This window comes from Ciconia boyciana, chromosome 15 (assembly GCF_034638445.1).
Source record: "Ciconia boyciana chromosome 15, ASM3463844v1, whole genome shotgun sequence".
Lineage (NCBI taxonomy): Eukaryota > Metazoa > Chordata > Aves > Ciconiiformes > Ciconiidae > Ciconia > Ciconia boyciana.
In genome coordinates, this window is record NC_132948.1 from 8,083,956 (window position 1) to 8,339,048 (window position 255,093).

At 52.2% G+C, this 255,093-nt stretch overlaps 10 protein-coding genes across 21 annotated transcripts; 7 read left to right on the forward strand and 3 right to left on the reverse strand.

The window, feature by feature from the left end:
- The first annotated feature begins 1,451 nt into the window (after window positions 1–1,451).
- On the forward strand, window positions 1,452–43,375 carry SSH1 (slingshot protein phosphatase 1). 5 transcript variants are annotated; one of them, XM_072879875.1, is made up of 15 exons: window positions 1,452–1,604; window positions 6,294–6,334; window positions 23,089–23,192; window positions 25,006–25,070; window positions 25,859–25,980; window positions 28,153–28,221; window positions 28,658–28,723; window positions 30,030–30,224; window positions 30,466–30,559; window positions 31,941–32,069; window positions 33,628–33,674; window positions 35,033–35,179; window positions 35,880–36,080; window positions 37,039–37,669; window positions 38,141–43,375. In XM_072879875.1, the coding sequence occupies exons 1-15, from the start codon at window positions 1,539–1,541 to the stop codon at window positions 39,410–39,412; spliced, it is 3,249 nt and encodes a 1,082-aa protein (XP_072735976.1). In that variant the 5' UTR covers window positions 1,452–1,538; the 3' UTR covers window positions 39,413–43,375. The 5 variants fall into 5 exon arrangements, with proteins under 5 accessions (XP_072735976.1, XP_072735978.1, XP_072735977.1 ...); XM_072879877.1 differs by lacking the exon at window positions 1,452–1,604 and adding an exon at window positions 2,089–2,164; XM_072879876.1 differs by lacking the exons at window positions 1,452–1,604; window positions 6,294–6,334 and adding an exon at window positions 20,222–20,335.
- Window positions 43,376–48,713: 5,338 nt separating this feature from the next.
- LOC140660111 (uncharacterized) lies at window positions 48,714–54,795 on the forward strand. Of its 2 annotated transcripts, none has more exons than XM_072880614.1 (2): window positions 48,714–50,583; window positions 52,264–54,795. In XM_072880614.1, exons 1-2 carry the CDS (start codon window positions 49,185–49,187, stop codon window positions 52,338–52,340), a joined length of 1,476 nt encoding a protein of 491 aa, XP_072736715.1. In that variant the 5' UTR covers window positions 48,714–49,184; the 3' UTR covers window positions 52,341–54,795. The 2 variants fall into 2 exon arrangements, with proteins under 2 accessions (XP_072736715.1, XP_072736716.1); XM_072880615.1 differs by lacking the exon at window positions 52,264–54,795 and adding an exon at window positions 51,095–51,404.
- Window positions 54,796–57,558: 2,763 nt separating this feature from the next.
- CORO1C (coronin 1C) lies at window positions 57,559–102,504 on the forward strand. Its single transcript, XM_072880616.1, has 11 exons — window positions 57,559–57,689; window positions 75,478–75,677; window positions 87,299–87,421; window positions 94,707–94,836; window positions 96,656–96,837; window positions 97,424–97,543; window positions 98,194–98,298; window positions 99,498–99,643; window positions 100,885–100,942; window positions 101,034–101,279; window positions 101,992–102,504. The coding sequence occupies exons 2-11, from the start codon at window positions 75,483–75,485 to the stop codon at window positions 102,109–102,111; spliced, it is 1,425 nt and encodes a 474-aa protein (XP_072736717.1). The 5' UTR covers window positions 57,559–57,689; window positions 75,478–75,482; the 3' UTR covers window positions 102,112–102,504.
- Window positions 102,505–106,071: 3,567 nt separating this feature from the next.
- SELPLG (selectin P ligand) lies at window positions 106,072–108,652 on the forward strand. The gene is made up of 2 exons (XM_072880261.1): window positions 106,072–106,421; window positions 107,245–108,652. The coding sequence occupies exons 1-2, from the start codon at window positions 106,292–106,294 to the stop codon at window positions 108,462–108,464; spliced, it is 1,350 nt and encodes a 449-aa protein (XP_072736362.1). The 5' UTR covers window positions 106,072–106,291; the 3' UTR covers window positions 108,465–108,652.
- Window positions 108,653–112,731: 4,079 nt separating this feature from the next.
- TMEM119 (transmembrane protein 119) lies at window positions 112,732–116,411 on the forward strand. The gene is made up of 2 exons (XM_072880478.1): window positions 112,732–112,891; window positions 114,858–116,411. Exon 2 carries the CDS (start codon window positions 114,885–114,887, stop codon window positions 115,638–115,640), a length of 756 nt encoding a protein of 251 aa, XP_072736579.1. The 5' UTR covers window positions 112,732–112,891; window positions 114,858–114,884; the 3' UTR covers window positions 115,641–116,411.
- Window positions 116,412–118,064: 1,653 nt separating this feature from the next.
- ISCU (iron-sulfur cluster assembly enzyme) lies at window positions 118,065–120,590 on the reverse strand. Its single transcript, XM_072880479.1, has 5 exons — window positions 120,257–120,590; window positions 120,057–120,170; window positions 119,685–119,795; window positions 118,997–119,075; window positions 118,065–118,613 (listed from the first exon to the last, which is right to left on the reverse strand). Exons 1-5 carry the CDS (start codon window positions 120,338–120,340, stop codon window positions 118,516–118,518), a joined length of 486 nt encoding a protein of 161 aa, XP_072736580.1. The 5' UTR covers window positions 120,341–120,590; the 3' UTR covers window positions 118,065–118,515.
- Window positions 120,591–120,714: 124 nt separating this feature from the next.
- Window positions 120,715–141,145, forward strand: SART3 (spliceosome associated factor 3, U4/U6 recycling protein). 4 transcript variants are annotated; one of them, XM_072880472.1, is made up of 20 exons: window positions 120,715–121,098; window positions 122,032–122,158; window positions 123,244–123,348; window positions 124,797–124,981; window positions 126,035–126,140; window positions 126,899–127,023; window positions 127,491–127,646; window positions 128,806–128,944; window positions 129,369–129,476; window positions 129,867–129,944; window positions 130,153–130,211; window positions 131,386–131,495; window positions 131,778–131,890; window positions 132,275–132,351; window positions 132,751–132,919; window positions 133,709–134,160; window positions 134,867–135,019; window positions 136,702–136,889; window positions 137,519–137,695; window positions 141,020–141,145. In XM_072880472.1, the coding sequence occupies exons 1-20, from the start codon at window positions 120,916–120,918 to the stop codon at window positions 141,072–141,074; spliced, it is 2,865 nt and encodes a 954-aa protein (XP_072736573.1). In that variant the 5' UTR covers window positions 120,715–120,915; the 3' UTR covers window positions 141,075–141,145. The 4 variants fall into 4 exon arrangements, with proteins under 4 accessions (XP_072736573.1, XP_072736572.1, XP_072736575.1 ...); XM_072880471.1 differs by having other exon boundaries at window positions 120,719–121,098; window positions 133,706–134,160; window positions 141,020–141,144; XM_072880474.1 differs by lacking the exon at window positions 141,020–141,145 and having other exon boundaries at window positions 120,719–121,098; window positions 137,519–140,662.
- Window positions 140,805–144,256, reverse strand: FICD (FIC domain protein adenylyltransferase). Of its 2 annotated transcripts, none has more exons than XM_072880477.1 (3): window positions 144,178–144,256; window positions 143,130–143,471; window positions 140,805–142,163 (listed from the first exon to the last, which is right to left on the reverse strand). In XM_072880477.1, exons 1-3 carry the CDS (start codon window positions 144,254–144,256, stop codon window positions 141,088–141,090), a joined length of 1,497 nt encoding a protein of 498 aa, XP_072736578.1. In that variant the 3' UTR covers window positions 140,805–141,087. The 2 variants fall into 2 exon arrangements, with proteins under 2 accessions (XP_072736578.1, XP_072736577.1); XM_072880476.1 differs by lacking the exon at window positions 144,178–144,256 and adding an exon at window positions 143,600–143,841.
- Window positions 144,257–144,527: 271 nt separating this feature from the next.
- Window positions 144,528–191,425, forward strand: CMKLR1 (chemerin chemokine-like receptor 1). 3 transcript variants are annotated; one of them, XM_072880214.1, is made up of 3 exons: window positions 144,528–144,595; window positions 189,150–189,268; window positions 189,840–191,425. In XM_072880214.1, the coding sequence occupies exon 3, from the start codon at window positions 189,843–189,845 to the stop codon at window positions 190,926–190,928; it is 1,086 nt and encodes a 361-aa protein (XP_072736315.1). In that variant the 5' UTR covers window positions 144,528–144,595; window positions 189,150–189,268; window positions 189,840–189,842; the 3' UTR covers window positions 190,929–191,425. The 3 variants fall into 3 exon arrangements, with proteins under 3 accessions (XP_072736315.1, XP_072736314.1, XP_072736313.1); XM_072880213.1 differs by having other exon boundaries at window positions 144,546–144,595; window positions 189,097–189,268; XM_072880212.1 differs by lacking the exon at window positions 144,528–144,595 and adding an exon at window positions 180,444–180,566.
- A 9,035-nt stretch (window positions 191,426–200,460) lies between these two features.
- On the reverse strand, window positions 200,461–217,598 carry WSCD2 (WSC domain containing 2). The gene is made up of 8 exons (XM_072880273.1): window positions 217,217–217,598; window positions 210,954–211,068; window positions 209,429–209,613; window positions 208,346–208,467; window positions 207,130–207,304; window positions 205,998–206,162; window positions 203,486–203,686; window positions 200,461–200,813 (listed from the first exon to the last, which is right to left on the reverse strand). Exons 1-8 carry the CDS (start codon window positions 217,590–217,592, stop codon window positions 200,461–200,463), a joined length of 1,692 nt encoding a protein of 563 aa, XP_072736374.1. The 5' UTR covers window positions 217,593–217,598.
- Between the last annotated feature and the right edge of the window lie 37,495 nt (window positions 217,599–255,093).

The following is a 255,093-nucleotide window of genomic DNA, read 5'->3' on the forward strand; positions in this document are numbered from 1 at the left end:
CTGCCTCTACCTTCACAAAACCCACAACTTTGGGTCCTGGGCTGAAAAGCCAGGTTTCTGTTGGTGTGGATATCATTACCAGTAGTGGAGGCAGCCCTGGAAGCTCAGGCAGTGCTTGGGTAGAGTTGCTACAATTAGGGATTTTACTGTGCCTAAAGCTTTTATAAGAGAGGTAACAAAGATAAAGGAAATGGGAACTCGTCTCCCGCACAGTCAGGTTGCAGACACGTCTCTGGAGTCCCGGGCCCAGGGTTGCAGCCATGCAGCACAACCCACTGCAGGCGACAGGAATTTGGTCCCACAAAAGGCAGACGAAAGGCACGGGCAGGCGTACGCCAGCCTGCGCAGAAGGATGCTTTACCCCGAGAGGTCATCGGGGATGGCCCGGGAGGGTTAAGTCTGCGGGCTCATAGGGCTTAAGCACCTGATACCTTTAGCGCTTTTGGTAGCAGAGCACCACTCGCTGACTTTTCACTGAAAGGGTTGTCAAGCATTGGAACAGGCTGCCCAGGGCAGTGGTTGAGTCCCCATCCCTGGAGGTATTTAAAAGACGTTTGGATGAGGTGCTGAGGGACATGGTGTAGTGGTGGTCTTGGCAGTGTTAGGTTTACGGTTTGACTCGATGATCTTAAAGGTCTTTTCCAACCTATACGATTCTGGGATTCTGTGACACTTCCAACCCCGTGCACTGCTGCGGGGGCTGCCGTCCTGCCTCCCGCCGCCGGGCAGGAGCAGCAGCACCAGCAAGCAACCGGCCCCATCCCGGCTGTGTGGCCGGCTCCCGAGGGTGGCAGCTGGCGAAGCCACGGCCTGGGATCCCGCTCTGGGTGCCACGAAGGACAAGGCTCGTCCGCCATGTGTGCTGCCTCATCATCCCATCCTCCCAGGAGTGCTGCCAGCAGAAATCCCCGGGGCAGACGGTGTCCAAGCCCCAGGCGTCCGGCCCCTCGGACCCCAGGGTGCTTTGGCGCAGCTCCTCTTTGCAGCGTGGCAGGGACGGAGGGGGAAAGGCAGTCACCCAACGGCCTGAATTATTAAGGGCTTTACATACAATCAGCAAAGCCTCTTATACTAATTACCCCATTACTCGTCTGCCTCTTGCTTCTGGCACCGCTGACCCCTCGCACTTTCTTCGGTCCGGTGTGAGGGATGCTCCTGGCTGCTGCGCCCCGAAGCCCTTCGGGTGCTGTAGGGGTGAAGCTCAGACCCTACCGACGCGTTTTGGGGCGGTGGGGACCGCGCCCCCCCCCCGCCCCCCCGTGCCGAGGGGCTGGACCCCCCCGCTGGGCTGGGGCGGCCCGTGGGCGCGGCCGCCTCGCCCAGCCCTGCCCAGCGAGGGGGGCCCCGCGGGCGGCCCGGCCAGGCCGGCGGGCTCCGGGGCCGCACCGCCCCGTCCCGCCCCGGGGCCGCCCCCGCCGCCGCAGCGCCCTCGCCCCTCCCCGCGGCGCGGCGGCCGGGCGGGCTGCGCAGCCGCCGGGGCGGTGGAGGCGGCCGGCGCCCCGCAGCCGCCGCTGTAGCCGGGCCCCGCCGCCGCCGCCATGGCGCTGGTCACGCTGCAGCGCTCGCCGACCCCCAGCGCCGCCTCCTCGGCCAGCACCAGCGAGGTGAGCCGGGCCGGGCCGGGCCGGGCCCCGGAGGCAGAGCAGGCCCCGGCGGCGGAGGGACGGGGAGCGGGGCGGGGCGGGACGCGGCCCCTCAGCGCCTCGGCTGGGCCCCGCGCACCGGCCGCGGCCCCCACGGCCCGCAGAGCGCCACGGCCCCGCACGGCGCCCGGCCCCACGGCCCCTCACGGCCCACGGCCCCTCACGGCCCACGACCCCTCACAGGCCCTGGTCCCTCACAGGCCCTGGTCCCTCACAGGCCCTGGCCCCTCGCAGCTCCCTGGCCCCAGCTCAGCCCCTCACAGCCCGCCGGCAATCCCAGCCCCTTCCCCTCGCAGCCCCCCCGTGCTGCCCAGCCCTGCCAGCCCCGCTCTGCCTCAGCCCCCAGCCCTTTGATGCTGCCAGGCTGAATCAGGCCCGGGACCCTCCAGCCCTCTCCCCACTCTGGCTGTCCCGTCCTCACCCCCACGCAGCCCCGTTGCCTCCACAGCTGTCTCCCACTTCAGCCCTCGCCCGGCGGTAGCCTGGGCTAGCTAAACCCCGGGGCCGCAGTTCTCTGCCAGGTAAATGCCCGGGCAGCGTGCTGGGCCTGTCCTTGTGGAGCAGCTGTGCTTGGCTGGCCCCACGGCCCCATACGTTCTCCCTCCCTGACACCCCACAGCCGCCGCCACGTCCCGCCCCAGAGATGCTCTGCTGTACCCCCTGCATTACCCCTCTGTCCCTGCGCAGCCTGTGCTGCAATGGCACTGCCTTTCCCTGCACCCGCTGTAGCTTCTGCCCCGTGGGGAGCTCACGCTGGCCCTTCCACAAGGCAGCCACGGGCAGTTCGCTGCTGCCGGAGCAGCTCCTGTCCCGCTCCACCCCATACCTGTGCGACGTCCCTGTGCCACGCTGCCTGCTGCCACTCCTCGCTGCAGCGCAGCCTGCACCATGCCGCTGCCCTCTCCTCATCCTCGGCTCTGCTGCTCTAGAGCCATGTACATGCTGCTTAACCCGCTGCCCCCGTAAAGCTGTGCTCCGCACATCCCTGCCATGCTGGGACAGGCACCCTGTGTGTCGCAGCTCTGCTGCACTCCTCCTTCACTCTTGTACCCCAGAAATACCTTGTACCCCAGAAATACCTTCTCGTGCCTCTGCCCGGCCTTGGGCTTCTGTCTTCCCTCACCACAGCTCCTGCGAGCCATCCAAACACAGCTGCACCCTCCAATTTCTTTTTCTTCCTCCCTGTGCATCCCTTTTTTCCTCCTAACCCATGTCTTTTGTGACCCCCAAAGACAGGCCTGGTGTTTCCCTGCATATCCTCCCTGTGCATCCCTCCCACCCCCCCACCTCATTCCTTTGGTGCTCGCTGCCCTTGGCTTCGCTCTGTCCGCACTCCCGCCAGGTAAACAATCCTATTTGTCACCTGTCAGGTCCCTGTGACTCCCCCGATTAGCCGGTGGGAGGGGGACAGTGCTGCAAGGCTCAGAGGTTCTCCCTCGCCCAGAGGGGCCGCGGGGGTTCCCTGTGCACGGCCCTCGCTGGAGACGTGACTCATCCCTTCCTTTCGCCGGCTGTTTGGCCGTAGATCCATGTCGTGTGGTTTGGGCTCCTGAGGCTGCAGGGACCCGGTGTTTGGACCGCGCCGTGTTCATTGAGAAACTTGGAGACAGGACTTGTGCTTTTCCGAGGGTTTTTCAGAAGGAATTTTGTTGGGTTCTGGTTTAGACAGAGTCTTAAACGAGACCTAATCTACACAGATGTAGATGAGCTGTAACCCTGTCGCAGGCAGTGGAATTAGACTGGATTTAACTGGTGCAGGTGGGACAGGAGTCAAAGCAGTGTGCCTCTCACCTTGCCGTGCACGTCTGCGTTAGGCATTGCATTGTGTAGGAGCTCTGTGTTCACTATTATTTTTTCAGTGGGTTGACCGTATGAGTCTCCCTTTCTCTCTTAAAAATGTTGCCCCAAACTTGTCACCTGGTTTTCTCCGTGCCAGGGCACTTCTGCCACTGATGTTCATGGCTCAGGTGTACTTTGGTGGCTCCCAGAGGAAGACATCAGCTCCCGTTCTGTTTGAATGGTCCGTTCTGGCATGAAATACCATAAAACTACAAACCGTCCTTTTCCAAATTCAGTGTGTTGTTTTTACAAAGTTAAATTCAAAGAAAAATCCCATCAAAAAGTGCCAGCACGGTCCCTGATATTTTATGATCTTTCTTGCAAGGACAATCAGGGCTCTTCAAGGCTTTTAGCCTATGTGAATAATTATTAGGGGATTTTTTTAATGGAAAATGATGACTGTACGTCCTTGCTAATTGTGAGTATGCTGCTGCAGCCTCTCTTAATTCATGAGCCTGAAGGAATTTATAAAATGGATGCTGCCGCCTGCAAGAGGCTTGCTGCCGTGTTAACGTAGCATGCTGTAAATTCTTAGGAGGAGAGGGTAGTTCATACGCACTTGCAAACTTGCATGCACTTGTTAGCTCCGCTGCCATCTCCCTTCCACACCACCTCCTGCTCCGTGCCAGGTCCTTCAGCCTGGCCGCACTCTGCACAGTCCCTGGGCAGGGACGTGGATGTGGCTGGCGGAGGCCTGGCCCCGGCGCTGGTATCCGTGCCGTGGTGGGATCCACGGTGCTGGTGAGCAGCTGCAGGTCCACAGCATTGTGTATGGTAAAACCTGCCAGCTCGGAGGGATGCTCTGACCAAAACAAGGCAGAAGCTTCTGCCTTGTTTTGGTTTTACTGCAGATTTTTAATAGAAAATACAGGGAGGGTCGACTTTGAAAGCAAGTCAGCTTCTGCAAAAGATGAGCCTGGAGCAGATTCAGGGGCTGGCTCTGCTGGGGAGTCTCAGCTGACGACAGTCATGTCTCCAGTGTCACATTTGTTTAAAAAGAAGAAAAGTTTTTCTCCCCCTTGTTGCTACGTGACAGACCCAAACAAACAGGAGGGTGACCTTGCAAAGGCCAAAAACCGGCCAGACCTTCCCAGGGCTGGGGGGGATCTGCTGGTGGGGGGCACTGGGGCTCAGGGTGTTCCCGGGGCTCTGCCTGCTGCCCCAGCCAGGCTGGCTCTGTGCTGCCACTGCACAGTGTAAACAGCCTAAAAATAGCGATGGTATGTTTCTCGCCATCAGCTGCAGTCATTTTGGATGGGATTTGTGTATCTCTTTTCCTCCAAATGGCTATATTTCTAATATCCGGCCTGTGCAATTGCATTTGGGGTTTTTTTTCCTGGCATGACTCGGTTCTCGCAGATTGTAAACAGAGCAGCTCCTATGCACTCTGGCCTCCTGAGTCTTAACTTGGAGGGATGGGGAACAGCCCAGGTCTTAAACACACACAAAACTTCAGGCTTGAACATTTTACATGAAACTATTTGCTTATTTTTAAAAACCACCTGGAAACAAGTAACCCGTACAGTGGGCCTTATTTGATGTGGGTTTTAAGCAATGTTGTAGTAAATAACAAAATGTTCCTTGAGTGTTAGCACTGATGGAGCATGATTTCTTGTGTCCCTCCAGCTTCACTAGGCTCTGGTGTCTGGTGTGTTGCAAGTTTGAAGGTTTTCCTATTGTAGGGCAATCTGTAAGGTCCTTGCTTCGCTTCTTGGGTCCGAACCATCTCCCCAGTGTAGCCTTGTCCTCTGAGGGGATGCTCCTGGCCCTTCCTCTTCTGTCTACTTATGCAGGACCAAAGGAGGAGAATTATCTTTGAGCCTTTTTTTTTCGGTCAGCTCTGGATGCGATTAGCTGCAACTCTGTTTTTCTTTACTATGGAATTTTGTCTAGAAGCTAATAGAGAAGTTGAAGGAGGTGGCTGGAAAGCATGGCAATGTGAAAATGTTTCTTTCAGAAAGTAGGCTTAGGTCAGCTAGCATGCTTCTGTTTTAAGGAGAGTAAATAAAGTGTAGGGGCCAGTAATGTCATCTGAGCAGCCAGATTTGCTTCCAGAGGGACTTTCCACTAGTGTCCAGTGGAAAAGTGGCCGGTTTAATACATGGCTGCCATCAAAGAAGTGTGTTCGTCAGGAAGGCAGCAGATGTAGGACTACTTGATGCCTGGGAAACCAGGTGGGCATCGTCCTAACCTTGGGACATGTCTTCAGCCAGCATCCAGACGGAGGTGGCCTCGTTGGTGAGGCGGCAGCTCCGAGACAGCGGAGGGACCTCACCAGCGTGTGCGGTGGAGCTGCACATCAGTGCCAGGTTGGGGTTCAGGTGCTGGAGGCTGGGGCATTCCCATCTGGGCAGTTTTGGCTGCATCCACTGGAGGGCACTTGTGCTGTCGCTGCACACCCTGAATTACAGCATTAATTTGTGCCCAGCTCTTCGTTAGAAGCCTTTCACTTGGGACAGGTTCTGCCCTCACGTGTGTGCTCAGTGGGAGCGATGTGTGTGCACTCTTGGTGACGTCGAGGTTGGCGATCTTCAAACAGATCTGCGCTCTAGGACCAGCTTGCGGGATTAGGACCTAATAGCTTTAAAATCCCCGTGAGCCCCTTTGTCACCCGGCACCGGGTGCTGATGGCATATATGGCCAGGGAGTCTCATTTATCCCTGGCACCAGAAAGAAAAACCCTGCGGAAAGCAGCCACCCAAAATCTGTTATTGCAGGGATGGTTTTAAAAAGCGTGGGGATTTTTTTAAAGTTGTAATATGGAAATAACCAGCATGTAACTTTCTCTGTATCCTTCTTTTCTCCCCTCAGCTGGAGGTTGGCAGTGATGAAGAGCGTAAATTAAATGTGAGGTAAGCAGAGCTATTTGGCTCTAAACATCATTTCCACTGTTGTTAATTGTGTGTCATGTAGCTGCGTCCTGATCCCACACAGGACTCTGGCCTCGAGCGTGTTTGCTTGCCTGGAGGGGACTGCATGGTCTGCAGAGAGCTAAACACTGGGGATGCTCTCTCCCTTATCAGTTTAGTTTTGAGACGAGCGTTTAATGAACTGAAAGCATAAAAGAGGGTTTGTGGGTTTTTTCCTGGTGGGAAGAAACTGGAAGACTGCTCGTCAGCTCTGGCCACGGCACTTAACTGTTATCGCAGCATCTCTGTCTCTGCTGCTGCTCTCTGAGGTTGGGGCTCTGGGTCGGGAAGGGGGGTGCGCTCCTAGGGTGGGTAGGGGAGAGCTCTGCTCATTCCTGGGTATTAACTGTCGGGAATTTTACTCCTTTGACATTGGGGTTGTGTAGAGCCACTTTCTTCATGTGAGGGGGAGGAAAGGGCTGAGAGATCCTGCTGGAGAAGAGAAAGGCTTCTCTTGCTGACATTGTGCAGAGATCAGAAGTAGTAATGATAAAGCTAGTTTGGTGGGAACCTGGCCTAATGGGGCTCTGAGTAATTATGTGGATTGTTCACTCTAAACCCAGCTGTTGCAGACAGCTCTTACCCTCTAACCTGTAAACTGCAATCCGAGAGATAAAGTGTAAAAACACAACAGTGGTTGAGAAGGCTTGGTCTCTTCTTGTTACTACTTCCTACTTTAATTATCCTGGTTTCAGGTAAAAGCAAAGCCACTCATGCTGCTGCTTGGAGTTCCATCTTGTTGTTTCCATCCTATTTTATGCTTTGAGACCTACTGTTGCAGAGGTATAAAACTGAGACGCTGGTGGCAGTGGGTTTTCTGTCGCAGTCTGATGGACTGAGACTAGGACAAAGTGGAGTTGATTTGAAGTCTGTTTAACCTTGTGGTTTTGGGAGCAGCAAGGGGATGTTAGGGTATAGGCTATCTTTACTCTGCAAGTGAAGTCAGAGAGCAGAAAAGCAAAGTTGCTTTTCTTTACGGAGTAGGAAAGTGTCAGGCCTTGCCATTTATGTGTCCCGGGGTGATTTGTCGTGGCTGCAGCCCGTCTGGGAGGCCTGGCATTTGGTAGCTGTCCTGCTTGCATGCACGTGGGTCAGAAGTGTACGTTTGGTTGCTGTGTGGTCTCCTGTGTACAGGCCTTTAATGGCAGTCTGTAATGTCATTCGTTAGCTTATTTTCTGGAGAATGCATTTTGTATCAATTAAAGCAAAATGTAGGATTCCTGGTTCTGCTCCCAGCTTGGTTGTGGGCTTATTGTACAATTCAAGGCTCAAGCAGGAACCTGCTAAAGTCATGAATAGCAACACATCCTTAATTCTTGTGCTTTCTCCCATGTTATATTAAATAGTAACAGTTAACCAAGCAGTATGATAGCCTCTTCTTTTGTGTATATGGTTCTTGTGCTGAAAGAGGAAATACAGCTTTATCCTTCTTCATTACAAATGAACTCAGTGACAATGTACAGATAAATTGTTTGGAGATCATTGGTTTTGTGGCTACCTTTGGTCTGTCTGGCCTTTTTGCAAGCCAAGCATGTGCATCTGTCACTGACCAGAGCAATCGTGGGGGTAGATGTAGTGAGACTGAGTTTAAGGGCTGATACTTTTCTACTGGCTATTGAAAAATGCTGCAGCACTGACTTTAGATACCGAGATCCCAAGAGCTTCCTCTGTCCTTCAGTCTCTTGGGGCTGCTCTTCCATATACAGTTTTCAGGATGAGTAATTAAATCACTAGATAGACCTGGGGAATAGGATGGCTCTTGTGCAGAGCCTTTGCTATACTCGGGGAAACACCGCCAAGGACTGAAGAAAATGTGTGGCCCTAGTGTGGAAACAGCATAGATGATAAACGAAGCTCCTCTCGCGGGGAGGTGGGTAGATCCTGTCCCCTTCCTGCCGGCAGCTGCTCCGGATCAATTCGCCAAGACTTTAGCCGGTGCCCATGGGGTGGCAGAATTGTTCAACTTCATTGTGCTGCTTCTCCAACAGCTGAGTTCAGGTCTCCTCTGAAAAAAATGCAGGAATGGGCTATGATGATATTTGTGAATATTTAAATCCTGTTCTAGCCTTGGTGGAGACTTAGGTGACAGCTGTGCTTTGTCACATGTGCCCTGAATGCAGGGGTCGGCAGTCCAGGCCCTGACTTTGCAGACCTCAAAGATCCTCATGGTTAGAAAAAGGAAGGGTTGTTGGAAACAAGACCCCATCTTGCTGCCAGCTCAAACTGCATTACATCAATACAGGATGAATGTGCTGTTACACATTCATGACATAACGTACTCATCTGCTTGCTGAACAGATTATTTTCATTCATTCCAAAAAAATTGCAGGATTTTCATTCAAGACTGCATAGTTGGATCTGGTTATATGAGCTATCTGATTTTTTTCTTGGAGGAACAGGTCTGTATCATGGTTTTATAACCAGCCTCATGTCTTGCTGCTCTCTGGTCTAAGAGCAGCAGACCCTCCTTATGGTTTCTGTCATTCCAAAATGCTTTTCTTTCTGTTTTCTCCCTGAAACAACATCTACCCTAAAATCGACCGAGGGGATGTGTTCTAGGTTCAGCTTTTCTTTCAAGATATTGTTGCTATCTGCATTTTCTTAGACATTAATGTGCTTTAAAGTCTTCCTTTTCTTTCGCTTTCCAAAGATTTTGCAGAAGCCTTGATAAGGTAACATCCACACTGTTTCCAGCAGACAGCCAGGAGTCCATTTTGCTCCCCAGTGAGTAAAGATTCATAGCAGAAGAAAATATAAGAGCACAGACTCAGATCTAACTCAGACTCAGATCTTGTTCCAAGTAACAAGCGATAGGACAAGAGGAAATGGCCTCAAGTTGCGCCAAGGGAGGTTTAGATTGGATATTAGGAAAAATTTCTTCACCGAGAGGGTTGTCAAGCACTGGAACAGGCAGCCCAGGGAAGTGGTTGAGTCACCATCCCTGGAGGTATTTGAAAGATTTGAAAGCCGTGTAGATGTGGTGCTTAGGGACATGGTTTAGCGGTGGACTTGGCAGTGCTACATTAACGGTTGGACTTGATGATCTTAAAGGTCTTTTCCAACCTAAACAATTCTATGATTCTATGATTCTAACAGCCCAGTTGGGCTCGGTGCAGCTGGTGCAGACAAAAGCTTGCATGTCTGAGTCTCTGTTATCTGTGTCTGCTGAAATCTTCCTTCCTGAATGCTAATCAGCTATGGGATGCTGTGGCTTGATCTGTTTTTTTCCCTAATGATGCAGCGCACCCACAGAACCTTCAGACATCTCACCCGAATCTTAATAAAACTGCTGGCACCGTTATGTCAAGTCCATGGGAGTATGCATTAGCTTAGAGTTAAGCACAACCTTAAGTTTTACAAGATCAGGGTCCACAGAGTTCAAGGCGAGCCTTGTGTGCACAGTGCCTGCCACCTTATCGCAGAGCCATGTCATGCTCTTCTAGCTCAGAGCAACCTCAGAGAAGATGATATCAAGTGCGGGGGAGACTGAGAGCAGACCTGGGCTCTTTTCAAGCAGACTGCTCTGGGAGAATCTGTGTGGAATCTGGGAGAATATGTGCAATTTTTCCTACACTGCTTTTTGGTGCAACCCGATTGACTTTCATCGCTCACCGTTGGTTGGCTCTCTAGTACCAAATCAAAGGAGATGTTTTACAAAGCCAGTCGTGTTGTGAGTGTTGGCTATTTCTCAGATGCGGTTGGCAAATGCAGCAAGATAATCACTGGTTTTAATTACAAACACAAGTAAGTTGGTTTTTTTTTTTAGCCAGTCATTCTGTAATCTTTGCCATTATTGGCTTTCCAATTGCAATCTGAATGCGGTCAGAAACAGGGCCGGGTGAGTGTTTTTGGGCACCTTCTGCAGGGAGATGGAGTTTGAACTGCTGCAGAAGGGCCTGGGAGTTAGTTGTCTCCAGCCTCTGATCAAGCCTGAAGATTGTTATGGAAAGAACTGTTCTTGTTTGGCACAACTAAACCCAGTTTTAAGAGCTGGCAAAAGCAGCTGTGGGAGGTAAAGGTTTTCAGGATTGGGCTTGTATACATTTGGAGAGTCTTTTACGGCATACACTGCTCTGCTGCCTCTACGTGCTGCGTGGCCACAGCCGAGTGTGAAGCGGAGACCCTGCGTTGAGAGCGCTGCCTGGAGCATCCAGTGTCCTGCTGAACAGAGAAGTGGTAGAGGAAGAAGAGGAGACTGGGGGTCTTCCTCTCTTTGCTGATGCCGTCCTGTGTACCTCACCAAGTTACTTAATGTTCCTGAGCCCCTTTCTCCCATCTGCAGCCTGGCAGATGACTATTAGCTCATCTTCTGAAACAGAGTAAAGTGTTAGGTCTGTTTGGTTTTATTCAGCATTAAAACCTTTCAGCTGTAAGAGTCATACGGCTTTTGAGCTCTGAGGAACCTACGGCTGTTTGTGATGGGTAGAAGGCACCACGTCCCCCTTGCTTTCCACCTCACTTACTCGCCTGTGTGTTTTACACAATTACCTGGTCGGGAACGAACATGCTCTGCCACACTGGTTTGATAACCAGCTCTACAGTTCCTTTAGTTACTGCTTTTTTGTTGTGGTTTAATGAAGTAAAGTAATTTTCTGTTTTGAAGGTAGTGAAGTTACACTGGGCATTGGTTTGACTTGGTTTCGTGTTCACTGCAGGGATTAGGTGGAGCCCTCAGATTAATGAAAACTCCCCTTGCAGCTTGGTGATCAACAGGAGGAGTAATTGCTGCAGACAAACTCTTTACAGAGCATCATCTTAGCTGGCGCATGCCAGAGGACTCATTATAAGGAGGCTCTTTGGTTAAAATCGCTGTAATAAACCAGATTCCTTGCTGGTGCTACGGCTGGCCTCTTCAGTATGGAAACTCAAAGAGCGAATGCAACTCCAGCCCACTGTTTAGGCTCTTCTCCGTGCAGCCATGTTTGCTCTGCGCAACTCTCCTTCTCTGCTGCACTGAGTCCCCGCCACAGCTGCGGATGTTTATACGTTATACTTTATTGTGTATTATATTTCAATGCACCAAAAATTATTTATTAACACCTTGATCTTTAACTTTTTTAGGAATTTATGAGCATGTTTTGCTGGAGGCAGCATTGAGTGAATGGCTTGTATGCGCAGCTTTGAGTGGCTGTGTTTATGATACTGGGAAGGTGCCCGGGGCTGGGGGTACGCCGGGACAGCTCTCTTGACGATTTATTTGTGGGGACAGCGGCTCATTACATACTTGACAAGTCCTGCTCGCTGCAGTATTTATTGTCTCCCAGTCATTCGGTGGGAGATCTTGGGGCAGAAGTTGCTGACTTTATTAACTGTTCAAAACAGGACGCTGAATCACATCCTGGCAAGGCTGCAGCATCCTGCCTTAGCGTGCTCCATACAATGGGGAGGCAAATTCACAGGCTCGTGACCCTCAGTAACTTTCTGGCCCGTAGGTGTGGCCATGGAAGCCGAGGGAGATATAATTAGGCCTTTACATTTTGTGGTGGGTTGTGTGGGGACTTTCAAAGACCGTGGAGCCAAGGAAGCATGCACTTATTTGACACTTATTTAAGATCTGGCCTTTCCAGGAAACTGTTGCTGACTTGAAGTTGAGCAATGCAAGGAGTTTACTTGGATGTACGTAGAGTAACAGCAGGAGACCTGCCAGTTTGAAGATGTGGTGATCAGACCCTTTTCAGAACTGTATATAAATCTTTTTTTTTTCTTTTTTTTCCATGAAACCTCAGCAATTTGGCAAAAAACAAAACAAGTGGCCCTGTTATCAAAGGTACTGGCTTTGCACTGAACATTTTTTTTCTGTAAAAGGCCAGTGTGGTTACTGTTTATTTAGGTGTTAGAGCTGGGTCAGAAAAATATTTTGGTTCTAAATGCCTCTTGATTTTAAATACCTTAATCTTTGATAGTCGCTTGCCAAGATCTGCGAGTCAGGGATTTCTCATACAAATCAGAGCTGTGGTCTGCCTGACAAGTGCTCTTAAGATGTTTTTGGAGAATGTGAAATGGACAGAACACCTTAATAGGCATGGCTTTACTTTTAATGGAGAGAGTGTTGAGATTTTTGTTTCCCAAACATTCTTGTATCCCTCTGCAGCATTTGAATCCCTGATGCAGAATCACTTTACTGTTACACAAAAAAATTAGAAAGCAAAATAAACCAAAAATAAGCCCAACCTCAAATGGATTAGGATGCAAACTTCATCTGTTAGTTGTTTAGGTTTATCTAGGATCAGAAGTACTCTTCCCTGCAGAGCTTGCCTTCCCTCTCTGAAAGTTTTAGAGCTGCAGTCCAGGCAGAAGTCAACAGCGTTGAGTTTGTGCAGCTCAGACGGATCTGCATCAGCTCTCTGTAACGTAAGGTATGAACGTCCATAACCAGGGTGTGAACCAGCAGTGGTTAATGGCTTTGCTGGAGCTGCTTGTGTGCATGGACATCTTCCCCTTGCAACCAGTGCAAAGGTTTATCTTTTGCCACAAGAGAGGTGCGTTTCCGTGCCTCCTTCCTGGGGCAGGAGCAGGAACACAAACCGTGCCTGCGGAGCAGCTGGTGTGCTGTGTGTTCGTACCCACCTCAGCTGGTCCTCGCCATTGGTATGTCAAGGTATCGCCCATGGCACCAAACTCTCCCCAAAGTCCCAGTACTGACGTAACATTTGTTGTAGGACCTGGAGTCTGTGCCTGACGCTCATCTCACTAGCACAGAGACCCTGTGCAGAGGGACTCGCCAAACTGACAAACCTGCCAAAACCACACCAGCTCACCTATGTTTCTTGAAGAAATCTTTGCTGCAAGGATCACTAGTGAAAGCAGCTGCTGGGGGATCTGTGGCGGTGTGCTGCTGACCGCTGGGCAGAAAACCTCTGGGGCTTAGCATCGGGGGCCAAGGCATCCAGAAATGCAGGGAACGGGACAAAATGTCCCTTTCAGATTTTCTGGAGAGCTGCCAGGTTGCTTGTTTGCCCTGTCTGCCATCCAAATGGTCACGTCCAACACTTGTGTCCCTGCGGAGACCACTGCCTGTGGGGCTGCTCGCAGTGTGCCTGCGTGTGGGCATCTCCCTCCCAGCCCTGTAAAACTTCTTGGACTGCAGATGTCTGCTTCCCTCTGCAACACCAATTCTGCTTGTAAAAGATGGGTTTGGAGTAGAGGGGAAAAAGAAGGATGATCCTGAGGTTTTTACCAACAGTTTTCCATCTCGAGGTAGCTTTGCCCCTGGCTGGCAGTCTCCTAATTTCTGGGGTGCACGTCCTCCCTTTGGGGTGCTGGCTGCGTACCCTTGGGGGAGCTGGGAATGCAGGCTGTGGTCTAGCTAAACACTAGAGCGGGTGTGGGGGCTGAGCTAGAACTTTTCTCACTCTGCTTTTACCCCACATGATCCGCCTAGATTTATTTTATTTTATTTTTACGCATTACTAATGTGTCAAGTACTCCCTGGTCTCTGCTGCCTTTTTTGGAGTCATTCTGAAACCCAGCAGCTAAGCTATTTTTTGGGTTGCTGTGCCACTGCTGCCTGTAGGGTTCTCAGTCGTGCTTCCTATGCTTTTTGTGTCCTGGCTGACCTTCGTGCACGCCACTTGGAAGCTGCTTTCTTAATCCTTGAAACTATTATTCACCTTCCTTTTCTTTTCCAGTGGCGCCATTGGAGTCTTTCCACTGGTTTCTCTGGCCTGTCTCCGGGAGACACCGCTGAGTGGGTGAAGTGGGGTGGCTTAATAAAATAGTTTAAAGGATTAAAACAATGAGTTGACGGGAGGAATGCAGGAGGATCGGCCGATGTGCCGACAGCTCGGCTGGGGAGGAGGACGGGAGCAGGATCGTCTCCTGCCTGGGAATGCAGACAGGAGGCTCTGTCTTTGATGTGCCCTCCTCGGCAGGAGCCTGGGGGCCGGCATCGTCCCACCTCTCCTTTAGCTTGGACCACAGCTCCGAGACACCTCCCCAGCACTCCCGGGCTTGGCTTGTGGTCTGTCCTCCTCCCTACCTGCGGATATGAAACAGCTATGGCAATAACATGGCAACAACAACATCCAAAAAAGTGGCATGTAGGAAAACAGGGTGTCTTTTGGGTCTTTTAGGACGGGGAAGAAGGGAGCCAGTGTTTTGGGAATAGCTGGCTTCCCTCAGACCACCAGGATGCTGCGTGGCAGAGGGTACACTAGGCTGGAAAACGGCGTTGTTGCTAATGCTGGGACCTCTGCATATGCCTCTTGTGCTTCCTTGTGCCAGCTGCCACCTTCCCTAGCCTTGCCCTTGAGTCCATGGGTTTAGGCAAGCGTGAGCTGCTCCGTGTAGCTGTATGGAGAAGCATTGCTCAGCCCTCACCGCAGCATGGGCGGTCCTGGGGCTGCCACAGGGGGCTGGAGTCAGTCCTCAGGCACACGCTGGGGACACGGATGCTGGGCATCTCTGTAGGGTCAATACTCCTCTCCTAAGAGTGAGAGAAAGGTTTCTTTATAGCAGCTGAATGAGCAGTCATGCAGGCTGAGGTTCAGAGAGGATCTGGCCCCAGCCTCCTGAGACAGTGGCTATCACAAAAATGACATCATGTTTTGGTGGGAATCTCAGAAATGCTCGTTGCGATTCAAACTGTTAGTTCCAAGCACATTGCATAGCTGGGTGATGCTGTGATCAGCCTCGTGCCTTTCTGAACTCTGCGATTAATGGGATGAGCAAAAAGGATTTCTTTTTCCTTTTGAAACAATCTCTTATTTTATTTGGCTTTTCACCATGCAAGTACTTAGGCATTCCTAGAATTTTCTCTTTCCTGGCTGTTTAGGAGCTGTTCTGCTAACTTATTTTGTTGTAAGTCTGCTGGAACGGGGAGCAATCCTGCTAATTTGTTCACTTCCCTCTTCCTGCGCTTTCTCTTGGACAGTTTATCTGAGCTGCTCCTGCATACCCCGGGTCGTGCTCTGCCCTCGGAGCTGCGTGCCGCCCCAGCATGGGGTACGCTCGGCTGACCCGGTTCGGCTCTGTGCGGAGCTGGGGCGATCGCTGCCCAAGCCTGATGCATCGCTCACCCGGTGCACAGGAGCGGCTGGAGGCACATCATCAGCAGTCTATTTATGTTAGGAAATTAGCTTTTGTGGGCTTCATGATTGATTTCATTTTTTTCTTTTTCCTCTTTGTGCTCGAGGAGCGTTTGTATCTGGCGCTGTGAATGGCCTGCAGTGTCTCAAACCCTTCTTAGCATTCTTGCGCTGTGGATGTGGCCCACGCCTTTCAGCTGAACAATACATGCTCAGACTCCCCTTTTGTTGCCGCACTGCTAAAAACACGAGAACGAGGCCTGCCAGGTCTTCTTGCCTGCCTTACCATCTCGCTTTCCTTTGAAACAGATGGGGAGATGTTTGCCCCTGCGGGGAGGCATTACAAGACCCCCCCTCAGTGGGGGCTGCTGCCTGGCCCCCTTGCAGGCGACTTTTTTCTGTTGCATGATGGTGCCCTGGCTGTGTCTGAGGAAGGGGAGATGTTCTCCGTGCGTCTGAAGGAATGTCAGACCTTGCTGTGGTTCGCAGCTTTTGTTTCGGGTTTCTTCTTGGGGTGACTTGTCTTCAGCTCAGGAAGTCTGAGCGCGATGACTTTTTGTAGCCCATCAAAGCCACACCCAAACATAGCCATAAAGAGCTTTCCTGCCTCGCTTTTTTTTTGTAATAAAATAGTATTTCAGGAGACTAGTATTAGTTTTTTTGTAATAAAATAGTATTTCCAAAAGTTGCCCTGAAGGTAGCTGCGTCGCGGAGATTTCAGCAGAGGTAGAGCACTGCAATCCAAGTGATGCTGGCAGCTCTCGCCGACTTTAGCAGGTGTATTGGGCACCTGCAGTTCTGATCACAGGTCAGTTTATCAGCGTATCATAAAGTCTACACATGCATGCAGTCACACTTTGTTTTAAAACAGCATTGCACGTGTTGAAACTGGGTCTTTCCTGGTCCCGCTGCATGGGGAATGCTCTGCTCATCCCTTTGCACGGCAGCCCACTCTGTGTTAAGCAGGGATGGTCGTGACAGTGCTCTCAGCTATATTGTAGAGGTGATTCCTTTGTTTCATTTAATCTTTCTGTGTCACTGGACTCTGTGTGACTGGTGTGCGACACAGCAAAGGCCACTTGGAAACACGCGATGTACTTCTTTTAAAAGCATGAGAAATGACCTCCTGCTGCTCTTAAAGGCTCTCGTTTCTGTTTCTCAGGTTTTACAGTAGCATGTGAGCAAGTAGCTTTGAAGTTTGTTTTTCGCTGGTGCTGTTTTGTGTCCCTCAGACCCGTTCTGAAGGCCCCTGCCTTGGTCAGGAAGTGTTACCTGATGTGCCTCCTATCAAGCCAAAGCAAGCAGTCAGTGTGCTTTAATTGTTGGCTTGGCTTGGGAAGCAGGGGCCGTGCAGCTGCCGCCTTGTCTTCCTGCTATTTCTCTCCCCGCATCTTCCTTTCTATTTGATGTGCTCGTTTCCAGTTTAGTTTACGTTGCTATTTCGGTATGACTGCCTGATGGCTCTCTGGCTCGCTGCAGCGGTGCTCTGTCTTAAAATCCACCCTCTGGCACGTCGAGGGCCTGGCCAGGCTGCGGGAGCATCCGAGGGGACTGGCTCGGTCCCCCAGCTCAGAGAGGTGCACCGGGGAGGCCCCTCTCCAGGGCTGCATTTCGTGTTCTTGCTTAATTGCCTTGAGATGGCGGGGCTTTTTCCAGACTGAGCAGAAAACAGGGGGGAAGAAAAGGGGAAAAAAATATCAGTTCTCTTCCTCCTTTTCAAAAGGGCTGTGGAAAAGGGAAGTGTGTTTAATTTTGTGGAGCTTGGGAGGCCTGTTTTTTCCTCACCTTATCAGTTTGGAAACATTTTGAGCAGAAGATGCCATAAAACCTAAGGAACAAGGAGGCACTGCCATGTTCATGCCTTTGTAAAATTGCGACCAATTTTGAGAGGAGCAAATATTGACTTTTTGTTTAGGTTTGGTTTTTTTTGTCTAAAACAGCTCTCGTTGCAGGAGGGCAGCTCCTCTGGGCACAGGGAGAGGCCTGCATGCAGTGGGTAGGAAGGGCAGGACAAGCGAGCCTGCTGCTAACCATGGCATTGATGGATGCTGGGGTGAGGGGGTGTTCCTGCTCCAACGCTGCTGTCTGGGCAGGCTGCTGTCAGATGAGCCCAGAGGCCATCACTGTCCCCCAAGTGCTCTGGCTCAGCCCCGATGGATAGATGACCTTCTCTGCCCCTGCACCACGCATACGTTTTGTTCCATTAATGAGGGGGAAATTAAGAAACTTAATTTGACAGAGATTTAGTGCCTGGAGAGCATGATAGTGTGGCCCTGTGCCTGGGCAAGGCTTTATTGCAGAGCTTTTCTGGAACATGGAGCTCTGCACCTGAGCTGCACAAGCAGACGACAGGTCAACAGCATGGGAGTTGCTCAAGATAAAAGGTTAAAGAGAAACAGAGAAAGCTTCAGGTGGGAGCAGATATCTTGAAAGGACATCTGGAATATTGTCTCTTTGGGAGATGAGGATTTAACTTAAATGTAACGGCCGGGCAGAGGTGAGCTCTGGATGTTAGCTGAAGCAAGCTTTGACCCATCAGGTGCACACGCTTTGGTTCTCTGATGGTGCTGGGCTGCTCCTGAGGACAGCCCGTGCCTGGGTGTGCGAGGAGCAGCTCCCCTCTCTGCTCCCTGAGCTCCCGGCCCTTGGACCTGCCTCTGGCTGGAGTGCGAGGCTCCCCGAGGAAATCGCAACGCTGTCCGTATCCCCGAGGAAAACGCAACGCAAAGCCAGGCAGAGTGGAAGCCTCCTCGTGTTCGCTACGTGAACTCAGCACTAAAATATGCCCTAAGAGTAGAGCTGTAAGCAAGCGGATCTGAACAGCACTTGCACTAAATGGGCTTCTCGGTTGTGATCGGCAGCAAAGATAACAAGTTCATTATGGCTCCAGAAATACCGAAGGTTGTTGCAGGTGTGGTGATAAGCCAGGCTCCTCGGGCATCCCGTGCGCCACGTGATCCTGCGGCAGTTCTGGGAGCAGCGGGGATACCCAGCCAGACACAAACTCTGATGTTTCTGGGTTCCGCCTCTCTTAGCTAGATACTATTTTTTAATTCTTAGACTAGCAAGAGACTGCTGAATCAACCTCAGGCTTGGCTGTGTCTTCCTAGGGAAAGTGGTTTTCTCTCTACTAACTTCTGTGTATGGATATTTATTTTGAGATGAGCTATGTAGCTATAAGATATATTAATAGAGTGTTTTCTTGTATCCTGCAAGATAATTATGTCTTATGTGAGATTTCCCGTTAAAACAGGGAACTCGAATACCCAAGGCATACAAGGTTTCTTCCTGGGACACACCACAGCCTGAGCCACAATGGCAAAGCAAGCTGCTTAGGGAGAATTGTTCTGCAACTGGCAGCTGGCTTCCAGCTCGCTCTGTCTGTCCAGTAACACGAGCAGCTCTGTCTCTTGTTACGAAACCCAGTATTTTTAACGAATTGCTTATTGGCATTTGTGGACCCGGGGGGCGGCATTTTGTAACGATTAAAAGGCACTGCCTATTGTGTTCTTAAGCAACTTGAAATGTAATTGATGTGTGTTGCAGCCACGCTCTTCTGGAGCTTTCCCAAAGGGGAAGAAATATTTCCTTTTCAAGTTAGGCAGCACGGAGCCAACGGATGGAGCAAGGGACAGTGAAGCAGGAGACGCTGGAGCCCACTCTCAGCAGTGCTGTGGCCGTTAAGCACCCTCTCCTTGCCAGCCCCTGGGTGCCATCCCTCTGGGTGCAGAAGGGCTCCTGCTTTACGGACAGCAAAACACCATAGCTGTCTGTACCCTCCCACTGACACCCTGAGCATTTCCCAGATGCTTGTAAGCATAGGTTTTTACCCCCCTCAGGGGGTTAATGCCATTAGTTTGGTAAGCTGAGGTTACGGGCTGGAAAGGGGACTGGTCTGCAGCGGTACTGGAGCACTAGGGAGCACTGGGGTCCCGGGGCTGTGACAAAACCCGTGGGCTCTGCGTTTATTTGAGAGCCTGAAGCGACTCCTGTAAAGTAGCTGTGCTGGTCAGGATTCCTGGAAGGGCATCCAAGGAATGGGTGGTTTCTGTTGCGCATGCCAGTCGGGACGGGTAAAAATTGGACGGAAAGCTGCTTCTCCCCCTGGTTAGGCTCGTGGTACTGGTGAGACACGAGCATGTGGTTATGGCTTATGCCTAGAGAAGGAATTAGTCAGGGGTCTGTAAGAAACAAGTCTTCAATTTGATTATAGCCAGCCACTAGCAAATAAATACCAAGCCACCTGAAAGACTTTCTTGTTCAGTAGTAGCTCGGTAACTTGTGAGTCACTCTGAAAATGAAACTGTGGTAGCTGTACAGTAAGTGAAGAAGCATTTTAATTTGACAGCAAATGCCTTTGTAATATACATATGACAGTGGTGGCATGCAGTGTTCTAACTGTAAAGAAATGAACTGGCGTTAGTCGATATGATGCTTTTTATCTAGCCCTGTCCCAGGGAATACGGACTTTCTACAGCGACGGGCTGCTTTCCTTTGCGGTGGCTGATAGGCGCTGCGTTGCCTTCAGAGCATGCAGGGGGAAGCAAACAAACAAACAAGTCTGGAGGAGGGAAATGATTAGACGAGCCTCAGCTGGTTTTTTCCCCTCTTGAATGGCCCTCTTTCATCAGGATATGTTAGGACAAGTGCTTTTTCAAGCCAGGATATCAGTGGAAGACACAGTGTTCTGTAAAAGTCATCCAGTTCCTGGGTAGCATCAACAGACGCGATTTCTCTGCTCCGCACAGAATATACGGTCAACCTTTTCTTTTTCTTCTTTTCTTTTTTTTTATGGGTTTAGAAGCAAAAGGATGTGAGTTTTACAGCTAGTTATGAATCTTTTCGAATTTACTGACTTCTGTCTGACTCTTGGGCCAGCACAATGCTTCTGCTGTTCAAAGAAAACCAGTCCAAATTAGTATGTATAAGCCACTCATTTTTATGCTGCTAACAAATGCTGCTTACTAGGGCATTTATCACTGCTGCCGAGGGTCAAAAGTTGGGGATGTTCTTCAATGATAGGATTTTTCTGTTCTTTAGGAGATTTTTTTAAAAGGCTGGAGTTCTAGTTGTTTACTGGAACTGCAGGATTTAAAAGGGTTTTTTTTAAACTGGGTTGGAATATCGTGCCTTGCCTTTTTCTCACTTTTATTTCGTTAGCTGTCTTTTAGAGCAGTTGTATGAAGTGACTGAGAGCAAAGAGTGTTCCTAGAGCGGAGATAAGGGACGGTGTTGGGTAATGTTGCTGTTTCACTATGGTGTAAATTATGAGCTTTTGCAAAGAGGCGCTTGGATGTGTTACCTCTGTTCAGCACCGTGCTGGTCGTATGGAAATGGGAGCTTATGTGGAGACTGGGGAGCGCGGGTAGTGCTGGGGAGGTACGGCCAGTCTGAGTCATGGCAAGCTGCGCTTTGTAACGTTGGTGTGCAGTTTAGGAAACAAACATTTAAATTAAAAAAGAAATCTTGCTCTCAACAGGTTCTTTGGCTTTGCTTTCCGGTTCATTTCCATGCAGATGAATACACGGTGACAAAAATTTTGCTATGTGGGTTGTCCTTTTCCTGCAGTCGCTTTCTGCTCCTACAGCACAGCTTTCTCATTTGCCTGCAACTGGGAATATTCTGCTTTATTGTAAAAGATTTCCTGACTGCAAGAGAGGAGAACATCAGGCGAGATGAACTGTCAGAGCAGGAGTTACCGATGCCTTTGGGAAGGAGCTCTGTCTCTTCCAAGGTTTTTCCTGCTGTAGAAATCCCAGTCAGTACTTTATTAGGGATAAAAGAATATCCTTTGGGATATTTTTTCACTTTCCCAAAGAAATATTTCCCAAAATTCTTGGGACAGGAATATTGTGAATTATCTGCTTGTGCGTTATCTAACCATTCCCTTCCTCTTGCTGAAAAAACGAGATGACTGTGCGTGAAGCTGGTATCTAGCTGAATATCCTATACATTGTGTTGGTGTCACTGCTTTTGTGTAACTTCTGACGTTTTTTAACGCTTTCCTGTGAGATCTGGTGTGCAAAGGAAACAAGACTCTTCCTGGCTCACTTATGGAATGAACCAAATTCCCGTTTGCAGAAATTCTTGCCATTAGCTTGTGTGCCAGGCAGAGCAGAGCTGGTGTTTCGGATCGCAAGCGAACTCTGCGCAGCTCCTGTTCAGACACAACTTGCTAGCGAAGTGAGTGGTGAGTGCTAGAATACTGTGGGAGTGTAAATGGAGAAAAGCTTGTTTTAATTAGAGTGCAGTTGTCCCGCTGGCATGTTATTGATCTGACATATGACTTGTGGAGCCTGGAACTTAGGGGAAAATTTTAGTTCACTTTTTAAAAGCAGCTGAAATCTCAAATTTAAACCTGATCCAGATTTTTCTGGGAATTTTGCACCTTGAAGATTCAGTTGAAAAATGAGGAAGCTTTGCCTGGGAACCTTGGCTGTGTTCTCAGAGAAGGGAAAAGCTGAACTTGCAGCAAAAGCTGAAAAGACATGAAATTCATGTCTGTCTTCACAAAAACACTAAGGTAGAATGGAGCATTAGTGCTCACTTCTGCCCAAAGGCAAAGACCCCAGATAAAGTACAGAATAGACGAGTGCTGGGAGTAGTAACCCCTGTGGGATCATTTTCTGTAGCATAAGTAACTCCCATGTAGCACAATCTCATAATGGAGCATTTATATTTGGTAGATAGCAGACAGTAATTAATGATGATCTATGTTTGGAAGTGTAGGGCGGCAGAAAATTGGGCTTTGTAACAAGGAATGTCTCTTGTGATGTTTTGAGCGGTGTAGGAAATGCAGTGTAAGCAGTTACTGTGGCAACTAAAAGGTAGCTTAGTAGATGTTGATTTTCAGCCTTGTGGGAAATGCTAACTTTACCACTTATGTCCAAGTGTATTTCTAAAATGCTCGCGAGTGCATTATGGTACTATGTAATTAGGCTTTTGCTGGTGCTTACTGCAACTACTGATTTTGTTCAGCCTTCTCTTTAGTTATGTTCTGGGGCCTGTGTGTCATTTGACTCTGTGGAAATATCATTATGTATTTGCGCATACAGCGACCTGCCTTCTTATCAGTAGTATTTTCCAGGACAGCTGTATCTAGCCAGCCCAAAGCAAAATCTTTGCTATTGTGTTGGTTGTTTTTTCCCCTGAGGTTTTAGTGCAGTTTCCTTTCTCTTGTGATGTGCAGGTTTCATCTGCCCTCCCTTCCTCTTTAAATCTACAGACAATTTATGGTTGCATGTTCTTGTTTTTGCATTCCAAAGAAATCTCAAGAACTGAAATTAGTAGGAACTGATTGACTCGGAACCTGATCTTCAGTCATTTTACAGGTCTAAGCCTGTAAAAAGTATTACCCTCTGCTGTTTTTAAGTTGCAGAATTTGATAATCAAATGATAAAGTCATTTACAGCCCATGACAGCTCAGGCAAGTATCTTCTGCAATGGCCAAGTAATAAAATGTTGGTGGAAAACGACACATGAATAATCCATGAATAATCCTGGAGCCATGCCGTGCAAGTCGCAGGATCAAACTTTGGGAACAGTTTCTCATGGCAAAATCCTACTATGTTTTAGTGAGGGGAAGCCCTTCCTTCCCGAGGCGTACAGACCTGAGCATGCATTTTGCTGATATTTCGTTTCAGTTGACTTCCTCTGTCATTTGTTTTCCAGCCTAAGCGAGAGCTTTTTCATGGTGAAAGGCGCAGCCCTTTTCTTACAACAAGGAAACAGCTCCCAGGGCCAGCGAAGTCTCCAGCATCCTCACAAACATGCAGGTAGTGGATTAAATCACCTACTGAAATTCTTTTTCCCTCTTGCTTTGCTGCTTATCCCGTCCACTCCGACAGGCTAACAGCACGCGTGGGTGGGTGAGTGACTCCTCTAATTGTCGTAGTGGGTCTTGTACAACCTGCTGAGTAAAACCAGGTTTTCAGCCCACTTGATTTGAATGGGAATGTATGATTATTGAGTCTTTGTTTAAACTTTTGTCATTATCTCGGAATTGTAACTGGAGTAGAAATTTATTCTCTGTAGACATTATGGCATTCAGCATGGCATTCTTCAGGCAGGGAAGCCTGCTGAGCCAGAAGGTCTGTGCCGAATACGTGTCCCTGTTTTCCACAGCCGCAGATGAAGAAATGTCAGTTGTGCTTCAGTGATTTGATCTTTGCCTTCCCCTTTGGCCTGTGGGGAGGGAAATTGGATGGGCTGAGTCACAGGGCTCTAGCACCTCTTCTGTAGTTATCGAGGTCCTGATTCAGCACGGCAGGGACATTGCTCTGAGTGCTCTCCCAGCCTCCAATAATCTGAAGCTTGGGACTTTTGTTGCCAGCTGACAGCATTTGTTCTTTTGAAACTACCTGTTGCTGGTTTTGTTTGACGTTAGAGCGAGGAACGTTTTAACAGGATTTGGGTCTCTGGATAGATGGAATGTTTCTTAGCTCCTTATATCCCCTTTCCTGGTTTCAGGAAAATTGCCTTTTCAATTAACTCATCACAATCTGGCCTGTAAGAGTTTATCACGGTTTAAGAACAGACTGTCCTTCTTCCCCAGTCCCCTCCAGTGTGCCAAACTGGTGGGAAGAAGTGGTAGGGAGTTGTATGGTGAACGTCCATAAGGATAGATAAGCAGATAGGGGGTTCAGGAAAGTGGATTCTACTTACCCAGTGTTTTTATGCCTTCTGTCTTTGACGGCTTTGGAATACATGATTACTGGGAAAGAAGAAATAAGATCATCGGGGCATTTTGAGAGCAGGAGCATGTGGGAAAGGCACAGTGTGGTACTGTGTGTCTGCTGCTTAGTAAACACTCCAAGCACAAAGAGGGTGTTTGAATGCCAAGCTTGGCTTTGGGTTTCTTTAATTGTCAGCAATTTCATATACGCAGCAAACATCCTACGGAGGAATTTTATCTTGTGTGGAAAGTTATGAGTGCATTACCGAGTTATTAGATGTGAACTTGTTTTGTTTTCTTGTGGATTCCTTGTTCCTTTCACTTGCTTTCACCAAACAGAAATGTACCCACTACTCTAGAGCCTAAGGGACTTGTTGCATGAGCAGCACTTTGTTTGAGATAGAAGGGATCCATCGCCCAAACCGGGCCATTCCCGCAGCCCTTCCTCCTCAGAAGTTTCTCATGTTCAGATATACCCTCCATAAGGCCGGTGGGGCTGATCCCACGATGTGCGTTTCACAGGTCAAGGTTTTTCTTTTTTCCGTTGTTCCTTTTATTTTAATCAGAGTTGTTCCTCCTGCCTCTTCCTTCCCTGTCCTCAGTGCCCATATCTTTCTGTCTTCTCGAAAGTGCTGTAACAGAAAGAGTATCATCATTTGCGCCAGTCACAGGTGGTCTCAATATATTTGGTAGCTTCCAAATACCATAAGGTCGAGTTCTCACACAGCCGGATAATGTTCATCCAAGAAGCTCACTTCTGTTGGTGTTCTCTGGGACAGCAAAGTTAATTGGCCTCCCTTAAATGGTATTTTTTGACTTAGAAACATCCAATTTCATTAAAGGACAAGACTGTGCCGGTTCTTAGTGCAGCAAGTGAGAGACCCTTTCTGATTATTTCTCTGCTTTCTCTGCAGGTGATTTGCCCCAGCACCTCCAGGTGATGATCAACCTCCTTCGCTGTGAGGATAGGATCAAACTGGTAAGAAAAGACGTGTTTTCCTGCTCTCCTTTCTGTTGGAGGAGTTTGAAACAGACCTGTAGAGGTTCATGAAAAGCATTGGCAAATCTTAGGTTTCAGTCAGCTTAACTCTGTGCCGGTTGCCAGCCCTACTGCATTTTCCTGTCCCCTCCTTTTGCCCTGGTCCTTACATCCAGGTAATGACTTGGGTCAGGAAACTGATCTGTCTGAAGTGTGTTTGTTTTGTTAGATTTAATTTTCCAGTCAGCTGACAAACACCAATACAGGAGAAGAGACAGGAGCTTGGCTGATGCTAGTGGACACTCTTAAGTCAGTCTTGAAATTGCATCCAAATGGGGCTGGGCTTTCTTTTAAAGAAATCTCCAGAGGCTATAAAAGTCACTGCAGAAAAGTCTATGTCCATTATCCCCTCCAGCATGACTAACACATTTCAGTGAAGGCTTGTGAGTGGAAGAACCCTCTGAGCCTGCCTCTGTTTTCAGTTCAGTGCATGGCCAATGTTTTTACCAACTTTCTAGTTGAAGATTTGTTCTAAAGAGGTTCAGGTTATATTTTGTAGTATTTCTCTGAACTGGGGCAGGTAATCTAGGCTAATTTTCTCCCCACCCGATGCCGAGTCAAACTGGCAACTAGCCTTGCTGGAAGATGGACCGTCTCTCCCTGTGTCTTTCATACTGCAGCTAAATAAACCTTTTGGGCACAATTACACCTTAAAAAAAAAATTAGGCAGCAATGGAAGTAATAATTATCCAAAAGCTAGTTTGCAGAGCTTGATGACCTTTTTCTAGGCTGTCCGTTTGGAAAGTGTGTGGACAGACCGAGTCCGGTACATGGTGGTTGTATACAGCAGTGGACGACAGGACACAGAGGAGAATATTCTGCTGGGTGTGGATTTCTCCAGCAAGGAGAGGTATGTCTTAAGGCAAGGCTGGGCTTGGAAATCAGGCAGGCTGGGTTCTCTGGAAAGCCTGTCAACACCAAACTGTCCCCAAGCAGTTGGTTTACATGTATGTGCAAATTCTAGCAAGAGGAAGGACACGTGTTGAGTTTTCTGACCAGTTACGAGGGCAAGAGGGTGATTTTTGTTCCAGAAAGCTTTCAGTCTCCTTGGAGTTTCTGGGCAGTTGTGGTCAAAGCGTTCACGTGTAATCCATCTGTAAGGCTGTGGCATCTACCTCATCTGTGATAGCTGGTTGTCTGCTGACTACAAAATGCTCTTGCAGACACATTTGCAAAACTGGAGCTTATTCTATCCACCAGACTTCAAGTCTGTTGATGATATGATGCAATGGACCTGTTTTGGGGTGGGTAGCTTAGTTGCCAAATAACATTAAAAAAAATACTGCAAAAGTACCTCCAAAAAACCCGAACAAATGTATCAGTAATGAGCTGTTTCTTTTGTCTAACTGATAAGAGCACATAATATTTTTGAAAGGCAAATAAAATATTTTATTATCACAGACCTTCTCATGTTATTCCAGTTCTAGGTGAGTAAACCAAGACAGAAAAGCTCTTGGCTCAGAGAGACAGGGCTGGTTTGGCAGAGCTGGAGTTAGAAGTCAGAGCTTCCAGACTGTTGTTTCTGTTCTCCGATGATTTAGCAGGCTGCCATGTTGTGCTGGTGCAGCCAGTGTGACTTTTGTTTTCTTTTTGGAAAACCTTAGTGGTTGTTTCCATTGCTATAAGGGGAAGCGGGGAGCTTTTGCAGTGAGACCTGTAGGGAAACTCCTAGCTGTGCCTTCCTAATAAGATTATTGTCATTGGCTTTAATTCTGCCTCTTGTATCTGCCGTTAAATTACTGCTGTTAGTGTTATGGAAGAAATTCTAATGTAGCATTTCCTTATGGCACACTTACTGTGCAACAGCACTGAATATTTGCTATGTCATCTTCAGATCTGAAACAACCTTGCAATAATTTGTTCCTGGCGATTATTGATGTGAGACAAGAGGAAAGATGGAACAGTTATGACAAATTCATCCTAACTGTAACGTTAGCTGCCATTTTAGTTACTGTCTCCCCTGAAAGCCAAAGTTTTTGTTAATTAAGGGCAAGTCTCATGCATAAAGAAGTCACTTGGCATTAGTGACTTCATTGAGTGACTCCATGGCTCTGTGTTGGGGCTGAAATGTCACTGCTGAGCTGTAAGTGTTCTGACTACTGACAATTTGACTAGTTGGGCGCTTTTGTGGGTTTTATTCCTTTTACATGTGTTTAATAAAAAACATTTTTTTCTCGCAAAGCTCTAAAGTGCGCATTGCCCACATGTGTGTTCAAACTGGCCTGTCAAATCCTTTGATCTGCTCTAGAAAGTGGCTGAAGGCTTAAAAAAGAAAGGAAAAGAACAAAACAAAACCTGAGCTCTTTGCGAACTGGCTGTTGCTGTATGCATCCCAATTTCCTTTAAAACTTTAATATCTCAGTAGCTTAATTATTTACTAGTTGAAAGTTACTGGCCCCCATTATAGTACGGTTTTCTTGCCAGATTGCATCTCTGAAATGAAAGTGTTTTGGGTTAGGTAAACTCATAAAATCCGTTTGTCTTTTCTACCAGCCAGAGTGGTGAAGTGAAAATCGAACATGCAGTCCTTGAAAGGCCCCTTGGGTCCTCTTTGGAAAGGGCAGGCGGCTGCTCTGCCACCTACCAAAGCTTGCTTTCTGCCTCGCTTTAGTGAGCTGAATCTCTGCAGCCAGATCGCTGTGATCTGCTTTTATGTCCTGTTAGGGAGCTACCTTGCACTGAGCTGTGAGGGTGGGAGAGCAGGAAAGATGATGGGGCAAATACTGCAGTGCTTTCTGGCAGGCTCTGGAGGGGGAGAGAAGAGCTGGTAATTTTGATTCTTGCTTCTGTGATGTTTCTCCAGCCCTGTAGAGCAATCGGCATGCTAATATCAGAGTAGACCTTTAGACATCAGCTGCTGGTCTCCTTGTGTGTTATGCATTTGATGGCCTAAGATATTACTAGGAATTACTAGAGCAAGACTCGAGGATTTTAAAAATTAAAGAGTATTAATAATTTAGGATATTGGCGTGACCGCATTGTGGCCTATATTTAACATCCTGTATAACAATCTCTCTTCCAGTAAAAGCTGCACTATAGGAATGGTTCTTCGTCTGTGGAGTGATACTAAAATCCATCTTGACGGTGATGGGTAAGAAACCACATTAAAAGGATAAATGTGAATGTCCTTCCCTACTTGGGGGCTGCTCTAGGAGAGATTCTCCGTCACCTTGCAAATGAAGTTCCAGTTTTGGATTCATGGCTGCAGTCCTCTTATTCAGACAGTGAGTTTTTGTCTTGCTGCCCTCAAACTGCTCGGTGGAACCTGTGATACCCAGTGAATGTTCTCTGAAATCTCACTCGAGGGGTGGAGCTCCCATTCCTGGCAGCCTGCACTGGGAAGGGTGTCCGCTTGCCATTCTTATTTGGGAGGATGTTGGAAAATCGGTGATACAAATTCTCATCCCTGATTCTTTTTGACTGTGAGTGCCCCTATAGCTGCCTTGCAGTAGCTGTTTGTAGAGTGCAGCTTGTGATGCAGAGAAGAGCAGTTTCTGACTGTTTTTTTTTTTTTTCCTCTCTGTTAGTGGCTTCAGCGTGAGTACTGCAGGGAGAATGCACATCTTCAAGCCAGTGTCGGTGCAAGCCATGTGGTATGTGTGTTAATTAGCTTTATTGAGAAAGAGACTGTCATTTCTGTGAATAAATTAAAAACAAATATACAAACTGCATTTTAGCGTTCTCCATAATTGGTATTTAGTGAGCTGCAGCAGAGATGCTGCTTCCCTGTGTCAGCAGGTAGCAGTACTACAAAGGGACTGTGAGAATACTGATCCGAAAACAGGATCTTCTGCTTCTGTTCAGAGCAGCTATGCGCCCTTCAATATAAGGGAAATGGCACTAGTGAGATGAATAAATATGAAAGACCAACTTGAATTCATCAGGCTGCAAACCCAGTCTTTCCTCTCTCTGCATATTTTTCTAACTGGCTGAAGGAGGAGTCTCGGGACCCATTGCCAATCTGATGGCATTCGCCGTGTTCTGCCTCATTACTGGGGCCGGGCTGGGGTTCCTGCTGCGCGGAAACTTGCCGTGCCGCCCCGGGTGCCTGTTCACCTTTCAGCTCCTGTCACCCCTCCCATGTGCAGGGATTCCAAAACACTGAAGCAGAGGTGGCTGAATCAGCAGCAGCTCTGCCAGCAAATTCCTCCTTGAAGAGGCTGCTACTCAGCCCCACACAGAACAAATGCGTCTCTTTTGGCCTGGGCAGTTTGCTGGCTCCTGTTGGAGCCTTGAGAGATCCCTGTCCTTGCAGCATCTGATAGGGAAAAGATACAGATGTAAAGAAGGATGTCGTGCTAGGGATGTTTTGGTACAGAAACAAACGAAACTCTTGTTCCTGTCATTTTTGAACTCGGCCCCTCCTGTTGGCAACCTTAGATGTGGTTAATGTATTCAGTACAATGACATCTTCGGAGTAGAGCCTTAAAAAAAAAAAAAAAAGAGGAGGGAAGGAAGGAAAAAGTAATGCTAGAATTTGCAAAAACAAATGACCCAATCTGGGCCTTGTCCCTGGAGCATGTCAGGGGCCAAGAATGCTGGTAAATATGCATTTGACTCCTTGCTGAAGGTGGTTTGAAAATTGTCCATGTTCTTTTATTTTTCTTTGGTCTGGCTTTACAAGTTAGCTAATGATTAGATCCCAGAGCAACTTGTGCCTTGTACTTGCCTGCTAATCAGGAGAAGATTTCAGCCTCTGCCTTGGACCGGCTCTTGAGAAAGCCTCCAAGGTGCAGTTTGTGCCCTCTCTGAACTCTGATATGATAAATCTGCAGCTCTCAAAAAGCAAACTGCAACAAACAATGCTGAAAATAATTTTTCTCTGTGAAAATCTCTCAGATCCTGCTCTGTCTGTTCCTGCTGCTCACATCTGCACAAATTTGTTCTCCAAACTTGCAGGTCTGCTTTACAGATCCTCCATAAAGCCTGCGAAGTTGCAAGAAGGTACAACTACTTCCCAGGTGGGATGGCCTTGGTCTGGGCCACATACTACGAAAGCTGCATCAGCTCCGACCAGAGCTGCATCAATGAGTGGAATGCGATGCAGGACCTGGAGTCCACCCGCCCCGACTCTCCAGCCCTGTTTGTTGACAAGTCAGTTCTGAATTTTATTTAAAAAAGTTGGCTTGGCTCATGAGAGAAATCTTCCCTTCTCCCTTTTCTTCCTCCAGTGGTTCAATTCCTTTCTTTTCGTAAATGACTTCAAATGTTTTTCTTCCATTATTCTCATAAAAATTGCTTTTAATACAAGTCTTTACCACCACTCCTCTGTACTGTATGAGTTGCACCGTATGTTACTGCCAGCTTGGAGACATCCCCTCCTTTTCCTTTTCAGGCCAACTGAAAGGGAACGAACAGAACGGCTCATTAAAGCCAAACTCCGGAGCATCATGATGAGCAAAGACCTGGAAAATGTGACTTCTAAGGAGGTAAAGATAAAGAATCCTGCTAGACTCCTTTTCCAGAGAGTGCTGCACTCATGAGGAGACAGCATATGACTAGGTGTCACTGGCTTTTGAATGTGTGTTTAGAACTGTTACATAAAGGCTCTGCTCTTTGGCTTTGCTATACCTCTGTTTCTCCAGCAGGGAAATCGGAGTAATACCAACATCCGAGTGCATTTTTCAAGACCTTAGTAACAAGTGTGTGACTTTCAACGCATAGTGCCTGGTTCTTTGCCAACAGAGTGGCATCGGAGGTGATGCCTGCATTACACTTGGTTGTAGCACATGTAGGCATGTCCAAGCAATGAATCTGCAGCCACTTATTCCTCAGTGTATCCCTGTGAATTATGCAAGCAAAGGCACCACTCAAAAGATGCAGTTGGTGGCTTGAGGCGCGTCCTTGTGTTAGATGCGCGTCCTGATCTTCACTTGCTCATGGGCGGTGCAGAGCAAAGTATATACCTTCCTTTCTCCTTGTCAGCTTCATTTTAAGGTTTTATTTTCTTTGTTCCTGAGCAAATGTCAGAGGGGCTTGTAGACAACATTTTGCTAGTGAGTTTATGGATGGAAGATCACAAGTCAAGGCTAAAGCTAGTTTGGATCCATCCTACAGGCTACTGTAAATACGTCTAGCCGCAGTGCAGACATATTCAGAGCAAATGGTAATAGTTCTTTTTGGGTTGGGTTTTTGTTTGTTTTTCAAGGGAGGCTATTAACATGCAGGGCTTTCCTTCCTAAAGCTTAGCGCTGAAGGTTTCGGAGACGCTCTTGTGTAACAGCACTGTTACAAGTTGTAGGCGTAAGCTGAGAACTCGTCTGTCTGTGTACGTGTTCTTAATGCTTGGTGCAGTCAAGATGCTTTGATTTTGCTGCAGCCGTTTTCCATAGTGGGTTAAACAAAGTTGTGCTGCTTTGCACTGCACCTTCCTGAAGCTGAGGTGCAGTAAGAGGACTGTATGTCTGTGCCCTGGCATTTTAAAAAGGGAAATCTGAAACCTGAAAATCTCTCTTCACCAATGCTGCTGCCATTATTCACTCCTTGCTTCTAATGGATTTCACGTTTATTTGTTAGCTGCTCTCCAAGCTCTTGTTTTTTCTCTCTCGAATTATTTTTAAGAAGCAGGTACCCCAAAATATGTTTTCTGTACTCAGATGTTATCTGAAGCTTTATTTACAGATCTTAAATCTGGGGGCGTAGGATACTTGGAGAGATGCCACGTAGTGAGATTTCTTGTCTCCAAAAGGTCGAATCCCTCTTGCTGTTTTTAATGAAGTACAGAAAAAGTGTTTTGCAGAGGAGTGCCAACAAATGTTTCTATTGAACAGACATGATTCTAGGTGGCATCCTTTATTTTCTTCTCTGCAGATACGAAATGAGCTGGAGAAACACATGAATTGCAACTTGAAGGAATTCAAGGAATTTATAGACAATGAAATGCTGCTTATCCTGGGTCAGATGGACAAACCATCTCTGATTTTTGATCATTTATATCTGGTAAGCTGCTATGTTAGGCGTTCCGGAATAGCAGGAGGCTCAGTGGGAGTGATCTGGCAAGTCACTGGGCTCAGGGGAAGCTGGATTTGGTGTCAAGGCTGACTTGTGCAGCATGAGCAAGAGGTACAGCCCGCTATCCTGCTCTTTGTGCAGACTTTACTCCAGGACCCATATGGCTTGTAAAAGTCTGCAGTAGGGAAGCCCTTTTTTCTAGCTGTGTTCTTGTTTCTGGGACTTGATATAATGGTTCTTTCCTGGCAGGTCAATCCTTTTTCAGGACGTACCATGGTGTCGTGGTTTAACCCCAGCCGGCAACTAAGCCCCACCCAGCTGCTCGCTCACTCCCCCCCGCTGGGAAGGGGGAGAGAATCGGAAGGGTAAAAGTGAGAAAACTCGAGGGTTGAGATAAAGACAGTTTAATAGGGAAAGCAAAAGCCACACACGCAAGCAAAGCAAAACAAGGAATTCATTCACCACTGCCCATGGGCAGGCGGGTGTTCAGCCATCTCCAGGACAGCAGGGCTCCATCACGCGTAATGGTGACTCGGGAAGACAAACGCCATCACTCCGAACGTCCCCCCTTCCTTCTTCCCCAGCTGTATGTGCTGAGCATGAGGCCATATGGTGTGGGATAGCCCTTTGGGCAGCTGGGGTCAGCTGTCCCAGCCGTGTCCCCTCCCAGCTCCTTGTGCACCCCCAGCCCACTCACTGGTGGACTGAGGAGCAGAAAAGGCCTTGACTCTGTGTAAGCACTGCTCAGCAGGAACGAAAACATCCCTGGGTTATCAACACTGTTTCCAGCACAGATCCAAAACACAGCCCTATACCAGCTACTGTGAAGAAAATTAACTCTATCCCAGCCAAACCCAGCACGTTCATGTGCTGTTCCAGCTTGTGCAGAAGCAGAGAACGGTGTGTGTTTCATCTAATCTTTTGCCACTAGATGGTACTCCAAGCAAAACCAGGCACTGCCATGCGGAACAAAGACTTGCCTGAGATGAACACATTGGTGCCCGTTATGCTGGGGTCTTTTTTCTTTTTGGGGGAGAGTCAGAGGAAGTGCTCATCTTTGAGGGCAAAACCTGCTTTTTAAACCCTTTTTAGCTTTCTGTTTTGCAGGTATGGGGGGGATTCCAGGTGTAACCACACCCATAACTTTCAGGATTTGCCTCACTTCTCGTATACCTGTGATCCCAGTCATGCCACACATAATCATTTTCTTTCCCTGCACTATTTATCTCTGTGTTTAAAAATCCAGAGCGGCAGGGGGCAGTGATTTGGGATGTGCTCAGTCACACGCTGGCCTAGAACTAACTCCTTAGGTGAGGACGTAATGCTCTTGTTCCCTCCTTCAGGAGGTCCCTTGCCTGTTCAGGACAGGACGTCTGTGCTGAGCCGCAGTGCTGGCTGCCCTAGTGCCGTATTCCTGTTTCAGAGGCTATTACCAACGTTTCAGTTGGCAGCTAAGGAAGGTTGCTGAGGCTGGGGCATTGCAGAACCTTAGGAAAAAGGGAGGCTCTTGGCCTCCTTTGAAATGTGTGTTTTGTGGCTGTTACAGGGGTCCGAGTGGAACGCCTCCAACCTCGAGGAGCTGCAGGGCTCGGGGTGAGTACTGCACCTTTCAAGCACCAGCCTTAGACTCTGAAACCTCCAGTCATTTGCCTTTAACGTACATTCAGGTCTCTTGAGATGTCAGATGATGTTTGTGGACTGTAGGGATGATTTTGGGCCCATTCCCAGTGATGTGGGTAACTTACTGTCAAGACCTTGGTCGAGAAATCTTTCCTACGTCATTTCTATCAATCACGTGTAGAGTGGAAATAACAAAACTTCTCGTTTGTGAAGTACATCAAGATCTCTGAACCCCCCCTATGTGTAGCAGCCGAGTGTGAAATGGCCATACATATTGTTGTGTCGGGTGTGAATTCCTGCAGGCTGCAGAAGAGCAAATATTACAGCGCTAAGCTTAGGAAAAAGCTCTATCTAAATGGAGCAGAACTTCCTGTGGATGAGCAATCTCCATCTCACCTGCCCAGACAGGCAGCTGTAGGGCTGTCTTTCACCACGTTCTCATCACCGCACCACTTCTTGGCTTGATTTACTTTCACGCTTTTTGGACGAGTGTGAATTTTGCATATAAATATTTGCTGCTTGCCCAAGGCATACACCAACCCTGATGTGAGAAACTGAAAAATATTGCTCAACAGCATGACTAAAAATGTTTAATTTGGAGTCCGTGGGAACAGATGTCTGAACATCTTTGAACAAGTAATCAACCAGCTCGTTGATACTTTTGATCTATGGGGAAGGCATCTTGACATGCAGTGTCTAAAAGTCAAAGCTGGACAAATTCTGAAACAAATATCCTGTGTCCTGGATTTGTGTGAATGATAGGAGATAATAAATCAATATGGGCATTCGTTCTCCCCGGGTACATTGTAGTCCCTGCTGTAATATTTGGCAGGAATCAAGAGATACCATGTGACTCTCATTTCATATTTTTGGTCAGAAAGAAGAGAAAAGGATGGTTTTGCAGCTAAAGCCTGCAGTTGAAAATTGTGATTCCTGGGGTCTGTTCCCAGCTCTTGCCCAAATGAATCAGTTGCAGCTGATGCACTTTTCTTCTTTGAGCGTCCCAGAAGCTGTGTGTGGCACACAGTGAGGAGTTTCTGATGAGGTTACAAAGCCTCGACAGATGGGATAAAATAAACTTCTCCCTCCTATGCCCAAGGTCCTGACACTTTGAATGGGATATGCCAGTGGTGAGAGATGGGTGAATGGGCAGGCCCTGCACGTCATGTGCATCACCTGTGTCACCGGGTGTCCCAGGGGTTCGGGATTAGGGCTGTAGATAAAAATCTTACAGTTTGTGTTGTGTCAGATTTCATGGACTTCACAGTGTGTGTCAGTTCCCTTTCATGACCATGGCAGTTCAGCTTTATTTTTCTTGTCATTCTCCGCAGCATTGACTACATTTTGAATGTGACCAGGGAAATTGATAATTTTTTCCCCGGTTTGTTCGCATATCACAATATCCGAGTGTATGACGAGGAGACAACAGACCTCCTGGCTCACTGGAATGAGGCGTACCACTTTATAAATAAGGCCAAGTAAGTGGGCTGGGAGATGTGACTCAGTGTGAGAGCACGTCCAAGCCATGGGGTCTGACAGCGCAGCGTGCCCTGCGGGTTTCATCCAGCGTGGAGCTGGGCCCTCCCTGAAGCCACACCACCACCGAAGGAGGCAACAGGGCTTTTGCATTACTGCTTTTGCCAGGAGTTTTCTGTGTTCCTGGAACTTCCCCGTACCTTGTCTCTTCCTGTACTGGCATTAACCTGTTCCTAGCCTGTGATGTTTTTTATTATTATTATTTTGTTTTGGTTCCAAAAGGAAACGAGGACATTTCCTCTTCTCAAGAAGTTCTGGAAATACTCCAGCACATGTCTGTGTTGCACTAGCCCCAGCTGTCTCTGCAGACAAGCAATGGTGACAGAGCCCATCAAACTCTGCTGGGCTTTTACACTCAGGTTGTTCCTGCTTATCCCTGAATCCAAAGACTCAGGCAGGCAGGAGGCTTCATGGTGGTCTCTGAAATGGCAGCATGATTGAAGCTGCCCTTCTCTAACTCCTGACTTTTCTGGAGAGAGATTCTTCTTGTGGCCCACTGAGTCCAAAACGTTTCTCGCCTACTGAGCCGTGGTGTTGAGGTGGTCAGGAGGACAAAGTACTGTCCCTCCACTGTGTAAAATGGTAACAGCAGATACCGTAACCAGAAAGATGAGACATATTTTCCTGTTTGCCCTTCTGCAGGAAGAATCACTCCAAGTGCCTGGTGCACTGCAAAATGGGTGTGAGCCGGTCAGCATCTACTGTTATAGCTTATGCAATGAAGGAATTTGGCTGGTCACTGGAAAAGGCCTATAATTATGTGAAGCAAAAACGCAGCATTGCAAGACCAAATGCAGGCTTCATGAGACAGCTTTTGGAATACGAAGGCATTTTAGATGCGAGGTAAGGTGACAGGATAAATGGAAAGGTGACTTGCAGGAAATAAAAGGAGCTAATAGTAGGCAACACCTCTCGTGTTTTTGTATGACAAAATATTCATCAATTTCCGTGGAGTTCTGTTCAGGCAATAGGTTCTTCTGCCAATGTCTTGCACACATGTGCCATGCTCAGAGACACTGGCAGAGTGTGTGTGGTGCTGTAGTCTGAAGGCCAGACCGCCATCCAGAAGGGTCCCCTTTAGAAGGGCAGATGCAGAAGCTTGGGCTAATTGTGTTTTTCTAACCCTTTCCTATGCCAGGCCTCCCTGGATGGAAATTAGCTGTCTTCTAGGGAGATCTGCTCTGGTTTAATTCAGAGAGGGTTTCTCTGTGCTTGGGAAGCATGTTCGTATTTCTCAGCAGCCAGTACTGTTCAGCAAAACATTGTTCTTGTTTTATGAGGCAGAACTGAACTCAGGCAGTGTTGGAGGCAAATCATTTGCAGTTCTGGGTGACCATGCCAATCACAAGTCTTTGTCATTGCAAGCGCTGTAGTATCTAATAAGGGTTTCTGCATGCTCCGCTTGGCCGCTGCTCTACTGGGCGAAGAGGAGGAAGATTTTTTTCACTCTGGTTCAGCAGGAGCTGTGCCATGAGACGTGCAGAGATGTTGGTTCAGAGTGTTTGGCTCTGACAGAGGGCTCTGTGTCCCTCCGCCCTGAGGGATTCCTCCCAAGGGCTGTTCCCATCATGGGTGCAGTGCAGGGCACTGCTGTGAGTCTGCTGGGTCAAAGAGACTCTGGAGTGGGCAGGTGGGAGGCACAAAATCCTGATGCTAGAGCTGGTTTTGTCCAAGTGGGACTGCAGGGCTGGACCCAGCGGTCAGCCTTTTGGTTCTGGGATGTGGAGAGGGAGAGACATTCCTGGAACTGAGCATCCTACAGTTCAACGGTAGTCACTTGTGTCTTTGTCCTTTCCCCCAGCAAGCAGCGCCACAATAAGCTGTGGAAGCAGCAGGCAGAGAGCAACCTACCCCAGAACGCAGACGGCACCACGGGGTCGGATGACTTCTTGCTCGAGAGCTTAGACATCGACCTAGAAAACCGCCTGGCTGACCTGGACACACCTTCACAGTCAGCGTTCCTGGACAACCGCGCTGGCACAGAAGTGTCCGTGGGGTTTAATTACTGCTTCCGTCGCCTCTCGGACACGCTGCTGGAGAACAAGATCCCTGGTGACAGGGAGGGCTTTTTCCACGTGGAGGAGCTGGAGCGGGATGCGCTTGCGGAGCGCACTGCCTCACTGGTGGGACAGCCTCCGTCTGTGCCTTCAGAGGGGAGGCTGCTGGAGATGGCGAAAGCCCTGGAGACGGCGGAGTCGCTGGCAGAGCTGGGCAGTTTCAGCGAGAAGGAGGTGAAGAAGAAACTGGACTTCAGCCCCCGGAAGGGGAGGGTAGTGCTGGGCCCTGGGGACCCAGGGGAGGACGGTGTCAGGGAGGAAAATCCGATGGAGAAGTGGAAGCGGCGTTTGTCCATGCACAAGGAGGAGAGCAGGCTTAATAGAGAGAACTTGAATAACAACAACAGCAAAAGGAGTTGCCCAGAGGATTTTGAGGTGCGTATGGAGTTGAAATGTAGGTGGTTAGCATGGCTGACTCTACTGCAAGTGAAACTGCTCTTCTCATCTTCATAGCACAGTTTCATTTGACTTGGATAAAGCCTTTCATTCCATGATGAGCTTCTTCCTTTTCGAAGTGCTTCTGAACATGGCTTTGCTTGCCCAAGCTATGGATTTAGATGCCAGAGAGAAAGCGCACACATGTGAGTGCCCTATAAACTGCTTTGGGCAACTTGCTTGCATGACCATCGCTTGGTACCAAACGGTAGGTATTCTTCCATTGAAGATACTGTCTGCTGAGAAAGTACGTGGCTTTTGTTCCTGCTGCAGGGCCTTAAGAGAACTGGAAATGGGCTTTGTTTCAAATCTGCTTGGCTGTAAATATACCTTGTGGTCTGTGTGTGTCTCTGCTGCTTGCTGATGTCCTGTTCTGTGCACATTCATCTGTACCTGTTTTCTTTTTTGCAGCACGATGCCGTATTTGGGATCCTCAGTAAGGTCAAGCCTTCCTATCAGTCTTGCACTGACTGCATGTATTCCTCGGCCAGTTTGTCTCCTGACTCCTTTGGGGAGCAGTGCGAAAACCCCAGCACTGCGCGTCGCAGCACCACCATCTGCACGCAACCAGCCCTCCTCTCCCACATCAATTCCAACTTGGCGGACCACCTGCCCAGCAAGGCACACTCAGAGGAAGGAATCAGAACTAAAAATAACGAGGCTCCCCTTCCTCTGTCGGCAGGAACTGGTACTTTGGAGGCTGGCACTTGCAAATCACTTGATCAACACTGCAGCATTTTGGAGAAAGGAAAAGACGCACCAAAAACCCCAGTCAAAACTCTGCTGCCCAGGAGAAACTCACACTGTGACAAGAACCTCCTTAACGCAGAAGTGGTAAAAGAACAGTCTCTAGCCAGAAAAGAGAGCAAACCTACCAAGGATCTGAAGTACTTGTTGTTCAGCAAAGACTTGGAAAAGCCAAGTGCAAACAGTTACTTGATGCAGCATCAGGAGTCTCTTATTCAGCTGCAGAAAGCAGGCTTGGTTAGGAAACACACCAAAGAGCTGGAGCGGTTGAAAAGCCTGCCCTCGGACGCCTCGTCGCTGCTCAGAGAGAGCCCCCTGAGCAGAGTTGACTCCAGCATTGTGGAGGAAAGCGAGGATTTGTTTTCACATCACGGCCTCCTACCTCTTCTGGGACCAGCACCGTTAATACCCGAAGATGCAGAAAATGATGTGGAGAAGTTAGAGGTGAAACGTGTCTTGGAGGGGATCTCTCAGAAAACCTCCACGCCTGTCATGTGTCGGTTGGAGCACACGAGCAGTTTCACCAAGGACTTCCTGAAGACCATCTGCTACACTCCCTCCTCCTCCCGGAGCTCCAACCTGACGCGTAGCTCCAGCAGCGACAGCATCCACAGCGTGCGGGGCAAGCCCGGCCTGGTGAAGCAGCGAACTCAGGAAATTGAGACCAGGCTGCGGCTGGCTGGCTTGACTGTGTCTTCTCCTCTGAAAAGGTCCAATTCTCTCGCCAAGCTAGGGTGTCTTAACTTGTCCTCTGAGGACTTATCAAGTGACATGGATGTGTCAACCATAACGGACTCAAAAGAGGCCGTTTCAAGCGAGTCTTCCGTGCTCTGTGAGCCACAATCCACGCTGAGGAGTGCAGACGTCACCTCCAAACTGGCAGCGAAGCCAGCGGTCGGAAACTTGAAGAACACGCTTTGGATGGGCAAAAGTTGATGCCTTCTGTGGGGGGAGGAAGGGGGTGGATTTGGGGGTTTTTATGGCATTTATTCACTGCACCAATGCAGTTTTATCATCTGACTTGCAGTAGTTCATCTGATGCCACCTCTTCTTCCCCTCCTTGTGCCCTAAGTGGGGAGAAAGAAAACATAATGGGTCATGGTGAATGGCACAAGGGAAAATAAAATGTATTGCATGGCTTAGAAGAGGACTTTGTGTGTGAATTGCCTGTTGTCCTGCAGGATGCTATTTCTAGTACTGTTTGCCAAGTATAATAATGTGGTTTTGTGTGTGTGTATATATAGATAGATATTTGTATCTATTTATCTATCTATCTATATATATAAAATGCTGAAATATTCTGTTTCAAAGACTCAACAAAATAATTAGTCATTACTTTTTTTTTACAGAACAAATACAAGTCTCTAGTTAAAACAGGGTGCTTGTGGAAAAGTCCTTAAAATGGTGACATGAACACTACCTCTGTTCTTGCTGACTTTTAGTCTTGGTTTGTTGTTTTGTCTTCTTTTAAAAAGGCTTTTCCCACAATACTTACCGTTGTTTGAAGGTATTCCCTTAATGTTAACTGTAAAGGCCTGGAGGAGTATGGAGACAGAGGCTTTACCGCACCGAGTGACCTAGCTGTGAAGTGAAGGAGTATCGAGCTGTGTTCGTGTTGACTGTGTGACCTGCTGGCGTTAGTCCGTCCTCGCTGTGTGACCGGGTGAATTGTCATAGTCTCATGTCGGTGCCGGAGTGACACCCAACCTGTGTCGCTGTCGCAGGCTTACGCTCCCGTGGAGAGGCGTCTTGTTCTTTGGGTGTTTTTGCTGTCGTTGTGGTTTGTGATGTCCCAGTACTAATGACGAGCCTGGCCAGTAAGTGACCGTGGACCCTAGTGAAGCTTTGTGTATTGCTGTGTCAGTGTCGTGGATCCTGTGTTGGGGACCCTTCTTCATCGGGCTGTTGGTGGCACACCGTGCTGGCGAGATGGCCGAGGAGGGACGGCTCTCCTCGTGTCCCACGCATTCAAAATCCCAGTAGGCAATAGGGGAGCGGGTGTCTTTTCTGATTATTGCTGTTGGTTTTGGTAGAACGGTTCCTACGTCCTTGGTTTGCCGGCAGCCTGGGAAGCTGTTGACGAAGCCCGAGGGGTTATTTATGCTGGGTGTCAGGAGGCTGGGTGGCCCCAGAGCAGGGAGCCGGGGTGTACGTGTCCCAGCTCTTGCAGGGCTGCACCAGCCTCCTGCCAGGGGTGACAGAGGCGTAAATTGTGCTCTCGGCAGGAGGGGTGCATCCTTTGGGGCAAGCAGTCAAACAGAAATACGGGCTCACTCCAAAGAGAGAGGGACATTGAAGGCGTGGGTGAGATCTCCTTTCGGAGGAAAGCAGGAGGGAGGACACCGGGGGCTGCCCCTGCTCTCCCTCGGCGAGGTGCCCACGGTGCTGCACGCTCTGCAGCAATCGTAGCCGTGGAAGCCGTCCCTTCCCACGCCAGAGGCTGGCTCTCAGGGACCGATCTCAGACCAGTGTTACCATGTGCTCCTCCTCTTGCTGCCCTGCTGTGGGAGATGCTTGAAACGCAGCCGTTCACCGATGCTATATGAAATGTACATTTTCTCAGACTATTTCAGGCAGCCAGCCAGGGCAAGAACCGCTCTGTGCGAGATGCGCTGGCCAAGTCAGGAGGGAAGAGCCTGAGAAGCGTGTAGGGGACATGCTCCAAACCTTGGTGCTCTCCGAGTCCCATCTGGAACCGTGCTGGCTGCTTGTGCCTTCAGGGTGATATTTTGAAGCAGGCTTGGGGGTCAGAACAGACCCCAGGGATCAGAACAGACCTCAGAGGTCAGTGATGGCAAATGGATGGATTTGCTCGTTTAGCAGCCAGGCTGTGAGTGCGAGCTCTCCTACGTTTTAAGATCTCCATCGAAAGCCATTTTTAAAAATCCCCTCCTTGAGGTGGGGGAGAGAGCAGGGCTGCAAGCAATCATTCTCAGAGTCTGTATTAATCAAAAATCCACTGTCTTGAGAAAGGGAGCCGCATGTTTTACTGTCCTAAATGCCCAGAGTTTACCTTTTTTTTCTTTAAGCATAAGACCCCACATTTTTATATTAACAGTGTGAGGAATTGTAGGGACTGGCAATCAGTAAATGAATGTCCCTCCTTAAAGAGTCTTCAATTTGATGTACATTTTTAGCTTAAGGCACACTTCCTGTTTCACCCGTGAAAGCTGGTTTGAAGCAAATCTGCTGCGTGAGGGGACCCTGGAAAATGTGCACAAGCTTTTGCTATTTAGGGCTGAGAAAACGTTGGGTCATGTTCAGAATAGGCCCGAAATACCCTCTACCCAATGTCGGCGTACTGTGGGTGCATGTGCAACTCCAGATCTGCGCTACATTTCCTATATTGGTTGCAATCCAGTTACTATCCTTGTTTACACCCAGAGTCTGCTTTACGAGAGGGGGCAGGCAGTGGGGGCACACAGGAGGCCCCGGGGCTGTTGGATGCCCGCAGGGCTCGGAGCAGCTGCCTGGGAAGGCCTTTGTGCCCCCTGCCCGGCGAGCCTCTGCCTCGCCGCGCTGCGCTCAGGTTTGGTCCCAGCGCAGTTTGATCGTCAGCCTCGGCTTGCAAGGGCCATTTGCACGGTTATTTTTCTCCGCTATATGTTACACCGGCACCTTTCTCAGCGCTGCAGACCCTTCCCATTGCTGCCCAGCCAAGGAAAGGGGGGGCGGGGGGCGGGGGGGATTTGAATGAGTTCAGAAAAATTCCGTTAACTGATGCAAGCGAACATATATATTTCCTTCCTGTTTTCGTGAGTGCCTGCCAAGTTCTGCTGTGTACAAACCACTGCTTTCCCGGGGTGTAGCTCAGCGCTGGCTGCCTTCCCCCGCCTGTCGCTTGGACTCGGCTCTCGGTGGACCAACCCCACCACTTCGCTCATTGGGCTCGGGGCTCCGTCGCTGTGTTGTCGTGACTCTGTCGGGATAGAGGCACGGTTTAGCGGGAGTCGGTCTCGAAGCCAACATGCGCTAGAAGCACTAGTGTGCCATTTCAAAGGTTTTTGTAGCCAAACCTATGATGCTTGCAGATTTCATTAGATTTGTTGCATGAGAAGGTAGATGTGATTGTCCTCTCCCTCGTATTGTAATTTTTCTTTTACAATTGAGTGCCTTAATAATAGTTTACAAATACTATGTATTTATGCTGAGCTGTTAAACTCTGCTGTTTGCTGTTCCTTTTTTTTGGTGCTTTTGGTGTTTCCGGTGGCAGTGAGACCGTTACTACTTCTGCATATCGACCTCCCGGCCCCGCTGAGCTCAGCGCTGCTAACCACTTCCCTTCTGCTCTGTATATGGCAAAACCAAAGGGCTGCGTTGCAGCTCCCAGTGCCCCCATTTATCTATGCATTGCTGCAGAAACGCGGACGGGGGGTGTCCGGGGAGATGTCCCATCGATGGCCGGCTGCGCTTTGCTCAGCGGAATGCTGGGTGTGAATCCAAACCCAGTCCCGTTCTGCCAGAAAACCCGAAATGCACAAAAGTGGCACCTTATTTCCAGTCCAGGCTTTGTCGGTCTGTGTGATAGCAATAGTCGTCCTCCTGGTTGTCCTTCCCGTGAAGGTGGTGGTTGGCTCGGTCGTGTCCCGCCGCCCCCGGGCAGGCGTTGCCCGCTCTCTGCTGGGGAGCCGGCTCCCGACCTGGGAGGTGGAGACCGTCCTGGTTAGACCATGACCGTGGACCCGGAGAGGAGGGGTGGGTGAGTAACGTGTAGCTGTTCCAGTGCATTGCTGTACTCTATGATAACAACGTTCCTTTTATTTCATGGTATTTCTTAATTCTGGTTTTATATTTAAATATGCAGTATCTTTTGTACTGTACGTTCGCGGTAGGGGACGCATAATGCACTTTTTTTTTACTTTTGTTTGTAAAAATGTACTGTATATTTTATGTGCTTCTTGTGAGAAAAATAAACTTTTTTGTTTTCCTTTTACAAATGAGCTTTGCAGCGTTTTTGGAGGTGGGGAAGGATCAGCCCGGCCGTGGGGAACAGGCCCCACGGGGGCGGAAAGAAAAGGAGGCGACGGTTGCGTCTCATCGGCGCAGCAGCCGCGCCCGGCTCCCGTGGTCCCCTGCCCCGTGTTATCTCTTCCCGTCTGTCCCGGCTGCGCTCCCCTTTTTTTGGGTCCTGGCTGTTTTCTGCCGCCCCTGAAGGCCAGACCCGGAGATGCCTTTGTCCCTCTCGGTTGTGTCCCTGCAGCGCTGGGCCTGTTTCAGCTGCCCTGCCGGGACGGCGAGCGCTGCAGAAACACACCTGAGCTGCGGCACAGGCTCACCTGCAGGTTTTTTAAGGGAAAAAGGGAATTAAATAGAAATATGCTTAATTCCTGGAGGCAGGAGTAGAACTGATACCTGTAATTCTCTGCCTAGCCTCTTTTCAGAGACCCCAGGCTGGGTTTAAGGAGAAGCTGCTCGCGTTTCGGCGCCTGTTCCCCGGCACCGAGTGGATGTTGGCAGCGGAACGGTGCGTGTGAAAGCGATGCCTGCGCCATGCTGAGCCCTCCCTGCACGGCGCATGGAAAAGTACTTATTTGGAGAGTGGCTTGGTGCTACCGCAGCGACGTGGGCTTTTGAATTCCCACAGACCTGGGCTACAGTCTCCTCCAAAGAGCAAATCCCCAGTGTGAAAGCTGAGGAGCTAAATCCTGGGATGTGGCTCTTCTGGCCTGAGCCGATGCTGCTGCAGCCCCACGATCCACCCGAGGTGGGACCAGCCCTTCTCGGGCATTCACCAAATTTTGCCTTTAAAGGCAAACAGCGAGCATCTGTCTCGTGTGCCTTCGAGGAGTCTTGTTACTGCCTGGGATTGTTCTCGCTCTCAAAGCTGCTTCAGGGAGGAACATGTCAGTGTTTACCTTGGCAGGGTAGCAAAGCGCAGGCTGGGGATGCTCTCCAGCTTTGGCACACTTGCTAATTGCCTCAAAAAGGCGTTAACCCCCACCAGAAATATTTGCTTTTTAGGGTTTTTTGGGGTTGATTTGGCTTGGAGCTGGCAGCTGTCTGTCACCTATCAGTCGAGTGCAGCAAAGCGTGATTTACTGCCTGCCCTCCCTGCCCCGGCACTCAGCCCGGCTGCCCCGAGGAGCTCAGCCCTCTCGCCGGTCCAGCCAGCCAGACCTGGGCAGGAACCGGCTCTTGCTGCTAACTTCATGGTACTAATTTGCCAACTCTCACGCGCACAGAGCTCAGGCCACAAACTCATGGGGCTGAATTAAGTGACTTAAGTCCTGCTGCAGCTTTAGCAGAGGCTGGGTTTGATTCCGATGTGATAAGGGTGCAGCAATACGCTGTGTGAGGGCAAGGGGCTGGGGAACATCTTCCTTTCACCTGGCAGCTGAGTGTCACCTGGAGCTACGTGTGGCACGTGCTGGCTGATGCCGCTTTGTGTCACCGGCACATTTCTGGGCTGCGCTCACAGCTTTGCAGGGACTCACGCGTGGGCAGCAGTTCACCAGCCGGGAAAATAATCTGCAACTGATGGAGGACAGAGCCCTGGGCTCCCTGGGGTGGGTTTGTGAGGGTTTTGGTCTTCTCCTTACACCTGAGAGCATCTCTGGTGGAAATGTGGCTCTTCTCCCAGATGTGGGAGCAGGGTGCTGAGCTGGTCTGCCACTGCGTGGGCAGGTACCTGCTGCAGGACCTGCAGCATCAGGAGCTGGAACCGGCATCTGACACTCCCCTGATCGAGGACGGAGACCCCGGGCAGTCGCCCCAGCACAGAGCGCTCGGCTTTGTGTCAAGGCCTTCCGAGAGCTGCCCAGACATGCTTACATGATGACACGCGAAGGAAAACAGCGGGAGCAAGTGTGTGCGTGTGTGTGTACAGCTTTTACGCCCTGGGGTTAACTCTCTCCAGCACTGAGACACAGCAGAGCTGGGAAGCTTGTGCTGAGCTGGGAGCCCCAGAGGCTCCCTCAGGCCAGAGCTCCGGTTTGGGGAGACAGCTTTCCCGCTGTAGTGTGCTTTTGAGGTCCCTGGGACAGAGTCTGTCCTTTAGCCGATGCCATTTTGGAGTCAGATGTTTGCCACTAGCTCATTTAATTCACACGTCCCTTGCCTGATTCACAAGATGATGCTCCCTGCTCATCTCGGCTTCCCAAAGACGGAGATCTCCCCACCGCAGCTGTTTGCAGGTTTGCATCTCGAGAGTTGGGTGTAAGAGGTTATACGTTAGAGAGGCACCACGAGACAGGACTGCGAAACGGCCGGGGGGTGCCCTGTGACTGCTGGTGAGTTTGTGTGTCTCTTTTTTTATTCTTGTTATGATTGAAAGTTGGTTCTTTACGGAGCGGTTCTTGTTATGGCTGAATGTTACATCCTGTTGTGATGTTGCTATGGCAAACCCAGGCAACATCTGGAGCAACACAAGTTCTCTCCAGCGACCATCCGGAGGGTTTATTTATAGCCTCCCTGGTGAAAGGAGATGCCTGAGCATGAAGCCTCCGTGGGCAGATCATGGCGGGGCCAGCCTGGCACCGGGTGCCCTCCTGGTTGGGACCCGGGGCAGTGGGAAGACGCGAGGTCCGTCCGGGCCCCTCGCCTCACCTGCCTGGTGGAGGAGCCCTCAAGCGCTACCGAGCGGTAATCAGAAAGGAGCAGATCTCCTCGAGGACGCTCTGACTCCGTTCTTTGCCCCTGATGGGAGGAGGATGGTTGCCTACCAGCATTTCCCAATTCCACGTTGGGGTTGGGTGGCCGCAGGGGTGGTGAGCAGATATGGTAAGGATGCTGTTGGGGGAAAAGGTAAGATTTGGCAGGTGAGTGAGGCTGGTTTTAGTGAACAAAGCGATGCGCACAGAGAAGCAACAGGAAGGACACAAAGGGCCACTACTGCACTGCAACACCAGCAGCCTACTGCAGGAAAGAGGAGAAGCCGCTGCTCCGGCAGTGGGTCTCCAGCTGCCTGCGGCCCCAGGGCGATGCCTCTGTGTCTCTTTACGCTGGGTCATGGCTGGACAGCCATGCTGGCCTCCAAAGAGGTAGAAATGTAAATAAATCTAAGCAGAAGCTGAGAGTCGGCGCTGCCGATGTGAGACGAGCTGGTTCCTGCAATGGATGGAGGGGCAGGGGATGCAGGGCTGCAGCAGGCGCGGGCCGGGCTGCGCTGCCGGTGGGGCTCCCTCTCCCATTGCAAACAGGCGGCTGTTTGGAGCACCTGCAGCAGCAGGTCCTCTCTCTGCATGCACGTACACACACAGGCATTTCGTACTGATAGCAGCAGCTCTGCTGCTTCGGCCAGGGGAGCTGCTCGGCTGGGGAGCAGCTGATGAGCCGGTCGGGTTTGCTCCGGCCTCGGCCCTTGCCCTGGGCGTTGCATATTCCCTAAAAGTCTCTTCCTCTCTGGTTTGAAGGATGGGGCAGCGGCGACATTGCTGCAGCTGCCATTTCCTTTTATGCAGATGGTTCAGGAGCAGAAACCGCGTTGCTCCCGTGTCAGACTTTCCCGAGTGTTTAATAAGCAGCTCGCAGGAAAGCGATGCAAAATGCTGCAGAGCAGGGCAGGACAAACCCAGGTTCGATGACCCAGCTGTGCAGCTTCCACACCAGCCCTGGGCTCTACGATCCCCACGCAGGGCAAGCGAAAAAACCAAGATGGTATCTCTAAATCACGACAGTTTGTGAGAAACCCAAAATGTATTTGGCTTTGGCATGGGGGACCAGGGCGTTGGCTCAAGGGGAAGAGCCCCGAATTGTTGATCAAGTCACCATGCCAACGTCAAGCATGCCTGAGTCTGGCGAGTTTATCCCACAGAGAGGTGACTTGGCTTTAAAATTTGTCACTCATGCGACTGTCAGCAAATCTTGCTGCAGCACTTCACTACCTGGCGGGATCAGTGCTGCGAGGTCCCCCCCCACCGCCGGCATCAGCAGGGAGCATCGCCTGCTCCTGGCGCGGCTCGGGGGCCCGGCCACCGGCCCCGGTCCTGCTGGGAAGCGGTTGTGTTTGTTTTGGGCAACCTCAGCAGGGATTTACAAGTTCCAGTGGTAACAAATGGTGTTTTGTCTCGCTGCAGAGCAGCTCTGCAACGTGCATTGATAAAAAACTGTCCCTGCGAGGGGGCCTGGCTGGCTCCCGGGCTGATAAGGGCTGGGATAACCATCATCCCTCGCTCCTTCCCCTTGTCGGTGGCCAGCGCTCGCTCCTGAGCCAGCTCATGGAGCAGGGGACGAGGTGGTGGCATCACAAGAGACCGTGGTCCAGGCATCGCCCACGCAGCCTGCGTGAGCGCGTCAGCTGTGCTCGGAGGGCTGCCGGGGTCCCTGGGAGCTCTGGATGAGGCCCCGGCAGGATTTTCCAGCCCCGCTTAGCGTCAGCGGGATGCCTTTAGCCTGGGGCCAGCGGGCAGGTCGCTGGGGACTGTTTGCAAACTCTTCGGGCTGACGTTGGGGTAACTCAGCCGCTGCCGGGAAGCAGGTCCTGGCTCAGCCCCGGCCCCGCAGAGGTGCCTGCACAGGCTGTGCTGCTGCCTGCATCTCTGTAGGGCCCATCTAGGTGTTTTCCTGCATCCCGCCTCGGGATGCTTCCCCGGATCCGGCTCGGGCAGCTGGCACCTCGTGCACCATAAAAGGCAAAGCACTGGGGAAGAGCTGCTGGGGTGGGAGCCACGGCGGCCGCTGCGGCTCGCTGCAATGCCAGGCATCCCGGCTGTGTATAAACGGATTAGAGCCCTCCCGTCCTCCGGCTCCCCCTCCTTCCGGAGAGTTTACAGGAGCCTGTTTGGCAGAAGGATTATCCAAAGGGAGGAACTTTCTGCTCAGAGGGCTGTTTAGACAAATGCCCGAAGCATTAACAGGGATTTTTGATAAGTTATGTTTTGGAGTCTCCTAAGGGAAACTTGTTTCTGAGGCTGCTGTTGGGCTTCTCTGTTTATCTCGGGGAGTCTTTTTTATGTCACAGCAATTCTCTTAGCAATAACATTTTCCCGCAGATCATTCCAGCCGATCCGTCTCTGCCCTGCGTGCTCCGTGCAGGCGGTATCTCTCCCAAAAACACTGGGACGCAGACCAAGGCTGCGTGCTGCTTCCAAGGAAGGAGTGCTGGGGGAGACGCTCTGTGTCCATCGGGCACGGGGCAGGGAGGCAGGGAAGAGTGCCAGGGGCACGGATGCGGGTTTCCAAGCTCTCCGTGAAACCCATGGAGGAGCTGACGGAGGTGATCCTGCCCAGACGAGCCGCAGCAGATGACCTGGCAGTAAATCACTCCGGAAGCAGCGAGATCGGAGGGAAGCCAGGCAGGATTGCTGCACGGGACCGTAGGGAGTTACTGCTGCAGCAGGTTGGGGAAAAGAGGAGAGTCCCTGAGGAAAGATGCAGATGGGTAGCAAGTCCTGCCTGTAAAGTGCTATGGGCCAGCAAATTAGAAGCTGGGGGGTGCTTTCACAGTTATTCAGGTGGGATATATTTGAGTAGGGACCAGCGTAGCATCAACTCTGACAGCTGTTGTGTTAGGAGGGAGCCTCCTGCCCTGCCGCAGAGGACGGGCTCCATCACGCCAATGTGCATTTTCATCTCTGCTGGCCATGAGGCTAAAAAATGCCGATTCACATGACCCAGGCACGGAGGCTTCCAAGCTGCCTCCGTCTCTCCCAGTAGCAGAGGAAGGAGAAGGCGGTGCTGAAAGTCTGCTGAGACCCAAGGTGGGAAGAAATCTTGGCTGGCCAGTTTCAAAGCATTTGGACCAGGAATTACGGTGACTGAGCTCCCAGCCATGGAAGCCTCCACCTGGCAGTACTATGGATATTTACGGGATGACACAAGTAAGGCGAGCGGGAGAGACTGCACTACTTCCCGGGGAGCGTCCTCAGGGACGTGCGAGGATTATACTCTGCTGCAACGCGGCCAGGAGGGCCTGGAGCACAGGCTGGAGAGGGGGGACCTTCCCGACGCCGGGAGCGACGCGCAAGCCCCTGCCAAGGAGTCAGAGATGAGCAGCAGCGGGCAGAGAGGGCAGCAGGGGCTGGCAGGGGACCCGCGCTCAGAAGACCACCCCATGTCGAAAGGGTGCAGGAGACGGGAGGAGGGAGAAGCCCCTCCGAAGGTGTATGAAGTGGAGGTTGGGCACAGGCGAACGGGCACGGGCAGGATGGTGAAGCCGGTGGTGTACAGGCTGGAGGAGAGCGAGTACAGGCGCCTGATCGAAGAGGCAGAAGCAGAACCTGAGGAGGAATGGGAAGAGACAGAGCACAAGGTACCTGTGATTCAGGAGGGCTACCCCGGGGATGGGAAGGTGGCAAGTCTGAGCCTAAACAGGCTCAACACTTTCCAAGGAGTCCTGAGGAGGCAGATAAGCCGTTCAGACTCGGAAAGCAGTGCAGAGAGCAGGCAAGTGAATAAACTGACCCTGAACTCTCCCTCGGAGGGAAACAAGCCGAGTGTCCCCATCAGGTCGGATAGCTTCGAGCGAAACGCCATGCTCATGGATTACATTTTGCAAAGCAAACAGGAGGCAACAACATCTGTTTCCTACGTCCCCAGAGAAAGCAGCAAGGCAGCTGAAAGCTTCAGGCAGGCAGTGAGCTTCGCCCCCCAGCCTGACGGCACTCCGGACCTTTGCCAGAACGGCCAGACCAGCGAGGAGGATCCGGCCAGGAAGCCCGAGCCAGACAAGCAGGTAGTGAAGAGCCTCGAGCGAACGGTCTCTGCGGTTGCAAATTATGCTTCAGTGGCTAGAGACACTGAAAAGCTTTCGAGACAGAGCAGCAGCCAGCGCCTTGAGAGCAGGGAACAGCTCAGAGGTGAAGCAGATGCAGGGATACTCGATTCATACAGCCAGAAAAAAACCCCACCGGCCCCTCCTGTCAGGTCCCACAGCAAAGAGAGCCTGGCTTTGAGCATGAGCAAGACTGTGGCAATGACCGAGGCGCTGCTGGAGCCCCGCAGCGATGCAGCGAAGCCTGCCAAGGAGCAGTGGGCAGCTGCAGGCGCGGAGCAGCTAACTGGAGGCAGGACTGCGGGAGGAGGGGGCTCGGAGGAGCCGGAGCGGAAGGGGAGGAAGAGTCAGGAGGATGAGAAAGTGCTTAAAGTTGCCGACGCAAAGAAAACCTTCGAAAAGCCCAAGCCGGCAGAGGGGAAGGCAGCGACGCCACCGCCCAGCGCTGCCAGAAAAGGTGAGGCGTGACGGCACGGCCGCGGGCAGGCTGGCAGAGCCCGGCTCTGGCTGGCAGTGCCGTGGGGCCAGGGTGGGTCCGGAGCCGAGGGCTGGGTGGTGAGGGGAGGTGGAAACGTGGTGGTCGTGAGGCTTTTCAGAAATACCAGCCTTGTCATAGCCCAGCAACAGATGGGATGCGCTCGGGGCGCGTTCAGCGATCTGTGGTCGTAAGGAGGCAGGACAAAAATCAGGCATTGATTCAAGTCTGCTACAGCCTGGTAAAAGTGCTTCTTGCAGTGAAACTGTTTAGAGAGAAAGGGATTTGCTTTTTAAGACACTCTGTACATAAATAAGTATAATATCCAGTACTCTATATTGCTTTTCATTAATAGATACGGCGCAGAAGCGCCCATATGATACTTTCTCCCGCTGTCATGTGGGATTATTTGCCTCTGTCTCTCTAGGCATTGGGTGAGCCAATATAATTTTATTTTAGCCATGATATAAAAAGGAGGTATTATTTTCCTTAGGTTCTTTTTCTCCTGCGCTGTGACTTAGCTGAATAAGCCTTTCAGGAGAATGACATCAACTCGGAAACCCTTTCACTGAAAAACTATGGATAAATGAACTTTGTTGAAATTTTACTGGTAAAACAGCAGTTATGCAGAACTAGGGAGAGATTAGAAATTAGTGTTTGTTTGAGAGTTTGGATCCTGCAAGGACATATCAGACCCATGCTGGTTGACTTACATCTTCTGTTTATTGACAATCTGCAATTGTGGATTTCCTTATAAGGGAAAATAAATGTTTTAAGGCACAGGAAATCTATGCCAGCTTTGAATTGAATAGCATGTTTACTTAAAAAAGAGGTGTGATTATCCCACGGCGCTTGGTACGTTGTGCTGTCAATTACTCTCATTCACAGAAGTCCCAAAACCAAGTCAGAATACGAACATTGCCGCAGAGTTTGTGTGTGTGTCAGTGATAACAAAAAGCCTACAGCGATGAAAAATAGACCCGATCCTCTCAGGAAGCATCTGAAGACACGTTATCATTCTCACGATGTAAAGAAATAGGGTTGTGAAATATTTGTCACTGCAAACTATCTGCCATCTGACAGACTTAGGCTCTGTAGGTGAAGCAGTGCTAGTACTGGTGTTACCAGGGCGTCTGGATCTACGCAGCCTCCCCACTCCTCCTCGAGTGGGAGATTTGTCTGATTAAATGGTACAGCTGATACGGCATGTTTTCATCAGCCAGATCAGACGGAGGGATGCTTTCATCAGCACGGAGGCATGCATCCTTTGCAGGGAACAGAAGGAGCAGGTGGATGCAATAGGTGATCTTACAGAGGAAAGGGGTTAGAAGGGACTACAAGAAAACACACTCCATCCCTAAGGCAGTACTGGCTACAGCTAAATCACTCCTGACAGATGTTTACCTACTTGTTCTTCAGAAGAAATAGGTAGGGAGGGTCAAGACAATCTATTTCAGTGCTGCACTGTGAAAATGTTGCAATAAAGAAGAGTAGGAATAGCTTCTCATTTTGCTATATCTGTGACATAGTCTGTTTTGGGGTTTTTTTTAATCTGTTTCTGAACATATATCTTCCCAGCTCTCATACTGCCAAACTGAACACGAACATCTTGCATATATTTACCATTATATGATTCCTTTCTTATACCTCTGATTTTTCCAGCACCTTTGGTCCAGCTTGATCCTAGACAGCAGGGAGAGAAACAGAACAAGATGGCAGAAGGATTCAAAACTGGTTGAATAATGAGGACAAGACTAGGATATGTGATAAGTGTAACACGGAGTGCTACAGGAATCACAGCGCCAAGCCTCACGTTACCGCTCACTGCTCAAAGCCCCTGCTCATTACGTGCTGCCTGGCTGATTTTTTTTCTGCTATTCAGAATGATAGGAAGTGTCAATCCCAGGGTATTTGTTGTAAATAAAATACAGCTTGCTTTTTTCTTTTTTCTTTTTTTTTCCTGTGTTCTGCTTTCTTGTCTCTCTATTCCTAGTTAATCATCTGGTGTAGTGGAGAGAGCAACAAAGAAAATCCCATCTGTTGCAACTAATTGCTCCATTTTTATTTGGTGTCCCAACATTTTAATTGGGTATTGGGGCCACCTCCCCTTTATGGCAAAAATGGGAAAAAAGAAAGAAAAATACATTTCACGATCCTGTACAATGGTGGAGGAGAAAAATACATGAGGAAATTGACTAGCTCAAAATTAATTTCGAGATTTCCTTTCACTGTAAAAGCTGTGGGCAACACGTATTTCTATGCCTTTCCTATAGATGAGTTGGTAGGGATGTGTATGACATCTATATTACTGCATATAACATGCATGAGAGTGAGTATATGTAGTAATAAATGTGCTTTAGAAAATGTATTTTAAATCATTAATAACAATAGCATCAATTATTAATACCCATCCTGACCTAATGTTCACTTCTTATTACTCGTCAGTCTCCAGCATCTTCCATCCAGGCCCAGCAGCACACAAACGATGTCAGTGCAAGGGCTCGCTCACCGCAGCGGATTTTCATTATCCTTTGGGGAGGGGGCTTGCGATCTGACCCCAATTTACTGGGTCTGGAAGTAGCGCAGGGACTCGTTCGATGTCACGCAGAAAGGTGGGGCAGACCTGGGAATAAAACTAAGGGGTGCTGCCTCCTAACCCTCTGCTTTAATTCACATATTCCTCTTTCCTCCTTGTCCACATGCTCTGATACACTCTCATGCACTGCTCCCTTCCTGGCTGTTATTTTAGAAATCTGATTGAAAATATTGCTCTCCTTATCTTCATTCCATTATTCTACAGCTCCCCTTTCTGGCCAAGGACTGAATAAGGCCAAACCAAATGGATTTTGTTCTCCCTCTCTCCAGACAAACACTTTGCTGGATCTGGGGAACAGATAGCACAGGGCAACGCTTCCCTGGGCAGAACACGTAATCCTGTCCAAGAGACAGAATTGATCAGCCGTATCAAGAGCTGTTACGTGGTGGCTGTTAGTACAATTTCGTCTTGGCAGCTGCTCCACATTTGACAATCATTGAAATGTCCCTTAAAAACCAGGCTTGTAAGCAGTTTAATAAACCTTCCCTCGCCATTCGCTATGTGCCCAACAGACATTGAGAAAACAAGGCAGAAAGAGTAAATCTAATGCTATTCCATGCACAGAAATGGCTTGGGGTTTGTTTTGTTTTGTTTTGTTTTTTCCATTGCAATCAGTTCAGATTTCCCTGCATAAAAACCCCACTGCATTCCAGTAATGTTATGTGAAATGTAAGATCACGTCACCGATTTAAATGGGAGCAGCTCTTCTCAACGCTGCTGAATCTGGCCTTGCGTATCTAAATCACGAGAGCCGTAGAAGAAGAAATATAAAAATATGCAACTTTCAGGTGGGAGAGCCTAGTGCTTCCTGTGAAGTTATTTAAATATAATAACAAATCAAAAGGCTTCAATAAATAAATAGATAAATAGTGGACACAAATGTCCTTCAAAAGTTGTATAACTTGGATATCTGCAAACCCGAGGTCCGAAACATTAACTGTCATGTCCGGCATATTTTGCGTGACTTAGAAGTTAAGCTGCAAAATAACAGGACTTTAAATTGCTGATCTCTCTAAACCCTCCATAAGCCGTTTTTCCTTCATTCAGAATATATTCAGCAATGAGGATTTAAGCAAATTGAAATGTTCAAGACAAATTCATCCCTCAAGTGACTTTACTGGTGCTGAATGACTGGCTTGCCGTCCATCTAAGATTGCTCGGAGACTCCAAGCCAAATTGCATAACATCAGCTGAAGGCCAAAGAAGCCATTAAAATTTCTCCTAGAAAGAGGTGCCTCAGGTGTTTGTATCTTTCTTTACCTTTCCTAACTAATAACACGCACTGGCAAGGAAGGCTGTGGGGCATACCGAACGCGTTACTTATGAGGCACGGCAAGATCATCATAGGAACAAACCAGCGTGATTTATTGCAGTGATGGAATTGATGCATATTTGCAAGCAAGCTAAATTTAGCTGCTGACATAAGTTTCAGAGGTGGAGTCTGTAGACACGGTGCTGTTTCCCTATAAAGGCTGTGAGATAGACTGTTTGCAGCAGTCGTGCATCAATGTAGCAGAAGGTAAAATATGTGGGATGGATAAAACGAGTGAAATGTATTTTTGAATAAATTCTGAATCTTTTCTGCAAAATTTAGTAATCAGGCGTGTTGGTACTAATAAAATAGAAGGACAAACTTTGTTGTGTGGTTCCTTGTAGCTGCAAGAATTTGGTAATAGGATATTTTCCTTTACAAAAATTAGAATTTGTGACATATTTTGACAAGTTGTTGGGCTTACATCACTCTGGCTATAATTTAAGTACTGTTTGTTAGAATGATTTTATTCAGCTGAAGTGATGAAGATTACTGTTTACAGTGGAACCAAAGAGCATGTGTAAAACCTTAGCCATTCCTTCTGTTGTTGAAGACTTCAGCCTGAAATTCATGTCATTTCTTCATCACCTTGGACGGTGAGCTGTTGCGATCTAAATGGCTCATTAATCCAGGTCAGGATCTGGGTGATCTTTGGAGCATTTCCATCCAAATATTTAAGGAAGCGCTAGCGAAAATTCAACAGGTATTTTTTCCTTCTGAGTCCATCCTTAGTGATTGTCCCAACGACGTGTCGAGCAAGCTGTGCTGCAGGAGTATCCATCGCTGCAGCGACAATGTGAACCAGGAACCAACCGTTCAGGTGGCAGTTACTGAGAGGATTAGGTTTCAATCAGATTTCTCAGGACAAATTTCACTTTGTGTCCTCTGTGCATCGCTCTCTTTTGAGATGGATGCCAAAAATCTTCCTTGGTTTCTCTTCCAAGCTGTTGGGTAGTGCTGGGTACTGCTGCCTTCAGTGTTGTTCTTCAGGCCAGGGTAAAGCATCAGCTGGTACATTATTAAAATATCATTGCAAGCTTGCCCGCTGTTTTGAGCTAGAAGGAGCTATACATACGTATATTTTTAAGTACCATTTTATATGCTTGTATTAATATTTTTTTATAAAGTTTTAAGCCACATGCACAGGTTCGAGACTCCTCACAAATTAATGGCCATGGGACTAGCAGTCAAGACACTCAGCTCTATCTTTGACTCATTGTGTGACCTTCAGCAAGTCACGTACCTACGTGGAAAATATGAATCACAATCTAAACCCACTAAACTACACATTACCTGCGGGTCTGCTCCAAGGCTGCCAAACTGCTTTTGTTTTCTTGTTTTTTAGCTTTAAAGAGATTGTTTGAAGGAGGAGGGTGGAGATTTAAGTGTGTTGGGCTGGCTTTCGGAAGGAGGTATTAATTTCATGGTAATTGGTGCCGTGGGCAGTGCGTGGCAGGGATGCAGGCTTGCAACTCTAATCTTTGGGTGTGTAAGTTTTTTATCAAGGTGTTGCTCAGCACGTAAGAGACTTCCCTCCTTATTGAATCAGTGGTTAAAGCAGTGTCAAAGTTTAACAAATGTTGGATAACATTTGTTTAATTTGTAGCTACTATGGCATCTGATATTTCTATCAGCTGTAATCAGACCAGCAAGACCGTAACAAATGTATCTCTGTGAGGCTTTCTGCATGTTTTAACACTCAGCTATCACTTAACAGGGGTAGTTCACAGTCCTGTCACAGTTTCATGGGGGAAGAGGAGGGCTCTCAGCTCAGCTCATCACAACACACATATTTCTCCAAATTCTGAAGGATTATAAGGGGAGTTACAGGTGCGTCGCTCCCCTGAAAAATTAGGCCCCTTAAAACACCTAACCACATGCAAACGGATTTGCAAATATTGGCCAAAACGTATAAGGAAGCTAGACTAGCTTTCGGTTTTGGCCATGTATGGTAAACCGAGTGCAACGTGGGCACTGATCTAGCATCATTCATCCGCTCTTCAAGTTCCCTGGAGGAACAGAAACACGCAGCCTTTGAGAGCGGTATTACCCTGCGTGCCTTCTGGTGTTTGCTGCACAGGTACTCACCTTCTTATTGTGCACCGTATTAATAACCAATAGCCTCTTTCATTGAACAGCGGAGATAAAATAACCCTCTTTACAACCACATAAGCCAGCATCCCCAAAAGCGGCTTTACTTCTAGTGCAATGGGGAGAATCTTTGGTTTCAAGCTACTGTCCTGCGCTTCTCATTAAAGTGTGACTTTTAGCAGGGGCTTAAGCTCTCCTTTTGTCACCGTCTTGCTGGCAGTGCCATTTTCCACGGCAGCTACAGGCCCCAGCAAGTCAGCATGACAAAATGAAGCGACATGGTTGTTTTTCTTGCAGAACAGTTGGCTCTCTTCAGCGTAGCTTTGTCGACGGCAGGGTCTAGCTGTGCCCTGCCCGGCCGAGGGCTCACGAGGAGCCGCATCCACGGGGTTGTGCCTCCCTCATCGCATCAGCGCTCGCAATTTTCGGTTTTGTTGCCGTAGTGCCCCACACCCCCCTTCTCCTTTTTGCCAGTACATCCCCACCTTTGCTCGCACCCTGGGTGTCTAAAGCAGAGGACGAGAGTGCCATCCCAGCAGGAAGTCGCAGCTGGGCCTGTGAGGGAAGAGGCCTGAGGCCGGCTGGAGAGCAGCGGGGGCCACCGCGGGGCGCCGACCCGGCAAGGGGCTAAGCGTCCGAGAGGAACCGGGCTGCCGCCTCCCCGCCGGAGCCGTGAGGGGACAGGCGGGGGCCGGAACGCGGGCCCGGCCCCCTCAGGGCGCTGCGGGGCGGCGGACGGGCGGCGCGGGCCTGCCCGACCGGGGAAGGGGGGGGAGAGAGAGCGCGCGACCACGCGTGGCGGCGAGCGCCGCGTCGCCATTGGCTAGCCGGGCCGCCACTCACCTCGCCGACCCGCCCTCCGCCGAGGGAGGCGGGACGGGAACGCGCGGCACCAGGCGGGTGTCCGTAAAGAGGGGGCGTGGCCCGCGGCGGGGAGGTGTGGCCACAGGAAGGCGGGGCTTCGCGCCGGCGCTGCCCGCCCCCGGCGCACGGCGGTCAGTCGGGCGGCGGCGGCGGCGGCAGCGGCAGGCGGCGGAGGCGGCTCCGCCGGGCTGAGGAGCGGACGCGGGGAGGCGGCTCGGGATCGCGGTGCGCGGCACGGGGCGGGGGAGACCGGGGAGCCGGGGCGGCAGCGGGACGGCGCTCTGCGGCGCGGCGGGTGGCAGCTGGCGGGGCGGGAGGGCGGCGGGCGGCCCGCCGCGGGGAGGCGGCGGTGCCCGCGGGAGGGCGGCGGCGGGCGCCGGGGCCGGGCCGGGCAGGGCAGGGCAGGGCAGGGCGGGCGGGGGTCCGGCCGGGCGGGCTTTTCCTGCGCGGGGCCGGCTGTTGCCGCCGAGCCCTTCCTGAGGCGGCGGCCGCTGTCAGCGCCCGGGCCTGCGGCGGGAAGCGCCCTCCCCGCGCCGGTGGTTGGGCGCCGCGCTCAGCCCGGGGCTTCTCCCCCGCTCTCCTCCTTATTAGGTAGCGGAGCGGCTCAGGGTCGCCGCGGGTTCCGGCATCCGGCCGGGGCTCGCAGGTTGCCGGCAGGGCATGCCCGAGGCGGGGCGGCCCCGCCGCCGGGGCCGGGCTTCTCCCGCCGCAGCTCGGGCAGCCCCTGCGCGCCGCGCACCTGATGCCCGCTGCCAGCCCCGGCCGCCTTCTGCACGGAGAGAACGGGGTTTTGCTTTTGTTCGGCGGGTTTTTTCCTTCCCCCCCCCCCCCCCTTTTTTTTCACGGCGATGCAGCAGCAGCTCGCTGGCACCGGCGTGTGTGTGTCGGCCCCGGAGCGCCGCGTCCCCGCTGCCACCCTGTAACGTTGCAGAGGACAAAAGATGACTGGAGGGTTTAGTTTTGGGCTTTTTTCTTTACGCTGGTGTTGGCCGGGTGCATGTCACGCCATTATTAATGGCTCTTCAGAGTCTGTTCGGGAGATGTTTAAAGTCCTGGGTTGTATGACGTGTTCCTGGGATTTGTTTTTCTATGCAGAAAGCCACATTGTTTGAATAGCAATGTGTCAAAGGCCAGAATGTAAAGGTTAGTAGTTACCCATGCTTTGTGAAATTAGCTGCTTCTCCGCTCACGATACACAGAAAGGCGTCGGACGTGCAGCCGCACAAACGTTCAGCTGTAGTACCCAGGTCTAGACAATGTGATGCTGTGACTGCACAGGAGACAGGTCTAGAAAAATAAAAGGGGACTGAAAGCTGACTGGAAACAAACGTAAAACTGATTGATGCAGTTTTATTGTTAAAGTGATATGTGTTAGTGTTGTGGGTTTTTTGAAACTACAGCTATTGGTCTCGTACGTGTGTGTTTGAGCACGTCCGTTCAGCCTATTCATGCAGATGTGCATGTGGATTAGTATAAGCAAGACCAAGGATGTTAGCAAAATGAGAGTGACATTTTGAATATACTAGCCTGTGGCTGGTTTTTCAGTTTGCTGATACCCATTCTGGTTTAATTTTAGGCCAGGCTGTATCTAAATTACCTGACACTGTCCTCTCTCTTCGTGTGCCTCTCTAAGCACATGCAGGAGAGAAGCTCTGTGCCTGCTGGAAGTGTGGGAAAATGGTGTGAACTGGCACAGTCTGTCCTGTAAGAAGCGTGTTCCTATGTGCTGAATGTGTGATGGCTAGAGAAAACAGCGGGTATCTTGTGCGTGAGGCAGGAGAGGATATATTCGATTTTCATTTGAATAACAAGCATTGAATCATCTTTTCTGCTCAAGGGGAAAAACAGATGGCTGTGCACTCACCGAGACCTTTCATTGCAGCTAATATTCGTGTTTGCTAAAGACTGTGTACACAAAGGTAGAAGATCAAATACTGTTGTGATAAAGTCAGTGCATGTTTATTTTGGATATATATGTTTCTAGTATTTTCAGTAGCCGTAGTAAGACCTGACGCAGTCAGGTACATGTCAGGGGCATTTGCTTTGTGTTTGTTTTAATATAGCACTTCATAGTAGTAATTTTTCGATGGTCACTTGTAGCCTTTTATAGAGATTGCTTTAATCAGCATTTATATGTCTCTCTTTATGTTCTCTGTTGGCATTACTCTATCTTCTAGTGAGCTGCCTTTTCAAACATCACTGGATTTTTTCAAGTTAAATCTTCATGCTTATTGCATCTGTCACTTCTGGGATTCTCTCCAAGCAAAAGGCAGAGATTCAGTTTAATGGCAATGAGAAGGAATGCACAGAAGGGTAAAATATCAGCTTTCCTGAGTGATACAGCAAAGGATGCGGAGAGATCTGCCCTCAGTAACTGTTCCATGCATCATGTTCAAGCTTAATATTAGATTTTAACGATGGTTTCATAAAATGGCTCATTAAAGCACAACGTTGCATTTTGATCGTAAGAGAATTTATGTTACTGGTTTTAATTTGATTATCGATTGAGGAATATGACTTGGATGCCAGCTTCCTATTTTGAAGACATGAGCAAAACACTTCCTGGCCTGCGTTTGCAGCTTGGTGAGGTCATCGGCGCACCACTCCCAGGGCTAGGAATGTCCTTTTAGGCAAACTCACAGGCACATTTTCACTTGACTTTTAAAGTATGGGTTTGTTTGTTTTGATTTTGTTTTACTGAGGCTTTTGTGATAATCTCAGTCCTTCTCTAAGGATGTGTTGGAACAGAAACTCACTGAGGATTTGAAGTGCCCCAGTTTAAGCGTTTACAGGGCATATGAACAAGAATTAAATGTCTGTGTTCTCTTCTAGCTCTTTCCCTGTAGTCTCCCCACCTAATATTTTTGGTCTGCTTATATTCTGGTTGTTAACTCTGAAATTAGTCTGATTAGAAACTGCTTACAGCTTCAGTTTACAGTCACCCTGGTTATGTAGCCACATGTGAAAAGTCAGATTGTTGGTGGCTTTAGGCTGACAGGACGTGAACTGATATTTTTTTTTTGTCCCAGTATGCACAAATGCAGGTGGTGGTGGCGGCATTGCTGGGGTGAACGCCAAGTCAAAATGGTTTAGGTTAGCTGAAGTGACTCAGGAAAGCTAGCAGTGAAAGTTGATTATCCTGGGTGTGTTGAATATACCAGTATAGCTGGGAATCGGTTACTGGGCCCTTTCTTTCTATTTGCCAATAGGATCGCTTTGTTCTCTTTTTCCTTGTGTGAGTAACTATACTAAAAATGGATTATTTGGGTTTTTTTGAGGTTATAATTGTTCAGTACATGACTTTATATGTTTTTATATGATAGCGTTAGGCACGTAAAACACTAGTGTGAATTACTCAGTTTCTCGGCGTAGCAGCGACGAGCCCGAGAGGTCCCACCGGCAGGTCTGGCTTTGCGCTGGAGGACTCCCTGATGCCGAGTCTGGCGCTGATGGTCCTCAGAGGAGCAACCTGTCTGGAGAGGTTCCTAATGGAATATACCAAGTGTGCATTGTGTACGTGCCCGTATGGGTTTGTGTAGTGAATACAAATCTAATCAGAATTAATGGCTGGATGTGAAGGTAATGATGTAGCTATGAAGTAGAAGGTGGCTGCTGGGCAAACAGATAATTTTACTTTACAACTCTCCCATGCAGTTCTTCATGCCAATAAGACAGATGTAATCTCTTTACAGCAGACACCTTTGTAACAAGTCACAAAGTGCCCCTGAAATGGAAGAGGCTTTTGTGATGGAACACCATAAAAGCTTTAAAGTCCTGCTCTGTAGGTCAGGAACTAGCAAGGAACTTGACAGAGAAATAATGAAAATTATATCTGTTATTGCCTCCTAAAGGAGAAAAACCATGTTGTTCTTTCGAAGGCTGCCAGCCTGCTGGCACTCTCCTGGTGCTCGTTGATAGAAGAGGTCACCTTGGTGTAGAGGTGACAAAGTAAAACATGGGCTCCTTGGCCATTTTTCCTCTTCGCTTTTCTTCGTTAATGAGTTAGATACCAAGGTAGAATCACCTGCATTGGGGAAAGGTTGACAGCATTTCTTCCACACTATCGCTTTGCTGCTTCAACGTTATTTGCTTTGTCTTATCCCAGTTTTGTTGATGATAACAATAAATGATATATAATATGCTTTTTGCTATGAGCATGTAATGACTCTTTTGAGGTCCGGCTCTCAGTGGGAGAAGCTGGATGCGGTTGGATCAGTTATAGTGACTCTGTTTGACATTAAGCTGGGCTTCTCAATCCATCATAATTAGGTTTTTCTTGTTTTCCCTTTTAATAATTTAATTTGAAAAAGCAATGGAGATAAAATGAAAACAGTGGTGGGGCCTGACTTAAAGTGATTAAGGTTCAGCCTGATGCAGTCAGGCGCGCTGAGATGAGCTCGCAGCTTTCATCTGGAGTATTGCTGAGCTGCGCTTAAGGCCAAGTGTTCCCCTTAGGAAGGATCATGGTTTCTCTGTGGCTCTCCAAATCCTGCCGGCCATAGCATCTTTGTATGTAATCTATGTATGTACAAGCATATATGTAATCTATGTACAGTTCTTCTTAGCCGAATATTAAGGCAACCATTTCTGCAGCCTCCTCAAATATGCCTGAGCAGCATTTCATAAAACTAGATGGGGATAGTGTGCCTAAAACTACACCTGGCTTGCATCCGTGTACGAACCTAGGCAATACCTTTCACCTGCAGTTCCTGGTATAAGTAGTCCCTGGAAAATTGACTTCAAATCACTCTGGTTGGAGTATTTAGAAATGTGGGAACTTCCCCTCCCTTCTCCCTCCATCCCCCCAGCTCTGCATATAGTTGCCATAGAGACTGTGTTCTGGAGTCCTTGAAAATCCATTGTTTATCTCGCATAAATGTATAAACCTGCTTTATTGAAACATCGCATTTTGAAGCATCCTGTTCCCGTGCAAATCTGATAGGGACTTGACATCCTACGGTGCTGCAGGTTTGGATATTGGACATGCATCAGGCACAATCAGACAAACTGATAATGGGTATAATTAGCACCACCAGGGATTAGCAGGCAATAACAAATTCAAGCTGTAGTAAGCACTCTGTCCCTTGGGAGCCGGGCAAACTGGCAGTGCCGGGCAGATGATCACTTGATATGGAAGATAGTCATCAGCAAAGGCTTGATGGTGAGGGCCTCAGCTCAGTGCTAGTGTTACCTCTTGAAATTGCCTCTTTTTTTTTTCCCCCTTTAAATACTTCACAGTGTGTTAGTTCGTGCTGGAATCGTGAACACTCATGGACTTGGGGTATACGCTTGGCATTTTTCATCATAGGGTGGCCAGTCAGCGTTACAGTTGTTTCTTGCAGTTACCTGTGTGAAACAGATTGAAATCCTTGTTTCCACATTGGAAATGTGAGGTTAAGCGTTTTGCTCAGGGTCTTGCAGGTACTAGGCTGGGAATACTTCCATATATAATACTAAGTGTACTTGTTTTACAGATGGTTCATATATTTGCACCAGCACACATGGTGGGAAGTGCGCGTGTGTGGGTAACTGGCCGTGCTTACACTTAGCTTTTCAACTGTTAATTTTTTACTGCAGTACTTATACTGTATGTTGGAGCTTGGAGTAAATAGGCACAAAGCTGTCTTGTTCAGAACAGGAGGTGGATTAAATTTTTTGAGTTTTCAGTGAATGTGTTTTTTTTAAGGTTTATTTTCATTTTTGGATCTGCTGAGATCAGTTTGCAAGGCAGGAAAAAATCCTGAGCCAGCTTAGACAAACATGAGTTGCCAGACGTACTTCAGCAATATATACTTCTGCTTTAGCACAGCGTGAAGTGTAGGCACAAAACACTTCTAGCTGAGTGTCGTTGTGCCTTCCAGCATCTTTTTCCTGGCCACTGCTGCTTTCTGGAGCAATTTGTTAAAAGTTCTGCGTGGTGTTTTAAGGTGTCGTTGTTTAAAGGTGGGCTACCCTGGTTTGGCCTCCTGTTTTACCGTGCTTTGGATGCACATGTGTTATCTCTATACACTTCACTTTGCTCCCTGATGTTTCTTTGGGGGTAAAGGTTATCTTTTTGTTCTTTACATGCGGTGCTCACCGCATTGATCTTCTGGTCTACTAGGGGAATTCTTACGCACTATGAAAGATCACAGAAAAACCAGCTGGGGCTTATCTCAGTGTAATACTGCCTGTTGTTTTGGCTGGTCTCCTCCAGAACTGCTGTAAATGCCACAGGGACTCTCAAAGGGCTGGAAGTGTGGGTTGCATGTGCAGTGACATGACTGTCAAGCTGACAGGTAAGTAAAGCTTAAAGGTCATCAAACACAGGCCGTAATTCTTCATGCCCCTTACTGAAAACAAGTTCCCCAGCTGAGAGCAGCCAGCTGCAAGGCCCTTCCCCAAGAAATCAGCCTTTGCCCAGCGGGTATCAGGGTGCGATTCTCCCCGTCAGGCAGGCAGAGCTGCTGTGGGAGTGCTGGGGTGTCGGGGACAGCAGGTACACCCCTCGTCCTTGGCACAGGGCGCCTGTGGGTGTAGGAAGATGTTTTTCCTTCTTGCATCTGAAATATTTCTTTGTAGCGTAGCAGGAATGTTTATTAAAGCTGCTTACTAAACTAAATACACCTTCCGAAGTAAATTTTTTTTTTTCTTGCCTGTCTAGAGAGGTGAGAAAGGGGCTCCCTGTTGCATTCGTGGTTTGATGCCAGCTCGCCCAGGTCGCTGCCTGCTCAGCTGTGGTGTGCAGCAGCCGGGGCTCTGCCGCAGCACAGGACAGCAGCCTTGGCCTGAAACGGATCAGCGACAAACAACATCTGTAGGACAGAGGAAATGTGTTTGAACTTGGAACCCATTGCTAAAACAGATGTTTGAGGGGCTGTAATTGGTACCACAAGATAGGGATTTAAAATCAAGTTAGCAGATTGAACTATCTGGATTTGAGTTTTAGCCTCCCTCCAGTCCCTTCCTCCCTCCCCCAGCCCTGATTTCAAATTGCATGTTACGGAAACGGGACAGAATGACAATGGTACTCTTTGAATTATAGGCTGCTTGGCCAGAAGAGCTGGCAGGACAGCAAATGGAAATCTGGAGAAATACACGCCAGTTCCAACTGTGAGAATTGAGATTCATTTTGCAGCTTATTTGTACAGCATTAAAATCTGAAACGCATTTGCGTTGTCCAGTCTGAACCTTCTGCGTTCTTCTATGCTGAGGATATTGTCTTGTCTCTGACAATTAACCATTGTTGGTTTTATTCTGAGAACATCGAAAGTTCAACGTGAGTGCCTCACCTGTTGGATGGGTGTTATTGAGTAGCTTGAGAAGTGAAAGTGGCTAAACTGGGCTCTGATTTAGCTAGCGTTTGGATGAAGGTGTTTCTCAGAGTATGGCAACCAAGCCCATTACTACTTTTTGGAGTAGAGTGTCTCCATTCAAAATTGCAGTGTGATGGACCACACTGCTGTGTGCTGTAACTCCAGTCTAACCGTGACACTGTCCGGGTCTCTGGCCCATCACATTTGCCATTACGGGGCTGCAAACAAACTTCAGACACCACGGCCGCGGCGTGTGGCTGCAGTGCTGGTCCAAGAGGCGCTGCCATTGCACTTGGCCATCCTGCTCCTCTCTGATCGCATCCCCCGAGGCCGTGCTGTCTTCTCGGCGGGCTCCCGGCAGGTCTGGGTGTTGTGCTCCATCCAGCAGACCAGCGGAGCGTTTGTGGTCGGGCAGGGCCATCTGGAGAATGCTGCATCCTCGCTTGGTCAGTCTGACTCACACTTGGCTGGTCTATTTGTGAGCCTCGGTTGTGCTGATCTGTTGTTTCTGCTTTATTTCTAAGTTGTGAGGAATTTGTGTCCCGGCTAACTTTATGTTTATAGCGGAGGGCTTTCTGCAGGTCTTGGTTTCCTGATGGTGGCTCTCAGGCTGTAGTGCTACAGTGCTCTTGAAGAACTGGGACCTGCGACCTTTCATTTCTGAGACCGTTTATCTCCTTAAAACATCTGTAACATAGTTTCTTCCTGTGGATACCATGGCATGTTGTAATTGAGGAGGAATAGAAAACAGTATATCAAGTCCTTTGGAGATTTCTCCTTTTGATAAATCTTCTTGTCATTTTTTTAAGGAATGATCCAATTAACTGTAAGCAAGGAGGAGCAGTGTAATGTTTCCAATAATGTCTTAAAGCCACTGGACTTTAACAGGAAACGTACTTAGAAAATACTGTGTTAATCAAATTGCCTTCATGTCTGCACCTCTTCTTGACTTTTGCAGAATGGGAAATTCTGGACGTGTTATTTATTCCTTCTGTGCTTTAGGCTCCCAGCACCTGGGTGCTCCTATCTGCTTGGCTTCTAGCTTAAGTTCATCGCTGAAGAGGACAGATTACATCCTGTATCAGGAGTTGAGTTTCAGGTCTAGCGGCTACCGGTGAGCTCCTCTGTTGCACACATAGAAAGACTGATGTCTGCTGTTTATTTCATTTGGGCACGTTTGATTGCTTCAAGTTGTGGGAGAAAATACAGTTGTTTTCTGCTGTTAGCACTCTGTCATGTTAGAAAAATGTGCTTGTGCCTTACCTGGTTAGTTGGGAAAGGTGGGACCTGGCGGTGATTAGCTGAGAAATTGATGAAGCTATGGTGGGGAAGAGCTCTTTCTCCATTTGTAGCCACCATCCTTATTAGCTGGTGCTATGCTTTTGCCCATTTCCCAGGTTAAATGTAAAAGCTTGCGATATGGCTCGAATATGGTCTGGAAGAAGCTTGCATGTAACCTTCAAGAGAGCAGAAGAATTCAGCAAATTGGGGTAGCAGCTCTGAACAGATTGATACTTCCTTGTTAGCTCTCTTGCACTGATAAGAGAACTAGGTCAGCTCTGTGGAGAAGGCATTTTATCTGCATACTTCTCTTAACTGGAATCCTGGTGCTTGGCTGTTGTAACAGGCTTGCTGACTTGCAGCTCTGCGCAGGGGGTTGTGCTCTCCATCTCGTGTTTTCCTCGGGGTCAAAGTGTGGTCTGAAGCCCTGTTGCTTTCCTCTCTGTGGCATGTGCTGCTTTTACTGTGGGGGTGATGCAGGCAGTCCCCAGGGGTGTAAGTAGCATCTTCCATCACGCTGGTGTAATGTCTCTGGCTGAAGCTCATAGGGCTGTTGTTCAGCTCTGGAAGTATATTGCTCTGTCTCTTGGCAGTGGATGAGGATACAGAGTGCGAAGAAGCCTCTCTGGTGTATATTCCAGTGGAGCAAGTGGAGGAGAACGAAGGCTCGTGGAGGGGAGCATATGAAAAGCTATGGCCTTCTGTGGTCAGCCGCTGGAGCAGCGGTGTCTGAAGGTGGGAGTCTGTCTACTCCAGTGCAAGGTTTCCCTTTCCTTACCCAGTAAAGCTCGTTTGGTGCCCACCGACTGTATAACTCTGTCTCCAGTGGGAGCAAAAGTGGAAGCTGAAATGCAGAGAGGCACTCGGGCATCTGGGATGCTTAATCCACAGGCACCCTAGTCCTCTTTTCCCCATCTATTCTGTATGTTACTTGCCTCTATGTTTTGTCCTGGGTTTCAATGCTTTTTTTTTCTCTACTTTGCTCTCCTCTGTCTCCTGTTTTCATTTTTACTGACCTTTTTTGCCCAGTGTGTGTTAAATTGCTATCATCCCAATATCCCCAAATACATCACACACCACTGCCTATGAGGTGGGCAGCTTTAGTGCCAGCTGACAGAAGATACTATAAAAGATGTAAACCCAAAAGAGGAGGTTGGTTTGGCGGTTGTTGCTCTGGTACCTGTTCCTGCTCCTCAGCTGCCTTGCCGTTTCAGATCCAGGGTTTGTGTAGCTGCTGTAGTGTTTGTCTTTGCTGGTCACCCATCCCATTATGGCCTCCTGATAAATTATTTTGTGTAATGATTTTTGTGTGCATTCATTGCTCTAGCTTTATGGTAGATGACACAGATTAAATGAAGCCAGACAATGCTCTCCGTTTGGGGTAATGACTTTCAACTGCAGTGTCCTTTTGTCACTGTAAATTATGGTAAGTGATGTGACGTTAGACTGTAAAGATACAAGCTAGAAAATGGTATCAGTAGTACGATCCCCCAAGAAAATGAATTGCATACCTGGAAATCTTTATGTGAAAATATCCATTGCATCCCTGTGTGCACGTGAAAGGAGTGTCAGCCGCAGCATGGGAGATGTGCACTCGAGACAAGCTTGCACAGGGTAAACGCTTAGGAAATAACACGTGCTTCTTGATGGGGCCTAGAAGATTGAAGCATTATCGGTACTCCTGTCTTAGAGTTCTTCATATTACAACGGTCTTAGTACAATTGTTTCAGGGTACAGCTCTGAAAAACAGAATCGTATCAAGTATTTCACAGGTTAGAACCAACACCTTGCACTTTGTCCAGAATAGCAATTTCAGCTTATTTTAAGTTTGGGTTGTGTTACATTTTTGAATGTGTTGGGCTCCCCAGTTGAGATATAATCAAATTCCCTGGTAGTTTGTGGTTTAGGTTCCCACCCCAAAAATAGAATCTCGCCAGTGGTATAACAGCTGGAAATTTCAGTATTAAGTTCATATTCCAGCTTTTTGTCTTTAAAATGAAGTGAAATCAGATGGCAGGGTGTTGCTCAACCTAGACTAAAGTAACCAAAGACTGAAAATAATCTGTGCACAAATATGATGTATTTTGGAATTGTGACCATCTGTAGTAGTGTTCACCCTTGGTTTAAATAACTCTGAACATCTGAAAACAAAAGTTCTGTCAGCAATGGACTTAATATGAATTGATTTGAAATGGTATACCATAGAGGGAATAGCATTATGTTTAAAAGTAGAGGACTGCATCAAGGTATTCGTGGCTGTTCCTTTTTTCTGCCAGAGGTTTCATGTGAAGTCATAGGGTGAGCGGAAATTTTTGTGGCTGTGATTCCCCCCCACTTTCTCCCTTGCCCAAATATTGCAAGACTTAATATCACAAGACTGAATTAATTGATTCCCGTCATACTTGGAGAGGGAGATGAAGTCCTCCTTCAGCCTTGCTGGTGGCATACTGGTTCTCCACCGTGACAGCGGTGGCAATTTACTGCTCTTGTGGTCTAATGCCAGTCATGGCCCTAAACTTGCTGTAGGGCATGTGCTCGCCTTGGTCTCCTGTGGTGGTTGGCTTGCTCCTTTGGGGCTTGTCGGTCCGTGCTTATTTGGTTTCAAGGAACGGATGGTCCTCACTGTCCTTGCTATCTGCATGGTTCAACTGGTGGAGCCGGCAGCAAATGCTTGCCTGCTTGCTTCCCCCACGGATGTGTCTCACTTTCCTTCCTCTGCCAAAGGTGTACTAAAAAATGCTGTCCTTAAAATGATCTGGCAGACTTTTCTTCTAGATGAGTGAGTCTTCTGAGCCATTTGTAAGACACTGTCCTGTGCAGTATGGTATGGAATATGTGTGCAACTAGACTAAGCACAAGGCAGCGTACGTCCACAGGCACACACACGTGTGGCTGTGCTTGTGTACAGCGTGCCGTGCACATGCATGGGTTACAGAAAACCCACAGAGGTTGCACAACCAAGCGCTCTGAAGTTAAGAAATGCCAGAAGTGAGTGATTAGGAAATAACCTGGGTAATATTTGTTCCCTTTTTCCCATGCGGTGGGGTACGGCTGTTAACTCTGTCTCCGCTCCACCGGCCCCTTGCTCTGTTGGGCACGCAGTGATGGCCGCAGCAGTGGGATGGAGTCCTCCTTGCCTCTGTGGAGCAGGAGGTGCGATGGGATGGTGGTCTCTTTATGGCCTTAAAACCTCTGAATGCTTATATGCTCTGTTCCATATGTGGCTCTGTACCTTATCTACCACATGATGTTCAAAGCGCTCTGAAGAGTGAATTACTAGATTCCTTGTGGGCTTTTCTCTGGTGCTTATCTCCGTGATGGCCAACTGCTCTGCAGATGTGGCTGAGCCCTGCTGTGAGGGAGGGTGTTTTCTCTGTGCTGGGGGCACTTAGGCCTCAGGTTGAAACATCCATGGCCTGATTATTGGTTTAGGATTATAAAATACTTTATATATTTTTTTTTTTTTAAAAAAAAGGTTTCAGCTCTGAGCACTCATCGCTTTGGCAGATGAGGCCCCAGCGTCTCAGCCCAGGTGTTCAGAAAGACCTTGGGCTGCACAGTCAATGCGTTGGTACTCGAGAAACCTCTGGGCTTCCCTGCATCAGGCGCCTGTGGCGTGGGCTGTCCCGTGTTGCAGTGTCACTGGTGGGACTGTCCCCTCTCCCCGCTGGCCCCAGCACCCTGTCCAACCCATAACAAATGAGGCAGGTGCCCCTGGTATTAATCATAATTCATAATTGGTGCTGGTGGCATTACATGTAGTGTATCTTGATTTTTTTTTTCCTCCTTATCTGCTTCTCATTTGTTAATAGTTACCTGAGACTGTACATTTATTCCAAAGCTGCCATTGAAGTGCATGCAACCTCTTCAATAAGGCTCTAATTCTGAGTTTGGGGGCTCACCATCAACAGCTGCAACTTATCTGGACATCTTCCACTTAAGGACGAGCCTTTCCAGTCCCAAGAACCAACGTTTTATAAGTGCCGTTCTCCCTGTCCAGTGGATTTGTATCTCCTCGCCCCCCTTTAACAGTAGCTTATGGCTGCCCGTGACTTCAACTAGCATTTTATTTCAAATGTCTCTCTTTCCAGAAGGGATCACAATCACATGGGCTGAGCAGGATTTTGCCATTAGTGGGGGGTTTTCCTGTAAGTGTTCCCTAGCAGGATGCGTTTCCTCTTGCATAAGCAGGCTGAAAACCCTCCGAAGCCACAGAAATACATCTGTTGGATTCTTGAGACAGATAAATCCTTTATAAACAGGAAAATGGGCAAACTCATGGTAACTCTTGTGACACATCATGATGGGAGATCAGAAAGAAATGGAATGAAAAGTATCACTGTGCAAGCACGGCTGACGGCATCCTGCATTTCTAAGGTCCTTTTAAATGCTGACACAAAGGCCAGTGGCTGAGTTGTATGGCGAGCGCAGACAGTGGGAGCTGAAGTTAAATATCTGGTAAAATTCAGCTGGAAGTCACTTGACATTTGGGGAGGGGGGGGGGAGAGTTTTGAGGGCTCTTTCCGATGTCCCCACCAGGACGTGTAAGATGCCGTGTGTCACGGAGCGGGATCCAGGAGATCAGCGCGGTCGTAGATCTGTCAGCACTTCTATTGTAGTGGTCTTTGCAGGGTGTCTAACGCTTCTGTTTTAATTTTGCTGAGGACTGTAACTCTGGCAAAATTTAAACTCCTTTCAACTCCCAGTTGTGAGGCTTTAAATCCTCCAAATTTGTACTTTACAAAAAAAAAAAGAAAATATTTCCTGTCTAGCAAGTGTATGGAGATTGTTCCAGCTCCTTAGCTTAGATTTAACGGCACAGACAATGATCTAATTAGACTTCCTTTTTCAAAACTCTTGCTCCAAGTCCGCTTCCTAAGAGTAAATCCCCAGCACAGCCCCACTAGCCATGGATGTGCTTTCTTGCCCACTCCGGGTATTTCCAAAGTCACTTCCCAAGGGTCCCAGGTCCTGTTTTTGCATGTGTGACAGAGGCTGAATCAGTCTTTCCTTATGGTGAATCATCTCAGATCTCAGTGTCTCACCTGATAATCCTACAAGTGGCCAACTGGGAGCTCCTGCCTGCAGCCTGCCTGCACATGGCCCTGCTGAGAGAACCTGTGGCAACCGAATTCAGCTGTGGTTTTCTTGCAGATGGTGGAGGAGGGGACCCTTTGCAGTGCAGTATTGAGAAACAAATGAGGATGCTAAATGCTCTTCACGTTTTAACAAGAGGCTGGGGTTAGGGAGAAGATGACTTTGTTTGGTGCTCAGGATCAAGCTAACCCCATTTTGTTTTTCACCTGCTCGCTTTCTGTGGTGTGCTGAAAGATCCACAGTCACTGCTCTTTATAACTACAGCCTGCACGTTTTCTCCCCCCCCCTCCTTCTCTTTGGAGAGCAGCCAGATCAAAATGGCTGTGATCCAACGCCAAGAATCCCTCCCTTTGCTATGGAAATGAGGACTTGGGGGCTGCTCGCCATGTGTTCATCAGAGAGTTCCTGCTAAGGATGATGAGCCGTGGGTGGGGAAGAGGGCAGCGAAGGTGTGCTCGAACAAATCCGTTTGGAACAAATAAGGATATTTTTGGATACATCTGCCTCTTTGCATTTTTTTAAAAGTCATTTATAGAAAACCAAAAAATTACCCTTTCCGTCAAATGGTAGAAATGAGGGAAATAAAGTAGTAGAATTTCACCATAGGATAAAGGGTGTTTCTCTTCCATTAGAGTGGAAGGGGTGGCAGACCTCCCAGTATCTGATATTTCAGATAAGCATATTTTTGTGGTGTTCTGGTATTGATCAAGCGAAGGAAAGATATAATTATCCAAGCTATACAAATCATCCTTCTTCTTAGCTATCGTGTCCACATTCCCAGCATTAAAGCGGACAAATTGCAAAACCCCTGGGTATACGATACATTGACACAGGGCAATTTGCTGCATGTTAACTTCGCGAGGCAAGTTTAAGCCTTCGCTTTACTTTCTTCTCAACCATCAGATTTTAATCTTGATGCACAGTAGGATGGGAACACTGCCAGTGGGTGAACAGTCATGAAAATTGACTGCACACAAAGCAGGGTACTTTTCCCTTCTCCTAGATGAGTTATGCACCCCAGGCACATGAGCGAGTAGGGTTTTGCTGCAAAAAAGACCTGCGAGGTGTGTTTTCAGAAGGGAAAGGGCTGAGCTGTTTGCAAGCTTCCTGTGGTGTTGCAGCACGTTGGGCTTTGCAAGAACGTCCCTGCTTCTTCAGGGTGACCTGGTGTCACCTCGCGTGCCAGCGAGGGATGGCGGAGGAAGGGGTGACGCTGCTCTCACGCGGTGCTGGCTACGGGACTTGGCAGAATCGAAGCCGTGGATGCCAAAGTCCGGGCGGCAGAGTCCTGCCTGCTGTGCAGCACCCGAACAGCTTACGGCTGGGAGGAGCCCTCTCGATTGAAATGTCTGACAGGTCTCTGAATGAGTCTACGCAATAAATTAGTAACTGGGTGTGGAACTGCATTTTTTAATGATTTATCTTAAATTGGGCCTCGGGCAGCTTGATAGTGCAGCGTGTTTCTTGTCTTTCGGGGATCTTTGCATTGAAATTCACCTTTCTTGGTGCGTGATTCAGTGGGGCTGGGGCTCGGCTGGGATCATGCTCTGAATCCACCCAGGGAACAGGGCTGGTACCCCTGGATGGAGCCGTGCCCTGCCTCACCCACCCACCCTGCCCGCAGGGGACGGCCACGCGTGCATCCCTGGGGAGCCTGCCCGGCCGCCTGCGCTGGCAGCGCTCCACCTCGAGGCACGACGTACCATCTGCTTCGGCACTGTTCCTCCCATCCACTTTGGATAAATTAATCTCTTCCTTTGCCTGAAAACAAAACAAAAACTGGCATTGCACTGTGAGCTGAGCACTTGTATTTCCCCCCCCCCCCCAAACTGGGTGCACTTCACTGTCCCATGTGCATAATGGCTTGCTCCTAATATTTCATAGTCCCATTGCATGAAAGGTACTGTCTGCCCTACGGCTTCAGCTGCTCCATCCCGTTGTAGAGCTGAACGTGAATTCTCAGGGTGCTGCTGTGCATTATGAGCATAAAAAGGAACTGGTGTCCGGGTTTTGCACCCTTACCTGCTGGCTGGAGCTGGAGAGCAGCTCCTGGTTTATGACTTCCCATTGCACTTTGGTGTCACTGGGTGTGTCTGGCGTGGAACAGGCCTTTTATTTGTGCTGTAAGTGAAATAGTTGGCAGAAAGTATATTGTGCAATTCTATTAGCTGATGTGAAGTACAGAGGAAGCCTGAGTTCATCTATGATAGTAATCATTAATAATTTATATATAGCTTTTTTCACGTGGACATCTTGAACACCCCAATCATTCACAAAATTTTGCATTGAAAAACTACACCTGTTTCTCACAGGTGTATACCCCTCTAATAAAATGAGTTCTTAATAAAATGGTGTTTGTGGCCCTTCTGTAGCTTTGAAATGACCAAGTTAATTGGGGAGATTTAACAGGACATCAGTATAGAAATGGTACCATGAGAAATGCTGCAGGGAAGACCCACCTACTCGCCACGGCTGGAAATAAATGCAAAGCCCTCCACGCCTGCGCCACCAGCTCGTAGAGTTCAGGTCATCGGTGGCTGAAAGCCATTGCCAGCTGCTTGGGCTGTGTGAAAGAGGTCGGTGGCCTCCACCCCACACCGGGGGACAAACGTCCCCATCGCAAAAACGACCCCAGAATCGGTGCGTTTATTACCTGTGTCTGCAGAGAAGCTGGTTTTTCCCCGAAGGGTAACTCGCTGCCTGGGCTGCGACCCTCCGTCTGGGTTTCGCTCTTCTGATGGCACTTCCACCTCGGCTGCAGCTGCCCGGGCTGGAGATGGAGCGGCTGTGGAGATGGCCGGTGCCAACTCCCAAATGCTTCAGTTGGACATGGTCTGGGGAGTTCGACATGGTCTGGGGCGAGCTTGTGGAAAACAAATACACTGATTATATTTTCTTATCTATGCGGGAACCAGAGCATTTCACGCGATATCTGTCTGTTATGTTAATTGTAACATTTTGCTCCTCTTCAAACATACTACGTGACTGCTTATTTCTCAGCTCTGATGAGTGCTTTCCTCTAGTTATTCCGCTTTTTGTTGCTGTTAATTTTTTTTTTTAACCTCCGAGACTACAAAACAGCGATCATTCTGAAGTCTCTTTTTCGCTACGCTTTCATGCAAAGCCTTTGCAGTTAGAGACAGGCGTAGAACCTTTTATCACTTTTGCTGCAGACAGGCTGTGCAGAGGGAGACGTGCTGGAGCCGCGTTCGGAGTCTCTCACTTGCGAGCTTCAGGCTGGTGGGTCTGGAGCAAGAAGCTCCGTGAAGCTGAGCAGTTTTTCCCAGCCTCTGCATGTGCTTGGGGACCTACTGGGAGGCAAGATAAGAGGTGGACCCTGCTTATTTTTATTTTTTTAATTTTTTAAATTTATTTTTTTGCTTTCCCTAGAGACTGGGGCAGAAATATTTTTCTCATATGTAAAAGCAAGATGCAATATGGAGGCTCCTCGTTCTCCTGCAAGCCCTGATTGAGGGAGAAAAATCTTGTATGATGGGAAAAGTCCTTCCCAGATGCGAGGGCTCCGTAGGTTGCGTATATGGAGGGCAATACAGTCACTCGCTTCCAGGGTTGGTGTTTGCGTGCGGTGTTGTGCCCATGTCTTCTTCCAGGGCTCAGGTGCTGGAATTTTCCATGCCGGTGCCTTTCCCTCTATTCTAACTCAAGCCTTCTTGAAAATTATTTTTCTCAAGAGAAGTGCTACAGACACACTAAGTTAATTTGAGTCATTAGCTTGTTTCCATTACTCCTATCTGTCTAGGAAACTAATTTTATTATTTTTTAGTGAGATTTTGGAGTTAGAAGAAAGAAATGGAAGCTAGTGAACATGTGGAACCACTTGACAGGAACACCGGATTTTGAGAGCTTGCATTTTTATTTACATCTTCTGGACCCTGTCTGACTTGAAAGTAAACAAGTTCAATCTGAGACCAGATTTATCCCTGAAAATATGTGGAGACTTGTCTAAAAGCTGCTTTTAGGATTAGGAACTTCCTTTACTGCAATAAGAGAATATATTTACAATGGGAAAACTGATGCTTAACTGGCAAATTCTTTCTGTAGAACACCCTGGGAAGTGCAGTTCAGTTGTGTTTGGTGCAAGACAGCCTGAAACTTTATTTAAAAAAAAAAAAAAAAAGGCAAAACTGGCTGAGAACTTCCCAGGTCTAAAGCAAGGTGCAGGAATAGTGAGTGAAACTGTATTTCTGTGTTGCTGGAAGCTGGGTGATGGTGCAGATGAGAGGGTCCTGTGGAGGTCCTTGGCTGGCGTCTTCTGGGCAAGCAGGAGGTCTCTGCACCTGTAACTGATCTCCTTCTTTTGACGTTCCTCTTCTCTGCAGACACAATGAGGCGAGTGGTACGACAGAGCAAATTTCGGCACGTGTTTGGCCAAGCGGTGAAAAACGATCAGTGTTACGACGACATCCGCGTCTCCCGCGTTACTTGGGATAGCTCCTTTTGTGCAGTAAACCCCCGATTTGTTGCAATAATTGTAGATGCTAGCGGTGGCGGAGCGTTCCTGGTGCTGCCTTTGCACAAGGTAAGTGCTTTTTGAAAGTTTCTCGCTATTACATGCTCAGCTTTGTTGTCATTTCGGCACTTGTTTATGAATAACATTAAGGCTGTGAAGTCTCTGCTGTGTTGTGACAAATGCTGCTCAGTAGTGCCATGTAAGAATCCATTTAATGTCTCTGTAATCAGGCTGATGCTTCCTGTACATTAAACACAGTAAATAAGCAGTTTGCTTGACTAATCTGAGCCAGTTCTTTATGGCAGAAGTTTCTACGTAGAATCATACTCCTAATGAAGCCTCTTTATTTATGATAGCAGTGGTCAGGTTTTTCCACTGTCAGGGATTCAGCAAGTGTCACTTAATTCAGGAATGCACCTGAACCTAATTACTCCTTGCAGCCCCGTATCAGATGGATGCAAAGGAGTGAGCAGGTTCCAAGTAAGGCATTTCCATAGGCCCGGTGGCCCTGGCATCTGAGCTGGTCTAGGCTGCTGCTAGCCCCTTCGGTTACTCTTTCTCTGTGCGGTATAAGACAAGAATAATCTTGGTAAGAAAACAGCTCCTCCAAGTACGGTGCAGCTGTCCTGCAGTTCTGCCAGATCACAGGGCTGTGCCTAGGCTTTATTATACTTCAGCCAGATCTTGTTATCCCCTATAGTACCTGACATACCAAGGAGAGGGGCTTCATCTGATCTTGGGCAGGGAAACACCCCTTACGTTCTCTACTGTGCGAAACGCTGGTGAGTCTCCAATAAATAATCTTTCAGTGAGCCCATATATACACTCTACTTCTTTCTCTTATACTTCGAATTTGTTTGTAGAACCCCAGGGGTGTGCTTTGCAAAACACACAGAAAAGTTAGGTTCCTCTCCATCAGCCAGAATGGCCGGATCAGAGATTTGGAGGGAGGCTGAAAAGATGGGTACAGAAGCCTTCCTGGCAGTCTCTTACAGTGCTGTGGTGTAAAGCACACAAATGAGCAGGAGCGGTGTGTCAGACCGAAATAAATTCCTATTGCCCCCTGATACTGCACGGAAAAATCGCAGAGCATCTTTCTTCCACCCTTGTTGGAGAGCGGTGCTCTCATCTCCCTTTCTGATGCTCAACCGGCAAATTCTTGTGATGAAAAGTCTTTTTCTGTAACATTAATTATTTTCTTTGTGACCCTCAAGTTTCTCTTAACTATACACTTAAAATGTCCTCAGTCTGTCATCAGCCCTGTCCTTTTTTCCTAGCTCCGTTTGCAGATCTGCCCTGTTTATATATAGAAGTAGTGACCAGAATTGAATATAGCATCCCACGTGGCGAGTGCATTACAGGAACAGAGGCAGCGAGTTCTCACTTATGCCTCGGTTGCGCTAAGCGAAGCAAGCCAAACCCCTAGCCTCCTTAAATAGCTCTCCATTTTGCTCATCTTATTAACAGCCCTTCTTTGCAAGTATTCTGGTTGGCACTCATCTTGGGGCCACGTGTCCTGCTTTTGCCCAAGCCACACACGATGGCACAGATCTCGATTAGAAATTCCTTGCTCAACGCAGCAGGCGGTTGCACTCGTGTTGCATCACAACACAAACGCTGATGGCAGAGGACGTGCACCCCTCTTTTTCTCTTACTGCCCAATGTTTTCCCAGTCCGTGGCAGAAATTCCTGCTAATCCTGAGCGATATAGCCTTTTGCATTGTTAGCTGCCATCTCGTGCTTGTTTGGGTTTTACACTTATTCGTTAGTCCTCCTGCCCTCCTCTGTATTTGTCGTTGCCTTTGTGCCCTCAGCGATGTTCCTGCCTTGTCTTAAACAGCTGCTTTATATTCACATATGACAAAGTTTCAAGCAAAGCTGGAGGAACTTTGTTCCTAAACCCCCCAGCCTGACACGTTCTTTTGCAATGCAACACGTTGCTGGCTTTGCTCTAACCAGTTCCTATGTTCCTCATTTATTTTTATAGCTTCAGCTGATGAAAAGTGTGCCTTCAGTTCCTTCGACACCCTAACACTTTGGCTTCTCTTTGAGCCGGTTTAGCAGAGCTGTTCATTGAGTTCCCACAGCAAGGTCCTCGCTGTTATATTGGGGGGAGGGGGGGGAAGGGTCAATTTTAAAGTCTGCTTTTGGTATGATTTTAAAATTGAGCGCTAAGAATACACTTGCTGCATTTCAGAGCCTTCAGGAGGCTGCAGGGACAATGGCCCTCCTATAACTTAATTGCATCGCGTCCGCTCAGATCCAGCGCTGTGCGGGTCACTCTGAATTACTTTTAATGTGGCTTGCCCTTCTGCGAGGGGTGAGCCGGGCCTGCGCTTCAAAGGGCCTGTGTCATCACAGAAAGGGCGGTTTTACTCATGTTAAATGGCCTTTTCCTTTCCAAGTTTCAGTAATGCTGTGTTGGTTTTGTTGTGGCGGGGGCTTTTTGCTGCCAGGCGGGCGGCTGCCGGCTTCCCCCCCCCGTCCCCGGCCATGGGCAGCGGCCGCGGGGGCTTGGGGCGGGGTGAGGGCCCCGGGACCCCGCCTGGAGCACCCATGGGCGGGGAGGCGGCGGCCGGGCTGCCCCGCCCCGCCCCGCCGCGCCCCGCCCCGCCGCGCGCGCGCACCCGCTCCCGCCGCAGCGGCACTGCGGCGGCCGCGGCTTTTTACCTTATATGGTCATGGCAGCGCTCGGGGCCGCCGGCCGCCGCCGCGCTGATTGGCGGGGGCGCGGCGCGGCAAGTGCGCGGCCGTTAACCCCTGCGCCGCCGCGGCGCCGCCGCGCCCCTCGCCCTGCCCGCGGCCGTGCGCCGCGCCGCGCCGCTCCTCCGGCCCCCACCGCGACCCCGCGGGGCGGTGGTGAGGGTCCCTCCGGCAGCCCCCGGGGGGCTGCGTCCTCCCGCCAGCCCCCGGGGCTCCCCGCAGAGCCCGGTGGGGAGCAGCAGCAGCAGCCGGGGCTGGGGCAGCTGAGCCGGGTTTGCTGGCTGTGGAAATGCTTTTGTCTGAACTTCCTGTTTTCTTGCATGCACATGTGCAGGGTCTTTGCCAGGAACTCGCCATTCCCGTGCTCCAGCAGGAGCCACGGCCACTGTCTGAGTTGCTGAAAATTGCAGTTCGCACAGGTTGGTTGGTCTGCAGAGAGATGGCCTCCGTTGGAAGGAACCATGTATTTTTAAAAAGCTGTAATTTATATCAATTAATGCTGTGTGGGTGATAAGAGTCAAGCTAATCAGCAGGGAAAAACACACCAGGGAAAAACACTGAAAACTTGCCTGCTTATTCTGGACTATGGGTGACTGACACTGAGCAAAGTGTTAGTATGGAATATCACCGTTAAACTGGAAACTTGCAGGCTTTTGGAGTTGATTTTCTTTGAGCCTTATCCCGGGCAAAACGGTGGGTGCACAGGGAAGGAACCCCAGGATAAAACTCTTCAAACAAGTGGTGCATCCCTCAGCCTTTGCTTGCTGGTGGGCATGGGCGGCTAGATTAGGTGGAGATCACCTCCGCCGTGGTGGGTAGGCACTGTTGTTAGGGAATGAAGGAAGAGTCAGGCAGGTGAGGGAAAAAGCGATTCTCCTGCTCGCATCCCCCGGAGATCTCCGGTATGAGCGGGCCGGGTGTGTGCAGCTGCCTCGGTGGCTCTCGCTGCACAGCTCAGCTGCAGGTTGGGCGCTTTCACGACAGCGTTGTGCAAGGGCCCAGAGCCCGTCGTTGTGCCTTGCCCCTGCAGCCCTCCCCTCCTCAGCCCGGACGGCGTGGGTTGCTTGGTGTTCAGGTGGTGGGCTTGTCGTCTTCGCTTCCGCGTGTCGTTCCCGTAACCCTAAATCCGCAGGTTATCTCCTGGGATGCCGTTCGGAAGGGCTGTCCCCCTCGCTGCGAGGTGTTCGGTGTGCTCATCTCCCTTTGGATGACGATTGAAACAGCAGGGCAGAGATCTCCCTGCCTCTGCTGTCAAAGGAGAGGGGTTGCGTGGGATATACTCGCCCAACTCGATAGGTGATCCCTGTTTTACGTCCCAGATGAAAATTTTGTGGGTTTCTCGATGTGCTGGGGAAAGTGTCTTGCAAATACCTGGGTTTAGTGCACAGTTCTGGTGCTGGGTCTACATTACAGTAGAACTGGATACAATTTTTTTTTTTCCCTCCTCAAAAAATCTTTGCGGTTTGTATCTGCGAAGAAAAAAGCTGCTGCAAATGGTTCCTTTTTGTTTCAGTTCAGCTAGAAAGATGCCTTCAGCTGAAAGTCATGTTATGTAAGGCCTTTAGAAGAGGCTTATTCAGTCTCCTTTGGATATACCTTTTATTAGATTTTCCATTTGTGTGCCTGACTTCTTATTGCACTCCCTTTACATAGGCAGCATTCCTACAGAAGCTGTGATCAGATGGGTGCCCTGAGAGGCAATTAGCTTGTGGGTGGGTGAGTACACACCTCAGGAATGATCTTCTTGAAGGAATATGTTGTTCTGCAAGTGACATGCCTTCGTGTTCAACCATGGCATATGTAAGTTGTTAATCAGCTGTTCCAGATTCTCATTCCCCCAGGAGGGACTGAAAAAAAAAAACATCATCCTTTTCTGTTTTGTGTGTAAAATAAAATCGAGAGGTACTGCTGTGATGGGTTCATTGAGCCCTTCCAGCAATTTTAGGTGGAGTGTGGATGGAAAGATACGAATTAAAATGAGTTACTGTCGTCTTGACTTCGGCTGCCATGGAGCCCCTGTCAGTACTAGTGCTGTAGGTCTTTTTCCTAGCAAAGTCCCTGTGAGAGAAGTTTGCAAAATTGAAGACTATGAAGGGATATTTCCCCCTAAATTTTGGTCAGACTTCCCATACAGCTCCAAGTAGTTTTGAATGTTGGGTGGAAGAGATTAAAATTCAAGACAACTCTGCAATAACTGAATAAAAAACCAAGGTATTGGTGGTTTTTAAAGATTAAGTTATCTTGTGACCAATGGAACTGCTAAAACCTGGTTTCCTGGAGATTTTTCCTGCATCCACTCTGCATAGAGTGAATGTTCCCCAGCTCCCGTACACATCCTTTCTCTCTTGGACCATCAGGATGTGGCCACCTCCCTTGAGTGCCTCACTAGCCCAACTGGGGTTCCTGTGCCGCTCAGGAGGGACATGGGCTTGCGTTATAACTGCACCTTCCCTAGTGGGGCACTAATTTGGATTTCTTTCTTTTATTTCACCTTGGATTTTTCTCTAAAGTGGATTTAAAAAAAAAAGTTTATATTTATCACTGTCAGTTTGATTCCGATGGATCAGCAGGTTCTAGTGTACTAGAGAAGAGAGGGCAGGCAGTGTGGCTAATCTCATTTCTCTAGGAAAGCAGCAGCAAATGCTGTCCCCTGTCTTACGGGCAACCAGTGATTTGTGCAAATATCGCTGCAGTTTTAAGGCCTTGTCCCATAATGAAAATGGAAGTTGCGCTTGATAGTTTTGTCTGCAAGCAGGTACGGAAGGGAGATTCTTGCACTTGGAGAGGGCTACACATGCTCCACATCTGCCTTCCTGTCTGTATGCAGTGGTTAAAACGGAGTGTAAGGAGTGGAGGAAGTCCTCAGAAGTTGTGTATTTGTCCAATATTCAGATGAAAAATAACGTTACTCTACCAGCAGCATTAATTTCTGAGTTGTTGTCTCCATGGCATAATGTCACTGGTTTATGTAGGATACAGACGTATATATGCAAACCATACATATAAGCACACTTACAGCAGGGCTGCAAGTGGGCCTGAAATGGAGGATAAAATCCTGGTTTAGCTGCTTAAAACTTCCAACTAAACTGAAATTTTGGAAGTCCAGCGACAAAATGAGTTCAACAGAAATGGTTGGAATAGAATGGCTTCTTCCCTGGGATGCGTCCAGACTTCCTTCTGTTTCCTCCTTCCCCGTCTGCGTTTTTACTGGTCCCAGTTTGTTTCACCGTGGCTGATGCTGGAGTCCCAGTCGTCTGTTGCCAGCTCTCGGGGATGAGCGTGTTTGGGTGACACGAGGCTGTTGTTCCCTGCGGATCCTTTCTGGGTGCTGCCTCCTTGCTCTGCCCTCTCTGGATGGGTGCTCATCTCCACCACCCCCTGAACTGCAGCGGGGTTTTACCGCGTTATCCCAGAACCCTAAACTTTTAGGACACCGATTAGTTTTCCTTCAGTTGGAAAGGCAGTATGCCTATTTTACTAACAGGGGAATTAACTGCTTTTGAAATCATACTTTAGGGATGGAACAAAAGAGTGAGTCTGTATTGTGTTAATTGTAATGTAATTTCTGGGCAACAGGTCTCTTTGTTTTGAATCTCTACATCTTCTGCCCGAGGGGCTTCCTCAGCTAAAAGTTAGCTGAGGCTGAAATTTAATTTTGAAATGTGTTTAGAGCATTCCTCTAGAAACTGGGACACCCATTAGCTGAAATGCTGGAGCCATGCTGCGCGCCCAGCTCTGAGCGATAGGAGTTAGCAGTTTGGGTTGGGTTTTGGGGGATTGTTCGTGTTGGTTTTTTCCTTTTTTAAAGCCAGCATGCGAATAGCTGACTGGCGCAGCTAGTTCTGTGAAGGATTCTGCAAACAAACATACCCTTTTCCAGTGTAAAGCGTCCTGCGGGTGCAACCAGCTCTTACCTCTCCATTGCCCGGTCAGCGGCAAGCACCCGCTGCAAACCATGAAGTCCCCCAGCTGCTGCAGCTCCTCTCCCCGGGGGCATGGAACAAACCTCGCCATTGCTGCCTGCTCACCCAGCTGCCCACAGGCCTGAAACCCTCCACACTGTGCTTTGAGCGGTGATGCCAAATCTGCTGGGGCCGTGCAGTGCCGTGGTTTTTAAAGCCCTGCTCTCGCTGCTCAGGCAGGGTTGGCTTTGTGCAGGATTCCTGTCTGTCACCGCGTTTTTCTTCCCTCCTCTTTGTGCATCCATTTAGGTCTGGGCGCTCCGGAACAAGGACCCTTGTCTCTGTTCTGTAGCAGCCTGTAATGTTTACTGTAATGTCACAGCCCTGCAGCTGTCAAGGTGATAAAACGAGACCAGGAGCACTGCTGAGGAATTTTGGGAGGGCACAAGCAATGTTTATAGTGGTCTGGTTTGAAAGCAGTATGTAGTTATGAATGCCTTAATGTCATGCAATAAGAGACGTTACAGTAGACCTCTTGGGAGTAACGCTTTTCATAATCTTCCAAATTAGTTATGGATGCCTTGATTGGTTTGCTGGGTGACTAATGTCTGTTTGTCATGGTCGTGAGAGAGCGATGCACTTCCCTTACATCCTACTGCAGTACTTTCTCCCCGCTCCCTCCTGCATGACCAGCTGCTGCAACCAGAGGTGGAGGCTCGGTGGCCAGAGCACATTAAGCTTCACTTGACTGGAGTTTGTGAAACTTGAGTTTGTTGTAAGGAAAAGAGACAATTCAGCTAAGAAAAAAAGGAATATCCTCTCTAACAGAGAAAAGATACTAGTCGGTTTGCATTTCAAACTTTGCAGTTGTGACCTGATTTCCTTCCTCAAACTTCTGCAAAGTAAGGGTGGGGGAATTGCTTTTGCTTGTGCAACTTGATGCCACTTCCCTATTTTAAATGGCGATCTTAATGAGCGCAGCCATGGGTTGGGGGAAGCAGCTGTTCTCCGTGATATTTTTACCATAATCCATGAGCTGTCTCCTGCAACCCAATTGCCCTTTTCTGGCGGAGAAGTGATCGTAAGACAGTCAAATTAATTCATAAAACTACTGCTTTTAGGAACAGTTTTCCTGTGCTGCTTCTGGATTTAATAACAATTTTTTTTCTTCTCACCTGTCAGTTTTTTCTGATCTGGGATACATGAAAGCACTAAATGAATTAATTTGGTAAGGTCAGCTTACCACCTGTTGAAGGACCTGAATATTGAGTGTGCTTCTAGTCAACGCTATCCAGCATATTAATACTAATCCTCAAATTCATCTTTTTGGCTAACTTTTTATAAAATACAACTCTGAATTTCAAAAGTCGTTACTGTGATGTGTTGCTCAACCTGAGTCGTAATGGATTATGAGAAGGATTTAATTTCTTGAAGTCATACCGAGTTAATTTTAAGCTGTGTATCAGCACTTGAGATTTATTTTAAATCCTTAACTAATTAAAAGATTACATTTTAAAAATAAATAAGTAAATCCCCAAACCTGGGGGCATTATGGTAACACGAAAATGCACCCATTTGGCAGCGAAGTTGCAAACCTCGTGGTGTTCTTGTAGCAGAGGCGGCATCTCTTGTAAAAGGAATTGTGTTTAGAAACATTGAATTTGGTAATTTTACAGGCTGGTGGGTTTTTTTAATACCCTACTGCAGGCTTCTTGGTCTTTCCCTTTTGGCAAAGCCCCCCAAATATTGTTTTTAAAGCTCTTCTGTGCACAGCTAATCCTGCATGATGGCAGGAATAGGGAGTCCCCCCCCCTCCAGAGGGGAACACTGCTGGGAGGAGGAAGCCTGCGGTGTAGCCTACACGGACGGTATTTACAAAACTGGCTTAGAGAGGTGGTCAAGTAGCACGTCTGAGTCAAAAACTGCTCATTCCTTACCCCGCTGGGTGCTTGAGGGGAAGGTGTGCTGGGTCAGACCTCGGGGTGGGGACCTGAGTTACTGTCCCTTGACAGCCCCTCGATCCCCTTTGAAGGGTCACGCTTTCTAATAAAAGTGTTTGTTTTTTTTAAAGTGGAGCAGATGAAGTGCATTTAGAAGTATTGCCAAAGGAGAGCTCTTGCTTTTTGTTACATTTTCAGGAAAGCACCATGGTTTCCTCTGCGCTGTGAAGATGGTTTAGTGTTTCTGACCACAAGTCAGTAGCTTCTCTGAAAGTGGTTGGACTTCTGCTAGCCGAACTGCAGCTTGCTTTTGGCCAGTAAGCCCTTCTGTCCGTTTGTAACCTTACTTATTCTCATTTTCCTGTTTTGACACTATTCTTTGTGGACCCTGGTGAGCAGCTGAGCTGGTCCTCTAGTGCAGTGGTGCCGTGCCCAAGTGTAAAGGTTGGTGCAGCTGGGCTGTGCATCTCCCCAGGCGTTGTCTTCCTCTGCCACACCCTGGGGAGCTGTTGTGTTTGCGGGCGGCGTGACATCTCCTTCTCTTGTTTGTACTCTGTTTGCTCCGTTTTGTACATTATTGTGAATAAACATACTTGAGGGTGCTTGAAGTTACTGCATCTCCCAGACTGCTTCTGAATAACATCTGTCTGTTCCCTTGTTAGGAATTTTTTTCATGTGTCACTGTCCGCATCCAGGCAGGAAAGGGGTGTGCTTTACAAATGATGCAGATAAGCTGCTGTTCACCTGTAACATGGTGCAAAGATATTTCTGCTCAATTTGGTTTAACTTCCCCTTCGTGCATCTGCAGTTTCTTCTTGATCCAGATGGCTCCGGCGCAAGAAACGTTTGCTGTCTTTGTCCAAAACAGCCGCGCCAGTGCATCCATCTCAGGTTCCTCAGCTCGGTGACAAGACTGAGCTTTACTCTAGCTTGCTGCTTCGCCTGCCGAGGGAAGGAGACTTGCTCCCCTGTGGGAGCTGGAAGCCCGTGGCTGCGCTGGTCCCTTCAGCTTTTGGGCATCGGGCCCTCTTGCCGTGGGCTCTCGCAGAGCCTCCATCGTCTCGTTTTCCTCGGTGCCCTTGGAGCACTGCCGTTTAGTGAGCTAATGGAAGTACAGGATAGCTGGTTTAAAAAATGAGCTCCGTTTTAGGTGATCAAAAGCAGGCGGTGGGGTTGCCTGGTCCCTGCGGTCAGCTGGCTGTCACAGGCAGCTGGCTGCTGCTGCTCGTGCTGTTCAGGTTCATCGTGATCAAAACTGAAAGGTGAAGTTTGTGGTTTAATTTGTTCAAATTGAATTTTTTTTCCTCCCTGCAGTAATAAATTACTGTAAAAACTCTAAACTAAACTGACAAGCACTTGAGCAGCCTGCAAATAATTACCATAGGCTCCTCTTAAAGGATTACTCTGAGCCCTGCCTAGGAGGAAGAACAGGTATTCACTGATGTCTCGCAGTATTAGTCGTATTTTTAATTTTGGTTTAGGTCTATATTTGTATTTAGCCTGTAACGTGACTTCTGAAATATGTTCGTGCGCATATGCTCTGCATGGTTCTTTTTTAATTAGATAAATTAAAATGGATGAACTATACATGTCAGTTGGGTGTATTAATTTTTTAAATCCTATTTCACATTATGGCATCCAAGAGGGATTACACAGACTTTAATTTTTGAATGTCTGGTTTATGGCTCTTCATCTACAACACTTTCACTTTTAATCATTTCAGAAGCATTTGAATCACTGAGTCTTTTTTTTGAAACCTAAATTTGGTCATTTAGGAAATAGTGGTTGTTTTGTTTCTGTAACTTAGTCTGTTTGGATCTATATCTTGTTTTGTTGCTAGTAGAGGTCTTCAGGTCAGTAGTCTTCAAAAGCCAGTATCCAGCATTATTCTGATCCTTTGTACGTAAGACAGCATTGAATAGGAACAGCCTTCCGCATGGAGATGGGTAGGAGGCATATATTAAGAGATGTAACCTCTGAGGTTGGGGAATGTCATCACCGAATGGGAGAAGTGAAATGCCAACCATTTCTTCTGCATGTTTAAACACGAAAGAAGACGACCCTGTCCCAGACCTCTCCCTCCTGCCTCTCTTCTCCCATCACTCATGAAAAGGCCATCGTCGCATTCCCTGGAAACAAAACCCCTCAGAGCAGGACCCAGGTTCTGGCCCTGGAAGGGCAGGAGTCTCCTGCTCACCCTGCCACTACTGCCATGTGTCTTCAGTATTTTAACTACTGCTTCCCCTGTGTGCAAGACTTGACCAAGAGAGATAAAGGTGATCAGCAAGAGTGATTTTTATTTCCTTTCCCACGGAGGAAGCTGGAGTGTTCGGTGTGTCAGCAGTTTGGGGGGTCAGGTGCTTCAGGATATTAAGGGGCTCCATCAGCAAACTGTAGACCCAGTTAGCAAAGTCGGTGCACCTGCAAGAACTGCGTTGGCATCACTAGATTTGTGTCAGTTCAAATGAGGACATCTCATTAGCTTGTTTTCTTGGGAGGTTTATCTATGTAGTGAGCTCAACTTTGGCAGCATGCTGGTGGCCTTGATCCTCTGGCTGTAGAGAGGCAGGTACGGATCAGGGGTGGGTGTCTGTGGCTGTGACAGTCTGTGTCAGCAGTATTTATTCCTGAAAACAGTATTTTACTCTGCACAACTGTGTCCTAAAAACTTTCCATCTAAGCAAAATACTTCTATGATGAAAACAAGCAGACTTGGTAAATTCAATGACCAACAACACCCTTCAATTAAAATTTTAGCTCGGTTATCTTTAGGTGTTGCTGGCTGCCGTTGTGAAGCATAGACAAAACCAGAGCTTTACCGTACGGGCAGAGCCCTCTTCCCAAAACATTGGGGATGGGCAAAGGGATGGGATCGCAGCAAAGCATCCCTGCGTCTGAGGGGGAGCAAAGCCCTCGTGCTGAACCTCTGAACCCTCGTCTTGCACCATCGGAGTTTCCAGTTAGATGGTGCTGGAGAACAGTCGCTGGTTCATTTCCTCTGCTGATACATGAGATGTTTCAAATTTCATGGAACTGTGACTACTGAAAAAGTTTGTGGAGAATTAGGAAGCATCTTCTCCGCTCTGTGAGATGTGCTCTGTGCTGTCTGTGTATTACAGCTCTCTTCCTTGTTTCCCCCCTTCAGACAGGCAGAATTGACAAGTCCTACCCAACAGTGTGTGGCCACACAGGACCAGTGCTGGACATAGACTGGTGTCCTCATAATGACCAGGTCATCGCCAGTGGCTCCGAGGACTGCACCGTCATGGTAAGTGTATTTAATTTGTCTCGCGCGGCAGTGTTTGCTTCGTGGTCGAAATGCTGCTGCAAATGACACTTGTATATCTAAAGAGATCTCCTGCACAGACACCAAGGGCAGAGTCCTTGCTGATGTGAGAGTGATCATGGGCATTCTGCAGATCACATTTTGTCTCGGCTTAAGAAATTATGCTATCTTGGCTGCAGGACCTAGCTAAAAATTGGAGCAAGAATAGCAGAGCAAGCTGCTTTACCTGCATAACAGCAGAATTTGAACCCTCACAACTGGCACTTTCTTCTCACGTGATGTTGGAGAAGGTGCAACCTCAGACTTCTGAGAAGAATCTCTTCAGCACTGAGATGGCACTTTGAGTACGGACTTGGCCTGTGTCTTCCCGGCTTTGTCTTCAGTTGCTCTTCCATTGTTTCTTCCCCTGGGGATTTGTCTGACATTTGGGGAAGAGGAAAGAGAAGAAAGAGTGCCAGTCAGTGGTGAGGTGTTTTGATTTGTAGTGCTTTGCAGAAGACAGAGGTGGTTCCTTACGTCAAATATCCTAATGCATGCAGTGGTGTGTGGTGGGAAGAGGTGGGGATTGGAGGGGAACAAGCCCATCAGGTTTCAGAATTGCTTCAGCCCTTGATATAAGGGTGACGCTTTAGTTTTTTCCTATGTTTACAGGTTGTGAGTAGATGTCAAAAGGTCTTTTTTAATAAATAAATTAAAAATATTCCAAATTATGCACCTGCCAACCTTGGTCCTGAGACCTATTTTACCTCAGTCAGAGCCCACTGAACAATAGACAGACGACCTTGCTCTGTGATGGATGTGGAATCCCGTGTATGCAAACACAGCAGAATAAGTGAAAGAAAATCCTTGTAAGATGAAATAATGCCAAATAACTTCAGTGATCTTTGGCCATATTTAGAAATGCTGTAGGCTGAATGTTATATTGAAATCTTATTATAGATCATGTCAGATAAATTCCTTTGCTTCTGTTCATCGTTAAAATGTTTGGGAGGGGATTCATCCCAAGAGGCTTATCCTGGGACAGCTCTGGCCTGTGATCTCTCAGTCTTGGAAGCTGAAGCATGTTAACAAAATGTACTATATTTAATATTAAACAAAACAACAAGTTTCTGTGTTCGTACCGTTCACTACTGGGCTAGAACTAAACTTTGAAGGATGCAGAAATGTTCCTCCAGAAACCAGGATCCAGAAGGGCTGCAAGTTAGAAGGAACAGTCTCTGAAACTTGAGCATCAACAGAAGCAGACAAAGCTTAAGGTCCATAACTGCCTTCTTGGAGGCAAAATAAGTCTCTAATCCAAGTGCAATGAGAAGTATGTTGTGAGACTCCAGAGGGATTGAATTATGTAGAAAAAACAACAGTGTTCAATTACAAGTTGTCCAAATGCTCCTAATGTAGACACAAACTGTCCGCAAGAATCTGAGCCTACAACTGCGCAAACAAGCTCCGTGGGGCGTGGGTTCACGGTAGGTTGTCCGCTTTGCGGTTGCTGCTTATTTGCACACACTGAAGCGGGGAGTGAGCTTCCCCTCCGTCCCTGGAGGCAACACGCGTGTGGACAGGCACTGCGATGTAGCTGTCCGCGAGTTTGCACACTCGTGTTCGTGTATGGTGCCTGTTGGTGTGACCGTGTCTTGAGTGGAAGGCAGCAAGCAGCTGGGAAGGTAAAATAAGCGAGTCCTTGCTGCGCTTGAAGGGACAAGTGTACGCAACTCATGATTTGGAGGTTGTTGGGTGCATGTTAGCTGGAGGTTTAAAATGCAGTGAAGCTGAGTGCCAAGAATAGCGATGAAGAAAGCAAAGAGGACTGAAGACTTAAGTTGCATCTCCTGTTAAGTATCGCATAACTTCTGATGGGAAATGATGTATCCCAAATCATTTGGGACAGTTGTTAACTGGGCTGGACAGAGCTAGAGTATGAAAGGACAACTCTGGCCTGCACTGTTTGGAAGCAAACTGGATGAGCTAATGAGCCTTCCCATTTTTAATTGCTTTTCTGTCCTGGCATGGGTAATTTAGCATCCTGTTTTCTTTGCTTTTCTTCAGAGTTTTTGGAGTCCTGCTTCCTGAACAGCCTATCACTGAATAAACTCATCTTACTTTAAAGGATATGTGGTTGTTCATCAGCTCTGAACCCTTCATTAGCCAACGTGAAATGAGAAAAAGTGATGTGGTAGAGGAAATCATGTGGCTTTCTGCAGCAGTGTCAGCTGCTTTTAAAAAAATACCTTATTTTTTTAAAGACCATCTGTGCCTTGGCACTCAAGGTTTTAGGATCTTACCCTCTGCCACAACAGAGCTCATCAACGTCAGCTAGACACGTATTGAGGGAGCATGGCTTTGAGATGCTATCTGTCCAGTGTCTCTGAGATGAAGAGGCTGATTCCCTGCAGCCATAGCTTTGAACTGTCTGCAGACTTTGTGTTGCACAAGGAAGGTTAACTTGGCCCTTTCAAAAGCTAGAAGTATTTTCATATAAATAAAACCTCAGATTTGTAGAAGGTGGAAATACGCTGTGAGCTGCATATAAACCTTGAACAGGTATGGTATATTAGACTGGGGGTTGAAGTTAAGGGACTGGGAAAGAAGACATCTTTTTCTGGTGCTGCTTAGCTTTGTAGCTTGGACAGCCTTAGAGGCTTAACTGTTTGCAGCTTCATTGAGATTTGTCTGATGCAAGCCACTTGATAGGTGTGATCTGACAGTTTCAGGTGATACACTCATTACTTCTGCTGTCACATCTGATGCATTCAGAAATTATTTGGAGGTAGAGAAGAAAAAGATGGTGGGGGCAATATTTAGGACAGCTCACCCTTGCAAGACCACCTTTGTGCAAGTCATGGTGCCAATGGGTATAAGCACATCACTGTCTGATCCCAGCAGAGGAAGAAGTAGAGTGGACCTCTCCAAAACACCACCTGCTTTCTTCTCTGTGGGAGTGTAGGCTCATGGAGGAGCGAATGCTCTTCCTTCGTCCCACGCTGGGTGTTCCTTGGGGCGTGCATTGGCCTCTGTCCCCTCCTGCCCTTGCCAGTTGGAGTGCGAAGCCACCAGATTCCTTTTGAGTTGGCAAATACAACTCACTTGAAGTGGTTCAAGATATAATGAAATACTTGTAGTCTGCAAGTGTTGAAGTATTTCCTCTTTATGCCTTGTTCCCAGTTCTTCAGAAGGTGGCCCATATGTCCAATGTAGCACAAGAGCCCTAATCAGACAAGCGATGCCGCGTAGGTGATGGCAGTAGCCTCTCTGCCACGTTTGCTGTTTTTTTGCCAAATTTCTCTCTCCTTTTGCAGAAGAGCGGGACAGGGAGTCCCCCATCCTGCGCTCTGAATTGCTCGCAGAAAGACTTCCTTTACAACGCTGTGGCATGCAGATACCTTCTGTGGCCTCTTCTGGTGTTCTCTTTGAAGAATGATTTTCTTGTGCCAACAAATAAGGAATTACTTAAATATTCATGCTTGATATTCTGCTGAGTGACTGTAATGTACTGCAAGTTTTTTAATTCAGCTGGAAAATGTTTGATTATATAAAGGCTTGTAGATGGTATCAGAGGGCCTTTCTCAGATATGGAAAATTTGCTTCATCAGAAGGTGAATACTAATGAGTTTGCATGTAATGGCCAGAGCAGAGTTCATTTCATTGAGCAGATTGTTTTAAAAATTAAACCAGAGCCCTTGCAATGACCTGGGACACCAACCTGTTAGCAGACACTTAAGACGTGGTGCCAGGACAGGGTGAACCAGGACCGGCTAGCTGTGGAGAAGGTCTTACGGCTACAAAAAATGAATGCACAAAGTGCCTTTTTCTGCAGCGATACAAGAGCAGAGACGTAGATAAAACCCAGGGCTCAAACTCATTTGTTTCCTCACGTAATGTGAATACAGGATTTGATGTTGTTTCTAGAAATTTACTTAATCTTCTTCTGCAGGTTGGTGCAGAGCCAGAAGAGACAGGTTTTGATTCTCTTTAAAGGGTATAAAAAGAGTGCTGAAAAAGTTTGCTTTATTTTCTTTCTCACGTGCTGTTTGTGTAAAACCTTTCCCTCCTGCTCTTCCTCTGAGACCCAAACCTCTACACACTGCCGTGGCGTGACTTCACTTCCTCGATCGCAAACAAACCAGCCATGTGAACTTAAAAAAAACCAAACCCACCAAACCAAAAAAACCCAACCCAAAAACCCCCACAAGTGGGAGAGTTGATAAACTGTTACTGATGTCCAGTTAATCTTGCAGTATTTTAAGGTTTCCTTTGTGTACTCATCCTGAGTCCTCACCTCCAGCAGGCTGGGTCCTGCATCCAAAGCGAAAGTTCCTTAATTTGCCTTGTGAATCTCATTTCATCCCACGCTGAAGACGGGCACCCCACCCTGTGCAGGAATGAGTGGGCCAGGTCGCTTGGGAGCATACCCTGACCTTTCACACTCCTAGCTTTTTTTTGCAATACCAAGCAGGATTATTAGGTCAATAGTTTCTGTAATCTGCAGAGGATTACACTGGTCTGCAGCTGCTGTAAACTATAGGGGCTTTCCCTTAAAGAAAAAAAATCTGTCTGTCCTCCAGAGGCTTTTAAAAAATCCTTTCATTGGTATTTTGCCTCTTAATACCTCCCTTTCCTCTCCCACCCCCTGCAATCGCTGGCTCACGTTTAAACTCCGTCCTGGAGTTTTCTGGCACGCAAGGTACTTTGCTACGAAGCTGCGCTTGCACAGAAGGATCCCTGCACCCTTCCTGGCTGAGACAGCGCAGAACAGAAACGGGGATCTCGGGGAGCCGGTCCCTTTGCTCTGGCCGCCCTCGGCAGGGAGGAAGGTTGGCTGCAGCTGCAGGTGTAGAAGCTGCCCTGACCCTGCTGCTGTCCCTGCGTGGCTTGGCCCTGCAGGTCACGCTTGGCCCAGGAGCTTGTGCTGCTCCGGGGTCTTTTTGTGAATAAATTCGATTTGCAAAGCTTCCCCCACAAGGAGCGTGAGGCTGAGCGAGTTGGGCAGGCCACTTAATCACACCGTTTCTCTCGGGGGAAGAAATGGCTGTGTTCATCAAGGCTTGCTGTTTTTAAGGGCTCCTCAAGACTCTGGAATAACCCAGATGTCTGGCTTCCTGCTTAATCCTCAGTGTAACATCAACTTGCATAGGTCAGTCTTGGCTGTCACGGCCTTTTCATCTAGTGGAGAAGTGGTTTTGGTGTTTTTTCTGTTTCTCATCCCCACGTCACCTGTGCCCCGGCACCTGCCGGCCACGCGGAGCTGTCAGAGCCGAGCTGCTCGTGTCGAGCATCCTCTGCCCCTGCAGTGGTGTCCCCCAACGCTCTGCTGGGCACCTCCCCTACCTCCGCCTCAGAGCCCCTGGCTCTCCTGCGTTGCCCCTTCTGCTGGGGTCTCCCAGCTCTCACGTTCTCTTTCCAGCTTTCTTACTGGTTTAGGTAATACCTGTTTTCTGCAGCATTGCATCAGTGCTTACAATTGTGAGGGGTTTGGAGGTGGTTCATCTGAGAGACCTGCATACAGTTACAACATTAAGTGCAGGTACCAGTTTTAGCGGACTGACGTTAAACTTCCCCTGTCAGCGGACATGTTTTAAACTGTTGCTACTGTCAAGTTGTTATTCCCTGACTGGCAAGAAGAAAGCTGCTTCTATAAAAATTGACGGCTTCGTAACCCCATTTTGTCACGTAATGGGCAGGGGAAATGATTTGTTGCAGTTCACAAGGCCTGTTGTGTTTCAGCACAATCCTCTGCAAGCGTGCTGTGCCTGCAGCCACCGGCAAAGCTGGTGTTGAATTGGAAGCAAGCAGGACGACATCCTGCTTCTCCAGACTGAACAGCTCCAGTTTGCAACCCAATTTTTAAAACATTATTGCTGGTAAAAGCCTCGGTTTATGTCATCTTGTTGCTAGCACTGTTCCATCAGGCAGGAAGAGAAAGAGGGATTTTCAGCCCTTGCAGAGAAATTCTCTGCTGAGGTTGTGTGCCCATCGCAGGTCATTCCTCCTGGGATGCTGAGGGTGCTGGGAGGGACGGCGCCGAGAGCTGCGACGGTGAAAAGTGAAATCATTTTAGGGTTATTTAGAGGTGAGCTGGTACGCACTGAGAATTTTTGCATCTCAGTGTGTTTTATTTAAGCAGCAGCCATCCATGTGAGCAGGGAGAAACTGGGATCGGTGCAAAAATCCATGTCGCCCTCACGCGTGTCTGTCTGCCTCGCTTCCGAAATCCGCTGGGCTGGCATCTGCTGGCTCTGACAGCTTGCTTGGGCATCGTGGGCAGGGTCTGGCAAACCCTGTTCTCTAACTCCAGAAAAAGCAAACAATAGAGGGCAAAGCAAATGTGCTCTAATGCTGCCACCTATCTGTAGGCAGCTCTAATTGCTCACTGATGGGCTTTCTGTTTAATTTTTTAATACGCTATGTGTAGGTCAAATTCAGTTCAAAGAGGATTGTCCAGTGCTGAATTGCAGGAATAGTTTTGCTAGGGCTGATCCTGCCTTGGGGCATAGGGTGATGGGTTTTGTCTCTCCCGTCCCTGGTCCCTGCCAGTTGCAGAAGCCGCCTCCTTCGGTGCATAAACCTGCTCTGACTCCGCAGTTGGAATTCCAGTGCTCTGCAATCCGTGGGGGTCTGTTCCTCCTCCTGATGGCACTTTCTGGAAGATGCTTGCAACAGAAGGGTTGTGTAACCAAGCAGGCAAGAAGCGAACAGGCAGTTTGCTGCACTCAAAGGTAGTTTCTGCAACGCTAACTTGGGCTGCTTTAACCTTTGCCAGGACCAAACTGCTCTTCCCCAGTTAAATGGCGTCTGAAAGGAGGCTCTAAACATAATGTGAAAACTAATTGCCAGTATTTCTAAAGAAATAAAAAATAGGCACCAGTATAGCTGCAATATCGTCCTTCCAAGGGACAAGCATAATTTGAAAAGACAGCAGCTTGTTCAGATGGAATTTGAGCTGCAAGGCAAATTTTTTTTAATCCTTCTCAGGCAGCATCTGAGATGAATGGATCTCTGGACACGGCGATAACGGGGCGGTTGCAGCATAAGTAGCTGGTGGTTATGTGCTGGCAGCGTGAGCTGGGAAGGACGTTACGCACAGATCAGCTGAAGGTTTATTGGTGGCTGGGAACGATTCCCTCCCCGATTCTCTCTTCCTGTTTATATTGAGAAGTGACAACTCGGACTTGTGCCGTGGCATGGCGTGGCATTGCAGGCAGCAAACGAGTAACACGCTCTTCAGAGGGGATGGCCCCTTGGCTAATCATCTTTCCTTTCCCCTTTCCAGGTGTGGCAGATTCCCGAGAACGGACTCACCCTGTCCCTGACAGAGCCGGTGGTAGTGTTAGAAGGCCATTCCAAGAGAGTCGGCATTGTGGCTTGGCATCCGACGGCACGCAACGTGCTGCTCAGTGCAGGTACGGTGCGTCAGGGCTGTGGGGTCAACAAGCATCTCTCCCTCGCATTTTGCTTGCACACCAGGTTTTTTGGAGAAGAGCTTGTTGACTCCTTTTCCTTCTTTCCTCTCTCAGCTGCTTAGGGTTGGTGAATCACAAGACTAATGGCAACACTAGGACATGTGGCTCACAGCCCCCTCCTTATCTTGGCCTTTTATTATCTTCAGTTTACAGGGACAAAAACCAGGAAATTGTCTGGAGGCATGAATTACAGTATGAAAATTGTTCCAGACTTTATTTGATCTGCAAGTTTCATCCACTAACTATTTACATCTGCACTCTCCTCGTCCTTGTTTTCATATACTTTTATAAAAGGCCCAACTGTTTCTCCTTTTCACTGATCCCTGCAAGTATCCCAGAGTCTGGCTGTTCCTTCCACGAGCTTTCATTTTCATCATTTGCCAAATTGTCTTATTGACTGGTAGGGTCTATGCAATGAGATTCTTTTGACGACTGAAAAACAGTCACATCATCATGGAAATAAAATGGATAAGTCATTTTCCGTTAGCATGGTCTGAGGCTTTCATAGCATGACCTTTAGGTTGGAGCCCAATAAAAGAAGCCAGTCCTTTCAGCTGGACTGTCAGATGAGCTGTGTGTTTTCTGTTGATAAAAATGCCTTCTGAGGTACCAGTTTGATTTTGATCTGGTTTCCCTAAAAAATGCTTGGAGTTGCAGACCTTGTGGCAGTTTATGTAATGAAACTCAGTGTGAGAACACAAAAGGAGAAGGTGATTTTTCTTAGGTAGCTTCCTCAGACTCCTGTGCTCACAAGCAGCAAGATGTTTGTGTCCAGGCAGTCCGGCCAGGATTACTCCTAAGAAACACAGAGGAGAAGGGATGCTGTCAGGTCATTGCAGTCTCCAGGGTTCCTCCTGGTGACAACAAACTGATTTTGGATGTCTTTCATGCCCTTTGGGAGTTCAGAGTGATTGCTATCTTTTGCCTCCTTACATGTTTTCATCCCTCCGGAGCCTTAGGAGAAATTGCTCAGTCACACATTGTGCTTTCCTTCCCTTACCTGGTCCTCCAGTCCTGTTCTTTATTTTGCTGTCATCTTATCTTAGGCTTTATTCTTTGTCTTCTTACTGTCTGGTCCTTGAACAAAACGACCCGCCTGATGGTTGTAGTCCTTGTGAAACTGCTGACCTCAGCTTTTCCTGCCTGCCATTCTTTTTTCTCTTTGTTCTGCTGTTTCTCCTGCTGTCACTTGCCTATTTTCCATCCGTGCCACTTTTACCCTTTCTGCCACAAATCTCTCTGACCTGAGAAGGCAATGACTGGCTGCCAGCCAGTATTCTCACGTATGGAGTTGTAAGAACATCGTCTCTTTGCCCTTGGCATCTCTTGTTCTGTGATCCTGCAGCTGAGCCAAGACCTGAGAGCTCCTGCACAAAGCTCCTGCAGTAGCAGGGGCCAGGGCACACTTCCACACCCCCCCAGCCTGCAGGCAGCACGCTGTGGTGGCCAGCTGTGGGAGCAGTGCCCACGTACTCCCATGCCTTTGTTTGGGACAGCTACAGCACCTCTGAGAAGGTGCTCGATGCTTTCAAGGGAGGAGTTTTGTGCCTTCTCCGGCTGCTTGGTCCCCGCCCTGAGCCTGTGTTTGGGTGAGGACGTGCTGCCTGGGGCTCCACGTACGTGATGGTGCACAGAGCGTGTTTAAGAGACAGCGTCTGAGGCTTTGGAGCTGCAGCAGGTTTTATTCCTTGTTCCCTGCTTCTGGCTTTTTTTCTGTATATACCAGTGTTGTGACTTCAGCTGTTACTTTCTATTTTAGGTTGTGATAATGCAATCATCATCTGGAATGTGGGAACAGGTGAAGCCCTCATAAACTTGGATGACATGCACGTGGATATGATTTACAATGTGAGCTGGAATCGCAACGGCAGCCTAATCTGTACAGCTTCCAAAGACAAAAAAGTTCGAGTTATTGACCCCAGGAAACAAGAAATTGTTGCTGTAAGTTTGCATGATAATTAAAGAAGCAACTGGGTTTCACTCCAGCAGAGAGTTAGCAAGAGCATATAGAGAAAGAACCTTCTTGCTTAGTATATACCATGTTTAGTTGTGTTTTTCAAAGTGAGGAAAAAATTACAGAAGGGATAGCAGTGGTTGAAGGATTTGTCTGGGTTTATTGGGATTAGTGTTTGAACTAGGATTTTAGGGCTCAGTTTTAAAACCTGCAGGAGTGTAATTCCACATCTAATCCTTTTGTATAATTACAGTTCCAAAGTTGTGTATGCAAAGCGGAGATTTAGCAGCCTACATTTATGTCGTAGCTCGCAAAGAAGTCTTCCTTCAGCCTTGCAAGAGTCAGATAGGCAAAGCTGAAATGAGCCAGGAGTGACCACTTCTTCTGTAGTTTAGTAATTGGCTGATGCTGGAGGGAAGAAACCAAAGATAGTTGGATGTTGCTCCATGTAGTTGACATCCTGCATGGAGAAGCAGTGTGTCCTGCCAGCGATGCTGTGCAGCTAGAAGAGAAGCCACCACCAGGTGGGACTTTTTGTTCATTGCTAGAGGCTAACCTGTAAATCTCTTTCAGGAGAAAGAGAAAACCCACGAGGGAGCCCGGCCCATGCGAGCCATTTTCCTCGCTGATGGAAACATATTCACAACTGGCTTCAGCCGCATGAGTGAACGGCAGCTTGCGCTTTGGAATCCAGTAGGTTCCTGTCCCATTACTACTTTGCTGTTGTAACATCCGTTGAGTTACTAGCCCAGACCTGCAGTCACCCACTAAATTCATAGTTCATATACTTGAGCATATTCCCTCTTCCATCTCCTGCCTGCTCCTACGCAGGCTTCCTGTGCCGGAAGGTATCGCCGTTATTTAGGCTGGACGTTCACTCAGTAAAGGAAAGGAGTTCTCTTGTACCAGTCCCTGCCTCACCCAGAGCAGCGATGAAGCTGGGAGCTGCACGTTTGAAATGTCTGAGAAGATGTACACAGAGAGCAGAGTGGCGGTGTGAAGGTTGCTTCATTCTATACGTTATATGTGCAGAGCAAGACAGCAACAATCCCATCACACTGGCACAAGGCAGTCGCTAACATGACTATGTCACATCTTTCCCTTGACTTTGTGAATTTTCTTGGGTCCTGCTTTTATTGCATTTTGTGATTAAAATGTCCTTGGGGAATGAATAAGCTTGTGAACATTTACAGCATTTGTTACTGTAACACACAGATCCTTCAGGGTGGTGAAGACACCGCTGTGTGTTTACCAGCTACAAAGAACTGTTAATAATTTAGATCCTGTGTTAACACGAGCTTTTTCATTCTTCATTAACATCACTGGCATTTTTTTATTTCCAGAAAAACATGGAGGAGCCAATAGCCCTTCATGAGATGGACACCAGCAATGGGGTCCTGCTGCCGTTCTACGATCCAGATACCAACATTATTTACTTGTGTGGCAAGGTAAAGAGAAGCTTTTGGAATGACTGGGTGTGTTTAGGGGGAGACTCCCATTCAATGAATGATGCAGTGAAATGTTCCCCAAATGTCTCAGTTGAGAAAGGTAGAACCAAAAAATGAGCACTGCAGCGATGGTCAGGGCTGCAGACGAATCAGGCTGCTCTGAAATCGGTTTGATCCTCGCTCTGCAGGACCATACAGAGAGCCTGTGAAGTCTGCCCTGTGAAAGTCTGGTCTGTAATTGGATGTTTCTTTGAGATGGATTTACTTAGGTAAAGCTGCTCTTAATGCAACAAGTCAGATACCATCACCAAAACATCTGTTGTTGGTGTTGACCCGAACGATTGTACATTAGTGTGGGAGGAAGGTGGTACATTTTAGATGTTATCCTCCTTGTGCTTGAAGATGATGGAGCATGTAGCAACACTCACTGTAATTTTGCAGGGTTAAATAACAGAAAGCTGGAGTCACGTGCTCCTTTCTAAAAGCAATTTGTAGCCATTAAGCGCTCTAAAGTGCCCACTTCTGATGCCGCAGCTTTGGACTTCCTACAAATAGGAGCCAAAGACAAGATTAACAAGTAATTACAAAGGAGGATCCATACAAGTACATTCAAGAATTCCATCTTTGTAAACAGCTAATGAGAAATACCTGTTTATATCTGCTACCTCTTCTGCTGTTTCAGAGATGCTAGTGTAGTAGAATTGCCTGGAATCAAAGAGAAACTGGTTTATAGCCTTTCTGCCTGACTGCGGCAGAAAGTTTAGCTTTTTCACAAGAGGAGACGTGGAAGTTGACACCTCCAGTCTTGAAGCACGAGCTCAGGTCACTGTACCACAGTATTTTGAAGAACAGCACTTAGAGCTGAGAAACTGTCCAGCTAATGTACTTGGGTTACAGTAGGGATCTGCTTTACAGTCGTTCTGCTGATGCCATAAGGATAGCGAGACACAGCAGTGTATGGTCTGATAGCGACTGCTGTGAGCAGCCTGAGATGAGACATATTCGACTGGTAAGCAATGGAAGTTTTAGCTTGAAAAAAAAAAGCTATAAACTGCGCATTGCTCTGTGGCAGCCTTCCTGGAAGGAAAGGCTGTCGGGCGAGACCAATGGCTGCCTAGCCTAGCAGGGAGCAGGCGTGCGGGCACGGGGAGCGCTGGCCCCTCCAGCCTCTGGAGTGGTCCTCCTTTCATTTCTTGCAGGGTGACAGCAGCATTCGCTACTTTGAGATCACGGACGAATCCCCCTACGTTCACTACCTCAACACCTTCAGCAGCAAAGAGCCGCAGAGGGGCATGGGGTTCATGCCAAAGAGGGGCCTTGATGTGAACAAGTGTGAGATTGCCAGGTAAGGAGAGAGGCTGTCAGGGTGGGTGGTGTCGTCTTAGCAAGCCACGCCGTTGTGAGCTCAGCCATTCAGAAATGGAAAGTCCTGCTACTGCACCTGGACAGTGCAAGCCACGTTCCTACAGTGCACAGCAGCCAGCTTTCTGCAGGCAAGGGAGGGGTATGGCAGGAGGGGAAGGGGCTGGGAGCCCTCTAAAACCCTTGTGCGTGCTCCCTGCTGGCAAACCAAGCGCTGCTGGGTGTAGGATCCCGCTGTTGGAAAGACCTCTCTGCCACACTATTGCTTCTGCAGCGTTTGTTGAGACCTGTGACATGAAGTGATACTTGTGCTGGGCATAACATGATACAACCTCAAAATATGCTGGGACATAGGCTGAGGCTGTTACAAATGAATGAGCGATATCTAGCAGAATACATTGTCTGCAGAAAACTTAGCGTCAGGTGAGTTACAGCCTACACTGTCAACATATCAGTGATAAACTTTTGGTGCCTAAGTCTGGTATCGGTCTCCAGCTTGTACACAGCAAGTGGGTTGGAAGCCAGTTTCAGGAATTTAGAGAGTAATTAAAGCAGCAGTGCAGCGACGGGAGTGCAGCTGTGATTCAGAAAACATGGCAAAGGAAGAAAGCATCTCAGGAAAGCAGGTTTGTGTCAGTGCAATGGCTCCTGGCACACCGGTGGTAGGGAACATGCTGGATGTTGCCCCTGAAGCCTTTTGATGCTCCTTTGATTATTAATGAAAGCAGGAACCCCTGAAAGGGAATAGAGCCTGCACTTGCCTGACACACGTGAATATTTCAGCAGCAGTGCCCGGTGGCCAGGCTGAGGACGTTGGAGTTTGTGGTACTAGCCCAAAGCAGGGCTGCAAGGGGTGACCAGAGTGTGGAGACACGTGTGAGCGGTGAGCAGAAGGCTGGCTAGTGTGGACCTGTAAATTACTGGTGTGGTGCTTGTCTCGACAGTCCGAGCAGTGGGCTGTGCCTTGCTGACAGCCCTTCCTGACCAAAGCGTGACTCTCTGCAGTCACCTGGTTCCTAAGAAGAGAGCTCTGCACGCACCCGGGTGGCTTCCTCCAGCCCTGGCAGGGCCCTCCAAGTCCTAGTGCAGCCCAGCTGTGACTCCTTAGCGTTGCTCGTTTTCCATCGCCTCTGTCTGTGCGTGAGCGGCAGAACCGAGGCCTCCTTTGCACAGCATGTTGGCTGTCCTCACGTCTAAGTCGCACCTTTTCTTTTTCTTTGAAAGGTTCTTCAAGCTTCACGAGAGAAAGTGTGAGCCCATCATCATGACGGTTCCTCGAAAGGTGAGCACTACCTCCTGGTTATGTGGTTTGAAGCCAGCTCGTGCCTTCCAGCCCCAAAGCGCTTGACCAATTCATCTCTTCTGGCTTGCAGTCGGACCTCTTCCAAGATGACCTGTACCCTGATACAGCTGGCCCAGAAGCAGCTCTGGAAGCAGAGGAGTGGTTTGAGGGGAAGAATGCCGATCCCCTTCTCATCTCCTTGAAGCATGGGTACATTCCAGGCAAGAACAGGGATCTCAAGGTGGTCAAGAAGAACATACTGGACAACAAGCCTGCCGCAAACAAGAAAAGTGATCTCATAAATGCTCCAAAGAAAGCAGCTGATGCCTCAAATACCGTGAGTAAAATTCACAAGCTTTTGGGGATGGTGGCCTGAGACGCAGTTACCAGGGCGCTGCATCTTCAGAAGCAGTTATAACGAAGTTCAAGCATGCATGATTTGAGTACCCCGGGACTGGGTGCCAGTGGGTGACCTGGAGTTGGGGTGGTACGTGAGTTGTGGCGTTCCAGGCGAGGTTTCTGTAGCTGTGGAAGATAACTGGGAATTGTGACACAAAGGAAAGCTTGGCTTGTTGGTCCAGCCACCCACCTACCTGGGGCAGCTTCTGTGCACCTCTTTTTGTGTAAAACCCAGCAGAGACAGTGGGATAAATGAACCTCAGGTTATGCAGGTCCAGAAGGAGGTTGTACAAGTCTGTAATTGGGGGCGGTAGCTAACACGGGGTGTAGTAATACTCGGAGATGTGGAAGCGACAGCTGTCAGTCAAGTAGGTCCTTAAACACTGTTAAAGAGCAGATACTGGTCCAGTATGTCCTTGAAGCGTGCACCGCTGCTGCTGGAAATGCTGGTCCATGCCCTGAGCATCACAACCGCTGCAGTGCCTGTGCCAGGCATGCGTTACATACTTGCCCCGCTTGCCTGCGCACCCCGGTGCACTTACGGACTACAAGAATCACATTCAGAGTAGCCCCTTGCTTTGGAAACTCCCATCTGCAGAGCGCGTCCCGCCAGCTCTCCTAACAAATGCATGTCTTGTCTTGTCTTCCAGCAAAACGAAGCCAAATTGGATGAGATTTTGAAAGAGCTGAAATCTATAAAAGACACGATCACCAACCAAGACGAGCGCATTTCCAAGCTGGAGCAGCAGATGGCAAAGATTGCGGACTGAGCGGGGCGAGCAGCGCTGGCCCCGCCGCCAGCCCAGGCACATTCCAGTTCCCCAGTCGGCAAGCAGCAGCGTGCAGCATTCCAGTACGAGCTTTCCTGTTCTCCTAAATTCACGTCAACGAGAGCCGATGATTAAAAGCCAAGCTTTTTAGTGAAAGATTTTTTTTTTTCCTGATGTTTTAATGAATTTATGTGACTGTGTCAAACAAGTCAAAAAGAATAAGTGCTACTTTTACAGTCTTTTTTTTTCCAGATGTTATGAATTCTTGAAAACAAATCCATTCTGACTTTCAATGTTGTGCCCAAATATCTTTTTCTAGATTTAGGGACCAATGCCACATTGTTCTTAACCATTTTTTAAAGTTGCCAAAAAAAAAAATTGCTTTTTATTTTTCTTATTTGCCACTTTGCAGTATTTGTGTTTTAAATTTAAAGGGACAGCACTGCGTGTGTGTGCGTGTGTGTGCGTGTGCGCATGGTGGGTGTTTTTACTGTTCAGAGAACAAAACTGAAGCTATTTTGTATAAATCATCAATTTCGAACAACAGATCGGCTTCCTTTGCAGTGTGGCTGAGGCTGCTGCTGAGACCCCTCAGAGATTGTACAAGCTGCCTTTCCTGCCTCCCTAACGTGTCCCCATCACCATTGTCTGACAGTTTAAAGAAAAAAACCATAGTTCTGGATGAGGTGATGCATCCCACAAAATGCCTCTTGTCCTTTTACACCCTACAGAACTTTTAAACTAGCATCATGTTGCCCTTTTAAAATAGTCCCATGTTTTGGATTCCTCTAGCTGTGTCCAAACGGACATGTTTTACTTGCCTTTTTTTTTTTATTATTTTGAGGCAGAAGTTACTTTCATGCAGGAAGTATTTTTACCTTTATCCGTGGAGTACAGAGTTGAAGGTGTGCCATGGGAGACGCGAGCCGTGGGACATCCGCAGTCGCCGGGTTCTCCGTGGTGTCCGTTCCAGCTGTATGCATTGCTGTAAATCCTTGTTTCTGCACTAGCGCTGCACCACCACGCTCTTTGACTCATTGACTTTAAGAAGCTTTTGAAATCTGCGAGCTTGCATTTCTCTGGCCCCTCACGCTGGTGCTGATATTAGAAATTTAGACTCTGCTTCCAAAGCAGCATTAGCAGTAGCTAGGTGACTTTATCACGACGGGTCTCCGGAAACAAAATGCCTCTGTTACTTGTTATAATTTTTTTTCCTCTCCCCATCATTCCTGCCTCACCACCCCACCATGCCGTAAAACTTTGCAGGAAATTACTTGTTCCCGGATCAGATGAGTGACCTCCATCCCCAGACCCCCTGCACTCCCAGGCCTTCGGAGTGGAAGGGACTGGGGAGGGTGGTTTCGATCCCGGTTTGGAGAACTGGTTTCTCACATGGTCCTTTGAGATCCTCGGGGGAGAGACCCCATGAGCACGCCGGGCTTGTGAGCTCCTCGTGGAATTTCTTGGATGCCTCAGCTCAGCAAACCTCTGCTCCAGAGGGCTCTGCCCTGCGAGGGGGCTGCCTGTGTCAGGGATGGGGCAGGCACGGGTCCCTGCTCGCAGGCTCTGTCCCCGGGCCGTGAAGAGGACCCGTGCCGCCCCGGCAAGCTGTGCCAGGCTGGATTGGTGCTGCCCATCCCCGCACAACCCGTCCCCGCAGTGCTGGGGAAACGTCAGCAACCCGTCTCGAATCCAAAGGTGGGCAAAGACTACCGGGTGCCGAGAGCTATCGGCCGAGGAGCCTCAATAGCTGTCCCACCTGGGGATCGATCCCTGAAGCAGCTCACTGCATCCCCCGTGTGCGTGCGCGTCTGTGTGCTTGGGAGCCGCCACACCAGAGCAGCGTCCCCTGCCCAGGGCATCCCCGGCGGCTGCCGCTCGGTGGGGGGGCACGTCCCTTCGTCCAGGCTGAAGTGATTTTATTTTATTTTTTTTTCCCCATTAGGTTAGCTAGAAATCCTCAAATTCTCCGTTTTTTTCAGTGTTTGCATGTTCAGAACTTGCAGATTAAGGATTCTCTGTTCTGGAGGGATGTCTGTGTGTGTGAAGGCGAAACCACACCGTCGGGACAGCCAGGCAACGTAGCTGGAGAGGCACGAGAACGGGACACGAAGAGACAGAGGATGTGTTATAATTGCATAGCATGAAAGCTTCGTAAAAGTGGGTTTTCTTTGTTTTAAGTGGCAAGCACAGCAGGAGGGACGAGCGTCCCCTGCCCTGTGTCCGTGACCACTGATGCTGGATTCACAGTCCAGACGCTCCGGGTTATTTGAATGTTTGGTGACGTTTTTGTATTGCAGTAAATGGCTGAGATGATGTGTATTTTTTTTTTTTTTAAAAACAAAACCAAACGTAATGCTCCCCCAAACGGTGATCTCTGTGTTGATTCATATGTGTGACTTCAGGGTTGTGTGCTTGGGGACTTTTTTTTTTTTCTAATTGGAGGGAAATAAGTTTTCTGAGACGCTGGATTGAAATGCCCAGAGGAGATCGGTGTGTGGTAGACGGTCCGAGGAGGGCGGAGGAAAGGCCGCCCTGGTTTTTAGTTTATAGCCTGTATTTTATTTAAATGAACTGATGCCTAGCCAGGCTCAACCGGAGTCAGTGCCTGAAGCTTTTTGTAGCCGTGATATCCCAGAAGAGAACCAGCGAAGTCCTGAAAGATGCGCTCTTATAGAGCGGCCATAGTATCTGTCCAAATATTTGCTTCCATTTTCAAAAGATAAAAGTCATTGATTATAAACTTCCTCTGGTTTGCTTTTTCTTTGACTCTCTGTGTCCTGCACCCACCGCTGCCCGTTAGCACCTGCACTTTAGGTTTTATCAATAACCAGGTTATTAAATGATGGCACTACCCTTAACCACAGCGATAGAAACCCGAGCGTGTGGGGTTGTGGCTGAGCAGGGTCCGTCCTCCGGGACTCCTCTGTTCTCGTTGCTCTGTCCCAGGAGAGCCGGGGCCCGTCCCCAGGGTCGCACGTGGACTTGCTGGGGATTTCCCTGCAAGTGAACCCAAGAGCTTGGCTGGATGCGGGACTCGACGGCACAGACTTGCTGGGGGTCTCAGGGTAGCGGAGACCAGAAAGACGTGGTCTCTGGAAGGAATGGCACTGGCTGGGGGCTGCCCTGGAGCTGCGGGGGGGCTCGTTCTGCTCTTCCCCAGCTGAAACCTGCTTCAAGGGTGCAGGAACCCCTGTGATGGCAAAGCAAGCCCAGCTGGAAACGGCATTGCTCGGTCCCCGTCCAGGTTTGGGAGCCTTCCCCCAGCACAGCTTCCCCGGGGCCGCAGCGTTTCACCCTGCATTTCACAATGCAGGAACCGGGACCCTCTTTCAGCCCTCATGGCCAGGACATTTTGAGAAGGGATGGGGTGAGCCCAGCCCGTGGTACGGGGGGTTCACGGTCCTGCCGGGGGGGAGGCGGAGGCGGTGGGGCTGTTTACATCCCTGGTCAGCAGCCGCAGGGCGTTTGCTGCGGATGTGCTCTTGCAGCATCCTTCCTGCGGCTGCACCTCCGTCTGCTGCTGCGCTGGTGCTTGTGGTTAGGGCGGGGTATTTCCCCGCCGGTGCAGTGCCATGTGGCCGGGACAACACCCAACGGCCCCCGCGGCCCCCCGAGAGCCGCTCGGCTGCAGGCTGCCATCCTGGGGACGTTGATGCTGAGAGAAGGGACCTGGCACGAGGGCTCTGCGGATGCGTTGAGCCAGGCCCTCGCCCGCCTCCTCCTCTTCCTCCTCCTTGCGTGCAAGTGCCATTTCCCGGTGCTGGGGTACCCCCGTGTCCCTCTCGGGGCACCATGACCTGCTTCCCCACCCCGTTTGTGCCCACGCCGTGCCCAGGGGGGGCTGGCAGCCCGGGCGTCAGGTTTGCCGTCACTTCTGCTTTCGGGGCGGCGCGAGCCCCAGCACGTGGCTTGGCAGAGCCACCGGTGGGGCCAAGCTGGCTGGGGGGCTCCCACAGGGCAGCCAGCATGCCGGGGAGGGGGGAGAGACCCCTTTTTGGGGTGCACCCCACATCCCGGCCGCCCTCACTGGTGGGTGCACGCAGCCCCTGGCCTTCGGTGGCCCCGCTCCTGGTGTGACGTCCTTCCCCCCCCAGGCTCTCCGAAACCACAGCCGCTCTTCCGTGCCCGCCTTTCCTTCCCCACCCGGGTGGGACGTGCAGGCGGAGGGCACCCAGCGATGCCTCTTGGGACCGGTGGTTGCCCGGCCCCGGGGCTGCCCTCACGCCCCTGTGCCAGCGCAGCCGGGCCCTTGCTGGTGATGCCTGCCGGTGCTGCAGCTCGGGGTCCCGCAGCATCCCCTGGCAGAGGTGAGTCCCAGCGGGGGGTGCCGGGTTGGGGCTCAGCCCCAGGGATGGTGCGGGCGCAAAGGGGATGCTCAGGGTCCCCCTCGGGGCATGCACGGGTCCCCATGGCGTGCCACGCTCCGTGCAGTGCTGGTCCTGGGCGTTTTTAGGAGGCGGGTGGGCGCTTCGGGGATGTGGGAGCCTCCTGGGGATGCTTGGCACTGGGGGAGCATTGAGCGGTGTCTGGATGCTGTTGGGCGTGGGGACGCAGGGACCTTGCTGGCCCCCACCCACTGGGGCTGCTGGGGGGCCGTTGGTGTAACGAGGGGGGGATTTGGGGCGGGTTTGCCTCTCCTCCTGCTCCAGCGCAGATGCACGGGCACATGGTGGCCTCGGCCCCGGAGCCCCGTGCCACCCTGGCTGGCGGAGGGGGAGGATGGGCACCTTGGGGGTGTCAATTGAAATATATGCGACATCCCTGTGGTTTCATTTCTGCGCAGGGAGTCATCCTGCAACTGCCTGTCCCACAGCAGCCATCTCCATCGCGGCTCGTTTCCCATTTCCAGACGCTCAACTTCCTTTTCAACACTTTCTTCTCGAGCAGAGCCGGTGGGGCTGAGCTCCCGCAGGTGGAGGCAGCTTGGCTCTGCCGGCCACGGCTGGAGGAGTTTGGTGTTCACGTCCTCCCAGCCCCCAAAACACAGGGCCCCCCTCCAGGAGGGCAGGAGGATGCTTCGCTGATGTGTGATCCCTCCCTGGGGCCATTTCCAGCCTCAGCCATGGAGCTCAACACCCTCTTGCAGGGAGCAGGGCCCTGTTTCATCTGTCCCCTCTGTTCCCCCCGCAGGTCCCATGGCGGCAGGCTGGACCGTGCTGGTGATGCTGGTGCTGGTGCTGGTCCTGAGCACCCTGCGGGTGTGCGCGGCCGTGACGCCGCTGGAGCCAGGGCAGCGCCGCGGCATGCAGTGGGTCTGGGGGGTGGCTGGGCCGGCGCGGGCTGAGCCCCTGCCACTCTCCCGCAGGAAGAGGGCCGACGGCGGGCAGCAGCCCAGCACCACCACCGCCACCCTGGGGCACAGCCGCGCTGCCACCACGATGCCCAGCAGCGACGACACCGATTCCCCCGAGCCCGACCCTCTGCTGGGCTCTGTGCCCCCACCAGCACCCGGCACCAACGCCAGCCTGCACCGGGTGCTGGTGGTGCCGACCACAGCCGATCCCCTGGACGAGACCGATTCCCCCGAGCCCGACCTGCTGCTGAGCTCTGCACCAGCACCCAGCACCAACGCCAGCCTGCACCAGGAGCCTGCAGTGCCGACCACAGCCGATCCTCTGGATGAGACCGATTCCCCCGAGCCCGACCTGCTGCTGAGCTCTGTGCTGCCGGCAGTGCCCGGCACCAACAGCAGCCTGCACTGGGCACCCGCGGCGCTGACCACAGCCGATCCACAGGATGAGACCGATTCCCCTGATCCCGACCTGCTGCCGGACTCTGCGCCGCCAGCGGAGCCCAGCACACAGGCGGCGGCGCAAAACAACGTCACCACCGTCCCCAGCTGGCTCACGCCGCCCGGCGAGGAGGGGACGGTGGCTGACGGCACGGACAGCAGCTCCTCCGCGGGGCCACGCTCGGGGATCCCCCCAGCCTTCGGCCTCACCACCACGGGTTACAAGAAAGTCAGGGAAGCCGGAGCTTCCCCCGCACCAACTCATTCAGCCCCTTGGGACATGAAGCCCAGGGGGACTGCGGTGCCGGTCCCCTGGGACCCCAGCAGGGTGATGGGCAAGTGCCTGCTGGCCATCCTGCTGCTGGCCCTGGTGGCTGCCACCTTCATGGTGTGCACGGGGATGCTGGGTGCCCTGCTCTGGCGGCGGGCGCGGACGGCACACCGCCGGCTCAGCCGCACCGAGATGGTCTGCATCTCCTCCCTGCTGCCTGACGGCGAGGTGGCCACCAACGGCCCCAAGCCCGGCCCAGCCCGGCGGCCAAAGCTGCTGCTCGACGGCAGCTCCGAGGTCGACAGTGACAACCTGACTCTCAGCAGCTTCCTGCCAGAGCACTCCTGAGCCACGGGGACGGGGTCCTGCAGCCCAGAGCATCAGGGAGCCGGCGGCTGCACCGTAGGCATCGTGCCCATAGCGCATGGAGCCACGGGCAGGGACCCACATGCCCTCGGGTTTGAGTTTTAACTTGGACCGGCGTGATGGGGAGCTGCTTTCCCCTGGGGTGAGCTCAGCCCTCGAGGCCGACCCCATTAAAGCGTTACTTGGACGTGGTGGTCTCTTCCTGGTGGGGACGGCACCCACCACCCCCCGGCCCCCTCCCCACTCCACCGCCTGCCCACATCCCCCTGCTGAAGTTTCGCTTCTCCATCCTCCTCCCCAGCAGCAGCCCCAACCCCCGGGGGGAGCAGAAATGAAACCCGTGGCCACCCCCGGCCGGGCAGGGGGCCAGACTCCAGGGGATGGGGACTGCAGCCCCCCAACCCCCTCCCCACCTGGGGCTCGGCATCGTGCCGTGGCGTGGGAGCGGAAAGGGTGGCGGTGCTGGAGCGGAAGTGGCGGGGGGGAGGACGGGGATGGGGACGGGTGCGCTCGTGGTGTAACGTGTTCCTGCCCTGCGGTCGCCTGCAGCGAGGTGAGGGGACATCGCTGCCCACTGGGGTGTCCTGTGCGCTGCTGGTGCACCCAGGGCTCGTCCCCAGGGAGCAAACGGCGGTCGCAGGCTCTTGGCCTCGTCGGGTGGCGTTGGCCCCGGCTGTCCCTGCCTGGTTGTGGCTGGGGCTGGGAGGGATGGGGAGAGCAAAGCCGTGAGCAGCCCCCAAGGGTCCCACCATCTTGCCTGTACCCGGGGGCTGAAGGGGGCTCAGGTTTGCTCCCAGGTCCCACCTACCCCCGGTGTGCCGGTGCCGATCACCCCTCGAGCCACCAGCCCAACCCCTTCCCTGTGCCCGGCCCTGGGGGAGCCACCCAAGGGAGCAGAAATGGCCTAGGACTGTCCCTGCCCTGCCAAGTTCGGTGTCCCCACATTCCCATCCCTGCCCCACCCAGGTTCCCCATTCCTCCCATCCCTCCCCATCCCCAGCATCCCCATCCCTCCATCCCCATCCCTGCCCCACCAGGCTCAGCACCCCCATCCCCATATCCCCATCCCTGCCCCAGCTGGGCTTGGTGTCCCCATCCCTGCATCCCCATCCCCGCTGTGGCCAGGCTCAGCGTCCCCATTTCTCCATCCCCACCCCTGCCCTGCCATCGAGCTTACGCCGCCCTCGATGTTTGCAATGCACGCTTAGGCAGCGAAGTGTTTCGGCACGCGCTCGAAGCATCGCCGTGCCGCCCCATCCGAGCTGAGCCCTGGGTGCACAGCCACCTCGAAAGCCGCTTTCGGGGGGGGCTGTCCCACGGGTGGGTTGGCAGCGTGGCGGCTCACCTGCGCCCCGGCCCCACCGCCTGTTTACATTCACGCTCTGCTTCAGATATTTCCCATCTGGGGCCGAGCAGCCTCGCTGGCCCCACTCCCTCCTGCAAATGTAAATATTTAGGGGTGAATCAGCACAGGCGAGGGGATCCGCAGCTGGCGGCAGTGGCCGGTCCCCGGATGGGACGCCCTCACCGCGGGCTCCTGAGTGACGCCACCCTGTTCTGCCCCCACTGTGTCCCCGTGCATGTGGATACCGGCGCCCTGCCGTGCCAAAAAGCAGCCTCAGGAGTTCATGGCTCAGCCATAATGGCCACAGAGGGTTATGTGCTCCCAGGCTGTCGGGGCCAGGCTGGGGAACGGGAGCCTGTGGGGACCGCTGTCACCCCCCAGCCCCTCCAGCCCTTTCTCTCGGAGGGAAAGGGATGCTCCCATCATCTGGCTTCATCCCACAGCGGCCCGTCCAGCCTCCGCCCCTGGTCCAGGCAAGGATGAGGCTGGCGGGTCCCGAGAAGGTGGATGGGCGCACATCAGAGGGATCGCTCCCGCTCTCGCCCAGCCCCATGCCTGCCCTGCGTCTACCGCTCTGGGAGCCCGGCAAGCAGCAAGGATAAACTTTCCTCCACTGCCGAAGCACGAGCCGGCTGCCAGGAGCTGGGAATCGCCCTATTTGGCATAGTCGGCAGGTCCTGTCGGGCTGCCATCTCCCAGCTCACGGCAGAGGAATCTGCAGGAAGCCAGTGCACGTGGCCACGGCGCTGCCCGGGCTCCAGCCAGTGTCACGGCAGGATCCTCGGGACACGCCACCCCGGCAAGCCTCTGTGCCGTGCAGTGGGAGGGCAGCATGCGGTGCACAGGGCTGTGTGTGGCACGGGGCTGGGCACGACGGTGGCATGATGCTGTGCATGGTGCTTGGCACGGTGCTGCGTGTGGCACGGTGCTGTGCTGTGCATGGTGCTTGGCACGGTGCTGCGTGTGGCATGGTGCTGCGTGTGGCACGGTGCTGTGCTGTGCACAGCGCTGTGCACACCGTGGTGCAGCTCCACAGGATGAGTCCCCGCTGGGTATTTCGCTGGCACAGCAAAGCATAGCCCCACAGAGCAAATTACAAGCAGAGCAAGGCTGAAATGTCTCAAATTGCAGGTTACCTCGGGCTGGCTGTGCCGTGGAGCCGAGCCCTGTGGGTCCCCACGTTCCAGCTGCCCCAAATTACAAAGCGGGGCCCGGGCGGCCCAGCCCTGCCCAGCGCCGAGGGGCTGAGCCCTCCCCAGCCGCAGGCAAAAATGGCATCGTAATGGCCGGTGTGCGCTGGCACCAGGGGCTGCCCATCCCCGTGCCTCCGCTGCCCTGGGAAGAGCCCAGGGCGGGGATGGGGACTCCAGACGGGGGCAGTGGGGACCACAACTGGGGAAAGGTGGGGACCCTGGACAAGGAGGGATGGGGACCCTGGCCAGGGAGGGATGGACACTCTGGACAAGGAGGGATGGGGACCCTGGCCAGGGTGGGATGGGGACCCTGGACACGGAGGCTCGGCCCAACGCCGGCACCGCTGGGCGCACAGGGGGGAATTGCAGCCCCATCCCCATCTGGGCTTCAGGAGCGAGTCCGGATGCTGCTGGCACTCCTCCAGGCCAGCTCGGCTCGGCAGCGCGGCCGCCCTCGCACCCCTTGGCCTCCCCTCGCCTTTCCCCCTTCCCCTCTAAGATTTCAGCACTGATCACTTAAAGCCAGGAAAAGCCACTCCAGCAGCTGCGCGGAGCCGCCAGCTGCAGACAGACAGACGGGCCCGTTATTTCTGGGAGCCACGATTACGTTCGGCAACGCTGGGAGAAACCCCAACGGCGCCGGTTCCCCTCCGGCTTCCCGGTGCCAGCGGTGATGGGAACGGGCACCCTCACCCCCAGCCCCATGGTGGTCGCAGTCCCCAGGCATCGGCGATGGCTTTTTCGGGGGGATCTGGCCCGGTCCCCGGGGAGGCGTGCGGAGGCGAATAGCAAGAGGATGAGGTCACCCGCCGGCGCTGCAGCCTCTTGAGCAACTTCAGCCGAGGCGGAGGGGACCGCGGCGGGGTGGGCAGAGCGATGCCGGGCGGGGGGGCCCAGGCGATGTCCCCGGACCCGAAGACCCTGCCCTGGGGAGCTGTGTGGCCACCGCTGCTGCACTGGCCTGGGGAACTGCAGGGTGATTTTCTGCACCCCTGCCTGCACCCCGAGACAGAGGTGCCTGTGCCGGAACACTTCCAAGCTGCGGTGTTTAGGAAATGGTCTCCCGAAATGACGGTCCCAAGCCCTGTCTGTCCCCACGCCGCGCTGCCAGCCTCCGATAATGCCAGGGCACCGAGCCCGACCCCCTCCCCGTCCATTTCGGCCCCTGGGCGCTGCGTGGCCTCGGTGGCTGTGCCCCGCCGGCTCGTGCGGCTCGTGCCTGTGCCCTGGTGGGCTGGCAGAGCTTGGGCTTGCAGGGCTGGGCACAAGGGCAGGATCCAGCCCCGGGCAGGGGTGCCGGGGCCCAGGCACACAGCGAAAGGCAGCTGGGTAGGAGCTGTGCCTGCCGCCGGCACGGCATCACAGGGAGGCATTTTGGGAGTGCCAGCACCCCCATCCCGCCATGGCAGCTCAGCCACACGGCCATGGGATGGAATTTTATCTCTGTCCTCACGGGCAAAAACACACTTGCAACAAACCTCCCATGTGACCCCCTTCCCCACTTGCACCCCAAAAAGCGTCCCCTTCCAGCAGTGCTGCTGGGATGATGGGGGAGACCGGGGCTCCCCCTTTTGCTGGCAGGGCAAGAGGCCGGGAAGCCCTCCCAGCCCCAAGATGGGTTTCAGCTGGGAGGAGGCCGGGGGCTGCCTGCCCCTCGCCGGCCTCCCACACTCCCTCCCCAAACCAGCCCTAATGAGAACAAGCTGGTCCCAGGCTGCAGCGCAGGAGGAGGAGGAGAAGGAGGAGGAGGAGAAGGAGAAGGAGGAGGCTCCATTCCAGCAGGCAGCAGAAAGGGGCGCAAGGAGGCGAGGTGTGCGGGACAGACCCTGTCCTCCCCGCTCTCTCCCGCCGACACGGCGGCTGCAAGCAAGGTGAGGATCCCACCAGCCGGCCCGGCCCCCAGTTTTGGGGGGGGTCCTTAGTGGGGCTCAGGCTGCCCCATGGCCAGGGGTGCTGCGGCGAGGGCTGGGCATGGTGCCTGCGGCGGGACGTGGGATGGAGCCGGCCGCTCAGCCATGCGCCCAGGCACTGTTCGGAGGATGTTGCGTCTGGACAACATCAAAATTGTGACTTTTCTGAGAGTTTGGGGAGTGGAGGGAAGCGGAATGGGGTTCGCCTGTGTCCGGCCAAGCCAGAGCTGGGGATGCGCTGTGGGTCTGGGGGTGGGTGAGGATGGGGATGAGATGGGATGGGATGGGATGGGATGGGGCAGGATGGAGATGGGGATGGAGGGCTGGCGGTGGCCATGGTCACAGGCCCTGCTCTTGGCATTGATCTGGGCTTCAGTCAGCCCCTCCATGCCCGTGGCTGCTTGTCAGCTCCGCTTGCTAACGGCAAATTAATGCCTCCACCTTCCCCGGGACCCCTTCCCCTGCTGCAGCCGAGGGGCCCCTCTCTGCGGCAAAGGCGGTGGAGGGGGAAGATGAAGGGGCTCATCCCAGCCCCTCCAAAAACCCTTATCCTGGCTGTGCCACCATTACCGCAGCGAGCTCAGAGCCCATGGTAGTGGTGATGCCCGTGGTGAGCCAAGCCGGGCGGGGGTCTGGGGGTCTGGGGGCACCTCCTGCCTCCGCCGCCATTTGTTTGCTCTGGTTTAATGCAAACCAGATTTTGCAGCCAGGAAGGAGCCTGAAAGCCAAGTCCCACTGCTGGAGTCCCTCCCAGTTTGCAGTGCTGCTGGGTTGGGTTTGTTTGGGGGGGGAAAAATGGGAGGTGGGTTGGGATTTGGGGGGCCCGAGGTTGGGGGGAATTGTCCCAGGGGTCCCCGATGATGAACCTGGGGAGCTGGTTCGTGAGACCTTCCTGTGGGGCTGTGCAGAGGGGGAGAGCTCTGGGAACGGCTTGATGGCGTTACGTGGCATGGCGCAGCCAAAACGTGCTGCCATCCACTGGGAACACGTCGCGACGTGCAGGGGACAGTCGCACCCTGCTCCCGAACCCCGCGGGGGTACGGAGCCCAGCCGGGGGCTTGCCACGGCTCTTCACTTCGGGCTGTGTGTGGGGATGGGAAATGCTCATCCCATGTCCTGCAACGCGCCGTGGGCTGTGGCTGCCGGTGTGGGGCAGATCCAGCTCCATCCAGCACAGAGGAGCGCGGCACGGCAAGGGGATGGAGCTGGCCTTCACCCTTCACCGAGGATGCTCGGGCAGCTGGGACCCCTGGGACCCCCTGTTCACTGCAACCCGGCTCCAGGGCTGCCCCTTTGCAAAGGCTCTGGGGGGTTCCATGCCCCATCCCAGCACTGCTCAGCCACCGCAGCGGCACCGGGGTGAAATCCTGCCGCCAACCTATTTTTAGCCACGCTCAAGCTGGGAATTGTTTGTAACGGTCCATGCCGGGTCAAGCGGTTGGGAAATGCCGCTCGTGCTGGGGGCCGGCCCCTCTGCCGCATTGCCTGTGTCAAAGTTTCCACTGGAAACCTCAATTTTTCAGGAATTTTCTAATCAGCCAAATGACCGTTGTCTGAAGCTGGTTGTTGGCAGCGGCCCCGGTCCCCTCGCAGTGCATGCAGCGTCCCCCAGGCTTGAGCAATTCGATTCAGCTGGTTTCCATCTATTTTTGCAGCAGCGCTGTTGCAAAACAAACACAGACCCTTGCTCGGCGTCTGGGCAAGGAAACCAGAGCTGTGTTTTGCTTTTCTCAAGGAAATTCAGCCGGGTGAATAAGCGAGGGCCCGAGCTAACCATTGGTGGTTCGACGCTTGTGCTTGTCCCTCTGTGCCGGAGCTGCACGCAGGGCTCAGGGTGGGCGCACCGTGGGGCTTCGCTTGCGGCAGGGCTCGGGGGTCTTGCTCCATCGAGGTGTTAACATTTCGCCCTCCCCTCTGCATCCCGCAGGCCACCGTGCACGAGCCCCGGGGGGAGATGGCAGTGCAGCCAGCGATGGGCACGTGGCCGCTGCTGCTGCTGCTGGTGGCGGCCCCGGTGCGTTCGGCGGCACCCCGGCATGCCGCGGTGCTGCCCGACGGCGGGGGCAGCGGGGATGGTGAGGAGGTCTCGGCTCTGCCACCTGTCCATCGTGTGACGCCGGGGACCGGCCCGACAGCAGGGGACGCGGTGGGGACCACAGTCACCAACAGCTCGGCGCCGGGCGGTGTGCTGGACGGGCTGGTGGACTTCTTCAAGGAGTACATGCTGCTGGTGGTGGTGGTGGGCTCGCTGGCCTTCGTCCTCCTCTTCATCATCTGCGCCGCTGTCATCGTCCGGCAGAAGCACAAGGCGTCTGCCTACTACCCCTCCTCCTTCCCCAAGAAGAAGTACGTGGACCAGCGGGACAAGGCGGGGGGGGCCCGGGCTTTCAGCGAGGTGCCCGAGAAAGCCCCCGACCCTGGTGCCGAGGAGCCCCTTGACTGCAGCCGGCAGCTGCAGGCTGACATCCTCGCTGCCGCCCAGAACCTCAAATCCCCCCCCAAGGCGCCGCTGGCCAATGGGGCCCGGGGGGAGCAGAAACCCCCCCTCGAGGAGGAGGATGAAGGAAGCAAAAAGTTAGGCGACGAGCAACCCACCGAGCCCCCTCCCCAAAATCCACGCGCCGAGGAAGCGGCGGGTGCAACGGGAGCAGGGGGCGAGGGGACCCCCAGCGCAGCCCAGGACGGCCCCCCGGCCCCCCCTGGCATCTAGGGCAGGGACTCAGTCCCGGGCCAGCCCGAGGAGCCGCCAGCTCGGGGGGGGACGCCCTGCGGACACGCGATGGACGTGGTGGTTTGTTGCTCCGTGCGTACGTGGCAGCTCAAGGAATCCCCGATGAAGCCCCCCCTGCTCCCCCTCGATGCCCCCCCGACCCTTGCACCGGCGGGACACCGTGGCAAAGCCAAGGGTTTTTTTTGGCAGATGGTGGTTTTGGGCAGTGCTGGAGTGCCGTCAGCCCCGTCGCTCCTGCTGTCCAAGGGGCTTTTCCCAGCCCCGGGCACTGTGTGGGTGCACCCCTCCCAGCTCCGGCTCTGCCCCCCCAGCGCTGTGCTGGGCAGCCCTCGCCCTTCGCCACACACCGCCAGCTTTCTCCCAAATGTAATTTTACTAATTAGCGGCATCCTGGTCCCTGCCGGGCGCCTGGCCGGGAGCTGCATCCTCTGGGCAGAAGCACGGAGGCACTGTAGCCGGGGGGGTCTGCGCAGCCATCCCCTGCTCTGTGGGGAGCGGGGCAGGGGCTCGGCGTGACCTCCGGCACCGCGCGCTGGCTTTGCTGATCTCTGTGACCACCAAGGAAGTGAGGACGGGACGATCTCGGCCATCCTTGCCCAGCTAAGAGAAGGGAAGAGGATTTAGTTGCAAGGACCTGTCCTTTCACTTTTCTGCCCCAAAGCCGTGACCCGAGGGCAGCCCAGAGCCCAGCTGGACTTCTGCCTTATTTTCTTAACCCCTTCAGCTAGTAATAAAGGTATTTCCTATGCAGATCTCCTCTCCCGTGTGTTTCTGCAGCTTGCGGGGTGGCTGAGGCACAGTCCCCGTATCTGTTTGCTCCCCAGACCTTCAGGGCCCTCCCTGCATCGCGCTGGCGTTGGGGCACAGCCAGTTTTGGCTCCAGCCCCGCAGGGTCCACGCATGCGCCCAGAGCTCAGCAGGCACAGCCGGCAGCCAGCCCGGCCGTGCTTCGGGGTGAAGGTTATCTGCGTGGGTGAAACCCCGGGGGCCAGGGGACGCGCTTATCGTTCACAAAATCTGTACGCCGATGCACCATTTCTGGGAAACTTTTATCTCGCACCCCACAGCTGAGGGCACGGGGACGCAGCTGCACCCGGTGCAGATGGCAGGCAAACCTGGAAGGCAAAAGAGGCTTTTCTGCCTGGAAGGCAACAGATCCCAACATCCCCATATCCCCACGCTTTGTCGCAGCCATGGGGTGGGTAGGGATGCACCCCCACATCCCTGTATCAGGACCACCTTTCCCCTTGGAAGAGCGTGCCGGCTTTTATCTCCCTCTTGCATTTTGTCAAGGGGCTCTCGCGAGCACAATGAGCCCATTCTGCCCCAAAGCGGACATGGGTGGCTGAAGTTTCCCTGATTTTTTTTTTAACTGGGAAACCGCAGGATTGTTCAGGGAGTGAGGCACGTTCGTCGCTGCAGGAGGGCGGCAGGAGACGGGGGCTGTGCCGAGGGCCAGTGTCTGGCACATGGGGGTGCTGAGCTGAGGTGCCGCAAGAGCTGTCTTGTGAGCAACAAACCACAGCAGCAACATGTGGCCTGCTCTGCATTTAAAAAAAAAAAAAAGCTGCAGACGGATATATCAGAATGAGCCACTTATTTTCAAATGCAGGTTTTAATGTTTTTAAAACACCCTAGGTATGAAAAAGACAAGTAAGGTTTCTTGGGTGGTTTAAAATCTTAAGAGCAGGCAAAGTTTTGAAATGTGTTTTCGGTTTGTTTTGGAAATCTATGGAAATACTCCCCTGGAAAAGAGCAACCACTGGAAGGCACAAGAGAGCACGGTGGCCTGGAGCACAGAGGGCAAGCCATGCCAGATCACCACAAAACATTTAATTTTCAAACATCGGTGTGCCCCCAGCTCCCAGGGAGCCAGCTCACACGCTCAGCCTGCGAATCCTCGAGTAGGTGAAATCACCCACGCCCTCCCCACGACCCGCTCGCCTGGCAAAGCTCAGCTGAACCGTGCCCCACGGGATGCAGAGCCATCATCCCCAGAGGGCACAGACCGACCCCTGCTCCCCTGGGAGCTTCTGTCAGCTCTACATCCCAGCTACGCTATTCCCCTCCTGGGTTCAAACCCGAGGGTGTGTTTACTCTCTTAACCAAGTACTTGGCCAATCCAAAGGTTGAATTCTTACAGAAGACACTCCAAAATTAAGATTGTTCCTCTAATGGGAGCTTCAAAAAAAAGCAAGCATTAGTCGTGACAGGATGCGAGCAGAAGCAAGCCCTGCTAGTGCTGGGTCTGCGCTTCCGGGAGCGGTGGCACCCAGCACCCAGCCGCTACTTGCTGGGTCCCACCAGCGCGTTGCCAGTGCCCTCTAGTGCCTGCTGAAGCGTCCCAGCACCCCGGAGAGGAGGAACTCGCACATGGATTGCAAAATGAAACTCCGACACAGCTGTAGTTTGGGGGCAGACGCGCTGCCCCGCATTTGTATACTGCATGGATACACAGACTGATCTTACATAAACATTAAGACCAAGGCAATGTTTCCCACTAAATTCTGTAAAATATTAGGCAAAACTATACATCTTCCAAAAAAAGTGCAGCCCTTCCAGTACCAGAACAGCAGGATTTTCTCTCCAGAGCGAAGCCACTGAGTTCTCTGCAGTTGAGCAGTCTTCTTCACTCTAACATTTCAAACACAGTCGTGACGGGACACAGGCTGTAGAAATACCCACATCCCAGCCGTGTAAGCACAAGAGTGGCTGTACACACGCGAACAGTGACACGTTGTGCGTAAGTTGTGCGTATCTTACAGCTTCATTTAGTAGTGCGCAGGATTCTACTAACAGCTAGAATAATTGCACTGCAAATTTGAGTGGAATGAGAACAAGCTTTACAGTCAGTTTAGGCATTGTTTGCTTTCTTCTCTGACTCTTCTTTGTTTGGATCCTGCTTCAACTTGTAATCAGCCAAGGCAGCCTTGATTGCGTCTTCAGCCAACACTACAAACAAAACAAGACAAGTATTTCAAGGACAACAAAAATTTGTTTAGAACAAAAGATGCCGTAAAAACAAGGGCAGCCAGCAGCGACCACCACTGCACGTAGCACCGGTCGGCATCTCGGAAGTAGAATGTCAGAATCTGAAAACTTATTATCAGCCTGCTGAGCTACGGAGTCCAAAAGATGAAAGAGATCTGAAAACTCTTAAAATAACCCCGAAATCTGAACATAAGCAAGTTTCTCTTGTGGGCCAACCGTAGCTGTTCCTTGTGCAGAAACTTTATTTGGCAAACAACACTCAGAAGCACCTGCACTATTCCCAGAAGTCTCCCTCTCAAATACAAGTTCGTGTTTGAACGTTCACCGTTTGGTCCTTTACTTACTAGAGCAGTGCAGTTTGACTGGGGGAAGGCAGAGTTCTTTAGCAATATCCGTGTTCTTGATTTTCAACGCTTCATCAACCTGAAACACAGTGTGTAGTCACTGCTCACGTGAGGTACAACACAGGCTACAAAGGCATTTGTGGTAAGAGCACTTTAATGCTCCAGAGCCAATAGAATCCACACGGAAGAACACCTCAACTGCCGGGGCAACGAAGGATGTCGGAATAAAGGAATGTCTCAGACTGAGCAATGGCAAGAATGAACCAAAGCATACCAGTGTCACAGACTAAATGCCACTGGGGGGACTGTTCTATGCTTACCTTTTATCATATATAGAAATGCATTTCTTGTCCGGCAGAAAAAGAGTATAAATAATCTAAAGACTCTCCGTAACTAAGCTTTCTTTCAGAACCCAGCATCAGCATGTTTTTGCTTTCTGCGTACGACACAAAGTACTTCCCTGCAGGTTAACGGAGGTCCTTGGAAAAGGCAACTATTGCTCTAGAAGTCAGAGCACTAACAGGGCTGACAGTTGCCGCTTTCTAAGCTACTGTACCATGCTGCATGAAGTCAGCGCTGGGATTCCCAGGCCCCTGTTTCCTACGTGGTCCCGACAGAGAGCACAAGCAGGTTTGAAGCTTTGAAGGCTTTCTGCGGTGTCACCTCCAACTCCAGCAAGGACCCTTACCGTTTTCCCTTTGACCCACTCTGTCGCCAGCGAACTCGACGCAATTGCCGACCCGCAACCGAAGGTTTTGAAACGGGCATCGACGATCCTCCCGTTCTCGTCCACTTCCACCTGCGAGAGCGTCAGTGGCACCTCAGCGGCAGCCTCGGCTCCGCCAGGTGCCCCAGAGCCACCCTCTCAGGCCCAGGCAGGGCCCTGGCTCCCACCACACCCTCGGGAGCGGGAGAGGCCCTGCCCGGGCCCCAGGGGACATTTCGGGGCGGGGGGTGTGAGGGAAGGCCGCGCTGCACCCCTGAGGGGAAGGGGGCGGGGTTGGGCCTTGCAGGAGACCCAGTCCCCCGTCCCCCAGTGCCAGCGGGTCCCCAAGGTCACCTGCAGCTTCATGACGTCGCCGCAGGCCGGGGCGCCCACCAGGCCGGTGCCCACGTTCTTGGAGTTGCGGTCGAGGGAGCCGACATTGCGCGGGTTCTCGTAGTGATCCACCACCTGCCAGGGCACCGCGTCACCGACAGCCACCGCATGTCCCGTGTGTCCCACCTCCCACCGCCTCCCCACAGCCCCTCGCCCCTCACCTTCTTGTGGTAGCCCAGCCTGGCCGCCGCCTCCCCGCGCCCGGGCCGCAGCAGCGCCGCCCCCGCCGCCCTCAGCGCCGCCATCTTGAGCCTGGCGGGGGCGGGCAGCTCCGCGCCGCCCTTTTATAGACTCGGGCGGGACGGCCACGCCCCCCCCCTGCCCCGCCCCCGCGCTGCCTCAGGCCTGGTGCCGCCAGGGCGCCCACGCTTTACACCGGGCGCGGCGGCGGGTGCCGAAGGCCGCCTGGGGACAAAACCCCGCGCTGTCCCTAAAACGATTAATAAAGGCTGTTTCCAATCACGATGCCGTTTTTATCGCGACAGCCAGCGCATGTGCGGGCCGCGGCGGCCACGCTCAATATGGCGGGCGGGGGGCGCCGCGCACGCCCCTGCCCTCCTCGGAGGCCCCCTGACAGCCAGGCCCCGAGGTGCCCGCGGCGCCGCCGGCGCCTCAGCCGAGAAGACAACGGGTCCGGCCCCGGCGGCGCTCACCGCAGCGCGGCCAACGTGCGCGACCGAGCGCCGGGTCCTGCGGGCGGCGGCTCGGCCCTCTCCTCGCAGCGCTCGCCCGGCGGCAGTGCGCGGCGGAGGGACAGGCGCCGCGGAGACAGCCCCGGCAGGCGGCGAAGCGCGGCTGGCTACGAAGGGAGCTGCATAAGATGGCGGCGGCGGGAGCCGGGGCGGCTGCGGTGGCGGCGGAGGAGGAGGAGGAGAAGCGGCTGCCGGAGGGTGACCCCGAGTCGGGGGGCGACTCAGAGGATGAGGGTGACTCAGACTCGTCTGGTGACGGCGAAGATGAGGAGAAGGAGAATGAGGCCGAGATCCAGCGGCTGGAGGAGCAGGTGGGGCCCTCCTGGGCTGGCGGCGGCGTGGGGAGGGGGCGGTGGGGCAGCACTGCGGCCTCCCCCCGGTGCCCGCTCTTGGCCCAGGGGAAGCGGTATTGGAGGCCGGGCCCTGCGCTGGTGGCCCGCCCGCCTTGCTGTGAGAGATGAGCCGGCCCCGGGCGCCCCGCGGGAGCGGCCCTGGGAGCGGCCCCGGGGCTGCGGGGAAGGCTCGTCCCGGAGAACCGAGGCCTCCCCCGAGGGAAACCTCGGAGTGGGGCGAGACCCGGCCTTCGTGGGGTCTTCCTTTTTGTGATTGCCTGCTGGAGCGGCTGCGGCGGTGATGGAAAAAAATCCATGGTTGCTCGTGTAGTTTGATGCTGGGACCTGTCAAGATGTGAATGTTTGGAGTCTGAAATGGAAACGTTTGGGGGTTTTTTTGAGAGGGAAATTGGAGAGGAGAGCACTAGTGGACAGTTTGTACTCATCGAAAAAAAATTTGCTAGCTCTCTGGGGATTTTTATTGACTTTGAAGAAATTAAAACACATTTAGCTCTGTTGAAGAAGGCTTTCTTAATTTTGCATTCCTGGGTCTGTTTCTGCAGCTGGTAGCTGCGGTAGTCCTGGTGCTGGCATTTGCACTGCTGAGCAGTAACCTTTAGAGCTTGGAGCTGTAGGCTAAGCTCTAAGCTTAACTTTAAAGTTCTGTTAAACTTGAAAGTGTTTTTTATAAGTGTCTGCTTGTGACCCAAAAGCATCCTGCAAACAATAGTGAAGTTTGGTGCCACTCTGTGCAGGAAGGCAGGTGTTGTCTTGGCTATGTGAACACATGAGGAGATTTGTACGCCCCAAAACACAGTATGATGTTTTGTTTTGCTAAATGTTTTCTGATTTTTTTTTCCCCACGTCTGTCATTCAACAGTGCTTTTAAAAAAATAATTATTTCTTTTAAAGCTTTCCATCAATGCTTTTGACTATAACTGTCACTTGGATCTGATAAAGCTGCTGCGCCAGGAGGGAGAGTTGGTAAAGCTCAGAAGAGCTCGTCAGAAGATGAGTGAACTCTTTCCACTGACTGAAGGTACAGAGCCTCTTCTCCTCATGTTGCAGCCAATACCGCTTAAGCGTCATCCATGTAAAATACCATTGTTTCAGTGGTGAAATAATGTGCTTGTGCCAGGCTTCAACAGCATTGTTCCAGTCCAGAGAAACCTAAAAGAGCAGATTTGGGACTTTTTAAACTGTGAGTGCTGCTGGTGTTAATGGCCAGCATGGAGCTTGGCCTCTGGCAGGCGCAGGGTTGCGAGCCTGTTGCAGGAATTCGAGTTCTTGCCCCTTGCAGCTGCCCTGTCCTCTGCCAGAGGCTGCTGCAGTAGAGTGGAACTGGCATGAGGGGGTGTTTGTGTGCGCCCAGCTATTCCAGTCGCTGGTCTGTCCATCTGTTACCTGGGAGAGTTGCTGCCAGGATGCGACCTGCTGTAGCCCAGGGACAGGTGTATGTTTGCTTGTGCTGCCTTTGCTGTAGGGCTGGTAACATACAGCTGTGGGATGAATGGCAGCACTGAAACGGCTCCAGTCACTTAGTCAGTGAATGTGACTCAGAGCCCAGAAAAACTCCTGCCAAAAGTTAAATTTCTCAGGCAAGCAGCAAAAAATGCAATGTTGGTGGAAGCTGCAGGTAGCCCTTGAAATGGCTGTTTCTTTTCTATTCATAACACAGAGGCAACGTAAATATTGCAGAGGCTGTTCTGCCTGTGTGCTTTTACCCTTGGCAAGGGAAGGTTTCCTTCTATGCATGTGGAAACTTGCAGCCTCTAAAGCCATCTACTGTTTCCTGTAAAAGCGTAAGGAAAGGTGTACCTCTGGATGCCTCTTTGGTTACTGGTGCATACTGATCCTCTGCCCACGGTACTGATAAATTGCTGCTTGCAACTTCTACTCTCTTTAAATAGAAGTGCACTTGTTTAGTACTAATTTGAATAGGTCAAACTTGTCTTTTAAATTAATTGTGAGTAGTTGTGGATGCTAAAATTGCTCTCTTCTCCCCCTTGGCCCTCTCCCCATTTTTAAGTCTGTTACTAAAAACTTTCCTAAAAAAATTCAACAAGTGGATTTAACGTATGGTTTCTGAACATTGGTGATGTATTCTAAACTTCTTCCTTCCAGAAATTTGGCTGGACTGGTTGAAGGATGAGATAAAAATGGCTTCTGAAAGCTCTGAGCGAGAGAAGGTTTATGAGCTGTTTGAGAGAGCTGTGAAAGACTACATCTGTAAGTTGTTAATATATGCTATAAAATGTATTGTTCTGCATTCAGATTATGGCTTTCTCTTTCTAGAAAGGTTTCTTCCTTCTGTTATAATGCAGAAATTTGATCAAAAATATTAGTGTGAAGTGATCCTCAGTTTTTCTGAAGCATTGGAGTTAAAGGCCATTCAAAGGCAACGCTTTAAGTACTATTGCAGTCTTTAAGATCTTCTCAACGTTGTAAAAAGTTTTAAATGCATATTTCACAATTCTCTAATCTCTAAAAGCAGTAGGTATTGTGCTCACTTAGGGAATGCTTTCTCAGTTACCCATTATGGGTTCTTTAGCTCTTCCTTTGAGGAAAGTGAATGCTTTTAAAAGGCTCATTTCTACTCCTGTCTTCTGTGTTGATTAACACCGTCTTTACTGCCATTTCCACTATGTGACAGCTCTTTCAGAACATAGTTACTGCCTGTGAGAGTGTTCTTGAAACCCTGCAAAGTAGGTAACCCTAGCCATGCTGTGGTACCAGGCTCTGATCATCCTCATTAAAAGTGAGGGAAGTATGTGATGTCTTGTCTTTCCATTTCTCAGGAGCTGCCTGCAGCCATAGCTTAAAACTTTTAGCTTAGAGCACTGAGTAACTGTGTGCTCTTTGGGTATTGTGGTGAGGTGCTGAAAACATGAAGCCTGAAGAAGCAGAGAGGACTTGGTAGCATTGAGGCAAATCCCTTGCAGAAGCTATATACAAAATGTCACATTACAGCACCGGCATAGCTAGCCTCACAGAGTGTTGGTGATTGTTCAGGGAGAAGGAATGGAGACGTGAAGAACTGAGAGGGAGTATCTTCTGGATCTGCTGGATGGATTGCACTTGGAGTTTGGAAAGACTTCTTCTGGAGCCCAGGATGTGCAATCTAACATCCATTGGCTGTTAGTCTCTGCTGGGGGTCCCTGAACCTAATTTGCTCAGATGTTACTATTGGTGGGAGAGGTGCCAGGCAGCTAACGCTGTTCTAGCAAATCCTCCTCCTTCATAGTTACATTGCTTAAGCAGTTGCTGAACAGGCAAGTATAGGAGTCTGGAAAGAGAAGAAGGACCTACTTTCATGTGAGTTCTGTAGGAGTGTGACAGCTTTGTGGTCCCAGCTCTGTACATGTGCTTAAGAAAAGTCAAGTTGCTGTTAGGGGGAATCTTAATGCATCTCTGATGTAGCTTGTGTACCAGAGGTGGCATACAGGAGTCAAATCTGTGTCAGTAACAACCATAAGAGTGACTTCTTTCAGAAGACAATTGTAGCAGCTGGTACTGAATCAAGAGCGTAGAATAAAATATTTTAATTTTTCTTTACTACATTGGATGGTAGAGAAAATTGTCATGTATTGGTCTATTTGTGGGTGTTCGGGAAGCAGAGAGATGCCGTTTTTATTTTTGAAGGGATTAGGTCATCTGTTTCTCATAACTTTGTTTAGGTCCGGAAATTTGGTTGGAATATGCCCAGTATTCAATTGGTGGCATTGGTCAGGAAGGAGGAATTGAGAAAGTTCGCTCAATATTTGAGAGAGCATTAACTGCAGTTGGACTGCATGTGACAAAAGGCACAGCTTTATGGGAAGCGTACCGCGAGTTTGAGAATGCCATACTGGAAACAGCACAGGTAAGGCCAGTCTCCTGGGCTCTTGTAAGAAACAAGTTGTGGTGTAGTTTCTGAAGTCATCTTGTGCTGCCCCCTCATCAGTCTCTTCTGAGAAAAGAAGCCCTAATGTCACACGGTTGTTTGTTTTCAGCTGTAGAAACTGACCCTTTGGTCTGGGAAAAACATTCTGTGTATTTAGTTGATATAGTAATGGATTTGTTTTTAAATAAGATCATAAAATCTCATATCCAGAAGCAAAATTTCACTCTGCTTCTTTAGCTTGAATTGACAAGAATAGCTTTAAACTGAGTGGCTTCACTATGAAACAATGTTCTTGCCAGCGAATATTTTCGCACACAGTCAATCATATTTGTATTTCTAGACTGTTTTCTACTTCAGCTTTTAGCTCATTTATTATTTCACCCTTTTTGTGACTTTTGGATGATATATATTATCCCTAGAACATATTGTTTGACATGTGCAAAAGGTACCTTTACAAGATGGCCAGAATGTGAATATTTCTATTTTTTTGTCATTTACTACATAAGATATGGAAGTTAAAAGATGTCCCTGTCCATGGGGCGGGGGGGGGGGGGGGAGGAGGTTGGAACGGGATGATCTTTAAATGTCCCTTCTAACCCAAACCATTCTATGAAATGCTCTAACAAAGGAGTAATGGGAGGACACCCTTTCATTCTCAAACAGAAAGAAAGCTGGAAGTTTTAAATCATCTGTGCACACACCAGGGATTTATTGAAAAAGTATTTGGCAGCCCAGTGGGTTTGTGAAATGGCATGATCGCATGCGGCTTACTTTTTTCCAGGTTATCATTTCCCTATGCATGTGTCAGCTTTCAGAGAGGAGTGCTTTTCGCATTCATCCAGCTTCTGAGTCTAGCAATTTCCAAGTTTTAGCTTTCACAGCAGTGACCTGAAATGCAAGTTGGCTGTGTCTGTTCTTCAAGGATCATGTAGCCATTTGGAGCCCAGACCCCCAACCCATGAACAATACCCCATCATGTTCATCAGCTCAGGCTTGAGGGAACTGATTAAATTTCAATCCTTTTGTTTGTAGCCAGCTCCTGGCAGCTTTCCATCGCCTGAGCAGCAGCAGATGCTCTGCAGCCAGCTTGAGAAGATCCACACGCTGTTCAGGCGCCAGCTGGGGATCCCGCTGTTAGGTAAGAGCCGGTGCACTTAGAGAGATGGCATGGATAAGCCGTGTTACAGGGATCCAGGCATTAGTCATGATTATTCTTTTGGTAGAGCCACACAAACTGCAGCTGTAGTATTTGTGAATTCTTTAATCAATGACATTTGCCTGTCTTTAGGGCCTCTTGAATGATGCACAGATCCCTTTTGTTCAAAAATATTCTTACTCATTGAAACTTGTTTTATCCGTTTCTTCAGAACATAATTTGAGGCTATTTAAAGTACAAGTGATGAGCACAAAACATGACCATTAGGAACTGGGAATTCAGCTGTGATGATCACTACGTAAGAACCTTGGTTGATAGGGAATAGTACATGCTGACAGCTGGAATGTTAGAATTACGCCATACCTGCTTCATTCTTTAAACTCCGGGAGTCCCTTTTCTTGTGGCTTTGCTCGTAGGAGAAAGTTAAGCACAGTTCTTTGACTTCTTCATTTGCATATTGAAAGAATTTGGGTTGGTCTCTTTTCTTTAAAGCCTTGGGAAAATCTTGCCACTTTGGTTTTCTAAATCAAAATCAGTAGCATTAATATAACTTGTCCTGAGTTCGTGTTGTAGCGCGCTGTATAAGATGAAGTGTCCGAACCCTATAAACATGCAGTAGTGTGACAGTTAAGATACAAAAGTGTAAACAGAAATACAAATGTGTTAGAATCAAATATAAGTTGAATGTTGATTATTTAGCTCACTAAGTTATTGATGGGGTTTCATGTCTGTTTTAATAGATATGGAGGCTTCATATGCTGAATATGAGGAATGGTCAGAAGATCCGATACCAGAAACAATAGTAAAGAATTACAAAAAAGCTCTACAGCAATTGGAGAAGTGTAAACCATATGAAGAGGCACTGGTAATGCTATTACTTATACCTTGCTTTAGTAAGAGTTAATTGCTTTGGGGTGGTTTTTTTTCCCCCCAAATTTTATTATTTGTCTAGTCACAGAGGTAAAGCAGCTATGTATTGTTTAGGTGACTTAGCTGTGAGCAATGTGAGAGAAGAAGCCTCACGACTGGGTATACTGGAAACTGTTGAATCTATTGACTGTGTCAGGCCACCATAAGGCGCACATGAGTACTCTGGCTGTTTATTCCAGCATTGACGAGCATGCTGGGCTAAGAGGAATAAAAAGGAGGGATCTGAATGGCTTCAGAACCAGGGTGGTATTTGGAGATATGTGAAAATCAAAAGCTGTTGATATTTAGAGGCCAAGCTCTTGTGTGAAATTTTGCATGAGACCTACTCTGAGTAACAGTTGAACTGTTTGAATCATGCTTTGTTCAGAAGATTTTAATTTTTTTTGTATCTCTGTTTTATAGCTGGGTGCTGAAACACCAAAGCTAGCAGAATATCAAGCTTACATTGATTTTGAAATGAAAGGAGGTGATCCAGCTCGCATTCAGTTGATCTATGAGAGGGCTTTGGCTGAGAACTGCCTTGTGCCAGATCTTTGGGCACGCTACAATCAGTATTTGGTAAGGAAAAAAACTAGATGTTTGTGGGTTTATTTTCCTGGTTTTTTTAATCTTAGTGGCTGATAAATGAATGACCAGTAAGGTCTACCTCAGTCCTGTCCCTTAGTCTTTAAATTCTTCAGAAACTTATTTTCACCTCACCTTTGGCTTCTTCCTGTTTTCAGGGATGTGTTTATTGATCAAGTGAGCATTTGCTCACTTTTTCTGCCAGTTGTGTGTTTTCTCTGCAGAATTAAACTGGGTGTGGGCATCGAGGCTTGCACTATCTGGCAAGGAGTTGAGTAGGTGTAACCAGCTGTACTGTAAGCCCTGGCGTTGTCTCTGGTAGCTAGTCATCCAGAGGCATTGCTTCTGATAATGTCCCTCCTTTTCTTCTAGCTCTTGTAGGCAAAGCAGTTCAGTGCTGTCTGAATCACTGGGGAGCCTGCCTGTCCTTCAGGAGACACAGATAAATTAATGACAGTGCTTGTTTGATGGCTGCCAGTGCTCTCCTGAATATTTTACAGTGGGGAACAAAGAACCAATTTACGAACAAGCCAAAGCAAATCCAGATGTTTAGTCTATGTTTACATGTGGGCTAGTTAGTGCACTTTGAAAATCGTATTGAACTTGAGAGGCAGGGTTTTCATGTGGACAGAAAGTCAGTCTATTAAGAGATCAGTGTAACTCGCTATAGGAGGCTTATCTGGGCTGAGTTGCTCTGTCATGTCTTTATCTTACCAGCTTGAGACAGCAGGTTGCGGGTGGAACAGCGCCTGCCTCCCTTGAGTAGGCTGTGTGTGCACCCTCTTTCATGTATCCTTTCCTCCCCTCTTCTAAACATACTAAGAACAGTTGGGAATTTACTTGGTGCCTTTATTATATTTATCTCATTAGCAACAAATACCTAACTGGCTCGGTTAGAAGCAGACAGTTAGGTATTGCAGACTGAATATGGCATGGAGTTCTTGTTTGTGTTGCTCCTGAGCATATCCTTTCTGTTTTGAAGGTGTTCACTGGGTTTTTAGGACTACAGAATTTAAAGTACCCATCTCTTTTTAGCTTTTCAAATATAAAATGGAAGTACTGTTTTAAGCTGTTGGCTCTTTATAAGCTGGTATGTCTTAGATGGGCTCTCTGCCTAATAGGAGCTAAAAACTTTGTTGTATGATTATTTCAGGACCGGCAGCTGAAAGTGAAAGAGTTGGTCTTGTCCGCTCATGACCGTGCTGTTAGGAACTGTCCCTGGACGGTTGGGCTATGGATTCGATACCTTTTGGCGATGGAGAGGCATAGAGTTGATCACAGCATTATTTCTGGTAAAGAAAGACCATCTCAGCAAAGACTTCTTTACACTACAGAACTGCCCTCTGCACTCTGAATAATGTGTGACAAGTGGTGACCTGTAGGACACTGTAGGATTTGGTTTGATCCTGCTGCAACAGTCTGAAAGCTGAGGAAGTGCACAGTAGTGTGTTTCTAGGGAAAAGCTGCTTTTGTTGAGCAGCTTCAATTCTGAGTGAGCAATTTACTTCAACTTTGTATGAAGATTACTGAATTCAACTGGCTTTTACGTTTGCTTCCTAAACTAGTTAGGATATGTAGGATTTCTTGCATTTTCCTGTCTTCCTAGAAGTGTAAGGTGTATATGCTACTTTGTGCTATGCACTGTAGCTTGCTAATTTTGTCAATATTTGAAAACTAAATATGTTTGTGTGGGTGTTTTTTCCCCATTTCTTTCAGAAATGTTTGAAAAAGCTCTGAATGCAGGTTTTATTCAGGCAACGGACTACGTAGAAATCTGGCAGGCCTATCTTGATTACCTGAGAAGAAGAGTGGATTTTACACAAGGTATATATGATATATGTGTGAATAGATATTTGCCACTGTTTGAGAGATACATAGAAAACAGTTTATTACTTTTTTAAAAAATTTAACAGTAGTTTCACATCTTTCACAAAAATTACTCTCTGGCCAGTTAGTGTCTATAAAATATATTAACTTACTTGGTTTAAAGCAACTCCTTGCTGACAGAATAGATTGTGCTGTTGCAAAAATGCCCTGCCTTACATTTTAGATACTTGATGGGGTTTTTTGTTATGCATGTAGTGAATTTTACTGAAGTAATAAACTTTGGCTTCCCCCCCATAAAATCATTGTGAGTGTTAAACGAGGTTTTGGTGGATGGGAGATGGAAATTAAATTATTATTTTAAGGCAATTCTTTCTTTTTTTTCTAAAGACTCGAGTAAAGAATTAGAAGAGCTGCGGTCTGCATTTGCACGTGCTGTGGAGTATTTGAAACAAGAAGTAGAAGAGCGTAAGTTAAATCATCCAATATATTCTTTTATCTTGTTCAAAATAATTTTTATAAGACTAGCTCTCCACACAGTATTTAACTTGTCTTCAAGTGTCTGGAACATTTTAAGAAAGTGACAGATAAACATTTAATCTACAATGTAGAACTTGTTTAATAAACACTCTATTTCCAAGAGCCATTCACAAACAGTACTTATTTTTATTCCTAGGATTCAGTGAAAGTGGAGATCCATCCTGCACCATCATGCAGAACTGGGCAAGAGTTGAGGTGGTGTTTCTATCTGCTGTATTTAAATTGCTAGACTAGAGGAGATTGATCATTTTAACATTCCAACCACAGAATGCAATCCTCTTGTACTTTGTCATTTTGTCTGGGTAACTTCAGTGAGTAAATCTTTCTTCTTCCACTCCTGTGTCTGGGCTGGTCAAGCACATAGTGTAGCTTCAGGCTTGAAGCACGACATCCGAGGAAAGAAACAGTATTCTCTTTGAGAAAGTCGTCAGGAGTGTTAGCATGTTTATACTGCTGTGACTGCAGTATGGTACAGAGATTTGTGAGTAACCTGGTTAGCAGGCTAGCTGCAGTGGCTTGGAACTGAACACTAAGTCTGTAAACTGCCTTGAATCCTGCCTGTTTTAGTGCTGCCTACACGAACTAGTTTCAAACTAGTACAGGTCTCAAGGTGCTGGGGCAGTCACTGCCTGCGAGTGGATGTTTTATTTTCCCTCCTTTGCCACAGGCTCATACGCATCGGGATAAGTCATGTTACTTTTGTTCTATAATTTCTCTGGGCATAATGCGTTGGATGGCTTGCCAAAGTCTTGGGCATTGTAATCCTCCTCAACAGTGTGGGTCTGAATCTGAATTAATTACTTTCACTTTGTCCACTTATAGTGGAGGGAGAAAGTAGGTACATCCAGGTGTGATTCAGCATATGCTAAAGCAGTTCTAATAAGTCAGCTGTCTACCATACTCATGTACCTCTACAGTTAGATCAGGTGAATCCCGCTTGGGTGTCTTAATCCATTTCCCTTCTTCCCCTGCTCCCTTTCCGAAGCACTTCTCCCTGCTCTATTTCCTAAGCGCTTCTCTTGAACGCAAAACCTGTTCTCAGTCTAAGTGCTCTATTGGGTACATTCATGAGTAATGACAAAAGGAAAACTTCAGAAGCAGCCATCTAATTTTTTTATAATGACCAAAATAAAATGTATGTGGGAGCCAGAAACCAAGTTTGATGTGAGGGGTGGGCAGGGAAGCATTATTCAGTAGTAGGATTGCATTAGGTGTTTGCTTTGCTCTAAGGAGCAGATGTATTTTCCTGGGTCTGTGTGCATCATCTGTGGTGATTTCTTGTTTTGAGGGGTGGGGGGCAGGTAGGGGGGTAATGGAGTTGAACAAATAATCCTAAATTATATTGAGTACTTTGGATGCTCTGTTTCAGGCCCGCTTATGTAACAACATGCAGAAAGCCAGAGAGCTCTGGGACAACATTATGACTAAAGGAAATGCCAAATATGCTAACATGTGGCTGGAGTATTATAACCTAGAAAGGTAAGAACTTGGCTGGTTGGAAGAGTCAATTAACTTTTTAGTTTCCTCATCTATGTGAGACAAGACTTAGATGCTTAGCATGTGTATACGTCATATGAGTTTGTAGTACGCTTTTGAGGTTCTTAACAGCAGCTCTGCAGTATATTTCACAAGTATTGCAGCAACAATCTGTAGTGCGAGTTCACTGGGGAAGGAGGGAAAACATTTGCGTAGTTAACTGTCCTGTCTTGTAATCTTGATGTGGAGGATTGGCTCCTTACTGCCGTGGTTTCCCTACTGCAGAGCTCATGGTGATACTCAGCACTGCAGGAAGGCCTTGCATCGAGCTGTGCAGTGCACAAGTGACTATCCAGAGCATGTCTGTGAGGTGCTGCTCACGCTGGAGAGAATAGAAGGTAACTAACTGCACGTCCTCTAATTTTACCCAGTCTAGTTAGTGTACAATAATACAGAGTGAATTTTGATCTAGTGTTTTGGTGAAAGCTTATTTTTTCACTATAGTATACACAAGCAGCTCTCCTTTTTTTTCTTCTTTTCTGGCCTTCTTTTCTGACATCACTGGGGTTTTTTCCATGCCTTTTGGAGTGTTGTATTATAAATGAGAGGTTTTGGCTCTGCTGGGTTTTTGTTTTCTTTTTCTTTGAAGGCTGTATTTAGAATTTTCATGTGTAATGGTTAATATTAAGAGCAAGTTCCATGAACTCATTGACTCTTATTTTTTCAGAATTGTATTTTCAAATTATGGGAAAGTTAAATACAAGGCTTTTTTTATCCTTTAGGAACATTGGAAGACTGGGATGCAGCTGTTCAAAAAACAGAAAACAGATTAGCTCGAGTTAATGAACAAAGAGCAAAGGTCAGAACTTTCTGTGAACTACCTAAGCAGTTTATAGGAAATACCTATATTAAGGTCATGCTTGTCTGAATGTCAGATTTCTAATGTTCCCATAGATAAGCCTGAATTGTCTTAAAGCCTCAGAACTATTGATTTTTAGTTTAAAACTATGGTTAATGTCTTTTGATGCTTTTTATCTTTCACCTTTTGACCTTTGGATGGATACAAGAGTAACATGCACTCCAGGAAAGCTATAAGAGCAAACAACTGAGATGTGCTTTAAATGATGATTCCATTAGCGCTGCGTTTCATGGAGCTTAGGGCAAAACCCTCCTGGTTCAGCACTCTAGAAAACAGTGTGTAAGAATGCTCTGCAATCTGCAGTCACTAGAAAAAAAAAAAAATCTTCCGTATTTGTAGGCTGCTGAGAAAGAAGCTGCTCTGGCAAAGCAAGAGGAGGAGAAAGCTGAACAACGAAAGCAGGCTCGGGCAGAAAAGAAAGCTTCCAAAAAGGCTAAAAAAACCAGGATTGGAGACAAGCGCAAAGCAGATGATGATGATGAGGGTGAATGGGGACAAGAAGAAGAAGGTAAAAAACAAAAACAAGCATACAAAAAAACCCCCAACACTAAAACTTCAGACCTCTGGCAACAGGGTTATCGGTTGCTTCCCTTCAGTTAGAGGCAGATGAGGAAGTGCCATCGCTGGTGTCTTCAGAGCTGCTGTCGATTCAGGGTCTCTTTCTCCTAGGAGATCTTTGTGGTAGTGAAATGAAAGCAAGACTAGATGGTTTTTGATCAACAGAAATATATGTTTATAAGAACTTCTATAGCGTATTTTTATTTTAGGTTTTTCTTATTTCAGAGAAATAGTGATTTTATTTTTTTTTTAAACAAAGAAGAAAAAGTAATTTTCTTGACTCATCAAATGACACTAAGGCATATGTCTAAATTGTGTTATTCAGTATTGCAACAGTCTCTTGGAAGGTGGTAACAGAAGATTTTTTTAATAGATCACTGCCCTTGGGAGTTTTGGGAGCTTTTACACTTTTGTGTTTCTTACTTAAAAAAAAAAAAATCCCATTCGACAAAGAGAAAGAACGTGAATCAGTAGTTGTAACTGACAGAAAAAGGGAAAAAAATATCCCTGTTGCTTTTGTCTAAATACTTGCTGTCTTGGTCAAATAATGTGTTGTTACTCATTCTTAAAAACCTGAGGGAGACTTTTATTTTGTGTCTCTTAAGACCTGTCATTGTATTTGTGGTTTCACATGCCATTTCCAAACTCCATAGTGGTAATGGGGGACAGCTTAATTTCAATGGTGAATGAAATGGTGTAATTTTTTTCTAGTAAGGCTTTCAATTTCATTAATCAGCAGAGCAGCCCAGCAAGAGACACAAGGGAGATGGTGATGGTGTACTTCTTGAAGAAGACATGGAGGTAGTAGAAACCGGGCTGTTTGGAAGAAGTGGACCTGAAAAGCCAGATCGCCCAGCAAACCAAAAGGAAAAGGCATCTACCAGTCGAAAAGACATCCCCAAAGTTTTACATGACAGCAGTAAAGATAATATCACCGTCTTTGTCAGCAACCTGTCCTACAACATGGCAGATCCTGAAGTGAAACTGAAAGAGCTCTTTGAGAGCTGTGGGGAGGTAGCAGAAATCCGTCCAGTATTCAGCAACAAAGGGACTTTCCGGGGCTACTGCTATGTAGAATTCAAGGAAGAAAAATCTGCTCTCCAAGCTCTTGGCTTGGATCGTAAAGTTGTGGAGGGAAGACCAATGTTTGTTTCTCCATGTGTTGACAAGAACAAGAATCCAGACTTTAAGGTAAACTTTTATTCTTTCAAGTAATAGGTTGAACAGTGGGACTGCATAGGAAAGCTAGCAGAATATGTTGCTTCCAGAGGGCTTGCATCTAATTCGTGTTGTGCTAGTTAGGAATGGTAATGTTATATCTTAGCAGTAAAACTGTTTTCTGGGAGTTCTTGCATCTTCTGTTACTTTGCCATAAACCAGGATTGACATTAGCAGATTTCTGCAGATCTTGAGTAAGCTGATCTGAGCAGCTTGTTAGTGGTGAGAGGTACCCAGATTCCTACTTGAGCATCTCAATCTTTAAAGTACTTTTTTGGATGAGTCATACAGCTGTGGGCATTTATCACACAACCCGCTGGTTCTTGTTAATGGTCTGTAGTAGATATCGGCTGTATAATCAGTGGTTTTCTGCACTACGGAGTTATTGGACAGAAAAACTTAATGGTTCAGATTGAGCAAGGCGACATTATCAATGGCTCTTCTCATCATGAAGGAGACATGGGTGTTTAGAAGCGTCTCAGTTCTTAGAATTACTTGCAAGTTCTTAGTGTATGCCTGTATGTTTATATGCAAATATCTTTCAAGATACTACTCATGACTTGAAAGTATTTTTGTGTCACACAAATATGAAGTACTCTAAGCTTTTGGAGGTGTAATAGATTTAAATCCTTGGCGTCTCTGACTGGTTTGGTATCTAACAGCCTTTTCATTTCTTCAGGTGTTCAGGTATAGCACTACACTGGAGAAACATAAATTGTTTATATCTGGTTTGCCATTTTCTTGCACTAAGGAAGAGCTGGAAGATGTGTGTAAAGCACATGGGAATGTGAAAGACATTCGGCTGGTCACCAACCGAGCTGGAAAACCCAAGGTAGGCATCCTTAATTCACTCTTAATTTTAAAAAATCCTTGAAAAGAAGCTCTTCGTGAGGTTTGGATACAAAAAGTAAGCTTTGTCTTTTAAAAGTTGCCAACATGGCTTTGCATTAAAACTTGTAGAAATGCTTGGATTTCTACAGCCCAGTGTGCCTCTGTGCCAACAAAGAAGTAGGAGGGGAAGAGGAATTTTTCCAAAATACTATTTAAATTGCCCAAGAAGAATGTGTGATATAAATGGGATGGAGGGGAAGATGTTTACAGTGCTTTCAGTATAGTGAAAATAGGCATTAGTGAGTCTGCAAAGAATATTTGGTTTTATAGTAACTGACTACATAGGGTTCACCTCGTATAACCGATTCCCCTACTCCCTTTCTTATAGTTTCTTGAGGCTATTGTTCATAACACCTGCTGCAATAATAGATTTGCCAGTGAGAAATGAGCCACCTCTCTCTGACAGGGCTCATTATTTCCATCCTGGAATAAATGACTCCTTGTTAAATAAGAGACTCTGAACTAGTTGCTGCTCTGCCAAAATTCTACCTGACACCTCGGCCATGTCTGCATGTTGGGCACTTCTAACAGGTGCCATCCTGGTGATGATGTGCATGTATTTTTAAAATGTCTTTTCTAGCTCTTGGCAATATCTCAAGTACAGTTCCTGTTGCATGCATACCTTGTAATGAGCGCTCTCCATGTGTACCCCAAGTCTTGCAAGCCATGTTTGCAGCTTAGTTTGAGCTGGGATTCTGTCTAAACCACAAATAAATGTACTTTGAATGCTATATAAAATCTGATGTGTTTCCTGTGAAACTGGATAATCCAAAAATACAGCTTAAGGGTTTGAATGTCATTTAGAAGCATAACAATAATAGAACTGGGAGGTGATGGCCTCTCAACTCCTGTACTTTGCCTGCTGTAGCAGATGCCGGGGGGTGCCCTTTTGTCCATTTGCTGGAAACAAGACCCCGTTACTGAAGGTGCACTAGCAGCAGTTAGCAGCTGATTACCAGCGCGGTTAGCAGCTGTTACTTCATGAAGTCAATGCGGATACATTTCCTGCAAAGAACACTTTTGTCACCAGTCTCTTGTTCTCAGGGCAGCAACGCCAGTCTCTTTAGAGACAGTGCCTGTCCGTTCTGTTGGAGCTGCTTAAGATGGGTTTTACTGCTCTCGAAACCAAGGTGACCACAATGGCCATATGTTAGCAGACTTGATTCCTTAGGTACAAGTTGTAGCTTAGTGAAGGATCACAGGAGAGTTTGTGTGGATCTTTCTGTTCTAGCTCCATAGATTGATTTATCTTCTCTTCCACTGTGAATCCAAATCTGTCCAATACCAGATTCAGCCTGGATATATGTATAGAAGTGAAGGCTTGCCACTGATGCAGCAATGCAGTACTTCATTATATTTACTTTACTGGGATCTTGGTTTTCTTCTTTTTTTTTTTTTAATACCTCTTCCACAAATCAGGGCATCATGAATGAGAGTCAAGAAATGCAGGTTGTAGATTTGTGTAGATAAGAATTTTTTTAGCTAAAGAATACTGGGATTCTTAGCCATGTTTAGGTCTGCTTTCTGCAGTTTTCTTACCAGTTGGCCACATCATTAGCAAAAGCTGTCATGCAGAGAAAGAAGCGCTAAAACTAATGTGGGTTACCTCTTTTCCTTATTTAGGGCCTGGCCTATGTGGAATATGAAAATGAAGCTCAGGCCTCGCAGGCTGTGCTGAAAATGGATGGCCTGACAGTTAAGGAACATGTCATCAAGGTGGCGATCAGTAACCCACCTCTCCGAAAGCTGCCAGACAAGCCTGAGGCAGGCAGAGCCTCGCAATTTGCAGTACCACGACAGGTTTATGGAGCGTAAGTATTAGTGAGGGAGACTGCTTGGCAATGCTTAAAAAGAAAACACTGGGTTTCTTTATATGCTACAATGTAGGAATCTTCTCTAGAATATGAGAGAACATTTAAAAGGTGCTGAACCATAAAAATTTGGGTTGCTAGATTGATGATGAAAAGTAGATTTTTCTTCTTTACATTACCAATAGAAACAGGTCTGTAGTGACAGAGTATCGGGTGTTAGACATCCCGTTGGATCTGATGTTAGCACCTGAGCACTAATAAATTCCACATCCTCTCGTTCTGGAGAACCAGCTGTTGTTCACAGTGAGCATTAAGGTTGCTCTTTCGTCTTTTAGAGTGCTCCTGCTGTTTAGCGTTGCATTGGCGGTGTATTGTACGTGCCCTGTAGATAAACACGGAGCTTCGGTTTCTGGGGACTGTTGGGCACTTGTTTTCTGCCAGGACTTAGGTATACGGTTTCAAAGGGCACCCTTTGAAAGCTTTGCACTACTTATTACTGAAACAAATGACAGGAATAATATTTAAATGAGTGTTCCTCATAGTGAACAAAGTCCTTTTTGTTTCCCCAAGCTAAAACAGTATGTCCAAAGAGCACTGGGATATTTTTAATGTCACTTTCTGTTCTCCAGGCGAGGGAAGGGAAGGACACAGCTTTCAATGATGCCTCGTGCGTTACAGCGCCAGAGTAATCCTGTGGCTAAGGCTGAGAATGGGATGGTCCAGAACTCACCAGCAACTTCATCCGAACCCCCTGAGGAGCCTAAAAAGATGTCCAATGCTGATTTTGCCAAGATGCTACTGAAAAAGTGAGCAAAAAGTCTGCAATCAGCGGGTCTGGTAAAATGTGAAATGCCTTTATGGAAGCCATGTTGTGTCCTTATGCTAGCAAGGAGAGAACGCCAGTCACAGTCGTGTGTAAATACTGTTCCGGACTACTGCATTCATCGAGATCAGTGTAGGATGGTACAAATCCATTTTTTCCTCTAAGAGCAGAGAGTTATACTATGTTCTGGTAAAATGGCGTTATATGATTCCTCATATTGAGGGTAATGAGGGGGGAAATATTTCCTGTATGGGTTGGATGCCACGTCAAGTTTTATGAATACTTTACAAATATTTCTCTTTCATTAACGAATGAGATGCAATGTGAAAGCCTAGTAATAACCTTGTCTAGCTCCACTGGTCAGTTCAGATTGTGATTGCAGTCATTCTCTCTGACAACAAACCCATTTTACACCCAAACACACACACACACAGGGACATTCATCTCCTTCCATTAAGAGTTAAATGGCAGATGCTAGTAACTTCACCACAATGGCCTATTTTAGTATTGGGAGAGTTTCTATACATACGTGTGTATATGTATATACACAAATATACATATATATGTATTCAGTTAATGTTCTGCTCAAGTTGACTGGTTTTTTATATTGTGTATTTGTAAAAGACATTCAAACTATTATTTTTAAGTGTCATGAGATAATACTTAGATCTGGTAATTTTTGTTTCCCATAAAAGCTGTACATGCTGTGCTGAGGACCTTTTCTTTTTTTTTTGGTTGTTTTTGCTAGCTAGCTCATATGTCTTTAGCAGGTGGTTTCTGTATGGTTTTGTACAAATGTGAAGTGCAAGCTGATGTTTCTTGGTTTATTAAACTCAAGTTCTCAAAGGTTTTCTATAAATACTGTTGCTTTTGTTTAAATGTGGGTGTTGGAATTGCACTTACCCTATGGCAGCTGCGTAATACGGATGTACCTCACCTCTCAGGTGCACTGAGATACAGAGTGTCACTTACATACCTTTAAGTAGCTCATTCCATCTAGTATGAATATCCTGAAACCACTTCAGTAATCACCTCAGACTTTAAAGTAATCTGGTACGTGATCTTGGATAGAAATATTACTGCTTGTCAACTAAAACTTCTGCTAACTCTGGAAGTCAACACACACAGGGGTTGAATGTGAGGGGGGACCCCAGTACCACGTTCACTTGTACAAGGCAAGCACTGCTGCAAATAAACACTATTTTCAGTGCTTACATTCTGTGCTGATTTGACTTGGCTTTACTTTGAAATGATGAGTCTGCTTCGTAGCTTTGAACCACGTAACAGCGGCAGTTGTGGTGATACAGCAAGGGACCAAGTTCTGTCGGTGCTTGTTCACAGTATGGTGTGCAGCCTCTTCTGTGCCAGACACCTGGGCTAGCCATCCAGTATTGTACTGATGACACAATGGGATTCTATCTCAAAAAATCAGCTTGGAAACATTCTAACAACACTTTAATATGAAGCTTTGATTTGTGGGGTGGGAACGCTAAGGCTGGCCTTGCCCTGACGGCAGGCAGGCATGTACACGACACTGGTGATGAATTAAGTTTCCTTTGGTTGCTGGGGTTGGACTTGCTGCTTCAGAGCCCTCCGTAACACCCCACGCTGCAGTATGGTTGTATGCAGTTGAGGGAGCCAGGATGTGTACTGTGTAACTTGCTACTCCACAAACTGAGCTGTGACCACTTCTTAGTTCACCGCAGCAGACAAGTGTTTTGAGAACAGCCTATTCCAAACAAAGACTTTAATATTAAAATAGTTTATTAATCTGTTACTAAAATAACATTTTCTTTTCCCCCAGAGCTCTAAAGTGCAGATTTTATTTATACTCACCTTGCATTACAAAAATAAGCATGCTTTGTAAGGACAACCTTCCTCATTTATTGTTTGCTTTCCCTGTCACCAGTAGTCGGTACGTAAGCATGGAGTGGTGCTGTAGTATATAGATAACTCCCATGTCTGCTTGTATAAAATGTGTCCTAACTACCTTGCAGCTAAAGAGGGAGTTAGAAGGGAAGAAACTTAACCCTGGCCTGGGACAGTCTAACAGCTTATGCTGTTTTGCAAAGGGTTTAAGCTTAACAGCACTCTAAAACTGGATTGAACACAAGTTTTCTGAACTTAGAGGTGTTGGGATCAATTACGCTGTTACACAACTGGCAGGCAGGGTGTAGGGAGCTATTCTTCTATGTTAGGCTGCAGGTGCTTTTACCTTAAAAGCAAAGATAAGGTATGCTTCTTTGAATTGCACAGCAGCTTCCAGGTACTACACTAACTGCCACTGCAGCACAGAGAGGCCTTGTGTGATTCTTGATGCATTTATCACAGTAACAATGTGACCTAGTAATTAATGGTGAAAAGATCTTTTGTGTAGATTGAAGAAACTTAAGGTTTTTGCAAACTTGCTATACAAATTCTTACCAAAATGGCCCAACTGATAAAAGTTGTCTCATGCTTATGTATAATAACCTTTTCTGCCCACTGCTTTCCAGAAGCAAGCTCTTTTCAAACCCTGAACTGAAATGTATAAGGACAGTTGCAGTTTCCCAGGGATCCTGCTTGATGAGGTGGGGTCTGAGGCAAGGCCTCGGAGCGCTAGGTGGTCCTTCTGTCTGAAGTACAGCAAAAGCACCCCCCAGTTCAGTGAAATGAGTCAGAGAGCATTTCTTCTCTTGTTCCAGTCACATCATCTGTAATCTTAAACCAAATACTTCCCGCTTGTTGTACAAAACTCACCCTAGGAAAGGCAACTGAAAGTAAACATGCAAAGTGCTACTGAAAACAGAAATGGGAGGGGAGAGATGCCTTTGCTGAACTGGAGCTTAGCCTCCTTCCTGATCAGTGCTGTCAAACTTGTATGACTGACAGGAAAGAGTCTGATTAACATGGCTGGGAGAGTGCTGTTACTGCAAAGGTTGTGTTTTGGGGAGTTTTTTTGGAACAACAGGGAAGAGGTAACACAAAAGCAACAGGTCAGTTAAGACTTTGTCTTGCCTAGCAGCTCCTTGACAAGGTAAGACAATGCAGTTGACTGACTAGGTGAAGGGTTGTGATTGAAGCAGCTTCTCAAAGCCTAACTTCAAGGAGAAATTAAATTCTACTTCAGCTTGTTGAGCCCCTCTGACACCTCTCCCCACCTCCTTCCAGTAGCACAAGCAAGTTATAGTGCACAGTCAACATCAACAGTTCACGTTTCAGCTTGGCATAATGTATATAAATAAATTATACTAATTTAATCAAATGTAAGACACTTTAAATAAATGAAATGCTAAAGAGTGACACCTCCTGTCGAGTTATTTCCCAGCAGGAACACTGAGTGGCTTGGCATTCTGTTCTCCCACGCGTTCATTGGCTCCTGAATGTCCACAACCCTCAAGTCTTGACGGGGATAGTTTGTTTGCATCCAGCAGTGCTGCCATCTGCTTCAGGTAAGCCCACGGAGTATTCTGTGGTGGCGATAAGCAACATGTCCAGAGTTGTCTCAGTACACTTAGCAATAAAGCGTATGAAAGGCCTCACATCGCCCTCGTTGGCTACTTCTAAGACATGATAATACTCGGCCCGTTGCTCCTTGCGGATTGTGATGGGTGGGTAGCCCGCCTGCATTAGTATGAGGTTCATTAACAGGCGCGAGGTCCTTCCGTTGCCATCTACAAATGGATGGATGTAAACCAACTTGTAGTGGGCTAACGCAGCAAATTCCACGGGGTGCAAGCTCATGGCATCTTCCGAGTTCATCCACTGCACAAACTCCTGCATCTGTTTCTCAACATCTTGGGGATGTGGTGGTATGTGATGTCCTACAAACACCTGAGTAGTCCTGAACCGCCCTGCCTCCACCGGGTCGGCGTAGCCCAGCACTCTCCGGTGTATCTCCAAGATGTCACTTATGGTCACGGAGCCTATCCGCGACACCAGCGTGGTATTGACGTATTTCAAAGCTGCGTGCATGCCAATCACCTCATTCTGCTCCACTAAGCTTTTTCCAGGAACAGCATATCTGGTCTCAATGATGTGTCGTATTTCTGACAGCGTCAGAGTGTTTCCTTCAATAGCAACTGTGTGGTAGATGTGGTGATAATAGGACTCCTCCATCACTCGGCGCAGGGCAGAATTGCCTTTGGGGATCGCCATCACTTTTTTAACCTTGCTGTCGATAATGCTAAAATACCTCTGATCTATCTCTTCAACTAAAGGTAGTGTCCGGTCCCGATTGATCAAAGCCTTCTCGTTGCAGGGAGAAATGGTTAGTGCTTTGGAGTACAAATAGTCGGCTTGAAGAATGTCTTTTTCCTCTTCAGAAAAGATACCAAATTCATTCAGGGCATCCACGTAATCAGGGTCCATTTTGAGGGCGTACACAAAGAGTTTGTGGGCTTTCTCCCGCTTTCCTTGGCGCTTCATTTCGAGGGCTTGATTCAGAGCTGCTTTGGCTTCTAACTTCACTTCTGAAATGCAACAATAACAGATAACAAGGTAGTGGGTTTTACTGAAAACCTCCAGAGACCATTACTATTCACAGATGTAAAAATTAAATAAAGCCAGTCTATAAGAACTGTAACAGTAAACTTGTATTCCAGCCTTTGCCAGGCTACAAGCGCAGAGGCTTATGCCACGTTTACAGGCTGAGTTCATGGCAGCAGAGCTGTTCCTGGCAGGAAGCGTGGTGAGGCAGGATCTGTGAGCAGCGTGGCTCAAGCTGGCCACAAGCGTGTAGCCATCCCAGCAAAACTCGCTTTGGCCACCAGGCTGCTTTGTGTGGGAGGACACAGAGACTTAAATACATTCTCTTGGCAATAATGCCAGTCTTGCTAGAAGCACAGCCCACAGCTGCTAACAGCACTTCTATCTGTTTTTTCACTGAACTATCAAACATCTTCCCAGCCATAATAGCTTTAATGCAAACAAAGATATAGCGCTGGAATTGTAATGATTCCTTTGAAAGTTTTCCAAATTAATGTCCTGGCCAATAAAGGCAACGACCGCAGCCTGTCGTTGCTAGAAAGGCTGTTCTATGACAGACAGGATTTCAGGATTAATGCCGTGTATCCCAGGTTACTGTGTATTAAAACACCACTTTGTATTCCAGTTACCTTAACAGAACTTACTAGTACCAAGAGCATGAGGAAAAACTTCTGAGAGACAAAGCAGCGCTGAGAGAACGCCAGCGCGTCGCCCTTCTGCAGCGCAGGGCAATGGAATGCAGTCGGGCTGCTGCCGGCAGCCCGGCTGGCGATGGCATGTCTGACCTCTGGGTCATTTACAGCTGATGTTAATTTGCAGCTGGGCAGTGAGAGTTTGTTACCATTACGGGGTACAGGAGATCATCAGGTGGGGGGACAGATCTCCAGATGTGGGTTGTTATTATACAGGAAGTCAGCTGTTCCCCTGTGCCCGCCCGGGGACACTCTTACCTGGGGAGGCTTTGCCTTTCAGCACCAGCAGCTCCAGCCCGTTGGAGGTCACGCTCAGTCCGGTTGTTTGTCCTGTGTATCTGGTGACCCCCGAGGAGCCCGCGCCCAGTTTACTTTTTAGGAAGGAGAGTCCTTTGAGCACTGCGTGGCACTGGTCTTCCACGGCAGCCAGCGGGAGCAGCAGCATCACGAGCGAGCCCAGGAGCAGCACGAGCACGGCCGCCCACCTGATGCGGACCCACAGGGTTATCCATTTCAACTCGGGATCTGTCGCCATAGACACGAGATTCATCCTGCTTCCAGTGCAGACACGAGGAACATCTCCTTTCCCACTGCTCCCACCTGGGAAGAGAAACGGCTTTAGCCAGAGCTCCGTGTCACGGGGCAGGCGTGGTGCTGGAGACGTGGCACCTGAGCGTATGTGCTCTGGGTTTCTGTCACAGCTATTAGGGGTTATCCCAAGCACCCACCTTTCCCTGCCACCTCTAAGCACATCAGGGCAGGGCGCGTGTAGTGTTCGGCATAACACAAATCCTTGTGGGATCTGCTATACGTTAATGCAACAGCGGCAGCATGAGGAGACACTGAAGCCGGTGAGCAGCATGGGCACCGGGCTCTGCCAGCCGGCTCTGCAGGAGCTCTGTCCCGTACACACATGGCACAGCTACCCATCTCCTCCAGCTCTCCTCCAGGCCCGCGACCCCCGAAGCCAGAGGCTCCAGGCTCCCTCGCGTCCCCCCGGTGGGGAAATCCCTCCCCAGACACCCACGTTTCCCCCCATCCCCTCTCCCCTTCAGCCGCCGCTCCTCCTCCAGCACCGTTCCCTCCCCAGGTCTCCTTCCCCCAGCCTGGCCCCTCTCACCCCCAGCTCCTCCCCCGACCTCAGTCTCCCCTCAGGCCGGCATCCTCCTCACCACCGGGCCCGCCACGGCCCGGGCCCCCGCAGCCCCCAGCCTCCCCTCAAGCCGGGGTCCCCCGACCCCACCAGCACCCCCGCGGCCCGGGGTCCCCTCACCCCAGGCTCCCCCAGCCCGGGTCCCCCCATCACCTTTGCCGCCTCCCGAAGCCGCCGGCTGCCGGCTACAGTAGCCCCGCCCTCTGGGACCCCACCCTCCGCGCCCTACCATTGGCTGAACCGTCCCTCTTCTCCATTTCTATTGGCGCTCACAGCTGATCCTTCTCTCTTGTGTTCCGCCCCCCTTCCTGCCCTCGGCTTCCTGTGGCGTCTTCCGGGTAGCGCCACGCCCCCGGCGCAGGAGAGGCTCGTGGAGGTTGAGAACTGGTGAGCGCTCACGCCAATCATAGGAGGAGCAGCCAATGAGAAGGGAAGATGGAGGAGGGGCGGGCCACTTGCTATTTAAGGCCTAGGAGTCCGACCCTGGTTGCTATGCGACGGTGGCGGCCTTGGCGGGAGGAGGTCGTCGTTGCTCTCCTCAGGCCCGGCCCGGCGCCGTCACTTTCCTCAGGTTCGGGGCAGGGCTCTGGGGAGGTCCAGCCCGGCTGGGCCGCTTGAGGGTGCAGGGCCGGGAGATGGCAGCTGCCTGGCTGGTGCGGCCCTCTCTGTGGAGGGGCTGGGGACGGCCAGGAGCTTCAGCCAGCGGGGCTCTGTTGGGGCGAGGTGGTGTGGGGAGCACAGCAAACCGTCCTCAGTGCTCACAGCTTGTTTATTTGCATAGTAAAAAAAAAAAAACTTTTCTGTTTGGTCGAAATATTCTTGTCACCTATCCCTGGCCTTTCTGGAAAAATGCTCCTTTCTTTTTTTTCCCTTAAGGCAGCAGAGTGTGTCAGTAAGCAACGTACCTTGGTGCTCTGCAGCAGGGCTGTGCTTCTCCCCTCCCTCGGCTGGAGACCAGGAATGGGGAGAGATTTGTCAAAAGCTGGAGGGAAAGAGAAAGAATGTTTTAGGCAATTGCAGGTAACTCCCTCAGATTTCAGTATCCAGCAAGATAAGATGTTTTTCTACTAGATGCTTACACAGCAAATCATCACTGGCAGGGAAAAATAACCTTGTTTGTCAGAAATAAATTGTGGTAATTTAAACTATTTTTCTACTTTGTAGCTGACAATAGTGAAAAAGCAGGTACAGTAAATACAGCTTTTGCGTTGTGAGGGTTTGGAGCATTCCTGCATGACATGCCCAGAGGAACGCTAAAGAAGGTAGACTTGGATAGCTTCTCTGCAGACAGTGCACACTGTGCTTCTGTGCAGCACAGACCTTAACAGCGTTCTTCAGCTGCGATGGCTCGTCTTGCTGTAGGGTATTTCAGGGGGAGGTTTTACCAGCATCTGTCCTCTCTGCTTCTGCGTACTGTTATAGCACTGGCTGGGGTGAAGGAGTAAAGAATGTGTCTAAAACTTGCTTGTGATACTGGATTGGGTTTGTTGACAAGAACTTAAGATGAAAAAGGAGCAAATTTAAATTATTTTAGTAAAACGAACAAATGCTCTTAAACATGAAGTTCAAGAAAGGCAAGTACTGCATTTGGGAAGAGGAAGTCAGGCCCAAAATATGCCCTAATGCCTGCCCCTGTGTCTGCCTCTGCGCAGGATGTCCATTGCAAAGCCTCAGAGAGCAGCCAGCTCTGAGATCCCTCCTGATGTTTTGAGCACAAACACGGTATTCTCCTTCTCAGATACTGTTCCTCACGCCTGTTGGGAATGTGCCAAGGGTCCCTTTCCTGAACAGTGCCTTGAAACCAAACCTTTCAGAGGAACTACTGGTTTGGTGGTCTCTTTGCATGGGGGACTTCCAGTGATGAGGACGAGCCGCCTTTGGCCCAAATGATCAAAGAACACGCTGCCAGTGCTTAAGTAAGAGCATGCTGTCCCGTAGTGTGGATGCTGTCTGTACACAGCATCCTGATCCAGGTTAGCTTTGTGCTGCTCCTATGCCATCCTGCTTCCTCTGCAAATGATGTTGCATTACATGGAGGTTTCCAGAGACAGTCTTCCTTTTTGTGCTCATTTTCAGTGGGGAAGGCAGTAACCGCTCTCTCAGATGTTTATTGATTTTACTGGGATTGACAAAAGCAGCTTGATGAACTCAGTTCAACCAGTGTTCCTAAAAAGAGACTGACAGCACCTCAAGCTCTGAGACCACTCAGCAGCAAATGGAGCCCAAGGCGATTCCTGCAGCACAAAATTACCATGTCCTCCAGCCATTTGGAGCCTGCCAGAGCCCGTTAATGCTGAAAGATAAGTTTGGGGGATAATTAGCATTTGAAGGATGAGCAAATCTATCTGCCCTTCAAGAGGAAGCTTTGACAGAAATGTGTATTTTCCTCAGTGCCAATGATTCGACACCCAAGCCTAATTATGGAATAATTATAGAGCAATGATGTATTTTACTTTTAAAAATGGTGAGAAGCACATTTAGAATCTGTTCACCAATTAAACCTGATCCAACAGAGGAGAACAACACTGATAGCCAGGAATGCCTGGCATCTCATCCTGGCTTTGACGCCTCTCAGGGTTCTTCTTTGTGACTGCTGTGCTAGAAGCTGACGATGCCACGCTGTCCCTTGGGGATGCCAGCAGTACTGCTGGTACTTGGCATTTCTATAGCTCTTCCTTAGCGCAGATCTGGGCCAGCTCAAGGGTTGCCATTGCCAGTACATCATAATCACAATTATTTATGATTTTTGTCTGACATGGTGAAGGGAGATCCCAATGTAGATGGTAGGAAAGAGTAGGGCTGTGAAATGCTGGAGCTGTGGCCCTGGGTTGGCCCCTTGGGGCTCCCTGGCAGCTCTTGGCATGGTTGGACATGGACGTGTCTGGAGCCACGGTTGTGCCGAATGGCTCTGATCTGGACCCTTAACCTCTAGGGGGAATTTGCATTTGAAATGGTGTCCTTGGCTACGGCGTTGCAGAGGGATGCTGGAAGCATTATGGTTGTGTCATGGGAGAAGACGTGTAAGAGGCTGGTTCTTATTACTTAATATTTGAGGCTGAATCCAGTGAATGTGGAAGCAGAAGGGTCGCTGCAGCCAGTAGATGGCACTGACTCATTTCGCTGCTCTGTAGAAACCTCCCAGCGCGCTGCAGTCTCTCTCCTGGACCTTTCTACCTTCTGCTTTTAGAGGCAGTGATCATGAAAAACATATTTGAGTCGAGTCGGTCGAGTAAGGCTCTGGTTTCCTTTTGGAACTGTTTGTACTGGGCTAAAAATCGCCTTTCTGTGCACTAAGGAGGTTTTTGGGATCTGTTGCTGATGAGGTGTAACGGTGGCTGGTGGCACAGGCCTTGCATTTCTCTGAAGCTTGCACAGTGCTGTGTCTGATGGTGGCTGTTAGGCTGATCCTTGGGATAATCTTACCTGACATAAATTTGGAAGATGTGATAAGGCAGAAGCGTTAGTATCGTTTCTTTCTGGCTTTCCTGGGCCACATGTTAAAAGGAAAAAAAATCTTTGCAAAAGGGAGGACTCGTCTGCCCTCCCTTTCCAGCCTTCAGTCTGGCCATGCTGCATAGCGGCTGGTGGTGGAGTGCTGCAGGCCCAGCATCCCCCGCAAGCCTTGCCATGCTGGGGGTGCTGGTGGTCTCTTTTTGTCCCCCTCCAGCCTGGGTTTCATCTCTTATTTCCTGTCCTCTTGGGCAGTGTAGTTGGAGCTTGCTGGCAACCGGTTGCCCTTGAGTTGTTGGGTTAAACTGAGGCAATGAGGAGGCAGTGATCTACTTGAGGAGCATCACTTGGGAAAGGCTCCTTGTCTGTAGGAGGGTCTTGTTGTCAGGAGAAGCTACTGGATGCAGAGACAGAATTGCATATTGAAGTATGGGATTTTAATCAATGAACAGATGGGCAAGTAAGAGATCAAATGCCTGGTGGTAAAGCTGTCACACAGGTCAAAGCAAGGTTGTTGTGAAAAACGGTTTTGACATTCTCTGCTGCACTGTTTGCAAGGCAAACAGAAAACCATGTCCTGGATCCAAGTGCTAGCGAGCAGTGTAAAGACCAAAGGGATTTTTAATTAAAGAGAAAATAGAAGGGTAAGCAAAAAGCAAGAGCTAGATTGCACTGTGGTAATTACTACTTCTAGCTGCAAACCAAAGACTCAGATTGAAGGGGTTCAAGGCTAAGTGAATGATTTAAAGCTCTTAGTGCAAACATTGAGAAGCACAAACAGAAGACTGAATAGATAGCTGAAAACAAAGCTCTGAGAGGGTGCAGGAACAGAGGGCTTTGTTGGCTCTCTTAACGAATAATGAGGAATGAGCTTCTCAGACAGATTGGTTTGCGGCACTGGGAATAAATGGACAAAAGGAAAACTTTCAAAGCAATACTGCAGCTGAGCGTGACGTTATTTCAGCTAAGCTGGGACAGAGCTGTTCTAACATCAGACCAGTAAGCTTGTTTCAACCAGCAGGTCCCAAGCAAAGCCGCTCTGCAATGTCTGGGTATAATGAGGAATGCAATTTGGGGGAAGAAGGGAATAAGGAGTCCCATCTGTGTGGAAGAAAAGCTCTTTCATTATTGCACTTGTGGTCAGCACAGTTTTTCAATCAGCCACACATTGCTGTTGGTTTGAAGGTCTGGAAGGCTGTTGGGCACAGAAATAACCATCCAAAGTGAGTGGCGAACGCTGCTGGGCTGGTGCTGTCCCCAGGCAGGGACAGAGGTGGAAATGGCAGCATTTAGGATGACTCCCTATTCTACTACTTGTGAAGAGTTTTCGGTCATGGCGCTGGGAGCTGTGGAGAATTGGGAGCAAACCTGAAAACTCTTGGAAAAAACAACATATTCTGTGGGAGAGAATGTTGTTTCTCGTGGCAGTTCCTGTTCTTGCTGGCTGTCCTGCCTTGGAGTAAGAAACATCAGCTTTATGGATGTTGAGGGCTGTAGAAAGCCACAGTCATACATGATCCCAAGGTTGAAGAGGACATTTCTTGGGTACCTCCATCTGTTTCTACCACTGAGCGTCATTAGGGACTTCTTGGCTGTTTACTCACAGTCCCCAAACTCTGTGGGTGTCCTGCCTCAGAGGGGACTTGGGAGAGGGGTAAGGACAGGCTGGCAAGTGGCTGCATGCTCGTCTCTAGCCTGTCCTTGAAGCTGAGGTGGAAATGCTGACTCTATAATAAGAGTCATTTTGGACTAACTGCCACATATACTTGAGTAATGTGACTCCATGCCAGGCAATCTGGAAATATATTAAACCCATGAGCTACTGCAGCGATGATTTGCATGTCAATAACAGAAGGGAAATTGCCTCCCACAGTCTCCTCTCTGGGTTTTGATCCTGTGAAGTGCTAGGTATCCCCAACTCCAGTCCATTTAATTGATTCCAGGAGGCAGTGGAGACCTCCTGGGATAATGAGGGCTTCTGGGGTAAGATGCTTAGCTAATCTCTTGCTTTTACCTCCCCACTCCTCTGGCTGAGGGGGGGAGTTCAGCTAAAAACACACAAAAGCGATGGTAGTTAAGAGGGATTTAGCGTCAAAGTCTATGTAGGCTCATGTTCCTGCTGCCCATCCTCCTGGCATGCTGCACAGAGCTTAATCGGTCTCTGACTGAATATTGGGGAGCACGGAAACCTGCTTAGGAAATGGGACAAAGTTGAGCAGCTTCCCAACAGCCACTCAAGGGTGAAAACAACCTCCTGAACGTTTCCAGGTGCCAGAGGAGCAGTCGGATCAGGGCAGTGCTCACAGTACAGCCTGGCAGAGAAGGGTGGAGAGCTGTCTGTGTGCTGCAGCAGAGACCTCTCTTCCAGCAGGCATGCTTACTGGGGATATATTTGCAAGATGCATCATTTAATAGTTGAAACTCTGCACGCTTGCTGTCTCCAGGGCTTGTAATCTAGGACAAGGAGGGCTAAAACAGGCAAGAGGGTAGGTGTTTTGTAGGAGCAGATTACAAAAGGAGCTATTTTACCTTGTAAGATTCTCAGCTTGCTCTCTGCTAAGGCACTGACAGCTGTTGGAGCTTAGCAGGTGTCCCACAGAGATTTGGGAGGGCAAGGCAACAGCTTGTCAGACTTGGAGGTGGCACTTCTCCTCGCTGATGTGAGGCTTGGCTGAAGGTGGTCCTTCCTGCAGGTGGGGAGCATGAGGCTGGCACTGTTGGGGTCCCTGGGGGCCTGTGTGTGTGCTCAGGGAGATGCCTATGCCATCGGCTGTAGCGGGGCTGGAGGCAGTGGTGGCTCTGGTGGCCCCAGGCACCATGCTTGTGCTCTCTGTGCTCAGGGATCCTCCTCTAGTCTTGGATGCCCTCAAGCTCTTCCCTTCTGGACTTCACTTAAAAAATCCACCCTGTTTAGATCTGGGAATGACTTGATCCTCATTACTCTTGCCTTTATATTTTTTCTTGGTGATGTTCAGCTGCAAGAGGCTTTTGGCAGCTGAGAATGGAGCCAGTGGTGGTGTCTGGCTGGAGGTGCTTCCTCACAGGCAGCTGTCCCCGTCCTGCCTGCTTTGGCTTGGGGGACCAGGATGTCCTTGTGCTGCTTGCCAGAGCCCTGGGTGCAGGATGTGGCTGGGGGAGAGGCAGAATCTGAGAGTGGTCTGGGGACAGCTGTGTGCTATGGAGGGCCATGGGTGGCTGCTGAACAGGGGGACATTTTTCCTTAAAGGTGCCAGGAGAGGGGACGATGCTTGGTCACCATGGCAACTGCAGCCAGCGCAGGGATGCTGGGGAGGCAGAGGTGCTGGGGGATGCTCGGGGGGCTGCGAGTGAGCCTGGTGTAGGCTGGGCTGGGTGCTGGAGGCCAGCGTGTCCTGGTCCTGGGCTGATGTCCAACATTTCAGTCTTTTGATCAGTGCGGAGTGCCTGCGAGGGTCTCTGCTCAGCCGGGACTGCCCTGAGCAGCGTTTGATAATGAGGATGCTCCCAGAATGCAGTCTTTGAGAGCTATTTAAGTTCCTAAATCCCAGGAAGCAAAGCAAGGGCTCTGGAGCAGAGGCCTCGGTAACTGCCGGCTGCTCTGGCTTTGCTTCTCCATGAATCTAAGTTCCCAAAAGCTCCCGGAGCCTGGGATATTCAAATGTCTCTTTATATGTGCTGATTGTTAAAAATACAAACCAAAGCAGGTGGACGATCCTTTATAAATCACAAAGCATCTCTGTGGTTAGTAACATTGACGTGGAGATCTGATCTCCGGAACTCTGCTTGACTGTTTTCTCAGCACCTACGCTCAGAAACAGGCGAGGCAAGAGTTGGAAGAAATGGATTTGCGAAGCAATCTGTGCTGTTCTCAGCAGAGCTCAGACGCTGACTCGAGAGCCCTCTTGGAAATACAGAGAAAGAGCATGTGTAGTTCACAGCTTTTCATGGCTCTCTGTTAATTTTCTTGCATGCTGCTAAATAAAATGCGTCCTCTGAAATTCCTCCAAATTAAAACTCAGGCTCCCCTCTCCCCCCTGCCAGTAATGGTGCAGAGAACAGCCCCTGTTTATTACCAGCAGTGTAACTCCATCTTTATCAGGTTCCTCCAGCACTCTGCAAAACTCAGAGTTGTTAAACATTTCACTTTATACGGCTGGATTTAATTACTTTGGAGATGGAATGTTAAATCTCCTCTGTTGGGCTTTATGGCTTTCAACAGGAAGAGGCTGAGCTGGAACAGGAGCTGTGTGTAAATCTCTCTCTGTGCTGGTATGTAGGGCAAGCACCATGAGCTGCTTTCACAAGCTCTCGGCATAGCATGGAAGCTCCTTGCTGCACTGTACATGTGCAGCTCTTCTCTGCCAATGCCAGCAGAGCCCCGGCACCACGCTGTGCTCGCCCTGTCTGTTCCTGAGCCCTCGCTGCTGGCTGCCTGTTCCCAAAAGGAGTGACGCTGGGGTGGACTGCGGCAGGCTCCTGTTTGGGCTGGGTGAAGGGATGGGAGAAGCTGAGAGTGGTGTGCTGATGCTCCTGTGCCAGCTCCATCCCAGCCTTGTCCTGCAGGACGTGGGCGCAACATGCTGGCGGAGGAGAACCGAGCTGCGCCTTTCCCCAGGAATGCAATGCAGATGCTGTGGAAATAAATACAGTGCAGCTAGGGCATGCACACATGGGCTCGTGCCTTGTCTGTCAGCTCAGGTGATTTGTCTAAACCCGCATGCCATCTTAGTGGTAGGAAGCCTTTCTGATGAAGCATGGTTGTTATCATTTCTTGCCGCATAGCCAACTTGTTACCTGCTTTCCAGTACTCGAATCTCACACCTGCACCCCTCTGCCTGCCACCCCCTCCCTGCAGCTCCCCAGCGGTGACTGATTGTCAGGCTGAGCTCCGGCTCTCTGCCCTCCCTCACTGCGACTTCCTCGCCTGCCTTTTGCTCATCTCCAGAAGCTGCAGCTTAGATCTGTGCTGTTTGTAGCTAATGATCAGCTACTGCCAGGTGAGCCTAAACCCCAGCCCACGGTGTTGGCAGCTGGATGCAGTTCAGGTCCTGAAAGCGGTGGCACATCTGTTGCTTTTGCTGGCTGGGCCAGCACCGTGCCTTCGCACAAAGCAGCGAGGTGCCTCCCTTTTCTCAGAGATCTGTCCATTTTGGAAGCAATAATAAGATTGCCATTTCTCCCAGACATGGCAAATGGCTTCAGGCAAGAGCTAAGAGCTCTGTGGAATTACTTCAGTGGAGCTGATGCTTGCTGAATGTTTCGGTGAATGGCCAATGCTGGGTCATAATTCACTGCAGCTCCTCCGGGGACGGAGCTGTAGTTTGGCCAGTGGTGCTGCACGGCATAGCTGTGTGCTCAGTATGAGTGCAAGCCAGGATGATGCTCTCTTCTTTGGTGGGGATCAGCGTTCAAGGGCTTTTTACTCTCGAGGAGAAACAATGTTTCTCCTTGTTCTGCATTCATGGACTCCTGGCTGATGGCTCATTTGTGTCATATATCCAGGGCTACCAAGGAAGAGAAAAGCCTGAGGATGGAGGTGGCCCTTTGCTGTCCCGTTGAGCTGTAGTCTGGGAAGATGCCTGGTGATTACCTGGCCTCTGCTCTGGGAGGGCTGGGTCACTCGTTAGTCCAGCTACCAAATTAGTGACAGTCAGATCGTGCAGAAAACAGCAGCTCGCCTGGGAGCCCTTGAATGTCAGGAGTAAGTAGTAGCCTCATCTTTTATAGTTACTTTATTTGCAGACCTTTAATTGAGGCTCCTGCTGACATTTGGGCTATGTGCCTTGCCAGCCGTGGGCAGCAGGCTGGGCAGGCTCCCTGACTTCCCAGAGCATGAACCTGCTAATAACCGGGCTTCTGCAGAACCCAATCTTCGCTGTGTTTTTGTTCTTGTTTAGTTATTACATTTAGTCTCTAGTGACTACAGAGCTGACAGCTGGTAAAGATTTGCATATGGCATGAAATTAAGTGAGTTCATTTTAATGTCTAATCTGTGCAAAGCTGAAATTTGGTTTCTAAAAGCCTTGCTTTGCCTTATCATTGCTGGCACATCTGCTTCATGCATTAGCCTTTGATTTCTAAAAGTTTATTTTCCCTGTATTTCACCAGGATGAACAATTAGAGCATATCTTTGCAATCTTTTGTAAATGGTTTAACACCAGAGCTCAGGATCCTCCAGGGTGTGCAGCAAGTGTTCTGCCTACCCGTTGAGAAGAATCCCTTGCATTTCCACTGTGGCTTTCTGCTGGCCTCTTCCCAGCAGCAGTCTGCCATGAGAAGCTCCCCTAGCCCTTCCTGCCATGGCATACTCTGGGATTACACAACACCAGCTGTAAATAGGCTCCTTCCAGCCAGCGCCTCTTTGATCAGCTTCCCTCGAGTGTGCAAAAGTTACTTGTAAGCCTTTGCTTGTCCTCAAAGCGCGAAGCCAGCTTCAGAACTGGACCGCGCTATTTATTTCAGTTTCTCTTCAGTTTTTTCTCGTTCACCTCTTGTGCAAAGTGTTGAGAGGGAAACCAGCTGTGCCCAGCGTGGGGTATGGTGGGGGAATTGCTCTTAGACCTCGTCTATGCTCGGGGAATACAGACAGAATTTGTCAGATGCAGGGAGCCCTGGAGTAGCAGGTCCCGCAACTCGTAGTGTTCCCACCTGTCTGTCCCTGAGATCAAAGCGTGCCCTGTCAGGGCTGTTTTGGGACTCAGGGATGAGGCAGCAGCTAAGAGTGATGTACGAGAGGTCAAAATAACACAGCAGCTGCTAAAGCTGAACCAGTGACTTGTCTTGCATCTAACAGGGCTGTTTACTGGTATTCTAAGAGCAGAGAAAATGCTGGATGGATGTTGTAAATGCTTTGTAGGAGCTGTTTCCTTCAGTGTAAATGAGCTGGTGGACTGGCCTTCCAGTACGCTGTGCTCGTGGTGCCCGGCTTTGAGAGAAGATGACAAAAGCATCTGGCAGGAGCATTTGATGTTTGTGAGATGCGTCGTTTCTGATTCAGGTCTCCACCCCAGTAGAGTTTGGAGGATCTGGGAATGCAGATGGAGCACCTGAAAGGAGGTTCTCAAATATTTTGAGTTAGGAGAGAAGTGAAAAATACTCTGAGTCTCAGGAAGCAAGTGCTGAGAAGGCATCCATCCAGCTGTGGCCCCAGAGCAGAGCTCTTGCAAGCCGTTACTCTTACACAAACCAAAATAGCTCAGGTTTGTTCATGCGCTGAAGGGGAGTTCAGATCCAGACAGCAGAGAAGGGGGATGCCAGGACAGTGATGCTGGAGACAGACGGGTGGGAGTGAGCTGGGCTGGCCAAGACATGTCCCAGCGGGCTCCCTCCAGCATGACTGTGATTCAGTAACGCTGGAGTTCAAGAGAGCGCTTGACTTGCTCTTTTCTCATGTTCTGCACCAAAGATCTTGGCGTCATTCAGACATAAGCTAACCAACTCCTTGGGATGTGTCGTCTCCTCCTTCACCTGCCTTTTCAGGTGGGGCAGGTGAAGCCGGGGGTGGTGAGGGGACAGACTCTGATCGTACAGCCGTGAAGCTGGGACAGAATTCAGCTAGTGCACCGGCCTCCCCGCGTGTCCTGGGTATGTGGTCTCTGCTTGAAAAGAGGCAGAAAGCAGAAGCAGGGAGTGGATTTGACAAGAGCACAGTAGTCTTGGGTTTGCGTAATGAGCTGGAATTGCAAACCTTGTGAATCTAGTGATGAGAAAAGAGTAGAGTGCACTGCAGTTGTCTCTATGGGAGGTCTGACCTTTCTGAGCTTGAAATTCAGGACTGAGAAAGCAAAATCCTAGGTTTTTGGCAAATGATACAAGTTTTCCTCCAGACCATCTGGAATGGAGCTTGGGGTTGGGGGTTTTGGTGGGTTTTATTTGTTTTTTTTTTTCTTTATTCTTTAAAGTGTCTTTTATTTAGCAGGCAAGACATCTAGAGACTGGATAAGGAATCAGGCAGGGGAGGAAAAGCAGCAGGCCTGCAGCTCATGCACAGAAGCCATTTGCAAAGGCTGTGATGCTGCTAAACAGCCTCTTGCTTTAGCCTCCCCAGCACGGCCAAGAGAGGAGCTGAAGGGCTCCTGCCTGCTCTTCAGTGTCAGCTCTGTCCTGTCCCTGCCACGCTTGGCCCTTGCAGGATGCCACCAAGCACCCAGGTTTGCCTTTTGCTGACTGAGGAGCCAGACCTGGGTTTGAAGAGTCTCCATCCCTCAGTGCTCTCAAGCGACTTGGGGTCTGAGCCCTGGCATCTGTGTAGCGCCTGGGTAGAGCCAAAGGGATGTGGTGGAGGAGCTGCGTGTTGGTATCAGGAAAGGCCCAGGGAGTCGGAGGATGGTAAATCTTGTTTGTGGAGGGAGAGCAAGTTCTAGTAGAGATGAGTTGTGCCTTCGTCTCCCTCAGGCTGCAGTGAGGTCATGCACACATCCTCTTTGCTGGTGTTTATTAGTGCTGCTGCTTGAAAGATCCTGGCTCTTGGCTCAGGCAGCTGCTCATTTGAAGAAATCAATTAAATTAAATTGGACTGGATGGAGGTGCAATGTGGGTGTGAAAGGCTGTGGCAGAGGTCTGTAAATCCTGCTTTCAGCAGCACTGGAGCTGCCCCTGTGCTTTCAGTCTTCCCTCTTTCTCTGAAACCAAAACCCTTTTCCAGCTCCTTCCCTTGTCCTTGCTTCTGCTCTTCTTCAGGAGGAGAGGAGGTTGGCAGGGCAAGAACTACAGAGCAGGAGAGCTGATAAATCGTTGCTGTATTTTGTACGAAGCCACATGGGGCTGCGTGCTCCCACCGTGGGCAGCGCTGTGACCCAGACTCTGCAGAAGCGGCCGCCTGGCCGTGCTGAGCATTGCCTGCCGAGGAGCTGGCCCTTCTGCGAGCTCCTTGCCTCATTCCAAAGAAACACTAATTTGCTAGGGGTAATTTATTTTGCAGTGGTTTTGCTGCTCGGAGGGCAGTAAAAGCAGACAGGTTGATCTCAGCTGTGTTTGAATGTAGCTTCCCTGCCGGCTTCTGTGCATAACTGCTGCTGCGGCTGGGTTCCCTGCTCCGCAATGATTGAACAAAAACACACAAACAGCTCCTGGGTTAATGAGATTAAATGTATCCAGTGGAACATCTCGATTTGTCTGGAGTGTGCTTCTTGTCCAGGCGCTATTTAAATCCATGTTTGAAGGCATGAGGCTTTGCAAATCCGCCTCTCTGCAAGCACCATCTCTAAGTTTTGGTCTGAAGTGGGGTTGAAATTTCCCCCTTGGGCTCATCAAAGCCTTCCCTGGTGCTGAGCCATGCCAGTAGCCAGCTGATGGGCTGATCCCCCACACCTGGGGCCATGGGTTATAATGCTGCTGGTAGCTCCCCACACTTGTTTGGCAGCTGAATGGGAGGAGTGGGGATTTTGAAATAAGCACAGCAGGGAAGAATACCCCATGATCTAAAGCAAGCAAGCAAAATCTCATTTTCCCCTTGAATTTCAGAGGGCTGAGCAGCAAACAAACAATTATTTCTCTGTGACTTTGCTGGGTAGATCTATAATTCCTGAGTGACAGGGGACCAGAGCTCCAAAAGCGAGCTGATGGATAACCGGGGCGACAGCAGGGACGATGATCTGCTGGCACAGAGCGCTCCCACTGCCTGCCGCACGGTGAATTGGCGTGGCGAGGAGAGACCTCCTCGGGGCTGCAGAGATGCCTCCATCCCTCGCTCCTGGGACCCGTCACGGCTTGCTGAGCCTCGGAGGTGCGGGGCTGAGGTCTGGCAAGGCGGAAAGTAGCAATGCTATGAAGCCATGCATGGAAGGAGCAAGCAATTCCATGTTGTGTTTTTCTCCCCCTTGGTGCACAGAGTTTTATGTACTGTAAAATTTGTTGTGTTATTGGAAATGGCATTTTGGTGGGGGTTTGTACAAGGGAGTGCTGCTAAATATAAATAAAAGGCAATTGTTATTTCTTTCAAGCATAGCTTTAATTTTTCTCTAATCCCATGGCACAGAAATTCAAATCCTGTTCTTTTGTGAGGAAAGAAGATGCTATTTCCCCTGCTTCTCTCAGTGGTCATTTTATAAATTGGAGATAAACCGAGTGGTTCCAGTGAGGCTGCTAACGGTGGGCAGGGGGTCAGGTTGGGAGCGGGGCTGTGCTCTGAGGTCCCAGGCGATGGCTCCAGCTCCTTGCTGTAACCAGCAGCAGCCTGTTGCAGTTTTAATTTCCAAGGAAAATCAGCAAATGTCCCCTCAGCCCAACTGGCTCTTTTCTGGTATTCCAGTGATGTTCAAGTCAGTCTCTGCCTAATTGGCTAGTAAATATTACTGCAAGGTTTTTTCTCTTTTTAGTCCAAGTGCGCCGTGTTAGTAAGTGAAAGGAGAGATGCGTTATGCAACCACAAAGGAAAAGCATCTGTTTCTCTCTCTCCTGCTCCCAGCACAACCTGCTGCTTAAATGGAACAAAGACACAGCTCTGAAAAGTACCTCCTCTTGCTGGGGAAGAGGGAGAGATGCTTTAAGGTGTTGGTATTGAAGTTTCTCTGAAGGACCATGCAGCTGGGGCATAAAATGTGTTGGGAACAATGGCACAGGGTGGGAAATGCGCCCTCCATGTTAGCAGGGGGGATGCTCTCTGGGTGCATAGAGCAGGACCAGGGTGAAATCCCCCAGAAGATGCATCAGCCTTAGTAAAACTGTTTGACGGTCACACTCCAGCAGGAATTAGGGAGATGTCCCTGCGTCAGCTGAGTTACCTGTGCCTGACAGTCCTGGAGAACAGAGTTGGGGTCCCCTGGGTGCCACCTGCCTGCATGGAGCATCCCTCGCTGCTGCCCCTGAGTGTAGTTTTCACTGGGGAGCCGCTTAAAATGCGCTCGGCAGGCAAAAGCTCAGCAGGGCTAGGGCTGTGCCTGGAGACTGAGGCTGGAGAAATGCAATTTAGCACCATAGCTTCTGATTAAAATGGCTTCACGGGGTTGAGAAGGGCATTGGTAGAGCCAGAGCTGGCAGTATGCCATCCATGGGGCTGGCTGTGCTGGGGGCAGGCGGGGACGAAGCATGGCCTCAAACTGCGCTGGCCTCCCACCCTCCTGCCCCTTTCCCATTTCAGTTTTGATTTTCCTAACAAAGCCCTGAGTTTGGGCAGGTCTTGCCTTCTGGAGTCGTTGGAGAAGCTGTGGTATTTCTTGTTTTAAGCTAAAAATAGCCTGGAATCGGCTGTTCATGTTTCCCGGAGTCTGCTTCTCTTTCCAAACCTAAGCGAGAGTCACCACCATGCAAGCAGGGATTAAAAGCTGTTGCAAGCCCTGGATTGAAGTCTGTGTGTATTTTACGGGCCTGCAACAGCTAATGCAGGAGCTGTTCCCCTGATAAGCATTATTTTGGATCACAATGAAAGCCACATCAGACCAAAGCTCTTGGCCAGACTCATTTTATAGTGGTTATTAAAGGCTGAAGTGAACTGCTTGGGGATGGGCCCCAGGGTGCATCACTAAATAGAGAAAGCAGAGGATCAAATAAAATGAAACATGTTTTGGGTCTCTGAAAACCATCTTTAAAAAGAGCTTGGCATTATTATTATTTTCAGTCTAATGTTGTTTTCTGCCTAAGTAATGTTGGGGAAGTGTCTTGAATAGCTTCCTAATTTGTGAGGGTCCCAAAGGCATAATGTTCGGAAGGAATTGGATTAACACTTATGAAAAATAAATTACAGGCTGAGTGCTCATTAGATGATTTTGAATTAACTTATTGATCTGAGGCTGGAGTGCTAGAAAGTAGAGGGGAAAAATAACTGACGGCACTTCATCCCCAAACACAATTCTTTTACTGAATAAACAAGGGGATCAAGCAGCAGTTTTCTGGTGACCCCTTTGATTTGTGGAGCTGGCCAAGCTGCATGGAGGGGCAGAGCCGCCAGTTTCGGGGCTCCCATGGACCCATCAGGGCAGGTGAAAAAGCCCAAGGGACTTCCCTGGCTTTGGCAGCCTGTGGTGGCCCAGGGGAAGAGCTGGATGCTGTCCCCTCCTCCGTTATGCACAGCTGTCATTCCCCAGGAGCTGGGTGGTAGAGAAAATGGACCCAGGCTCTTCTTGGAGCTGCAGAGTAAAAGGCAAAAGGCAGATGGCAGGAGGGGATGCTCCACTGGGCATAAGGAAAAAACCCTCTGTGTTCTTTTCCCTTTGTGGGATCACCCCTGAGGCGGGGGCCAGAGCAGTGGTGGGATCTCTGTCCTTGGAGATATTCAAAGCTCACCTGAGAAGGTCCTGAGTTGCCTGATGTACTGGGAGGTTGTCTCTGCTTTGAGCTGGGGCTCGGGCCAGATGATCTCCAAGGTCCCTTCCAACCTCAATTAATCTGTGATTAATGAAACTAGCTCCAGATACAAGCGTGCTTTTACCCAGCTTGAGCTCCAGCTTGCCCGTCCTTGTGACCCCAGCAGCTAGCCAGCATGCAGGAGCAAGTGGTGGAGTACCAGAGTGCAAACCATCAGTGCCCTTGTGCAAAAGGCACCCAAACAGGGTTGGCTTGAACAGCAACATTTTTATTTTTGCCAAGTATTTGTGGAAACTGTAACAGGTATTTGCCGTTCAACGTGATTTTCTTTTTCATTGCTGCTTTCTCGGTCTGAGCGAGCTGTGCCCTCTCTCGAGGTGCTCTCTGCCTGTTGCGGGCCTGCTACAGCGAAATAAGTTTCAGAGAAAGCTGGAAACTTGGCAAACTTCTGTGGTATAAAGTGAAGCTGGTGTTTCTTTTTAAAGGCTGAAAGCAAATACATCCCAGGAACTGACAGTCCATTAAAAACAAAGATAACAGAGTCTCTGGGTGACTCTCTGCTGGCAGTCGTCTGGCTTCCCATATTTACTTGATAACGTGATGGCTAGCGCAGCAGGCACCAATATCTAAAAATAAATGAGGGATCTGTTCCTTCGGGCTCTGGGTTAATCTGGTTTGGGGGAAAATGGTCCATAGTGCAAGCCTGGGAAATCACACTACTGTTTTTTTAACGTAAAGTAGGATTTGCAGTACCATGCTGTATAAATGAAGGGCAGCCGTAATGAGATATTTATAACAAGGAATGTATTTATCACAAGGAATGCACATGGTGTATTCTTCCACATGGGTCAGTGCAGGTGTCCATCCCACCATGCTGCTCTTACTGGTGTTACTGGTCCTGCTCTTGGTGAGGTTTTGGTTTCAACATGCTTGTTTGGGGCTCCCTGCCCCGCGGTCGGTGCGATCCCTCTTGCCATGGCATCGGTTGGAGCAGGTCAGCGGTGCCCACCCAGCCTCAGCACCGTCCTACTGTTTGGACTGGAAGCAGTGAGACAGGATTGCTGGGGGTGGCTGTACCTATTGCCACCCCGGATGAGGGAAAGGGCTGGCCCGAGGAGCTTGGATATACCTGGAGGATTTATTTGCCCTCAAGGCTCCCGTGGCAGCGATCTGGGTGTCGATGGCTGGACTCTGCTCCAAGCTGCCAGCTATGGGTTTTGGCCATTGGCAAGGTGGGCACTGCTTGGCACTGGCTGGCCCCGCGCTGTCTTGAGCCGAGTCCCCTGGGGCACGTGGGGACCCTCGGTGGCCGGGTCTGCCGGGATGGGCGCAGGATCCTCCACCCACCAGCAGCAGCATCTCTAATTGACACCCTGCTGTCTGCAGCACAGCCCCCGGACCATAACCCGCTTATTAAAGTCAGTTAACTCATTAACTCTGCGCGCAGGGAGCTGTGCCTTAAAAAATAAAGAAAGTGAAATTTTCACTCTGAACTGGGTCAAAAGCTTTTCTTTCCTTTTTGTTTTTAATTTCCCCCCCTGCCCTTTCCTTCCTGGAGGCAGGTTTGGACTTTGTTCGGCAGCGGCAGCCAGCGGCTCAGCTGTGGGGATCTCACGCTCTTCCTTGACAGCAAACATAAATCCTCCTGAAGGAAGGGGAAGGAGAAATACGCTGATGCTGAGCCACTGCCGTAAATCCCAGCACGGGGAAGCCAGGGCTGTGCCGGGAGCTCTCCCACGGCAAGTGTCGCTGCCAGGGCTGTTTTGGGGTCTGAGCCCGGGTGTGAGGGAGAGGGGGGTCCTGAAGGAGGAGCAACACTTCAGATTAAAGGATTTGCCAACGTCTAATGAAACAAGAGCCTCCAGGCTTCCATTAATTAACAAATTAGCTCATCAAGAGTCTCCCTAATTTGTTGAATATAAAGCTGCCCTATTAATTAAACAAGAGGACAGATTTTAATTTGCCTGGCAAAATCGCACATTTAATTGATAAATGACGCATTTAAACCATTCCTGGTGAAAGTTTCCAGAAGCAGCAATGGGAGACGAGCGAGGTGTCAGCGCTGGGCTCCTCCGAGCGAGCAGCACCCGCACCTGGGGCTCGAGCCGCCGGCTTTGCGCCCATGCTGTGCTGTGCTCCCCTGCATCGCCGGGGCTTGGAGACCACTGCCCGTCCCCTGCCAGTGCCGATGATCCCATCACCTCTCCTCCTCCTGCCAGCCTGCCCTCCTCTTGTTCCTCTTCCCCTAAATCCCCTTAGCTCGCTGTTTGCCATGGCTGGCAAATTATTTAGCATAAACTCCACACCGACTGCTGGCCAGCAGTCCCTGGGGTTTGCTGAGGTCGGGGAGATGCTGCAGCACCCAGGAAAAGCACTCGGGGCTGGGGGTGCCCAGGGAACTCCTTTACCTCTCTCTCAGGAATTACAGCCCTGTTGTTCCTCCTCGAAGGCAGCTTCAAAAGACCGGCACCGATTCATGCTCCCTGCTAGTGGCAAAAGCAGCGCACCGCGGTCACTCAGCCAAGCAGCCAGAATTTCTTCCTCCACTTGATCGGAGGTCGCCTGACATTCAGATGATCTCCGTGTGGAATTACTTGCTCGCACGTCTCCCCAGCCAGATGTGCCAGGGAAGCAGCACCGAGCTGAGGTACCCCAGGTTCCCCTTTACCAACTTTTTTTTTTCCCAAAAAAGTAAAGAGAAGTCTTAACAGGAGAGCAGGTGAATTATGTGGAGTCCTGCCCGAGTTTTCAATTTAGCTCTATTGATTTATAAGGTCTTTTCAATTACTGAATCCTTCTCGGCAGCAGCGTGCGGAGCAGCTGTACGTGAGCTTCATACTCCATCGGGCTGGGCACTGTGGTGGGGACCTTCTGCGTCTGCTCCAGGCTGATGGAGGCACAAATAATGAGGATTTCCTCTGCAACATTTAGTAAATAAAAATCAGGAATTCATTAGCACAAGAACTTATCTTATATGAAGAAAAGACTGGAGGAAAATGGGAAGTGCGGGAGTTATAATGAACATAATATATGAAGCAATTTGAATTCAGGAGAAGGCAATTTGAAATCTTATTAAATTTTCTTCTTTTTTTTTATATTGTGTGGGCATGGTTGGGTGATTTCTGAGGGAGCTGGAGATTAAAAAAATACGTGGACAAGAAGAAGTGACTTTCCCTCGCTGCTGGGCTTGGGCCGTCCCTGGCTCTTGGACGGGAGCTGCTGGCTGGGGAAGACACAAGGCGTCAGGAGCCCCAAAAGCTCTGAAATCCACCCAAAACTAGAGCAGCCCATGCCTGATCATTTCACTTTCTCTTCCTCGTGAGTGCTGGAATATTAATAACCTTTTGGTGTAAAATGACTGCATTTTAAAAATTTCATTATGTCTCTATGTCACGGGACATAAAGCAGAGGCAAACCTAATTAAATTACCGAGGATTAAATTGCCGGCCCCTCCAGCAAAGCCTGGGGGGAGGCGGCTGATCCCTCCAGCTTTGCAAGGGATCCACATTGCTCAGCTCAGCTCTTCTCCCACCAAAGCCAGAGCCGAGCTGCCCGGAGCCGGAGGGAAGCAGCCCGGGGGGCTCAGCCCGCGGGAAAGCCAGGGCAGGAGGAGAGTGATGTTTGTGGTGGATTTATTTATTAAGGTCCATAATTAATAGTGAAGACATCCATGGGAGAGGGAAACTGTCGCCTCCACGAGGAGAGGGGGAGGGCGGGATGGTTTTGATGCTATTTAAAGGAAAATCTAAAAAGGCACCAGGCCGCAAATACTGAAGTACCTGCAAGCTCAGCAGAGCTGGTTTCCTCCGTCAGCGTGGATGCAGCCGGGGAGCTCGCGCGGGGGGACAGTCCCCAGCCCGGCTCCCGCTCTGCAGCATCGCTGCTGCTGACTCTGCTTCCCCCATCCTGGGGTTGGTTATTTCAAAATACCTTTGCAGCCCTTTGATGTGGCCTATTTCTAAAACCCCGGCAGCAATTTGCTGAGGATTTCCTGCCATTTTGGGAGAGGCCAGGAGCAGAGGGGGCTGGGCGCAGCCCTGCTGCCCAGCTCTGCCTGCGCCCAGCGGCACGCACGCTGGGTCTGGCCAGAGCCATGTGGCCGGCACCTTTCCAGACCCCTTTGCCAAGCCACCATCGCCTGCCGGTGCGGTGCCGGGGCAGCCGCTTCGTCAGCGTTGGGAAGCGTTGTCGGTTGTGGAAGATGAGAATGGCACCACGGTCGTGGCACATCACGCCGCATCCTTTGGGAGAGCGCCGTATCCATCCCCGCTAGTGATGCCAGGGCTGTCTGGTGAGGCGAGGGGTGTTTAAAATAAATCTGCTTATAAATAGAAAGGTGTGCTCCCTGTGACAGGGGACGTTCCTGTTTCAGGGGGACACAGGGTCAGACCTTCCTGCCCAGCCTCCTTCCCCATGCATTTGAGACCCAGAACAGACATCGCCAGGCTGCCACCCTTCGCTGGCCTCGGGCTCGTTGGCACGGCCGGTTGCTCGTCCCCGCGGTCCCGGGGTGATGAGGTGCAGTGGTGACACACGGGACCCACAGCCTGGGTCTGGCCAGCTCTGCTGACCCCATCCCACATGCTCCGGGGTGGAGTTTTAACCCCCAAATCCCACGGAGGGTACCAGGAGTACCCGGCATGGACCCTTCAGGCTGTGTGGTTCAGCCTGGAGGAGCCTCGCTGGGGCTGTTAGGTCTGCTGGGGCAGCAGGGAGGTTTGGTTTTCACATTCGAAGGCGGATAGCTCTGGTATTGATGCTGTTCCTCGTCTCCAGAGAAGGGCCAGGCCAGCCTCGCTGTTACAGCTGGTAGAAAGCAGCTTTTCAGCCGCCCCGGAGCAGGTCCGTGACCTCCACCAGCAGATCCGCAGCAATCTCAGCACCGGCCCCGCCATGTGGATGCGATGCCGGTGCTTTCAGCTGCTCCTGAAACTCCCTCTCCTGAATGCTCCGCAGGGGCTGAGTGTTGCTGCAGCCCCTCAGCAGAAGCGAGGAGCAGGGTCTTTAATCTGCTGATGGGTTGTGCCCTGCAAGATGGAAATTAGGACTGGACTGCTCTGAGGGATGGTCTCTGGAGGTGCTGCAAGCAGGGCTGTAGAAGTTCGGATAAGATGATGTCTCACCCCCTCATCCCTTGTTTTGCCATAATTGCTCCGTGCATTTATACCATGGGGCTGGTAGCGATGCTGTGGGGCTGGTACCTTCACTCCTGACCATGGTCCACCCCGCTGCCCCGATGCCGGGAGATGAGGATGGAGCCACCCCAAAGTCACCTGCTCCAGCTGAAATTTCAGGTGCTCCTTCACTTGGTACTGCAGGGAGGGCACTTTTGGGCTGGGGAATAATATTTCTCCCCACTGGGGACTACCAGCCATAGCAAATAAAAAGCAGCTCTGCAAGGAAAAGCGCTCGGGAGAAAATTACAACTTGTGACGAGGGCTCTTGAGCATGGTATCCATGGGGTGAGTGGCTGAGAAGCCCCGTGCTCCCTGGGGAGCAGCATCTCGGCAAGGTGCCCACGGCCACTGCGTCTGCCAGGGCCAGCACCAGTGCGGTGAAGCTGCGTGGCCAGAGCCATTCCCCGAGGGTGCCCAGCACATCTGTGCTGGGTCTCAGGTGGGTGGGTGGTTTATGAAATGCCTTTCCTCTAAGCGGCAGTGTCAGAGGGAGCTGTGCTGTCCTCTGCTTTACCTGTAATGACATTTTCAAACTAAATTTCCAGCCATTTATATAGATATTTATTTATTTATTTTTAATATATATATGTTTTATATCAGCTCAATATATCTGCATCAGGGTTGCAGGTTGCCCTGCTCAGGACCCGACGTGCACAGGCTGGGATGATGGGTGCAGGGACACCCCACTGGCACCCATCCATCCGGGCTCCACATGCCCTTTGGGCACCCCGAGGGGGCTGATCCTGCCCGGAGAGGTGCCCTAGCCCCGGCGGGGCCGTGCCGGTGCCGAGTGTGCCAGGCTGGCAGGAGGTGCCCTTTCTTTGACCATGCATCCCCCATAAACCATGTTTTTAGGCAACTGTGAACCTGAGCAATGAAGTTATATATGGGGTTCCCATTTTCTGCCCCAGTTGATAATGGAGACAGTAAATGTAGCTCATGTGTTATTCACCACTGTGGTTTAATACCTATTACTCAGAGGGCTCAGGTTAGAGCCCTTTCTTCCAAGGTTAAAAAAAAAAAAAAGGCAAAATGGAAGTAATTTAAATAGACAGTTTATGCTGTTGCTGTTCCAGCAGCTATCACCGGCTCTGTTTGGTGCAGTGTGTATTATTTATGAGATTTAATTAATATGCAAATCTGCACCACTTGATTGGCTCTCCTGGCACGCTTCCAGGGCCCTTATAAATTATATAAGTGCCTGGCTGCCCGGCCGTACCGCCACGCTGGGGCTGGAGCGAGCGGGGGGCTCTGGGGGGCCGGCAGCCAGCTTGATCCGGTGTCAGGGGCTGGTTTGCACCCCAGCATGGAGCAGCCGCGGTGGGTGCTGCCCTGCTCTGCTCCTGCCAGCCTGGCACCTTGCCTGATGCCCCATTTTTCTCTTCTGCTGCTTTTGCCCCCTCCTGTCTCTTTGCAGGCAAACCCAGGAGTTGGCACTGCATTTTGCAAGCTATGATATTTAGGGGGGCTCAGGCTTGTTGGCTCACCTCTGCCTCCGCTGCAGGGTGCAAGTGAGGTGGTGGGAAGCCGGAGGTCCTTCCCTGCAGAGGAGGAGAGGAAAAAATCCCATGAAAAGCTGAGGCTGGCACCGGTGCTCAGCAGTTTCTCTCCTGGTCCCCGATGCGGCCAGAGCGGTTTGTTTTACATGGGCTCCCACCAGCACGCAGCGGGGAATTACGTCTCATCCCTTGCATCCTGGATCAAAGACGTGATGCAGATGCATCTGCAGGTTAATTAAGAGCGAGCAGGTTGCCCGGCGCAAACCCCACGCTTCCAACCCTGCAGCCGTGGGCAGAAACCTCCGCCGGCTCGAACGAGGGACTGGGGAAACATCCCAAGAGCCCAGCTCCCAACACTGGCTCTTTGCTAATTTTCTGCCCAACTGCGAGGGTGTGAGCAGGACACGGTGAGCTGCCCTTCGCCCAGCGCTGGGCTGCCGGCCGGGAGATTCCCAGGCTCCGGAGGACACGTGGCTGCAGGAAATTAAAGCTGGATAGTTGCAGAAGACCTCTGGCAGGGCATGTAATTAAAGTGAGGATTTGACAGTGGGTGGATGAGAGAGGCTCTCCTGGCTGGGGCAGGGGCTTGGCAGGATGGGAAATAGCTTCTGCTTGGGAATAAAACACCAGAGACAGAAAATATCCCTTCTGCAGGGGATAAAACAAGAGCAACGATCGTCCTGCTACTCCCCGGGCGGCACTGCTCCTTCCCTTGCTCCTCCTTCAATGCACACAGATTTGAGAATAAAAGTCCGTGGCAGGAGCAGTCCCGGTGTGCCGGGAGCCCGGCAGAGCCGCTGCAGATTTATGCTGGGGGACAGGGGCAGGATGAGGGCAGCCCCCGTGCCAGCAGCGTTAGCCATATCCCGGGGTGGTGGGGGGACCCAGCCTCCCACCAGCCGTCTGTCTGTTCGGGAGCAATTGCCTTGGAGGAAGGATGGGTTTCTCTTGGCGTGGGGAGCCTCGAGCTGTTGGTTTGCCGGCTGGAACGGAGAGGAGCCGCTCCGAGCCTCCGAGCCTCTGGCTCCAGTGCCGGGCTCTGGGGCTTTGGGGACGAAAGCGGGTGTGCAGGAGCTGGGGACTTCGAAACCTGATCAGGGGCATTTCAGGCCCCAGCTGGGACGTAGGTTTGGTCTGAACACGAGGAAAACCAAAGCAACCAAAACCCAGCCTGCGCATCCTCCGGAGGAGCCGCTCCCCGTGCCGCTCGGAGCCAGCCTGGGGATGGAGCTCATCCCCTGCCGCAGCGAGGAAGGCTCCGGTGCCCTTCCTTCATCCTCCTCACGGAGCCCGTACGGCTGGTGGCAAGGGTCCCCGCCGGTCCCCGCGCTGTCCCCAGGATGCGGCTCCGCTTGGCCGAGGGCAGGCAGGAGAGGGGCCGAGATGCCGTTTGCAGTCGGGGGCTGCAGCGCGCGACCTCGTTGATTCCCTGGCGGGAGATGCTCGTAGCCTGATTAAAACCGTGCTTTAACGACACCGTCCCTCTTGCTCCCAATTAACTTGGCAGCACTGTCAACAGCCTCCCCCCACCGCCCCGGCCTGGCGTCGCAAAAAGAGACGGGGGGAGGACGAAGGGAGCCCGAGCCCCAGCAATTATCCCGGTGGCCAATTTAATTTGCAGGTGACAGTGAGAAGGCAGCAGCAATCCCAACATCGCCCAGCCCACGCCTGCACTTTGGTGCTGCTGCTCAGCTGCTGGGGCCCTACGCAGGAAGAAACTGGGGAGAAAAGCCCTGAAAATGTCACTTCCCCATGCGGGGGGCTGTAGGAGACGCTCCCGGAGCTGCCCATCCCTGCCTGCATCACTGCCAGGGGTCCCGGACTTGGTCCGAGCCCATGCCGGGGGGCTTTCCTGCTCTGCCAGGGGATGATTTTACCATGAATTCATTTCCGTCAAACGAAAATGGTTATTTTCCCACACCTGGCAGATGCCACTTTGACTGCAGGTCTCACAGCAGGTAAACATTAGTTGCAGCATGCCTTTAAATAGGAACAAAAAGTGACAGGACTGAATTACTTCACTCCAGTCCCCTGATGCCAAGCCATAAATCATGCGCTGGAGTTTATAGAGACTTCATGTGTCTTGGGCCGTGCAGGATCAAAATTTTCTGAAGAATAATGACATGTTAATAATAGCTTGCCTCGGAGATAAAATTAGCAGAGGGTTTTCTTTGCTTCTATTAAAGTCAAAGCTGGGTTCTTTTGCCTTCATATCAGTCCTTTACATGGAGAGAAATCACTCGTGGGGTTGGATGAAATGATGCTGAGCTCCTTCCAGCGAGGGATGGCGAGCCCAGAGTGTCACCAGAGTGTCACCAGTGTGGTTATGAACTGGTACATCCATTAGCCATCAATAAAATCCCCAGGATCTGAGCAAGTTGTTCATTTATGAATGTGTTGTGTGACAGCCCCTTGTCATCACAGCACAGGCTTGGTGCATATTTAGCCTGGCTGTTGCTGGCGAGAGCACGCATTGTCCCTGGCAGTGGATGGGCAGGGTAGGTGTGCCGGCTGCCCACTTTACATCCTCTTTAACCCTCAAAAATTCATATTTGCCCACCCCCAGGTCACGCAGCCCCATCATGGCCCGGGGGGGGCAGCACCGGGTAGGCAAACCTGCCTTGAAGGAGCATCACCGTCCCCCTCTCACTGCCACCCACTGCAAGACCCGTAAGGGTGGAAGACTCGTGGGTCCGAGCTGAGACCTCCTCAACTCATCACACGTGTGCGTGCAGAGCCAGCCATCACCTCCACATCCCCCAGGAGCTGCTACGAGCTGAGTGACCTGTGCCCGTGCCCCAGAAACTGCTGTGCAGCGTGTCCTAGCCAGCAGTGATTGCCGGCTGGTGGGTGGTAAATCACTGCGAGTGGCAGAGGTGACTCGTTTGGTCCTGCTGCCGGGGGGCTGCCAGCCCTGCTCCCCCCGCTCCCACCCCTCCGGCCCCTGCTCGGCCCCAGGGTCGGTCCTGCCCCAGCCCCGGGCGCCTGCCCAGCTCCTGGGGTGATGCCACGCTCTGGACGAGCTGCGCATCTGGGAACAAAGCTGAAATTACATTTTTTTCCCATAATTAAAAATACACGATTCATTATGTGCTGCTGCTCTGCGAGCGTGTGCTGTGCGTGCCGGGGTGTCCTGCTGCTTGCAGCCGTCCTGTCCCACTCCTCGGGTTTCCCCAAATCCCTCATCTGTGGGGATGCTCTTGCCTCTTACTACCGTGCCAGATTTACAGGCGCTGTGGGATCAGCCAGTTCCGGGCAGTCCTGAAGACGCTTTTTCAGTGCAAGATGCAGCCCTCTGCAATCATCAAAAATCTTTCTCACCACCCTGAGTCAGAGGGGGAAGAGCCGTGCTTTCCAGCCGGGCTGTAAATGGGCACGCGAGCCTCCGGGACGCAGGGAAGGGCGATCCAGTATCGCTTGTGTTGCCCTGTCCTGTCTGCTCCAGGCGGACAGACGGATGGGTGGTGTTGGATCAGGCTTGGAGTTGTTGGGATGGATGGATGGATGGACGGACGGATGGACGGAAAGACAGGCAGCGTTGGGTGCACAGCTGGGAGGGTGAGTCTGAGTGGGTTCAGAGCGGTCCAGAAGGTTGGACAATGTTGGAGCGATCTGGACAGATGGGCAGACAGACGGACGATGCCGGAGTGCTCCGGCCAGAAACGGACACTGGCAGCCAGAGCCAGCAAAGGTGATGGTGGCCACACATTTCCTCTTCCTCACCCTAAACCTCCTTAGCAATAGATGATGGATTTTATTTCCAGGCTGTGGTTTCCACCTGGATGGAGTTGGCCTCGCACCTGGCTGCAGCCGCAGCAAACAGCTCCGGTGCTTTGACGATCAGAGCCGTAACGAGGCAGGGATTTACGGCTGCCATCGAGAGAGGCGAGGGGCTCTGCTCCCTCCAAAGTCCCCCTCCGGGTTAGATTAGGCTGTCTGCGAGCAAACTTAATTGATTCTTTAGGTTAAAGCCTTGTCATCTGCACAGACAAGCCCAAGCAGTAATTCTGTATAATGTGACACAGAACATTTGTGTGCAGCTCTGCGGCACGGCTTTCCCTCCCCGTGCTCCCTTTTGGGCTCTGATTTGTTTTCTTTCCGAGGCAAATTCTGGATCTGGCTTCCATCAACAGCACTAATTAATCCCTTTCAATAAATCCCAACATTTATTTATTTATTTAAATAATTTTCAGATAACGGGTGCATTTCAGGAACAAGCTTCTGTTTGTCATGCCGGTCCTGGGGGAGGATTGCATCCAGCGCGGGGCTGAGCTTCGGACATCAGGATGCTCGAGCCGCGTCCGGCCGCGAGGAGAAGCTGGGGGGGACCCCGGTGAGGGGCGGCCGATGGGGCGCAGGTATCCCCGCGGCTCCCCCAGCACCGCCGAGCGACTCTCTCATCGCTCCAGAAATAGTCCCACCGCTGGCACCGGCTCAGGGATAAAACATATTTTGCTGTTATTTTTACAAGTGTGGGGGGAGCGCAGCCCCGGGGACCTGCACCAAGGCCACCCCCCGGCCAAAACGAGACCAAAAATGGCATCGCTTGCTCGGAGCCGGCAGCCGGAGCGGCGGGGACCTGGCAGGGATGCTGAGCCTTCCCGCAATGAAGCAGCAGCTGTGCCGCTCCCCAGGCCAGCGCCCGGCAGCCCCCCGCGCCCGTCCCCGCCGGCTGCCGGCGATGGGAAGCGGGACGAGGCCATCGGCAAAGTCGGAGAGCACCGGTCAACCGCCAAAACACTTGTTTCTGTAAAGCCTTGCTCCGTGGAGCAGTGACTGCCCAGAAAATAATTGCAAGGAAAACTGGATTTATATATATAAAAAAATCATAAAGAAGAAAGAAGGCTTTGTTATCACGGTTTGTACAGTTGAAACCCTTTACTGTTATTAAGACAAATCCAGCTGGTGGCTTAAATAATTGGGTATTTCCTGAGGGTTTATCAGCCGTGTCACATCGATGGTTCTATTTTTGCCATGAGGTTACAGGAATACTCACTTCTACCTGTGCTTTGTATCTGGCCGCCGCGGTCCCTGCGCAGGGGACGCTGGCTGTGGGAGAAGGACAACCTGCGGATTTTTAGGGCGATGCTGAAGTGTAGCATGAAAGATGAGCCCGTATTAAGCTTCAGCAGTTTCATAGCCAACGCAGTGAACTGTCAGCATCGTCCTTCTCCCCGGTGGGATGCCCGGCATCCAAGCCCGGAGCCTTGGCAGGGCTGAGTTTAACCCCGCTCCGTCCTAAATTCCCCCAGGGCCAGGGGTTGGTGGCCGCTGTGCCACCAAATGAAGAGAGCGGGAACCTCAGAAGAGGGCAGGGATGCTGACACCGAGCCGCATCCTCGCGCCCACCGAAGTCCGGAGAAGCCACCTGAGCTTTGCCCGATCACAAATGCCCGAGTCTTCCCGTTTTCCAAACCCAGAGCTTGTGCAGTTTTTGTCTTCTGAGATGCAGACTGTCCTGGTTTCAGCTGAGATTGAGTTAATTTTCTTTACAGTGGCTGGTATGGGGCTATGTTTTGGATTTGTGCTGAAAACAGTGTTGATAATACAGAGATGTTTTAGTTGTTGCTGCACTAGCCAAGGACTTTTCAGCTTCCCATGTTCTGCCAGGTGCAGAAGAAGCTGGGAGGGGACACAGCCAGGACAGTTGATCCAAACTGCCCAAAGGGCTATTCCATACCACATGACATCATGCTCAGTATATAAAGCTGGGGAAGAAGAAGGAAGGGGGGACATTTGGAGTGATGGCGTTTGTCTTCCCGAGTCACCATTACGCGTGATGGAGCCCTGCTGTCCTGGAGATGGCTGAACACCTGCCTGCCCATGGGAAGGAGTGAATGAACTCCTTGCTTTGCTTTGCTTGCGTGCGTGGCTTTTGCTTTCCCTATTAAACTGTCTTTATCTCAACCCTCGAGTTTTCTTACTTTTGCTCTTCCGATTCTCTCCCCCTTCCCACCAGGGGGGAGTGAGCGAGCGGCTGCGTGGTGCTTAGTTCCTGGCTGGGGCTAAACCACGACACAGACACAAGCAGACCTGGCCTGAAGTGGTTTCCCACAAAAGATATCATGTTAAAAAAAATCCGTGTCGGAGAAAAAGAGACGAATTCCACAGGAAAGTGTTTCAGGGAGATGCAGCGCCCGGAGAAAACACTCGGTTCTGGCAAAATTAACAATTTGGGGGTAGATTGGGGGTGCAGAGCGGGGAAGACCTGTGCTGCTCTCAGAAGCTGCCTGGCCACAAACCTGTTTTAAGGATAATAAAAGCACACACACGTGCACAGCATTCCCTGCGTGCCAGCTTGCTCTGCCCATAGCGAGCCGTGGAGCCATACCCTCCCGCCTCTGCCAAACAGCTGGCGGGTAAAAATCCTTAAAATTAGATAAAGACCATGAAATGAAGGTGCAGCACCATGCTTGGAAATTCAACTTTCTGGCCCTCGTGTTTCCAAACCCCATTCCAGGAGGGGAAGAGCACGGAAGAGTTTGCTGCACCGCACCAGCGTGTGAAGGGCCGCGGGGAAATCTGTTTGTGAATGTGGATCCCAAAGGATTCAGCCGTACGCTCAGTCTCTGAATATTTATGGGAAAGTCCTCGTTGGGGCTTTTTCCAGATTTATAGCGATGTCCCAAGGTGAAAAATGTAATTTGATATTCACCATTAATCTTGTACAACAAAACTCATGGAGAGGATCCTGCGGGGAATTCAAATTAATTGGTGGAGGCGGTAGGAACTGATAGGTAACTCGCAGAAAGAAGACGAAATCGTTGTCATTTTAATCCCTTACTCGGCGGCCTTGTTTCGTGGTCCCTGCCGCATCCGTACGGGGTAGCCGGGACGAAGGGCTCACAGGACCCGCTGGTGCCTGCTGCCTCTCTTGCCTTGGTGGGAACGAAAATAACCTCATTTTCCCCTTTATTAATGAAATCCAGCCAGAACCAGACCCGTTCCCTGGCACAGGGATTTTTGTTTCTTCTGTGAGCGGTTTTAATCACGGAGTTTCTTAATTTCACTCATGCTGTAAAAAAAAACGGGAACCCGGAGGGGGGAATTAAAGGGACCTCTTTAAAAAAGTGTCACATTAAGATGTTTGTGTTTTTAACCTAAAACCTCGTCCTGTGGATGGCACCATGGAGATCTCCTATCCTGATGCCCGTCCACATGCCCGCTCAGGAGCACACCGAAACCCACCAGCTCACGAGTCTCCTCGGCCGAAGGTTCATCCTGAAGCATCTCCCGCAGCTTGGGATTTATTAAGGGTGGATGAGCTGTGTCCTTACTACAGCTTATGGCCGTGCGGTTAAACTTCCAGAGATTAGAAGCATGAGAGAGAATTTCAGTGACAAACAGGCTCAAATGAGCCATCGGGCAGTGGGACTGTCTCCTGGGGGGGAGCAGAGTATTGCAGAGCTCGGAGGTGTCTCAGCGTCAGAGGCGCTGGGTTTACAGCAAGCGAACTAGAGAGCCTCCGGGGAAATGCCACCCAGAGACGAGAAATAAAAATAATGTTGAGAAGACAAATAAAAGGAATTTTATTTCTCCAGCCGCGCTGAGCAAACAGAAATGCCCCGCTCTCGCGGCACGCTTTTGGGCTGCGAGGTGGCTCCAGGGCCCTGGGGTGGATGAAGATGCCGTGCCGGGATGATGCTGACGTGGAGGCACCTCCCTGGGAGAAGCTTCTGGGTCCACCCGGCATTGCTCCTAGTCCCTGTGGTTGCCTGTGCTCAGCAATAATGTGCAACATCTACGCGTGTAACCCACATTCTCCCTGTGCTGCTCCGTCCTCAGGCGTGGCCGTATCCAGTGTACCCCCACCACGGGGATAAAACGCGTCTCTCCAGGCTCCTCCTCAGCATCCTCCCGCGGGAACCGGCACTGCTCGGTGCCTGGGTGCCTTTTAGCCAGATATCCTAAAGAGGTGAGCACTGTGCACGTGTGCCTATCCATCTTGCTTTCCTCCTCCACCAACTCATCAGCCTTTTTTTAGTTTAACTTCTTCCATATTGACCAAGAGAGGTCTCAGAGGCAGCGCAGGCGAGGGGGGAGGAAGGCTCTCGCTCATCCCACCCCATGCAATGCAGCCTCAACCCCGGTATGAGATATCAGAGAAAGGCAGAGGAACCCACAGCCAGGGCGATGGTTTTTGGCATCACCCCAGGTTCTACATCTTTTCAGTGAGATCAGCCTTAAAAACCCAGGGGCTGAGGTGTGAAATTTAAAATGTGCCAAATAGGTTTATTCTCCCCAGGCTGGGCTGGGTGCAGGCAAATTCCCCGGCAGCTCAGCTGCAGCCCAGGGAGTACTTCACCCTCTGGTACCCTCGGGAACTGGTCTCCCTGGAAAGCCCCAGCATGTGCTAATTGACCCTGCAACCTCGATAAACAGGCGGCAGGCTCCCTCCAGCACTGGTTGTGCCCTGTGATGAAGTTACTCGGAGGCTGGTGCTCAGCTGGGGCAGAGCTGCTGCCCTCCTGGGACAGCCCCCTGCGGGGATGCTGTGGTGGGGGCTCGCACTGGCTTTGCTGGGGACGGGGGCTGTGACCACCGTGGTTCCCCCCAAGCTGGGGAGCTGGAGGCAGCTTGGAGATGCTGAATTGGAAACCAGGTAGGAGAGACCCTCCCTGAATGTCCTCCATGAAGGAAAGGTGAAATGGAGCTGGGGTGAAGTTTTTGGCTCTACATAAAGCCCCTGAGCTAATGGCTGGAGCTGGGCTGTGAGCCTGGGGGCTGCAGTGGGGACCCTGAGCATCCTCGAGGCTGTGACCCAAGGAGCTTTGCTGGGGCAGATGCCGCTGGTGGTTCCTCATCCTGGACCATCAGCTCTAGGTATGAAGCTCTGCGGGATCCCTGGACTGGGAGGGGACTGGGAGGCTCCCAGCGAAACCTGTTGCACGTTTGAGCCTGGGAATAGCAGGACAGTCCCCAGATATCAGCCCCAGGATCTCAGTTTGTTTCTCCAGCTCCTCACCAAAGGGCTATTGGACACGTCACTGCTTGTGGTGGGAGCTGATTTCTGAGTGCTGGAAGAGTGGTGCCTGTGGAGACGGGGCAAAAGCAGGTCGGGGTGGACGCCAAGGGAAGATTTCACTATGCGATAGGTGAAGCGCATGTCTGGCACATGGGAGATGTGCCCCCAAGCAGGGCTCTGCAGGAGGCGATGGGGCCAGAGCCCGCGCTGCCTCTGGGGACGGGCCAGCTGGGCCACCAGCGCATGCCCCTGGCATCGCTTGCCTGCAGGGTAGCCACGGTACATGGCGGGGGGGGGAACAAAACCCAAACCAGTCCCATGGTTTGGTAACGAATCAAGCTACAGGAGAGAGAAATGCAGACTAAAGCTGTGCACGTGCCCGGTGGGGACACACCGAAAAAGCCCTTAGCTCCGTCCCAGGGGACACGAGGTGAGCGTGGCTCATGTTGTGACGATGTGCTTGTTACCAGACTAATTGCTTTCCTGGCAGATGTCGGAGGCTGGCGGGTGCGAGCAGGGCTGGGTCACCCACACCCCTGCGTGGGGGAAGCGCTGCCTGTGGCTGCAGGCAGGGAGCCCAGGGCAGGGTGCCCTGTGATGCTCGGGACATTTCATCTCCTGCGTTTCATCTCAGCTGCGATGTCCTCTAATTCCCACTGAAGCTTATTGGGTGCCCTGAGCCCCGGGGGACGAAGCGCTGTGTGGGAGCCTGGTGCTGCTCCTTGTCCCTCTCCCTTTGCAAAGGGAATTGTTATTCCCCCTTGGGTTTTACTGCTCAAAATAAATTTTTTTGGTGGGAAGATGTAGGAAACTTTTGCTCTTGCCCACTCCCACATAACTCTGGGCAAAGGCAGGGCCTCCTGTGGGAAAGGGGTGAGGCTGGTGGTTCCTGCTGAGCAATCAGCATCCACTCATCCCAAACTTTCCTTGCTGTCTTGGGAACCAAAAGCGGTTCCTGGTGAGGAGAGACAGACCCTGGAGTGCTGCTGGATCCGACCATCCCAAGCACTGGTGCTCCCTGTGCCGCTGTGGGAACTACCCGAGACCTCAGCCGGGATTTGATGCCAAGATCCACATCTGCTTGTAAATCCCTGGCTGGGTGATGTCCTGTCTGTCACCTGCTGGGGGGCTCGAAGGCAAGAAACAAGTGACTTGATAATGCTGGAAAGGATGTCCTGCGCTGGTGCTTGAAAATAAAACAAAGTGCCCGCGTCCAGCAATCCCTCATCCCCGCGCCTGGAGCTGCCGGTGGCCCTTGAGAGCTCCCGCGCAAATCAGAAACTGCCAATAAATCTCCCAGCGCAGGCACGTCCATCACTCCCTGGGTCAGCCGCTCTCCCCAGGGGCGAGCTGTCATCCGGCCCCCACGGCAGCTTCTCAGCCCATTTTGGGATGGAAATGGGTGGGTGGCAGCCAATGCACGGGGCTGTTGATGGGGCAGGGTCCTGCTGGCAGCAGAGCTGTGCACCAGGAGTATTTGCAACCCGTTGCATCAGCCCTGCTCTGCAAAGGATGTTTTTCAGGTGCCAGGGGTGAGAAGGTGCAGCGCTGGAGCCGTACCCCAGCCCGCGGGCGTGCGTTGCTCTCCTGCAAGTGCCACTCGTGTTTCTGAGCATGGCTCAAGGACCTAATAGTGCTCTGCAGAGCCCTCGGGGATGCTTTGCCTGAAAAAGGCGCTGTATAACCCATGGCTGCTATGTCGGCTTTAAAGCTCCCTCCTTTGCCTGGCATGAGAGGCCCAGTGCGAGTTGAAGGAGTGATTAGGAGTGCAGCTCTCCTGCTTAAGGGGAGTGTGCCCTGCCTGTGCGAAGCCTGACTATGGACACGAAGGCAGCGGGGGACCGACTCGCCCATCTGCTGTAAAAGCCGGTGCCCGGTGGTGCCCAGCCGTACCCGTAGGTGGTACGGCTAACGCAACCAGAGGGAAAAGCATCCTCCCTGGAGAAGGCATCCAAGAGCTGTCCTGGGAGGGAGGCACGGCCTGGGGACAAATGCTGCAACATCAGAGACAAACGGAGGTGGGGAAGGTGCTGGGAGGCACAGCAGGAGGGCGGTTTGGGGCTGAAGGGGCAGCTCTGTGTGCAAGCCTTGCAGCCTGCCGCTGGTGCAGGGATGCCCTGGCCGGGCTGGCCTTGTCCTGCCCGTCCTGGTGGTGCCATCAGGCAGTGGGACACGGTGTCTCCAGCCCTGGGACTGCAGCAGGTTTCGGCAGCGTCGTCCCAGCGCAGACGCGGCCATGCAGAGTCCTGCTGGGTTCCCGTGCTGCGTTGCTATTTATAAGCCCTGAGTTGCACAAGGTTGGGACTGTTTTTTCCGTGATCGTATCAAATCAGCGAAATGGGGAAAGCGAACAGTCTATTTGACATCCTGTATGTGGGCTTTTTATTTGTGCAATGAGTTTTCATTTCCACTTGGATCGCGAGGCGGTAATGGGATACGTAGCTCGTTGCTGCAGTGGGTCGTGAAGCCAAGAGCAGGAGGGATGAGCTCCCCGCAGCCCGCCCGTGGGAAAGGCAGGGCAATGGTTATCCGTGGGCATAAACCCAACCCTGCAACGGGGCAGGGTTTGGGGCTGGGAAATGCGGTGGGAGGATGTGTCATGTCCTCACAGCTGAACCCAGTTCCCTTTCCAGCCATTTTGTGTGGTTTTTCCCCGTGGCTCTGCCCAGGGCGAGGGAAAGTGCTGCTGAGTGACGGAGAAAGCTCCCCCGGAGAGAAGCATGAAAAGCTTCATGCAATTTCTTCCACATTAAGTGTGACATCTGCTTCGGGATGACTCAGGCGGGTTCCCACCGCCCGCACAGGGGAGGAGAGGAGGGCGAGCACCCGTACCGGCTGGGCTGGACCTGCTGGGCTTGGTCCTTTCACCCTGGCTCAGCGGGGAGGTGTTCAGGGGCTTATAATAAACCTAAATCAACCGGTTCCCCATACCACTGAGTTTAGAGCTATAATTGCTTTGCTCGGTGCGGGTGGCACTCGGTGTGCTTGCCAGGGGTGTGACGGATGCCAAAGACTCCGCTGGCTTTGCTGCCTGGCATCGCTGCGGGAGCTGCCAGCCCCGTGCACCGAGCTGTTCCCCACGGCTGTTCCTGCAGTGCTGCGGCCTTTCTGCACGGTCGCTCTCCCTGGGAACAGGGTGTTTGTCCTTCCGTAACCTGCTGCTGTTTGCAGTAGGTTGCTGAGCAGGCGATGCTGAGCGCCTTGGAGGAAAACCCCAAACCGCAGCGCAGGGCAAACGCTTGGGATGTGACATGTTATCCCAAGTCAGTGTGTTTTTAACTTCACCGTCTCGCTAAGCACAGGAAGAAGTGCCTGCGAGCAGGACCCTGCATCCTGCCGTGCCCAGAGGAAGTGGCAGGTGCCTGGGAAAGGACTCGGTGGCAAGGGGATGGACTGATCCTGCCCAGGCACATCGCTCAGCTCCCGCCCCAGTGCTGCGGGGTCTGCAAATCTCAGCCTTGCCGGGGAAACTGAGGCCGTGCTGGGTCTTGGCTCAGGACTCCTCGGTCCATCCTCGCAGCACGGCATCGCTGCGGCGCTGTGCCCCGAGGTCAGCCCTCGGCGAGGCCACGTGCAGGAGCATCCGTGGCCGAGCATCCCCAGCCCCACCACATCCTGCGGTGGTCTTTGGCAGCTCCCACCACGCTGCCGGTCCCATGCACGGGCTGCGTGCCACCCGGCGCTGCCGGGGCCGCGCATCTTTTCAAACCTCATCCAGGAGCTGGTCTGCAGTCGCACTGTTTGACTCCAAGCACGCTGAAGGAGATAACGTTAGTTTGCAGTTATTTTCCCCCCTTGCTGGCTTGGTCTGCAGGACGCTTTGTGGGCTGTCTTTACCTTTATTTATACCTTTATTATTTTTTATTATATTATTATATTATATTATAAATTATTATATTATTTATACCTATTATTACCTTTATAATTAATTACCCTTAATATATGAACATCCTTTCTGCTAGGGAGACAGGTGAACTGACTGGTGGCAAACCCAGGGCAGGGCTGGTGCTGCTTGAGCTGGCACTGGTGTGTCCTGACGGGACAAATCCTGCTCCTTCCGTGGGCTGTGTCCTGCCGACGGGAGGAGGTAAAATGGGGGCATCGCCCCCAAACCTCCTTGTGCTTCCGAGGGGATGCCTTCGCACCCAGACTGCGGGGACTCAAGCCCTGCGCTGGCTCTTATCCCGGCTGGGTTGAACGCCGGGGCTGGGGGGGCTGAGGCTGAGGAGCGCGGGGGCTGCGCCGGGAGGAAAGGATTTTCTCGGTGCCACATCAAGCGCAGGGTTATCTAAACCTCCTGCTCCGCGCGGGTGGGGGCTGCGCTGGAAAACCTCCCGGACTCCTCCGCATTTGGGGCCGGGGGCCAGGGTCCCCCTGAACCCCATCCCTGCATCCAGCCTTGCCTGTCCCTCCTGCCTGGGGGGACCCAGTGCCCCCCACAAGACTTTCTTTAATGGGGCTGGGGGGTGGATGGAGCTGCTCCGGCAGAGCTTCCCCGCGGGCTGGTGAGCTGGGGCTGGGGGTGCTGCCTCGAAGCAGCTGCTGCATCCTGGTGGTAATGAAAGCCATCGGGGAAGCCAGCCCCTGAGCAGCAGCAGCGGCGTTTGGGAGCCAGATTTGACGAAGGGAAGTGACTCAACGTCTTGGAAGGAGTTGGGGGCGGTGGGGGGGGGGTGGCGGAGGACAGTGGGTGACCCGGGGTGGGGACAGCGCGGTGGGGTGGCTGGCAGCCACCTGCCTCCCCTCAGACTCCGTGGCCGGGGCCAGCATCGCTCCGGAGCCCTCTGTGCTTCGTTGGCCCTCGTTAGGGCGGTGTGCTCCCGGTCGGGGGGACGGGACAGGAAAGGAGGCCCCTTGGGAAGCGGCTTGTTGCTTCCTCATGCTAGGTCGCGGCAGGATCCGGGCCAGCGTTCCCAGCTCCCGGCGTCACACCCTCTCCCAGCTGTTGCTCGCGGAGCATCGTGCTGCCAAGAAAACCCTGGTGATGGATGCTGCTGCGACTCCTTCCCCCTCCCCTCGCCCTTAAAACCGGCGGGAAGCGGCACTGTGCCGGCGCCTGGCCCCGCAGCACCGGGGTCCGCACGGGGATGAGAGCCCGCTCGCTCCCGGTGAGCCTTCAGCACTGGGGCTGGGCTGGGCGGCTCTTCTTCCTCACCGGGCACGGGGTGGCCCTGGCACCCCGACGTGGTCCTCCCCGGCACGGAGCAGCAGGAGAGCGTGGCACTGCATGAGGTATTTGGAAAGGTCTCTGGAAGGCTCGAGAGGGGGATACTGGGGGGACTGGGGTGTGTTACTGTGGGAGAGGACAGGACGGGTCCGGCCGGCAGAGCCAGCCTGTGCAACCCGCCCCAGCCAGGACCATGTTTCTCTTTTTTTATTTTTTTGAATTGCTTTTGGGAGTAAACTGCATTTGCCGCTGCCATGGGGGGACTGTTTTGCCCCGGCGCTTCAGGGTGCAAAGGGTTTGCACCTCGCTGGGGAACTGCCACATGCCACAAATGCCACGAGCATGGCATATTCTGCATCGCTGCTGGCACCCAGCACCCCGTGGAGCTGCTGCCCCATCCTGGGGGTCCCACGAACCCCCGGGAGCGGGACCCCAGCGTGCCGGTCACGAGTCGTCTGGGTTGGTCCATCCCCGCCTGGTGCAGACGTCTGGGCTTTTTGAGTCTCTTCTCCTTTCTCTGGGCCGGACCCGCTGATCCAGGCACATCAGCAAGTTTCCTCCTGATTCAGCTGTGGGGGATGTTGCAACGCGGCATTGTGCAAAGGCGGGCATTGGCCCGGGTTCCAATTCCTCTTTTTCGGCCCCTGGATGCAGGAGCCCGTCCCTGGCCACGTGTGACAGGGGTTAATGTCCCCACCTGTGCGGGGCATGGCGGTGGCCGCAAGCTCCGTGGAGGCATCACTCCTCCCTGGGCATCTCCTGCTGTCCCCTGGGTCATGGTTGGGTGGCAATTCTCCTGTTGCAGTGCCGTCGGCTCCGAGAAAATCGGGATTTTTCCCTTGTGCATGGCTGAAGCTGAGAGCCGGAAAACACGTCGATATTGGCGATGGTGAGTGGGTGGGAGCTCTGCCCCGGGCTTGCTGCTGGCTCCAATTGAACGTGATGCTCCCAGCGCAGGTGCGCGGTGCTGGATTTTGGTCCAGCCACTGCATGTATATGGATTTTTAGTGTGTATCTCCCTCTGGACGGGCTTCCCTGGCTCAGGGCAGAGGTTTGTGGCCCTCCAGGCTCAGCCCATGCCAGATGCACCGCGCACGCCGCAGCCCCGGCAATCAGCACCTACGTGCAGGCGCGGGGCCGAGGCCGGGCTGGCACTCGGCGGCTGCCCCTCTGCTTGGGGTCCCGGAGCAAACCGGGATGGGCTGATCCATCGCCAGGAGCCGCTGCCAGATCCAGACCCACCTCGGTGCATGGGGCCCAGCTGGACGAACAGCTGGGAACGGGCAGGACCTGGCAAGCGTGCCGGAGGGAGCAGCGTGGCGAGGGGGGGGACGTGCTCCCCTTCTGCCATGCACCCCAGAGACGGCTTTGGGTTACCCCTCTCCTGCGTGCGCGAGGGCAGGGGCATCCTGGGCGCCGGGGCAGGGACGTGGGGCAGCCTGGGGTGGAGATGTCCCATCCTGGGTCACAGGGGCCCTTCAGCTGTGCTCACCCCTCGCCAGGATCAACAAGACCGCAGCTTTTTTGCGCCAGCGAGGGATGCCCAAACCCTGCCCGAGGGGTCTGGCGGGACTCCTGAGCCGGCTGCGGGCAGCGCGGGGGCCGTGGTGGATGGGACACAGCACCGAGGGCAGCCAGCTGCCCCGTCCCCTCTCCGTGTCCAGCTGAACCGTGCAAGAAAGCGCCTCTACCCAAGGTCATGAGTCCCCACATCCTGCTGCAGAGCATCGCTTCCCCTTCCCAGGCGCTGCCCATCTCTGCGCTGAGCCCAGCAGCTGGTTTATGCCACCGGCTGCGGGTTTTGTTTTCTCGTCCTCCCATCGGCAATATGTGTGCGTTCTTCTCGGGATGAGAAAGCTCAGCAATGTCCATGGCACACTCCACTCGGATGCTGAAGCGGCGTAACCCCGGGATTGTTTGCGTGCAAGCCCTAATGAGCTTATAGAAGAAGCAGAGATGTGTAATCCAGCCTCCGTGTGCTCAAAACCCACAGGGATATACCAAGCTCAGGTAAATACCTCTGGGTTTATACATATATATATGAATATATATATGAATATACGTATTTTTTATATATATTTGGCAGAGAGAGTTTCGCTGCAGCTGGCTGGAAATCATTGCTTTGCTCAAGGGTTTTGCAACGGTTGAGGTTTTTTGCTACCCTGTTATTATAAAGTGGGTTTGGGGTTCGGCATGGTGGAGGACGGCAGACAGTGGTGATCTCCGGGGCTGCACATCGGGACCCTGCAGGTCACCACCGCCTGCCATCCTCCGTCCAAAACCCCTATTTTTTTCTAATTTTCCATAAAATCCCCAGCTTTTTTGGAGATGGGGTTTGCAGCCCATGGCGGTGGGAGCCCCTGCGGTGGCTTTGCATGTGGGAAAGCTGCATGGACGGGAGAGGAGCTGGGTGTGAATTTTTGGGGGGGTATCCTTACAGTGTGGCAGTGTCATCTCGGTGGGGACAGGGAGAACAGGGGACTTTTCTTTGCCGTGCTGATCAGCATGCAGCTGGGAGCGCGGCACGCAGCTGCGAGCTGGGGGCTGGAGGATGCTCCTGCGGATCCGGGGTGATTTTCTCACTTGGGGGGGCTGAGCTCTGCCAGCTCTGACCTTCCCCCATCCCCGGTGTGGTCACGTCTGTCCCTCCGGCAGCAGGAGGGACAGACCAGCTTCCTTTTCTTGGTTTTCTTTCTCTTTGTACCCTCAAAATCCCGAGCGGTTGAGAGCAGCCCCGCAGGTGGCACGCAAGCTGCCGCCCTTCGCCTCTACATGGTGTCCCCAAGACGTGTGCTGGCTTTGTCCCCGAGCAGCTGTGATAAAGCCCAGGCCATGGTTAGGGACGTCCTCGCTGGGCTGAGGCAGGTCCTGGAGCCCTAAAGGGGATGCAAATCCCCTGGGATCACAGTGTTTCATGCCCTATCCCACCCGCCTGGGCTGGTGCGATGCAGCGGGGAGGATGCTCAGAAAAAGGGAGTTTTATTGGCCTTTTTATTGCCTACAAAGTGCCAGGAGAGCCTAGAATTAAGGGCAAGCTATATATAAAAAAAAAAGGGAGAGAAGAGGAGATGAAAGAACTTTTATTATCTCGGAAGTAGCTCTAGTCATTTTAAGCAGCACAGAAACACAAACGGCCCTTTTTAAAGAAGCTTTGCCTGAGTAGGTACAAATGCCCAGGATTTTCCCCTTTAATACTCAGTCCTTCGCAAGAACAGAACGGACGGGGAGCAAAGGGCCAGGGCCGGGCTCTTCCTAACAGGGAGGCTCTTAACAACCTGGGCACTTTGCAGGCTCCTGCAGGAGTTTTGCCCTGGGAAGAGCCTCACATGACCTGTGTTTTGAGGTTAAACACCGGTTTCTGGCTGGATTGGGGTGTGCTGTCCATCGGGGTGACCCCACACCGTGGCCGGGGGCAGCTCGTGGAGACCCGTCCCACCCTGACCCATCCCGACCCGCACAGCCTGGCTGGCTCTGCCCAGATAAACACTGACTCATGCTGTTATTCTGTCCCACCCTGGGCACAGCCAGCTTTTTTAAGGCTGCCTTTTCCAGCTATTCCTTTTTTTTTTTTGCCCTGTTCACGTGGGCAGGGGATGAAGCTTTAGCCGGTGTGTGGGGAGCAGCTGGGGGTGCCGAAAGCTGCCGGGCGTGGGGGTCCCAGCAGAGCGAGGAGGCGAGGGCTGCTCCACAGCAGTGAAGCGGGGATGCATCTGAGTGCCATGCGCGCAGGTAGGGCTCGGGCTTCCCCGCCGTCCTGCAGCCAGCCTTGGCGCAGAGCTCCGTGCCTCCGCTTCCCCTGTGGGCACCGGCTTTGCCCCCTCCCTCTGCTTCAGGGGTCCCCGGCCACCGGTGACTTGGGGGAGCTGCCAGCCTGAATCCTCGCTGGCAGGAGCCCATGTGCTCGGCGTCAGGCCGCTGTGGATGCTCAGCATGCTGCTGCCTCTCCCGTGGCATCCCGCATCCCTGTCCCCTTCCCGGTCCCCTCCTCAGCCGGCTGGCGTGGGACAGGGGGTTCAGGGATGGGTGGCAGGGCTGGGACCGTGGCCGGGGAGCAGCTTTTGGGCAGGTCAGGGCTCAGGGCTTTGCAGGGGCATGGTCTAAGCTCCCTTTTGATGGGCATGTGGCTGGTGTCCGATTTAGACCAAGGGCTGGGGCTCCATCCCGGGCATCCTCGCGGGGACTGGGATGCTGCGCAGCATCCCTCCCTGCAGCAGCTGTTGCCATGGCAATTGCTGGCTAAAATAAGGGTGAATTGGAGCTCGGTACCCAGAGCTGCTTTCCCATTCCTTTTGTTTTCTTGCTTCTCCCAAGCGCTGGCAATCCCCGGGGGGTGGATCTGCTGGATCCCAGCAGGGACGTCCCTCCCATGTAACCCCAGGCTGGAAAAATGTGGGTGCCAGAGGGATGGATGGGGTGGCCTCAGGTGCCAGCTTGGGTTGGGGCATGCATCCATCTTCCCTAGGGCATGCTCCTGCTGGCAGCAATGGGAGCTCGCTGTGCTCAGGATCCGGCCCGCAGGGTGGGACTCGAGCTCAACCAGAGCAATAAACCCCCACGGGACTGGGACCAGCGTCTGCCATGGGGGGACATCCAGGGCTGCGGCAGGGCTCAGAGGGGACAGGCAGGTCCAGGGGGACGTGGAGATGCTGCTTCGCCCCGTGCCCTTCCCAAAGCTCCTCAGATGAGCGACCATGTGTTTCCCCCAAACATCTGCCTGCAATTCCCATCTCTCACGGCGCAGGGCTGTGCCGGGACTGCCTGCGCTGCGTGGGCAGCCTGGTTGCGCTTCTCCCACGTGTGCCGGAGGAAGCGGCTTCGGGTTTGGGGTGCTCTGGGACCTCGGAAACCGCTGCTGGGAAGGAGGGGAGGGGAAATGCTCAGATGAGAAAAAGGCAGAGCAGCTGCCTGGGGGCGGCAGCAGCTGTGCAGGCAGGGGTGCAGGCAGGGACACAGCGCACAGGGGCTGGCAGCGGCCGGCAGAGCCCACCCTGGTCATCCGCCTGTTTCCCAGGGGGGTTCGTCTGTCCAGTCCCTGGGTGTCCCTTGCACCCTTAGCACGCCGCGGTGGGGTGCTCTGGGGGGACAAACACGAACCCAAGGGCAGCCCCGGTTTCCCCAGTGCTGGGGGAGTACTTGTGGGGACCCCCGCACAGGCACACGCTGGTCCCAGCCCCGTTCCATAGCATCACGCGGGTAAAAGCGCCGTGCACTTTGACAGCTCAGGCAGGATCTTGTGTGCTCAAAAGCTGGTCTGCTTATTTTATTTGATTTTATTTGATTTTTTTTTCCCCCGACCTGTATCAGTACCTCCAGTAAAAGCATTGCCCGCAGGCGTTGGGGAGGCAGAAGGCAGGGCTGGCAGCCTGCCTGTCTATAAATGCCTGGTGCAGGCAGCTGAGAGCTCTGGCAGCACCTGTGCCCAGGCGGTACCCGCTGCCAGGGGGCTGAGCATCCCCTGCCCTCCCTGGGCACAGCCGCATCCCCGGCGTGTGGATCCGGCCGAGCTCCCTCTGTTTCCCTGTAGCCCCGGTCACATCCGTCCCCGGCCTGTCTGGGCTGGCCGCGGAAGAGCTTTCACCCAGAAAAGCTGGATTTGAACATTTTCTGCTGTTCTCTCCGTTTCCTGTTGCCTTCCCAAGAACAACATCCCTGACCTCATCCTCCCCCGGTGCCCGCCGGGATGCTGCCGATGTGCGAGCCACCCGTCGGGAATCCCACCCCGGCGCCCGTGGGCCGGACTCAGCCTTCCTCGGGTACCAAGACAAATACAGCTGCAGGAATGACGGGGCCGTCAGCAGCTGGCTGGGCTAAAAGGCTATTTTGGGTAGATCCTGTGCTCATTTTTGTTGAGGTAGGAGGACAGAGATGAATAGATCGAACAGGGAGCGAAGTGGTTTTGGCTCGAGCGGGGTATTTTCAACCCAGAGAGGAGCATTGAAAGGTGCTCACGGTTATGTGGCTTTTTTTTCCAAACTTTGGGGTTTTTGCAATGAGAAATGGGGAGATTTCACGTGGCCACCCCTCAGGCTCTCCATTTTTGGGAGGATTTTGGGGAGGCGGGTGGGAATTTGCTGGACGATTTGCCATCGGGTCTGGCCTCCAGCCCTGGTCCCCATCCCACCCCAGTGCCCACAGCCATCCCAGGAGGTTCACAGCGGGTTCGGCAGCTGCCTGTCCGCTGCCTTGGGGTTTGCGATAGCTCAGCATGAGCCCTAGAAACAAACCCATCGTCTGCCAAACTCCATGGGGAAACAGAGCCCTGCTGCTCCCCTCGCTCTCCGGCCATCGTCACCCCCTCGTCCTGAGCGGGGGACCGGGGCCACTCCACTGCCCAACCCGGCGGAGCTCTGGGGCGGGTTTCTTTTACATCACCCACCTCGTCCATCTTCTGAAGGGCAAATATTAAAACCCAATCTAAAGAAAGCAGGTGTGGGGGAACAGCAAAATAAACAGAAAATTCAAATAAATAATAACCATTAAATACAGCTTCAAAATGTCAGGCTGAATGTCATCACGCTTGCTGGGCTCAGCGATTAAAAAATAATAATAAAGAGGAGATTTTACATTAAAAATCTATGAGTGGGCACAATTGGAAAAGGAGCCTGTAATGCTGCAGGAATGCCTCCCATGCCCTCGGGCAGGGGACTGATGGGTCCCGCAGCGAAGGTAGGGTCTGGCCGGCCTCGGGGTGGTGAGGGGCAGCGGTCTGTCCCCCGGGGTCCCTCACTCACCCCACGGTGACACCAGGGTGGAAATGGCAGGCGGGTGGCATTTCTTGGGGGTTCCTCTCCAGTGGCAGAGCGAATCCTGGGATTGTCGGGTGGTGTGGTTTAACCCCAGCCGGCAGCTAATCCCCACCCAGCCACTCGCTCACTCCCACCCCCGGTGGCATGGGGGAGAGAATCGGAAGGGTAAAAGTGAGAAAACTCGAGGGTTGAGATAAAGACAGTTTAATAGGGAAAGCAAAAGCCGCGCACGCAGGCAAAGCAAAGCAAGGAGTTCATTCCCCACTGCCCATGGGCAGGCGGGTGTTCAGCCATCTCCAGGACAGCAGGGCTCCATCACGCGTAATGGTGACTCGGGAAGACAAACGCCATCACTCCGAACGTCCCCCCTTCCTTCTTCCCCAGCTGTATGTGCTGAGCATGAGGCCATATGGTGTGGGATAGCCCTTTGGGCAGCTGGGGTCAGCTGTCCCAGCCGTGTCCCCTCCCAGCTCCTTGTGCACCTGGCAGAGCATGGGAAGCTGAAAAGTCCTCGATTTAGTAGAAGCACTGCTTAGCAACACCTAAAACATCTCTGTATTATCAACACCATTTTCAGCACAAATCCAAAACAGAGCCCCGTAGTAGCTACTATAAAGAAAATTACCTCTATCCCAGCTAAAACCAGTGCATCGGGGCTCTCCAGCCGAGGGCGGTGGGGTGGGATGGCAATGGGGTGGGATGGACGTGGGGCTCTGGGCTTCCCCACCTTTCTGCGCCTTTGCCTTTGGAAAGGTGATGACATGAAAACTGTTGGTCCATAAAGGCAGCGGTCGGGACGGCTCATTACCCAGGAACATTAATAGTCAGCACTATAACAGCCAGTTCTGCTGATACTGTTACTTCCACCGGATCATCAACTTTAATTCATCCTTTCGATGATCAAGGTTTTGCCAGGGCAAGGCCTCCTTGCAGCTCAAACTAATTCACCAGCCTTGTGCTAAAACCTTATTTATTCTGGCTGCTTACCGTCTCCTGGAGCTTGGCAAGGGGGGAGGCGATGGGGCTGTGATTTAAGCACCCGGCCAGGGACTTTGCAGCAATGGGAGCAGCAGCAATCGCAGGAAGGAACAGGAGGAAAAGCCCAGGGAGAAACAATAAGTTACAACACAAACACCATGGGGATTTCAAAGCAGGGCTGGCAGGGAGGGTGATGCTCAGGGGGACCTTTGACCTGAAACTCCCCAAAAACAAGAGGGTCCAGCCTGGATGGGGAGAGCCACGTCCTTCCTGCAAGGACAAGGTCGGGTGCGATGTCCCGAGCCGGGGTTTGCACAGAGCTCGCCCCTCTTGCTGCGGCTCGCTCCAGCACGCTCGGGCTTTGCTAATTGCTTTTGGTGGCTCTTGGCTTTAACCCACCATGACTGTTCACAAGGGAGTGCTTGAACCCATTTAACGTGGGGCTCTAAGTGGCTGGTGGAGACCGATGCGTGATGATGGCAAATGGCGCTGTTAGTTATCACAATTAACATTTTAAAACACACAGGGCACCGATTTAATCAGAGAAATAACCGTATGAGAGTCCAGGCACCTCACGCATATTTCTAGCTTTAATTATTTATAATAACATTACCATGGGCTTGATTGTAGAGTTCTTTACGTGTACCTACTGATGCTGGCTCATGTCAGATGCTTGTACTGAGCGTACGATACAGGATTTCTGTACTGGGTTATCCCAAAAGCTACAAGGATCACGGCAGGACCAGCTCCGTGGTGGGGGGTCCCCAGGCCAGCACAGCCCCCCGAGGCGCGGGGCAGCGCCAGCCTGCCGGGGAGGCTGCACAGGGTTAAATAATTGCGGCAATGACTGAGTCTCTGTTTCCTCCCGTAGCCCCACATCCGAGGGTGAATGGCCTTTGTTTGATCTCGGCTTTAATATTACAGCTCCGTCCCTAGACCTGCGCGGAGGGAGCTGCCTTTGTGCCGTGAGACGCTGAACCACCGCCTCTCCCCGCATCCCGGCAGGCGTCCAGCCGTGCAGCCGCGCGCACCGGAGAGGGAAGGTGAGAGGGTGTAACGCCGGATTCACCGAGCTGGGTGCCTGGCATCAGCAGGGCGTGCGGTCTGCCGCATGCTGGATTTTCAGTCCAATTTGCTGGGTGCTCGGGAGAAAAAAAGAAGAGCTGTAGTATTTTGCAGATTGGAAGGTCTCAAAGCTGTTAATGAGCTGTTAATAAGCATCGTCCTTGTTTTTCACCTGGAAGTAGGCGGGTGATAGACATTTTTTGCAGGGTGAGGCTACAGCCACATCCTGGTGGAGACGAGGGACTGAATCACGTCCTGTGGCTCAGGGAGCTGATGTCTCTCTTGGCCGGGGGGTGGAAACCCAGCGAGGAGACCCGGGAGCATCTTCCTCTGGGGCCAGTGGCAGGTTCCGCAGGGGATCCCCCATTCCTGTGTGCTCCATCCCCTCTCTCCACAGCACCTCGTGCCCGCGCACGTTGGGGGGCCAGTGTCCCTCCCACGGGCTGTGCTCACTGTGGTTTAACATCATGTGTTTGCTCAGCAGGAACAGGCAGAGAAGCATCGCTCGCCAGAGAGCCCAGGGCTGACCAGACTATCATTTATTTACAGATAATGGCGCTTTCCAATTTGTCCAATTACTTGGACGATGTCGATAACTACAGTGACTACCCAGATTACACCTATGAGGAGACCAGCAGTGTGTGGACAGACCCGTCCCATGACCCGAAGGACATTGCGAGGATCCTCTCTGTCGTCATCTACAGTGTGTCCTGCGTGTTGGGCATCCTGGGGAATGGCCTCGTCATCGCAATCATAACTCTAAAGATGAAGAAGTCGGTCAATGCAATCTGGTTCCTCAATCTGGCTATCGCCGACTTCCTCTTCAACATCTTCCTGCCCATAAACATTGCTTACACGGCCATGCGGTACAACTGGATCTTTGGGACAGTCATGTGCAAGTTGAACTCCTTCCTCCTCATCCTCAACATGTACACCAGCGTCCTGCTCCTCACCACCATCAGCTTCGATCGCTACGTGTCGGTGGTTTTTCCCGTCTGGTCTCAAAACCATCGATCGACCAACCTAGCATATTTAGTTTGCTTGATTATCTGGACCGTTGGCATCATTATGAGCTGCCCGTCTCTTGTCTTCCGAGACACGGCACAAGCCCGCAACTCCGTGATTTGTTTTAGCAACTTTTCCCTCTCCAGGAATAAGTCTTACCAAGCCCTGGCACTAATGAGGCACCGAACGGTGAACATCACCAGGTTTCTTGCCGGGTACATCCTTCCCATAACCATCATCACCTTCTGCTACATCGCTATCGTCTTCAACTTGCGTCGAAACCGCCTTGCCAAGTCCAAAAAGCCCTTCAAGATCATAATCACCATTATAGTCACCTTCTTCCTTTGCTGGAGTCCCTACCACCTGCTGAACCTCCTGGAAACAGAGCCGGACATGATCCCACGCTCCGTATTTGAGATCAGCATCCCCATAACCACGGCGCTCGCTGCCTCCAACAGCTGCATGAACCCTGTCCTCTACGTCTTCATGGGCCAGGACTTCAAGAAGTTTAAGGTCACCATCCTCTCCAGGCTGGTGAATGCCCTCAGCGAGGAGACAGGCCACTCTAGCATCGTTCACAGGAGCTTCTCCAAGATGTCTTCAATGACCGAGAAGGAGACGACAGTCCTCTAAACTCAACCTGGGTGCCTGCAGGAGGGCCATAGCCCTCCGGTGTTGCCCATGCCCACCACTTTGATGGTGGCCACCCTTGCGGTGGCCCCTGGTGTGGGACAAGCATGGTCCAATGCTGTCCTATAGCGTATTCTTTGACTGGTCTTGCTGCCTGGGGGCTGGCAGGTGTTGGAGACCACTGCTCTGTGCACATGGAGGAGACACAACCACCCTTAATGTTTCTTTGCGATTGCAAAGATGATTGCACCAAACTGTTTCAGAAAACATTTCAGGGCATTCCTGTCTAATCTATGCATTGCCTGGCCTGGCAAGGGCATTCCTGTGGTTTCCAGAGACATCGTTATGGGGAGACTGGGCGGAGGATGTGTCTGGGAAGGCATCTCCGCTCCCAGGCTCCCAAGATGGGTGGCTGGGTGGGCACCTGTCGTGGATGCTACCTGCTATGGCGAAACCATGACACTCTTCCTATGTCCTATGTATGCATATAGCTACTCATGTTAAAGTCCTAAAGTATATTGGTACTAGTGCAATATGTTTTTAACCGTGTTGTGAGCACTTTGTACCCAGCAAGACCTTGGGAAGTATCTTCATAAGAGGGGTTTGAGTATCCCAACCTTGATGAACTGGGAAATCCTGCATGTCTTCTAAGTGACCCAGACCCAGGGCCACCAGCCAGGGTGGGGGATTGGGCTTGTGCACAGGGTGACCGATATGGAAAACTGGGAGAAAAAAGAGGGAAAGATTCATTTGAAGTGTCTTTTCAACAAACCCCACTTTGATGGGCACGTTTCACGTGGTACATTTCGCAGAGCAGTTTGATGCTCGGGGCCGTGATGCCCGGGTGGCACCAGGGAGCAGGTCCATGGGCTGGGGAATGTGGTCCTGGGGGAGGACCTGCTGTCCCCTCCTGGATCCAGGTGGACCCGGGGACTGGCTCCGCTGATGGCTGCTCCCTGGTGTGATCAGTCGGTCCTATGGGAAGATTTTATCTCTTCCTGACCAGGCAGCAAGTAACCTGCCCATCGCTGGTGGGAGACTCTCCTGCCTCATACAAATCTCTGCCGTGAAGGATGGACTGAGCCACTGCCTCTGTCCAATTTCATGCACAGTTAATTTCAGAGATCCTTCACCATTTGGGCTTCTTGACTGTGACAGTGGCGTCATGCTTGTTTATGTCACCCACAGCCTCTCACTCCCAGGAAAGCGAGGAACGACCGAGTCCTCCACCTGCGCCGGGTGCTGGAGCAGAGCCGATCCCTGGAGCTGGGTTCGGGCAGTCCCCAGCGGTACCAGGGACATTTCAGGGGGTCCCTTGGGGTCCCAGCCCATGCAATGCCTGGGGGAGCTTTCATGCAAAGCCCTGGTGCCTTGCCCAGGGGCCAGCACACCAGCAATTGAGAGTCTGCTCACAGGTGCCCACAAAGGCTGAGGTATTTATATATAGCTTTTTTAAAAAAAAAAAAACAAAAAATGAAAAAAAAGAGAAGAGGCAGCCCCCAGGAAAAGGCACGGAGCTATTTACGGGCTCCGGTCAGCAGCGGATCATGCCAGACCCAGACTGAAACTGAATCACAAAGCCCCAGTAACTGAGCTGCAGCGCCGAGCTGCGGGAACGCCGCGGATAATAGCAGACGCTGCGGCGGGAGCTGGATTTCGGACAGATTATCGGGCGTCACCTCCGCCTCCAGCACAGCCTCGCTGATCTGCCTTGCACGATGGGGAGAGAGGGGAGTGCCAGCACCCCATGAAGCTCTTGGCGCGCTCCTCTGCCATTACACGGGAGTAGAGGGACGAGGCGCTGCCCGCAGCATCCCTGCCCGGCACTGCCAGCCCCCGATGCTGCCTGCATGGCCCCTGGGACAGGGACACCGATGGATCCGGTGCGTTTGGCTGCAGTTTTGGTGCTGCCAGCTGGTGTGTGCGGGGGCATGTTTGTCCCCCACCCCGGGGCAGGGAGGTGCCCGTCCTCGCCAGTGTTGTGGGGGATGCTGCAGATCCGGTCTGCTAAAAGTGGGGTGCAGAGGGGTGGGGGATTTATCCTGGAAATAAAGGGTGTCCAGCCTGAGCCCAGAAGGGGAGCGCAGCGGGGAGATGGGGATTATAAGGGAAATTAATGGCAGATTGGTGACTGCCACCTGTTGGGTGCTGCTCTCAATAACACGGGGTGCCTGCACCCAGCACCCAGCACCGAGCCACAGGCATCTCCGCATCTGCTGGGGACTGGGAACCGGCAGGCTGAGCAGTGCCGGCTGCTTCCCTGGGGAGCAATGCCCCGTCCCTGGGCTGCACCGCGTGCCATGGCCGAGCCCGGGGCTGCTCCTGGTGCCGAGCCGCCTGCGGGGACCATCCACATGGGTTTTTTCCCACAAAACCTGTGCATGGTCCATAGCCTTGAAAGATGCTGTGACCGAGGAGGCTGCAGGGGAGGAAGGCTTTGGCGGTGGGAGGAGGGTCCCCTCGCTCATGTTACACAGTATTTGATTACCTGCTGAAAGGTCGCAGGGTTCCTACTAGCAGTTGGACAGGACAGATGGGACGGACAGGGCAGATGGACAGACAGCCATGCAGGGAGGCACAGGGGACACGCAGAACTAGCAGAGGCAGAGCAGGAGCTCAGGACCCGTTTGGGGGACAGGGGGGGCAGGGTGCACCCCCGAGCCAGCAGCCACTGCTGCTTTTTGGGCTCGGGTTTTGGGGCAGCTGAAGAGCTGGGGCAGGAACAGCCGGTGCGTCTGGGCCCACCTTTCCCTGCCATGGGACCGGCTGAGGGGCAGTGTGGGATGGGGGGGAACAGGGCAGCCCGTGTCCCTCGAGGACCCAGTGCCATACCATTGCCCCTTGGTCCGGTGCCGTGATGCTCCCAGGCCATGCTGGAGTGGGGATGCTCCTCATTAATTTTTGTGGCTGGATTTTGCAAGCCCGTCTATTATGACTGCAAACAGCTTTCCAAAAAAAAAGTGATGACTTGGTACATAACCTTGGGTTAAATCATCATTATAATGACAGCTTGGGAAACCTAATATTTGAGTTTGTCTTTGTAGCTGTTTGCCTATTTAATAAAAAAACCTGGTTTACATACAAATACCCCCGGTGCGTGCTCAAGCTCGTCATGTGGAGCAGGAAGGATCCCAGGGACTTTTCAGTAAGCAGTCGCTTACTAGCGTATATTCCTGATCCCCGGCATTGAATTTGGGATTGCAGGAGAGCAGCTGGGAGCAGAGAGGCACAGGGACGTGGGGCTGGGGCTTTATGGCCCGGAGCCGGTGACTGAGATGGGAGCATGGTGCTCTGAGCCTCTCGTATGGGAGATCTTCCAAAGATGCTCTCTGTGGGTTCCCATCTTTAATTTGACCCTGAAGAGGCCAAATGGCTCTTTAGGGGGAAAAAAAAGTATCTGTGCAAAAAAAGCAGCTGAAAGAGCATCGTTTCCCCTGTGCCTGCATGCGGCACTGAGCCCGGCAGTGGGGGCCCGTGTCCGCTCCTCCCTCGCCTGCTTTGTTAATCTGTGCACCGAGCCGCCGCAGCCTTTCCCCCCAGGTTCATGTCAGCCTGGCATGTTCTCAGTCGGATAAGATCTGTCAAACGCTCTGTTATACTGATTTGAAAGAGGAATTATTAATGCCAGTGCTGAGAAGGGTCTCTGCTTGGGAGCTGTCTGCGTCTCGCCTGGCGAAGGCTGGTTCCCCCATCGCCTCCTGCACCCCACGAGCCCCCGCAGACCCCCCCGTCCCTGGGGCTGTTTGGGGGGATGGGAAAGCGGGGAGGGGCTCGGCTCCTGGACCCCAGCGGGCTCCCGGTGCTCTGCCCCCCTACCCCAGCATCCATCCAGGCACCCCAGGACAAGCAGAGCGTTGCTGCTCCATCCCCTCCCGCTGCTGGTTCCTCCCATCCCGGCAGGGTTTGGGATGAGGATGGGGAAGGGACGGGAAAAATCTCCTGAGTTTCCCCCTCTGGACCCTGTAACCTGCCAGGCATTGCACGAGCATCCCCGGGGAATATCGGTGATTTCTGTTCCCATGTCACCCGTCAAGGCAAGCAGTAAACAGATCAAACAGAGAGCATTAAAAATGCATCTATACAAACCAGAAACAGGGCAGAAATATTCATCATAAAACTTCAGCAGCAGAACCACTCAGTGCACACGAGCCTCTTGTCCAGATTTTTCTTTCCCTTTTGGCAGCGTGGCAAAGAAATGCAGCTCAATATTGCCCCAATTCCTCTGATATTGCCTAAATACTACAGGCATACTCCGGCATCTCGTAGAGCGGGTGAAGATGCATCCTTTCAGCTCTCCTTTTTTTTGCAGTGCCAGAGATTTTGTTCATCCAGGGGAGGGAAGCTCGCCCTACCATGTTGGCTGCAGTCCCCTACAGTGATGGAAAGGTCCAATATATTAAATTGTGGGTCCTTGGAGGCGTCCCGCTGACCCCAGTCCACCCCGCTCCTGCAGGGACTGATAGACTCGCCGCTCAGCTGGGAGACGTCCTTAGCTATGAATTAATGCCGTCCTCTTGATTAATGCCGGCAGGAGGCTGATGACACCACGGCCAACTCGAGGGTGACGTGCAAAAACTGTAATTAGCGTCCAGGGAAGGGGCTCGGTGGGAGCCACAGCTCCGGTGCCGGGTGGCAGGGCCAGCCCCGCACTGTGCCAGCGCGGTGGCAGCCGCCCAGCCGGGCTCTGCAGCCCCTTTTGGGGCAGGAGTCGGTGAAATCGGTAACTGGGGGTGCACCCAGGTTTAACATCTAAGAGTCAAGGGGTGAATGGGCTCCAGAGCCACCACCGTCCCCATGAGACCTGCAATTAAGGCTGTCATGGGGATCATGACTTTAGGGTAGGTCAGGGCTGGCCGGGAAAGAAGAGCAGCCAGTTTCGGAGCTGGGACGCTGACCCCCAGCCCAAGACCCACATTCCCATCACTGACCCCAGTCCAGGACCCCCATGTCAAGCCCTGGGACCCTGACCCCAGTCCAGGACCCCCTTGTCAAGCCCTGGGACCCTGACCCCAGTCCAAGACCCCCATGTCAAGCCCTGGGACACCGACCCCCAGCCCAGGACCCCAACCCACAGCCCTGGGACCCCATTCCCCAGCCGCAGCCTTCCCACCTCTCCCTACCCCACGAGCCCATCGGGGTCCCACACGCCCCACGTGCTGCGGGGCTCAGGACCCCCGGGCCCCCGGTGACGGTGCTGCAGCACGCCGGACCCACAGCAGGACCGGTCCTCCCCGGTGCATCCTCGCGGCACACCAACCCTGCCTCGTGCCTCTCCGTGCCCCCTCCCCGTAATTACCTGCTGCTCGCAGCGCCCCGGAACTTGGAGCTGGGTCCCATTTCACACAAGCAGTTGGGAAATTATTCCAGAATATACTGAAATCATTTCTGTGGAACACATTACCGTCCTTAATGACTGTTCTTTTTCAATTAGCTGTCACAGCCCTGAAATAAAGCTGTGCTTTCCTTCGCCGATAAATCACTCCCTTTATTTGGAGTTGGAATTAAGAAAAAAAAGAATAAACATGTTACCCTTTCCTCGATGCCAGGCGGGTTGGAGCCATGTTTAAATTATCTGCGCTGCATTCAGGCAGATTGTCAACTGTAAATTTTACAGAAAATAGTAAAGCCAATAAATAAACATGCTTCTTTTGTCAGGGATGAATATTACTGCTGCTCAGATTTATAACTTGCATCTCCCCTACATTACAGAGCTTTTGTGAAAATGCTGTCGCAGCTTCTGTATTGTGCTGCTGAGGTGGGCTATTTCCCTCTCATTTAAACAGCAGCACGAACTTCGTGTGTGATTTAATTTGGGAGGAAGGGGAGCCCCTTCCCTCTGACCCGCTCTGAGGCCTCCAGCATCCTTTGCATCGCTGGGGTCATTGCCCAGAACCCCCTGAATTCACCCCAAAGGGGCATCCGCTGCCTTGGCCAGGGAAGGGAGCTCCAGCCGAGCCGCTCTCGGGCATCAGCTCCTCCAGCATCATCTCCTCCATTGCGGGGACCAGCCTGCTGAGTGCAAAACCCACACGGAACTGGGGGAAATGCAGGGAGTTTTGGTGCAGATGCTGTTGCTAGAGCAACGGCTGAGTAACCCATCCAGCCCGGGAGGGAGGGTGCTGCAGCCTCCGCCAGCGCAGGACCGGGGAGGCAGGGAAATGCTCCCGGGGATGAGATACTGCACAAAAAAGATGATTTTGAATGTAGGAAGCCGCCGAGGGTGGTCAGGGTCACTCCCCCGGCAGCCCCCAGCCCCCCGCCAGGGCCGTGTGAGCCCGCTGCTCCTGCCCAGGGACGCTCAGGGCTCGCCGAGGCCAAGTCAAGTGGAAAGATTGGCTGCTTTTAAAAATCATAATGGAAACACTGAGCATTGCCTACCCTGCCTGCACTTTTCGGTGCTCTCCAATGAGCCAGGCTAATGGCATTAGGGAGGCAGCCGAGCAGGGTGGCTATTACATGTCAAGAGCTTTGCACATGAAAATGATGCAGAAAGGATGGTTGGCTTCTCTTTCCAGGGGTAATATAAATTTCATTATTGCATGCCAGTCTCATGCGGTGAAAAAAATAGCCTGGCATTTAATAAATAAAAAAAATAAAATAAAATAAAATAAAACAAAACATAAAACTTCAGCTTCTGCTTGTGGCTCGGCTGCATGTGCGGGGTGAGCAGCCGTCGGCAGGACGGTGAATGCTGCTCCTGCGTTAGCCGGGATTGAGGAGAAGGCACGGACCCTCGTAAGCCGGGAGTGCCTGTGTGTGTGTGCATATGCAGCCAGATGTGCCGCACACACTTACGGGGAGGTAATGACTTCCAATTGCTCCATTTCATTGCAAAAAAAAAAAAAAAAAAAAAAAAAAGCAATTGCGGTGAAATAAAGGCATTAAGCTTCAGTGATCCTTAAAGCCATGGGGGGGGAAAAAAAAGGCAAGCTGATACTGCTGGTGCTCAGGGAGCTTCCTCCGTCCTTTCTCTATCGGCTCGGAAGGGGTTTGGTGGAGGTGGCAATGCCCCCCGGGCTGTGCCAATGTGGGGGGCCGTGCTGGGGGTCCCCGGGCTGGGGGCAGCCCCCCTCCCCGCTCCCCACACCTCCCCTTCCGCCTTATAAGCTGCAGCCCAGGACCCAGAGCGTGGTGGTTGCACGCAGTGCTGTCTCTTAATTGTTTTATCTTGGAGGTTAATTGGCTTTTGGGGTTTAATTACTTCCGAGGGGCGGAAGGGAACGCTGTCCCTTCTGCAGACGATGCCTGTCAGAACAAATCACGCCTGGCGTGCGTCTCGATTGCTGCAAACCCAATGCTATTTAAAAAAAGGGATTTCACCAACTCCAGATAAAAGGGCGATTGGCCAAGAGAAAAGGAATAAATTGCACTGAGCCTGCTCTTGCTCCGGAGCCGAGGAAGGACGAGAGGCAACGGGAATAAAGCCCACGGTAAATCTCCCCACTCCCACCACACACCTGAATAAACCTGTCTTTAAGGACACTATAAAGGTAATAAAAGTCCCAAGAAGGAGCCACCGTGGTTGCGTTGTCAGTGGTTTGGATGCAGGAATAACATTAATGTGATTAAAGGCAGGGGGAGAGGAGCCATCCGCCAGTGGCTCCCACGTCCCGGGGGACATCCAGCCCCTGCTCTGGGCTGGGCTGGGCATGCCGGGCTGCTCGGGCAGCCCCACAAACACACAGAAAAGCACAATAGCAACAAAAACTCTCCTTTAATAGCTGGATTGACCTGAGGATTTGTTCTGACCGAGGTAGGCAGCCCCGGGGCTGCCGCGAGTGAAAGAGCGTGGGGTCAGCTTGATTCCTGCTGCCGGGATGGGGCTCACCCACTCTCCTGGAAAACCTCCAGCCGTTTGTCAAGGGAAGAGTTAAAAACAGGGCAGCTGATCCCTATAAACGCACTCGCCCACCTCTGGCTCCCAGGAGCCCCGCAGAGACTCTGCGTGCAAAGAAACAGGGACCAGGAGCCCCTCAGCCCTGGCATCGCTGCCCATGTCCGCTCCGCACGCACGATAGAAAAATATATTTTATTTAAATTCTCCTTTTTCTCCGTGGAGTTTTCTTCTCTCTCTTTGAATATAGATTGAGCTGTGTCTCGATTTCAACCTGTGCATGTATTTCTATCAAGATCAAGAGTTAAAAGCCAATCATTAAATACCTAACTCTAGAAAAGGCTGCGTACAATATATGGCTTTTGCACCTACATCCAAAGGGGACTGGCAGGTTGGAAGGAGGGGACGGAGCTCATTTGCGGCAAAGCCAGGCTGGGGACGGGCTGGGAGGGTGGCAGGGGATGGGGGACGGCCGGGGACTGCATGCAGCTCTGCACAAAGCCAGCCTGGCGAACGGCATCTTCCCGATGCGCGCGGAGATCCTTTGGTTTCGCTCGCTCGTCGGCAGGCAGCGGGCGAGGGTGCGGGCAGGGTGGGGGTCCTGCGGCGGGGACGTGGGCAGGACTCAGCCGGAGGGACACCAAAAAGCTCAGCCCCAGGTTTTGCTCCCCGCTGCTGTGTGGGCTCAGTGCAGCTGGGTTGCAGCATGGCTCCTGCTCGGGGCCCCCAGAACTTCTTCTGGGGGGCTCTTCTGGCGCGTGAGCTTTTGAAATGAGGCACGGATGTGCTCGTGGGTCCCGCAAGCCCTTCTGTCCGGGGCCAACATCCCCTTCTCGAGCATTGCCCGCACTCGTGGGGGTGGCTCCCACCCGCAGCCCCCGGGTGGGGGTCATGGGCCCCCCCCGGGGCACCGGGGCTGGAGCAGTGACCACATGGATGGAGCAGCAGCATCGCCTGGTGCTGTGGCTGGGGACGCCAGCCTTGCCCCAGGGACCCCCCTGTCCCCAGACTCAGGGAGGGTCCCTGCGGAGCCAAGGGAGGGTGCATGGGGGGGACACAGCCACCTCGTTCGGCAGCACCACGCTCTCCCCGGCGCAGCCCTCCTGCTCTCCGTAACCTCCAACCGGGATCCACGGGAGCATCACCCACGCGGTGCCAACCCCCCTGGTGTCTCCTCCTTTGGGAAGGCCGACTGGCTCCATCCAGGGACAGGCAGCAGCCTTCCAGGGATGGCCAAGGAGCAAGGGGAGTTTGGGGACACCCACCCAAGGGGACCTCAGCTCCTGCGGCACTGCGGCAGCGTGCCGGTGCCGGGGGGGGGTGTCAGGCATAGCATGAGCAACGCAGCATCCCCGCCAGCCAGCCCGGAGGGAGGGGCACAAATAACCCAGTGCATTGCTAAGGAGGGCTGCGGCAGCCGAAACGGGAGCGGGACGGAGCAGGAACCCTGTGGCCAGGAAGGCACCCGCATGCCCTCGGCGGTGCTGCCGTGCCCAGGTCCGTGTCGGCGTCAGCGTTGGCCAAGCAAGCTCAGCGATGGCTGGGGACCGTTCATGGCTCATGCAGGGAGTTGATCAACAGCTAATAGCAGCAGATGGAGAATTAAAAGAAAAGCTACCCACTGGGTGGAAGTAGGCAGAGGCCGGGGAGACCGAGCCTTTCCTCGCCACGCAGGATCGAGTCCCCCCGCCACCGTCACCATCATCTTGGGTAGTAGTCATCCGGGACTCCTGACAGGTTTCGGAGTTTCAGAGCCGTGTCCACCGTTTTGATGTAGCCGCTGATCATCTTCCTCATCTCAGGCGTGTAAGGGTCGTACTCCAATTTTCTCAAGCCTGAGCGCTTAAAGTTGCCGTCCTTCTGTCCCTCGACGCAGAGCAGCCTGTCCTCGCACGCGGTGATGCCCAGCAGCCCCACCATCCGCTGCAGCTGGACAAAGAGGTCCCGCTTCAGGTCCTCGAAGTGCACCACCAGCACCTTCTTGCCATAGCGCAGCCAGTCGAGGGTGTGGGTGGCCCACCATGGCGCATAGTTAGCCACGAACTCCGGCCACTCTGGAAGGAGCAGAGGACACGGTTAGTGGGTGTCCCTCGTGTCCCCCACGTCCCCTGCATCCCCCATCCCAGGGCCACCGCCTGTGCTCCGGGCTGAAATCCTTCAATTATCCTTCTCACTAATTGATCCTCCCATAAAAATCAAGCGATAAAAGGGATAATGAAACATCAACAATAAGCCACAACTCTCCTGGCAGTGCCGTATACATCTATCTCACAATGCATAAAAGCTCTGGGTATCTGCCTCTTCCTCTTGTCCTCCCCACGAAACCAATGCCTGATTAATAGCTTAACTGTATTTAATCCCCCGAAGAATCATTAAACACAGTATCTGTTTCATTAAACAGATACAGGACAATTCACCTTGTGTAATCATATCACATAAAACTTTGCTTTGGAACCGCTCCAGGGATATCGTAAAATTAATGTCACGGAACCAAACAGGGGTTTCATGGCGCCCGCGGCCTCTGCGGGCTCCACACAGGGCTGAGAATGGGGAGCGGGAAGGAAAATCCCCCCCGGCACCGGCAGCCATGGGCGAGACTGGGGAGAAGGCACGGCTTTTTGCCAAAACTGCCCCAAAATTAGTTCCTGGGAGAAGGAAATGGTTTGGGGAGCCAGACCGCAGGGAGCACGGGGCTTTCTGCAGGGAAGGCTGGGGATGGGAGCCCCGCGCCCCACCTTAATTACTCACCTTTAATCACTTTTTTTTTGTCCTCTGGATGATTTATTTAACCATGCGCCCAAGCGCTAATTGCAAACCTGGCACAAACGAACTGTCCCCGTTTGCTTCCCGCGCTGGTGGGAGGGCAGGGTGGGTGCTGATGGTCCCGCAGGGACCCCCGGGCTCCACGGCCAGGGTCCTCCACGGGCTGAGCCCCCACACAGGGTCAGCGAAACAGGAGTCTCCAGCCCCTCCCTGGTGCCAAACCATGGCTCTCAGCAACGCTCCCAGCCCAATTAAAGCCCTCAAGTGATGGAAAATCTCCATCTTTGCAGGCAAGTTGTTCCAATGGTTAATTAACCTGACCATTAACCCATCAGCTAATCACGCCGTACATCCTCTGGAAAAAATTTGGTGATGTATTTTGATGCGTGTCCAAATCGGACCGTGCTGGGGTGGAGGGAAGGGTCCCCTCTGCCGGGTCCCTCCCTCCCCTCAGGGGCACAAGGCATGGGACGGGCATGGGGGGGGCTGGGACCGGGAATGCTCAGGAGGGTCCCGTGGTGCTGGGGCTCCAGCGAAGGGATCGTCCTGCATTCCCCTTCCCGGCTGTATCTGCAATTTGCAATTGTCCTTTCAGATGCAGCAGATGGGGATAAAATCTAGCAAGAGGCTCGTACCCCACCACGGTGGGGGCAATGCCAGCCCAGGGAGCTGCCCAGGGAGAAAAGCCACCGAGGAAGCAGTGGGACATTTCTCTTCCCTGGTTTTACGGGATGGGGCGGTGGGGAGAGCGGGGCTGGGCCGTCTCCGGCACTGCAAGCACATGGCGATAACGAAATCCAGGCACATAACACCAACAACAGCAAAAGCTCCCCTTAAATAAACTCTGAATTAAGGGTAGCAGATGTTCAATCAAGCTAAATATTTTAACTCTTTCCAATGAAGTCAATTCCACAACAGCAATTTGTAAATTGCTATAATTAACAAGCCTCCACAATATGCCTGTGCATGGGAAAGGTAGCGTCTCCGGAGCAGCTGGGCGCACAGAAATAACACCCAGCCACCGCCTCGTCCATAGGGACGGGCTGGCGGCTGCCACCGCTCCTGCTGCCGGCACCGGCAAGAACCAGGAGAACGCGGCAAAGAGGCGGGGGGCTTCCCCTAGCCGCGAATTTTGCAGGCACTGCCCTGCACATCGGCTGGGTCCGTTCGCCTGCGCCCCTGCCCTGGGGAAGGAGAGATAACCGGGGCTTGGAGGAAATCTCCTTCCTCCTGCTAATTAGAAACTCAGGCGCGTGCGAGATGGCACTGGGAAGGCAGAGCTGGAGCAGTGCTGCCTCGTGGTGCTGCCCGTGCCAGCGCTGGCTCTGCCAGGGAGCGGGGCTGCCCGTCCCCCCCGACACCTCCCCGGGCAGGGTGGTCCTGCTGGGACCCGGCTTCGGTGGCAGCACGGAGATGCTGCAGGCCCATGCCAACGCGTGCACCCACCAGGTGATGGATGGAGATGTCTGATGGATGTGGTTTTTTTTAACCTCTCCTTGCTCTCCACCCGCCCAGCCGAGCATTCAGGCCAGCTGCCTTTGGCCTCCAAGAGCTGCTCTGAAGGGGCAGTGTTTGGGTCCCTGGGCTCCTGCCCACCCCACCCATTCCCTCCCCACGGGCACCAGGCTGCTGTCAGACTCGTGCCCCCGGGCACTGCCACCTCTCTGCTGCTGCCCTTGTGACCCAACACGGCACCGAACAGCCGAGCATCTCCGCTTCCCCGTCCTGTCCCATCCCATCGCACCCACACAGGAGCCCTCGGCCGTGCTAGGTGATGCTGCGGGTCATGCCAGGAGATGGACGTGGGACCCCAAAGGGGTGGCACAGCCCAGGCTTCCCCCCCCATGGGGACCAGACTCAGGCTCTGCTGGGCTTTAACAACAGCTTTATAGCTCCGGTGGCCGGGCTGGAGCTCGCCCACCCAGGTCCCGTGGGGCAGGGGCAGCCGAGCCCATCAGCCTACCTTTGCCCTTCCAGTGGGCGTGAGCCGCGAAGCCGATGTGCCCCCCGTATTTGCGGTTGAACTCCGCCATCAGAGCCTTGTAGGGGTTTCGGATGAGCAGGATGGCCGAATCGAAGGATTCGATCTCCTTCTGGCCGCTCTCGTGTGTTTTGATGCAAATTGTCCTCCCGCTTCGCCAGTGGTCCCTCTCGCCCTTAAACCCTGCCGGGACAGAGCAAGCCTGAGAAGCGGCCAGTGCCGACGTTAATAAAAATAATAAAAGCGAGCTGGGGAAAGGGAGTGACGGGGGATATCAGGTTGCAAAATACAGTTGGATAAAAGCAGTTGGGGCTTGAAGTAGAATTTGCATCCCTCTCCCAGATGGAAGTCATTTATTTGCCTGAGTTATGAGCCATGATGTAAAAATCATGTACGAGAGGGTGGGTAGCAGGCACGGGGACCGAGCAGGGCTGCCTCCTCCCCGGCCGTGCTCGGCTCTTCTCAGCGAGATGCTCTGCAACAGCCTGATATTGCACAGCCCAGCTTTCCTCCAGGGCAAACCACACTGGCATTAAATAACTGCATACTGCATTAGTGCACCTTATGCTTATACTGGTGGGGTCAAGAACAGATTTTTATAGCTATAATCTCCCCGGCCACAGAATTTAAACCCTCCCAATAAATTAAGAGGGGTAAAAAACCCATGCTTGCGGGGCTGCAGATGGGCCCAGGGGCTGCAGTGATGCCATGGGGGGTCCAGAGAGGGGAGTGCCATCCCCCATGTCCCCTGCTCGGAGCATCGAGGCTGAGCCCGGCATCGCGCCCAGCCCCTTCGCACCTCCGGCCCCTGCAAAGCACAACCCAAACTACCCGGGCACAGCGTGTCGGCGGCAGAGCTGAGCTGAGGGGGGAGATAAGCTGTAAGTAGCTGTATTACATCAATTATAGATGTGTAATTTGCTTTCGGCAGGCATGCCGTGCGACGCAGGGACGTGATGGCTAATCTGCCAGTTGCCTGGATACCCCCGGGCCCTCCGACGCGCTCAGCCTAGAACGAACGCGAAACCCGCGCTCGGTCGGATGAGCAAAACCTCGCCAAGGCTTTCGCCCGGTGATGCTCCCCTCTGTGGGACGCGCGATGCTGGCTGCATCCCGGGTGGGTGCCAGCGCCGCGGGCTGATATACACCGGGCTCCCTCACTCAGCGCAGAGCAACTCCATCTCTGAAAGGCTGAATTTGGCAAATCTCGAAGAAATGTGCATCGCTGCCTACGGTGTCTGCCTCCTCGGCTGGCTGCGTGGGTACCCCGGGTACAGACCCCACCAGCTATGTGGGTACCCCAGGTACAGATCCCAGCTCCGCCATGGCCAAGGAGGGAAGGAGGATTTCCTCTCAGAGCCACAAAAGGGGAAGGAAAAGCAGGAGAAACCTTCAAGGTCTACAAATAAAACTACTGTAAACGGCTACAAAACAGGGGAACTGGTCTTTTCCCTCCGCCTTGCAATATGGTGGGTTATTGGGAGGAGCTGGCTTCTGCCTGAAAAAGCTTCATGCCTGCCTCAACCATTTTTTTTTTGCTTGAAACTTATCCTCACTGCTTAATTCGGGGTCCCCAAAGCCCACGTGCTACTGACCCTGGCACCAATATGGTGGGCACAGCACTGCCACTTTGCCCCGGAGGGCACGAGAGGAGGGAGTGACAGCATCCCTCCTCCATTAAATATTTACTGGGCAAATAGCTGTGTCTCCCAGGACGGGAAGACGGATCTCCACCAAATCCTTCAGCCCAAGAACAGGCAAATGAGATCAGCTCCCTCCTCTGTCCCTCCATCCCACCCTCCTTGCCTCGAGCTCATCAGTGCTTTTTTGCACTGCGAATATTCATTAATTTGGGTGTCGGTGTTCCCTGGGTGCCCTGACATGTCGTTATTTTTATCTGCAGCTACTCGGGAGCCACGTGGGGACATCTGTCCTCCAGGATGCTGGTGCCACCAGCACCACCCGCTCCCAAATCCTGAAGCTGGGAGGCTGCTTGAGTCCTTCTCACCACGCAGCCGTGACTTTCATTTGCTTCTCACTTTATGCATCCTGGGCCGAGAGTGCCAAGCCCACAAACACCAGCTCCTGGAGAAATCTGATCACAAAACCCCATCGGCCTTCTCTTGGGGCAAAAAATGCAGGGATTGTCTTGTTTGCCAGGGTCAGAGCTGCTCCGGTTCCTCCTCGACAAAGTTCCAACCCCCATGGTGAGTTAAAAACCACCAGCATGATGGAGAAACCCCAGTTCTGCCCCAGATTGGTCCTGGCCAAGGTCAGCGGGCAGCACGGGGAGGTTACGGGCAGGGCACACACGACGTCGGGTCCCTCCGATACCTTTTGAGCCAGGACGCATCCAGCGCAAACCATCCCACGGAGCAGCATCAGTGGTACCCAGCTCTGCCCTCTCCTTCCTGCAGGCCCAAGGGATGGCACCAGGACCTTCTCCTGGCTCAGGTGGGACCGGTGCACCCCCGGCAGCAACCCCCCCTCTCACCTTTGTTGTAGAGAGACCCATCGAAGTAGTAGCTGCCGGTGTAGAAGCCGGTGGCCAGCTCGATCAGGTGGCGTGCCCAGGTGTTGCCGGCGCCAGGGAAGCTGGCCAGGGCCACCAGCTGCTTGGCACGGGTGGGGAGAAACCTCCTGTCCATGCAGCGGTTGTCTGCAGCGAGAAGCGGCCAAGGCACGTCAGGGCTGCGGCACGGTAACGTGCTTTTCCTACAGAGATACCCCTCTTCCTTACGGTGTGCTGCTTACGGGAAGATGCTGGGCCAGGGAGTGAGGAGGTGGCCACTACAGGGAAAGGTGCCCTGCCTAAAGCACACAGGGACACCCCAAAGAGTCCTGAACACTCCAAAGAGTCCTGAACACCCCAAAAAGTCCTAAGAAGAGGGCAGGAGGTGCTCTGCCATTACTGGCTGCTTGCTGCCTGCATGATTAGGGGAGAGTGAGTAACACGGGTGCATTTGCCAAGCAATGCTCCTGCTTTTTGTATCGACGAATGCACAAGCGTTTCCAGCACAGCCTCAAACACCAAAGCAGGGATCGTGTTGAGACCGAGCCGTTCTGAAGCAAAACCACCCGAATTTGGGTCCTGACTTGCTCCATTCAGCCCTTTCCTCTCCCAGTAACAGGTTTCCTCTCGCCCTCTGCTTCCCTGTCTCCATCGGTCCCACCGCTGGGACCTGCAGGGTGCTGGGGGACAGGAGCCCTCTCTGCACAGCCTCCCGGGGACTTTCTCCCTGGTCACAGCTTTTTTCCCCCATATTTTTCCCCAGAGCTTGTCCCCCCCAGCTGGCAAAGCTCTGGCTCACCGGTACTGCCGGTGACAAGGAGGGACAAGCGCCGGCAAGGAGGGATCCTGCTGGAGGCAGATGGCAAACTGCTCTCCCCTGCAGCTGAGTCAGGCAGTAATTAAAGCTGTTTGTTCAGGGGAGGATTGATTTCCCAGGAAATTAAAATAAATGGTAATTTCTAATGAAAACCAAATAGATGCTGCAAGCTCACGCTCAGTTTCTGCCAGCGTCCCTGGGAAAGGGTTGGGAAACCAGTGCTGGCACCCACGCCGGAGTGGTCCCTGCCTGTCCCCCTGCCCAGCAGCAGGCAGGGTGAGCCCGGCGCCGGCTCACCTTGCACTTGGGTCTGGTAGATGAGGAGGTATTCGGCGGTGCCGCAGCTCTCGAACTCCTCACCGGCACATTTCTGGGCACAGAGCTGCTCGTCCTCGCGCTCGTGCAGGGTGAAGAGAGTGGTGGGGAAGCCGCAGCGGCAGGTGGTCCCGGCCAGGGCCGACAGCGGGTACTCCTGCGGGGACGGGCAGAGGGAGGGCAGCCAGCGGCACCGTCCCCGTCCCCCGTGGCAGACCCTTCCTCTGCCCCCTGCACCCGTCCTCGCCGCCCCGGCCCCACTGTGCAGCACGGGGCGGTTTGCAGCATCCTTCCAGCTGGCTGCAGCATCCCTCGCGCTGGTTGCACAAGCAGCTCATTGCAGACACCCAAAACCACCCGAGCCCCGACCTTCCTGCGGCACAGCCGAGCTGCCTGCTGGCACAGGCAGCAATGCACCGGGCACTGGTGCTCCCGGCAGAGCCGTGGCATGTCATTTGTGAGTTTGCCACCCGCATTGAGGTCACTATGAGCCCATGGATGGCCCTGTGGCAGCCTCGATGGCATTTCCAAGCCCGGAGTTAGGAGGCCCATTTGGTGGCTGACGGGTGATTTACTGCCAGGCTGCGGCAGCGCCGGGTTAATCGAGGGGCTCCGGTTATTTACTCGTCCCGGCCCCAGCTCTCCGGGCAGCGATGGGAAAGTGGAACCAGCGACGGAGCAGCTGCTCGTATTTAACTGGTGTGATGGTTTATTCTCCACTGTCCTCTGCCAGGGAGGCCACAAAGGGAGGACAGGACTGTCCCCACCTGCAGGCCTTTCTCTTCCTCTGCCTGATAATTTACCTAATTTTAATTAATAAATGCTCCAGCAATGCCCACTGCCAGCCTTTCCCCTGCCTGCTTATAGGCATCGTGCCCCACGAGCAAGCTGCTCTGCAGCATCCCTGGACCAGAGCAGGAGCAGATGCTCCTGCCCAAACCCCCCGGGCGGCTGCTGCCTGCTGGGGGGCAAAGCCATGGGGAGCAGGCAGGGCAGGCAGCGGGTGCTGCCCCTGCGGGGAGCTGCGATCCAGTCCCTCCCCACGGCAGAGACACAGACAGTCAATATGATCATTTGTGGTTTGGATATACATAATTATTATAATAAATCGGATTAAAATTTACCCAGCGTGACCCTTTCTGATGATGAAGATTTAGATGATTAAGCTTTCGACCTGCAACCCCCAGCCCCCTGGTACCTTCTCGGTGCAGAAGTCCACACACTTGTCCACCGACATGTTCAGCATGAGCTGGCTGACAGGCAGGGCGATGGAGACATTGTCCGGCCGGCGGAAGCACCCCCGAAATATTGCACTGCCATCTGCGAGGGAGAAAGACCACAGCAGCGCTGAGACCGACGCTGGCCCAGCCACGAGGAGCAGCGGCTGCACCCCAAAAACGATGCCACTGCCACCCTGCGTGCCCCAGGCTCTGCATCCCCGTCCCCCACCGCTCCTCTCCAGCCTCCCGTCAGCATAGCGGCTGGTTTTCTCCAGCTTTCGTCACCCTCCGGCTGTGAAGCCGCGTTTGCTAACAAGCTCATTTTGCTTACAGTGCAAAATCAGAGCAAAAGCCCCAGCAGCAAAGTCAGGTTTATTTTTTCCTCCTTATTTTTATCAGCTTGGTGATCCCAGGCTGCAGGAGGGATGGAGCCAGCGAGGAGAGCAGGGCTGGGTCTGGCCTGGTCCCCCTGCCAGCATCGGTGCCCCACGGGGTCCCATCCCGGGTCCTTGCCCACTGCTGCACGTACCCAGGCACCCTCGGCCCCCCTCCGGGGCTGCTACTCCACCGGGTGCCTGGTGGTGGGAGCTCTGAACGCCTGGGGAAGCAGTAAATGTGGGTAATTATAGTGCTTCCTAATTGCGAGCCAAACGAGCGCTTCTGACGGGGAGCACCCTTGGCTCTCTCTGGAGCTCCCGTGCATCCTTCATCCCGCAGCCAGCTCTGCCGGCAGCACACACTGAATACAATGATGGTCCTGTTTGGCCATCAGGAAAGAAGTCTTCATCCAAAGTCTCCCAAAATGCCCTGAATGAGATCCTGGTGAGATCCCTGGGGCTCCACGCAGCCCCAGCCGGCAGCGATCCCTGCAGGGGGATCCCTGTGGTTCGCAGCGGCAAAACTACCCCAGCCACAGACCCGAACCGCTTCCAAACCACCTCTCCCGAGCTGTGACCCAGCGCACACAGCATGGGGACGCTGGGGCTCGCCCCCGCCGGCACTGCAAGGGCTTCCCCCATTTGGGGGCTGAGCCGGGAGCCGCATCGATGCCTCCGACTTACATCTCCTGGCGGACTCCTGGGCCAGCTCCAGGCGGTAGATGGAGAGCCGGTTGACCCCGCCGCAGGTGTTGCTCCTCTCCCCCTTGCACTCCATGTTGCACTCGGACTCGCTGGCATTTGAGGCCTGGATCTTGTGCCCGCAGTAGCACTCGGCGCCGAATTCCAGCCCTGCGTAGAGGTAGCCCCTGGGGAGAGGGAGATGGGGGGCTCAGCACGTCCCCGGGCATCCCCCTGGCTCCATGGGGTTTTGCAGGAGCATCCAGCCAGCTCACACCCAGCGCTGGAAGCAGCACTGCATCCCAAGGATGCATTGTTGGGCGAGATGATCGTTGTAGGTCCCTTCTAACTGAAAATATTCTCCTCTATTCTATTCTATTCTATTCTATTCTATTCTATTCTATTCTATTCTGCTCTAGTCTAGTCTAGTCTAGTCTAGTCTATTCCGTTCCATTCCGTTCCGTTCCATTCTGTTCTGTTCTATCCTATTCTAAGGGAAAGGGCTCCATGGGCCACAGAGCTGATAAAGCAGGAGAAAGCGACATTTCTTACAGGCAGGGAGGATGTAACGGGTAGTGGTGGAGCAGGAATAAGTGATGGGGACTTTGCTGGGCTTCAAAGCAGGAGAGCTGTGCTGCTTGATACAGATTGGATTTGAAAGCCGGAGGATCAGGCTTGCCAAGGCAGGCACTTGCCAAGTGCCAGCGGAGCTGGAAACCCACTGGAAAGGGGCAGTGCCGGACTGGCAAGTCCCGCCGTGGAGCTGCCAGCACTGTGGGGGGGATCTGGCATGGAGCAGCCCCACATCGGCACCACTGAGGATGTGCCGCAGCAGTCGGCTTGGCCCACGGCGCACATCCGTCATGGCAAGCATCCTGCTGAGGTGGATGTGCCACATGCAGGGGACGATCACTGCCCCAGTGATCGGCGGTGGCCCTTTGCAGCAATGTCCCCAGGTGCCGTGGGATGCTGCACGGATGGGCTTCAGCTCCGGGGGAGTTTGGAGGCAGCAAACTGCCTGCGATGCCACCTGCCCTGCCGGCACAGACCACGGCTAGGACACATCCTTTGTGTAACGCTGGGGAAAGGAGAAAACTTCTGCAGCAAGGGATCCGTGTGTCTCCCCAGCTGCTCACAGACATGCTTTGACAGCTGGGAAGGTCTGGGGAGGGTGTTTTGGTGGGGGACAGTGTTTTGGTAGGGGACAGCGTTTTGGTGGGACCACCCCTGGGTGGATGGAAGTGCTCAAGGCTCCCTCAGCACTGAATCAGAGCCCTTACAGCCCCCTGTCCCGTATGAGGATGGAGCACATCATCCCCCTCGACCTTTTTCCAGGGAATAAAGTGGGGTCCTGGAAAACATCAATGAATTTTTTAAAAATAAATAAATAAAAATGACATAAATCTAAAGAAAAAAGAAGGCAGGCGGGAGGAAGGGGAGGGGAGCAGCCGGGCAGGGAACTGACAGCAGAGAAACGCTGGCAGCGTGCGGGAAGTGATGAAGACGCGGTGCCCATCTCCCGCCCTACCGTTCGGCACAGTTGTCCTGGCAACGGAAGACTGTCATCTTCTTGTAGTCAAAGAAGGACACACCACGCAGCGTTCGCCGGCGAGTGTTGTCCACGTAGCAGCCGATGTATCTTGCTGGGGGGAGGGTACAGGAGAGGGGGGTAAGAACCAGCCGGGGCTGAGCCCACCGATTCCCACCCCCCTCTTTTGAATTTTCACTAAATAGGGATGTGTAGCAACGCACCCTGTCCGTTTGCTTTAGAAACACGTGCTCTGGGTACAACACGCCCCTGCAACGCTGCAAGGAAAGGTAGGTAAAGCCCAGAAACACCCACTATGGTGGGTGTTAGGTAGAAAGGATAGAAAGGATGCTGTGGCTCTGCACCGAGGCTTCTCCTCTCCGTCCTCTTCCTTCCCGCCAGCCTCAAAACTGAGCAAAGAGGCTCCAAAAAGAGATGAGTTACATGGTAAAATAACCCATCCCCTTCACTCTGCCCTGCCAGGAACACAGGGGTGGGCAGAATGGAGAAATATGGTTTAAAACAAATTTTCCTCAGCCGGCAGCTCATTTTCCCTAGCCCCAGACATCGATGCGGAGGATATTTGCCCAGTGCTAACACCCGGCAAAGTAAAGGCTGATGCCTGTGCTGAGAGCAAATGAAGATGCCGGTAGGCAGGGAATAGAGCTGAATAAACAGTTACGATGAAATCATTTATTTGACAAATGTAGCCTTTCCCAATAATCTGAAAACAAACAGACATCTCCTCGCCTGTTCGCCTGTTGCGACGGTCCGTGTCGGCTGTGGGCTCTCGTTAGGGGCGAGCTGGTCCACGAGCCATCCCTGGGCAGCCCTGCGCTGCCAGCGCCCACCCCGTCCCCTCGTCAGGTGCCCTTGTTAGTGCCCTCATTAGTGTCCTCATTAGTGCCCTGCTCCTGCTCCCACCCGGGTGTTTGCTGCGGGGAAGATGCATTGCTGCCAATGCAGGGATGCGGCGCTGGTGCAGGGATGCTCAGTATCCTCGCTGCCACTGCTGCCCGAGGAGGACGGGGGTTTAGGGAGCCGGTGGGATTAGCCATCCGGTAATCAGCTAACGAGGTGTCCATTAATGTGTTCTGGCAGAGGATGTGCAGGTCGGCCACCCAGTGCAGGTGTCTCAGAGAGAGGGGAGGCTGGCCCCGGGAGCAGTGACCGGGTCTTACCGGCCTGGGGGCAATGGCAGAGCTGGCTTGGAATCCCAAACCAGTCTGGTTCACCTCGCTCCCTGTTTCAGGCACACATTCTCGATGAATAGAACAGCAATCTTCCACTTTTCATTATCCTGAAATATCTGCTCCACTCTCAGGCCATCTTCTGCAGGATGCTGGCACGAGGCGACCCTGTCCTGGAGAAATCCTGGAGCCCGTGCGGTAGCCACGGACCTCTGCCTTTGAGCTGCTGCTGCCAAGTCCCAACGTGGGGACACGAAAGGAGAGGCTCCTGCCCCTTCAGGGCCACCGGATCCCAAGCCAAGGAGTTGTTTTTCACAGCACCAAACACCCCTCCAGCTGTGCCAGCCGGGGCTCTGGCCCCAGCACCCCAGCCAAGGCGTTTTGGGAAAGCACCGGGATATCTGGCAGCACAGGACTGGGCAGGAGCAGAGGTGAGGGCTCCCCTGCTCTGGTCAAGAGTGAAGCCAGGGCTCTAGGCAAGCAAGGTCCATCTTCCCGTACATGATTACCACCCCGTGTCTCTCCTTCCATCTCCGTGTCTCTGTCACACACCAAATTACCCCTCTAATAGCAGAGCGTGTCCACATGTGCCACTCCAATACCAAACCACACTATGGGATAGTACTTCTCACCTCCTGCTTGCATTTTGCATCTTTTGGGGGGTCTCTGAACCAACTCCATGTGTACACCCTATAGATGGTGTGCCCCACACCTAGACCCCCACCCTCCCCACCACCCCATGTGGCGCAGACCCCACCAGCGCTGCAAACCGGCTTCCCCAAGCCAGCCTGCAGGAAGGTGGAGGAGAAAGATGGAGAGAAATGTGCTTGATAACTTTAACCACCAAAGAGTCGTAACTCGTTGCTCCCAATTACTCTCAGCATAACATGGCATTTCTGCAGCGCTGAGCAGGTTTCGGCAGGTCAGCTCATTTTGGTTGTGACAGATCTAACCGGTGCAGGATTACTCCCATCATTTGCACAGAGCCGGTGACTGATGTGCATTACCTTCAATCCATTGCCCTTAACATATGTGTCCTGCAACTTATTAGGAAGGCAACTGGAATAATTAGGGAGATACAAGGACAAGAAGTGAAGGAGGAGCGAGCAGGGGGAGATGCAAAAGGCACGTGGTCGGGTTAGGCAAAGCTTGCAGGAGGGTGCTGAGCAGTGAGAGGGGGACCTGCCCCAGCACGCAGCTCTCATGGGGACAAGAGGAATTTCAGAGCACGTTGGAAACATGCGTGTGAACAGACACACACAGATCCACCCAGCCATAGTCATTAAATTCCCCAAACGTCTCCCTCTTCCAGGAGCTAGGCTGGTCACTGGGGCCGTTGGCATTGCAAATTCATGTTTAACATCTTAATGTAAAGCTTAACGTAAAGCTTGGTCTTCCAGAGAGCACCGCAGCTCTTGGCCGTGGCGCAGCACATGCGCACGAACCGCTTTGGCGCTGGGGTCCCCGTCGGGTGCGGGCACAGGGTGCAAGCAGGGACCCCCTGGGCGACGTGCCCACGCTCGGGGCCAGCTGGTGACCCCGCTTGTGTGGGGAAGCAAGCCATAGCCCTGCAACGCAGCCCCGACCCGCGGGGTGCGCTCAGGCTGCTCCCCTGCCCCAGCAGCAATCACTTTGGGTCACTAATGACCCCCCAGGGAGCATCCCAGCAAATCCCCCAGCCACGCTCTCCAGAGCGGTGCCATCAGGACCCAGCTCCTGTGAGCCGGGAGTTGGCACTGCTGGTCTGTCTGGGGGCAACACCTCCGTCCGTCCGTCCATCCTCCCTCTCTGCTCGAGCAGCCCCAGCCCCTCGCCGGGCTCTCCCAGCACCCACCGCCACCGTTTATCAAGCTGAAGGAAGAACAGAAGTGTTTTCACAGGGCTGTGCGTGCTGCAGGGTGATGCTTGAAACAAATATCTGCCCTTCGTTTTGCAGCTGGTCGATCAAAAGCCTCGCGCCGGGCCCTGAGCCCTCCCAGCTCCCCGACGCTCCCTCTGCAGCCGTCCGCCCCGCAGAGCAGTGACGGCTCGCCAGCGATGGGCCAGGGGCTCACCCCGGCTGTATCCATACAAGTCCGGCATGTGAGAAGGGAAATGCTCCATGGGAGCATGGGAAAGAGGGGGTGGATACTGATGGCGGCAGCTTCAGGAAGGGTGGTCCATGCTGACCACCCCTGGGACAACTGCGCCGGTGTCGGGATGTCTTCGTTTGCGTGCCTGGGGTGGCCAGTCCCCCTTTCTTCATGGCATTGCTTGCTCGTGTGTCATGGAGGAGCCCAGCCTTGGCTGGGAACGGCTGGAGACATCCAGCGAAGGACCAGAGATGGATGTGGCAGAGAGGAAGCGATGCCGGACGTTGCCAGGCTGGGGTCGGTGCTTGCTCACCCCAGCTTCACCATCCAAAAGTGCCCCCCAGATTTGAGGCAGTAGATGCACCTTTGCACGGGGATGCAAGATGAGCCGAAGCCGTTCCCTGGCAGACGGGGCTGCCCTCGACCCGCACCTTGGCCTGACCCTGGGGCTCCAACGTGCGGCCGGGAGAGGGAGGAGGAGAAAGAGGAGGAGGAGGAAGAGGATGAGGAGGGAGGCACATCACCCCGGCAAGCCAGAGCCGCACATCACGTTAGCTAAACCAGAGCTGGTTTTAGGAGCAGTATTCCCTCTGGAATGATTTCACGTGGCAGACGCTCCACAGCCACCTTGTTAAGCTGTCCCCTGCTTAATTACCACCACCATTAAAACCTGCCTGCTCCTGCCAGGCGGCCCGGGGAAGCAGTGGGCACTTTGGAGAGGAGCAAGGGAGTGAGGCGGGTGCTCAGCACCCGTCCCCCGAGGCTCTGCCAGCCCCGCAGGCACGCTGGGCATGCCAGGCTTGGGGGATTTCTCAAGCTGGAGAATTTCTCCGCACCATCCTGCTCAGGAGCTGCCAAGATGCTCGTGCGGTGGCACCGCATCCGCTCCAGCTGCCAGGTCTGCACTGGCTCCCATTAACGACTGCCCACACCGAGACTTCCCACGCGAGATTAAAAAGGGGAAAGACGATATTCCCAGACCACCTACGAGCAGCTAAAGCCAGCGGTGCCCGAGCCCAGCATCCCTTCACTGTCCCTCGCAGCCCCTGCCGTGGCTGGGCACGGGGAGGTGGCAGGGCCAGCAGACGTTAATCGCAGTGGACACGTTGCATATGGCCGGGGACAGGAGCGCTGCTTGGGGTTTTTATGGTGACTGACAGCTTGGGCTCACGAACCATCTGGTGAGGATTCACCGAACATCAATTCGCGTTAATGGAGCAACGCGGCCACACGTGCCTCAGAAACGCTCCCAGAGACCCCTCTGCGCGGGGGCACGACGGGGAAACCCCCTTTCATCTTTCCTCTCATTGTAGCGTGAGAAAGTCCCTTAAGCACCACAAGCCATTTTTCCTCCTTCTTCCAAGCCTGGACCATGCATCTTGCCCGGAGTGAACATGAGCACAGACCTGCCGTGGGTCTGGTAGCCGAGGAGTAGCCCCCCATGCCCCAGGAGCAGCAGACCAAGCCTGGCTCAGCACGGTGACCCCTGTGAAACCCCCAATTTGCCACAGGGTTGGGGGTTCCTGTTTTTTTCCGAGCCACATGCCCCCTGCTCCCTCAAGGGTCTACGGAGCTGCGGCTCCCAGCCCGGGATGCCCAGGGAATTGCATGTGCCAAGCCCCACGGGGCAGCTCCTGAGCAAGCCTGGCTTTGGGCCACAGGCTTGCTCACGCAAAGCAGCCGTCACGGGCACCGGGGCTCCCCACGGGTGTGCATCCCCCCCACCAGAGATTTTGCCCACCCTGGGGTTCAGGAGAGGGGAGCGAGCACTGACAGGCAGAGAAGAGCCCGGCAGCATCCTGACACCTCTCCAGCAGTTCCTGCCCCTGATTCCCTTCCGAGTTTCCGCGACCGGCCGATGCTGCCGCTCCTGCCCCGAACGCCGAGGCACCCAGCACGCCGCTGCCGCAGCTGCGTGGCGCTGGAGCAACGAGCTGGATTGCTCTTTCTCGCCAGCCCGCTTTATTAACGACAAGAAATCATAACGGCTTTCAGAGCGGCTGAAGGCGCGAGATGCTCCTTTGCCGGGGGGGCTGCAGAGCCGGCAGAGAGGAGACGCGGGGTGTGTTTGGGTGAGGTTTGCTGGCACTGGGTGCTCGTGGGTGCCAGCGAGGGAGGTGATGAGCTGAATAACCACTGGGATGCAACAGCCCTGACGGGCGGCTCTCAGCCACCCAAATTCAGAGCAAGCGTGCAACTCTGTCTGCATACAGCTGCCTTCAGGATAAATAGATGACATTTTAAAAATCAATGAGAACTACTACATTCGCTTATCCTTGTTCATTAATAATGGTCCCGCTCGACAATACACCCGGCAGCCCAGGCAGCAGCCAAGCAGGGATCTCCTGGCTTGAAAGGCCAAACCCCAGCCCTGCCTGCACCCACACCTGCCTGCACTTCAGTGTCTGCAAGGTAATCGCAGCCAGCCCCTGCCTGAACACCCCAGCAACGCACACAACAGGCCACACATCTGGTTTTAGTGTTCGTCGGGGCCAACAGAATTAAATCTGAATTTGGCCCGTGGCACAGCCAAAGGATGGGATGAAGATGGGGTGCGGCCTCTCCCCAGCTGGCACCCCAAAAGCGCCTGTCCCAGCAAGGTGCGACTTGGAGCTTGATGATGCACAAGTGGGAAAGAGTGAAAATGGAAAAATGGAAGTGGGTTATTGGCACTTGCGGAGGGAGGAAGGAGGGGAAGGAGGGAGGAGAAGATGTTTCTGGGACCATCCTCTGGACCAGTGGTCTCCAAAAAGGGGTGCTGCGCCCCAGGGAATGCGCAGGACGGTCCGTTGGGGTGCGGGAAGAAAATCTTAACACTCAAGTAGCATATGGTTATAAAAAAATAAATACACATTTACTGGGGGTGCATGCTCAGAAGTTTGTTCCTGGTAGGGGTGCATGACCAAACCAGCTCAGAGACCACCGCCTCGGTGCACGAGGCTTTCCCCAGTAGAGGCCAAGAGGAGGGACCCCCGCCCGAACGCGTGTCCCCAGCCCTTACCTCTGTCCTCCTCCTTCTCGCGGCCGCTCCTGCCCCTCAGCGCCCGGCTCCGGGTGCTGCCGTAGTCTCCGGCTTTGGCCCTCTCCGCCAGTTCCTTGGAGGTGCTTTTGAACCAGGGTCCGTGCCGCCGTCCCCCCTCCGGCATCGTCACTGCCGCCTTGAAGCCGCGGCTCAGCTGCATCACCCCCAGGTAGGGCAGCCCCGGCCCCTCGCCGGCCCCAGGGCCGCGCTGGCTCCCCGTCACCGTGGGCTCCCCGGCGAAGCCCGAGTGCAGGAAAACCAAGCTGCCGGCCGCCAGGTAGAGAGCCAGCAGCGTGAAGAAACGCACAGGTTTTCGCCGAAAATACCGCTGGAGTTTTACCAATAATTTGGCCATAGCGTCTTCATCCCTTCCCCGGCAGCCGGCGCCGCAGGGGAGCTGCTCTCTGGCCCCAGGGATGCTCCGAGGGGGGTTTTGCCCGCCCCGGGCTGGAGGAGACTCCCGGGGTGTACCAGGGGAGCTGATGGGTGCCCCGAAAGCGTGGCGGGGGCTGCAGGGTGAGGCCGTGCAAAGCTATTGCCCGACCCTAAAAATTCCGGGAGGGCTGGGGAAGGAGCGGGGGTGGATTTTGAGACCCCCCCCGCCGTGCACAGGAGGTTTCTCCAGCGCTGGCTGTCACCGCCGTCCCTGGTTTATTCTCCCGGCAAAGCCCCCCAGCCGTGCCCTGGAGACTCGGTTGATGAAGGGATCATGTTAAGGAAATCGAGGGTCTGAAGGTGATTTGAAAGCCGATCAGCTGATGCAGCTCTTCTCGCTCGCCTTTCCGCTCGGCGGCACCGGCTCTCACAAGCATCTCTCTAATGGAAACGGCACCGTCGCCTTTTCAGACAAAGAATGAAAAGTCCCTGGACGCGTCTTGGGGCCTGAAATGCTGACTGGGACCCTTTGTCTAACGAAGCCCCATTCATCTCACTCCCAGGGCAAGAAATCTCCACCTGCAAGTCAAAGAGAAAGGCACACTTAGGAAAGCATCCCAGGACACGGGGAGGATGGCAGTCCCCGTCCCCCCGCGGGGCGAGGAAGATGCCCAGGCTCTCAGCCCTGCAGAGGGGCAGTTCACCCTCCCCGCAGCACAAGGATGCGGGACAGCCGGGAGACGTCGGTGCAGCGGGAGCGATGCTGGCTGCCAGCAGCCCAGGGTTAGGGACAGGGATGCAGCCCACACAGCTCGCTCTGGTTGTGCAGGAGAGGTGCTACAGGAAGGCTCTGGGGCACATGGAGGATTTCTGATTTCACCCGATTTCACCCACAAGGGGATGAGCTGTGAACGCTTACATGCACGCACACATCCACATGTGCATGCACGTGCATGCACACACATGCATATGCACGCACATCCACGCACTCGTGCACACACATGCGCACACACCCGTGCACATGTGTTTCACCCCTAGACCTGCACGTCTCTACGCACTGGCCAGCCTCGAGCGAAGCCCCAGAAAGCGAGCGCCTGCCCCGGGAGCCGGGCGGGCAGTGGGGCGGCGGGGTGCTATGGGCAGCTGCTCCAGCACCTGGGCACCCTGCCAGGCTGGGAGACCCCACGGGAGTGCGACGTTCCCACGTCGTCCCCAGTGTGGTTCTCCCACGTACCGCCATGGCTGCGTTTCAGCCCATCATGCCCCCAGCAAGGCTTTTGCAATGTCGAGGCGAGGGCATCCTCTATTCTCCAGCCAGGACCGAAGGGCTGACCTCCCCATTCACACCCTGCCAGCCGGGATCGACACGGTGCTGCCCCGGGAATGTCGTGGCCGGGGCTACCCAGGGCCATCCCTGGAGGCTCTCGGCACAAGGAGGGCAGCCAGCCCGGGGAAGGGATGGTCCTCTCCAGCCAGCGCCGGGGCTTTTCCCGAGGGGGGATTTCTCTCCTCCAGACCCCCAAGCTATGGAGGATTCTCTCCAGCCCTGCCCGGGACAAAGCCACACCGAGTTGCAGGGTGGGTCCACCTTCACGGGGGGAAATGCCACTGCCACCGCGCCCTGCTGGCACATCAGTGGTGGCAGGGACAGTCCCGTGCTGCCTGTCACGGACTCATCTTATTTTAGGAAAGGAGATGAAAATAAATGGAAAGACAAAGTGCCATTAGTTTAATGGCCTCTATGTTCCTGCCATCTGTCTTCAGTTGATTAAATAAAAAATATTGGTGGAACATATGGCATGAATTATACATAAATATTTTAATTTGGGTTCCCAGAGTGGTTATTCAAATACCCCTGGCTCTGCCGGGTGAACTTTTGTGGAGCTCAGGGCTGGGCAGGCTGCGCAGAGTGGATCACCAGTGGGGCACGAGCCCCTCAGGCTCCCCCAAACCATCCCCTCCCCGGCCACAATTGGGGTCATCACGGCCTGAGCAAAGGCTGAGTAAACTCGGAGTAGCAGCCGAGCAAGCAGACTGGTTGCTATTCAGGCTTTTGCATCTGCAGGCACCTCCGTGGGTGCAGGCAGCACCCTGGCACAGCCAGGACGGGTGGTCCGGCCCCCACCGCGGTGGGCGAGCATCCCCCAGCCCGGCAGTCCCATGGACCCGTCGGCGCTTGGCCGCCCTCCCGCGCTCCCTGGCCGGTGGCCAGCGGGGAAGGGCCGCTCCGTGGGAACCCGCATCTTCCCTTCCTGCATGAGCTGCTGCTCTGCGCTTCAACCCGCCTTCCCGGGGCTTTGTACAGGCACTAAATACAGGGCGGTTTGGGACAGTGCTGGGGTGCAAACGGGACGGCCCCGGGGCTGTCCCCACTCCCCAGAGTCCCCGCTGCCGCCCACCCTCCTCCCTGCCTGGGTTTGGTCCTGCCGGGCTATGGCAAGGAAGCACGGCATATAAAGAAGGGGCTTAAATTACTATCATTAAGCCATCTGGAGCTCATCCTTCTCCATCATGAACTGTGGAGTTGCAGGTCAATTACTGCACATTTGCATATATTCCATTAATGCTTCTGCTAATTGTCTGGAGGAGATAATGTGCTTGGCTTACGGCTCCCTTGCTGGCTACGGTTTACAAACAGCGAGTGTGGCAAATAGACCCTGCACCAATGCTCCCCGTGTTGGCGGAGGCTTGGGACATCGGGGGGGTGATTGGGGAGGGTGATTGGGGGCGGTGATTGGGGGGACCCCACCCTGCTGGTGGCCATCCAGGATGGGGGATGCCGGCAGCACCCCACAACACTGTTCCGTGCACTCCGCCAGCCCTCCCCATGTTGTAAGGATGGATCCACCCTCCCCAGTGCAGCAGCATCAGGGTGGAAGGACCTTGGCTGGACCCCACGGGTTTCCGTCCCGCACTGCAGCCTGCAATGGCGAGTGTCCCCCGGGGTTGTATCCAACCCCCCGCTGCCTGCACCCCACGCCGCCTGGCCAGGCTCTGCCTCCCGCGGGCAGTGGGGCAGCTCCTGCCGGGGGTTCGCAAGCAGAGCTGGTGCCAGCCCAGCCTGCGGCATGGCTAGAGGACAGTAGCGACACACTTTACCAGCCAAACTAAGGAAGCTAGTATTAGTCAGCCAGCGCGGTGCAGCAGGCAGCGTTGTAAGACTGGGCTTTCGTCGGCCGCTGCGGGTGGCCAGGTACAAAGGCTGTTAGGAAGAACGCTGCGGGCCGGGAGCCACATCTGCTGCCTTGGCGCTGGGACAGCCAGGGCGCAGAGGGGATTTATTCCCCAGCCCTTGCTTGGTTATTACCCGCTGTGCCCAGCTGCTCCCGGCTGTGGCTGTCAGCGGGGCTCTGCTCAGGTCCCAGGGGACGGATCCAGCCCCGGGGAGTCATGTGGCTGGAAAGCTCTCCCCTTCCAGCAGCGCCGCGGCTGGAGCATCCCTCCCTGCCCACCCCCGGACCCCCTTGGCACCTGGAGCCGAAGCATGGCAGAGCCGAGCGGGGACATTTCCCAGGCACTTTGCACTGTTACAAGCAGGCAGCGGGTCCAGCCAGGATGGGGGGAATGGGGGGGGAGCTGGTTCCTCACCTACCTCCATCACCATGCTCCTGCCAAGAGCTGAAATCCTCGTCCCGGCACTGGGATGCCCGAGTGAGCATCCCTCCGCACCCAGCCCACCGCCCTCTGTGGCAGCAGTCCTGAGGCCAGTAGAAAGCCCCACGGCTTTGGGGCTCTGCAATTACTTGCTGCAGGGCTGAGGAAATTCTCATTAATTTGCAAGGCTTATCTTTCCCCCCATCCCGCCCCAAGCAGGGGCAGTGTGCGGGAAGGTGGGTCCAGGTCCCGAGGGGGCTCCGCCAAGCGGCACGAGCATCTCTGCGACCGCTCGTGACCGGGATGAATGAAGCGCCGATAAATTATACATTTGGGTCTTGTCTCCAAATTGCTCTGCAATTATTGAGCAGCAAGGTTCAGTTGCCTTCAAGCACCACCTCACATCTGACCACAGCAAAACACACTGAAGGGCTCACGTGGTTCCCCCAGCACAGGAGAACAATCAGCCCATTAAAAACAGCAAATTAACGAACACAAGAGTTCCATTAGGAGGAGAAGGCGACCGAACTATCCAATTTCATCACGTCATTAGCATTTCTTATCAGAGGGACAGGGAAAGAATAGGGCTTTAAAATACAGAGGGATGGGATGGAGTCTAATGACCACAACAGGGCGAGTGCCCGGGGACCCTTGTCCTGCTCCCGGAGGGCTGCGGTGCAGGTGCTAACCTCAGTCCCACGTCACGGGGCAGCCCCGGCATGGTCGTGCACCCTTGGGTGCACAGCACAGCTTCCCCCTGAAATGCTTCTGCTGAGACCTGGAAATGCGGCGGTGTGCAGGACGCAGCGCATGGCGTGCGATACCCAGGGCACGGTATGCGGGACCCAGTGCATGGCATGCAGGACCTAGTGCACAGGGTGCAAGATCCAGCGCACGCTGTGCAGGAGCCAGTGCACGCTGTGCAAGGACACAGTGCACGGCGTGCTGCCTGGACCTGCTGTCACCCAAAAGCCACCCACTTTGGTGAGGGGACCACGTGCTTTCTCAGAGAGCCCCGTGTCCCTCCATCCCCACCCTCAGCTCCACAGGGTGCTGGCAACAGGTGACTGCTGCCACCGCAGAGCAGCTCCTGCAGCTTCACACCCTCGTGCCTCCCTGGCGCAGGCAGTGAGTGACGGCACCAACCAGTGACACCAGCATGAACACCCAGGGGTACTGGGCACCCTTGGTGCTGGCATCCCCCGAGCCTTTCAGCCTCCATCCCTAGGAGAGTACTGCGGCAGGAGCTTGGCATTGCTGCCGGGCAGAAGTTGGGCAATTCAAGCTCCCAGGTAAACCTGCCATCTTCTTCAGCCCCATGAAAATGGATTTTCACTCTTTCTCACCCTTTAAAATAGAAGCAGCAAATGAGGTGTATCGGGCTGAATTTAAATACTGTTACTGCTGGGAACGAAACTGAGCTAAACTGGGACATTGAAAATCAAGGTTTCCGTCACAGCAGGGCACATCTGGACCATCTGATGCATCTCCCCTCGAGCACCCAGCACCCGCCGGCTGCCTCTTCCAGGGGTGAGCTGAGCATGCCGAGCAGTCAGCTGCCTTTAAACCGAAGCTAAGTTTATTTATTCAGCTGCTCCCTGCCTTAATTTTTGTGAGAAACATGTTTGTGCATCCCCTCTGCTGGGAGGGTTGCACAGGAAAGGTTCATGTGTGCTTAAAAACAGCTGAGTCGGCAGCTTTCGGGTGTCACAGCGAGCGGTGGCTGCTCCGTCCCTGCCTGGGGAAGCAGCTCGCCCCAGGGAGCTGCACCAGGGTTGGATGCTCCCCAGGGGTGTGCTTCCCTGGGGAGCTTTTAAATCCCTTCCGTAGGCCAAGCCACCAAGATACGCAAAGGAAAAACCTCTTATTTGGGATTTATTGGCCTGATTTGTAAATGCAGAGCGGGACTTACCCATCTGCTGATAGATTTCTGTGCAGGATTTCCAAGCGTGTTGGAGGGTTTGTAAATCTTCCTCCTCGCTGGGAATCAATGGAGGGGTTTAGACTGAAATTAGGCAGCTGACTTTCTCACTTATGGGCAAAAAACGATTTTTAAATATTCTGGAGAAGATTTATCGACGGTCTTAGCACTTGCCCAGGGCAAGGGGAAGCTGCAGCCGCAAGCCCAGCTGGGCACGAAGCACCAAGCTTGGGAGGCATCGCAGATTCTTTCATCTGTAGGGACAATTTTGCCCCAGACTAATTGATTAACGTCTGCAAAATGCCTTGAGATCCACAGAAACGGGGCCATGCTAATTGCACAGCCTCCTATGAGCGCTCCCTCCACTCTCCAGAGGGCGAAAACTTGCCGTACACCAGCCCCATTTCTGAGAGGGCTGAGTTATAAATAAACCCCAGGGCGATGGGCTGGATCCTGCCCTGGGTTATTTCAATGCACCGAGAATGACCGGCCAGCGCTTCGCAGAGAAGCCCAGGGCCTGCAGCACATCCCAGGAGGGCTATTTTACTTAACCAAGCTGATTTAAGCAACCTTAGCCCCATTTATACATTACATTTACTGTTGAGCTACCCGGGATTGCAAATTCCCACAAATGCCCCAGACCCCCGCCCCGGGGATGCTGATCCCCACCCAGACCCCGCAGGCATCAGATGGCACGGGGCGGGGATCTGCTATGGGGCAGACGAGGGGCTCCCGAAACAAATCCAAGCCAGGATGCAGCAGGGTCGTCCAACCCTTGAAAGCAAAGAAATGCAGTTGCCTTCAGGTCACTGATTTCCAGGTAATCCCACCTCTGCAGCACGCAGAAGCTTGCGGGGCTCCACTCACTTCCGCTCGCTCCCCCGTGTATTTTGCTTTACAATGGCCCAAGCAGAGCCGAAAAGGGAGGTTTTTGCCTGGCACTCCATTCCTCCGCATGCAATTACATCAAAGGCCGTTCCAGCCTCTTGTAGGATGAATTCCCCTTGCAAGTGTGAAAGTGGCTCATAAAGAAAAATGTTTTAAGCCATGAATCATTTAAAAAGCACAAGACATGATGCCGAAGGCAGAGAAGGAAATAGCCGTGTATTCTGGAGATTTAGGCAGGCAGAGGATACCAGGGAATCAGTGGGATGATTTACATGAGCCGGCACAGCAGAGATGCTGCAGCCAGTGTACCCGGTATCCCATCCCAGCTGAAGTGCACCCTATGTTACAGCATTATTATTATTATTTTAATTAGTCTGCAACAACCCCAAGCACGCATGTTGTCTGACTCTCTCCATCAGCGTTATCCCATCTGCTGGTACCTGGGTTTCCTCTGGCAGGGCCGGAGCGTGTTTGCGGCAGGAGCGGGGAGCTCCCTCGTTTGCGACGGTGGCTAACTGCATTCGGAGAGCTGCGTGCGGAGCAGGCGCTGGGGAGTGGGCAGGATCCGTCCTTGCTTTCAGCAATAGAAACTAATAACCCAGCGCAACCCTCGCCCGCTGCATCCCTGCCAGCCCCCAGCATCCCTCCCTGAGCATCCGGGCTGCCGGCATCAGCCCCATCCCCACGTGCAATGCTGAGAAACCTCTATTTCCCCATTATTTCCACGGTTTTCCTTGTGAGGCCAGAACAGGAGCTCCATTTGGATGTGAACAGTGGTCAGGCCTGTGTCAGTGGTGACATACAGCGGTATTTGGGAGAGGTCTCGGTGACACTAAGGGATGTCTCGGTGACACTAAGGGATGTCTCGGTGACACTAAGGGATGCTCCCTGCACTGCCGCAGGGTCTGCGCTCCCTCTCCCCCTTTTTGCCATCCTTGCCCATGGCACACTTAAGCCCTGTGAAAAAGGTGATTTAACGTCATTCAGACAATACCGTGTATCTGTAAATGGGCTTAACCTAATGAGTTTTAATACATATTATGTTCTAGGTATTTTATGCCCAGTCTGCAAAATCCAGTTATGGTTTTCAATAAGACTTAGCGAGCTGAGATGTGCACCGGAGGGGATGCGCGCTCACACGGGGCTGCTCCGAACTGGGCAAGGAGGAGGAGGAGGGCGGGAGGAAGGCAGGGGCTGTCCCCCAGGGAGACACAGCTGGATCCCAGCCAGCTGCTGGCTCAGCAAAGCCCCCCCAGACCAAGCACTGCCTGCAGCCGCCTCCAGCAGCCCGGGAGGACGAGGTTTAAGATATAAGGGCTGGCCTTTTTCAGATGCAACGCCGGGGCTGGCCAAGCCGGGGAGAGCACCGCCGGCTGCACTGCAGCAGGCAGGGCCAGCCACTGCCCTGCGGCGGGGAAGGCAGCGGGCAGCCAGCCCGGCAGCCAGCTCCCGGTGGGTGCACGGTCCCCCGTGCCCGTCCGTGGAGGCTGCGGCTCTGGAGGAGGCACCGCTCATCGTCCCCAAAGCCTTCTGCCACTCCTGCAGCTGGCTGGGCCGTATCCCGACACAGGCAGAGGGGACAGCGCGGGCAAAGCGTGGCTGCCTCGGCGTGCACGGACACCTGCGCCCTCCCCGCCGCTGTGGCGAAGCAACCCTGAACAGCAGCCACCAACGCACCCAGAGCCTGCGGGCTCCTTATTTCAGAGAAAGTCGCGACGCTGCTCTTTTTCTCTCCTGTGCTTAACGATGAGGAACAAACCCTGCAGCCAAAACAGAGCGGCCAAGTGGCGCAGCTTTATCCCGAGGTTTTGAGCACGGGAGCCAGTCCTGGCTCCTGGATTCACAGGAGGTGAGGAGACTCGGCTGCCATGTGCCAAAGGGAGATCCCCAGGGGAAATCCAGATGCATCCCACCAGCAGCTCCTACAGAACCACCCCTCGTGGTACATATAGCAGCATAAATCCCATAGAAACCGTGATGGGGTCCATGGGGGCCAACAGTTGGGAGCTGGGAGGTGTGACCCCCCCAGGGGGGTGGCTCAGCCCCACTGAAACATCTTCCATGGGCGCTACAGGAGGGCCCAGCACGTTCGGTCCACCATTAATCCCCATGGGCCTCCCAGGCAGGGAAGAGCCAGAACTAATTTGCCTGTAAAGCCCACGCTCCGCTCCTGCAGGTCTCTGCCACGGAGACTTCGCTCAGCCCCTGGTAATCTGGGATTATACGAAGCGCTGGGGCAATTAAGAAAAACAGCTTTTCAAGCAGCAGACAATGCCTTCTGCAGCCTATTTAAATTAATATAGTGAGAAGGATTATTTCTTGCAGCCCTTGGTTTAAAGCCTCCTTTCCCGGGGGGGGCTGATTTCTTTCTTTTCCTGCACACCCAGCAGCATTGCATCCTGCTGCACACGGGAGATGGAGGCCCAGTTTGGGAAGAGATCTGCCTTTCCCATGAAGACTGCAGGCTCCAGGAGAGACCAGGGTTGCCCTGAGCCCAGCCTGGCACAGGGGACAGACCAGGCTTGGGAGTGGGTGGCCGGGGCAGGGGACTCTGACTGCTTGTCCCCATGGGATGGAGGCATCACACAAGGGCCATCTCCCCCCAGCTCCCGTGGCAGTGCTGCCAGACCCCTGCACACTGCAGCTCACTGCAGAAAGCCCAGCACATCACAGGCTCTTTCTTGGAGCGTCGCACTGGAGTGCTTCCCAAAATGACCCAGCTGAGATAGAAACCCCCAGACCCACTCCAGGGGCACATCTCCTGCAGCCCAGGGGGAGCGGTGGGCAGCGGAGGGGGAGCCCAGAGATCAACACAAATCCACAGAGAGAGCAATCGGCTCCACAGATCACATCCCAACCCTCTGCTGTATTCCCCTGGGTCCCCCCATATTGCCTAGGATCATGCTAGCGAGAGCCAGCCCCTGCTCCCCCCGGGCCTCGGAGATCCCCGTCCCACCTGGGGCAATGGATGTCCCCGGCAGCGGGGTGGACATCTCACTCCTCAGCCACGCTGAACAGCAGGTCCCCCTACCCCATGCTCGTCCCCCTGTCCCAGGCTGAGCTCCGGGCTCCAGAGGGGACCAGCACATCGCAAAGGAGGTACCGAAGCACAGACATTTCTACCCCGGAGCAGAGCCAGCTCCCTGCACGCCTCGAGGCGACTGGGGACTTGGTAGTCCCAGAGGGAGACAGGAGGTTAGAAGAAGCAAAGATTTTCTTGGGGTCTGCTGGCCAGCAGGGACCGAGCTGGGAGAGATGCTAAATCCCATGGGAGGCTGTATCCTCTGTGGGGCGAAGCTGGGAGAAGGGGATCCTGCCTCAGCCCTGGAAAGCGTGACTTTGGGTGGGAGCCTGGAGGGCTGGGGGTGCTGAGGGGTGGCCTTGGGGACCCAGCCCAGCCTTGCGTGGGGCTGCGCGGGGACACAGTGCCGGTCAGAGGCTTGGCTCCAGCATGAGGCTGCAGCGAGCACGAAAAGGAAATAGCGGCAAAGGAAATGTCAGAGCGCGGTGCAGCTGGAAGCCGGGAATGGGGTAACCCCGTCCCAGGCTGGCCAGAGCCTGTGGGCTGGTGGCCAGGGTGAGAGTCGCTGCCAGGGTGAGAGCGAGGGCAGCTTGCCGTGGACTGCAGGGCTGGTGGCACCCTGGTCTGCTGCCAGGGCTGGGGAAAAGATCCCCAGGGAAGGATGAGGCTTTTGTCTCCGGGAGAGGAAAAACAGCCGCACGCCCTGGCTGGGCTGCGAGGAGACGAGGGCACGATGGGGGCTTCCCTGTGCCCAGCCAGGCTGCAAAGGGGCAGTGCCGGGACCCCGCACATCAGGGACCCTAAAGCCGGGGGGGAAATCTGGGCAGGGGTGAGCCGTGCCGGACCCAAACGCCTGCAGCCCTGCCGCCGCAGGCTGGACTCGCCTCCTCGGGCACGGGGCTCTGGGAAAGCTAACCAAAAGCTGAGCAAAACCCCATGGGGAATTCTCCCTGGCCGCACACCGCTCCCCACCAGGCCTCTGCACAAGCGGCGCATACAGTAAATAATAATAACTGCTAATGCACGCCGGCTTGGAGGAGCCCCTCATGTTTAACGGTGTCAGACATGACAAGGGCCAGCCGGCACTCGCCACCCAGCCAGCAGTTTCCAAGCGGTTTCCAAGCCCAGGGAAGGGGCAGCCCGTTATAAAGGATAACTCGGCACAAGTCCCCGGAGAGGGGAAGGTTACGGCACTCGTGGGGTGGGAAGGTGCAGGTGGGCCAGGGCCAGGCTGGGTGGGGGCAACCCAGGGCTGGGGGCTTGGTCTCCGCTGCTGGACTGTGCTTCCCAGCTCCGAATTGCCGAGAAACTTTATTTAATCCTGCCTTCACGGAAGAAACAGTTTATAATGCTCAGCTCAAGGTAACCTTCACGCGGTTCTCCAATTGCCTCTGCTTTTCCTGCACACATTTTTTTTAACTTCATATTCAAATATTCCAATAAGTTGTCAGCATGGATATCGAAAGAAGAAAACAAATAGGGGAGGTGTATTTGGAAGGATTACCCTCTCTCCCCATTTTCCTTGCCGAGATGTTCCTGCACAAAGTCTTGGGAGGAGGAGGAGGAGGAGGAGGAGGAGGAGGAGGAGGAGGAGAGCTCTCCCTGCCTGTCTCCCGCTCCTCTCCGAAGCAAGAAACCCTTTCGAAAGCAGCAGCATACAGAGCGAAAAATCTCCGCCGAGGCGAGAATTATTAACAACTCCTGCAAAGCATCCTTAGCGCCCGGGGAGCCGGCGAGCTCCCCCACCTCCTCCCTAACTTGCCCGCACACGCAGCCCGCATCTTCCCACGCACATCCCCACCGAGCCCACCCCGGCCCCTCGCTCGGTGCCCGCCGCCGGGGTCCCTCCGCCCGTCCGGGGGCTCCCGCCGCTCCCAGCCCCCCGCCGCTTCATGTGTTGCGCTTTGCGCTTCCCCCCGCTTTACGCCCCCGCTTTTAACCCGCTCCCCGCCCCGCCTGCAGCGCGGATGCCCCTCCCGCAGCCCAACTTCGCGGCCGAGCCCCCGCGCCCCTCCGAGCCCCCGCCGCCGCCTCCTACCCGCACCGGGCGCTCTCCCAGGCCGGCCCGGCCGCCGCCGCCGCCGCCGCCGCTCCATGCGCCGGCCGCCCCGGGATCCCCGGGAGCGGCGGGGCCGGGGTGGCCGCCGGCCCTCAGCGCCGCCCGGCCCCCGCCCTGCCCCCGCGCCGCCGCCGGCCCTGCCCCGCCGCCGGGGCTCCGCTCATGCCGGCCGCGGGGGGGGCCCGGCCCGGCGGCTGCCGCTCGGCTCTGCCCGGAGCCGCTCCCGGGCGCCGTTACTTAACGTCTCCATCCAGCTCCGCTGCGGCTCCGCTCCATCCGCCGGCCTGCAGCGCTGCCTGCCGCTTAACCCCTTCCCTCCCGCCGCTCCGGCCTCCGAGCCCCCCCCGCCCCGCGCCGCCTCCCGCCTCTCCGCTTTATCTTCTTTTTTTTCTTCTTCTTCTTCTTCTTCTTCTTTTTTTTTCTCTTGTTTGGGAATGAGGTTGGTGACGGAAAGCGGCTCCCGGCCAGCCCCGGCCCCGCCGGGTGCGCTGAAGGGCAAGGGATGCTGAGGGTGCGGAGGGCGATGCCGGCCCCCCCGGAGCCCCGGCCCCAGCGCTGCCCGAGCCCCGGCACTCGGGTCCAGCCAGAGATTTATTGAATGGGGCTAGCAAGGAAAAAAAAAAAAAAAAGTATATATATATATGAGTCAGATCAATGAAAAATGAATTTGAAAACTTCCCGACTCTGGGAGTAGGAAAAATTACGATTGTAAAGTGATTAAGGTGAGAAGGGATTTCCCCCCTCCCTCCCTTTACTGGCAACAGAATAAAGCGTTGGGGGCTCTTTAGGGTGTGCTGGTGGCAGCTGGAAGCCCCGTCACCCACCCGGTGCTGCCTTCGCTGCGGCGGCAGCATGCCCGTCCGCCTCCCGCTGCCCCGGCACGCCAGGCCGCGGCCCACACCGAGTCTCTCCAGGTCAGGAGATAATTAAAAAAGGATCTAGAGAAAATACCCCTGCCTTAGCGTGATTAAGGCAGCAACCTTCAGTGGCCATGGACCCGTCTCCCGCAAGCATCTTTGCTGCAGCCAGGGGTACGGGCTGGAAGGGCGGCATTTTTCAGGGTGACGCACCCGGCTGGCCCCAGGGGAGCAGGGGGACCCCGAGCAATGTGCCTGCAGCAGGGGCCGCTCATGGCTGCGATTTGCTGGGGTTCGTGCATCCCAGCATCCCGCTGGCAGCCCCTGCTCCCGGCGGAGAGGCCGGGAGTTTTGGGAAAGCAGCAGCTGAGGGGAGGGACGGATCCTGCTACTGTCCCCGCCGAGGGAAAGTGCAGCCTCAGCTTGGGCCATGCTGGATGCGGGAGCATCCATGTGCGAGGGAACCATCCGAAGCTGCCCCAGGCAGGCGCACGGACCGCGGCGGCTCGTTTCCATAGGAAACCAGGCTGGCGAGCGCTGCCTCAGCTCCAGGCTGGGGGCTGAAGAGCTGTTTGTACTATTTTTATCCTCCCGGTACTAGGTTTCCTGGGTTTGACCATGCAAACGCCCCGGCAGCGCTCCCTCCCTCTGGCCAAGGCTGCGGGGGACTGGGAGGGACCGGGGGGAGATGACCTGCCCTCGGCTGGGGACAGCAGCAGCAGCCAGACAGTCCCTTGTCCAGGGAGCCCCGCGCTGGGTCGGTGGGTCCCACCACCCGATGGCTTTCCCTGCTTCCAAACGGTCCCATTTTCCCCACAAACCCGGCAATTCTCTCTTGCATTTTGTAAAAACAGGGGTGTCTTCTCCGCAGCTCCCCAGCGGGGTGTTTGCAATTCCAGGTCTCCTGGTGAGATGCGCGGTGCCTTCCCCCTGGACGAGCATCCATCAGAACAAAGTTTCCTTCCTGCAAATACCTTGTTGGCTTCTCTTTAAACCCTCTCCTGCACCTTGGGGGGCTCGGGGCTGGAATATGCATGGAGGACATACACATGCATGGAGGGTGCAGCAGGCAGGCGAGGGGCAGCGGTGAGGGAAGCAGCTGAGCCATGCCAACACATGCCTGTGGGGTTTTGCAGCACGCACAGGCCAGAGGAGCAAGAATTTGGCCGGCTCTTGCAGATTAGCTGCTCAACAGCCATTTTGACGGGTGCGAGAGAAAATTTAGTCATTGGTTTAAAATAGCGTTCGCAAAAATAACTTTCAAAGACTGTTTTATTTTGCTTTTTCTGGGCTAGACTTGCCCCAAGAGCAATCAGGGGTCTTCCTGAAACATCAGATATATTTTCCTTATAGACCCTGGTGTAAACGAAGCGGCTCCAAATCACACTCAGCAACCTGAGCTGCTCCCGGTGATGCTGCACCAGAAGGACTCAGTTCTGCAGGGCTTTAAGGGTGTTTTTCACCCTAAAGGCCTCAAGGTTATTGCCAGGAGACTTTTTGACATTGGCCTTGTGTCCCCAAGTACTGATGTCACCAAATAAATCCCTATATCAGGGACGTCGGGTTTTGAGCCAAAAGTGACTGCCAAGGTTTCTGCAGACAGCCTTATCCAGGGGAGCGGAGCCCACGGTGCTCTGTGCCCTGGCACCGGGGTGACTTTCATTGCGTAAGGGCTCAGGGCAAATGCCGGGTCCCTGCTGCGGTGGGGACACTGGAGCAGCTGTCCCCTCCTCCCTGCCGAGGTAGCGGGCTGCAGCCCTCATTTATGGATCTTTTCAGAAACTTCTAATTACCCAGGCTGTCTCAGGAGGGCTTGTCAGTGGGGAAAAAAGAGGATGCAGTGCATTATAATAGTAAAAAAGGCTGCATAAAATCTCATTTTGAGGATTATGAAGTGCCAGCACAAAAAAGCTGTAAACAGGATGTCTGAAAAGATCTTAGGCATAAAGGTCAGAATCTACAATTTAAATGGGTCGCTTGTTGCTTTCTTGCTCTGTGCCACTAATGAGACGGGATGTAGAAAAACAAGTTTCGTTTTGAAGCCACATTTTGGTCCTTTGTGATTTGAAATGTCAACTTTTTAGCAGCAAGTTTTTTACCTGGGGGGTGCAGGGGTGCAGCTGAAAGGGGTTTCTCTCCCCCTGGTCCCTGGTATCCCCATGGCAGCAGCGGGAGGGGACCAGTGGGGACAGGGATGCTCGAGCCCAAGGCCTTTGCAGGCGGGTGATGCTGCAGCAGCATCCCAGCCCCAGGAGTCTCTGGCTGCCGGTGCCAGGGCCATGGCACGAGGCTCTGCCTTCCTCCCGAGGATGAGGCCGGCGCTTGCAGACGTTGCCAGGCACTGGGTTACTAAGGTGGTAGCATCCAGGGAATGGCAGGATAAGGAGCCTCGTTTGAGTCATTTACTTATTTATATCCTCGCTGAGCCCCCAGCGTGCTTCTTGGGGACTCCCACCTCCCAGAGGGTGGAAAATGTGCCTGCAATCCCAGCTTTCCCGGAGGTTTGAATGCCTGGGGGAGCTGGGCCGGGTTATCGGGGAGCAGCTGATTAAAAGTCAATATTCAGCAAATCTCGTGCTCTCAGTGCTTGTCTCCGCTTTGGCCAACCTGAGCAACGTGGGGCAGAAAAAAAGAGAGAGCCCAGAAATAACAAATGCTGCAAAATAATGAGCCGCTTCTGGCAATGCGGATGCCTTTCGTCCTCTTCTTTTTCATTTACATTTTCTGTCGTTACAACTTTGGCAGGAGCAAGCCGAAGTAGCTGAAATGGGGGCAAGACAGGGTTGCACTGGTGGTTTTTAATTGCTTGCAGGGGTGAGTTTTGGGGTCTGCAGGGGTGGGAGGCAGGAGGTGTGTGGGAGCTGCAGTGCCCCGAGCATCGCTCACGTCCCTGGCACCATCCCGGTTTGCTGGAAAGGACGGGCCAGCCCTTGGCAGCTCTGGGGGAATATTGTAAAGCGGTTCTGCTGCCTTTTTTGCATGGGGAGCCATGCACCATGGTCTTCCTCCAGCAGCCACGAGATGCTCGAGGGTCCTCCCCAGTGCTGGCATCTCCCCGGCCCCCCGGGAAGCAGCTGCGTGGCGATGGTCCCCTGGGACCAATGTGAACATCTCCCGGAGACTGCATCTCCCAGTAATCGTCCCCTGAGGACTCACACCTCTCTTCCCTGATTTTTCTTAATTAACTCATTAGGATGCCAGCAAAGGTGATGCGAGTGTCCCAGGAGGGACCTGCTCTCCCCGTACGGGCAGCACAGGCAGCGATGGCTGCCCAAGCCCTGCTGCCTGCAAGCTCATGAAAAGCCCCACAGCTGCAGATCGAGGGGGTCATTTTAGGGTAAGACAAGGAAAAAAAAAAGGAAGGGGGATGTTGTAATGCTGAGACAGGCTTCTGCGGATGCTTGCCGGAGCTGCGGGGCCGGGAGGGTGGACACGGGCCTCTGGTGTCTTGGCGTTGTTTTTGTGATTATTTGGAGTGTGGGGGGAATTAATAAAAAAAACCCCAAACAAGAAAGAGGCAACCATGTGGATTAAAGCTGGAAGGAAGAGGATTAAGAGATTGAAGGGAAAAGAAGTGCAGAGCATGCAGATGGAAGGGATATTTCCCCTTTCAGCCATTCTGCCTTCGGAAAAAGGGGAAAAAAAAAGATTTTTATAAGCTCTTTAAAAAATTCATGAGGTTTCCATTTCTCTGTTTATTTATTTATTTGTTCCCCAGGATAAACTTCTGAAATACAACATCTCATTTGTCAGCAGGTCCCGGGGGAGCAGGGCATAAATCAGATTGCCCTACTAATAAATTATAGAAAGCCAACACTCTGGGACTGTGCTACCACGCTGGCCTGGGGCAGGAGGGGACATTCTGGGGCAGGAGGGGACATTCTGGGGCAGGAGGGGATGGTTTGGGGCAGGAGGGGATGGTTAGGGGCAGGAGGGACGACTCAGGGAAGGAGGGGACGACCCGGGGCACATGCAAGTGGGTGGGCAGCAGCTCTGCACTGCAGGGCTCTGCAGGTGATGCATTTCTGGCTGGATCCAGCCATGCCCCCCCCATGCAAAAGGGAAGGGGGCTGACAGCCCCACAGCCCCGGGAGGGCTTAATGGGGTGGCATGGGTGGGAGGTGGGGGGGGGCTCCATGGGGTGGGAGATGCCACCCCGAGCGCTGGTACGGCTGCGGGTGTGGGGGCAGAGCCGGGGAAGCCGTGAGGCACCAGCCCCATCTCGCCCGTGCAGATGCCGGGCAGATGGGAGCCAGCTTTGGTGGTCCCCGGGGAGCTCTGCTGCCAGGGAGGAGAGGAAGCGTGGGGATCCGGGCTCTCCAGCCGTGCACGGCGAGATGGGAGCCGGCACCGGCCACCCCGTCTGCATTCAGGGACAGGCTCAGCTAACGCACCCCACGGGGGAACCCCGGACAGGGCTCCCGTGGGGCAGCACCATCCCCATGCAGTCCAACCCCAAAGCATCCTCAGTGAGGGCCATTTGCCCCCTCAATACAAAGCAAGAAGTGGTGCAGGAATTCACCAGGATGGGGTATTTTGCAATCAATGGGGCTGCCACCGGGCAACCTTGGGCCCAGCGCTTAATTTTTCTGGGCTGGTGCAGTCTAGAATGCAGATGAAAATACCTCCTGGGGGTGTCCCGAGGCTTAATGAGTATCGGAGAGACGTGCTGAGAGCAGCACTGCAGTCCATGTCCCCGCAGCCGATGTGATGGCACAGCCCAGCGCAGCACCACCCGTTAAAGTTCAAAAAGAGATTCAATTTTAACTTCTTTCCACTAATTGATGGATCTGGTTTTGTCTTTCATGTGTTTTGTAGCTTGCAAACTGCCCGTTGGAGTGCAGCAGGCAGCAGGCAGAGGTGCCGGGCTGTGGCTGTGCCTCGGCGGTGCCGGGAGGCTGCGGTAGCCAGCGGTGCCAAACCCTTTCTTGCAGCCCCTGGCAAGCAGCTTCTCCATGGTGAGAATTTCTTCCTGCCCTGCAAACTTCTGGCTTTTGGGGCAAAAGCGTTTGAGGGAGGGAATTTTCGTGCCCATGGGAGGGTCTGCAGGGACCTGCCCAGGGTCCCCCAGCAGCACCCACCTCGGGGGACCCGCTCCACGCAGAGGGGATGATGGCAGCAGCGTGCCCGGGACTTGAGCGGCTGGGATGCAGGGAAATAAATCGTCGGGGCTGAACTGTGCCTGCAGCAAGTCCTGGGGCAGCGCGGGGCTCGGGCACGGGTCACGCGTGATTAAACACCCGGAGGGACAGTGATGGATGTAGGGACAGGCTGGAGCAGGGGCACGGGCAATGCTCTGCCCTCTGCCCCACGGCAGCAGCCGGCCTTGGCCCGGGCAGGGGGCAGCTCTGCAGATCTTCAATCACAGATGGAGAGGGCGTACAGCAGGTCTGTAAATTTGCTGGCAACCAGTTTGTCCCCCTGCTAGAAGCAGCGGGGCTCACCCTTTGGCTGTGGCTGCTCCCAGCCATGGCTCTGGGGGTGGTTTTGGTCCGTCCCCAGGGTGGCCGGTGGGTCAGGGCATCCCCGACCTGAACGGGTCCCCAAATCCTCGTGGCAGCGGCTTCCCCACCGGCAGGCGAGGCAGCGCAGGGGCCGCTGCAGCGGAGGCAGCGCAGGTGTTTCGCTGGGGGAGGAATGGAGAAACCATCTGTACGTGTGGATTCGTCCTGATGATTCAATGGAGGAGCGGATCCGGAGGCGAAACTGCTTCGCGTAGCTTTGCTACGGGATTTCGGCATCTTCATTTAGCGCTGGCTGATAAATGAGCCGGCTGCTCCCCCGTGCTGTGCCAGGCAGTGCCGAGCGCTGCTGCGGCAGAGCAGCAGAAGCCAGAGATGCTCCTTGCCCTCCCTGGGTCTGGTTTGCACTCGAGGTGCTGCTGGATGGGGAAAAGATGGGGCACAGCGAGGCAAGCCCAGCCTTATTCCTGCTTGGAGTAGGGAAACTTGTGAAAACCTTCAAAAATCCCCATTTTCACCCCATTTCACCATTCTCCCCTGGCAGCTCCCGTGGGACGATGGTCGGTGATTGCCTCTAGTGAAGCGATTTGTTCTGACCTCTTCCTCGCTGGCAAGGAGCATCCGAGGGCCGGGACAAGGGCAGGACGATGGCTCCCGTGGGGCTTCGCCAGCCCCAGCTGGGGATTCAGGCTGGCACAGGGATGGAGCGGCCGCTCAGCTGAAGTGCAGCTCTCCTCTCCTTTCTCGCAAAAGAAACAAGCTTTGCCTGTACCATCCGGAGCTATTCCCCTTATTTCAAAGGTGGCCATTATTATTATTATTATTATTATTATTATTATTATTATTATTATTGTTATTATTATTATTCTGCACCTGGCTGGGAGCAGAGCTTGGCGAGGGCTGCCCTTCTCCAAATGACGCCTGGGAGACTCCTGCAGATAATTCCTGCCAATGTTAATGCACTGAAGGGAGAATAAAGCCCATAAAGTCCAGGTCTGCTTGTTCCTGTACGAAAGAGGATGGCTGTTTCAGCCATTCCCCCACATGACGAAGGCCAATGGTACGTTGCAAATTAACCACTGGTAAAACGCCTGGTGCTGGTGCCGGAGGACAAGGTGGCTTTTGAGGGTGGCCAGGCTGGCAGCTCAGTGCGTGCTGGGGTTGAAGACCAGCACAGGAGCAGGACAGGGCGAGGGACAGCGTGGCATCCCCTGCATGCACACAGCACCACTGCGGGGCCGCATCCTGCCCCGGGCCGGGCAGCCAGCCTGGCTCTGACGGAGCCACGATCTGCACTCGTGGTACTGTCCTGGTGCTGCTTCCACCCCCAAACCAGCGGTGCCCCAGGGCTGTGGGCTGCAGACTGCTCAGACCTGCCCGAGACCCGGCACAGCCACAGCCACAGCCCTGGTCCTGGTCCCAGTCCCAGTCCTGCTCCCAGTCCTGGCCCTGGTCCTGGTCCTAGTCCTGGTTCTGGTCCTAGTCCTGGTTCTCGTCCTGGTCCCGGTTCTGGTCCTAGTTCTGGTCCTAGTCCTGGTTCTGGTCCTGGTCCTGGTTCTCGTCCTAGTTCTGGTTCTCATCCTAGTTCTTGTCCTAGTCCTGGTTCTGGTCCTGGTCCTGCTTCTAGTCCTAGTCCTGGTCCTAGTCCTGGTCCTAGTCCTGGTTCTGGTCCTGGTCCTGGTCCCAATCCCACAGGTCTCCCGCCCTGGAGCCCACATGGGAAGGAGCGCTAGGCATCACAGCAGGAAATTCCCATTGGGGTTACAGAAAAAACCTCATCCCCATGAGAGACCTGCAGCTCTGGGGTGGGGACAGTGAGGGCAGCTAAAACACTGTGATTTTGGGGCTGGAAGGCTTTTTTCGGACTGATGCATGGCACAGCTCGGAGCTGCTCACCGCCCGGTTTTTACACCAACCATCCTTCAGTGCCCATCCCAGCCTGAGCTCCCCCCCCGCATCATCTGCTTTGTTATTCCTTTCTGCTGTTCACATTTCCTCGCTGGTGTGTTACAGACGAGCTGAGCACACGCCGTTGTCTGGGCATGCTTCTCCCCTCCAGTAAGAGGGAATTAATTGCTGGTTTAAAAAGAAAGGAAGAAAAAGAGAAAGGACTTCCCGGGCAAAGCAGTGCCCACCTACCAGTGGAAAGAGGGCTTGTAAGGGAAAGAAACAGCTAGATCTAAGTATGTATATGTTCTGTATATATGTATATATAGAGACATGCGTGAGGGCCAGAAGCTCTGTAGTGATGGCACCCAGTGACTCCCCAGTGTCTCGTAAGGGCTGGACTCATGCTACAGCCTCGCTTTCCTACCTACGCACCTATTTTCAGGAAAAAAACTGGTTTTGAGCTGCCTGCCCCTCTGCTGAGCCAGCTGGCCGTGGCCAGAGCCGTGGCATCGCGGGTGGGAGGGAGGAAGGGAGACACGGCCATGACCGCCCAGCAGCCCCCAGGCGTGGGTGGCATCGCTGCGGGGTCCTGCAGAGCCCCAGCTCTACAAATGGGATGAGGTCCTAGGGGATGCCCAGGGGTGGCCGTCCCCTCCAGCCTCCCCTCGCTGCGGCTGAGCCGCCGGCAGTGCCGGGTCAGGAGCCGGCAGAGCGCTCGGGCACCCGGCAAACCTGCGCCCGCTGCTCCCTGGCCGGAGAGCTGCCAGCACGCAGCCTCCCTGGCCCCGACCGACGGCAGGAGATTACTGTAGCTGTGGAGCAGACACGTGTAATGGCTGTGTCCTAGTTTTTGAGAGCAGAATCCAGCATTAAAAAAAAAAAAAAAGCCACAGTTGTGGTAAAAGCAAATATAGTAGCTCACTCTGACACCGGCTCTTCTGGAGTGTGACTGGCTGTAAAGCCGTACCAGGGTCACAGCCTCGCAGGCTGGCGTGTCCCCTAGGAAAATGGTTTGTTTGTCTCCCACTCTCTCCTCCTCCCTGGTGGAAAAGCATCTCCAGACATGTTTCTGGCTGTGTCTGACATGACCGGGCGGTCATTTCACCTCCTTCAGGGTCAGCAGCCAAGCCATCTCCTGGCCCTTGGGAAACACACCTGACAGTGTCCCCTTCTCTGTCCCTGTGCCTGTTCCTGTCCTCATCTCTGTTCCCCTTCCTGTCCTTGTCCCCATCACCATCCCATTCCCATTCCCCATTCCCCTTTCCCATTCCCCATCCCCATCCTCATCCCATCCCATCTCCATCCCCATCCTCACCCCCACCCCCTTCCCCACCCGTCCCATCCCATCCCATCCCATCCCATCCCATCCCATCTCCATCCCCATTCCCATGCCATCCCTTCCCCATCCCATAAGGCACAGCTCACTGCCATTGAAAGGAAAGTGTTAATTTCACCATCATTACTAACTACTAATTACTAATTGAGAGTCCTAACTCACTCGGAGCAGAGGGTCCCGGGAAAGCACAGGCGGACCATGCTCTCGTTTTGGCACATCTCACCCAGATCGCTTGCCCCGGCTGGAAGCATCAACCAAAAATGTACCGTGGCGGCTAAATCTAACATCCTCACCTGGACATCCAAATTGAAGGGATCAATTAAAGCCACTTAATCATGAACGGTGGCAAAAGGGAGCTGGACCGTCAGGGACCAGCGGGTGCTACCGGGGCACAGCCATCGTCCCCCCAGCATCACCCTCCCGGACGCTGTAACTCAGACGAATGTGGATTTACTGCCTCTGCTCCATTATCACCAATCAATATAACAGTTATTACTTAATGGGCTAAAATTGTCATTCTAATGTCCCAGATCTGCATGTTACGGCATGGCTAATTGGTACAGAACTGATTCGGGGGCTTAATGAAAATGTAAATTCAGGCACATTAATCAAACAATTATTTCGTAACCACAAGACAGAAGGTGCTAAACCTAATTAAGGAATAAACAAAGTTAATCAGTGAACAGAAAACATTTACTAATCATATAGGTATGTTGCAAGAAAGAAATATTAGGCAATAATTTATTAAAGATTCCCAAACCTGGTCCTCTTCTTAATAACCCGGCACTCTGGCTTCCAGGAAGCACCATCTTGATTTTATTAAAGCATTTGTTCTGCTTTAAGGTCTACTGGGCACCAGAGAACAAAAAATATATTACTCTGCAAGATGAATAATTGCATCAATTTAAAATAATAGGGCCAGGGAATGAATGGGGGTGTGTGGGTGACACCTAACGTTGAGACCTATGCATTTTGGGCTTAATTATCAGCAGTTAGTGCTTTTCCAGCTCAAAAGTTAATTCCAATTCAGACAGAAAAATTGCAAGAAGACATAAAGATGAAAGCCGGTGGCATTTCTCTTTCCTCTGCCTGTTCATAGCTTCTTGTCAAAACCTGCTTGTCTGGCACAATTTCTGTACATAAATGGGAATATTTCTCCCCAAACTTCCTTCTGCCCAGCGCTGATTCCCACTGTGAAGTGATTCAAATTCCTTGCAGCATCGCTGTGCTTCCCGCAGCCTTGCAAGACCGTGCTGAGGCTGCGGGCTCCTGTCGCCAAGCATCCTGGGGGTCCAGCTCCGCTTTCGGCAGAGGGGGACCACCCGGTGTCCCCCCGGCTCCCCGTGTCCACCGGTGAGATGAGACGGGAGCTGCCAGCGTTTGCTGCATCCTCCCCAAACCAGCCCTGACAGTGATTCGACACGGAGCCATTAGTGCCAGCGGGGATGGAAAGCAGATGGCAGGGTCAGCGCGGGGGCTGCGGGCAGCTGCCTGCCAGGGTCCTGCCTTCGCCTGGATCTCCGACGGGTGCTGGCAGCAGGACCCTCGGTGTCCGCTGTGCTCGGGGGCACCCGCATCCCCAAGGCTCCCCCCAACCCAGGGAGCCGCATCCCCAAAATGTTCCCAACTGTGCAAAGCTGTGGTGCTGCACATCCTCGGGGGGATGGAGGGCTCGGTTCTGGTCCCCAGACAGGAGCAGAGCTGCCGTGACATTTATCAAAGCTCTCCCTCGAAGGGGAGCAGAGCAGCGCAGGGGCTGTGGATGTGATTTCACACCCTGTGCAGTGTTGCTGCTGTCGCTCCGGGGCTGGGGAGGTGGCGAGGGCACCCGGCAGCACCCCCGGTGCTCTCGGATGTGCTCCCAGGGCAGTGGGACGGCTCCAAGCAAACCATTTCCACTGCTGCTTTTCCATGGGAGGGTTTTTATGGGTTTTCATTGCAAATCTGAAAGGAAGCAAATTTCTGAAACATCACTGTTTCCCAGCAAACAGCCACTAGCAGGATGCACAGGGCTGCCCTGGCTGGGATTCACTGCACCAACCAGTGCCATCGAGGGGGTCCCCAGGGCCCTGCTTTCAGCATCAATTTACCCACGGGAAGGAGAAGAGCCTGGCCCACGCCCCAGCACTGGTTTTGGGGGTAATTCAGTCTTTCTGGGGCTGCCCCATGCCAGGCACACACAAGCCTTGCTCTCAGGGCAAGGTGAAACCTGCCTGGGAAAACTGCTCAGCTCTGCCGAAAACACCTTCTGTGTTTTCTTTGGCACTAAGTTTTCCCCAGACTCCAATATTTGTGGTCCTGAAGCTGCTTTTTAGTTTCCCCTTTGGCCCCGGAGCAGTGCTGGGACATGGTCCTGGGGTTTTATCCATGAATCCTTCGGCTGGGCAGGATTCTGGCGCTCATGCCCCATTCCTGCTCCTCTCCCGTCTCCGGGATGGAGGAGAGGGGTGGGATGGGGCTGAGAGCTGCTGGGCTCAGGGGGCTGGTAGCAGGCCCCCAGAGCTGCCCTCGGTGCCCCCCCGAGCCCACCACCGCTTCTTCCGCTTTCTTTTTTTGTGTCTCTCTCCAGACTGGTTATTAAGCCCATTTTCCCCACAGCCAGGCTAAGCCGTTTATCGAAAGCCTCCATCATTAGGTTAATGATTCTCAGCAAATTATTTCATACGCAGCCTGCTTCATCCAGAAAATGGAGCAGTAATGTTGACAGCTCGATCAGCTGCAGGAGGGATGGCTGCCCGAGCCACGGGGTGCTCAGCACCATTACACCCCCGTTTGATACCCCACGATGTGCAAGGCGCCCGGTGCCACTCAGGACCCCGATCCTGGCTCCATCAGCATCTCTTTTGCCCCGCAGAAACAGACCCACTGAGGAGCAGGGGTGGTTTCTGTCTCCTTCCATCCCAGCCTGGCACCGGACATTTTATTCTGGCACACGATTTATTAATCAGACTCGGAAGCATCTGGCTCTGTTTGATGCCGCAGGGATGGCTGGAGCTGAGAGCAGGGGTTCCTGAACCCACCACCCCTGCAGCTTCATCGGAGCATTGCAATATGGGGGCAGCACCGCAGGGGTGCCGAAATAGGGGGCACGAAGCAGCTTTGCTTCAGCTGCAGCCTCTGTGCTCCTGCTTCCCAGGCTGGGGGGCCAACCCACCGGCTCTCCCACGGCCACCGCCTCTCCGCAGGGATGTGACGCCTGCCTCTGCACCACGCAACGCTGGGAGCATCCCCCCGGCAAAGCCCCGGCCCGGGAGGAGCCCTGGGAGAGCAGGAGCAGGTGAAGAGCAGGGATGCTGCGAGGACAACCCAGGGTGGCTCGCCTCTCCTCCAGCATCAGGGGCACCTCTTGGACCGCAGTGACCAGGACCTGGGGACAAGGTCTATTTGCCAACCAGCCCCCTGGGTGCTCCTTGTCCTGAAACTACCTCGTTGTCATCACTCATGTCCCCGAGGCCGCAACATCAATTGAATCTCATAGCAGGCAGCCAGGAGGAGATTTGCTGTGCCAGCACCGCATCCTGGCCCGTGCAGCTTGGCTCCCAGGGCTTCAAAATGCAGTTTGGTTCTTCTGGGAAGGGGACTGCCCCGGGGGTCGGGGTGGCATCAGCTGGGTGGGGGGGAAGGATTCAGTTTTCAGCTTTCTGGGCCCAAACGGTGGCTGCTGTTGCCGCTTTGCAGCGCCGGCCTCGTTGGCATTCTCCAGCAGTGCTGCACGCCCGGCGGGACCGGCAGCCGCTGCAGAGCCTGAATTATTCAGCTCAAGCAGGGCCTGTTTGCTGATGGAGCAAGTGAGGACTTGTGAGCAGAACTGAGTGCTCGGCTGTGTCGGGAAGCTGTTCCTTGGGCGAGCTCCTGCGGCAGTGCCCTGCCTCCCTCCCGCCCCGTGCCGTGCGGGGCTGGCACGCATCCCGGTCCCTGGCCTCTCGGCTGGTCCGTGGCACCGGCACAACGTGGGAGAAACCCCAGGTCTGCTGGCTGGATGCTGCTGTCATGATCTCAGCAGCCATAGATCCAGAGCACCACTTGTACCTTGCCCTGGTAAGTATCTCTGTAAAAAGAATAAATAAAAAGCTGGGAAAAAAAAGACATAAATAAATTGCTATGTTTAAAAATGTCCCTTTCCACGCTGAGGAAGAAAGACATAAATAAGTTGCCACGTTTAAAAATGCTTCTTTCCACACCAATGCTTAAGAAGTCCCCCGGTGCAGAGGTGTGCCTTCCTCCCTTTCACAAATTCATCAGCATTTAAGGAGGCGCAGCTTTAGGTCACCACATTCCCACTCAGGCAAGGACTGACCTTTCCATGAGCTAAAGCAGAGCCATGGGTTTCCACCCCGTCGCAGGTCCTGATCCCCCCAGACAAGGTGCACATCTGTCACCAGCACAGCCGACAGCAGCATCACCGCCCAGCACCGGGACTGCAGCACCCAGGTTGCTGACACATGGGTCCTGTTCCCGGGTCCCCGGGGGAAGGAGCAGCAGCCACGAACCAAACCCCGCACCGGACGTTCACCCCGGCAGCCCAGACCTGCTGCTCCCTGGAGGAGAGGGACCGGCGCTGGCTCCCTGCCACCACTGTGGCATTTCAAGTGGCAACCATGAAGTTCAAGGTGGCCTTGGTGGCATCTTGGCATGTACTGGGTCACCAAGCCCCAGCGCTGCTAGAAACGCTCTCAGTCGTCCCCTGGGATTTACTGGGACGTGCCCATGACGGATGGCATGAAAGGGATGAAAATCAGTCCAGGTGAGTATCTGCCAGGGCCCGGGCTGAGCTGCTGATTCACCCAATTGCTTAAGTGCCGGGCAGATGTCACTCCAGCCCGATGGAAATGCTGCAGCTGGGAAGAGCAGCTTTTAAAACCATTTTTGTCAGCCTAATGCTATTAAAGTGCCTGGAAAGGAAAGGTAGAGCAGCAGCCGAGCCCAGCCCTGTCCGCCAGTGGTCCCCATCGGGACACGTGTATCCCTGGTATCCTGGTTGTTCCTGAGTCCCTGGAGGTGGCTGGCAAGCCCTGGCTTGCAGATGAAGACAGTTCCTCCGTGCAAGGACGTGTCCCTGAGCCTTTCCCGTTGTCCCCAGGAGAAGCCCATGGCAATGCTCCTGGCTCACCTTGCTTTAGTCTTTGGAAAGTGGGTTGAATGCTCCTGGGTTTGCACTTGTGGAGGGGCCAAGTTTGTGGCTCAGCTGTTGTCACCTCGGCCGTCACCCTGGGGATGCAGTCCCCTCCCCTGGGGACAGCATGCAGATGGGGACAGCCTGCCAGGGCTGCTCCCCAAACCACAGGCGATGCCAGGGAAACTGCACCTCCAAATATCTGCCAAAACTCGGGGAACACCAAGTGCTCCTGCTGGTTTTAGTCCCTGCCTTTGCAGACCTCCTGCTGTCCGGGGAGGGCTGATCAAGCCCAGGGGGGTCAGTGGGGAGCAGTAAAGGAACCGGTGCTTTCTCATTTGTGCCACAAGGCTTTTTCGAACAAGCATAATAAAACTGCCGCGAATTGGACATCTCAGGGGAAAAAAAAAAAAAAAGATGAAGTGGAGGGAGGGAGCTGCTCTCCAAGTGCCGGTGGCAGCTGAGGCTGAAGAGAGCTGTCGGGTTGGGGGGTGTAAGTAGGGGTGATGGTGGGATCCTCGCTGCGCTGCTGGGGCAAAGGTGGAGGCGAGCAGGGGGGGAAGCAGAGACGGTGCAAGAGGGACCATTTCGGTTTGGGCAGGGGAAGGACGGGCGTACCGAACCCCCAGGGCAAACGTCCCCCCACACCGCAGGGACAGACCAGCATCCCCCTGACCGTGGCTCTCCCATGCTCCTGACTGCTGGTTGGTGCCAGGGCAGTAATTTTAAACTCTATTTTGGCATAATTCCTTGTCTGAATGAAATGTCAGTGCACTCCACCTCCTTCTCCATGCTGCCTTTCTGCTGAGCTCCCCGTGTAGGTCATTGACAAGTGTTTCAAGTTGGTTAGGAAAAGAAGACATGGGAGATAAACTGGGATGAATAAACCTTGCACCAGCACCACTGGCGGCTGTTCCTATGGATGGGTGGCCCCGATGCACCCGCCTCCCCGCACCATCCCCATCACACTCTGCCCCAGGGTCGGCAGCCAAAGCCCCATCTGCCAGCAGCCGCTTCCATGAGCACAGAAAACTTTGCAACACCCTTGGTTGTCCCGTGGCTGCTGCAGGACCGAGCGATGCCAGGGACCGGGAAGGCATGGGGTGGCCAACACCGTCCCCCATGGCACACAGGCTCTGCGGTGCCAGCAACGTCCCCCTGGCGCCTGGCAGGTCCCCAGCCTGATGATCAGCATCTCCCTGCGCCGCCGGCAGCACCATCCGACAGGTATGCAGATTGCCAGGGCACAAATGCCATCCTGGTGTCATTTTTCAAACGATTAAATATAAAAAGGCCCAAGTGCAGCTCATATTTCAGTGTTAATGTTGCTGCCAAATATTATCATGTTGACGTTGCTTGTAAAACAAAAGCAATCGATAATGTTATATCTCCAGGAGAGCCGCTGCGGCACAGGATTAGCTTCACGTGCACCGAGTCGTGTTACCTGCACCCACTGGCTCAGCACCAGGGCTCCACTGTGCACCCTTGCACCGGGGACCTTCTGGGCTTTGTTTTCCCTTTTGCTGGGCTTTTAATTCAGCAGAAGGTTAACATGCTTTGCTTCGTGCTTCTGATTTCTAATGAGAGCTGCACCGAGCGTGGCTGCAGCCCAGGGCAGTCCATGGGTCAAGATGATTAATGATGGGGAGACCACTGGGTGTTCAGAAGTTAACGCGTGCTTCTGTGGCCAGGAGGAAAGGTATTTCCCCAGAGAGGGAGGAGAAGCCATCATTTGGGTGGTCCAGCCAACAGCAAGCAGAGGCGAGCCCACGCTGGGTGCTCAGGACCCACGCGAGCCCACATCGCACCCTCTTGCTGCTTTGAGCAAACACAGCCATAAAACCCAAACTGTTTGCCCATTGCATATGAAAACTGAGCTCACGTCTCTCTCTGAATTATTCATGCTTGGCTCTGTTTTCACTAATATTAAAAAGCTGCTGTTGTGGGAAATGTTGTTCCTTTTTTTCCCAGACATTGTTCCAGACCGTTCTGCTCAAGCCCTTCACTGAAGAGCAAGCTGGGGCTTGGTATTTCTGTTCCCTGTGTCCCAGCAGCTCAAAGGGAGGGGGAGAGGAAGAGGAGGGCTAAGGAGGAGGGCCCAGAGCATGGCGAGCTCTTTCTCCTTGTGCATGCAGGGCACACACACGATGGACAGTACAGGTCTGCTGCATAGGACACGTGTCCTGTGCCACCGCTGCCTCCATCACTTGTCTTTGTCCTGACCAACACGTCTTCTCTCCTGGCTGGCGTAGGGGGGAGGTGAGGACCAGCTCGGGGTACGCCAGAACCCCACAACACTGACCAACACAGCAGGTCTGGTGGGTAAGAGCATTGCCCTGCAAGCTGAGCCTTGCAAAACCTGCCCTCCAGGTCAGCCTTAAAATGAGGGTGGATCCAGGTCTTGTCATGCAAAACGGGGCAGGGGGCAGGAATAAGGTCCCCAAATCCTGGAATCATTTGGAGCTCATCTACAGGCCAAGCCTGGGGAGAAATCCTGGTCTTTGGGAAGACAGCAAGGCCAAGACTCCAGCTGTGGGGAGGTTTCCTGGCAAGGGAAGACACAATCCAGGGGTCCCAGCTTCTCCCCACCGCAAGAGGAGAGGACCCCCCTCCTGAGACGAGCCCCTGCTCCCTCCGCTGCCCGTGCTTTGCTGGGCATCCCCCCGCCCCTGCATCACTCAGCGTCGTATCTCCACCGAGACCTGGTTTCTTTGGGCAGCAGAGCCTCTGCAGCAGGGTGGCAGGAGGTTTCTGAGCAGCTCGTGAGGAAAGGATTACTTCGGGGTAATCCTGAGCCTCCTGCCCGGAATGCAGCAACTCGTACATTAAAACCACTGCACATATGGAAAGAGGTGGAAAAAAGGCTGGTGGTTCAGGACTTGCTAGAAACTGCTGCATGGAGCAGGCTGGATTCAGGGGCCTCAGGTATAAATACTATATATTCAGTATATATAGCATGTTTTGATCTACTCCCCTCTGGACTGCCAGAATAGCTTTCGCTTAGGCAGGTTTTCCTGCCTAGTTTTCCTGCCTAACTGTCTCAAAAGGCTTGTTTCTCTGAAAACTTTCCAGCTACTCCATCACAGCAAGTTTCCAAGGCCAGGCCATTAAATACGCACCAAGAGCAGCAAACAGCTGGGGATGAAAGCGATGCCTGGGCCTGAACTCCAGCAAGGTGAGGGCAGAGCTGGGCGTTCATTAACACCCTGTCCTTGGGGACGCAGAGCTTTGGAGATAAGGCACATGCTGGGACGTGCTGAATTCAGCCCCTGGAGACCCCACCTACCTTTTACAACTGAGTAGGAGTCATACGTATCTGAATAATTTGGATTTCAAAAAGGAAAATACTCTTTGTTAGCAGGCTGAATAAAACCCTGATTTGCTGAGGCTCTTGAGATCTTGGCTGTACCGCTCAGGGTTTCCATGGCAGGGCTCTTATCAGGTAGATAATGATCAGCTATTCAGCTCTGCCTATCTGGCCCTTAATTAATAATGCTGACCCTCATCCCGGGAACAAAGAGGAGTGATAGAGACACCCATGTATTTCTTAGGCTCCTTCTCTCTCAAATTCAGCCCATCCTGTTTACAAATCCCCTGAATGCTTCTCAATGGCAATTCCCTTTGACCCAACAGCTATTTTGTTTGTTTGTTTGTTTGTTTGGCTTTTGGTTGGCGTGAGCTTTTCTTTTCCAGTTTTGACCTGATCAAGATGAGTCTTTTTTGCTTTGACAGTTTTTGGAAGGAGCTAGTTTGTCGAGATGTTTTTTCACAGCGCTGCCAGAAAACCTGAGAAATCAGTTGTCTCTGCAACCCTAATGGATTCAGAGAACCTGCTCAGCTCTCTAAAAGCAGATAACTGCAGTTTCCATCTCGACTCCAGCTACTTAATTCAGCTCTGAAGGCAGGCGTCGGGCTCCCGCTGCCTGATCTGCCCAGGGCATCACAGCAGCTCTCCCGCTCCCTGCCCGGCTGCTGCCGCAGGAGAGAGCAGCACCATGGGCAGCCAGCTCTGCCTGTGACCTTCGGTGAGGGGCTTCGATTCATTGCCTAGCACCCCCAAAACATACCCAAAAGCTAGCCTCTGCGTGCTGCCTACGTCGTGGGGTGAGGATGCAAAAATAGGTTTGCATTACCCTCCGTAGCGGTGACACCCTGGCAAAGCCTCCACAACGTCCTGCTGCTTCTCAGCTCCCATCAACTTTCCTGCCAGGCCCACGTTCTGCAATAAACTGTTCCCAGCTAATATTAGCTCCACCTGGATTACCATCAGATACAATTTTCCACCTCTGACTCAGTGCAGCTGCATGATGTGATGGGCTGTATCAGCATGGCAGGGACTGGCGGGTGGGGGTGAGCCCCTGCCCACCCCCGCGGGGACCGTGGGCTGCTCTGGTGCCGCAGCATCAATTTTAGTCTTGCAAAGGATTGTCAGTCAAGAATTTTCCCTTATTTGTTTGTTTGCTTTCTGCCAAGCCATGCTTACTTGCAACTGTACGTTTTAATATGAATCTGGTCCCAGTTTTGAGGTTTTTAATCTGAGCTGTCATGTAATTTAATCTGGATTGATTAGATTAATGGAGGTGTCACGAAGGCAAAGGCTGCGTAAGGACAGCCCACCTCAACCTTTGCAGACAGATGCTTTTAGGAAAGATGAGCTGAAAGCAGTGGCCTCATTTCCAGTATCACCGCAGGGGCTGTCACAGCCTGGTTCTGGTACCCAGCACCCTACCTCCAACACCTGGCCGTCCCACTGGGCTGCATCCCACCTGGAAGGGATCCATCCCAAACACCCGTGTGAGCACACAGAAAACGCTGCTCATTGGAAATGCAGTCCCCAGGGAAAAGCTGTGGCCCCTAGTAGCTGAGATGAGCTCAGTGTGACAACCAAGCTTCGATCGAATGGTGTTGGTTGGAAAACGGCAAAGCCATTGACCTGAAGCCATGGGACGGCGGGAGTACAGTGAAGAAGGTCAGACCTGCATGTTTCTAATTAAATGCCGCTTTCCCCTCCCAACTGGGTGACATTGGCCAGCACCGGCCGGCGGGCCGGGTGTGCAATTAGCAGGTACACAATTTTATTACGGTTGAGCCTGGCATCAATCCACTTCCCATGTGCTGGTGGTGCAGGAGTCGTGCCAGGCTACCCCATCCCAGACTAGCAGAAACACCGCAACATTTAGTGCATTCATTATTCCGACGCTGTCAGCTGGAGGCAGGTACACCTTCTGGGGATCCTGCCTGTACAAGAAAATCAGCATTATGCCCAGTTAATATTCAAGCTGTGATTAATCAAAATACTCCACTCCCTGTTCCAATTATGCTCGCTGTTTGCCTGTACATCCTTTACTACTTTTGTTGAAGTGCAAGCAGAGTCTATTGGAATTGGGGATTTATGGTAGCTGCCAACCACTCCGCTCTCCAACGGCAATAAGTTATATTCCTATTATGCAGCATGCAATAAAAAAGGCTGATATTTATTCTTTGGATTTTTCTTTCCCAAGAAAGTCGCCGAAACTCACACAACTACTAAAACGTGGCTCTATATTTCATAGGCGATGTCATCACAGCCACCACCACGGAGGGGATGTGGCGGCAGCTCCGTGAGGTGGTTGGGAGGAGGTGAGCATCACCCGGGCGTCTTCGCTGGCCTCTCCTGCTCAGGACCCAACGTTACCCTGCAGAAATGAGACAAGCCAAAACCTCAGTTTCGCCCAGGGAAAGCCTTTGTGGACTCTCCAGACCCCACCGCAGACTGCCTCCAGCCCCATGACTGCTCATAAATGGTTCTGCATTGGGCCAGCAGCCCAGAGGAGATGCTAGCCCCAGCTCTGTGCATCTGAGTGAAAGAATAACAGTTTATTTTTAGGCTGAGCACCAATGGGATGAAAGCCATTGATCTGAGCTCATAATTACATTGTTATCTGTGCCCTACAAGATAAAGAGATTTCTAGCTGCAGGCTTTTAGAAAAGCTGGGCTTGAAAGTGGATAGAAGAGGGATTTATTTAGTTGAGCTTCTCTATTTTTTAAGTGAAATGTTAAATAGTAAAAATTTGCTTTTATTTATATTCTTTTGTTCCCCAGAAGATGGAAAGCTGTGGAAGGTTTCTCTTGTTCTCAGTGCAGCAGGAGAGCCTCAGTGCCCTCCTGATGCCCCGGGATCATGCAGGACATGTTATGAGAGTTGCATAACATGGTATTTTTATGAATTACACCCCAAGGAGAGAGCTTAGAAGAGAGCCCTATAGGGTGTTGGCATGGGTTGGGTCATTGGGTACTGCTATGACTTTCTGGAGCAATGTGCATCTTGGAAAGCAGAGAAGGCGGCAGTCCCTGCAGGTGGTCCACCAGCTTTGTCACTTCCCTTGCAGGGGAGGTCACTGGCTCCTCTCCGAAAAGCACCATGGCTCCAGCAAACCAACTGAGCCTTCTTCCTTGAGCATTGTAGGCTCCCGCGTAGCCATACGCTGTATTTTGCATCTCCTGCTCCAGGAGAGGAGCAAGAGCCCAACACTTTGTCAAGTCTTCAGCTCAGTGCTCATTCAGTGGGAGAGGTCTGCTCTGCTCGCCAGCCCTGTAGCTTTTCCTATCTGATTGTACTGGCCACTCTCCAAGACCAGCAAGGGACCTGCTTCCATGTCAACTGCTTAGCGTGCCTGCTGTCACCCGTGTTTTACAGCCTTCTCAATGAAGAGCAAATCTGCATTGATTTCAGAACAACTAGAGCTGTAAATTACTGGTCATGACTGGCTTGGCCAGTACTGAGATGAGAATCTATTGATTGCACCGAAGGTCTAAATCTAATTAGCACGCAAGAAAACTGGTTGGAACAGCAGAACGATTCAGATCTTCTGAGATGTAATTAAAACTGTAAAGCTACCTACAAAAGCAGAACATGCAAATAATGGTCCTGATCAAGCACAATTTGCAATCCAAGGGCTTCCTTTTCAGAGAGGCTGCGAAGAAAATGGGAGCAGAAATATCAATCAGGAGGAACAAAGGACCCTCTCTTATCCCCATGGGTTCACTCAAAATGCCTCTTTCTCTCTTTTGAAGCACTTTCCATTCAGGACTTCACAGCCGACCACAGCTGGTGCTGCCTCACCCGCAATTAATCAAGGCAGCATCTTAATCGCAGGGGATACGGGGATGCTCGCCCTGGTGCTCTGGTGCTGGAGCTGGGTGGCTAATTCGCTGGGACCTCTCGGCTGGGACCTCTCGGCTGGGACCTCTCTGCCGGCCACTCACCGCACCAACACCAGGCAACAGCAGAGAGGAAAAATCAATGGGAAGCTCTCATGCTGAAAAGCACTAATAAAAGGAAGTTAAAGCTCAATTTTAAGGCTGCTAGACATCTCTGGGAACTATTTTTTCAGGGGACAAAGACCCAGCTATTTCCTGCCACTAAAGGTTTGGAAGAGAACAAGCTTTAGCAGCCAGAAAAAGGGGGGTGCAATTGGTCCCACTGTTCTCAGCGCAGCCAGTAATTACAGGGATGGTGGTTTGCTCTTTCTTCCACCCACCCCACCTAAAATACCACCACTGGCAGTCACCGGGAACGAGCACGTGTACAGCTTCACCATTTCTGGAAAATGACCCATTTTCTCGGCTCAAGCGTCTTAGAACCCAGCATGACATAACCGAAGAGCTTTGTGCTCATCATCCTCACAAACCATCCCTGTCCTTGTCCTCCAAAGACAAGGCAACGCATCCTGCAGCTCACTGGGAGCTAGCATCATTTTTCCCTTTTTCCTTGGAGTTTGCCCCCAAAGAGGAGATCACCTCAGCCAGTTCAGTCACTGCTGTGTATGTTAAACCTCTGGCTGTTTTCCTGCCAGCTTGCGTGAGAACGTGAAGTCTTCTCCTGACCAGTGGGAGAGCTCAAGGTCTTCATTAAGAGCAGTACATACAGTTAGCACCATACAACAATTTTAAATATCTCATCGATTTTCTATACCAGTCATTGCTGCTGCTCTTATATGTACAACTTAATTACCACAAAGTGGTATCTAACTTGCCAATTTGACCTTTTTGCTCCAAGATGAGTCCAGCTGACCACCTCAGGGGAGGAAGGTGGACCCTGGCCTGCAGGTTTCTCCTGGGCAATTATTTCCAAGCCAGCTGCCATGCACTGTGATGGCACCTCATCAGCGTAGACACCTCAGGAGGCTTTAACTGCCCACAGACCTCTCTTGAAGAACTGCCACTGGCCTGGCCTCGGGGAAACCGCGAGTTAAACCTGCACGTGTGTTGGGGCAGCTCCGCTGCCCCCCTCTCCCAAGGCTGTCATCCATCGAGGCTCAGCGACCGCTTGCATGAAGATTGCATTTGGGGGGCCACCACCACAATGGGTGCTAGTGAAGGGGTGGGGGGTCCCACCACGAAGATGGGTAATACTGAGGGGGTCCCACCACTGGGATGGAGGGTGCCGAGGGGACACCAGCCCTGGTCGTGGGCATCCTTCCGGCGTCTCCTGCCCGTCCTTCCCATGCCATACCTGGAGCATCAGTGACATCTGCTGCTGTCTCCGGGCATCGGCGCCGGACCCGCCACGCAGCCGCCCTCCACGGCTCGTGCTCCGTCCCCACGGGCCCTTTCTGGGTACACGGAGGGTGCGGGTGTCCCCGGAGAGGCGAGGCCACCGCCCGCGTCCCCCTGCCCAAGGCTGGGGCACGGTCCCCATGGAACCACCGCCCGCTGCCGTCCCAGGGGCTCCCGCCATCCTGGCGTGCCCTCCCTGGGCTCTGCACCTGATGATCCACTGGAAATTGAGCCTAAAAATGCCAAAATGAAAAAAAAAAAAGGAGAAAAAATTTGCTCGGGTGTTGCAGCAGCCAGAGGGGGGGTTTCCTGCAGTGGTACAACAGGAGCTGCAGCTACACAGCAGAATGGCTCCTTCTCCCCCAAACCGGGGAGAAGGGCTGGGGCGTGAAGAAGGGCACCAGGAGGTTCGTTTCTTGTGGGGTGGGTTTGCTTTTCGAGGGGACCCGCAGAGGGGCCAGAGCAAAGCAGCAACCACCACCATGTGCGCTGTGGCCTTCCCCGGCAGCGCGTGCTCATCACGTTTGCACCCAACGAGGCACAAAGCAAGTGGGAGCCCACGGATGTCTTGGCTGTGCACGAAGGATCAACGCCCACGATGCCCCCAAGATTTTAACCCAGACTATTCACCAACACTCACATCATCCCTGTTACCCCCGGGGGTGCAGGAGAACCAAGCTGAGCTCTGCAGAGCTAGGACCTCTCCCCGCAGAGAAGGGGCTGCACCCCACCATCCCAAACTCCTCCTCAACGTCTCGAGCTCAACACAACTTTCCAGCACCCCAAAGCCCACCATGAATTCCCACAACCAGGACATCTGCCCGCCCCTACCAGCCCATGGGGTTCGTATTCCCACAGGGAATGAAAGAAGCCAAAAAACATCATGGTGGGTTTTTTTTTTCTTTTCCAATAGTCTCACTTTATTAGATACCACATCAAGAGAGGATGTTGTGCTGCATGCAGCGGAAGACTGGAGTATTTCTAGTTCCTGTGTAACATTTTCTTTTTCTCTTAATAGTTGTAAACTGATATTTTGCTGTAAAATCACTGCATGCAAGTTCAAATGCAAACAGCAGTAGAAGAGGATTTTTTTTGTTTTTTTTCACCATTCCCAATCCATATGTGCATGCTTCATTTACAACAAAAAAGAAGTCATTCAGGGTAGAAATTACCATCAGAAAAACTGAGAAGAGGGTGGCAAACGGAGACAAGGACTGTGGTTTGCACAATACTGAGAGGGGGATTGGCAAGTTGCACTTTGTTTTTATGGGTGCAAAGAGATGATTTGAGTATCACTTGTCTGAAGGAAAAGCAGGCTGAGCAGACAATGTCAATACAGGACATGGGTAAAGGCAACCTTAATTTAATTGTTCTGCATACACAAAGGAGGCTGGGCTGCTGCAGGTCTGGAATAAATTAAGGAATTGCTCAGATTTTTTTTTTCTTGTTTTTCCCTTTTTTTAAAGGTAATTTCATCCCCAGCCACACATTTCCCCAGCTCAGAAGTGCACTGTGCCCAACTGCTGCTCCAAAAGGTACAGGCAAGGGCCGTGCACAGGTTTTGGCCAGGTCCATCACTCTGGAAGGGATGACGGCAGCATCCTACAGCCAAACCACCTCTGCCCGGAGCGGCGAGTGCCCTGGCACGGCCGTACGAGGCAGTGCCAGACACGGAGGGAAATGATCCAAAAGAACCAGGTCATTTCAGTCTGGGTCCTCCACACAGCTCACGCTGAGGGCAGCATGGCGCAGGGTCTCTAGGGCATTGCCCTTACCGGTACAGAGTCAAGAACTGCACGAAGGGAAGGGGAAAACTTTCAAAGTGTCCTCTCCCGTTGCACTCTTCTGTGCATCATGCCCCCAGCAGCTCCCATCTCAGTGGCCGTGCCACAGGACGGAGCTGGGGCTGAAAGCAGCAAAGGATGCCCATGCTGGTTTAGGTTTGCTTTCCCCATCTGTGGTCCAAGGGTGTCTCCAGGTGGAGAGCTGGCTACCACGCGCTGGCAGCACCCAGCCAGGGCTGGGGGGGAAAGCAGACCTCTGTGGGCTGCCAAGGGCAAGCCCTGGGCCGCAGCAAGCAAGCTGGGCTGGGGAAGGACTGCTCTGCAGCAGCAGCAGCAGCATCAGGCAGAGATGTTAGCATCACGCAGCAATGTTCTCATTGCTCAGCACACAGCCCCCACCACCTGCAGAAATCACAGCCCTGCAGCCACGCTCATCGCAAGTCAGCACGCAGAGCAAATGCTGCTGGGGGAAGGGTAGGGGGAACAAAAAAAAAAAGAAAAAAAAAGAAGAAGAATAGGAAAAGCACTCATCCAATTCAAAAGAAACAGCTCTGCGGCACAGCTGAATTGAGAACACGCCACACGACAGCACACCAGCAGACTACAGCAGCGGGTTGCAGGGGAAGTCATGGGGTGACAGTGTGAACCAAAGGGGCTGGGGTTCAGGTTTCATACAACATGCGTGGTGTGTAGCTGACCAACAATATATTCCAGTAGTGCTTATTGTGCTACTATCAACATTGCTATGCTTGAGGTTGTCCAGAGACAGCGAATGGTACCAAACCCCATCAGCATCAGTCTGAAAGTGTCGTGACTCTCCTGCTATCGAGAAGAAATCAAACACCTCCAGACGATCATTAAAATGCAGGTTGAAGACAACAGTTCTTGTACAGATTTGAAAAAAAAAAGACAAACCCAAAAAAAACCCCCACCCCAAAGTTGGAAGACCTCTAACTGTTCCAGCTAATTTCAGTATTTGTGGTATTTTAAAGCAATAATCCTTGCACACATCAGCT

Coding starts and splice junctions, on each gene's coding strand:
- LOC140660111 (XM_072880614.1), top strand. CDS start 49,185: ATGGAAGCCTCCACCTGGCAGTACTATGGATATTTACGGGATGACACA. Junction 50,584..52,263: donor GCCCAGCGCTGCCAGAAAAG/GTGAGGCGTGAC, acceptor TGATTTTTCCAG/CACCTTTGGTCCAGCTTGAT.
- FICD (XM_072880476.1), bottom strand. CDS start 143,801: ATGGGTAGCTGTGCCATGTGTGTACGGGACAGAGCTCCTGCAGAGCCG. Junction 143,472..143,599: donor CTTAGAGGTGGCAGGGAAAG/GTGGGTGCTTGG, acceptor TTCTCTTCCCAG/GTGGGAGCAGTGGGAAAGGA. Junction 142,164..143,129: donor GAAAGGCAAAGCCTCCCCAG/GTAAGAGTGTCC, acceptor GTTGCATTTCAG/AAGTGAAGTTAGAAGCCAAA.
- TMEM119 (XM_072880478.1), top strand. CDS start 114,885: ATGGCAGTGCAGCCAGCGATGGGCACGTGGCCGCTGCTGCTGCTGCTG.
- SART3 (XM_072880471.1), top strand. CDS start 120,916: ATGGCGGCGGCGGGAGCCGGGGCGGCTGCGGTGGCGGCGGAGGAGGAG. Junction 121,099..122,031: donor TCCAGCGGCTGGAGGAGCAG/GTGGGGCCCTCC, acceptor TTTCTTTTAAAG/CTTTCCATCAATGCTTTTGA. Junction 132,352..132,750: donor TTAATGAACAAAGAGCAAAG/GTCAGAACTTTC, acceptor CCGTATTTGTAG/GCTGCTGAGAAAGAAGCTGC.
- CORO1C (XM_072880616.1), top strand. CDS start 75,483: ATGAGGCGAGTGGTACGACAGAGCAAATTTCGGCACGTGTTTGGCCAA. Junction 87,422..94,706: donor CCGAGGACTGCACCGTCATG/GTAAGTGTATTT, acceptor TCCCCTTTCCAG/GTGTGGCAGATTCCCGAGAA. Junction 99,644..100,884: donor AACAAGTGTGAGATTGCCAG/GTAAGGAGAGAG, acceptor TTTCTTTGAAAG/GTTCTTCAAGCTTCACGAGA.
- ISCU (XM_072880479.1), bottom strand. CDS start 120,340: ATGGCGGCGCTGAGGGCGGCGGGGGCGGCGCTGCTGCGGCCCGGGCGC. Junction 119,796..120,056: donor GCGACGTCATGAAGCTGCAG/GTGACCTTGGGG, acceptor ACGCTCTCGCAG/GTGGAAGTGGACGAGAACGG. Junction 118,614..118,996: donor AGTCAAACTGCACTGCTCTA/GTAAGTAAAGGA, acceptor TTTTGTTTGTAG/TGTTGGCTGAAGACGCAATC.
- CMKLR1 (XM_072880214.1), top strand. CDS start 189,843: ATGGCGCTTTCCAATTTGTCCAATTACTTGGACGATGTCGATAACTAC.
- SSH1 (XM_072879875.1), top strand. CDS start 1,539: ATGGCGCTGGTCACGCTGCAGCGCTCGCCGACCCCCAGCGCCGCCTCC. Junction 30,225..30,465: donor CCAGCCCTGTTTGTTGACAA/GTCAGTTCTGAA, acceptor TTTCCTTTTCAG/GCCAACTGAAAGGGAACGAA. Junction 32,070..33,627: donor TTTTTGATCATTTATATCTG/GTAAGCTGCTAT, acceptor TGGCTGTTACAG/GGGTCCGAGTGGAACGCCTC.
- SELPLG (XM_072880261.1), top strand. CDS start 106,292: ATGCCTCTTGGGACCGGTGGTTGCCCGGCCCCGGGGCTGCCCTCACGC. Junction 106,422..107,244: donor CGCAGCATCCCCTGGCAGAG/GTGAGTCCCAGC, acceptor TTCCCCCCGCAG/GTCCCATGGCGGCAGGCTGG.
- WSCD2 (XM_072880273.1), bottom strand. CDS start 217,592: ATGGCCAAATTATTGGTAAAACTCCAGCGGTATTTTCGGCGAAAACCT. Junction 209,614..210,953: donor CAGGACAACTGTGCCGAACG/GTAGGGCGGGAG, acceptor CCCTCTCCCCAG/GGGCTACCTCTACGCAGGGC. Junction 207,305..208,345: donor TGGACTTCTGCACCGAGAAG/GTACCAGGGGGC, acceptor CCGTCCCCGCAG/GAGTACCCGCTGTCGGCCCT.